This window comes from Pelobates fuscus, chromosome 2 (genome assembly GCF_036172605.1).
Source record: "Pelobates fuscus isolate aPelFus1 chromosome 2, aPelFus1.pri, whole genome shotgun sequence".
Classification (NCBI taxonomy): Eukaryota; Metazoa; Chordata; class Amphibia; order Anura; family Pelobatidae; genus Pelobates; species Pelobates fuscus.
The window spans coordinates 314,872,567-315,160,924 of NC_086318.1; the positions used below are offsets into that span (position 1 = coordinate 314,872,567).

At 42.2% G+C, this 288,358-nt stretch overlaps 2 protein-coding genes across 2 annotated transcripts; one reads left to right on the forward strand and one right to left on the reverse strand.

Moving 5' to 3' along the window:
- Window positions 1-19,402: 19,402 nt before the first annotated feature.
- CDC40 (cell division cycle 40) lies at window positions 19,403-68,472 on the reverse strand. Its single transcript, XM_063443514.1, has 15 exons — window positions 68,254-68,472; window positions 43,917-44,003; window positions 41,505-41,634; window positions 35,591-35,674; window positions 34,718-34,857; window positions 34,538-34,634; window positions 33,734-33,873; window positions 30,146-30,220; window positions 29,127-29,172; window positions 28,346-28,447; window positions 27,637-27,752; window positions 27,170-27,303; window positions 26,679-26,755; window positions 22,741-22,885; window positions 19,403-20,150 (listed from the first exon to the last, which is right to left on the reverse strand). Exons 1-15 carry the CDS (start codon window positions 68,416-68,418, stop codon window positions 19,973-19,975), a joined length of 1,716 nt encoding a protein of 571 aa, XP_063299584.1. The 5' UTR covers window positions 68,419-68,472; the 3' UTR covers window positions 19,403-19,972.
- Window positions 68,473-68,854: 382 nt separating this feature from the next.
- On the forward strand, window positions 68,855-207,143 carry WASF1 (WASP family member 1). Its single transcript, XM_063443515.1, has 9 exons — window positions 68,855-69,329; window positions 133,581-133,741; window positions 157,345-157,479; window positions 188,426-188,579; window positions 194,238-194,355; window positions 196,315-196,481; window positions 199,537-199,716; window positions 200,139-200,773; window positions 206,662-207,143. The coding sequence occupies exons 2-9, from the start codon at window positions 133,609-133,611 to the stop codon at window positions 206,817-206,819; spliced, it is 1,680 nt and encodes a 559-aa protein (XP_063299585.1). The 5' UTR covers window positions 68,855-69,329; window positions 133,581-133,608; the 3' UTR covers window positions 206,820-207,143.
- The last annotated feature ends 81,215 nt before the right edge of the window (window positions 207,144-288,358 follow it).

Sequence of the window (288,358 nt, forward strand, 5' to 3'; positions counted from 1 at the left end):
AAATTTCTGTTTGTGGTGGCTACCTGTGAAAACGTAAAATATACTTTGCACTTTGAAAACCATTCCTTCAAACCCTGAAAGCAGCTGTTCAAAAATGAAAGAATGCTGGGGCCTAGATACATATATGAAGACACTATGATGGCTAACCTTGACACCATAAATTGTTTCTGGACTACATTTCCCACGATGCTCAGCTAGCCTTTAGAGTCTAAAAGCTAGCTGAGCATCGTGGGAAATAGTGATGTACCGAACTGTCCGCCGGCGAACAGTTCCCGGCGAACTTAGCGTGTTCGCGTTTGCCGCGGCGGGCGGACACATGCGCAGTTCGATCCGCCCCCTATTCGTCATCATTGGGCAAACTTTGACCCTGTGCCTCTCGGTCAGCAGACACATTCCAGCCAATCAGCAGCACTCCCTCCCTTCCACACCCTCCAACCTCCCTCCCAGCATCCATTTTCGATTCATTCGGAAGATGCATGCTTAGTGAGAGGAGGGAAAGTTTAGCTGCTGCTGATTAGATAGGGAAATTGATAGCTAGGCTAGGGTATTCAGTGTCCACTACAATCCTGAAGGACTCATCTGATCTCTGCTGTAAGGACAGCACCAAAAAAAGCCCTTTTTAGGGCTATAACATCAGGCTGCTTTTTTTTTTTTTTCCTGTGTAATGTAATTGCAGGTGCCTGCCTGCCAGCTTCTGTGTGAGGTTCACATTGGATACTGTGCCTATTTGCCCAGTGCCACCACTCATATCTGTTTTAACAATAGGTTAAGCTTTACATTTAAAATAAATATTTTTTTTTCACTGTAATAGAAGAGCAGTTGCCTGCCTGCCAGCTTCTGTGTGAGGTTGGATGCCTTGCCCATTTGCACAGTCAGTGCCACCACTCATATCTGTTTTAACAATTGGTTAAGCTTTAGATTTAAAATAAATCATTTTTTTCACTGTAATAGAAGAGCAGTTGCCTGCCTGCCAGCTTCTGTGTGAGGTTCACATTGGATACTGTGCCCACTAGCCCAGTGCCACCACTCATATCTGTTTTAACAATTGGTTAAGCTTTAGATTTAAAATAAATAAAAAAAATTCACTGTAATAGAAGAGCAGTTGCCTGCCTGCCAGCTTCTGTGTCAGGTTGGATGCCTTGCCAATTTGCACAGTCAGTGCCACCACTCATATCTGTTTTAACAATAGCTTAAGCTTTAGATTTTAAAGAAATCATTTTTTTTCACTGTAATAGAAGATCAGTTAGTTGTCTGCAAGCGTCTGGGTGTCAGGCCTACTTCAGCGTGTGCTCTGCAGACCTGTGCCAGCGTGCTTTGACAGTTGCCAATCATATCTGGTGTCTCTTTAGTGTGCTTTTACAAAGAAAAAAGGTTTCCAGTGTAAGCTAATAGCAGACAGTCAGTGTCCTTCAAGCGGCTCTGTCAGGCCTTCCTTCAGCGTGTGCCCTGCACAACCCTGCCAGCGTGCTTTGACAGTTGCCACTCATATCTTGTGTCTCTATAGCGTGCTTTTACAACCAAAATTTTGTTTCCACTGTAATAGAAGAGCAGTTGCCTGCCTGCCAGCTTCTGTGTGAGGTTCACATTGGATACTGTGCCCACTAGCCCAGTGCCACCACTCATATCTGTTTTAACAATTGGTTAAGCTTTAGATTTAAAATAAATAAAAAAAATTCACTGTAATAGAAGAACAGTTGCCTGCCTGCCAGCTTCTGTGTGAGGTTCACATTGGATACTGTGCCTACTTGCCCAGTGCCACCACTCATATCTGTTTTAACAATTGGTTAAGCTTTAGATTTTAAAGAAATCATTTTTTTCACTGTAATAGAAGATCAGTTAGTTGTCTGCAAGCATCTGGGTGTCAGGCCTACTTCAGCGTGTGCTCTGCAGACCTGTGCCAGCGTGCTTTGACAGTTGCCAATCATATCTGGTGTCTCTTTAGCGTGCTTTTACAAAGAAAAAAGGTTTCCAGTGTAAGCTAATAGCAGACAGTCAGTGTCCTTCAAGCGGCTCTGTCAGGCCTTCCTTCAGCGTGTGCCCTGCACAACCCTGCCAGCGTACTTTGACAGTTGCCACTCATATCTTGTGTCTCTATAGCGTGCTTTTACAACCAAAATTTAGTTTCCACTGTAATAGAAGAGCAGTTGCCTGCCTGCCAGCTTCTGTGTGAGGTTCACATTGGATACTGTGCCTACTTGCCCAGTGCCACCACTCATATCTGTTTTAACAATTGGTTAAGCTTTAGATTTTAAAGAAATCATTTTTTTTCACTGTAATAGAAGATCAGTTAGTTGTCTGCATGCGTCTGGGTGTCAGGCCTACTTCAGCGTGTGCTCTGTAGACCTGTTCCAGCGTGCTTTGACAGTTGCCAATCATATTTGGTGTCTCTATAGCGTGCTTTTAAAACCAAAATTTGTTTTTCACTGTTATAGATTGAATAGCAGTTACTTGTCTTCAAGCGGGTGTCTCAGGCCTACAGTGTGTGCTCTGCAGAACTGTTCCAGTGCACATTGCCAATCATATCTGGTGTCTCTATAGCGTGCTTTTAAAACCAAAATTTGTTTTTCACTGTTATAGATTGAATAGCAGTTACTTGTCTTCAAGCGGCTCTGTCAGTCCTTCCTTCAGCGTGTGCTCTGCAGAACTGTTCCAGTGCACATTGCCAATCATATCTGGTCTCACAGTAGCTTGCACGCATAGTACCACTAATCCCAAAAAAAATGACAGGCAGAGGCAGGCCACCCCGCAGGGGCCGTCGTGGTCGTGGTGCTGTGATTCCCTTTTGCCCTAGAATAATGCCCAGTTTTCAGAAGCCACGTACCCTGAACTTGAAAAGTTCTGAGGACTTAGTTGACTGGCTAACACAGGACACCCAATCTTGTACAGCCTCCGCTCGGAACCTTGACGCACCATCCTCCTCCAGCTTAGCTTCAGGCACCTCTCAAGATAGCACTCACCCGCCTGCCGCCACCACCAAAACTAGCACCACAGCCGCTTTACTTGGTATGTCAGAGGAGTTATTCACACACCCGTTTGAAGAAATGAGTGATGCGCAACCATTATTGCTAGAGGATGTAGATAACAGGGATATGTCTCAGGCAGGCAGCATTAAACACATGGAGGTACGGTGTGATGATGATGATGTTGTACCCGCTGCTGCTTCCTTTTCTGAGTTGTCAGATACAAGCGAAGCGGTTGATGATGACGATGCGTCCATGGATGTCACGTGGGTGCCCGCTCGGCAAGAAGAAGAACAGGGCAAAAGTTCAGATGGGGAGACAGAGAGGAGGAGGAGGAGACGAGTTGGAAGCAGGGGGGGGTCGTCGCAAGGAGCTAGTGGCACAGTCAGACAGCATGCATCGGCACCCGGGGTCAGCCCGACAGCACGCCAATCAACGCATGCTGTGTCCACCACCAGAATGCCGTCATTGCAGAGCTCAGCAGTGTGGCATTTTTTTTGTGTGTCTGCCTCTGACAACAGCGATGCCATTTGCAACCTGTGCCAAAGGAAACTGAGTCGTGGGAGGTCCAACACCCACCTAGGTACAACTGCTTTGCGTAGGCACATGATCTCACATCACAAACGCCTATGGGATCAACACATGAGTACAAGCAGCACGCCTACTCTAAGCCGCCATCCTCCTCCTGGTCCAGCATCTTCAGCCACGTCAACCACTGCTGTCCTTCTTGCCCCCTCTCAACCATCCGCCACTCCGTCTCCCGCCTTGAGCAGTTCCCGCTCATCTGCCCACAGTCATGTGTTTCTGTCAAGGACATGTTTGAGCGTAAGAAGCCAATGTCACCAAGTCACCCCCTTGCCCAGCATCTGACAGCTGGCTTGTCCGAACTATTAGCCCGCCAGCTTTTACCATACAATCTGGTTGAGTCTGAGGCGTTCAAAAAATTTGTAGCTATTGGGACACCGCAGTGGAAGGTACCCGGCCGGAATTTCTTTTCACAAAAGGCAATCCCCAACTTGTACTCGATTGTGCAAAAGGAAGTCATGGCATGTCTGGCACACAGTGTTGGGGCAAGGGTCCATCTGACCACTGATACCTGGTCTACAAAGCATGGTCAGGGCAGGTATATCACCTACACTGCGCATTGGGTAAACCTGCTGACCGCTGACGAGTTGGTGACACCGCCACGAATTGCAGGCAGTCCTGCTGCCACCTACTCTACTCCTCCTACTCCATCCTCTTCCATAACCTCCTCGGCTGAGTCCTTTTGTGCAGCTGCTTCTTGCTCCACATCAACAGCACCCCCCCAGCTCCCCAGGTACTATTCCACATCCCGGATACGGCAGTGTCACGCCGTCTTGGGTTTGACTTGCTTGAAAGCAGAGAGTCACACCGGACAAGCACTCCTGTCCGCCCTGAACGCACAGGTGGAAAAGTGGCTGACTCCGCAGCAACTGGATATCGGCAAAGTGGTGTGTGACAACGGAAAAAATTTGATAGCGGCATTGAAGTTGGGCAAGTTGACACATGTGCCGTGCATGGCACATGTGTGTAATCTGATCGTACAACGCTTTCTGCATAAGTACACAGGCTTACAGGACGTCCTGAAGCAGGCCAGGAAGGTGTGTGGCCATTTCAGGCGTTCCTACACGGCCATGGCTCACTTTGCCGATATCCAGCGGCGAAACAACATGCCAGTGAGGCGCTTGATTTGCGACAGCCCTACACGTTGGAATTCAACACTCCTAATGTTCGACCGCCTGCTCCAACAAGAAAAAGCTGTTAATGAATATTTGTATGACCGGGGTGCTAGGACAGCCTCTGGGGAGCTGGGAATTTTTTTGCCAAGTTACTGGACGCTCATGCGCAATGCCTGTAGGCTCATGCGTCCTTTTGAGGAGGTGACAAACCTAGTCAGTCGCAGTTGTGTGTGTGCGTGTGTATGGCTGTCTGCCTGTGTGTGTGTGTGTGTGACAGGGTGAAGATTTCTTGCACATGGGTGTGACAGGGTGAAGATTTCTTGCACAGGGCGCCCAAAGGCCTAAGGCTGGCCCTGCGCATGGGTCAGTGGCTCTGCACCAGACTTCCCTCCAATTGATCAAAGTTAAAGGATTTCAAGTGGACTGATTACAATTAAAGGGCCTCTAAAGAGTCCTGTATTGTTATTTGTCGTCACTACCTTCCCGCGTCAGGAGTGGGTCATTTGCGCCCCTGCTGCCTTCCTTGCATGTGGTAGCTGTTTGTCAGGGATTTGTCAATCCATATCTGCCAAGTGACCCTATGACAGGGTGAAGATTTCTTGCACATGGGTGTGACAGGGTGAAGATTTCTTGCACAGGGCGCCCAAAGGCCTAAGGCTGGCCCTGCGCATGGGTCAGTGGCTCTGCACCAGACTTCCCTCCAATTGATCAAAGTTAAAGGATTTCAAGTGGACTGATTACAATTACAGGGCCTCTAAAGAGTCCTGTATTGTTATTTGTCTTCACTACCTTCCCGCGTCGGGAGTGGGTCATTTGCGCCCCTGCTGCCTTCCTTGCATGTGGTAGCTGTTTGTCAGGGATTTGTCAATCCATATCTGCCAAGTGACCCTATGTAGGGGTAACAGTCCCTATTCTGCTCTGTGTCAGTGTGTATCATGGTCTCTGTGGACAGGGAACAGTCTCTATTCTGCTCTGTGTCAGTGTGTATCAGGGGTTTTGAGGACAGGTGTCAATCCATATCTGCCAAGTGACCCTATGTATATCTGCTGTCAGTACACAGGAAAAGTTTAAATATTTCTTGTTCTACGTTCTCTGCAACTCCACGCACCGACTCATCCAATAGGTGAAGATCTGGGGTTTCTCTGACTCTCCGCAGTAGTGTATCAAACAGAGTCTGCACTGTGGTAACACGGACATCTTCAGGACATAACTCAACTATTTGCAGATAGGCAGTCTGCAGCTTCTCTTTTTCACCTGTTCTCTTCTTTCTCTTATGCATATTCTTGTCTATATGCAGGTGGTCTCTTGCCTTTCTTTTAACCAATTTGTTCCTTCCATATGGTTTCAAAAGATCTCTGGCATCATTACTTTCAACGCAAATAACGTCATCATAGTTAGTCTCCTCATTATTCACCGGGAAGAGAGTGTTTGCACTGACTACCCACAGCATGCTCTTGCCATTGCCTACTCCACCTTCAACGACAGGGTGCAAGTCCCAAGGAGAAGGATCATTCACTTTATTATCTGTCTTTATTTCACAAGTAGTGCCTGGAACATCCTCATGGGTCACAAGATGTAAATCTGGACTAATGTCAACCCCAGGGTCTGGAAAATCATCAATTTGAAATTTTTCGAATAATCCCAGTGGGCTGCCACATTCTTCCTCCTCTGATGGTATTAAAGTTTGCAGAGATTCACTATGGGGTGGTGTCAAGCATTTTGGAGAACAATTAAGCATCTCCATCCCAATACGTTTCAGATGTCCTATCAGCTCTTCCACCCTATGCGATACTATGGGCAGGCTACCCGTGACGTCATTACTCACGGCCCTATTTCACGCGGACACTCTGTGTCAGTGTGTATCATGGTGTCTGTGGACAGGGAACAGTCTCTATTCTGCTCTGTGTCAGTGTGTATCAGGGATCATTAGGATAGGTGTCAATCCATATCTGCCAAGTGACCCTATGTAGGGGGAACAGTCCCTATTCTGCTCTGTGTCAGTGTGTATCAGGGGTTTTGAGGACAGGTGTCAATCCATATCTGCCAAGTGACCCTATGTAGGGGGAACAGTCCCTATTCTGCTCTGTGTCAGTGTGTATCATGGTCTCTGTGGACGGTGAACAGTCTCTATTCTGCTCTGTGTCAGTGTGTATCATGGTCTCTGTGGACAGGGAACAGTCTCTATTCTGCTCTGTGTCAGTGTGTATCAGGGATCATTAGGATAGGTGTCAATCCATATCTGCCAAGTGACCCTATATAGGGGGAACAGTCCCTATTCTGCTCTGTGTCAGTGTGTATCAGGGGTTTTGAGGACAGGTGTCAATCCATATCTGCCAAGTGACCCTATGTAGGGGGAACAGTCCCTATTCTGCTCTGTGTCAGTGTGTATCAGGGGTTTTGAGGACAGGTGTCAATCCATATCTGCCAAGTGACCCTATGTAGGAGGAACAGTCCCTATTCTGCTCTGTGTCAGTGTGTATCAGGGGTTTTGAGGACAGGTGTCAATCCATATCTGCCAAGTGACCCTATGTAAGGGGAACAGTCTCTATTCTGCTCTGTGTCAGTGTGTATCAGGGCTGGGCTTTGAGGACAGGTGTCAATGTTAGGTGATTTCTGCCCTTTATGGATTAAAAGCAGACTCTGCATCAACTGTGCAATTTTCCATGGGAGTTTTGCCATGGATCCCCCTCTGGCATGCCACAGTCCAGGTGTTAGTCCCCTTGAAACAACTTTTCCATCACTATTGTGGCCAGAAAGAGTCCCTGTTGGTTTTAAAATTCGCCTGCCCATTGAAGTCAATGGCGGTTCGCCGGTTCGCGAACATTTGCAGAAGTTCGCGTTCGCCGTTCGCGAACCGAAAATGTCGGGTTCGCGACAACACTAGTGGGAAATATAGTCCGGAAACAATTTATGGGGTCAAGGTTAGACATCACTGATACTAGACAGGCCTCAAGCCTACTGGAGAGAGGTGATATGTGTATGCTCTATTTTGTTTTTTGAGTCCAATATTTTTCATTTTATTTCTCTCATATAAACTGCGATTCTACGATACACGCTCATAAGTCTCCAGTTTTAATTAAGCGTCATTGCTGGAGATGATGTTACATGGTACAGGGATTTACTACATCTGAGAGTACATATTTTATATACAATATTGTTCTACTGTCTGATATTAAATATTAGAATGAGAAGATCAGCGAACACCGGGTGCCGATTCTTGCTAAAGCCTTGAGAGATGGATATTTGGGGCACTGTCTTGCTAGGTTGCCCAGACCTCCACGTTATACTACGAGCCCAAGTATGGGTGATGTCCAAGTGCATTCTGACTAGTAAAAGTTTAAGGTTTTCTTTTGTGTTTAAGTTACATACTGTTTAAGCTTTATTTTTTTCTCTCTTAAGCAAATAATGACCATTCTGACAAGATCTTGGCTCACTAAACCGTGCATTTTTTTTTTGTAATGCTAGAATTGTTACTCATTTTTTTTTTTTACAGTTTTATTTTGTGTCTCAACTAAACAAAAAGAGGGATTATTTATGTTTCAGTTCTCTGAGAAGTCGCAAACATTATGAGCTTGGTCTCATTGAATTCTCTGTACCTTAAACTTATAGCTCAATAAAAATTATATATATAATGCAAAATACTCAGTATTCTCTTGCGACACATTTTTTGCTCTCTCTCTCTCTCTCTCTCTCTCTCTCTCGAGTCTCTCTCTCTCTCTCTCTCTCTCTATATATATATGATTTTCCTATTGTATAGCAGCAGTGCATACCATAGGGATTAGACAATCTACAAATAAAGATGGCTAAGTATTTACTTGAGTACCACCCCAATCTTACATCCAAAATTAGAGTCTTCTGGAGCTTGTGTGCTCAACTAGTAATGCTTGACAAAGGCGTGTCAGGAAGACCATGTTACAAATCTAGTCTGGCGCAGCAAATCTCTTGAATGCCCAAGATATTGACATCGACCTGGGAGAATGCAAATCAATCTGAGGAGGAATCTGATTCAAGGATTTGTAGGCTAGAGAGAGCCTCTTTTATTCACCTGGCCACAGATGCTTTAGAAGTCATAATTCCTATACGCAAGACGAATAAGCAATCTGTTTGTGAAAAAGGGCTTTGGAGTTCTCTCTTAGCATCCAGATAGTGGAATTTGTTTTCCTTGTTGTATTTGGGATTCTGTCAAAAGATAGGGAAAACTGTTTCTTGGTTAATTTTGGTCAAGGAGACTTTCAGCCTAAAGGATGGAGGTATCATGAGAGCCAGATTGTCTTAATGAAAAATCAGATAGGGTAAAAAATATGAAGGAGTCTGAAGTTCTTGCAGAGCTGATGACAAACCCACTAATCTTCAGGAAAACTAAATTACAGTAAGTAAAAATGTATGCTTTTCCCTTCAGATTAGAGGCAGTACTTTACAACAGGGATAACCAAAGAAATCCCCAAAGGGCGGGACACCAAGCACTTACTTACTTCCCAGCAGCTCCTTCATCTCCCTGTGTAAATCTCGCGGCCCTTAGTGCCGCGCGGAATATCGGACGATTATATCGGTAAAACCAATAATCGGTCGATCCCTACTTGTAACACCTTGCGCCCAAAAGTTGCGTCTTCCGAGGCCAGTATGTCTAATTTGTAATGTGTAGCAAATGTGTAAAGAGATGACCACGTGGCTGCAGAACAAATTTGAGAAGGTGTAGCTGAAGCCCAAAGGGCCCGAGATGTGGACATAGCTCTGGTAGAATGAGCTTTAATGGAGATAGGTGTAGGAACATTAGATCAGGAATAAGCCAAACAAATGCAGTCTTTTAACCATCTGTCCAGAGAGCCTTTAGAAGCCATAAAACCTTTTCTAGGACCATGAAACAAGACAAAAAGTATGTTAGATTTCCTAAAGGACTTTGTACTTTCCAGGTACTACAGCAGAGATCTCAACGTCCAGGCAGTGGAATTTGACTTCTAATGCATTAGAAGGCTGTTGGCAAAAAGTTGGTAAAATTATTTCTTGATGGTAGACGAAGAACAAACCTTGGGAATAAAAGAAGGATCCAGCTTTAACACCACTTTGTCCTGATAGAAAACTAAAAATTGAAAAACTAAATTAAGAGCTTGAAGTTCTCCCAATCTTTTTGCCAAGCTAATTGCCACCAAAAACAAAGTCTTGAACGATAAAACCTTGAGAGAAGACGTTTCTAAAGGTTCAAACGGAAGTTCGCAGAGAGCTGATAAAACCAAATTAAGATCCCATGGAGGAAAAGTTTCCCTAATGGTAGGAACCAAACGAGACAAAGCCTTGAAAAACCTGGTGATTAGAATATTCAAAGCCAAACATCTGAAAGAAAAGAAACTGATAGCCGAAATTTGGACCTTGAGCGTGGCTGGATTCAATCCTTTCGCAAAGCCCATCTGAAGGAATTTAAAGCATGTTAGGAATGGAAGTGGTTACTGGATTTTCTTTGAACTTAATACACTACAAACAAAACTTCTTCCATATTCTGGAATAAATCTTGGAAGTAGATTCTTTTTTAGCAGACATCAAAATCTTAACTTAAGGAGACAAACCCTTTCCCTTTAATATCTGGTATTCAGAAACCAGACCGCCAGTTTGAATTTCTGCAGAGTTGGAAGAGGTACCGTGGAGTGTTCCAGGATGTCTACTGACAGGGGAAGTTTCCAAAAGGTTGATCCGAGTATATTTAGGAGAATGGAGAACCAACTTCTTCTTGGCCACCAAGGGAGAATTATGATTATTCTTACCCTTTCCATCCTGATCTTCTGTAGAATCCTGGGAATTAGAGAAATAGGAGGAAACGCATAGGCTAGGCTGAAATTCTATGGAATTGAAAGGGAATCTATGACCTTAAAACTTTCAATAGCCAAATTCCTTTTTTCTTCATTTCTCCCATATGAGCACCCAGCCGAGACCTGAGGCGTCTGTCGTTAAAATTCTGAACAACTTCATTTAGAACGAAAGGCCTGATTGCAGGAAACGCAACGAGGTCCACCAGAGAAAACTCTTCAGAGCGTGACTGTTGAGTTTCATAGGCATGTCCAAGCTGTTTGTTTGCTTGTTCCAGAATCTTAAAATGTTTCTTTGAAGAGGTCTCATTCTGGCCTTTTCCCAATTGACTGCTGGGATTGAGGCTGTGAAAAGACCCAGTAAACTCATTGCTTCTCTGATGGAGCACAAACTTTTTTCTCTGAGGTTCTGAATAGCTTGAGCAATTTTCATTATTTTTTCTTCTGGAAGAAAGATCTTCATACAGCCTGTGTCTATACAGGGAGTGCAGAATTATTAGGCAAGTTGTATTTTTGAGGATTAATTTTATTATTGAACAACAACCATGTTCTCAATGAACCCAAAAAACGAATTAATATCAAAGCTGAATATTTTTGGAAGTAGTTTTTAGTTTGTTTTTAGTTTTAGCTATTTTAGGGGGATAACTGTGTGTGCAGGTGACTATTACTGTGCATAATTATTAGGCAACTTAACAAAAAACAAATATATACCCATTTCAATTATTTATTTTTACCAGTGAAACCAATATAACATCTCAACATTCACAAATATACATTTCTGACATTCAAAAACAAAACAAAAACAAATCAGTGACCAATATAGCCACCTTTCTTTGCAAGGACACTCAAAAGCCTGCCATCCATGGATTCTGTCAGTGTTTTGATCTGTTCACCATCAACATTGCGTGCAGAAGCAACCACAGCCTCCCAGACACTGTTCAGACAGGTGTACTGTTTTCCCTCCTTGTAAATCTCACATTTGATGATGGACCACAGGTTCTCAATGGGGTTCAGATCAGGTGAACAAGGAGGCCATGTCATTAGATTTTCTTCTTTTATACCCTTTCTTGCCAGCCACGCTGTGGAGTACTTGGACGCGTGTGATGGAGCATTGTCCTGCATGAAAATCATGTTTTTCTTGAAGGATGCAGACTTCTTCCTGTACCACTGCTTGAAGAAGGTGTCTTCCAGAAACTGGCAGTAGGACTGGGAGTTGAGCTTGACTCCATCCTCAACCCGAAAAGGCCCCACAAGCTCATCTTTGATGATACCAGCCCAAACCAGTACTCCACCTCCACCTTGCTGGCGTCTGAGTCGGACTGGAGCTCTCTGCCCTTTACCAATCCAGCCACGGGCCAATCCATCTGGCCCATCAAGACTCACTCTCATTTCATCAGTCCATAAAACCTTAGAAAAATCAGTCTTGAGATATTTCTTGGCCCAGTCTTGACGTTTCAGCTTGTGTGTCTTGTTCAGTGGTGGTCGTCTTTCAGCCTTTCTTACCTTGGCCATGTCTCTGAGTATTGCACACCTTGTGCTTTTGGGCACTCCAGTGATGTTGCAGCTCTGAAATATGGCCAAACTGGTGGCAAGTGGCATCTTGGCAGCTGCACGCTTGACTTTTCTCAGTTCATGGGCAGTTATTTTGCGCCTTGGTTTTTCCACACGCTTCTTGCGACCCTGTTGACTATTTTGAATGAAACGCTTGATTGTTCGATGATCACGCTTCAGAAGCTTTGCAATTTTAAGAGTGCTGCATCCCTCTGCAAGATATCTCACTATTTTTGACTTTTCTGAGCCTGTCAAGTCCTTCTTTTGACCCATTTTGCCAAAGGAAAGGAAGTTGCCTAATAATTATGCACACCTGATATAGGGTGTTGATGTCATTAGACCACACCCCTTCTCATTACAGAGATGCACATCACCTAATATGCTTAATTGGTAGTAGGCTTTCGAGCCTATACAGCTTGGAGTAAGACAACATGCATAAAGAGGATGATGTGGTCAAAATACTAATTTGCCTAATAATTCTGCACTCCCTGTAAATAGACCCAGAAACTGAATTCTTTGGACTGCAACGAATTCTGACTTTACGAAATGTATCAACCAACCATGACTTTTTAGGGAGTCTAAAGCTGTACTGAGGTCTAGATAAAGTTGTTCTTTTGAATCTGCAATTAAAAGCCAGTCGTCTAAATAAGGGATGACATTGATGCCTCTTACCCTTAAATCTGCTGAAATAACTACCAGAATCTTTGTGAACACTCTTGGGGCTAAAGAAAGACCAAAGGGAAGAGCTCTGAATTGATAATGCAAAGTCTGTCTCTGGAAGTTAATTGCGAACCTTAGGAATCTTTTGCTGGGTTTTGCGATGGGAATGTGTAAATAGGCGTCTTTAAGATCTAGAGAAATCAGTCAATTGCCTGCTTGAAATAATGTGATTTGCAGACTTTATTTTTTCCATATGAAACTTCTTTTTCAGACTAAACTTGTTGACTGTCTTGAGATCTAGAATGGGTCTGTAAGAACAGTCTGGCTTTGGAACAAAAAAGAGCCTTGAATAAGTGCTCAAGAATCTTTCTTTTAATTGCACACTTTCTATCACATTCTTTTGATGAAGCTTTGACACTTCTCCCATAAGAGCTTTTTCTGTTGCAGTCAAGTGGACTGAAGAACATAAACATTTTCTTCTTGGGATCTCTGATAGATCCAGGTAATAACCATTCCTTATCACTGAAAGAATCCAGCGATCCGAGGTAGTTTTCTGACAGAAATCCAGAAAGTGTGTGAGTCTTCCGCCAACTAGAATGGCGTTGTAAGTTTTCTGTGTTTACTAATTAAGGGTTACCCCCTGTGCATCAGTACAACCCGGTGACTTCCTTTTTTGGACTTTAGGTTTCCATTTGGAACCTGGAGTCTACCTATAGACAGTTGTAAGTTTCTATTCTTTTGTTAGAAAACTTCTCTTTTCTCTTGTAATCAAACACCTTCCTTTGTTGACCTCCGTAAGAGTTTCTCCGAAAGGAGCATCTGGAAGCAGATTGGACTCTAAAAAACGTTTTGTTCCAATGCTGCTTCCTGTTGTCTTCTGGTAAAGCTTTCTTACCATCCTTCACTTGCTTCAAAAGATCATCTAGTTTGGAACCAAAAAGTCTGCCTGGTTCAAATGGAATGTCACATAGAGAATTTTTGGATGCTGAATCAGCCGATCAGTTTCTCAACCATACAGCTCTTCTTGCCACATAAACCCATAGCCTTAGCCGAGATCTTTAGACTTTCTAAAGAGGAATCAACTAGGAAGTCAGATGCCATCTTGATATTTTGTGACAACTGGACTGGATCTTCTTTGGATTCAACCGCATAAATCTTTCTAATTCTTCCAGCCAATGTTTCTGTGCCCTTGCCTCTGAAGTACCTGCAATCAGTGCTTTGCATTGAGATGCTGAGGAGACAGTTTCTTCAAAGAAAAATCGATACGTTTTTCCATTGCATCTTTCAAGTCACTTGAATCCCCTATAGGTAAAGTGGTCTTCTTTCCCAGCTGAGCTATAGGGACGTCCACTGATGATAAAGGATCCAAGAGGCACTCAGGATCCTCACTGATGGAAAATAGAGCTTTAAAGTGTTTAGAAATAAAAGTTTTCCCTTCTGGAAATTTCCATTCCCTTAGAATCAAATCCTTGAACTGTGGATGAAAAGGAAAAACCTTGGATTTCTTTCCTTAGCTCCTGAACTGTTCCGCATCACCCATCAGAAACTGTACTTCCTTAACTAGTTTTCCAAAAGATTCCTCTGGAAAAGAAAATTCTTCATCAGAAGTATCACTAGAATCCTCATCTCTGGATTTTGAAACTGACAATACAGAGCTTGCGTCAGACAATTCCCATGCTCTAGGCCTTTTCTTAGCCGGATTTTTTACTGCAGAATCTTGGGAAGCAGAGGCCTGAGCAGATTGAACGGCTGCAGACTGCATTTCAACAAATGTTTGTTGCAAACTTTGCTGGAACCAACTTAGGAAAGTTGTCATTTCCGATTTCTTTGCTTCCTCAGAAGCCTCTTTAGTACAATTGGAACAGATCTTTCGCCTATATCCATCTGGCATGGGTTGGAAACATGCAGCACAGATTAAATGTTTAGATTTCATAGAACATTTCCTTTTCTCTGAAGCTTTCTCCGTAGTCTCAAGATTAGACATACTGAAGAGAAAAAGAGAGAGAGAGAGAGAAATATTGAACAAAATAATTTTTTTTTTACAATTCAGGCTAGACTCATAAGATAAAAGCAAAAAGTCTTACCTTAAACTGCCTCAAAGTGTGTTGGAGGGCAGGTGAGAACACACTTGCAACAGATTCTGAGTGCACCTGGCAAACAGTTAATTGCTGCTGGTTAAATAGCCTCTCAAAGTCCTGGAAACCAAAATTCCACGGTGGAACGCATCACAACCTGTACGGGCGTTCCACCGCCAGGCCCTCCTAGCTAGTGCACGCATGCACACCATAGTCTGCCCGGCACCTGGTGCGGTATAGACAAAATCAAACAAACAGGAGGAATGCAGGCGTCCGACGTGCTTACCCCTGCAAGGATATGTGGAGAAATAGAAGGAAAGAAAGTGAAGCAGAGCCTCCCGAGCCTTAAGCCCTCTCACCATACTCCTGGGAAAAAAAACTGTAAACATCCTCCCTCTGCCGAAGGCAGGCAAAGAACTGGGGCTGTTTGAGGTAAGAGGCACTTTATAGTGCCAAAGGTAAATTGGGGGAGGTACTTGACAATTTTGGGGATTGCCTGTTTTTTTTTTCCCTCCAGATTAGAAATCCCTGTTGTAAAGCACTGCCTCTAATCTGAAGGGAAAAATAATGTTCATATTGGCAGATGTCAAAGGCTCAAAATGCCAGAACTATGTTGATTTCCCAAGGAGATATAATGTATAAGATAATTGGCACCAGATTAGAGACTGCTTTCACAAATTATAAAACTAGCGACTGAGAGGCCAGGCCCATAAGGAATAGAAGTGTAAAGCAGATATCTGGACCTTCAAAGAAGCTGAATGTAGGCCTTTAGAGAAACGCAACAGCATAAATGTGAGACTATTCAGGACAGACTCTAAAAGTGGATCAATCTAACAATAATACTATGCCAGAAATGTGTTTAAATTCTGGAATAGACTGAGGAGTCTGGACAGCCTGAAGAGTAACAGAACAGATGCCCAGAAAAATCTGATGAAGATTGAAATGGAACCAACTGAAGGATGTAATTTTAGAAGGTTTCAAATAATAATCATCTTTTAGTAGCCATCAGGAAGGGAATGGTTATAGATCTTATCCGTTTTGTCTTATCTAGGGCATTGCCTTTCTCCACAGGCTTCTCAGTCAGATCTAAGTAGTATTGAACTTACATAGAAGAAAAGGAAAAATACAAATCTAACTAAGAGTGCAATAAAGAAAAAAAAGAAAAATACTAATACCATGTACAGCCTCAAAATGTACTGGAGGGCAGGTGAAAGCACACAGTAAATATTTGATGCAGAAAAGACAGATACTACTGGATTTTAAGAACATAAAATTGCATTGTGCATACACGCTGCAATAGTCAATGAATCACATCACCTGGACATGCACTGCACTTAAGGAAATGTCCTCAGTTTCAGCCCATGGCTACGGCACACACAGTGCGCATGTCACATTTGCATACTTTGTTAAGACCTAAATGTGACAGCCTAAATGTGTGTTTGTTATATAAATGTCAATACAATGTTGCCATGCGAAGAAGGTAAACCTGCACCAATGTTTATTTCCAAAGGAGCTTGAGATACAGAAATAATGGGCAGAGCAGGACTCGACAAATCCAAGGTCGTCACTGTGACTAGACGTTTTGCCCTGGCGCCTTGGATTTGCCAGCGCTTTAGTTAATGTGGCCAAGGGTGCCTTGAAGGCGGCTGGCTGAGGCTGTATGGAGACAGCGCGTGAGGGAGCAGAGAGGAGCTGCAGGAATATTAGTGCTCCCTCGCACGAAGAGAGTAATGATGCCGGTAGCTAGAATATGATGTCACTCTGGCCCCGGCATCATTACAGAGAGCGTGCAGGGAGCAGAGAGGAGATGCAGGTAGAGTACTGCTCCCTCGCACACAGGAAGAGAGCAGCGCCACTGGACCCCAGGGAAAGATTCACTCCGCTCTCCCAAAAGGTAGGGAGGCTGAGTGGGTTTCAATTAAAACAAAAATGTGAATGAGAATGCCAGTAGGAGAGTGTGTAGAAGTTTTTACTCACCTTCCTCCCCCCCCCCCACCCTGTGCCAGTTTTGCCGTGGCTGGTCCCACCTCCATAGCAGAGATGGTCAATCTTCATGATCTCAGCTAAGCCAATGCTTTCCCTTAGGAAATCATTGGGGGGATTTTGTGCATGCGCAGCAAATGTGCCAATTCGCAACTCCTCATAGAGTTGCATTAAATTAATAAATCTCTATGAGGAACATTCAGCACCTCCATGCAGAGCTTGGAGACACTGAACCAGGGTAGTACACGTGGTGCAGCAGTGACCCAGGACTTTCTAGTGGCTGTCTGAGTGTCACTAGAGGTGTTACTAAGCAGCAATATAAACACAGAAAAGACTGCAGGGACAGGCTATAGACACCAGAACAACTACACCAAGCTGTAGTGGTTCCGGTGACTATAGAATCCCTTTAAGAATTGCATTTTTCTCGTTGAAAATGTCTGGCTCCTAGATTCCAAACAAATTAGTCAAGCCCTGGGGCAGAGAAATAAAAGCCTTGGTGGTATTTACCAAAGTGTTCTGTTCTAAAAAGCATTGCAAAAATGTAAAGGGGAAGAGTCACCAATGGAATTATCTTGCTGGTCCCACTGGTTTCCATGGCGATTGCCCCACCTTTTGTCACCAATTTAATTTCTCTTCTTTTCAGTGTTCTTTCTGTATGCGATCTCTGTGCTGATTGCCAGGTGCAAAATGAGTGTCAGGGAGTCAAGATGGACAAGCCCATTTGCAAGAAGTGTGGATTTTATTTTGCACACCTTACAAATACATATTTATTAAATATAAGTGAAAATAATATTATATAATCCTTGGAAGGGACAGTACCTATTAACTGATTGTTGGCACTGAAGTTATACCCTAAACGAATATGAATATATAAATAGCACTCCACGGTCTTTATCTTCAGATAAAAATTAACTTTTAATGCTCCAAGTTAAAACATCAACGTTTCAGTCTGGGCAATCAGACTTTCATCAGGACAAAGGTATAACTTCAGTGCCAACAATCAGTTAATAGGTACTGTCCCTTCCAAGAATTATATAATATTATTTTCACTTCTATTTAATAAATATGTATTTGTAAGGTGTGCAAAATAAAATCCACACTTCTTGCAAATGGGCTTATCCATCTTGACTCCCTGACACTCATTGTTCTAAGCTCTGTCTTTTGCACCTGGACAAAGTCCTGATGAAAGTCTGATTGCCCAGACTGAAACGTTGATGTTTTAACTTGGAGCATTAAAAGTTAATTTTTATCTGAAGATAAAGACCGTGGAGTGCTATTTTCATATCTATACCTTTGCTGATCAGCACCAGGCAGTGATCTAAATATACAGTGAGTGCAACACTGTTTGTATTTTTATATATATATATATATATATATATATATATATATATATAATAATAAAAAATACAAACAGTGTTGCACTCACTGTATATTTAGATCACTGCCTGGTGCTGATCAGCAAAGGTATAGATATGAATATAAATATATATACCGTATATACTCGAGTATAAGCAGAGTTTTTCAGCACATTTTTTGTGCTGAAAAACCCCAACTCGGCTTATACTCGAGTCAATTGGCTGTATTATGGCAATCTGCAGGAAAGGTAAGTAACATCTCTCTGCAGCCCCCACAGCCCCCTCCTACACAGTGCCCATCCACTGGACCACCAGGGAAGGAGAGCCCCCCTCCCTGGCCAGCTAGCAAGCAGGGAGGGGGGACGAAAAAATGTATATATATATTAATAATAATAAGAAAAATAAAAATAATAAAATAAAAAATAATAAAATAAAAAAATAATAAAAAAATGTAATGAAACAAAAAAAATATTAAAATAATAATTACAAAATAAAAATGCCCACCCCCCACCAAGGCTCTGCATCACACTCTGCATTACACACACACACACACACACACTGCACTCATACACACACACACACACACTGCACTCATACACTGCACTCATACACACAGCATTCTCATACACACACTGCATTCTCATACACACACTGCATTCTCATACACACACACACACACTGCACTCATACACACACTGCATTCATTATATACACACACTGTAAATAAATATTCAATTAATATAATTTTTTAAGGATCTAATTTTATTTAGAAATTTACCAGCAGCTGCTGCATTTCCCACCCTAGTCTTATACTCGAGTCAATAAGTTTTCTGGGGTAAAATTAGGGGCCTCGGCTTATATTCGGGTCGGCTTATACTCGAGTATAGACGGTATATATATATATATATATATATATATATATATATATATATATACATATATATATACATATATATATATATACATATATATATATATATATATATATATATATAATTTTTTTCCAGAATAGCGGAGCAGAAGCTCAATGCTTTAATTTAAAGGCAAAGTAAAAATTAGGTTTGAAATATAAAAGCAGTGGTTTAGATTTGTACAGTAAACATGCAGTAATGAAAAAAATCTAGATAAAATAAGTTTGTCAAGCAGGCATCAAATTGTACTCCAAGTGGGACAACTATATTGTATGTGTATAAAACATGAACCCCTATCCATTTCCATGGAATAGCAAATGTATGAAATCTGAGGATAAGTTATCTGTGAGAGATCAAACTAGTGCCCTTGGAAAATAATGTCTTGAAACAAAAATATTCTTCATACAATCAATTAAAAAAGACAATTTAAAATTTTATTGTGACAAAAGGAACAAAGATTCTGTACACTGTACTCACAAATTATACTGAAGTAATACACTGGTTTGGTGTGAATTGAGTAAATCTATATATATACACAGTCATACAGCCTCAAGTCAAAGGACTGAAGCTAAACAAAGTTTTTCCCGGTGGGACAAATTACTTGTGCGAATATATAAGCAGACAACAAGCTTGCTCTTTTTGCTTGCAAATAGTTTTACATCAACTTCTTCCACAAAATACTCTTGCACAATATAAAAAGCTACCACAAAAATATGTATTTTGCACACCATCCAAAATACCCAATATGAAGATTTAGTGAATTGTTCAGGGTTTTAATAAGAAGCAGCATGACCAATTGAGATCCAGGAACTTGTAGGAGCAGGCCTTAAATAAATATAAAGAGGAGTGCTGGGTCGCACCCAAACACGTTTAAGACATGTGGTACTAGTTAAACATTGTGCTTTGCCGTTAGTAGCCTGGTCAGTAGTATCCTCCAGTACTTTTTGTGATATTTTTCCCACGTGTATATGGCTTCAGGTATTTAGTCCCAGAGTTTGATGAGGCCGTCCCATCCACACGTGATAACTTTGGATGTTTCATGAGGATGCCAAACTGCACCTATGCAGACTTTATCGTGAGCCTTTAGCTTACTGTAAAGTTTTGTGGTTTTCCAGTCCCAGATATTCAGCTTCCCATCAGCATCACCAGAAACCACATAGCTGAAAATAAAAAAATAAAAAACTGTAAATACACCAGTACCTTTCTTGTAACCTATTTACAAAACTAAGATCCTGGATCCTTTAGTGTTGCACTGTAACACTCATACATGCAATTCACATATACACACAAGGACTGAATAACAGACATTTGTGCCTCTGGCAAAGTTTGGTCTTGGCGCCATTTGAAGGTACTATTGCCTAGTCAGCTGCCTATGAGTGGTGGCGGGCCCGTCTAAAGGGAGAGCATTTGCGGTCGGTCGGCCAGCCATCTGATAGAGCGTGGGGTGTTCGCATGGGCGGGAGGCTCCTGGAAGATTGAGACAGACTGGCAGGAGCACGAGGGAGCTGTAACTGTTATGCTCTGCTCGCGCGTCCTCCAGTGATGCCGGAAGCCGACGTCATGATGTCATTCCGGCCCCAGCATCACTAAAAGCGCTCTATGGAGCAGAGCAGGGAGATGACTGAAGCCCCACCGGACCCCAGTGAAAGCCAAATTACTTCAGCTCCAGGTAGGGAGGCTGGGTGGTCACCTTAATGTGTGTTGTTATTGTGGAGACCGTGAATGTGAGTGAGTGTCAGTGAGTGTCAGTGAGTGAGTGAGTGAGTGTCAGTGAGCGAGTGAGTGTCAGTGAGCGAGTGTCAGTGAGCGAGTGAGTGTCAGTGAGCAAGTGAGTGTCAGTGAGCGAGTGAGTGTCAGTGAGCAAGTGAGTGTCAGTGAGCGAGTGAGTGTCAGTGAGCGAGTGAGTGTCAGTGAGCGAGTGAGTGTCAGTGAGCGAGCGAGTGTCAGTGAGCGAGTGAGTGTCAGTGAGCGAGCGAGTGTCAGTGAGCGAGTGTCAGTGAGCGAGTGTCAGTGAGCGAGTGTCAGTGAGCGAGTGTCAGTGAGCGAGTGTCAGTGAGCGAGTGTCAGTGAGCGAGTGTCAGTGAGCGAGTGTGCCAGTGAGTGAGTGTGCCAGTGAGTGAGCCAGTGAGTGAGTGTGCCAGTGAGTGAGCCAGTGAGTGAGTGTGCCAGTGAGCCAGTGTGCCAGTGTGCCAGTGAGCCAGTGTGCCAGTGAGCGAGTGTGCCAGTGAGCGAGTGTGCCAGTGAGCGAGTGAGCCAGTGAGCGAGTGAGCCAGTGAGTGAGTGAGCCAGTGAGTGAGCCAGTGAGTGAGCCAGTGAGTGAGCCAGTGAGTGAGCCAGTGAGTGAGCCAGTGAGTCAGTGAGCCAGTGAGTCAGTGAGCCAGTGAGCGAGTGAGCCAGTGAGCGAGTGAGCCAGTGAGCGAGTGAGTGTGCCAGTGAGCGAGTGAGTGTGCCAGTGAGCGAGTGAGTGTGCCAGTGAGCGAGTGAGTGTGCCAGTGAGCGAGTGAGTGTGCCAGTGAGCGAGTGAGTGTGCCAGTGAGCGAGTGAGTGTGCCAGTGAGCGAGTGAGTGTGCCAGTGAGCGAGTGAGTGTGCCAGTGAGCGAGTGAGCCAGTGAGCGAGCGAGCCAGTGAGCGAGCGAGCCAGTGAGCCAGTGAGCGAGCGAGCCAGTGAGCGAGCGTGCCAGTGAGCGAGCGTGCCAGTGAGCGAGCGTGCCAGTGAGCGAGCGTGCCAGTGAGTGAGCGTGCCAGTGAGTGAGCGTGCCAGTGAGTGAGCGTTTAGGTGACTGGTCCCCCTTCAATCACACGTGTAAGGGGTTTTTACTCACCTTTCCCCCCCCCCACGCTGTGCTGGTCTCGCCGCAGCTGGCCCTGTCTCCATGACTGCGATAATCAATCTTGATGATCTCAGCAAATCCAATGCTTTCTCATAGGAAAGCATTGGGAGGCTATTGCGCATGTGTGGCAAAACGCCATGCTACGCCAATCAGCATCTCCTCATAGAGATGAATTAAATGAATGCATCTCTGTGGTGAACATTCAGCACCGCCATGCAGAGCGTGGAGACGCTAAACGTAGGTGCTGCGTACTGTGCGGCATTGACCCAGGACGCACTCTAGAGGCCATCTGAGTGACTTTCACTAGAAGTATTACTAGGCAACAATGTAAATACTGCACGTTCTCTCAAAAGGCAGGGTTTACATTGAAAAGTGTGCAGGGACAGGTTATTGACACGAGAACTACATAAAGCTGTAGTGGTTCTGGTGACTATAGTGTCCCTTTAAGAATTGTATTTTTGACATCGAAAAACCTGGCTCCTAACATTTTTTTTTTGCTGGTTCCTAGATTCCAAGCAAATTTGTCAAGACCTAGTCTAAATATACAAATAACATCATAGATTATTTTCTCATGCTTCACAACTCCATTGCATTTGTATTTGTATTTATGAATGTTGCTAGTGAAAGCAGTGCAATATGTTCTCGCATAAAGACAAACCAGTAGGGATATTTATTGTGTCTGCATATAGTAAAAAAAGGAGACAAACCTATTCAAAACACATTTATTTTCTGTGTGTGACTTAGATGGTTTTAAATAAGCAGGACAGAAGATTAGTTAGTCCTTACATTAACACAAGACTTGACAACATGAGACATTAGAAAAAAGAAAACAAAAATGTAATAAAAAATTAATTTATACCAAGAATGCAGAAGCATGCAAGAGTATATTAAACACAAGCATATACACATGTGCGCTCACCTCATATCTGGTGAAAAGTCAACTTGACAAGCATATCCAGCCACCATATGGCCCTTGAATATTTTCTTCTTGTTCAGTCTGAATCTGTTCTGGGCACCAAATATTAATATTTGATTGTCCATTGATTGACAGGCTAGCCATTTACCTGTAGATTACAGAAATATATCAGTGAGTTTCCATTATTATATAGCCTTTTCTTTCTTGTGCTTTTATTACTCTGTGCATATACAGTATTGAATAATAAAAAAATAAAATAAAAAACACGTCTTACGTACTGCAGCAATACAATAAGGTATATTATTTCACGGAAACAAACATTCAGCTTTTGACTTAAACAGTTATTCTAGTGGAAAAGCCCAAATCTGTAAGCTGGCTTTATAATAAAAACATGTGTTAAAAATAACACACAAAAAAAATCACATATACATGTATATACATACACATATATATATATATATATATAGACATTATTGAGCCAGGTCAATTTGATTCTAACCTTGCTCATTAAACATGTCTTATAAAGCCTTATTTGTTCATTTGTTTAAAATCTGCACTTCTCAAAGACTTCCTTGCATCCAACTCTTGGTCTTATATCATCTGCACAGCTTGGTGGATATATATATATATAAAAAAAAAAAGAAAAGTATTTGAAAAATACTCGAAAAATCAAGCTGAAAGTTGGAAAAACTATTGTTTTGCTATATGCTGTCAAACTATAGTAGGACAAAAAACAACAGCCCGCATTACACATAAATCATATTTTGTGGTGTAACTTTAAGGACAGATTAGTATGTTGAAGAGCATTCCAAGGCATATCTTTGGATTTATTTGTGCCCTACTCTATATTTACATACATATACATACACATATATATATGCATTCCTAGTACTTTGATCTTAGATGAGGCATAGAGGAAATTATTGCATCCCAATAAGACTCTAAATTCATATAGTAGATCTGCATATAAATCTGACTAACTCTGCTACAAACATCACAGTGCTCATTTGACATTAAACATACACATGCTAGTAAAACACTAAACATTTTACAGCTGCAGCTGAATAGAGATGTACTTTATCAGAACCGCAGGGTTTTAAATGTCAAAATGTTATGCCGCAGTGTTGCATATAAAAATATTAGGCATGGTGGCAAGAACAGATATAAAAATTATGTTACAAACGGAATAAAAGCATTAAAACGTTCAAATAAAAATAGAAAAGATTTAGTGACAGATCTATTTAGATCTAGATCACTAGTATAACCTTGTTTTGTGCATCATTTTTAAGAACCAAGAAAACCATTCCTCTAAAAAAATCTTTAAAGTTTCTTTTTCTACACTACAAACATATAGGTCTAATTAGTAATGCTGCTAAAAGATGAGCAGTTACTATGGAAACCAAACACCCCATTACCACCATTATAGGTTTAAAAAAATTAGCAGATCATTTAACATGAAATGTGGGCTGCATAGCTGGTATATAAAAATAATGCAAAACAGTACTTTTGTGTATAAATTGATTTTCAGAGGTGCATACAATCTTACCATTTATACATTTATATTTTAAAACTCTCGATCCCAGATCATATCTGAACTGAATACATTATACAGTATTGTTTATCCAAATACTTTGGAACGGGTCTGACATTTTAGCATGGAAAAGTAGGTTGGTCTGGAAAACATACGATCAAACACCTGCTTATCTGAATAGGAGAGAATCTTTGTGGCATTATTAGCAATATAGTCTCCTAAAAATTACAATAGAATAATATATTAAAGGGCTGAAGGGGAATAAGCACCTTTCTCCAGCGCCGAGCTACTTCGGCACTGGGGACTCTCCTCCTCCTTCAGTCGTCATCGGCTGAATGCGCATGCGCGGCAAGAAAATCACAGTGAGAAGCACGGAAGCGCCTCTAGCGGCTGTCAATGAGACAGCCACTAGAGGCTGGATTAACCCATTTGTAAACATAGCAGTTTCTCTGAAACTGCTATGTTTACAGCAGGCAGGGTTAAACCTAGATGGACCTGGCACCCAGACCCCTTCATTGAGCTGAAGTGGTCTGGGTGCCTATAGTGGTCCTTTAGGTAATGCCCATTTGTGCATAATGCTTGTACACAGTAAGTATATATATTTATTTTTAAAATTTGTTCTTTATGGTTTTCAAGTAACTTCTGGGGTACAGAAAGGAAGAAGGGAGGGGATAACACCAAAGACATTTATTTTACATGGCATCACACTGTTCACATACTGGAAGTTCTGTCGCATGGTTTCCAGCATTGTATGTGTGTCATTTGCGGCCCTTGTGTCAACATTTGGCTTGGTCCATTTGGCTCACTGCACCTGAACCTATTGTGGTGTTTGAGTGGTATTCCTGTCGTGCATGGCCCATTATATCCCTAGGGATCTTGCCATGTTTGGGCCGACTGTCTCACGTTTCGGTGTAATGTGTGTGCCTGTTCTTTTGTCAACGGGAGTTGGCCCTTTGGATACCGCTCTGACACACGGTACGTCAGATATCCTATCTTCCTTGGAGTCATGTTAGTTTCTCTGTGTGGTGATTTTCCTTTAGTGTTCGGGTGTCGGGGAAAGATAACTGGGGGTGGCACGTAGGGAGGAGTGATAAGCGCCTGTATCAGGGTGATGTTACATCAGGGACTAACTTAATAATGCGTCTGCCGTTGTGGGGGCTTCCCTGGGGAGGCTAACCTGCAGGGTTTGTGTGTTGGAGACTACAGACATGTGAGCCCTAGAGTGTCCGCGTTGTGCTTTGTCTGTTCAGAATTGCGTTAACGCAGGTGATATTTGTTCTTAGTAGATTGTAGGCAAGTCTTTCACATAGTGGCTATGGTGGAACGTCTTTTCCCTATTTTCGTTCCACATAATGAGTTCGTAGTCCACTGTCGAGGACATTAGAGTTGTAATTTCATGGGAGGAGGGCAGGTTTGGGGTCTTCCAATATCTGGCAATTAACCTTGATACTGTGCTTAGCAGGAAGAATATCATTTGTAGTTCTTTCCCTGTGATCTGTTCTGTATTGCCATTGGTGAATGTTTCGTGTAATGTTTATTTTACTGTATGCTGTGATCTTTGTAAGCTGGAACTGGACACAATAAACAGTCAGAGTGGGTCTGAGTTCTAGGAGTTGCCAAGAAAGAAGCTAGTGTTGTCTCTTTCCTTGCTGCAACTATCCAAGATCTGCTTTATTGTGAATGCTGGTGGATAAAAAGCCCAGGTCACAGCACTTAGTATAGTGATCAGCGGTGCAAGTTAATGGAAGTACCCACGGACGATATTAGGGCTGTAACGTCACACTCATTATTAAAAAGCTGCATTTTTTGTTCTTAAAATTTTGTAGAATGTGGAACCAGAAGCTGTTCTCAGTCAGATTCCTCATCCCAGAAATAGCTCCTTATAGGAATTTGTACACAGCTCAGCCCCTAACAGCACTGAGTGACCTGCTTTAAATTCACAACCTCACTGCAGACAGACAAACAGGTAGTAGATCCTCTTAATATGTCTCCATGGGTGTCTACCCTTTCTACTTCAGATTGTTTTTTTAGTTCAGAATAGATCAGTGCCAATAGATGAACTGTATGCATTCGCTAAAGTATTTTTCTGGAATATTTTTCAGATCTTTAAGGATTTGAACACATATACATAATCTGTGTATTGCTCACAATTTCAACTTGCCACTAGCAAGTGAAACTCCATCCCTTGTGAGTGTGATGTAGATCTTTCAGGCTTGCACTGGTGAGTAATGTTCCAAGTGTAGCTAGTGGCATAAACCTTTGAAGTGATGGTTGGATTAGAGTAATCCTTTAAGGATGCATACATGATCTCCAGAAACATACATACATTTACCAGTGTCTACCTTGACAGCCACATGTTGTGATATTTTAAGGTTCTTTTAAAAGATTACAATTTTACAGGTTTACTCACCATTGGGTGACAAGGTCACAGCAGGCATGGAGTGCATGCTTGGCTCTGCAATGTATTTGAAATCCACAGGAATATCCCTTTAAAATTAAAATTACTCATGTAATTAATAAAGCAAGTCCAATGTCTCATCTATATTCAAAGATAGTGTACAGAAACAAAAAATACTAAAATAAGAAAAATCTACAAAATTGCATTAACTACTGGAGTTTAATTAAAATACAAATGTAGGCAGAATTTGGATCCATAAAGGAATGAACAAAATAACACTTGCAAATTAAATAAGGATACCATATGTTTGATGAGCGCATATGCTAAGGGAAAAGAAAGGTGACCTTCTATAGGACAAACACACAAAACATACCTGTTCTTAGCAGGTTGAAAGATGCTGCCACTTAAAATTTAGCTCACAAACATTACTTGAACATATATGTACAATTTACCGATACACACATTATACCCTGCTGAATACGGTTATAGTACACAGAACTTACCACTCCCAAACTCTTAAACTCTTGTCATCTGATGTGCTCACAAAGCGTCTGTTCTCATCCACAAAGGTTATGGTGTTCACCGCTCCTAGATGTCTGTCATATTCTTGGACTATCTCTCCACTGCGAATATCCCACTACAATTGGTAAACCAGATTTGTAAATCATTTTTAAAATGAGATTTAATTACAATACCCCACCAAAAATAACAGAATTTTGCCTCTTATTTAACACTATTAAATGATACCTAAAAGTAACAAACTCCCCATGCACTATATTTGCAAAAAATAGTGCTTCCATATGTCTACTCCAAGACCCAGATGTCGGAGTAGGAGTCTATAAAACAGCTAAGATACTGCGCAGAATCGGGAGACTCCCAGAACTCTACATATACATACATATATACACCATTATGCCACTAAAGTTTTTGAGTGGCTGTGTCTGCATATGTCATTTATAATTACACTCACTTGTACAATTTTCTTGTCTGACATCCCAGCTACAAAGAGATTCTGTTTATCTTCATCCGGGTTGAATTTTACACAGTAAGGAACTTTCCGGTTTGTGAATCTGGATATGCACTGGCCTAAGTACAAGGAAACATTTATGAACAATCACTGCATAATTGACTTATTATATCATCACTGTGGCACAGTGCAACTATGAACATTTTTACTGACCAAGTAATAATAGCCGCTCTGACGCAGCTGACATGGGCGAGACTTTACATATATATGTTATTTAACATTGGTAACAGCACAGCTCTATGAAATCATCATTTAAGTTGTTATAGGGATAGGTGTGTCCAGACGCTTTTCTACCTTCAGGGGTGCAACCATTTTGCAACTCCTTTCCCTCCAGCTTCGGCAAATAGTACATACTATTTCACTCAATGGGCTGAGACGGTCAGCCAATGCTCTCAGACTAGCACCAGGTGCCTGGCTAACACTTCCTCATATTGCAGCATCATACCACAAGGAAGAGAATAATGGAGAACGGATCTGGGATTTTAGGCAAAAATTGCGAAATTAAATATCATCTTAGGTGGAATTTCCTTTAAATCCTAATTTTCCAGGTTATTGAAAACATAAATATATTATATATATATATATATATATATATATATATAAACCAGCAACAAGAGGATTTGCTACCAGTTTTAATGCTTTTTCACATTACCTGTTTCTGAGTCCCACAACTTAAGATAACGATCATAAGCTGCACTTAGGAACTGAGTTCCAACATTGTTGAAGCAGATGTCTCGAACAGCTTTACTGTGTCCTGAGCAATGATAAAGAGAAGAAGCAAAATCATACCGCTGAACATCAATCAAACCGCAGACTGGCAAGAGAATTCAGATCTTCCCAAGCTTTAAATTCATCACAGGGATGGGCTTCACTAGATTCAAGTCTCATATCTCCTGCTGCATACAAGGAATGCTTTGCAGCATAATAAATATGAACCTCCATGTGTTACAGAAAACAATACACGTTAGAAGGCAGTGTATATGTTCATATATCTCAAACCAAAAAAAATAAAAAATATTCAAATTCAATGTATAGCAACCAAATCTTCAAAAAAAAAAAAAAAAACCCAAACAAAATGATGTTGGCTGCATCCATAAATGCGTCTTGGTGAGTATTCATATTTAAAAATTAGAAATTGACTACAGATTTTGTATATGTACAGCATATATGTAAACATTACATTATATGATAGTTTTTCAGAACACTAAAACACCCACACTAAGAAATATGAAAAAGCAGTATCCAGTATGTATATTTATCTACCACGAGCATCTTTAACAGACATTTTTTACATTACAACAAGAAGCTGTATGGCAACTATTCCTCTAAAAGTTCAAAGAAATTATTCACATCAATAGTCATACATGAAAACCATCAGATTAATTTCCAGCCATACGTTTTGCAAGAAATATATACTGCATATCACTAAGTACCAATAAATGTCCGCAAACATCTCCGGTCCTTGTATACTTCCCAGAGCTGTAGAGAAAAACAAAACAAAAACCCCTTTAGATTTCAATAACACTGGTTTCACTAAATAGGGGGTGAGTCTAAGAACAACACCTTACAGCAATTTCATCTATATTTGTAATAATTTAACAGCACTGAATAGACTATTACCGTCTTCCATCCAAGCTAAACATCCGAGGGACTGCCACTAAAGGGGTCCCTAGGGAGCAATGTAAATACTGCATTTTCTCTGAAAAGGCAGTGTTTACAGCACAATGCCTGTAGGGACTGACTATACTCACCAGAGCAATTACATTAAGCTGCAGTTGTTCTGGTGACAATAGTGTCCCTTTAATATCAATGTAATTGCTCTACTCTTAGTACTGCCTCTTAACAGCGTTCAGTTTTGCAAATGATTTTAGGGAAGTAACACTCCTTCGTGCTAATGCCACACTAATGCAGTATGTAGAATGTGTATGGTGCAGAAGGAAAATCAATTAAGAATTACAAAAAGGAAGTGCCTTGATTAATGAATTGAGTTCCTGCACAAGTTCTACATACTACAGGGCTGTACTTTATTTGCTGCTCATCAACATGTTACGTGTGAAGGAAAACATTGTGGGGCTTTAGCAACCCATAATGTGCTTTCTTTCTTAGACAATCTTCAAAAGGTTCTAGGTTAGGATATGATGTTTATACATACGAATGTGGTATATCAAGATAAAAATAGGCTCAGGCATGAAGTCAGTCACAACACTTTTTATAAATCACCTCCAATGATTTGAGTTTGGCACACTTCGTACAGACGGGATTACTATAATGCACTTTGGGAAAGACATTCTCTTTTCAGAAACTCAATTGTAATCCAAATCACAACAAGAGCATACAATTTCCAAAACTTGATTGTGTCACTTGGGATGATATTATAGATTTGCCAATATGTAAAAAATAATGAAAATCAAACAATAGAAAAATAAATGAATAAAATTGTTAGAGCTCTCACCTTAATCTTACAATCCATGGAACAAGACAATAACAAATGACCAGAATGGGGATATAACCTCACAGCACTGACACCCTGAAAGGAAACAAGAAGAATAAGACATCAGATAAAGTTAATTCTGCTTTTGAGTTATTTTGTTTTCAAAAGAAATCCCAAGGTCTCCTGCCATGAAAGGATTTATAACATCACAGCACCCCACAGATGTAATACTGTCAGCTTGACAAAAAGGCAGTTTCACAAAAACGTAGCTTAGTACTTTGCAAGATTACTGCACAGCTGTACTGGAAAATGACTTATAAAATAAGTGAAAATAAAAACCAATCAGAAACACACATACAAGGTCATTTTAAATTGGTTGAAAAAGTTTTCCTGATAACGTTCCTCAAGTCAGCTTGTACAGATGACATCTTGAGTGTGGTTACATATTTCATTCTAGCATTTCGTTACTTTGTTGTTTTATACTTTAAGCATTAAATGGTTATTCAAAACATGTGCATATGTGATTACAGTTGGCATACCCTGGCAGAAATTGTGTCATTGATTTTGAAAATGAGTGATTATGCAAAAAAATAAAATAAAAATAAAAAGTATTTTATTGAAGAAATCACCCAAATGGCCCTGATCAAAGTTTACATGCCCTTGAATGTTTGGCACGGTTACAGACACATACTGGTTAAAATGGCAATTAAAAGGTTAATTTACATAAATAGTCAATGTGTTTGTTAGCTCTGATGTGTATGCACTGAGTCACGGGGAGCAGAAAAGAACGGTCAAAAGACCTGCGTAGCAAGGTAATGGAACTTTATAAAAATGGAAAAAGATATAAAAAGATATCAAAAGCATTGGCATTGAAAATGCAAGTCAGTACTGTTCAATCCGTTATTAAGAAGTGGAAAACTTGGGGAAATCTTTATACCACTCCAAGGTCAGGCAGACCAAGAAAGATTTCAGCCACAACTGCCAGGAGAATTGTTCAAAGATACAAAGAAATACCCACAGGTAACTTCAGGAGAAATTCAGGCTGCTCTGGAAAAAGACAATGTGGTTGTTTCAAGGAGCACCATACAAGGATACTTGAACACAAATTAGCTGCATGGTCAAGTTGCCAGAAAGAAGCCTTTAGTGCGCCAATGCCACAAAAAAGCCTGGTTACAATACAGGGAGTGCAGAATTATTAGGCAAATGAGTATTTTGACCACATCATCCTCTTTATGCATGTTGTCTTACTCCAAGCTGTATAGGCTCGAAAGCCTACTACCAAATAAGCATATTAGGTGATGTGCATCTCTGTAATGAGAAGGGGTGTGGTCTAATGACATCAACACCCTATATCAGGTGTGCATAATTATTAGGCAACTTCCTTTCCTTTGGCAAAATGGGTCAAAAGAAGGACTTGACAGGCTCAGAAAAGTCAAAAATAGTGAGATATCTTGCAGAAGGATGCAGCACTCTTAAAATTGCAAAGCTTCTGAAGCGTGATCATCGAACAATCAAGCGTTTCATTCAAAATAGTCAACAGGGTCGCAAGAAGCGTGTGGAAAAACCAAGGCGCAAAATAACTGCCCATGAACTGAGAAAAGTCAAGCGTGCAGCTGCCAAGATGCCACTTGCCACCAGTTTGGCCATATTTCAGAGCTGCAACATCACTGGAGTGCCCAAAAGCACAAGGTGTGCAATACTCAGAGACATGGCCAAGGTAAGAAAGGCTGAAAGACGACCACCACTGAACAAGACACACAAGCTGAAACGTCAAGACTGGGCCAAGAAATATCTCAAGACTGATTTTTCTAAGGTTTTATGGACTGATGAAATTAGAGTGAGTCTTGATGGGCCAGATGGATGGGCCCGTGGCTGGATTGGTAAAGGGCAGAGAGCTCCAGTCCGACTCAGACGCCAGCAAGGTGGAGGTGGAGTACTGGTTTGGGCTGGTATCATCAAAGATGAGCTTGTGGGGCCTTTTCGGGTTGAGGATGGAGTCAAGCTCAACTCCCAGTCCTACTGCCAGTTTCTGGGAGACACCTTCTTCAAGCAGTGGTACAGGAAGAAGTCTGCATCCTTCAAGAAAAACATGATTTTCATGCAGGACAATGCTCCATCACACGCGTCCAAGTACTCCACAGTGTGGCTGGCAAGAAAGGGTATAAAAGAAGAAAATCTAATGACATGGCCTCCTTGTTCACCTGATCTGAACCCCATTGAGAACCTGTGGTCCATCATCAAATGTGAGATTTACCAGGAGGGAAAACAGTACACCTCTCTGAACAGTGTCTGGGAGGCTGTGGTTGCTGCTGCACGCAATGTTGATGGTGAACAGATCAAAACACTGACAGAATCCATGGATGGCAGGCTTTTGAGTGTCCTTGCAAAGAAAGGTGGCTATATTGGTCACTGATTTGTTTTTATTTTGTTTTTGAATGTCAGAAATGTATATTTGTGAATGTTGAGATGTTATATTGGTTTCACTGGTAAAAATAAATAATTGAAATGGGTATATATTTGTTTTTTGTTAAGTTGCCTAATAATTATGCACAGTAATAGTCACCTGCACACACAGATATCCCCCTAAAATAGCTATAACTAAAAACAAACTAAAAACTACTTCCAAAAATATTCAGCTTTGATATTAATCAGTTTTTTGGGTTCATTGAGAACATGGTTGTTGTTCAATAATAAAATTAATCCTCAAAAATACAACTTGCCTAATAATTCTGCACTCCCTGTATGTCCGACAACACCTTGACATGCCTCACAGCTTCTGGCACACTGTAATTTGGAGTGACGAGACCAAAATAAAGCTTTATGGTCACAACTATAAGCGCAATGTTTGGAGAGGGGTCAACAAGGCCTATAGTGAAAATAATACCATCCCCAATGTGAAGCATGGTGGTGGCTCACTGATGTTTTGGGGATGTGTGAGCTCTAAAGGCACAGGGAATCTTGTGAACAGTGACGGTAAGATGAATGCAGTATGTGATTAGAAAATAATGGCAGACAATTTGCATTCTTCTGCACGAAGGCTACGCGCATGGGACGCTCTTTGACTTTCCAGCATGACAATGACCCTCCAGTGGTTACAGCAGAAAAGGGTGAATGTTCTGGAGTGGCTATCAGTCTCCTGACCTTAATATCATTGAGCCACTCTGGGGAGATCTCAAACGTGCGGTTCATGCAAGATGACCAAAGACCTTGCATGATCTGGAGGCATTTTGCCAAGACAAATGGGCAGATGTACCACCTGCAAAAATCAAGGGCCTCGTAGACAACTATTATAAAAGACTGCACGCTGTCATTGACACTAAACGGGGCAATACACAGTATTAAGAACTAAGGGTATGCAGACTTTTGAACAGGAGTCATTTAATCTTTTTCCTTTGTTGCCATGTTTTGTTTTAGGATTGTGGCACGCCATTATAACCTATAGCTGAATATGAATTCCATAGAAAACAAAAGAAATGTGTTTTGCCTGCACACTTATATTTTCTGTAAAAATGGTACATATATTACCAATTCTCCAAGGGTATGCAAACGTTTGAACACAACTGTATAAATAAAAAATAAAATTGGTAATTGAGTTAGCTTTTACAGTACCTTAGTATGTCCAGACCAGACATGAATCTGTTTCTTGGGTAGATAGCATTTCTCAGGCAATTCAGAGGAACGCAAGTTAATGTCAACATCTTGAGGCACATGAAGGTAAGATCTTCCTTGGTAATCATACATTTCTTTAACTAAATCCAGAAACCAAGGAGGAGTTGTTTAACACAAGCAAGCACATAAACAGTCATACTCACACTACATGCATTTGTATTACTCCTGCACACTAAAATTAGAATAGAACTTATTTTACAGCCACAAGTCCAATTCCCACAGTAAGTAAATCCTGTTTTCTTTCTTTAACGAGTTTCATTACAGAGATTACTTAAGAATAGAACAAAAGTAAAGATTTAAGTAATTATTTCTTTATGAGCACTTGCACTTCGAATTAGACTATAGCGCCATTTTGTTCGATTTCTGCTGTAGAGGACCTCTTTGCACAATATTTAAGAAAAATTGTTACAGTGGTTATATATACCAGCAGAGTTGTGGAGGGGAAAAAAGTGCGTCTGAAAACCCCTTCCACCTGAAGTGAAATTGCTAATTACATTGTTATTGCAGTGTTAAAGTAAGATTTCTGTAAAATGATTATTCTGTAAAAATAAAAAACAATTTCCCGGGTGCCATCGGCGTCATATATAAACAAGCAAACTTTCATGTGCTTTAATCCGCTCGCTTAGTAATGAATTATGCAACTGTTTACATTATAAATCTAGTTTTCATAGATAGGGGACAAGAGGACACCTATTTAGGTTCATGAAACTGTTGTGAATTTGATACAAGGCATTGCAGTATTACCGTGCAAAATGGTCTTCTCCTCTGCAGGCTTATCATCCTCTTGTTTGCCTCTCTTTTGCCTCTTTGCAGTGATTTCATCTAGTTCTTTCTGCTCTTCCTAAGAAAGCAAACAATATTCTATATAAACATACACAAGAACTCTGTATCACTGGCTGTTGTTGGACTATCTCCCTTACTTACCTCTGATGGTTTTGCTACATCTCTCTCATCAACATATTTTGCCCAAGGACCAAGGAAGCCATCTATGTTTGAAGCATCACTTCCTTTGACTTTTCTCCGCTTTTCAGTTTTTTTCTGACTTGTTTCAAATACTGTCAAACCTACAGGTGAAATACAATTGAGGCACGATTTAATATCAGCTTCTCCTACATTTAAGATTAAACAGCTTCACAGGTAAAACATCATGCATCTATTATTCATATTTTCGCTTGGTATTGAGTAGTTTTGCCTTTCTATAATAAAAGCAGAAATATACAATTTATGTCTATTTCAAGTAGCACAAAATTATGACAGCAAGACTTTGACAATAATGGATTAGTAAGTATAAGGCTTTGGCAATAATGGATTATTAAGTATAAGGTTATAAAGCTTGGACAACTTGTAAAACTTGGATCGCATGTAAAACTTTAGGCAATTTCGTGCCCTCAAATTAGTTAGCACATATCCTGGGACATCTTATTTTCAGCATAGGGTTACAGGAACAACAAATTTTGGCAGCCTCCTTTCAGGAGTCTATCACAAAAACAGAATTCCTGCTGTCATTTTGATCGAAGGAGATAGTCAATGGAGGATGTGACTGGTGATGTGCTTAAGATGTATTACTGAAAATCAATGCATTCTGCACATACTAGGAATACGTTTTCATGAAAATCAAGAATCAAAAAGTTAAATATGTTTGACCTGACTTGAAAAGGGGAGTAGGCCAGTGGACAAATAAAACTCAATATGGAGCTGTACTGGCCCCAACTGGCCAACATGCTTATATGTTATTCAGTGATACACACTATTTATGTACAGTGTAGAGAAAATCAATACGGCTGAAAACATGATTACCTTGATTCTTTTCTGCATCATCTACAGAACCAATATATTTAGTAGTGGTCTCTTGGATATCTATCGATGGATCCAGTGCATATCCTAAAACAATTTAAAAGAAATTATTTTAGCTATTAGTAGTACTAAAAAAAAAAAAAAATAGATCTTTATAGTTTCTCTTATTTTAATTATCAAAATTTTCCAGGCATGGTAACGTAGTGCACACACATTGTCACAGTTGGAAAATATACAGAGAATGACTGCTCATATACATAATTTCTCTTAGACATCAGGAGACAGGGAGGTTGGTGCAAATTGTTGCTGCAGTAACGTCGAGCTTTTAAAAAGGTTTTAATTTTATAAAAATTACCTGTGCTGCGTTATTCACCCAAATAAATACTACAATAATGTTTACTAGGATGAACGAATAAGGAACTCTCAGTCAGAATTTATGCATATGAATGAGCCACAGTGCACCCTTTATAGACTGGGTTTATGGAACAAATCCCAGCAATATGCATTATGCAAATTTCCAAACTACCTAAACGTATACTAAATTCATTATTACAGCTTATGTCCAACAGACACCGACTTCAGAAAGTACAGAGAGCCTGATTTAGGAAACCGAGCCACCATTAGTATTAGGAAACCGAGCTGTCTGGTGGATATGTAATACAGAATTGTTTGCCCACAAAAATGTTACATCAAATTGCCCTTAACTAGGAAGCAATACTACTGCATACTTGTGCAAGTTGAAAATTCTATTAAAAGGGCACTCCAGATTTAAGTCTTATCTTCATAGACCTCAAGGTATGCTCAAAGGCTGGGGAGAGCACATTGATAACTGATCTGACACGCAGCCTGCAGCCAAATACTTACTGCTTGTACAAACTAAGCTCAAAATTGAAGCCAAGTGTCCGAAATGCTTTGCGCATGCACATAGCACTCCACGAACCCTCAGTGGAATGCAATGTCACTCTGGTGTGCGTTCTAATAGTGGAGTTTCCCAAGTCGTGCACAAGAAAGGACCAATAGTGAAAGGACCCAAGTCATGCACAAGAAAGGACCAATATTGGAGCTTCCCAAGTCGTGCACAAGAAAGGACTTAAACCCCTTCCGGCATCCAGCGTAGACTAATGTAATATCCGCGCAGAAAGCAGATTACCGGCATGCATTCCACAGTACAGAACCGATGGAGGACAAGCTTATGAACCAAGCAAGCCTTTAAGAAGACTCCCCCAGGAGTCACAGCCCCCCTCACCACATTCAAGCAAAAAAATTAAAAAGTTAGGAACATGAACTATATTTCTAAGGACAGGCAGAGAACTGTGGATGATGGAGGATTTCTCCATTTTATACCAATCAGGGAAGGAGGTTTAGGAGCAGCTTAACTTTTTTCATGGTAACTTTTCGTAGCCTGCCTGTCCTGTAGGAAGATAAATCCCCTTGGTAAAATGTTGCGTCAATGTGTTGGGGGAAAATGCATTAAAACATGCAAAAACGTGGTGGGGCTTAATGTCCAGCATGACTGACCATATTACTCTGTAGCTCTTGCTAAACTGAGCTACAATTCAGCATTTAAAACTACTAATCTGGCTACCAGAGGTTTTCAGCTGTAAGAGGACATATAACCAGTTGGTGCTTCTTATCAAGTCTGGAACAAAATTACAGAGCAGTAACCTTACCTATCCTTTTCAGCCTACCGCGCTGACAGAGTGGAGAAGCGGACGATCTCCCGACGTGCACTATTGCAGCCCCATTACCCCTCCAATTGGACTGGTGGGGGTTATCTGGGTCCCCACTGGGGTTCACAGAATCTGTAGTTGAGATCCATTGGACGGGTGCTTTGAATACCACACCACAAGGAGTGTCCAAAATGGCTGCCGCATTGGAGTATCATCACCACTGACCAGGCCTTGTGAGCCAGGAATGATTCATTTGAACCCCAATTTAATGCAATATGCCATGGGTTCTGGCATAGACTCAGCAACTTAACCACGACACTTACCACCCCCCCTGATACCTACAGCAGCTGTCTGCACCACCAGTTCCTTTTCTTGGCTAGGGGCTGTCCATACACCCATGTGGGTGTCTGAGTCATGGGGACGTTATGAGCATAAGATCCTACCACCTGGTCATGGGGGGACCTATTGGACATGGGGCACTAGCCCACCTTAAGGCCTGGAGCTGTGGTTACAGGTTATGCAAACTGACATCCAGCAGAACCTGCAAAATCTTGTGATGAAAGGGGAGAATCACGGGCCTGGCAAGGAACTGGTCTCCCACGTATGGCCTATCCGTGGCATTGGGTGACCTATCTTAAGGGCCTCCTTTTACGCAGAGCACTACCCACCTGCTTATAATGCATAGAGTTATGTTTAGCACTCTGAGTAACTAGTTTTTTTTTTAACCCCATGCTATTCTCCTTACATTGTCTTATCTTACACACAGATGCTATTTAACCCCTTAAGGACACATGACGTGTGTGACATGTCATGATTCCCTTTTATTCCAGAAGTTTGGTCCTTAAGGGGTTAAACACATTGTCAATTAGTACAAACAACAATGCCATTTTATTTTAAAAAAATGTAAATCACTGACAATTAACTTTTAATACAAAAAGTGCAACATATTAATCTGCAGTAACCTTGTGCGAAATACACCTGTTAGTATAGCCGGATTTAAAAAAAAAAAAAAAAAAAGTCTGAATCTACTTACATTTACTATTACAAGCTTGTTTTTTTTTTATATTACAAAGAATATGCAGTTTTGCTGAATGGCATGCTTATATTTTCTATTGGTGGTTTTTGTTTTTTACATTTTTTTTTTTTTACTATGTGCTGTCGTGGCAAATCAAACATACTTATCACTTGCACAGCATAAATAATGATACCGAAATAAATATATTATATGCGCAAACACAAATTTGAATAAAAACACGTTCAAATTTGAAGTTCCTGTGTTTACTGCATATCGCCATAGACTGCAGCTTTCTGCATTAAGCACTGCCAGGCTACAAGATAGTCAATATCAGTCGGCAAGTTCTAGGTTTTCCACAGATTTCAGTGGAAGCTGAAAACATTTTATGTAGTTCAGCGCATAGGAGCACTTACATTCATCAAATAAGAAAAACTCTACTGCTACTAAAGCTCCATCCATGCAGGCAGGTGATTGCAGGCCACTACTCCAGTGAGGACTTTGTAAAGTGGGCACACAATAATGTAGATGTAAAAAAAGTGTTGGGTGCTAAGCTTCGTTCCTCCTATAACCTCCAAATGCGGTGGGTAGGCTTATAGCTGCAGCACTTTTTGAAAAATCAGTAGTTATAAACTGCATGCAAGGATACTGTGACAGAGGACCTCTTTGTGTGTGTGTGTGTGTGTGTGTATATATATATATATATATATATATATCTATATATATATATATATATATATATATATTTTTTTTTTTTCTCACCCCTCCTGGGTGATATATGTATTCCTCATTCTTGGGTCCTCTACCAGAGGCCTGGGAGTTTGAGGGTTCTGCGCAGTATCTTAGCTGTTCCTAGAACTGCACTCTTCTGGACAGTGATCTCATATGTCCCACCTGGAATGTGTTGAAGCCACTCCCCCAGCTTGGGAGTCACAGCCCTGAGTGCTCCTATCAGAACTGGGACTACCACGGCCTTCACTTTCCACATCCTTTCTAGTTGTTCTTTCAGTCCTTGTTATTTGTCCACCTTCTTCCTGATATTATAGTCACTGGGTATTGCCACATCCACCATGACTGCAGTCTTTCGTTCCTTGTCTACCACCACGATGATGTCTGGTTTTGTGGTCAGCACTTGCTTATCTGTCTGGATCTTGAAGTCCCACGGGATCTTCGCCTTGTCATTCTCAACTACCCTTTGTGGTATCTCCCATCTGGACTTAGGCATGTCCAATCCATATTCTGTGCAGATGTTTTGGTACACAATCCCAGCAAAAAAATATAAAAAATATATGCTGTATATACCGAACGGCTTTCCCTGGAGTACTAAAGAGTGGATCCCCCCCCAGAGCATTATCGTTTGGGGTGGTACTATAACCACTCCATATTTGTGAGTTGCATTTTTTTATTTTTTTAAACTCTTATCTTTTAGTGTACGTATATATAATATTGAACGTTCTCTGTACTTTTATATTTTGCAGATTTATAAAAGAACAATATATTCTGTTTTTGCAAGCATATCTATAGGTTTTATTTGCTAATTACCACGTTGGTGATTGTGCTACACCTGTGTAGATCACGGATTCTTTTTATAATCATGGTATTTTAGTGATCACTTATACACATTTTCTATTTTTATGATACATATTGTAGATTGTGATAAGTGTATAGAATATTTAAATAGTTTGTGCACCAATTTATCAAGTATATTTCTTACCAGGGTTTAATTGGTTTGCTGCATGCCTAATAGTGACACTATTTAATTATTTCTTTAGGAGCACTTGCACTTTGAATTAGACTGTAGCGCCATTTTGTTCTATTTCTGCTGTAGAGGACCTCTTTGCACAATATCGAAGAAAAATGTATGTGATTGGAGTGGCCATTTACATAAAAATGTATATTAGACATCATAAATTGGTTCTGAACAGAAGAGTAATACTCACAGGGTAATGAATTCCTGACCATTCACAGTTTATTGAATCACAGAGACATCGCAAATTTTAAGTCCAGAATAGCTGAAATGGGAACATATCCAACCTACAACATTTTTCCAATTTATCTTTTTTGCTTACTTAGAAATTGCAATTCAGTGATGCATTCCTGAAAATTCAAGGTCTGAATACCACATTCACATAAACTATGTAAAAGTTACATTCTCAAAGCAGACACGATTCTTATTTTTAGATGGTATAAGAAAACCTGAACCATATAAATGGACATAACCGATTGATAATACAATTAAAATGAACAAAGTACATTGCTGCCTGCCATTTGCAGAGCTCTGCTGGCTAGAGCAATAAATATTAGTATGAGTCGACTTTGGCAATGCTGATATTGGGCTAGTGCTGCTCTATTACTTTTTGTGGCCTAGATGGAAAAGCTTGGTGGGACAGGAACAGCACATTCTATGAAGCAGGACTGGTTAGAATGTCATACTGCATCCTAGGATACTGACAAATTCACAAGCAGTCTTACAGTACAGTGTCAAGCATACATCCAAACCTAAACTGGCATAGGGCACCCTAAACTCACTTCCTGTGTCATGACAACGGTTAGCAAATCCTTGACTCCATGAAGTGAGCACATGCGGAATGCAGCACCCTACTCTATATATGCGGCTTCTTCTCTGTGACCGAGATCTGTATGTTACACTACTTGCACAAGCATTTATTACCCTGCCATCTAGTTACGGTTTTATCAGCTATATCCTTAGTAAAATCTTTGGTGAATCGCTATTTGGCATGTCTTAAATGGTGAATAGGGTCTAGGCAGCTGTGTGAGAGACATTTGTATGTCTCTCTACAGTCTGTCTCACGCTCTTACTCTTTTTCCTGCTTGTTGGGACAGACATCATAAAATAATTAGTAGCTGCAATGATTTTTTTTAAAGCATATTTCTATAAAGCAGGAATGAAGACTACATCTACATCATGCTTTTATCTATGTTCTTAAGGTAGGCCATAAATGGCTATTGGGAAAAGGGCCAGAAATGTGGTTTCCAAAATTAAATTTCAATGAGAAAAACATTACTTGTAATTGTATAAAGTGGAGAACGAAATGCAAGTGAAAATTAAATCCCCAGTCAGTGCTCAAGGGAAGAGAAAGCATGTATAGTTGTAGGAGATGCAAAAATCATTCAGTGAGTATCGGCAATGCCAGGAGTAACCTGAAAACAGGAATGCATGGAATTTAGTCTGTTTTCACTGATATTAGCATATACTGAAATTTGAATTACTTACCATAAGTTGCAAAGGTTCTCCTCTGCTGTTCAAACATGAAGTCATTAATGTGTGTTGGTTCAGCATATCCAGAGAGCATGTTCCTTGGTGCAGCCATCTGTTGTGTTTTGAAAGGATTGTTGGGTCCAAACTACATTTATATATATAAAAAAATAAAATAAAAAAATATATAAAAAGAAGTATTAATGTTTCAATTTGCATTCTGCTATTGCTCTAGCATTGCATACCCCACTGATCTTCAATTCATCCCTAAACACAAGGATAACAGGCCACATCACAGGAGATTTTTTAGCACGGATATATAAAGACACAATAAGTTAAGATAATGTCTTTCAATTTCCATTTTAAAGCACTACCATTCACTTGCACAGGCATTCCCTATCTTTTTTTGTTCTCTTTCTTCATCAACAAAATGCTGCCCATTGCTGCATTAGGAAGAAGGATTTGGAAACCGGATCAGCCGTTCAGGTCTCTGACCCAAAAAAGAGGCAAAAGATACCAATTAAAAACAAAGTCAGCTGACCCGATCACGGGTTATATGCTATAAGCTGCAACTTCTCACCCCCCCAGACTTCTTACAAACTGTAAAACATTGATGTATATTTAAGATCATGAAAGAAATAACTTCAGTTTCGTAATATCAAATATTTCTATGTGTCTAGAGGGTTCCGTTATACATTAGGATAACAGTGTCCAAAATTACAATAAATATAAGGTTTCTTCACATTAAAACACTCTCTAATTAAGCATTACACATCATTATTATTATAGCTGTAATACTTATTCGCTGGCCGTACGCAATGAGTGCTGTGTATGGTGAATGGTGTGTTGGCCATATGCAACGAGTGCAGTGTAATGTGTATGGCGTACGCAACGAGTGCAGTGCATTGTGTGCGCTGGCCCTACGCAACGAGTGCAGTGTATTGTGTACGGTGTGCGCTGGCCGTACGCAACAAGTGCAGTGTATTGTGTACGGTGTGCGCTGGCCGTACGCAACAAGTGCAGTGTATTGTGTACGGTGTGCGCTGGCCGTACGCAACAAGTGCAGTGTATTGTGTACGGTGTGCGCTGGCCGTACGCAACAAGTGCAGTGTATTGTGTACGGTGTGCGCTGGCCGTACGCAACAAGTGCAGTGTATTGTGTACGGTGTGCGCTGGCCGTACGCAACAAGTGCAGTGTATTGTGTACGGTGTGCGCTGGCCGTACGCAACAAGTGCAGTGTATTGTGTACGGTGTGCGCTGGCCGTACGCAACAAGTGCAGTGTATTGTGTACGGTGTGCGCTGGCCGTACGCAACAAGTGCAGTGTATTGTGTACGGTGTGCGCTGGCCGTACGCAACAAGTGCAGTGTATTGTGTACGGTGTGCGCTGGCCGTACGCAACAAGTGCAGTGTATTGTGTACGGTGTGCGCTGGCCGTACGCAACAAGTGCAGTGTATTGTGTACGGTGTGCGCTGGCCGTACGCAACAAGTGCAGTGTATTGTGTACGGTGTGCGCTGGCCGTACGCAACAAGTGCAGTGTATTGTGTACGGTGTGCGCTGGCCGTACGCAACAAGTGCAGTGTATTGTGTACGGTGTGCGCTGGCCGTACGCAACAAGTGCAGTGTATTGTGTACGGTGTGCGCTGGCCGTACGCAACAAGTGCAGTGTATTGTGTACGCTGGCCGTACGCAACGAGTGCAGTGTATTGTGTGCGCAGGCTGTACGCAACGAGTGCAGTGTATAGTCTATGGTGTGCGCGGGCTGTATGCAACGAGTGCAGTGTATTGTGTATGGTGTGCGCTGGCTGTACGCAATGAGTGTAGTGTATGGTGTGTGTGCTGGCTGTACGCAGTGTGTGTGTAGTGCAAGCTGGCTGCCTGAACAGTATTGCAGTAAAGTTCTTTGTTAATTACATACATTCACAGTGGTGTAGCATACAAAAAAATGTGTCTGTGAGAGATTGACCATAACAAATAATGATAACCACTAATAGTAGAAGGGTTGACAATAAGGGATGTCACGTCTACATTTTGCACAAGTCTGCTGAAGGCCTATGGTTGACCCTGTATGTGACTCCAGTTCTACATTCCCCCAGCACGTGTGATACGTGGTTGTTAGAGGAAAATCTGTAATTGATTAATAAAATGCCAGCATAGAGGTTAATGCCAAAAACGGATCGACAAGTGGGGAAGGAGCAATTATAATTAATTAATTTTCTACCATTTTGGTAGCATAATCTACAGATCAGGACTGCACAAAAGGTAGAACCGAGATCTCTACAAATGTAACCTCCATGATGCTCAGCTTTTGCAAAGTCTAGCAAAGCATCATGCGTGTCTAATATGAAGAATAGCTATACTGTTTAATTTAATACAATGCTGTGTGTATCATGACACTTTACACGTAGAAATATGAACACAATCTTACCTCGGGTGCAAACATGGTTTCATAAGTTGGATTGAAGTTAACTTCCTTGATAGAAGGGTCAAGATGAATGCCAGTTTCCACATCTTGCTGTAACAAAGAAAATACACTTTCTATATAAGTAATCATATGATATGCAATCCATCGGGAATTCTATAAAATCCACTCAGTGGTCATATGGATGATAAGTAATGTGTTTCACCAATCTTTCTACAACATGCTGAATAACCATTGGACTATAATACATCTTAAATAGAAAACTCTTTAGATAGATTTTAACTCCAAAAGCATTTTACCAACAGGAAAAAAAAAAAAAAACTTGTGTCCTCCCATCCTGAAAAATAACAGCACTAGGCAAGGATGCCCCTTATAGCCTTTCTTATTAGTTCCTACCTTTTAGCAAACAGTTAAAGACAATTCCCTTATTGAGGGAGCACAAGTTGCTGATAATGACTACATAGAATCCACTTTTACAAATGAGTTATTTCCTCAGTCATCACTGCCTAGCTTACTTAGACAAACGCTCTCTAACTTTCAGATTAACGTTTGCAAGAGCCAGATCCTGAGCATCTTTTCCCGTGCACCTGGTTTAAACTAGCCATTTGATACCTAGGTGTTTTCTTCCAAGATAAGCTTTACGATCTATATTTTCACCAAAAAAGCTATTACACAATGTCACAAAGGTTGGTATCTTTCTCGTTTTACTTGGTTGTAGAAAACATATCCTAAACATTAATATCCTGACAAGATTATATTTGTTACAAGCCCTACCAATTCTTCTCCTAAAGGCTTTTACTGCTATCCATAAAATTAATTAAAACATTCATGTGGTCCTATAAACAACCAAGAATACCTAATGGGGCTATGGTTGCAAAACTACTATAGTGTAATTATTCTTAAATAGATGAATTACTGGTTTAAACCAGGAAATAAAAAACAAGGGTGTCTCTTGGAACAATCCTTTTAAGAAATCCCTATTTTTATTCTGCCATGGCAAAATAATGCACCTTCCCAATTGTGTTAAGGCAAACATACTATTGGCTACCCTACTCTATTTAGAATCATGAAGTATGAAACATCATGCCAGTCTGTGTTCATTTGCATGTTAAACTGGGAACGCGGGGATGGTTGTGGAAACATGATTTATCAAGTTTTTCTGCCCAAGAAGTCCAACTTCAGAAACAAAAAGTGAATTACTATTTCATGGGCACAAGCACAAATTCCTATTGCAGAAGCAACGTTTTTTTTTTTTCTTTTCTTCACACTTTCAACAATATTGAAATTACCTATAGAAAATAAAATGAAATGTGGCAAAAATTTGCATATGCCCACCCAGAATCCTTTTGTTTAAAAATACATAGGGATTAAGGAGAGAGCTCAGGTAAGTTGTTTTTCTTTGGTTTTTACTATATATTGGGGTTGGTGTGTACTGTAGTCTTTGCTGCCGCCCAGTAGTGACGGGAGTGAGCGTAGGAATTATCTTTCTGCATTATAGGGCAGGAGTAGGAAACCTTCAGCACTATATATGTTGTGGACTATATCTCCCCAAAAAGCATCAGCTTCTGTTTATATGAATTTTTCTTGCTTTATTGTAATTAGGGATCGACCGATATGGATTTTTTTTTAGAGCCGATACCGATAATATGGGAACTTTCAGGCCAATAGCTTATCGATATTCTGTACATTTACCATTTTGAAAAAAAGAAATTCTACACAAATTTAATTTTTCTTATTGCAATTTTTTTTATTAAGTGGTAAATTAACCAAATATACAGATTTGTTTTAGGTTTTCAAGAATATTTGTGTTTGTGTGTAGTGGATGCAGTGAGTATATGATTAGTAAATGCAGTGTGTGTTTGTGTAGTGGATGCAATGTGTGGGTTTGTGTGTGTGTGTGTAAATATGTGCCTTCTTTCCCCCTCCCCTGTCCCATAGTGTTCTTTCCTTTTGCACCCCCTCTTCCCCTGTCTCAGTGTTCTTTCCCTCTCTCCCCCTCCTCCGTGTCCCAAAGTGTTCCTTTCCCGTCGTGTCTCCCGCCATACAGGAACTTCTGTTTCCTGTACCCGGCTGGACTGACAGGAAGTGCTCTCTCCTGCCGCTCACTCTATTCCAACTCCCCCTACCGGTGCACCCTAAGGCAGTCGCTTGTGCCCCCATATGGATGTGCCGGCCCACCTCACTATCGGTATTACCGGTGATTATCAGCCGATACCGATATTTACAAAAAAATTACAATAAATAAATAAAAAATTCGGAATATCGGCAAAACAAATAATGGGTCGATCCCCAATTGTAATCTTCCTTTTCCAGGAATAGCCGATAGCTTGCTGATTGTACACTATGAGTACTTAATTCCCTTGACTGCTGATTTCAGTAGTGATCACTTTTGTATTTGTTACCATTTCCCACATTGTAAGTCCTGTTCATGCTTGGTGTTTAAGTGTTCACTAAATTACAAATAAATATAAAACTATAGGGATGCAGACCATATAATCTTAATTAAGTGGTCTGTGTGCGATGTCCTGTTCTGCAAGAACGGCAATGTTTCTCTGCCTCTAGTAGCGGCATACTGACTATAACATAGGCACAGCATAGTGATTTTCTGCGCATGCAAAAAGCCTCCCAATGGATTGACTGATATTGTTTTTAATGATCTCAGCAAAAGAGGTGAAGCTTCCCCACGGAGACCGGTAATGTAAAGGAGAAAAGGCAAGCAAAGTCAACCGTTTTCAACTCTTGCAGAGGGGGCCTAGTCACCTAAATGGTGACTAGGGCACTATAGCTTTAGAAATACATATTTTTTCCTTACTTGATAGCGTTCCTTTAAACCCATGCATAAACAAACAACACTTCAAACATTCAAATAAAAAGGCTTGGATGCGGTTTTGCATAAACAGAATATTCAATGATATAATTTATACGTATGTAAACAGGTTGCTGATGCAAGGAGAAATATGATTGCCATTATGGAGACAAAGTATTTTTTCCCCCGTTTGTGGCATAATTGGAAATGACTACAATTGTTATTTTTTTTTTTGCCTTCTTTTGGATCAAAATCATAAACAAATTTGCTTCAGTGTTGAACTTGGACTTTTTTATAGCCTAGATAAGTATATAACTATGGAACAAAGTATCGCAAAACAAAGTTCAGATGGCAAAAAGGTTGGATCCAAACAACTAAGCCCATAAAGAAGATGAAATAGCTGTTGTTGATCCAACAGTAAAGCATACGGTTTACAGATAAAAAATAATAAATAAAACAAATAATTATAACAGACTACTGAAAAGGAGAATGATAATGACTAATCGCTTTCACTCGGGAGCTTGTAATTACCACTGACAAGAAAACTGCCTAAGCACAGTATATTATTACAGCATGGATTGTAGTTAAAGACTGCACCAGCATACACTTGCTAATTACTTAAAGTGTGGGGTGTGTCAGGTGAAGAAAACTAAACTAAAACATTTGTTTTTTGGGGGAGAATTAGTATAAACAAACATTCACCAAGGAAAAAAAAAAATACTCCATGGAAAAAAACTAAAACAAGTATTTGTGAAACATATTGTCAATATAAAAACTTTGATAAATATTTGATGCACCATGGTTTTTACATTAAACCTATTCACCAACAAAGCTTTAAGTGGTTGCTTGAGCACTATAATCAGAAATGCAATGATTATGGTGCCAGAATGTACACATCCCTGGTTAAATGTCAAATGGCATGAGCAGTTTGACACAAACAGGAGGTCACAGGATCCTCACTCTCCAGATTGGCAACGTGGAAGTGACCCCCAGCTTTGTGTCAAATAACTTAAACGGTTCACCACAGAACCGGAGGAAGAAGCCGACAACCTTCTAACATCATAACCACTACCATGGGCTGTATGGATGATCTACAGACTGCCAACATGGCATCCAAAACCTCCCTTTTACACACTGTGTTCCTGGACTGGCCTCTGCTTCTCAGTACTTACTGAAGCTACTGACATCAGGGTGAGTTGAACTGCTGAGAGTTTGCCAACAGGAGGAGGAAGACATTCAAGAAGACACATTGCTACTATATACTAGCGTGTCTTTCTTTCTTTATTATGCTCCTGTCTACCTCCTGTGAGTCAATCCCAGGGACAGCAGAAGGTTAGTTTAGGACTCTGTGAGCAGTATTTCTCCACACCTGGAAATGCTGTGGTTACCTTGTCAGGCTATGAGTGTGTTAATCGTGTTTTCATCATATTTGCCTTGGCAAAAATATTATGCATGGCATTGGTGAAATATACTTCAGCTATATTAAAACAATTGTTTGAAATATTTTTGGTAAAATATGAAAATGTTCTTTTTCATTTTGTTTGATACTCAGGTAAGTCTGCTTATAAGAAACATCAAATTTGCATTGCCATTACTACTGCAAAGGATTCTGGGAGGGTGTATGCAAATGAGTTCAAGAACCACCTTTTTGCCTCATTAATTTCAGTTTATACATGGTTTACTAACAGTATATGTCTGCAGTAAACAACAGCTTTTAAACACAACTTAGTAGAGGTGCAAATACAGATAAACCTTATATGGACAGCTGTTTCGTTGTTAAAGGGATACTGTAGTGCCAGGAATACAAAGCTGTATTCCTGGCACTGTCGCCCCCCCCTGCCTCCACACTCCCACGCATCCCCCTCCGGTAAATAAAGAGTTAAATAACTTTATTTACTTACCTTTTCCCAGCGGCAAGGGTCAACGCTCCGCCCCCTCCTCCGCCCTATAGGACAGCACTAAATCAAAAATGAAGCTGGAGATCCTAATGCAGAGCGTGAGGACGCCCAGCGTCAGATACCGGACCAAAGGTCTGTTTCAATTCAGGAAGCACTCTAGTGGCAGCCACTGAGGGCAGACTTAGGGCTGCAATCTAAACATTGCAGTTTCTATGGAAACATTGCAGCACTAGGTGCAAAAGGGACACTGCACCCATAACACTTCAATTAGCAGAAGTGGTCTCGGTGCCTTCAGTGTCTCTTTAAATCAACTCATCAGCATGAGGTTGTACTTGTGAAGCACAAACCAATAGAGTTATGGAGGAGGAGAAAGATGATGGAAAGCCCCTTCCACCTGAAAAATCAGTGGATAGTAAGTACATTGTTAAACACAAATATATAGTATTACACTTTGTAGTGCTGGGAAGCATGAGGGTAGTAGATTTTTCAGGTTATTGTTTTTTGGCAGAGTGCAAGGCCATATATATATATATATATATATATATATATATATATATATATATATATATATATATACACGCACGCACACACACACACACACACACACACAAAGACACACACACAAAGACACACACACAAAGACACACACACAAAGACCTCAAAGCTCTTCTAGCAACAGCAGAGGCACCAAGAAGAATGTTAAAATACCAAGTTTAAGATCATTACTAAGTAGAGGACCATACAAGCACAGATAATGCTCAGTAATGAGGACATTGATTACATTCTACAAAGTAAGAATTTTTTGCTTCTGTGTAACCGGAGTGCAGTCAGATGAGATTAGGAGCACAGTTATTCATGAAATAAACAAGATCCAGTGTAAAAATATAGCAAAGTTATACGCGATGAGTGCATGAGCTGCCTAATTCTGGTGTTAACCATCTTCAGAAGGGGGCGATGTCAGGACAAGCCCAACAAATGTAGAGTGCCATGCCAGCTGCAGTCCCACATCTCCAGTACTTGTCCAGTATGTCTTCATTCATGCGGTGTAGTACATCAGGGGTCCTGTAATAGTGAGACAGCAACTTAAAGCTTGTCTACTGGAACTTTGAGCTGATGGAGCATTTGTGGGCTAGTATGAAGATTTTGTCCAGTCCTGTTCGGTCAGTGTGACTCCCGTCTCCCTTTCCCACCTAGCAATATACTTCTGTGCGGATTTGTTTTCTCCATTGAGGAGCATAGCATAGAGATCCCTCTTATGTGTCGTCGTGTTGTGCACAGCGTTTGGAATTGCGTAAGGTCTCTGTGGATAGGGTGTTTGCAGGAGAAAGCTGCATAGTAAGTGCTCAGTTGGTAGCAGTGGAATGTATCAAGCAGGTTGGGGGGGGATGTCGGGAAATATATCAGTCAGGGGTTTGAGGTGGGTCCCTTCGCAGAATTGGCATATGTAACATCCAGTCTGATTGAAAAAAGTTATGAAGGTCTGTCTGCGCCAGGCTGCCCCCTAGGTCGGGGTTATGTGATGGGCGTCAGGAAACCGGGGGACGAAGACCGTTGCTGTGGATATTGAACCACGCTCTCAGGGTGGCATCTATCATTGGGTTATCGATTTGCAGGGCACTGAATGTCATGTTGCCGAGGCAGAGCAATGAGGGGATCTTACCTGCTGCTTTGGCTTTTTCTGCATGGACCCAGAGCTTTGTGGTTGGGTGGGCGTGCCAGTTCGTGACTGAGTAGGTGGGTGGTGTGATAATATCAGAGTATTAATTGGAGCCCCGGGCCTCCTTGGTTTTTGGGCAACTCTAATTGCGATTTGCTGATCCTGTGTGCCCGTTTATTAGAGACGAACCTCCGGATATCTGTGGAAATGGATTTTAAAAAGGCTCTGGGTATGGCAACCGTAACCTCCTGAAACAAGTACAGAAGGTGCGGGTGGATGTTCATCTTCAACTCGTTGATGCAGCCGAACCAGGAAACATATAGGTCCGACCATCAATGCATGTCAGTTTGTAAGGCTGTGAGGATAGGGAGGACATTTAACTGGTTGAGGTGTGACAGATCCTTCGTTAAACAAATACCTAGATATTTGAGTTTCATCTTGCACCAGGTAAAGTGGAATTGCACCCTTAGGTGCGACTCTGTGGGCCATAAGCAAGATATTGAGCGGATTCTCCTAGGTTTAGCTTAAGATTAGAGAGCTTGCCGTAATATCAAAAAGCAAGTCATCTGCGCAGGCAGGGACCCGGTATTCCGAGTGGACCAGGTTGTACCCCGTAATGCCCTTTCCCATCTGCCCTCTTTCTAGAACCATTTCTGGAGGAGATCAAACCGGAGGGGGGGTCAGGGGGCACCCGTGCCTGCTACCATTCCGTATGGAGAACAGTGCGGTTAGAATGACATTGCTACGAATGCGGCCGTGTAGAGGGACAACACCCAGGATCGCAAATGTGGGCCAAAGCTCATATGTTGCAGTGTGGCGTCAAGGCCACCAGATCAAATATTTCGGCACCGGTGGGGATGAATCCCACCTGGTTAATTAAGCAGCTTGGGTGTATATTAGTTCAATTATGTAGACAAATAATGCTCCAGTAACATAAAAGTAAATAAAAAAACAGAAGATAGTGCTCTCTGTGATACTGAAATAATATAACATAAAAAACTTTTGGTTTTATTATTCTGTTTACTAATAAAACTAGTTATTTTTTGTTTTGTTTTGCAATTTAGATTTTGGACTTTCCTATCTATCCTTGAGAATTTTACCTGGAGAACTCTGCATCTCACATTCCTTGGTGGGGAACATACCACCTTAGCAGTTTAGGATTAAGCAATTCCTACTTGCTCTTCCTTTGTGAGTATATCTCCTTTTATCCTTTTATTAATTTAGGATCACAGAAAGCATTATCTTCTGTTTTCATTTCCTTTTATGTTACTGGAGCATTATTTACTGGCACAATAGAACACACTTAATGTGAATACCCCTACTACTGACTATTAAGCACCGAGTACCGGCCCAACGACACCTAGGACCAGGACCACAGACCTATCCGGAGACGGGGATTGTACCGTCCAGACGCATATATCTGGAGCTTATCTAAAGAAAATTGAAAGTGCAATTTATTTTATTAACCATACCTATACCCTGAATACTACGCTATATTTGGGTTTTTGTCCTCTTTTTTCCACATTGCTCCACTCAGATCTGGAACAGAGGACCATATATAATGCCCAGTGACAGCATAGCCTGTCTTGCAGTAAAAGTACCAGTAGGGTTAAATCCCTGCTGATAACAAGAACCCCATGGTATGTATGGATACATAGGGCTCCCCTCTATCAGCTGGGTCCAGAATTAGTGGGCACAGACTGATCTATATGCCCTGTTTGCAAAGCTCAAAGTAAGCCATATTGCTTTTTAAAATTCCTATTGTTACAGTATGGTGTTAGCAGGGTTAAATCCCTGTCATAGAAAAATATACAAATAATGCTGATATGCCAATGAAAAGCATAACACAACACTTCACAATAATGTGCATTCTCTTCAAGCTCTTAAATGATATGTGGCTGGAAAGACGCCAGTCAAATTCTGAGATTTGTTTGTTTACCATTCTGGTAAATGTGCCCCAGGACAATTCTAAAATTAATGTCTCATCTATTTTAAATATACACTGATCACATTACAGATCTTTAACATTATGAGGATGACTATAATGCAGAACAGAAAAATTCCCACTTGCGCTGATGAGCAATTCAGTTAAGTATTTAAAATGACAACTGTCACAAAACATGACTCAATATAATAAAAACAGCATTTGTGTGATACCTTTTTCTAACAAAATCTAATCACAATTACATAGCAACTATAACTGTAAATTGTGAAGAAAAATACCCCCCTCCATTTTAAAACTATACTTCAGTGACTGAACAGAGCGCAATTGCGCATCTTCTTTATTGTAAAGAACAAGGTTTGCGAATCTAATTTATATAAATCGTTCGTTCACGTAAGCAGCAAATCTAAGTAGGATAGAATAAAGAAATTTACAACAAAAAAAAAAAAAAAAAGATTCTCCTTTTGGTTATCATTCACTTGTTAGTGAATCCGGTGAATCACAGTGAATGTAGGAGAACTGAGTTGAATGCAATCAGCAAAAATTGTAAAAGCTCATTTGGAATTTAGTGAATGGACACAAAGTAATGGGTTCCAGGTATGCATTTACATGTGGACAGTTGTGACCTCCTGGGTCACTCTCCCTTTTGATTCCTCTCACTCTTCCTTATTGGTGTGTAATCTTTACCCCATTCAACCATCCTCCAGAGGGAAACGAAAATAAGAAAGGAGGAAAGAACTCACACTGTCCAAAAATAACCCAGTGCTTTCCTATGGGGGGATGCTGGACAAACTCATGAAAAGCGTGAGAACGTCCAGCGTCGCATCACAGAGTCAAACTCCAGGAAGTGCCTCTAGTAGTAGCCGCTAGAGGCAATCTTGGCACTGCAATATTAACATGTTTCACATGGCTATAATTTCCCTTTAAGAAGAAAAGCATACAGGAATATTACACAGTTTGTGAAACTAACAAATATTACCAAAGAGGGTACCGACATGAACAGAAGTAGCCCAGTGTGAGACGTCTGTCACTGAGATCACTACTTCTTTTATAGGTCAGTGTCATGACTGATGCCACACAGCCATACCTCCACTTGCTGAAGTGTCAGATTGACACCAGAAGTGATCAGAAGTATAGCAGGGAAAAAAAACAAAAATACAAACGGCAACTAAATTGAAAGATGTTAACTGTTGAGCGTGGGAGACAGCAGATTGGCTTTCAAGTTAGCAGCATGTTGTCAAGGTAACAAATTAAAAGAATCTGCTCTATAAAAAGAAGGGGAAAAAAGCATATTTTCTGATTTCAAGCTTTTAAAAGTATATATCCACAACGCTATAAATTCATGTAAGGGGGCATTATTGAGGCCACGTGAGATCAGAGCATTTGAGCATAATGCTTTAGATTTGGAACATAAAGCATACGTTCCTGGTATACTGCAGTGCACTGGAATAATTCAAATAAGCTGTACAGCATTTGTTCATTTGACAATGTTTGAGGTCATACTAGTTAGTGCTTCTGGGAAATCAAACAATGTTAGCTGCCAATCAGAAAATATCACCACCTGAAGAGACGTAATAGCATGAAAGTATTTCAACGAGTTTTTGGTGGAGGAATAGAGAAAAAAAGATCAAAATATTTTGTTTAAAAGGAACCGCTTATTTCTCTGGGAATTACACCACCCAATAAGATATTGATAACCACCTATAACTTGCGTTACCCGCTTTATTTCCTCAAGTGACAGTCTTTTTTTTTAAATTTATATTAAAAGCTTAGCAAATTAAATTTCAAAACATTTCATACCAGACAAAGCCAGCCAGAAAGAGAAAATAAAACACTGAAGGTTAAAAAGAAAGCCTGGAGAGCAGTAGCAATGAAGAAAAGAAAAAAAAAAAAAAGTTCCCGCTGATTGCTCCATATTTACAACTTTTCCTCAGAAATGCTCTTTATAATAATCATAGTCCACCCCACCCCCATGGTTTCATTTTTCCTCTTCTCTATGGTGACTGTCAGGTGCACCTCACAAATGCATATTTCGTAAAGGAACACCATGGGGTTAGGAATACAAACCTTTATTCCTAGTTCATAATTAACCCCTTCAGGACCGGCCTGTTTTTGTGATGTTGTACGTTAAGGACCAGGGCTCTTTTAACACTTTTGTGAAGTTTGTGTTTAGCTGTAATTTTCCTCTCTCTCATTTACTGTTCCCATACAAGTTATATATTGGTTTTTTTCAGGACAAAAAGGGCTTTCTTTACATACCATTATTTGTATCATGTCATATAATTTACTTTAAAAAAAAAAAAATATGGTGAAAAATTGAAAAAAAAAAAAAAAAAACGTTTGACTTTTGCTTGAAAAACAGTTTAAAAACACCCAGGGTTTACGTGCTTTTTTTTTTTGCAAGTTATAGGGCTATAAGTACTTTGTGACTAAGTGGCTAGTAAAAAAGACTGGACATACCCCATTTGCAATACCTTTGGTTGTCTTCTTTTGCAAATGGTATGCCATCATGGGGGTAATTCTCAATCCTGGGCTAACATACGGTCTGAAAGGCAACATAACCAACCTGGCAATTTTCTATGTAAAATATTTGACCCGGTAACTTTCAAAAACGCTATAAAACCTGTACATGGGGGGTACTGTTATACTCGGGAGACTTTGCTGAACACAAATATTAGTGTTTTAAAACAGTAAAACGTATCACAACAATTATATCATCAGTAAAAGTGCTGTTTGTGTGTGAAAAATGCAAAAAAGGAACTTTCACTGACATCATCACTGTGAAATGTTTTACTGTTTTGAATCACTAATATTTGTGTTCAGCAAAGTCTCCCGAGTTAAACAGTACCCCCCCATGTACAGGTTTTAAGGTGTCATAGAAAGTTACAGGGTAAAATACAGTGCTAGCAAATTTATTTCTCTGGACTTTCGTCTTGGGTTGTCAGGCAGGTCCCTCAAATTGCAATCAATAAAATTACATAAATATGCATGTAGAATTTAAATATATATGCATATTTATATATTTGAAGTCTATGTGTATATTTATATAATTATTTATGCAATTTTGTATATGGCCATATGTATATTTCGTATTATTTTATATACATATACAATTTCATTCAAAGTGTATTTTGATATAAATATATATATTAATATCAAAATACAGTTAGAATAAAATTTCATATAGATATAATTTTTTAAAATTATTTTTACGGTTTTTAATTTTATTAACTTATTTGTATTTTATAATAATATATAGTTATTATATTTATGCGTGTGTAATTTAATCATAAGTATTTTTATATTAATAAAAATACACTTAGTATTACATTATATATGATATATAGAATATATATATATATATATATATATATATATATATATATATGTATGTAATTATATATTTTTATAATTTTGAATTAACATTAACCTTTTTTTTTATTTATTTTTTTGCACAGCATAGGCAGTCCCCCTGCAGGCAGACACTAGGACACCTATTGTGACCGCTCTGTTGAGCGATCACATGGACCCCGGGGTCCTAATTCGCCGCAGAGCAACGACGGCGATCGGGTATGTACGTCTTACCGTTATGACGGTTCAGGACCGTCATCGGTCCTCAACGGTAAAATACCGATGACGGTCCTGAACCGTCCGCGGTCCCCAGGGGGATAAGATAGTGCCCCCTCCCCATCAATAAAAAATATTAAAAAAAAAAAAAAAAAAAAAAAAAAAAGGACTTTACTCGGCTTAGACTCCTTTGGCACTGCCGCCGAACACTCCGCCTCTCACGATGTCACTGAGAAGGAATCACTTCCTTGTCGCTAGTCCAATCCGATGGTCCTCGTAGAGGAGCAGTTGGGGCTTTAAATGCAGGTACAGCAAGAGTATCACACGCATCTATTGATTCTGATCCATTTAACCCAACACTTTTCTATGAGGAGCAATGTCACATGACCAAGTTTTTCTTGGTTGTTGTTGAGGAAGCATCTCTAGTGGCTTCTGTAAAATGGCAATGTTTTAACTTGAAGGGTTAAAACTTCAGGACCACTGAACCCACACCACTTCATTAAGATGAAGTGATCAGGGTGACTTTGGCGGTCCTTTAAATGTAGAGGAAAAGTATACATTATATAAAAAATCCTGGGTATTATTATTGCGATTTATATAGCGCAAACAGATTCCGCAGCGCTTTACAGAGGGGGAATTTGACTATAAATAGGACAATTACAAGAAAACTTACAGAAACAAAGGGTTGAAGAGGGTCCTGCTCAAACGAGCTTACAGTCAAGAGGAGGTGGGGTATAAAACACATTAGGACAGGGAATAAAAGTCAAATTAGGTGGGAGTGGAGCAGAGCTGCCCTTTAGGAGAGAGCAAGAGGTAGAGGTTAGTCTGGGAGGCCATAGGCTTTCCTAAAGAAATTAGTTTTAAGGCACTTCCTAAATGATTGAAGACTAGGGGAGAGTCTGATGGTGGTAGGCAGGCTATTCCATAGGACGGGAGCCGCCGGGGAAAGTCCTGCAAGCGCGAGTAGTAGTGACAGTTCCCCTTTACAGGGCAAGCATGCTACCATATACAATCCAGTTATTTAGGTATGGGAATTTATGGATAAGGAAAAACATTAAAGCCTATCTAAGGCTTAAAGAATACAAACAATGTTAATACTAGGAAAGACATACAAATTCCTAACTAGAATAACAAAAGTACTTAGATATACCTAAAAACTAAAAATTGAGAAGACACCTTATCTCTATCTATTCATTTTAGACATGCAGAAGCTGTAGTAAAGGACATGAGTACCAGAAGTTGGTCTCCAAGTTGAACATTTCTCATCTAGAATCAGCAAAGTTATAGTGCAATAATCCCTTGTAGTCAAACTTTGTTACAAAAAAAAAACAAAAAAAAATAAACATGAGTTGTTTGTCCATAGTGTTGAATTATCCTTGGTCCATCAACAGAAATGAAAGAGCAATATTTCAGCAAAGTCTACAAGAACCACTTCAATATTGCTCTGATCACTTTGAGGTAAAACTGAATGTCGCAGCACTGCCCCAGGAAGCACCTCTAGTAGCCATATGAGGAGTGGCCAGTTGAGGTATCCCTAGGCTGAAATATATTCTCTAAAAAAAACTGTTTACTGCAAAAAGCCAGAAGGGAATGATTCTATTCACCAGAACAGATACAATAAGCTGTAGTTGATAAATGTTAACAGTTTCACATAGCTCACAAATCTGTTTATTTTCACATTTACGTTTTTGGGTGTCGGGAAACAGGCGTCACCAAAGGGATAATTAGTGTCATAACTTAAATGGCTCATCAAAAAAAAAAATATTACTTAGCATGCTCTAGTAAAGAATGGGTCGGAGTGCGATCACACACAAGATGGAAAAATCAGATTGAGGCATAGTTACAGCATATTCCAAACGTATATGTTATACAATAGTGGATCTTCTACCTACTTAAAGTGGTCATTATTAAGTTTTGCACAGGTGTAATAAAATAAATCATTGTGCATATCCACTAATGGAAAATGATTTCAATCTTGCTGGTAACGCATAAAAACCCTGCCAATTCTTAAAGACTGTACAAAGTGGTTTGAATTATTGAGAAGAGAGGGTGAAGCTGGATGTAGGGACACTCAAGTGCTTTGCAAGCCATGCAAATTAAATATGGCAAGACTAGAACAAGATTGGAAGCTACTCCTGAAGACTATGTGCATTAACTCCTACATCTATTAACAGACATGTCTATTTATCCTCACAAGGCTGTCACTTTGCAAGATTACAAGTAAACATGGTATATTTGAAAAAGATTGTGTTTTGGATTGTTTAAATGTACAATAACGCATAAATAATAAAGTGGGGTTGGAAGGCCAGTTATGCCCCGTTTCCACTGAGCGGTTCGGGTCGATACGGTCTGGCACGCTATTTTGAGTGTTTCCATTATAAAAGTGGCTCATACAACCGAACCCCACACACACACACAGTCCACTGAACGAACACACACACAGACTGCATTGAGGGGTGCAGTTTGTGTGTAAGGGTGTGGAGTGTGTGATGGGTGCTGTGTGTTTGTGTGGGCGGGGTGCTGTGTGTGGGGGTTATGGATGCTGTGATGTGTGTGGGGGTTAGGGGTGCTGTGCCGTGCGGGGGGGTTAGGGGTGCTGTGCCGTGCGGGGGGGTTCTGTGCCGTGCGGGGGGGTTAGGGGTGCTGTGCCGTGCGGGGGGGTTAGGGGTGCTGTGCCGTGCGGGGGGGGTTAGGGGTGCTGTGCCGTGCGGGGGGGGGGGGGTTAGGGGTGCTGTGCCGTGCGGGGGGGGGGGGGTTAGGGGTGCTGTGCCGTGCGGGGGGGGTTAGGGGTGCTGTGCCGTGCGGGGGGGGGGTTAGGGGTGCTGTGCCGTGCGGGGGGGGGGTTAGGGGTGCTGTGCCCTGCGGGGGGGGGTTAGGGGTGCTGTGCCCTGCGGGGGGGGGGTTAGGGGTGCTGTGCGGGGGGGTTAGGGGGTTTGGTCTAAACCCTGTGCTGTGCGGGGGGGTTAGGGGTGCTGCTGTGCGGGGGGGTTAGGGGGTTTGGTCTAAACCCCGTGCTGTGCGGGGGGGGTTAGGGGTGCTGCTGTGCGGGGGGGGGGGGGTTAGGGGTGCTGTGCCGTGCGGGGGGGGGGGGGGGGGTTAGGGGTGCTGTGCCGTGCGGGGGGGGGTTAGGGGTGCTGTGCCCTGCGGGGGGGGGGTTAGGGGTGCTGTGCCCTGCGGGGGGGGGGGTTAGGGGTGCTGTGCCGTGCGCGGGGGGGGGGTAGGGGTGCTGTGCCGTGGGGGGGGTAGGGGTGCTGTGCCGTGGGGGGGGGGGGGGGGGTAGGGGTGCTGTGCCGTGCGGGGGGGGGGGTAGGGGTGCTGTGCCAGGGGGGGTAGGGGTGCTGTGCGGGGGGGGGGGTTAGGGGTGCCGTGCGGGGGGGGGTTAGGGGTGCCGTGCGGGGGGGGGGGGGGGTTAGGGGTGCCGTGCGGGGGGGGGGGGGGTTAGGGGTGCCGTGCGGGGGGGGGGGGTTAGGGGTGCCGTGCGGGGGGGGGTTAGGGGTGCCGTGCGGGGGGGTTAGGGGTGCCGTGCGGGGGGGGTTAGGGGTGCCGTGCGGGGGGGGTTAGGGGTGCCGTGCGGGGGGGGTTAGGGGTGCCGTGCGGGGGGGGTTAGGGGTGCCGTGCGGGGGGGGTTAGGGGTGCCGTGCGGGGGGGGTTAGGGGTGCCGTGCGGGGGGGGTTAGGGGTGCCGTGCGGGGGGGGGTTAGGGGTGCCGTGCGGGGGGGGGTTAGGGGTGCCGTGCGGGGGGGGTTAGGGGTGCCGTGCGGGGGGGGTTAGGGGTGCCGTGCGGGGGGGGTTAGGGGTGCCGTGCGGGGGGTTAGGGGTGCCGTGCAGGGGGGGTTAGGGGTGCCGTGCAGGGGGGGTTAGGGGTGCTGTGCAGGGGGGTTAGGGGTGCTGTGCGGGGGGGTTTGGTCTAAACCCCGTGCTGTGCGGGGGGTTAGGGGTGCTGTGCGGGGGGGTTAGGGGTGCTGTGCTGTGTGGGGGGGTTAGGGGTGCTGTGCGGGGGGGGTTAGGGGTGCTGTGCGGGGGGGTTAGGGGGTTTGGTCTAAACCCCGTGCTTTGCGGGGGGGTTAGGGGTGCTGCTGTGCGGGGGGGTTAGGGGGTTTGGTCTAAACCCCGTGCTGTGCGGGGGGGGTTAGGGGTGCTGCTGTGCGGGGGGGGTTAGGGGGTTTGGTCTAAACCCCGTGCTGTGCGGGGGGGGTTAGGGGTGCTGCTGTGCGGGGGGTTAGGGGTGCTGCTGTGCGGGGGGGTTAGGGGTGCTGCTGTGCGGGGGGGTTAGGGGTGCTGCTGTGCGGGGGGGTTAGGGGTGCTGCTGTGCGGGGGGGTTAGGGGTGCTGCTGTGCGGGGGGGTTAGGGGTGCTGCTGTGCGGGGGGGTTAGGGGTGCTGCTGTGCGGGGGGTTAGGGGTGCTGCTGTGCGCGGGGGTTAGGGGTGCTGCTGTGCGCGGGGGTTAGGGGTGCTGCTGTGCGCGGGGGTTAGGGGTGCTGCTGTGCGCGGGGGTTAGGGGTGCTGCTGTGCGCGGGGGTTAGGGGTGCTGCTGTGCGCGGGGGTTAGGGGTGCTGCTGTGCGCGGGGGTTAGGGGTGCTGCTGTGCGCGGGGGTTAGGGGTGCTGCTGTGCGCGGGGGTTAGGGGTGCTGCTGTGCGCGGGGGTTAGGGGTGCTGCTGTGCGCGGGGGTTAGGGGTGCTGCTGTGCGCGGGGGTTAGGGGTGCTGCTGTGCGCGGGGGTTAGGGGTGCTGCTGTGCGCGGGGGTTAGGGGTGCTGCTGTGCGCGGGGGTTAGGGGTGCTGCTGTGCGCGGGGGTTAGGGGTGCTGCTGTGCGCGGGGGTTAGGGGTGCTGCTGTGCGCGGGGGTTAGGGGTGCTGCTGTGCGCGGGGGTTAGGGGTGCTGCTGTGCGCGGGGGTTAGGGGTGCTGCTGTGCGCGGGGGTTAGGGGTGCTGCTGTGCGCGGGGGTTAGGGGTGCTGCTGTGCGCGGGGGTTAGGGGTGCTGCTGTGCGCGGGGGTTAGGGGTGCTGCTGTGCGCGGGGGTTAGGGGTGCTGCTGTGCGCGGGGGTTAGGGGTGCTGCTGTGCGCGGGGGTTAGGGGTGCTGCTGTGCGCGGGGGTTAGGGGTGCTGCTGTGCGCGGGGGTTAGGGGTGCTGCTGTGCGCGGGGGTTAGGGGTGCTGCTGTGCGCGGGGGTTAGGGGTGCTGCTGTGCGCGGGGGTTAGGGGTGCTGCTGTGCGGGGGGGGTTAGGGGTGCTGCTGTGCGGGGGGGTTAGGGGTGCTGCTGTGCGGGGGGGGTTAGGGGTGCTGCTGTGCGGGGGGTTAGGGGTGCTGCTGTGCGGGGGGGTTAGGGGTGCTGCTGTGCGGGGGGGTTAGGGGTGCTGCTGTGCGGGGGGTTAGGGGTGCTGTGCCGTGCGGGGGGGTTAGGGGTGCTGTGCCGTGCGGGGGGGTTAGGGGTGCTGCTGTGCGGGGGGGTTAGGGGTGCTGCTGTGCGAGGGGGTTAGGGGTGCTGCTGTGCGGGGGGGTTAGGGGTGCTGCTGTGCGGGGGGGTTAGGGGTGCTGCTGTGCGGGGGGGTTAGGGGTGCTGCTGTGCGGGGGGGGTTAGGGGTGCTGCTGTGCGGGGGGGGTTAGGGGTGCTGCTGTGCGGGGGGGGTTAGGGGTGCTGCTGTGCGGGGGGGGTTAGGGGTGCTGCTGTGCGGGGGGGGTTAGGGGTGCTGCTGTGCGGGGGGGTTAGGGGTGCTGTGCGGGGGGTAAAGATACATATAAAAAAAAAAAAGCACCCCCCTCCCCCGGTGACCTATGGCCACGTGCCCACAGAGAGGGCCCGGCATGCCACCTGTGCCATAGGTTCGCCATCATTGCGCTAGGCATTTGGTCTAAACCTCGCATGCCCCCTGGTGGACCGACTTGCAGTGGAAACGCTTACCTGAATAGGCTGGACTGTTCTAACCCTACCGAACAGAACCAAACCACTCAGTGGAAACGAAGCATTATATTATAATTAAAGCAAAGAACATTTCAAAAACACACCCAGTATATGTATATTCATATGAACTCTCCAGGTTGTCCTTTTTAAATTTTATATATGTATACTGGGTGTTTTTTCCACTTTTCTTTGCTTTTATTGTATAATAGGTGTCTGTGAGGTACACTTCTAGTTTTGTACGTATATCATTCTGTTTATCCTAGTGTGTATATTCCTTTTGGTTTTCATTATATTATAATTACCCTTAGCAAGAAGATTATTTCCCTTGGAAACCTATATGCATTGTATTATATCTTGTAAGCCTACTAAAGCACATATATTATTAAAGGGATACCTAGACACCATAACCACTAGAGCCTGCTATATTGGTTATGGTGCCAAGAGTCCTCTGGTACTAACTCACAGTAAGTAATCTAAACCTCTGCAGGAAGTGATATCCTGCATTAGATATCAGAAGAGGAGGCATGACCTAAAAAAAGAATTATAATGAGAAAGGGTAGATTTAACTTTATGGTACATTCATTTAAAAAAAAAAAAAAAAACAACAACATTGAGGAGATCCTGCCAGGTTTCAGGCATAGTGTTTGAATAGGTACTGAACATACTACATCAAGCATGTTAAACTCAAAGTCTAGTAAACAAGGTTTAAGTTTATGTGGGCAAAAAACAAACAAAAAAAAAAAAAAACAACTTAAATTTTCATAGAAAGTAGATTTCTTTTGAAAAGTACAATATATTAAACCACAGCACCACCTTCTACTATATCCCAGTCCCCGTCCCACCCATATACTAAATACCATACCCCTCCCCCCTAGCCAACAATCAGACTCCACTAAAATTGACGCTGCCAGTATGCGACTCCGTAGTCCGGCCTCTGGTACAACCCAAATGGGGCCGCCTACACCCTGTGCCAAATCTGATCCTCCCGCTACATCTTGAAACCCTGTGAAAGTGGAGCACGTCGATGTCACGTCGGAATGTGACGTGGCGTTGCATGCCTCCATGCACCTCCAGTCGCAGCCAATGCAACACTGACCAACACACACAGACACTCACAGACACTCACAGACACTCACAGACACTCACAGACACTCACAGACACTCACAGACACTCACAGACACTCACAGACACTCACAGACACTCACAGACACTCACAGACACTCACAGACACTCACAGACACTCACAGACACTCACAGACACTCACAGACACTCACAGACACTCACAGACACTCACAGACACTCACAGACACACACAAACATTTACACATTCTTGCACACACATTTTCTTTATTGCTTCCTACCTTTGGGAGCTGAGGTGGGGCCTCTCCCTGGGGTCCAGTGGGGATCTTCTATCTGCTCTTCACTGCTCCCTCCTCACGCGGTTTAGTGATGCCGGGTGCCGGAATATGATGGCATATGCCGGCGCCCGGCTTCACTACAGACGGCTTGCGCAAGGGGGCAGGAATACTGAGCTCCCTCGCTGGCCCTCCTCTCTGGCCGGGTAGGTTTTAGCAGAGTAGGCACCTGCAATGTGGGGAAAGCAGGTGCCTACTCTGCTTTGACACCAAGCATGTACTTGCGGCTCGCCGGGCCGCAAAGGTGCCCATTGTGGACCACGAGTTTGACATGCTTGTACTACATCCTGTAGCATTAGATTGTGAACTTTGCGAATGGCTAACATTTTACAATTCCATAAGCAACTAGCTGAGTTTGAATCAGATTATCACATTCTGGGGGCTATTTACTAAATCCCGAATGGCACTATATCAAACAGATCAAAACCATTTAGTTGTTTATGGAGCCATTCGTACTGCAAAAATCAGACATTGTTCACAGTATTTAACAATGTCCCGATTTTGCAGAGCAGTCTCCGAATGAGCTTCTCATAGGACATAATACTCAGAGCTTCTCATAGTACAACTCATTGAGAAGGGGGGCATTTTTATGGCTCTGTGGAGCCAACGGAAGCAGAACAAAACCTCAATGGATGGGTAGCAGATAGAAAGGTGCCCCCCCCCCCCCCCCAAATTATAAAAGTGTAAATTTTTTATGAAATCAGCACTTTTATGAATTGTCACAAATACGACACACTCCAGGCACATGAAACACGTCAGCAAAAGTGCTTTATGTGTCAGGAGTACTTAATTAAAACAGCAAGATAATGCAGTAGTAAGATAAAGCCAAGCAGTAGAAGACATAGTTAGTAGAAGCAACAATTGTTACACATTAAAACTATCAGAATCAGCTCAGTCCTCAGATTCACAGCATGGAGTTTCACCATTTTAAAGCTACACACAGCAGAAAGATATCAAGCTACAGGGCCACTGAGCACTGGTCAGCTGCGCCTACACTGTCCAATGTGCAGTAGTAGTTATTAAACCACTAGTGACAGAAAGCACAGTACTCAGGGTGCTGTCGATAGCTTGCTCCCCCTCTGTGGAAGACAGGATTCCGACCAATATAATACAACATGGACATAATAAATATCAGACTGCATGAATTGAGGTTTCTAGCAGCCTGAATGACAGCTCGGAGGGACTGGCTTAGTGCTGCAGCAATTTTTACAAATCACTGGAGTTCTGAGTCATTCTGAGCTGAGAGTAAGCTCATGGTGCTATATGCACCATCAACTTAGCTCTTTAACACAAATATGTGTAATATATATCCAATCAGCTTATAAACAAGGCTCTCTCTTAGCCGATTTCAATGAAGATAGATTAATTTTATATTCAAACAACATAGAATATTCATTGGCTTTTACATAAATTGGCTCTGTCACCATCTGTGGTCTTTCAATTTTGCATTTTTTTCTTGGACGAACAGAAATTTGCACCTACTTTGCCTTGGAATAGCTTTTGACAGGTGGGAACACAATGAAATTGTATCTTTATTAAATACAAAGTGAATGAGCAGCTTTAAAAAGAGACTATAGTGTTTGGAATTCATGTTTGCATTCCTAACGCTATTTAGGTTACACCTGCTCATGAAGGAGAAAGGTGACTTTATTGACCTTTTCTCCATTGCAGCGCCAGTCTCCACACTGCCGTCCAGCCTTCATAGAAAAGCATTGGGAGGCTAGGGCGCAAATGCTACACCTATCAGATGGACTCTATGAGACCATCTGATAAAAATAGTTGAGTTTTACTTGGCTATTTTGGAGGAAGCACATCTAGTGGCTCTCAAAATGACAGCCACCAGAGGCATTTAAACCATGTAATGCAAACATTGTAACAGCAGTGTTTCATTTTGCAGGGTTAAGCAGACAAGGAACAAGGCAACCCGACCACTTTGTTGAGAAACAGGTCTGGATGCCAATAGCATGCCTTTAATAAAAGCATGCAGAATCCTTAGTATTATTACTACTACTACTGGCATTGATAAAACTCCAACATAATGCTCAGTAATGTACTATTGGAGAACAAAAAAACAGTATAGTATACATAGACCAATAAAAAGGTAACGAAAGCCCTGCCCCCCCCTCTGATGGCTGCAGATATCAGAACATGTGCTGCCATCCTTATAATGCTGCAAACAGCACTGACAAAGGCATACGTTTGTCAGTGCATACGTAAGCCCTCATTATGTTTTGATCATTACACTTATATAATCAGTAATGGTTAGACAAACTAAATTCCAGAACCAGGGCTTGACAAATTTGCTTGAAATCTAGGAGCCAGGATTTTCAACGTCAAAAAATACAATTCTTAAGAAGACACTATAGTCACCAGAACCACTACAGCTTAATGCAGTTGTTCTTTTCAGACAAAAGGCAGTGTTTATATTGCTGCTTGATAACACCTCTAGTGTCACTCAGTGTTTTCCTGGCACTATAGTTTCCCCCTCTGTGGTGCAGAAGGCGTTAACACCCAGCGCATGCACAATAGTCTCCTAATGCTTTCCAATGGGGAAGCACTAGATTGGCAGAGATAGTCAAGATTGATAATCTAAGCCATGGAGGTGGGGCCAGCTGCAGTGTCACTAGCACGGCGTGGGAAAAAAAGGAATTATTAAAAAAAACCTTTCCCATGTGATTGGAGGGGGCCAGATCACCTGAACATACACACTGATTTGATACATTTACTCACAAATGATAACTTTTTACATTTTAATTTAAAACCACCCAGCATCCCTACCTATGGGAGAGCTGGAGTGGATCAGCTTATCCTGGGCCCAATGGGGCTGCTGTCATCTCACTGCTCTGTTCCCTAGAGTGCTGTTAAGTGAACCGGGTGCAAGACTGACGTGATAACCCGGCATCACCGGAGGACAGATAAGGGAAATTATAACTCCCTTACCGACACACTTAATCAGCTGCAGACCTGCCTGCCTCCCTCAACCCTCCAGGAGCCACCTGCCTGCCTCAGCCATTCCTAAGCCGACTGCTCGCTTCCGCTCTCAGGCAGGCTGTCACCTGGGATTGAAAAGGCTCACAAATCCCAAGGATTTGTCGAGCCCTGTTCTTAAACTCACAGGCATATATCAAAACGGAAATTTCTTGTTACAGCCAACATGAAGAAAACAATCTTGTACACTTATACCAAATTACATGTTAGCTGTATTTGAGTTTTAAAGTAACATTCAAAACACCATATCTCAGGAATGTGGAATATATACTGCCTGACGCCCAGGACATGCAGCTCTGAGCGCGAGGCAGAAAAATCTTACTTTTCTATTACCGTATTTTTCCGTGTATAGAGACTATGTTTTTTTTTTTTCTACATTTTTTTAGTCTAAAATTGTGGATCGTCTTATACATGTAATGTCACTGCAGGGGTTAAAAAAAAAACAATGTGTGTGCAGCCTAAGCAAAGATGGCACCTGCCGCGTTTCAGTATGCCACAGCCCACACACTCACTGGGTCTCCCTCCCGTCGACTCACTCACCAGGCCTCCGAGCTCTGTGGCCCCATAGTAAGAGACAAGCCAAGAGAGATCAGCAAGTCCCTTGATGGCCGTCACGTGGATGCCCGCGCTGTTGCAGGGGGATCAGGAGAAGCTGCTTTTCAGTGTCATACCGGTAACGTGGTCTCCCTCCTGCCGACTCACTCACCTGGACGCAGAGTCCTGCAGCCCCATAGTGAGAGCACTTTTGAATTCTGTGGCAAGGAGCCACATAGATCTCATAGAGCCAGCACACATATCAAATACATAATGTGTTTCGCTGTGTGTCATGTGTATTCTAGCTGCATGTCACACACCACACATACATAAGATACAGGCATCACACACACATCGCCAGGACGCAATGCCCCACACATCCAGGACATAACAGCGCACATGACATGCAGATAGCACACGCTGTACACATTATGAAAAAGGGGAGAGACTTTGGGAGGACAGAGGGTAATACACTCAGGGTAATTCGCCAGATTGAAAAATAAATCCAAAAGGTAAAACTGAGGCAAAATAGCCATGTAGTGAATATAGCAGAGTTAGAGAATTTTTCCACATTAGTTATTTTTGCTGTCATTTCTCCTTTCAGATTTACTTTATGAAAATTCAGAGCTCAGGTTATCGTCCAGGGCATTTGGCCCTGAAAGGATGTTGTGCCAGGACAAGTAGATTGGGCTACCACTTTAGTCCACCCATGGTAACCACTACTGCACTTTGTTCCCTGGCATGGTCCCAGAGAAATCTGTCAAACTGTTTTAGAAGGGTCTGAAAACATTAGTCTCCCAGGTACCTGTGCAACACCTGGCTCTTTCTGCAGGAAATAAATGGATGTCTCACTCAGCTGAAGCAGGTCCAATACCGGACCACATTCACTGTCAGAGAGGGCTTCATTGACACATTCAGCTAATGAGGCCAAGACAAACTGTCCCGCAAGTAGAATCCAGAAGCAAGAGGTGTAGGTGCCCGGGGAAACAAAGTTAGCTTATCAAACCATTCCAAAAAGTTAGATAAGTTACTGTTGGAGGATACCAGGTCACGCTTTCCAACATAACCACAACTATGTGATGTAGTGGTTATGGTGCTTGGAGTGTTTCTATAACTTCATAGTATGTATTATTTGATTGGGTCTATGTTTACGCTGTTTAGGATTTTAAAATTGTAGATGACCTTATCAGTGATAGAACCACAGGGTCCACTATATTCCTGCAGCTCACATTAATTAAGATAATGAAAGCTTATTGGGCCTGAATTTTGCAAGCTGGATCCTTCTAGTATTGTTAACACAGAAACACATTATGTACCCGCACTCCTTCCTGCTGCTGGCTAGCTCCAGAATGTCCCCTGTGGGATTCCTGATTAAATTACTTTATGTCCCCGGGATGTGAAGTCTACATACTGCAGGGCAGGACTTGTGACACGCTCTCCATCAATGTGTAGGGCGGTATGTGAGGGTATTAGCAGTGCGGGTATTAGAAGGCAGTCAGCGATACTATCTATAGCCGTCCCGGGCTCTCCATCAATGTGTAGGGCGGTATGTTAGCAGTGCGGGTATTAGAAGGCAGTCAGCGATACTATCTATAGCCGTCCCGGGCTCTCCGTGTCTCTGCCGCCCGCACACTCACCTTCACCGCCACCTCGGGCGCAGTATCCACCACCCGCAGAGCGCCGGCTCCCGGCGGCAGGGGTTTCAGGTGGGAGCCGCTCTCCAGCTCCCCGGACTCGGACCCGGACTCGGACTCAGACTCAGAACCGCTGCTGTACGACACCAGGGAAGAAACGGCCGCCATGATGGCACCGGAAGTGTGTCGCACGAGCTCCGCAGCACTGCACCCTGGGAGAATCCCAACCACGGGAGAAAGAGGGGGGAGTGGACCTGCGAGACGCATCGATTTGCGTGTTAACAAATCTCAATAAAGCTTGGAAGAAAGAAAAAAAAAAAACGTTGTATTCCTGTGTATATAGGAATGCACCTATACACACACACATATATATATATATATATATATATATATATATATATATATATATATATATATATCTACATATATATCAACTATAAACAATAAAATCATGTGATAGTAACCTTTTTATTTTATGTATGTTTCCATTATACCATTGTCATGAGACGGTGGAGCAGCCGCTACTGTTAAGGGTTAATACCGACCAGGGAATGGGCCTGGGGTGACGTCACAGCTCCAGCCCCCCCACCTGAATCCTAGAGAACAGATAGAACGTACCGGAGTGAGCTGCAGATTGATGGGCTGTACCACCCTGCGGGGGGGAGGTACTGCTATCTCACACCCTCCTCGCCCTATAGTGTGTCAATCTCACCAGCAGGGCAATGTTCGCAGAGCGCTCCTAACCTCCTGCCCCGCTGGTATCGCATGTTATCACAGGAGGTGGTGTGGGAGAAACGGGATACGGACCGGATTCACAGCGACCCTCCTCCCCCTTCCTCCCATTGTTGACCTGCTCCCGCCCCTCTCTCCCATCACAAGCTCCTGCTGCAGGGCAGGCTGGCTGCTGAGTGCACGGGCTGGCTTTCCCTGTGTGCCATACAGCCTGGCTTATCGGACGATGCCTGACTCCGGGGCCAAGGATCTGAGACTCCATTAACCAGCGGCAGCCATAGGCTCAGCTTGGGACCATTGAGGATTTATAAGGGAGCGGAGGATGTTCTGAGGAGGCTCCATTCATCGTATGTATTCCTATATCAGGGATATTATACCTTGCACTCTGCATGCTGTACAGCCCGCACACGGGGCAACATTCCATTTCGAATGTTCTGTTTTAGCTGACATTCTAAGGATTTTCTTTCGCTATTAGAATTGATATCCGAAGGGCAAAATTGATGCAAAAATAGCTGAGCTAAGAAATATATATATATATATATATATATATATATATATAATTTAGGTATAGCCATAGCTTGGCTCATTAGCCTCAGTTTTGGCTTTCAGATTTTAGTTTAGTGAATAAACCGCCTAAGGATTGGGGAGAATGTAACTTTAAGAATCTGGTGCACACTGGCATATTGGTGTGGTGGGTAGCTCACGGTCAGTCATGTGCAGAATTTAAAACATGACAGCCACAGACCTGTCAAAAAAGAGTATGCAAATCATGTGGTTAAACAAAATAATCCTAAAAATGTATCTTTTTTCACATATAGATTAGTCTTGGATGAGATACATTGAATATTAGACAGGTGTATGCATATAACCTGTCTGTTGGAATGCAAAAAAAATGCTTACTGGGCATGGCAAATCTGGTTCTTACTCATCTAGTCTTTGTTATTTAGTAATGTTTGTGTGTGTGTGTGTGTGTGTGTTAGTGAATTTTATTTATTGCTTTTTTTGACAGTGGGGGAAAAAAAAACCTATCTTGTCCCTTCGTTGAGAGGCAAATTAATGTATCAGCTGGACTTTCAAATGTGGTTTATGTATCCCTCCCTGTCCTTGATTTGCCCTGCTCCAATATACATTTCTTGTGTTTCTGGTATTTCTTGATGTCTCTGTTTTGCATGCTGTCAAATGGGTGTCATTGCCATTCATGCTATGGGATATGATTGACCTTTTTGTGGTGCACAGACATCCAACATCTGTGATGGCTACACTGAACACCCCATATGTTTGTAAATGGGATTTGCCTTGTTGCTTAGGGAAATTTATTTTACGAACATCTGTATTGTCAGGATTAGAATAACTTATGTATACCATAACATTTGTTCTAATTCTGATTTCCTAAAAAGGAATAAATTAAGTTATCATTACCATGCTAATTCTCAAGGTTTCATTTAAACATCAAAGGTTCATGTGCCTATCTAGTAATTTTTTAATTGTAATTATGTTTACCATGTTCTCACACCTAGAGACCTGTGTATGAACTGTTGTGAAAACTATTCCTTATAAGCTATTGTTTCTATATGTACTACAAGTAAATTATCTATGATATATTATTGGGCTGGTCAGAATGTCAAAGTCCATTTAATATGAATGTGGGCTATTTCGTCATTCAGGAAGGTAGAATGAGTTGGAAATGTTTTGAGTAAAAAAAAAATGTAAATATATTTTAAAAACAACATTTTCATAAGCTGCGCTCATTGAAATCTTTAAGCTAAGGGGCTTCTACAAATGTGTCATCCTTCCTGATGGTAACTTGTGTACCCCAAAGTTGTATAATTACATTTGCTTAGGGGAGTCTTTCGGTTTTAGCCTCATATAAATGTCTTTTGCCTTACTAAAAAAAAAATATATATATATATATATTAGTATAGCATTGTGAACATATCCTGTATATCTTCGCTGTATGACATCAACCGCAAACATAAACCTGCATTTTACTGTGTGCGCAGGCAAGGTGTGTGTGCCCAGAATATAAATATCGCTGTGTCATAGACTAGCTCTGGTATCTGATTAAAGCAATCCGATCCTTATTCTCCCTCACCCACCCCCACCTGTCCATTTTCTCTTCCTGGAAGAGGATGGAGTGAGCTTATATGACTCTCCTCGCTATCCTGCCTTTCCTTGTGCATTGTTTGTCAAGAGGCTTGTATGAGTTTTGTCTCTAACAAGATTTGAGGCCTTGATTTTTTTTTTCCCCCTTTTAACTATCAGCTGCAAGGATAGACATGCATTCTGTAAAGATTTAATATAAAGAAGTGTTGCTGTATGTATATAGTGGAACTGATAGCTTAATTCTTAAAAGGATTCTAAATAAGGAACAGGCTTTAGATCAGAGTGCTGCTTACGTGATTATTTTACATTTACAAAAATGAAATCAAAGCATTTAGGCTACTAAGCATTATCAGTATAGCCCAATCTGTGCGTTTAGACAACTATGTTGAATTCATTACTTGGTGTTACATTTAAAAAGTATTCCTTCACATTCCATTGCAATAAATTCATGTTCTATTAAATTATGCAATTTGTCGTTCTTGCTATTAAATGAACCCTTATCCTCATAGTAATGGGAGTGTTAGATTTTTGTTGCTTTTATTTTCACAGGAGCAGGATATCTGTTCAGTCGGCGTTTAAACTGCTTTAGACCTTGGAGTCAAAACCAATCAAACCAAAGTGTTTCTCTGTTTATGTGCAAAAATGTTTAAATTTTTCTCGTGCGTAGTACATGAATACATGTTTTCTTTGTGAGAATACCCTGTTGGTAGTCAATATTTCTTTCACTATACCTAATGTTTGATTTAATCTCCATGGTGTTAATAAGCACAATGTGTGTATTTTGTTGGCTGAAAATCCAGAAGTTTATCATATAGTATACACCATCAATCTATCAATGACTTGCTTGAGCTAATTAAATTTAAAGGGACACTCCACTGCTAAAGTACAAAAAATATATAAATCACTGTTTTGTATATTTACCCCCAATGCAAACATGCATGCTTTTAAAAGCACACTATAGAGTTAGGCATACAAATCTGTATTCCTAAAGCTGTAGTGTCCCTGTCCCTAGCTACCCTGCCCCCCCCCCCCCCCCCCCTGTTTCTTGGTTTGGCTTATAAATGTTAAAAATTCTTGATTCTTTTTTTTTTTTTTTTTTTTACTAATCTAAGGCTCCTTTTGACGCTGCTTACTCTTGCCCCAGTGATGTTACAGAGGAGGCAGGGTCTTTTACACTGCTGGTCCAATCAAATGCCCCTCTTAAATTGGCATTGGGGGCCTAATGTGCATTGAGGAGAGGAGCACTGCACCCAGATGATGAATTGGTCAGGGTGATTGTAGTTTTCCTTTAATTATACATTTTTTACATTGGGGGTATATCGACAAACATTTTGCAAAAGCTACATTTCTCTTGTCTGAAATCCTTTGGAAGCCCTCCCCCACGAACCCTGCATAGACTTACTGTGGCAATCCAATCACAGACATTCCCATGCAACTCAATGAGAAATCTTCATAAGGCCAGTGATCTGGGCAATTGCTGCCTCTTGAGTTTAGCTCCATTGAGGAAGTAACAGGACCGTTGTCTGCATGAAAGCCGGGGGGAAAGAGGGGTTTTAACAAGGTTAATAAATCTGTAAAAATTATCATGTTCAGCAACATTTTCCATTGTAGTGATTTATAATGATGAGTAGTATTTATATAGCTGTTTGTAAATGACCATCTTTGCAAAAAATACCCTGTTATATTGCACACAATAAATAAACTGGGAATTTTGGGGCTGATCCCTTTTTTTTTTTTTTTTTTTTTTTCTTGCTAAATTTGAACTAAATTTTATTTTTTTAAATTTTTTTTTACATTCTCATCTGATTTTAAGACTCATTTACCATATTGGTTGGAAAAAAAGTTGCATATCATCGCAAGCAATTTTCTTACTCCAGATGAAGTATGATTGTCTTGTCAATCTCCAATTTGAAAATGAAATTCTCAGAAGATGAGCAGCCGCCATTGCTCTGTGTGTTAATTTTGCTTCTTAAGCATTTGATTAGAAAAGGGGATTAGCGAGGCTTTGGACTCCCCTGCTATAGAAGGTTCTTTACACATATGGAAATATGCATTGAAAATGAACTCTTTTTATCTGTTCGGGTTTGTAAAAATAATCACCCTTCTGTTAAATCTGTCTAACCACAACTCCATTGCAAAATATGATTTTTGAGATTTTCTTTCACCTGTTCAGTGTATATATGCATCCATTTGATCTTTCCTGTAATTATTCTCCATTATGGACTGTTTTCTATACCATTTACATTTAAGCTTCACAGATATTATTTTATTTTTTTTCTTAAGAATTAAATGGAATATGACATTTCCAGGAAGGCAAGTATAATGTGAGTACGTAATACAATGCCTTACTGACAGTATCAAGAGTCACCATGCAAAGATCAAAGCCTTTTTCTATACATTTTGTATTATTATTTATCTTAATCTATTTCTGAAATTATTTTTTATTTTTAGTTTTCTATTATGTTTTTGTTCTGGGAAGCTGTATAGCTGTATGATGTAGCCAATCTTAATTGAGTTTCCATTTCTATAAGTTTTTCATTTTACGTGGAGGTGGTTCTCATTTGACACAATACCTGCTGGGACCACATGCCAAGCTAAATCTCCTTAAGTGTGAAAAGCAGGAGCGACGGTATCACTTCTGCTTATTGGCAACTTTGCTCTCACATTGCCTGTAAAATACATTGAATGTGTAATGCTCAGTGCCAGGTGTAATTAGGGTTCTGTATTCCTTGAATGACATTTTACTAGATAACTCTATACGGGATAACTTATTCAATAAACAAAATGAAATTGCAGAATTAAAAATAGCCAAGCTGTCACTATAGCAGAATTGGAAAAGGCTCCTTTTGGAATAGTTTTTGGGGGCTGAATTATGCAATCTGTTTTTCAACTATATACAATTTTCCATTTGGCAAATAAACTATGTCACGAATGCTCACCTAGTCTTGTTTGATATTTAAATCATTTGTGTCTCCAGTTTGTTTATTTAGAAAGTTTGAATACTTTAACACTGAATGGGCTGCATTTATGCTTGGCCACTTACACTTGGTTTACTGTGAGATAACTAAGCAAACATTTACGCAGGAAGATTCTCTCACCTTGAACCATAAAACCCTTTGAAGATAGATCATCTGTTAAAGGCAAAATTGCACAGCTGTTCCAAAGATAAATATTACATAGGAGAGGTCTGAAGTTCAGTTAGTGATAACTTTAACCTATTCCTCATGATTCAAGACCTTTTAATCTGCTGACTCATATTAAGATTAAAATTAATCTCATTTTCTATAACCAATTTTACAATTTTTTTAATTTTTTTTTTTTAAATACCAACTTTTGTATTTATAAAATGCAACTGAGTTGACATCATGACAGACCTAAGCAAGATTGAAGACTTTTAAATATGTGACTTGGAGATGAAAAGCATAACTCCCATTCAGTTGATGGTTTTTAACTTCATTCTCCAAGCTTAATTCAAGATCTTATTTAGCTAGTTTAAATTGGGATCTTCAAGGTCCTGGCTTGCACATCATGAGACAAAATCCTCAGTATAACAACCTAAACTAAGCTTTACCAGAGAAGATCCCAGCCTGTGCCAACAAGAACTGCATTGGCATAGTCACTATGAAACCTCAACTGTTATTGGTTAGTGTGCTTTACTTTCTCAAAATTGTCAAATTCAGTAGAATTCTTCTGTAGATATTAGAAATCAGTTTGTTTTTTTTTCTTTTTCTTTCTGTAGATCAGATCTTAAATGAACACTATAAAATAACACACAAAATTACGAAGGAAGAATTCAATATAAACACCCATATAGATTGCAACACCTCACCGGTCCTATACCTTTCTGATTGTCCTTGTGGAAATTAATACATTGGCAGAACAAATAGACAAATCATATTAATAATGTCAAAAAAGGACTATTGACATTTAGACCCAGTCTTTCTAAACACTTCAGCCTATATCATGGTAAGAATCCCACTGGTCTGAGTTTTGTAGGAATAGAAAGTGTATTTCACGATTAGAGGGAAGGACATTTTGTGTAGGAACTAGATCAGATAGAATCATGATGATTTTATTTTTTATCGGAATATTTTAGAGCAAATAGGTCTGAATATAGACTTCGAATTGAATACCTTAATTTTTTTTTTGTTTTCTTTTTTTTTTTAATTGGGTATCTCCTTCTTTATTGAATTTTTACTTATCCTTTACCTACTATATTCTATATAAGTCTTTTACTCTGTTACATAACCATATTTCCATTTGTATATTGAAATATCTGCCTTTCTTAGGTTGACCAAATCTTTTAAATCTCTTTATAATAATTGTATTATTTTCATTAATTAATAAGAGTAAGTCTCTGTGTTTCAGTGTGTTTCTACTGATGCAGTGATATGTATGGGTTTAATTTGTATCTGATATACTCACAAAAGAGGGTTATATATATTTTTAAGTTCATTACAATTACCGAATCCCAATTAGGGAGTCTCAGTTTAAAGTTAAAGGAACACTATAGTCACCTAAATTACTTTTAGTGTATAGATCATAACCCCGGAAATTTCACTGCCACTCTAATCCCATAGGATGAAAAGAAGTTAATTAAAGGAACACTATAGTTACCTAAATTACTTTAGCTAAATAAAGCAGTTTTAGTGTATAGATCATTCCCCTGCAATTTCACTGCTCAATTCACTGCCATTTAGGAGTTAAATCACGTTGTTTCTGTTTATGCAGCCCTAGCCACACCTCCCCTGGCTATGATTGACAGAGCCTGCATGAAAAAACACTGGTTTCACTTTCAAACAGATGTAATTTACCTTAAATAATTGTATCTCAATTTCTAAATTGAATTGTAATCACATACAGGAGGCTCTTGCAGGGTCTAGCAAGCTATTAACATAGCAGGGGATAAGAAAATCTTAATTAAACAGAACTTGCAATAAAGAGCATAAATAGGGCTCTCTTTACAGGAAGTGTTTATGGAAGGCTGTGCAAGTCACATGCAGGGAGGTGTGACTAGGGTTCATAAACAAAGGGATTTAACTCCTAAATGGCAGAGGATTGAGCAGTGAGGCTGCAGGGGCATGTTCTATACACCAAAACTGCTTCATTAAGCTAAAGTTGTTCAGGTGACTATAGTGTCCCTTTTAAGGTAGGATCCTCACTATTTCTACCTGATTTACAGATACATTTTTATTATTTACAGGATTTCCTTATTATTCATACCCATGGAACTCTTTCTCTCTCTTTATTTTTTTTTTTCTCTTAGCAGCGTAGACTCAGAAAGGGAACCATTAGATTCGTATTCTCCTTGGACCAGTTAGAATACAGTCTTTCTGAGACCATGTATCTATTTTTTCCTAAAGCTACTTTAGAGTGATGGCTAACAACCTTTAGATCAGGGGTTCACAATTTTTCCTGTGGAACCCTTTGATATAATGCGCTAACAACGTGGAACCCCAAAACATTTTTGGCGCCGTAGCGCAGATAGTAAACAGATAGTAGTACTTAGGAGCAGGTGTGCTTTTGTATGTACAGATGGTGTTTGTATATAATGTTAGCGATTTGATACAGGGGTGTGTTTGTATGTAATGTTTGCATTTCCGTGCAGGGATTTGCTTGGATGTAGTGTTGGCTTTTAAATGCGGTTGTACATTTGTATGTAGTATTAGAGTTTGAATGAAGGATGTGTTTGAGTGTTTTTTATATAAATTAGAAATTTGAATCCAGGGATTTTTGTATGTAAACTTTGTGTTTGCATGTTGGGTTGGTGTTTGATTGCTTGGATGTATGCGCATATACTGCCACGTACATACATACACAAACAAATGAACACACATATACACGCTGACAGATACTTCCCTTGACGTATGCACAGACCTTGACACACATATATACACACACTGACACATGCACAAATCTTGACACACATATACACACACCAACACATTGATATTGACATATACACATATATATATATATATATATATATATATATATATATATATATATATACACACACACCTTGACAGACAGATAAACACACTGACACAAACCTTGAAACACAGATACACACATTGGCGCATGCAAACCTATATATACACACACACACACTCAGATACAGATACTTGCACATACACACACTCAGATACAGGCACATGCACACAGTGACACATACACACACCTTGACACACAAATACACACATACTCAGATACACAAAGTGACGCACACACATTTACACATACACACACACTGTCATATACACACTGGCACATGAAAACAGACGTACACACACTGGCACATACACACACACACACACACACACACACACTCTAACATACATCAGAGCCAGCCCACTGTTAACTTACCTTGTGGTCCTGGTGTTGTTGGCTGCGGATGATGGGAGTGAGCTGCTGCATGCTCACTCAAGCCTCTCCTCTGCCATGCATGCTGCTCTCTCTCTGGACTGCCGTCTCCAGCCTCCTCCCTCCCTACTGCGCGGCAGCAACTCTGTGAAGCTGGGAGGAAGTGCTCTCACTTCCTCCCAGCCCGCCAATACTACAGGTTCATAAAGGGCCATGGCACCCGACCGGGCCCCTGTTGAGCAATTAAATTGCGGTGGCCATTTTGTTTGGTGAAATTACGGCGGAACCCCATTTGTGTTCTCACGGAACCCCAGGGTTCTTCTTCATCTTTTTTTACATTCTTAATGACTTTCGTGTTCCATTAGTTATGTAGACATAATTTAATATCAGGCAGGAGAGTATCTGTTAAAAGACCTTTTAGAACAGGGGTTGGGAACCTGCGGCTTTAAGGCTAAATGTGGCCATCTAGGTCCTTAAGTGTGGCCATTTTACATAACAAATCCTTTTATTTTTCGTAATACATTTTTTATTTTGTTTTTTAAAATGAACTTATTTAAAATACCAAAGAAATAAATAAGTTTCAATGAAATAATCCTGGCAGATGGGCCGGTGTTATGTCAGATTTATCTACCCCGTGAGAAAGCTATACCCTTGTCCCTTCTGATGCAGATTAGCTGCTGCCTGTGCTGCACATGCATGTTGGCGCTCCTGGCGGGTACTGAAATCAGATGCAGTTTGGTAGCATGCGCGAGACCGCCTCGTCACTCCTGGTGAAGCGGCTACAGCTGGCATTGTAACTCCACCTCAGCAAGGTCCTGCAAGGTAAGTAAAGCTAGTTTCACACTCACGTTATAGACAGACCATTCACTAAAACACAAGGACATTTAGGGTTAGATTTAGGGATACATTTTGTAAAATTTATTTAGAGATTAGCGACACCTAGGGAAAATACATTAAATTTTAAATTATGTTTTGGGCTAATTTTAGCCTTACTCATAGGGTTAGAGTAAGGAATGAGAGCGGTTAAATTAGTTACCTAGCCCTAATTAGTATATCTAATTGAAGCTTCTTCTTGGCTAATTTGATTACAGCTACATTAATGCAACCATCCAACGTGAGCCGTTTTCCCACCCCTGCTCTAGAATCTAGTTTAGAATAAGTGTGAAAACCCAGGGCATTTCTGGTGATATCCAACGGACTAGCCACTGCAGTCATACTGGACACAGGTGGTGAATCTTTGATATTTTTTTTTTTATTGAAGGATATAAGTACAAAATGTTGTCATATAGTTTGAGATTTAAATGTTTTGCCTGCAGGAACAGATTACTGAATGATGATGTATTCTAAGAATGAGATCAGAGTACATTTGTCATTGGGTTGGGCAAAATTACAGGATTACCAAAATGAAAAAAAGGGAGTTTAAATATGTTCAAATGCAGTTGTAAAAATCATGTTAATATAAGTTGTTAGCGGTTTGTGTCAGCTACAAAAGGCGTTTGACAATTATTGCTTTGATTTGTGAGCTTTTGGAGCAACATGGGGCAAATAGCAGAGTTCAAAGAGAGGGGTGGGGTGACATCCAATAGAAGAAACTACACATGGGCATTATGCACAACTTGTAAACATATACAGTCAGAAGACCGTGCACAATTTAGTAAACTTAATTGGTGTTTGGTAGATGCTACGAAGGTCCAGGTTTACAAATTTATTTAGCACATCTGTTACCCTCGCTACACATGGGCTATAATCTGTGAGTTTCTCAAAGCTGGGATTTCTTGGCTCTGCTATTTGGAAACCACTTGTGTTAAAAGCTAACAAGTGTATGGAGTACAGAATCTGCAACCTGGAGCAATAAAACCTCATTCTTTCTATATTCTAGTTTTGGACAGATTTACATTTGTTGGATGTCTACATCATGGGTGCCAACAGTTCCTAATTTGCTGAGATAGTCCTGTATTTTGGGGTACTACCCCAGCAAATGTAGGCACCTAGGACCTAACCCTCATTTTGAAATCTTCCAGCAGATTTTAAAATGCAGGGGGAATTGGGCACTAGAACCCTGCACTGAATGCCTCAGCAATGCTCAGTGCAATGCTAGTTAAGGGTAGACTGCCTCCTTTGCTACGCAGGCCTGAACTTTGAGCAGACAGATCTGCCCCCTTTGTCTTCCAGCAAGCCCCACGGACCCCTTCAGTCCCTTACCCACATCCGTCCTGGGAGATGGGCTGGCAAAATTGATATGTATCCTACATTCTGCTGACAATAAAAAACTGTTAAAGGACCACTATAGAGCCAGGAAAACAAACTCGTTTTCCTGGCACTATAGGATTATTAGGTCCACCCTCCCGCTGGGCTGAAGGGGTTAAAACCCCTTCAGCCACTTACCTTTCTCCAGCGCCGGGCTCCCTCGGCGCTGGTTACTTCTTCTCCTCCTGCTGACGTCGGCGCCGAAAGCGCATGCGCGGCAAGAGCAAAGGTACATGTCATGGTAATATAACAATAGGATTCTATAGTTTAAAGGAACACTATAGTCACCTAAATTACTTTAGCTAAATAAAGCAGTTTTAGTGTATAGATCATTCCCCTGCAATTTCACTGTCATTTAGGAGTTAAATCACTTTGTTTCTGTTTATGCAGCCCTAGCCACACCTCCCCTGGCTATGATTGACAGAGCCTGCATGAAAAAAAACTGGTTTCACTTTCAAACAGATGTAATTTACCTTAAACAATTGTATCTCAATCAGGAGGCTCTTGCAGGGTCTAGCAAGCTATTAACATAGCAGGGGATAAGAAAATCTTAATTAAACAGAACTTGCAATAAAGAAAGCCTAAATAGGGCTCTCTTTACAGGAAGTGTATATGGAAAGCTGTGCAAGTCACATGCAGGGAGGTGTGACTAGGGTTCATAAACAAAGGGATTTAACTCCTAAATGGCAGAGGATTGAGCAGTGAGGCTGCAGGGGCATGTTCTATACACCAAAACTGCTTCATTTAGCTAAAGTTGTTCAGGAGACACTAGTGTCCCTTTAAGGAATAAACTAGTAGATAAAGCGTTTTAAAAAAACAACTTTTATTTACTTCGATGTCTATCAGTGCTGGGTTGTGCTCCACCTCGCCCAGCAAAGAGGCCTAATGCCCATGCTTGGTGAGTGCTGCAAGCACATTAGGCCCTCCCTCTAGGAAACCATTGCCTCAATGCTTTCCTATTGGGTTTTCATTGAAGCTCGATGTCCTCCTGCTGCAGAGCATGAGGACGTCCAGCGTCATTTAATGGAGCCAGACTCTGTTAGAATTCAGGGAACGCCTCTGATAGACAATCACTAGAGGCAGACTTAGTCCTGCAAAGTAAGTATTGCAGTTGCTCTAAAACTGCAGTGTTTTACATTGCAGGACTAACTAGGACAGGGACACGTCACCCAGACAACTTCTATGAATTAAATTGGTCTGGGTGCCTTTAGTGTCCCTTTAAGGCAAAGGATGATCACACCAAATATCGATTTGAGTGAGATATTTCTTCTGTTAACTTTGCATTTTGCAAATTGATACAAAATAAACTATTTACATGTATTACCTCACAGCATTTTTTTTTAAAAAAAGGTACATGTCATGTCCAATCTTAAATTATAGAGAATCAAATTGCACCCATACCTTGTGCTAAAAAAAAATTGCTAGCAAATTTCTAGATTTCTCTTAAATCAGAAATAAAAAAATCAGACTTCTCAGTCAGTTCAATCATGTGCCATTCAGCACAGAAATAACATGGCTGTTCTTTGCCTGTCTGTTTCCAGGGAAACCCTCCTCTGGGTCTGCCCCTGCTTGAATTCAGCCTAAGGAAAAGCAACGCGTGCAAGGGGAAGTAGTGTGGAGGGGCTAGCTTGGTGTCTGGGCAGCACCAGCAGCAAGCATGCAGACAGGAGAGAAACAACTAGAATGATTTATTACAGCAGCTTTGGACAGGCAATCTGTGAATGGAGAGAGAGAACAACTTAGTTACATAGCTGAAAAGAGACTTGCGTCCATCAAGTTCAGCCTTCCTCACATTTGTTTTTGCTGTTGATCCAAAAGAAGGTAAAAAAAACCCAGTTTGAAACACTCCCAATTTTGCAACAAACTAGAAAAAAAATTCCTTCTTGACCCCAAAATGACAGTCAGATTGCATATAGTTGATGATACTTTTATTTACACGTTTAAATTGGTTTTACCTCTACATTAACAAACTCGCACACTACTGAAGGAATATATTCCTGTTTTGTACAGTATTTCTGTGTTGATGCTAGAGCGTGCACGAGCATCACCAAGGCATCATGGGTCGGTGAAGTTGCCCACAATACGGAAGTAGTTTTTTTTACTTGCCTCATCTGCTATATTTTGGTAGACGCTGCAATGGCATTTACTGGAGTTGGGGAACAAGACTCTATCAGGCATTTCTTCTGCTTTAAAGGGACACTATAGTCACCAGAAAAACTGTACTTATTGTATTTGTTCTTGTGAGTATAATCATTCCCTTCATGCTTTTTGCAGTAAACTTTCTTTTCAGAGAAAATGCAGTGTCTACATTATAGCCTAGAGTGTAACGTTAATACCCAATACGTAGAGTGAAAACCACCAGAACAACAGAGACATATAGAAAGTCCCTGTGACAAACTCCCCTTTTTAAGGGAGTTTGCATTGAGTTTTTGGAGGGGCCTGCTTGCCCGCCTCCTGCCCTGTGACTATGGCCCTTGGGGGTATTGTGGTTTAATAACCCTATTTGGGCTTATGGGGTTTTAATACACTCTTTCTGCCCATTTAAAATCTTGTGGGAAAAGATCTGCCCTTTTGAAATGGCACTTCGGATACAGTCGAAGGGGCCGCCATTTTAATTCAGTCGAAAGCGTTCAGCGGTGTTTGGTCGTCAAGTTCATGGAACTAAAATCGGATACGCAACGGATATTCAAACCCCACGTTAACAGTGGATATCTACACGAACGGCTCCCGTTCGTGCATTCGAACGGAACTTAGCATTTTAAACTATTGGAAATAGACCGGCCGCACAGCCAAATTCTGTGGTACTATTTTGGGCATGAAAGCCATGCTTGCGGTCGGTCAAATGTGATTTTCATGGACCTTTTGAACCCCTGCTCTGATCTGGGGGATTTTTAGATATGTTGTTCACCCAGATCAGGGCTCTCCAGGGATATGTTGTATTTTGGGGTACTTTTTGGGGTTTGTATACATGTATGTTTTTTCTTCCTGTGGATAATTAAGTTATTCCATTAGGTAGCTTAATTATATCACAGGCAGAGAGAAGGGTTTGCTGACTGTATGTGGGAGTGTTCCGTTGTTAATTATTGTTTCTATTGGCTTTTGTAACTTTGTGTCCTGTGCTCCACAAGGCCCACGTGGGTGGTAACCTTGTGGGGAAAAACTGTATAAAAGAAGCAGCTGTATCATTAAACCTTCAGTTCTACTTCACCCTCAATTTAGAGTCCTGTCTCTTATTGGGGGGGGGGGGGGGGATCTGCTACAAGGGATTGCTATGCTCTTCATACTCCCTTGCTATAATCACTAAGCTCTTGTAAGAGCTTGTTCCTGTCCCTATCCTGCTTCACTCTCTGTGGAAAGAGAGGTTCACCCACTGGAACCTGGAGCCTTGTCATAGGTCCAGGATGGGTAGGAGACGGCGAGACCCCAACCAAGCTGCGGCGGTTTGTGGGGTCTGCGGTGGTTATGGTCTCTGGTGGAGTGCTTGGAGCCCTCAGGAAGCGCTAGGAGCATCCTTCAACGGAGGTACCCAGTTGGGGTGCCAGGTGATCCATTATGTCCCTAAGCAGGTCCTTAGAATGGCCGGATAAAATAGAAACTACAAGAAATGCCAGAAACAAGCCAAGGTCAAGGGAAACCAGAAATAAGAATAGTCAAGAGCCGGGTCAAAAACCAAAGAACGATCAAAAGATTACAGGAATGTGCTGAAGGGACACTAGGCACCACAACAGGGCACTGATTTGGGGGAAGACTGGGCTTTTATATGATTGGAGGCGTGATTATCAGGGCGTCGGTAAGCATGAGCAAGCTTTTTAATAGGGGCGGGCGCATAGCGGCCGGCATCCCTGATGCTTAATGCATCCTTTCCCGGCGTGGTCCGACCGATCCCGATGTCAGCAGATCGGTGGACCGATAAGGTAAGTGGTTGGAAGCTTACATAGAGACACCTTTATTGGTCACTGCTCAGATGGATACTAGAGGTGCTTCCTGGGGCAGTGCTTCACAGTGTACAGCACTGATATTCAATGTCCCTCTGTATGCAGACACTGAACTTTCCTCATAGAGATGCATTGATTCAATTGATCTCTATGAGGAGATGTTGATTGGCCAGGGCTGTGTTTGACTTGTGCATTCTCTACCCCTGATCTGCCTCCTTGTCAAGCTCAGCCAGTCCTGTGTGAAAGCATGGTGATTGGCTCAGAACAACAATTCTTTTTATGTTGGCCAAGCAGTCAGATCGGGAGCAGAGCCATTAGCTGAACAAAAGTAAGATTTTGCTATATTTAGGGGGCCAGGTGGTTTTAAAACTAATAGGATCAGGAATACATGTTTGTTCCTGACCCTATAGTGTTTCTTATTTGGTTACACCACTAAAACCTATTTACCATTTAATGTGGGGAAAAGTACAGCACAGGTAAGTAAAAGAGGGGGAAACAACAACAACAACAACAAAAAATACACACCTCTGTAGTACCTGATGCTCTGAACATGCTCACGTGGATCAGAGAAATACCACATGAGCGCACGCACAAAATGGTTATTCCCTTTCCACTAGGAAGGTTAAATTAGTTTACATAGTATAGTCTGGCTGTGCCAGTACAGTCAGATTTACATTATAAATGTAAACCATAATCATTAAAAATAAAAAAGCACTAACCTAGGTGTGTGAAAATCTGATTTTTAACAGTTCCACTTTAAAAAGGAAATGTGACTCTTACCCCTTTGAATAAAACATTTAACAAGTTTATTCACTAATGTGAGAAGTGCAGGGAATTCGAAGTAAATATCAAATTTAAGGTCAGTATAGCTGAACTGAAAACATTTTCCAAGTCCGAGATGCTTTCAATTCGGCTACTTTGGCCTTGCATTTGAAATTTACTTTGAATTCGATGCAACCCTGTAAAAATCCCTTATAACTCGTGTTAACCCTTTATTCATGACCTGTTCCATATTCTCATACATTTGTACTAGAGAAACGGAAAATGACCCCATAAATCCATACAGACAAGTCAAAGCCAGGGCAAACATTGCGAATGAAGAGGGGAAATGGAAATATTTCTCATCGCATCTGCTTTCTCTATGCTGCTGCCAGGTACAATGGACAGAGTTCATGACCATGATTGACAGGGAGCTAAGATGGAGGCACCCAGTTTTGGATTAAAGAGGTGTGAGTCCTATATGTAATTTTATTTTTCACACCTCACAAATAGTTAATTGTTAAATCTAGGTATAAGTAAACATAGTTATAAAAATCCTGGAAAGTGCCTGTTCCCATTTAATGATTTAAAAGTTTAACGCATTCTCTGAGCAGAATACTAATATAATGTGTGCTGTGCCTTTAAAAATCACACTTGTGAATGCAAAGAGCAAATAAGTACTGCTCAAACCGTGAAAGCTCAAATCAATACTTTCCAGCAGCTTGTTTGAAAGCAGGGCCCAGGAGTATATTCTGTTAAACCACCAGGTCCAGAACACGGCTTAAAAGACTTATTCACTTTAATGAATGTAACATTGAAACAAAGATCAGCCCCTGTGAGCAGCAAGTCCATTTTGCAGAAGAAAGCATTTTTCCTCTCCACGCGGTCTCTTGCGTCCAGGCCACTCGAGTTTTGCTGTGACGCATGTGGGTGGCGGGGCAATGACGCCCTGTACAAGATGACGCGTTTCACCACAATATTGGTTTCCCCAGTGTCGCGTATTCGTCCTCACATTGTGATATCTGCGATAGTAATTGCCTTCCTGAAAATAACAGAAGTGCCGCTCAGCAGCCCGGCGCCAGTATACCTGACTCCGGCAACATGTTGATGGACGCCGGCCGCTGCGGATCCACGCCATTTCACGTCCGCCCACGGTAATAATGACGTCAATGTCTGTGTGACATCATGCAAAAGACGCGCACGTTCTGGGGTCAATGGGCGGTTACGGCCAATCGTATCTGAAGGAGGCTTATTTAAACACATTTTTACTTTTCATAATTTCCCTGTTGTGGTTTCCCTTAGATGGTTATCAGAGAGTTCCTGATCGTGTGTTTCTGGTTATTGACTTTGGCTTCATTTTGACTTCCCTGACTTCTGTTATCCTTGATTATTGACTTTTCCTTATCGCGGTGTCCCTGACCTCGGCTAGTATATTGACTATTCTTAGGTACGTTAAGTCCGGCCATTCTAAGGTCCGGTTAGACGTTACTTAGTCCTAGGTTGACATATTTTTGTGTGCTGGATCAACTGTAATCCTGACACCCAGAATTCTCACATACCCAGATACAGATCCTAGTTTGACTGTGTGAGCATTAAGTGAATTTGCAGGATGGCATTGCCCCATATAATTTCCTTATTAATTTCAGCAATGTTGCATGAAATACTGCACTTGGTTTGCTGCAAGGCCACATGTGCTAGTCGGACATGGCCCCTTCTTCACACTTGCATCAGTTGGCTACACTGTGCCACATTCCTGGCCTTTATTGTTATTTTTAATTTTTTTTATTATCTCATTGTTTTTGGAAATTCGTGAAGCACATTTTCCTGGATTATTACCTTAACCCCTTGAGGACGCAGGACGGTTCAGGACCGTCATCGGCATTTTTGCGTTGCCGACCGACGACGGTCCTGAACCGTCCTAAATTTAAAATGTACTTACCCGATCGCCGTCGTTCCCCCGGCGGCGATCGGCGGTGCTCCCGGTGTGGGGAGACTGCCTGCAGCCCAGACAGTCTCCCCATGGCGGTTTAGGACCCCTGGGGCCACAATAGGTGTCCTAGTCTCTGCCTGCAGGGGGACTGTCTGTGCTGACAGGCAGTCTCCCTGCATGTGTAAAATCATAAAAAAAATAAAGTTATAGTTAATAAAAAAAAATATATATTATTATATATGTGTATATATATGATATATAGACATATATTATACCTATATAATATATGTCTATATATCATATATATAATGTCATGCTAAGTGTATTTTTATATTAATATGTACATATATTAATATAAAAATACACTTATAATTAATTTGCACACGTATATATATAATATATATAATAACTATATATATTGTATATATATATTATTATAAAATACGAATAATAAATAATTTAAATTAAATTAAAAAAATTAAAAATAATAATAAAAAATTGAAAAAAAATTATATATCTATACGAAATTTTATTCTAACTGTATTTTGATATTAATATATATATATTTATATTAAAATACACTTAGAATGAAATTGTATATATATCTATGTATATTTAAATAAATAAAAAGAATGCGAACTATTCATATGTCGATATACAAAATTACATAAATAATTATATAAATATACACGTAGACTTCAAATATATAAATATGCATATATATTTAAATTCTACGTGCGTATTTAGGTAATATTTTTACATAATTAAGTTATTTTATTGATTGCAATTTAAGGGACCTGCCTGCCAACCCAGGCCGAAAGACCAGAGAATTTAATTTGCTATCACTGTATTTTACCCTGTAACGTTCTACGACACCCTAAAACATGTACATGGGGGGTACTGTTTTACTCGGGAGACTTCGCTGAACACAAATATTAGTGATTCAAAACAGTAAAACATATCACAGCGATGATATTGTCAGTGAAAGTGACTTTTTTTGCATTTTTCACACACAAACAGCACTTTTACTGATGATATAATTGTTGTGATACATTTTCCAGTTTTGAAACACTAATATTTGTGTTCAGCAAAATCTCCTGAGTAGAACAGGACCCCCCATGTACAGGTTTTATAGCGTTTTTGAAAGTTACAGGGTCAAATATATAGGTCAAATATTTTTACATTGAAAATGGCCAGGTTGGTTACGTTGCCTTTGAGAGCGTATGGTAGCCCAGGAATGAGAATTACCCCCATGATGGCATACCATTTGCAAAAGAAGACAACCCAAGGTATTGCAAATGGGGTAAGTCCAGTCGTTTTTAGTAACCACTTAGTCACAAACACTGGCCAAAATTAGCGTTCAATTTAGTTTTTTACTTTTTTCACACACAAACAAATATGAACGCTAACTTTGGCCAGTGTTTGCGACTAAGTGGCTACTAAAAAAGTCTGGACATACCCCATATTGAATACCCTGGGTTGTCTACTTTTAAAAAAATATGTACATGTGGGGTGTTATTTAGCAATTTATGACAGATAACAGTGTTACAATGTCACTATTGATACATTTTAAAAATGTATGTTTTGAAACCGCAATATCCTACTTGTACTTATAGCCCTATAACATGCAAAAAAAAAGCAAAAAGCATGTAAACACTGGGTATTTTTGAACTCAGGACAACATTTTGAATCTATTTAGCAGTTTTTTTCATTCGCTTTTGTAGATGAGTAAAAGATTTTTCACATAAAATTCAAAAAACTTGTATTTTTTTCAATTTTTCATCATATTTTTTCATTTTTTTTAAATTAAATTAGATGAGATTATATAAATAATGGTATGTAAAGAAAGCCCCTTTTGTCCTGAAAAAAACAATATATAATTTGTATGGGAACAGTAAATGAGAGAGCGGAAAATTACAGCTAAACACAAACACCACAAAAGTGTCAAAAAGATGCCTGGTCGCAAATGTACAACATCGCAAAAAAAGTCCAGTCCTTAAGGGGTTAAAATCCTTGGTGGGGATTGTTCCACCCATGCTACAAATGTTGAGCAAATCAATTGTTTAAAGAATTGGAAGTACATTTTCAATTCTTTCCATATGTAATATTACGCAGAGGAAACTATATTCAATCTCCTTTTTCTTATATATGTGAACACCGCTGGAGAACAAGTGTATTAACCCCTTAAGGACACATGACATGTGTGACATGTCATGATTCCCTTTTATTCCAGAAGTTTGGTCCTTAAGGGGTTAAAAGGACACTATAGTCAACTGAACAACTTTTGCTTAATGAAGCAGTTTTGGTGTATAGAACATGCCCCTGCAGCCTCACTGCTCAATCCTCTGCCATTTAGGAGTTAAATCCCTGTGTTTATGAACCCTAGTCACACCTCCCTGCATGTGACTTGCACAGCCTTCCATAAACACTTCCTGTAAAGAGAGCCCTATTTAGGCTTTCTTTATTGCAAGTTCTGTTTAATTAAGATTTTCTTATCCCTTGCTATGTTAATAGCTTGCTAGACCCTGCAAGAGCCTCCTGTATGTGATTAAAGTTCAATTTAGAGATTGAGATACAATTATTTAAGGTAAATTACATCTGTTTGAAAGTGAAACCAGTTTTTTTTTTCATGCAGGCTATGTCCATCATAGCCAGGGGAGGTGTGGCTAGGGCTGCATAAACAGAAACAAATTGATTTAACTCCTAAATGACAGTGAATTGAGCAGTGAAATTGCAAGGGAATGATCTATACACTAAAACTGCTTTATTTAGCTATAGTAATTTAGGTGACTATAGTGTTCCTATATCCCTGGGTGAGGATTATACCAACGAACACCTGCAAATTTGAGCTTTTTATTTTATGTACCCTGTAGTTGTAATATTGCACTAGTGGAATTTTATTTTCTTGTACACATTCTATAGTATCAATTTATTGTTCAATTTAAAAATAATAATAATAATAAAAAAAAAAAAAAAAAAATATATATATATATATATATATATATATATATATATATATATATATATATATATATATATATATATATATATATATATATATATATATATATATATATATATATATTTATATTTTATCCAGTAATTTGTTTTATTAGTTTATTTTATATCTGTGCAACCTGCTTGCATCTATGAGGAGTATTGGATTGGACTGTCATCTGGGGCATGTCACCACTTGGGGAAAAGGTTGCAGCAGCGCCGAGGAAGGCTTGGGGCTGTAGAAAAAGTAAGTAGTTCGTTTTAATTTATTTTTTTTCAGCATTGATCAAGTAGTAAAGCCAAGCAGGGAGATCTCACCAATGTCTTTTCAGACCCGGATACTGGTAGTGGACAATGACATATTTAAAATTACTTTAGACTAGCATGATCATGCTCAGCCACGGTATTTAAATGAATTTAAAGGGCTATGTTCTGTGCTCACCAAGAGTGAGGACCAGATACCTGGGCATCCTTGGTTCCAACCCCTGCTGGTACTTTACTGCATTACAAACCTTTGCTGTCAATGGGCATTAAAGTCCTGCACTCCATGATGGCATAGACCTTCTTGTGTTCATTAAGTGGGTAGTAATGCTTGGCTTTTGCTGGTCTATTAGATAGTTATGTTGCTTAAAATCGTACAAAAACATTAAGTAGATAATATTTACACCTACCACACACATACCATGGTGGCACACTGTGGAACTAAAATCTTAATATGTGTTTTATCAAAGGAAATGTTTTTTTCTTAAAGTATCCCTGTCACAGTACCTACAATATATTCTCTTTTAAAAGATCATACCATTTAATCTATACCTTCCACAGGCAGTCCTTCTGCTCCACACTTGGCAACTGCAGCATGTGCTGTGGTTGCTATAGTTTCTCCCTAGCAGGAAGCTGAGGAACATGTAAATGTTAGGAATACATCTTTCCTTTAACCACTTAAGGACCAAACTTCTGGAATAAAAGGGAATCATGACATGTCACACATGTCATGTGACCTTAAGGGGTTAAAGTGTTCCTTTAAGGAGTGGAGTCAAATTCTGTCAGGACTCGTCTGGTACTCCACTATCTTACGCCTTCACTAGCCACAACTGTTCATTTGAATATTTTTGGTTGGATAAGCTATGTTTCTGAGACTTTGAAGATCGATTTCCCCCATAGTGCAAGACCAACTAGGAGATACACTGAAAAAAGATGAATTTATAAATATTTATTACAAAATAATATACACTGAGACTGCAATACATACAATCATACAAAAATGTATTCCTGACCCTATACTGTTAAAACCACCTTCTAGCCCTCCCCACCCCATTTCCCCCTTGCCTCCCTAAATATGCCGGAAGAGCTGCATGTTAAAGTGAACATGCTACCACTGGACCACCAGGACTTGCAGCATGTCCACCAGGACTTGCAGCATGTCCCGCCTCCCTGGTAAAAGGTAAGAAGAAGGGAGGGGGAGAAATTAAGATAGATTTTCACATCTCACCCACCTACACACAGCATAGACACTATGCACCCTTCACACACAAACACACACTGCCCCTCGCACACTGCACTCCTCACGCACACTGCACCCCTTACACACACAGCAATTAACTGCTAAGTATTATGCTGGTCCACAAAGTTCACTTTTTTTGTCGTTGTTTCCTCCCAGTTAGTAAAAGGTTGGCTGTCATTTGCTATGAATTTATCACTGAAAACGATAAAACAAATATTTGTACTGTTGTTTCTCAAGTTGTTCCCAAACTGGCCTCATTGCTTATTTCTTACTCACTCAACCCTCAAGTCTGAATCTTCCATAAACCTCTATACACACACTGCATTGAATGACCTGCAGCTTGCTTTGAACATTGATCCCAATTGGAAATAAATGAGCATGCATGCATTATCTCTCACACACATGTGAATGCTTACTGGTTCTTCCATCGAAATCCACGGGAAGCTATGGCTTGGCTGTGAGCTCTGCAATATAGTTGAAATAAGGTGGTGAGATTGCTAGATATGTAGTTCCAATCATACAGTCTTGGAACCTCTATTAATATGACTTGCACAACATGATAAAGCATTCAGAGATCTGAGAAGGCCTACAGATTTTATTTCTGACTACATTGGCACCAATGGCAACTGACGTGACGTCACTTGTCAATTACTTATTTCGCAATCAAAGATTTATTTATTTTTATTTAATTTTTTTCACTTAATTTTGGATGTCATAAAGTGTTGGTGACTAAAGTCCCTTTAATGTAATATCGTCTTATAACCTCATACCTTTGCTTGGCTTCATTGTACTATTATACAGTTTCTAATTCTCAGAAAAATAATTTTCTTTCTGAATCGATTTACAGTGCACAGACTCAGTAAAATTATTTATTTGACACTGTTTACGTACTGTGAAATGTCATGATCGAAGTGACTTAAAGGCATACAAAGTGGAAAAGGAAAAACACAAATTTCTCACTATTTAGTTGATAACCCCAAACAAACATGCATGCATTTTTTTTTTTTTTTTTGTGTGTTTTGTTTTGAGGGTGTATGAAAAACAGCTTACAAAAGCTGTAAATACTTTCAGTCTGTGACGGTGGATTGACCAATCAGAGCTGTGAGCAATGCTTCCATTCATAGACAAATGGTAACGGCAGATGCACTCTAGCCGAGCATGCCTGACCCTTCCGTTCCCTCTATGGAACTAATGAAAGCAAAATAAAGCCTACTGATGCAGATTTTTTTTTTTTTTTTAAAGTGCCCATTTCTATTTAAATCAGCACTTTTATGAACTGTACAACAAAACGCCAGACATATAGAGCACTTCAGAAATCAGACCAGTTTCTGTTATTGAATGGACATTCCATTAACACATTAATCACTTCAGCTTGCTGATAAATTGCCATTGGTTATGTCACTCCCTGCTTCCATATAAATGATGTAATCCACTTGATATTCCTCGGTCACCAAGTGATGGTTCATATCTTTAGGAGAGTGTTTATCTCAGTGGTGTATGTAGTTTTAACAATAAATAAAGCTTTTTTCTGTTTTTCTCATTTATATATTTTGTAAGACAGCAACATTCTTCCCCTTTTAGGACAACTGTCCTTATGGTGATCGGTCCTGGTTTCGTCATTTTAATATTTATTTATTTTTTTATTATTGGTATTATAATTTTTATTTAACAAAATCTGTGTACCATAGTTCTGTTGTGCATTGACAGCCAAACCCAGTTTTCTTGTCTTGCTTTGTAAGTTGGCTGGGAACGTAATTAATTTCTTATTTAATTTGCGATGCTGGAGAGTTGAAGTTCCTTGAAGATAATTGTTGATGTGCCTTGTTTGCGCTGAAACAAACTGCTAAACCCTCTACTTGATGTTTGATGGCAGCGTCAATGAAAATTACAGGTTTGTACCGATTTGACACAAGATTGAATCTTGAGTGATTAGTCATTCTTTCTTCTTCTCAAAATCACAGAAGGGTTTTAGCTCAGCTGAATCATGTGGTGACTTTAAAATAAAAGCCGATAATGCGTAAACATAATTTTAATATGAATATAAAAGAAGACATTTCAAGAAGTCTTTTTATTTATATATTTAAAAAGTTGTGAACTTTGACTATTTTACTCTGATCCCGCCATTACATTTTACTCTGATCCCGCCATTACATTTGCCTTTAGTAGCAGGCACAAGATTGGCGTGAACAGTACATCATCAAAATTACACTCCAGGCACCACAACAACCTATGCCCATAGCGTGCCAAGGATGCAAGTTACACCTATACTACGCTTTGCAATAATGCTCGTCATTATAAATGGCTCTTATGATTGCGGTTCCTGTATAATTGAGCTCTGCTTTTTTTTTTTCTTTTTTTATCCTTTATTTTTGTTGTGCAATCGCTTATTACAAGTGATGAAGATGCCACAACAGCTCTCTCAGGTAGTCAAGCATATAACATAGATGAACAGTTGGCATTAAAAGACAGTGCACACATCGTTGTGTCGCCATAGGTCCCCATAAGGTGATAAGTTACGTGTAGTTATCTTGGTGTTACATAGCATGTTCAGCTCTGATTGGTGTACTATGGTCGCTTATTTCGTGTAAGTGGGCCCTAGTGGTGGCCCTGGCGACACAAGTTTGTACCACACTACTTGCTAATATGTCCCTAGTCCAGGGCATTGTGGCTGGGTGAACTTAGGTCTCTCTATCCTTAAATTGTCCTGTGTGCTTCGTAGATGATTGTACGATGTGGGGTGGTGTTATCGGTATGTGGGTCATCGCCTGTGATGTGGCCCTTTAACTTAAGGAAGTGTTATATAGGTGTGTGCCCTGTTGGGTTCCCTAATTGGTGCTAAACGATTGGTATATAAGTAAATGTAGAACTGGTAAAAGAAAAACATTATTGTTAAAGGGACACTATAGTCACCTGAACAACTTCAGCTTAATGAGGTTGTTCAGGTGAGTGCTACAGCTACCCGGAGCCTTTTTCTTGTAAGCACTGTATTTTCTGAGAAAATGCAGTGTTTACATTGGAAGCTTGGAACACCTCTTGTTGCAGTCAATCAGACGGCCACCAGAGGGACTTCCGAGTTCAGAGGCCCTAAAAAGGCCTCTCGTCCGATGCATTCTGGGTGAATGCATCAGACGGGCTATCAGCACACAAAGCACTGTGAACGCGCTTTGTGTGCTGATAGCCTGTCAGCACTGCTGCGGGCGTGGCTTCAGCTGACAGCTTCAGCTTCAGCTGACAGCTGAAGCCCGAACCCACAGGGAGCTGACTGTCCACAATAGTGGTTGAAGGGGGGGGGGGGGGGGGGGAGACCTACTCTCCTTCCCCCCCCCCCGGCCCCCACCGCTGTGCGGCGGGTGGGGGCCCTAAAATTATCAATAAGGGGGGGGACCTACTGCCCCCCCCCGGCCCCCACCCCTGTGCGGCGGGTGGGGGCCCTAAAATTATCAATAAGGGGGGGACCTACTGTCCCCCCCCGGCCCCCACCCCTGTGCGGCGGGTGGGGGCCCTAAAATTATCAATAAGGGGGACCTACTGTCCCCCCCCCCCCCGGCCCCCACCCCTGTGCGGCGGGTGGGGGCCCTAAAATTAAAATTATCAATAAGGGGGGGACCTATTGTCCCCCCCCGGCCCCCACCCCTGAGCGGTGGGTGGGGGCCCTAAAATTATCGATAAGGGGGGGGGCCTACTGTCCCCCCGGCCCCCACCCCTGTGCGGCGGGTGGGGGCCCTAAAATTATCAATAAGGGGGGGACCTACTGTCCCCCCCCGGCCCCCACCCCTGTGCGGCGGGTGGGGGCCCTAAAATTATCAATAAGGGGGGGACCTACTGTCCCCCCCGGCCCCCACCCCTGAGCGGTGGGTGGGGGCCCTAAATACAAAGGGGGGGGGACCCTAGTTAACCCTCCCCCCCCCCCCCAAAAAAAAAATTATCTCCCTACCTACCCCCCTCACCCTAAAAATAATGAGGGGGGGAACATTAACTAAAAACCTGTAAAAAAATAAAAAAATAAAAAGAGATAAAAAAAACTTACCATTCGATGTTTTCTTTCTTCTAAAATCTTCTTTCTTCAGCCCAAAAAAGGCCAAATAAAAATCCATAATAACCGACGCAATTAAAAAAAAAAAAAAAAAAAACCGAGCGCAAAAAAAATAATCCATCTTCACCCATGGAGGGCTCCGCGCAGACTGAGCTCCGCAGGGTGGGCAAGGCTTATAAAGCCTTGCCCCGCCCTGCAATTAGGCTAAGAACACTCTGATTGGTGGGTTTAAACCAATCAGAGTGCTCTTTGTCATTTTACAAGCGTGGGAAAGTTCTTTCGAATTTTCCCACGCTTGTAAAATGACACAGAGCACTGTGATTGGATGGATTTCAAGCCATCCAATCACAGTGCTCTGTGTCATTTTACAAGCGTGGGAAAGTTCTTTGGAATTTTCCCACGCTTGTAAAATGACACAGAGCACTGTGATTGGATGGATTTCAAGCCATCCAATCACAGTGCTCTGTGTCATTTTACAAGCGTGGGAAAGTTCTTTGGAATTTTCCCACGCTTGTAAAATGACACAGAGCACTGTGATTGGATGGATTTCAAGCCATCCAATCACAGTGCTCTGTGTCATTTTACAAGCGTGGGAAAGTTCTTTGGAATTTTCCCACGCTTGTAAAATGACACAGAGCACTGTGATTGGATGGCTTGAAACCCATCCAATCACAGTGCTCTGTGTCATTTTACAAGCGTGGGGAAATTCCAAAGAACTTTCCCACGCTTGTAAAATGACAAAGAGCACTGTGATTGGATGGCTTGAAATCCATCCAATCACAGTGCTCTGTGTCATTTTACAAGCGTGGGAAAATTCCAAAGAACTTTCCCACGCTTGTAAAATGACACAGAGCACTGTGATTGGATGGCTTGAAATCCATCCAATCACAGTGCTCTGTGTCATTTTACAAGCGTGGGAAAATTCCAAAAAACTTTCCCACGCTTGTAAAATGACAAAGAGCACTCTGATTGGCTCAAACCCACCAATCAGAGTGTTCTTAGCCTAATTGCAGGGCGGGGCAAGGCTTTATAAGCCTTCCCCACCCTGCGGAGCTCAGTCTGCGCGGAGCCCTCCATGGGTGAAGATGGATTATTTTTTTTTGCGCTCGGTTTTTTTTTTTTTTTTTTTTATTGCGTCGGTTATTATGGATTTTTATTTGGCCTTTTTTGGGGCTGAAGAAAGAAGATTTTAGAAGAAAGAAAACATCGAATGGTAAGTTGATTTTATCTCATTTTTTCTTTTTTACAGGTTTTTAGTTAATGGTCCCCTCTCATTATTTTTAGGGTGAGGGGGGTAGGTAGGGAGATATTTTTTTTTTGGGGGGGGGGGGAGGGTTAACTAGGGTCCCCCCCCTTTGTATTTAGGGCCCCCACCCACCGCTCAGGGGTGGGGGCCGGGGGGGACAGTAGGTCCCCCCCTTATTGATCATTTTAGGGCCCCCACCCACCGCTCAGGGGTGGGGGCCGGGGGGGGACAGTAGGTCCCCCCTTATTGATAATTTTAGGGCCCCCACCCGCCGCACAGGGGTGGGGGCCGGGGGGGGACAGTAGGTCCCCCCCTTATTGATAATTGTAGGGCCCCCACCCACCGCTCAGGGGTGGGGGCCGGGGGGGGACAATAGGCCCCCCCCTTATTGATAATTTTAGGGCCCCCACCCGCCGCACAGGGGTGGGGGCCGGGGGGGGACAGTAGGTCCCCCCCTTATTGATAATTGTAGGGCCCCCACCCGCCGCTCAGGGGTGGGGGCCGGGGGGGGGACAGTAGGTCCCCCCCCTCATTGATAATTTTAGGGCCCCCACCCGCCGCACAGGGGTGGGGGCCGGGGGGGACAGTAGGTCCCCCCCCCTCATTGATAATTTTAGGGCCCCCACCCGCCGCACAGGGGTGGGGGCCGGGGGGGGACAGTAGGTCCCCCCCTTATTGATAATTTTAGGGCCCCCACCCGCCGCTCAGGGGTGGGGGCCGGGGGGGGCAGTAGGTCCCCCCCCTCATTGATAATTTTAGGGCCCCCACCCGCCGCACAGGGGTGGGGGCCGGGGGGGGGACAGTAGGTCCCCCCCCTTATTGATAATTTTAGGGCCCCCACCCGCCGCTCAGGGGTGGGGGCCGGGGGGGGCAGTAGGTCCCCCCCCTCATTGATCATTTTAGGGCCCCCACCCGCCGCACAGGGGTGGGGGCCGGGGGGGGACAGTAGGTCCCCCCCCTTATTGATAATTTTAGAAAGCGAGCTGAGCTGTCAGTCAGACAGCTCAGCTCGCGAACGCGCATTCCGCGCACATGCGCGGTAAAGCGCTCAGGTTCTTCATAGGGCGGCATTCAATGCCGCTCTATGAAGAACGCGATTGGTCCAGCGCGAAGCCGTCCCATTGGGCCCCGCGATTTCGTCATTTTGACGAAAAAGGGGGCGCGGCCTAGCGGGGAGCTCGGCGCTGGAACGGAGGTAAGTTTTTAATATAAAAACACCGATTTTTTTTTTTTTAATTAATGAAAGTTCATATAAAAGCAAGAAGGAAGGCTGGGGGACCTGTCTTTCTTGCTTTTATATGGTGACTATAGAGTCCCTTTAACTATGGTAACTTTTTGTCAGCGGGCTGAGCAGCAGTCATTTACAAGTGTCCGCTATAGGGATTTCCCTTCTCCTCGGTACAAAGGGGACAGTTCTGGTGGGGTCCCATGTATGATAGCTGGTGGGCTTGTCAGTTGGATCTGGTCTCGGTGGGAGCTTCAGCTCCTTGAGGAAGGAGTCCGCCTCCTGGGTGGAGGTGAGGTGCAGAGTAGTGCCGTTGTGATCCACAGACAAGGTTTTGGGTGTTGTCCAACGGTAGATTACCTTGGCGTCTTGAAGGCGACGGGTCACTGGGCGTAGGTTTCGTCTCCATTAAAGTGTAGATCGTGTTAAGTCTTGATAAAAGGTAAGATTTGCGGATTCAAAGTCCAGTGGTGTTTTGCCCTTTAGCGCTGCAAAGATGGCGTTTCTGTCCGCTTGAGTGTGGCACCTGACGATTACGTCCCTAGTTGCTTGGGAGGGTGGGTGCCTGTGGTGATTTGCGGATGCGGAACATCTCTGCGATGGCCAGTTTTTTGTCCTGTGCGTGTGAAAATATGGTGGCTACCAGTCGCCTGAGGTAATGCGGCAATTCTGACTTATGTCGTTGGGGATTCCCCTGATTTTCACATTACATTGCGCTCCTCTCTTCTGTCGCCTCTAGTTTGCTAAGCAGAGTTGAGTGAGAGGATTTTAATTGTGATACTGTGACTTTAAGGCCTTTTATTTCTTGTTGTATGTCGTTTATGTCTTCCTCTGTGGATTTCACACAGTCCGTGTCCGCTTGGACCTCCGTTGTCATTATGGCCTTGTCTGCCGCTGACATTTGTTTTAGTTCCAGTAAGAGGTTTTTAATGTCCAGTTTGGTGGCTGGTGTTAGCGCATCTGCGTCAGCCTGTATGTCATGGGGTGGCCGTTGGTCTAGTGTATCCCCCTCAGCATGATCCGAGCATGTGGAGTTAGTCTCTGAGTCAGGTGTGGCCGCCATCTTTGAGCCTGCCGGGCGCTGAAGCATGGTGCTAATGTCATGGGTGTCTTTACACGCACCTGCTGCTGTCCGCTGGGATTTTCTTCCCATGGTGTCCGGATCGGTGTGTTTGTTCTATGCTGGCTTTGCCGCTATGGAGAGTGCTGCGCTGTATAGCGCCGTTTCAAAGGCCCTGTAATCTGGGTAGGTCTTGGCTTTGCGACAGACTTTCCGACTCGTCTGATGGAATGTAAAGGGCATCAGTCGGGTGTCTGCTTTGCTCTCCCGGTCTGCCCGTAGGGTTCCAGAGTTATGTGGGCTCTTTTTTTTTTTTTTTTTTTAATTCTTTATTTTTGTAGTGCATAGCGTAACATACACAAGTACTTAAACATTTCTTAATAGTATACACATCAGAATATTGGCAGGGTCATATCCATAAATGTCTAGATTACTGCACTTTTTCTTTTTTATAATAGGTAGGCATAATATAGTTTTGACAAGGCAAAAAAAAATACAAAATATGTAATCACATGAGTATGGACATATGTCCACAAGAATACAGAAAGCATACTTTGGCCATAAATCACAATAAGGTAAGTCTAGTCTTCAAGATTTGAAAATAGGCGAAAAAACAAGGGAAAACTTGGACGAGCGTCAAGAAGGACATATCATGGTATAATTAGGGGCATGGCTAACTGGTCGCCATGAGACAACAGCGGTGCAAAGCTTGGCTGGATATTTAGGCCCAGGTGGCACAGCCTAGAAGCCAAGTTGCCTTGCGGGATTAAGTAGCTAAGTAGGGATACTACATTTATTTTTGATGTGATGTGGGCTCTTTTTTAGTTTTATTTTCTCGTTGTTTTTGTCTCTTTTTGGCCGGAGCTCTCCGTGTGTGCGACCGCTTGGTTCCGTGGCTAAGCTCCGCCCCCCTGAGTTCTGCTTTTTTAAGTCCGTATTTTTATTTTAACATATTTAAGTGAATCAAGTAAACCTTGATTTTCCTCTTAAATAATATCACTTTTTTGACCTTGTTAAATGTGAGTCTTGTTTCTATCATTACGACACAATTTTTTCATCTTACATTTTGAGATTTCTCCTGAGAAGCGCCTCTTGCTTTTCCGCCATTAATTTGCTGCTAGCAGTTACACCTACGCCTGTCAGTTACATGTATCAAAGAGAGGTGGGCAAGCTCTGTCAGCCAGCAATGCTTTTAAACCTTTGTTGGCTATGTTTATTCACAGTGCGTTTTTGCAGTCACTACATTAATTTTTCATTTTTTTCCTATTAATGTCAAGTGTCCTTCTTTCTGCCTGCATATGTCTGTACTAAATTAGCATTTGTCCTTCCATAGCATTTGATTCCTTCAGTGAAGATTTGATGCTGCTTGCCTTTGAAGCCAGTTCACCTCTGTAGAGCCTGCAGAAGCTTACCTGCTCTACACACATCAAACACATTGCCTCAGAATTGCTTTCCGCCATGAAGTGTTTGATGTTAGAACAGGGAAAAGATTGTACTGTCTTTATATTTCTCACTGCAGTATGCAGCAAGTTGGCACATTCTATAAATAAGCAGAATTGTCTGGTATGGGACTAAGGGCCTATTATGCAAATATCAACAATGCTATTGTTTGCAGTTTGTTTAGTTGCAGACTAAAGGGCAATCCCATGTTCACTGCTGCTGTCTAATGTCTGTGGTTTGGGGAAACTGGAGTCAATCAGCTCTCCTTGCAATAGATATCTCATGCTGGCAGACTGAGGATAGTGGGAGTTATAGTTTAGCAGCCATGGGATATGAACACACACACACACACACCCTGCCTCCTCCCCCCATTGGGTTTTATTGCTGGCTGATGCCGGTCCGCAAAATATATCTGCTCTTTAGCCTAAGTCTTGTCTGGAAAAGCAAATATGCAAGTGTGAATGCTATTTGAATATTCTGGATTAGCATCCGTAGAAGGCAGTCACTTGTAAAGAAAAAAAAAAAATATCTGCTTGTCCAAACACCTTGAGTGGCCATTTGACACACAGGGCAAATGCCAAATATATTTCCTGGACAAAGCCTGATGTCATGCTCAGCTGACACTCCAGAGCCTGTACCAGTCCAACTCTATTATTCATGTGTTCATTGAGAAGAGAAGAAAAGAGTACTTGCCTGTATATTGCAGTGGCAACAATAGTCCGGAAAACAGTGTCTTTATATTAGTGTATACACCTTGTGTATTTGTTTAGTGCTATCTGAAAAAACGTGAAACTGGGAAGAAAAGAAATCATCCAACAAAAGTATGTAAAAATACACACACCACAAAACAGGTAGTGGATGCGGCCATTTTATTATTATGTTTATTTCCAGATGCAGTGAGTTTATCTGAAGACTTGGATTGCATGGCCACAAAAAAAAAAGTCTCATCAGGCAGTGGGTGAGCATACAGAGGATAGTAATCCACTGTAGACTGACTTCTTTTGAAATTCTACCCTGACACTCTTTGGTTACAGCTCCCAGCATGGTTATATGGCTCTCAAACACATGATGAGCATGATGGGAGTTGCAATAAATCCACCCTTAGCAACAGCTCCCTGCAGCACAGGTTAAGTCCTGTTTGCTGCAGGTTCAAATATTGCTCTCCTCTCCATTTCTGTCCCTGCTCTAATAAAACTAAATGTGAACAGAACCCCGCAAACATGTTCTCAACATCTATTATGCCTTACAAGTCTTGGAAGAGCATGATGGGCTTTCTATTCTCTGCCGATTGAGCATAAAAATACATTTACCCTCTAGTTTTAATCAGAGGCTTTTAGTAACTAGCTTGCTCATAAAGCTCTGAGTAAGCTTGATGGGCTTGTGGTCCATTCTAGATTAAGTGCCAGAAGTGCTATTTTAAAATGAATCAAAGAATTGGACACTGTAGCATTAGGAATGCAGGGTTGTATTGTGAACGCAATAGTGTTCCTTTAATCTTGGGTTTCATGTTAACATAACATGACCTATAGTTAACATTCCATCTATATATTGTGCTAGTAGTATTTTAGATAAAGTTGATATTGTTTTTTTTGTTTTTTGTTTTTTTTTATCAAGTAACGCAAAATATATCTCTGTGCCTTCTTTAACCCCTTAAGGACCAAACTTCTGGAATAAAAGGGAATCATGACGTGTCACACATGTCATGTGTCCTTAAGGGGTTAAAGATATTCAAATATGTAGCAAATATCGTGGCTACTAGAGCTTTATGATTGGTTTATTAAAAAAAAAAAAAAGCAGAAATGGTAATTCTTTTTAACTTATTTGTATTTGAGGATGTGTTTTCAGCAGGCAAATTAAGACAATTGGCTGTGAAACGCGCCCGTGCGTCTGCATGACAAATCTATTTTAATATGAACTCATCTCACCAGCGCACTTCCTCACCTCTTTGCCTCAAGAGAAATCACAAATACATGCTTCCAAACACACCAGTAAACACAATATTTTTTTCTGGTTGAAGAAACAATAAAAATACTTTTTTTTTTTATTGTTAGAATACATTTTTTCGTGTTGATAATTATTACAGCTAATTAACATTTCTTAAGGTTTGGAACCAATGATCGATTTAAGCACTTCTGGGTACTTCTGTGGTTATAAAGTGTGTGCAAAGACTACAATTTTGCATGGTTTAATTAACAATATCATTAAGTAAAGCTACTCTTTTCTCAGACTTTCTTTTGTGATTTATTTCTTGGTATAAAATACTCATACGGGTCAATGTGTTTTTGTAGCTAATTACAGTGATGTCAATAAAGTTTGTTGAGCCTTCTAGCTAGATTAGTGTGAATTGTCTTCTTTCTCATTGACCAATAAATGATGGTGTTATAAACCATTTATGAAATACATTAAAGTGATTTATAATACCTTCACAATGTTGTACTCTTTCCTGCAGAAGGAAAATTCATTAAGATGTACTAGTTCTTTTTTTTTCTTTTCTTTTCTTTTCTTTTAAAAAGAGGCTTCAAAACTTCATAGGTGGCAGAAGCCAAAATTTCCGCACACCTGAGGCGTGTGGGAATTCGGTCCTTGATGAGTGTAGCAAAAATGTCAGATGCTGCTCAGAAGTTGCAGTTTCATTTTTATCATCCTGGGAAGCTAGAAAACCAGATGTGTACCACTATTGTCTTCGAATATGTATTGTTCACTGCTGACTAGTGAAGTGACCGCAAAATACGCTGAATGGAATCACTGCATAGCAAACTTATTAAAAATTTAAAATATTTTAGTGCTTATCAATCTACTTGTATCAGATTTAGAAGTGCTGAAAATAAATACACTCAATGCAGACCCGCCACATTTGGCAGGTCTGAAGTTTCATAGGGGTTGGGAGCGATTGGGAGGGGAGGGTCATGTCTGTGACAACATCATTGTCATGGATGATGTTCCCACCCATTAACCCCTTAAGGACCAAACTTCTGGAATAAAAGGGAATCATGTCATGTGTCCTTAAGGGGTTAAAGGAACACTATAGTGTTCGGAATACAAAACTGTATTCCTAACCCTATAGTGTCCCTCTGTCTACGCGACTCTCATGGCCATAAAAGGGTTAAAAACTAATTTATTCACTTACTTGATTCCAGCGGCAAGGTCCCTCGGTGACTCATCATGCTCCAACTCCTCTGACATCAGTGCAGCCTCGGAACCCAATGTGAGTCCGCTGCAGAATTTGACGGCACTCCATAAATATCATAATAATAATAATTATGATTTCCCCATAGGAAAGCATTGAATCAAAAAGGGGAGGGGGGGGGTAAAAACCTGGGCATCCTCATGCAAAGTGTGAAGACGTCCAGCGTAGTTTCAGAGAGTTAATCTTCATGAAACTGCAGGAATCTCCTCTAGTCTGGTATAGAGTTAAAGCGGCACTGTCATGCCGAATCCCGTTTTTTTTTTTAACCCGCCTCCACTACATCCAATCGACCCCCTAGTCACCCCCAAATGCCCCTAAGCCCCCCACATTACCAATTTATTAATCTTTATTTTCTGCCCCGATCTTTATTCAGGGCGCCGCCATCTTTGTGTGGGTAGGTTAAGTACCTGTGGGACACGTCATCTACCCACACTACACAGACTGTGAGATTCCCGCACATGCCCAGTGAAACACCTGGACATGCGAACGGGAATTTCATCTATTCATTCATTCATCAGACAGACGAATGAATGAATAGAAAAAATCAGATGAACAAACTAACACTGAGTATCAGTGTTCGTTTGTTCGTTCAGTTTATTACAAGGAGGGAGCTACCGGCGTGCAGCTCCCTCCTTGTAATATGTAGCTATAGAAGCGGCAGGGAGCAGAGCTCCCCACCACTTCATTAGCCCCCCAGGTCCCCCCTCACTCTATGGGGGTCAATATGACCCCCATAATAGCACAAGGGAGATTAAAATCTCCCCAATGCCCCTACTCGCTATACCGCGAGTAGGGGCATGTCCACTAAACAGTGAGCAGCCTCTGGCTGCTCACTGTAAAAAAAAATGGTAATAAGGGGGGGGTCCTCCCCCCTGGCCCCCACCCCTGCGCGGTGGGTGGGGGCCTGATAAAAAAATCAGGGGGGGGGACCTACTGTCCTCACCCCCTGGCCCCCACCCCTGAGCGGTGGGTGGGGGCCCTGATAAAACAATAAGGGGGGGACCTACTGTCCTCCCCCCCTGGCCCCCACCCCTGCGCGGTGGGTGGGGGCCCTAAATGACCCCCCCATCAAGGTGACTAGGGGTCCCAAGCCCATAGTCACCCCCCAAAACATTCTATCCCCTACCTACCCCCCTCACCCTAAAAATAGTGAGGGGGAATAAAATAACTAACCTGTAAAAAAATAAAATTATTATTACCATTTGACGTCTTCTTTTTTCTAAATTCTTCTTTCTTCAGCCCCCCAAAAGGCCAAATAAAAATGAATCATACCCGTCGCACTTAAAAAAAAAAAAAAAAACGAGCGCAAACAAAAATTAATCCATGTTCACCCATGGAGGGCACGCCGCGCACTGAGCTCCGCAGGGCGGGTCAAGGCTTAATTAGGCTTAGAACACACTGATTGGTTGGTTTAAGCCCATCAGAGTGCTCTGTGTCATTTTACACAGCGTGGGAAAATTCAAAAGAACTTTCCCACGCTTGTAAAATGACACAGAGCACTGTGATTGGATGGTTTTCAAGCCATCCAATCACAGTGCTCTGTGTCATTTTACAAGCGTGGGGAAATTCCAAAGAACTTTCCCACGCTTGTAAAATGACACAGAGCACTGTGATTGGATGGCTTGAAAACCATCCAATCACAGTGATCTGTCATTTTACACAGCGTGGGAAAGTTCTTTAGAATTTTCCCACGCTGTGTAAAATGACACAGAGCACTCTGATTGGCTTAAACCAACCAATCAGTGTGTTCTAAGCCTAATTGCTGGGCGGGGCAAGGCTTTATAAGCCTTGACCCGCCCTGCAGAGCTCATTACGCGGCGTGCCCTCCATGGGTGAACATGGATTAATTTTTGTTTGCGCTCGTTTTTGTTTTTTTGTTTTTTTTAAAGTGCGACGGGTATGATGGATTTTTATTTGGCCTTTTGGGGGGCTGAAGAAAGAAGAATTTAGAAAAAAGAAGACGTCAAATGGTAAGTTTAAATATTTTTTTTTTTTTACAGGTTAGTTATTTTATTCCCCCCTCACTATTTTTAGGGTGAGGGGGGTAGGTAGGGGATAGAATGTTTTGGGTGGGGGGGGTGGGGGTGACTAGGGGCTTGGGACCCCTAGTCACCTTGATGGGGGGAGGGGGGGTCATTTAGGGCCCCCACCCACCGCGCAGGGGTAGGGGCCGGGGGGGGGGGAGAGTAGGTCCCCCCCCTTATTGTTTTATTAGGGCCCCCACCCACCGCGCAGGGGTGGGGGGGAGGACAGTAGGTCCCCCCCCCATCTTTAACCCCCACGCAGGGGGGGGTGTTTATTAGGTTGTTTTTTGTTTTTGTTTTTTACAGTGAGCAGCCACAGGCTGCTCACTGCTTACTAGACATGCCCCTACTCGCGGTATAGCGAGTATGGGCATATTATTTACTAATACTAAGTAATCTTTACTTAGTATTAGTACATTTGGCTGAAAGACCAATTTAGGTCTTTCAGCCTTTTAGTAGATAACTCCCTAATTCCCACGGTATTGGGTAGCTATCTACTAAGCGGCTGCAAGATGCAGCCGCGGCAATGAATAGGATCGGAGTTTCATTCATTAGAATGAAATTCCGATACGATCAAAGTACCGAATTGCATCCTAACACCAATGGAGAAATAGTGCTCATTCTGTTAGGATGCAATTCGGCAGTTTTGCCGGCGTTCTGTCTAAGTGACAGGACGTTCGGCAATACTGACAGGGAGGAAAGCTAGGGATCATGGGAAAATTGCTCTGACCAGCGGAAATGAAGCACACTTTGCTCCTCCGCTGGTCAGAGCTGGTCAAGCGGAGGAATCCTCCATAAGGCAAAGAGTCCTTACTTTGTCTTATGATTTTAAAGAAAACTAAAGAAGACAGGAAGAAAAGAAGAACAGATCCTGAGAGAGGGGGAGAAGAGGAAGAGATTGAGGAAAGGTAAGTTCGGCATGACAGTGCCGCTTTAAGGGGGCAGTGGTCTGGGTGCCTATGGTGTCCATTTAACGTAATACTGATAAGGGACAGAGAGGGGAGAGGAGGAGAGACCGATAAGGATCATCGGTTAGAGGTGTACATTAGGTGTGCCACATGGAGCTGTAGGGGGACTAGCTACCCCTATTCCGAGCACAGCTGGAGCACCTGAGTGCTTAAATGAATCCATGACTTCTGTTTCATTTGCAGTGCAAGGGCAATAAAAGGTTTTATTCCAGGCACCATGACCACTTCAGCGATATGAAGACAATAATGTGATGGCTAGTATTGGATAAATACTGTCGGCTATTTTCTAGTTTGGGTAGGATTTGCAGATAATTTGCCTCATTATGAATCCTCTGTTCAATGCATGGGGAATATCCCATTATTCAAATAATCTCCCTGAGGCTGAGTAAAGCCGCGACAAACCGACCTTTTCGCCTCTGGATTATAAGTTTATCATGTTCTTCTCTTCTTGTTAATTGTTATTGTATTAATAAAACTTTAATAAACACTTTAACTGCAAATAAGTAACCCTTTTTATTTGCAGGAAAGGGGGTCTCCTGAATATGTATAGTGTTTTCAACACTCCTGCATTATAAATACATACATATATATTTATAATGGGTTATTTTTTACATTGGGAATAAATATTGTTTCATCACTAATACTGTATGATATATGCAACTATAGACACAAAAGTGTACGCATGTGGCTGCAGCACCGACCTGTTCTTAGTAAGCTTTCATTAAACTGTTAAATTAGGTGGGTTTTGAAGTGCATATGCCTACCTGGGGAGATGCAATATCAGTGCTTTGACCAGAAATTATTGCTATTTTCTGTGACATACCTGAGTGAGGACTGAGCCTATAATTTATGACACTTAATATTTTAACAAAACCACAAAAGTAAAAAAAAATAAACAGGTGTAACTTTAAAAATCTCAGTGGAAGCATGAGTATAATGCAATACTTACTAATATGGTGTCCCAGAATCTATATACACATCGCAGATGTCAGGATTCAATTCTTCTAAATCTTTAATCGCTTAAAATTATATGACAGACATAAAAAAAAAAATACCAGTGTAAAACCAACAACACCCATACAAATAGAATAAAATATTGCACTCACAAATGTGGGACCACTATGAGTGGTCAGTAGGATATATAGAAAGGTCTGAAAGATTTTAAGTACTATAGGTGTTAGAAAAGTAAGTAGGATACAAGGGACCAGGTGCACTGTAAGCATAAATGATGGTGTTTGTATTGCTCTTTTAAGCCAATGAATTTAAACATGGCTCCAACTGTTGGTGTGTCTGTTTTTATTTTATTTTTGTTGTTGAGCATTATCTAAGACTATCCTAGTTAAAAGTCCTTGCTACAAGTCAGCAATAACACAAACGATCTAGAAAGACAAATTTGATTTGTTGCCTAGCAGCAGAAAAAAAAATATTGTTGAAACACAATGCTTAACAGATTTAACAAATCCATGAACGGTTGTATGCTTTAGTTTTTATTTTTTCTAAAGCTTTTAGCATGCAACATTTTAAAAATTAAAAAGCCTTTTTCAGGCTTTTAGTATGAGATATTTACATAAATAAACTAACCAGGGCAGAGTTGATGAGAAAAGTTGCATAAATGCAGATTTCAATACAAAATCCTCAAATGCTTTATTAAAGATGAAATCTGCTAATAAAAATGTGCGTACTTAGATTGATGAAATAGACCATAAACTAAGAATTCAGGGAAATCTAATTCCATCTCCAGCCTGCCATGTGCCGCTTTTAAAGTACCCATTCTGATAATAGATGCTGCTTGGATTCCATGTTTTTCTAAGTACAACACTTTACTCGTACTGTAGGAACGGCAATGTTTACATTGCAGGCTTTAAATGCCTCAAGTGGCTGTTATTCTGATAGCCACTAGAGCTCACTTCCGCAGAAATAGTGAAGTGAAACTCCTATTTCAATCAGATGGACTCATAAGAAAACATTGGATTGGCTGAGATTATCGATTTTGATGATCTCAGCCAAGCAGGAGGAGCTTTCCACAGAGACTGCCGTGACCGACTCACCTTTTGAGCCCTCACACGGTAGGGGGTACTCTTGCATAGGTTAAAACTATACCGTTAGGAATACATGATTTTATTCCTAATTTTATAGTGTTCCATTAGCACCAAATAGGATCCCCACCGAAGGTATGGCTAAGGCAGAGACTACACACTTCCTTTTTTTTTTATACTGATTTCATACCGGCAATGGGTGATAGGCTAAAAGTGACCTGCTGACACATTCAGTCATTCAGCATCGCTCATTGTTGCTCAGGTTTATGCTTCCTCATTAGCTTCAGCAACACAGAGGAGATAGGCTGCTGGGGACTCTCATTTAAGATTAAACCAGTAAAAACTGTCGAACACTGAATGGAATGATGATGCCAGTGGAATTCAGATACTAAAGTCCCTTGTATAAAGCAATTACAGTGCCAAAAGTGTCTATTTATGAAGCGTATTTTGAGAGACTGCTCGTTATGGGGCACCAAAAGCTTCAGGGGCATAGGCGTTGCTTTTGGGGGGCTGACGCACATCCCTGTTAGTAGTTGGGTAGCGTTGTGGGATTGCATTGGATTTGCCTGTTTCCGACTAGGTTTTCTTTGAGATCATAGAGCACATATCCCTTTCCCTCTGCTCATGGGCAGAAAGAAAAGGATATGTCATTGCCTATCTCCACCTCTCTGTTAGAGTAAGGGTCATCACATTTTCTCTTAGGCTGAACTCCCTGATGTTTCTATAACCTAGCAACATCCCAGCTCAGGACAGTGTTTACAAAAGACTGAATTTTGCCTGCGAATTTAGTGGCCAATTCTAAAACATTGTTGTAGATTATGCGTGTTTAAATGCATAATTCTCTCATTCTGAATTTTAGCTACATGGTAGCATCCATACAGGCTGAATTACAGACCAACGTTTCAGGTTATTGGGAAGGTGATATTCAGATTATAGGCATACATTTTGTCATCAATGTCCAGGTTTTTTCATAATCGGGACAGGGGGCGTTCCGAATTTATTGAATAAACACCACCCATTTATACCACATCACAATATATCTAAAGAAAGCTGTGACACTGGGACACAAACATTGCAACATGCGTTAGTTGGATCCCAGCTGTCTTTTTATGATCCTCCATTAATTTATCAGAATACTCATATGTTCATGTTCTACATAATCAAACAATAATCTGTCTGGAATCCTACACAGACTCTAGTAGTGTAGACATAGCTGACATACAAAACTGCTTAATTCTCAAAGTAACTCCGCTGGGGCAACATTCCCTTGGACTCACCGCTTTAAGCCATGTAGTATCACTCTTTCTGCCATTATATTCCTCCCAGATGGTGGGTGAGATGATCTAATCTGGGCTCTTTCATCCTGTGCCATTGTCTGACCCCTGCCCAGTACTGGACTTAGTCTGCAACACTTATCTCCTGGGTAATGATTTTTAGACATACTGTAGTGTACATATGATGATTTGTAGTTTTCTAATCTTTTACTACAGTTATATATTTTTCCTATTGTCTGTAGTGTCACCTGTAGTTTTTGATTTTTGTTTCCTTGGGGTGGCGCTGTATGTATGTATGCATGTAAAAAAATAAATATATATAAACCTCCAGTGCAAGAGTAACAGCACATTATCTTTTGAAGAAAGCAGTTGTACTTTGATACGTCATTACTTTAGATTAACCAAGTTTTATCAATGGTCATGCACAGTCTTACAAGCTGCAAAACACGCTGACAAATGTCTGCTGTTAATCGTCTCCAGCTGGCAATGCCTGACTGGGAGTCCTAGGGGCAGATTACCCAGCACTCTCAACCCATATTCTATCTTTATTTGACTGTCCTTTAAAAGGACCACTATAGTGCCAGGAAAACAAACTCGTTTTCCTGGCACTATAGTGCCCTGAGGGTGCCCCCACCCTCATGGTCCCACTCCCGCCAGGCTGAAGGGGGAGGAAGGGGGTTAAACACTCGCCTTACTCCAGCGTCGGGCTCCCTCGGCACTGGGGACTCTCGTCCTCCTTCGGTCGTCATCGGCTGCATGCGCGGCAAGAGCCGCGCGCATATTCAGCCAGTCCATAGGAAAGCATTCTCAATGCTTTCCTATGGACGCTGGCATCTCCTCACTGTGATTTTCACAGTGAGAAGCGCGGAAGCGCCTCTAGCGGCTGTCAATGAGACAGCCACTAGAGGCTGGATTAACCCTAATGTAAACATAGCATCTTCTCTGAAACTGCTATGTTTACAGCAGGCAGGGTTAATCCTAGATGGACCTGGCACCCAGACCACTTCATTGAGCTGAAGTAGTCTGGATGCCTATAGTGGTCCTTTAAGGACAGGTTATTGAGGGATGGTGGAGAAAGGCATGACAGATTCATGGTAAGGCTGTTGTCATGGGGACGTTTCCATTTTGCTCAATGAAATTGGTCTAACACTGGCGTGGGGGGGGGGCGGGGAGCAATTTGCCATGTAATTAAATAGTTTTTTTTTGTTTTGTTTTGTTTCTTTAGTACCTAGAAATTCCTCTGCAGGGCATGGTGATCAGTTGAAAGATTTCACAGCAAACTCTGTTGTGTATTGTCGCATGGTACGCACGAACAATAGCAGACTCTCTCTTAAATGAAGTGAAAATGTATCCAGGTGATTCATCGTTTCCATCTATTTGAAATAACATAATGCATTCAGCCATCTTTAATTTGTACTTGGTAGAGTTAGACACCTAGAAATTGAATTACAAGTGTGTCCGCCTACAAATTTAGGATTAATGTGGGATAATGTCTACAACCTTCACACCATGCAGGCTGTCTTTAACATGCCCTATTAAATATTGAGTCATGGCATCCTTGTTTCTCAGAAATACTTTATGCATCAACAATTTACTGCCTTTAATAGTGTGCATAAAAATGTCTTCAGAAATCCTTTTTCGAACACGTTTACAACTCTGGGTTTATTCATAATGGGAAGCTGCAACTGGATCCAAATTGGAGAATGTTTCCCAATTAAATATTTTTGTATAAATGTTTGCGATTCGGATTTAAATTCACTACAATGCTGTAGTGAATAAACCAATTTAGATTTTATTTTAAATAGGAATGGTCACCTCCTAGTGTTACTGATACCGGAGAAACTGACGGAAGCCAAGCACAGAGAGATGGACACAGGTTTCTTCAGGAAGGAAGAGATTCTTTATTGGATCACCGATCGGGACTCAGAGGGACTAGCGTCACCAAAATACAGCAAGTTCTGAGCCCCGGACAATAGTGCAGGCTCCTTATATAGGCACATAACTCCTCCCATATTAAGCTCCACCCGCACATTCTCTTGACCAATCAATACAATATAAGAATTAACTTCCTGCTTGACCGCATGGCCTGTCCAGCACAATGGAGGAGGGGAATACTACATCCTGTATTCTTGCACATGCTCCGTACACTACTGATCGTATCTTGCCTCGTGCAACCAACTGATCGATACGTCAGCATATGCACGTACACATGCCACGTGGTAATCTCGGCCTACTAAATTTATTTTTACCGAGATTCCACCACATTCCCCCCTTTGATGCCTCTTGATATTTTACAATTACTTGAGGCATCACATAACCTTAGTTTTGCTTACACCGCAAGTTACCTTGAACCAGACCAGACTTATCTTATGATGTGAATCTTCAACATTCATCTTCCTGCATTGGTTCTCCCTGATCTAGTGCCCTATACTTATATATCGCCATTATCTGTGCAGCAGCCTTCCTCTCTGCTATATTCGCTATCAGGCTTTGCACAGACCTAACTACTAAGGGTATAAGACACGGTAGGAGTAGACACAACAGGAAAATCAGTAGGACTCCACCTACCACTGCCTTAAGCCCTCCAAACCACTCATACCAGCTACCAAACCAACTACTTGGATTATACCCTTTCCATACCTGAGTAGGCACATGCGCTAGTTTAACCATATGGCTAGTAAGCTCAGCTATTGCTTGCCCTTCGTCATCTATTTGAAGACAGCAATTGCTTAGGTTAAACTTCCCACATACACCTCCCTCTACTGCCAAAAGGTAATCCAAGGCTAATCTATTCTGGTATACTGCTGTCCTCATCCTGGTATTATGTTTCACTAGGAGATTGAGCGCTTGTGATGTTTCATTAGTGATAATCTCAACCACCGCCTGTAATCTTATAATGCGGTTGAGCATATAAATAGGGGTTCTATAACCAAAGGTACCATCTTCTGCCCACGTGGCTGGCCCATAATAATCTATAATACGCTGGGGAGGCCATTCATTATCTTCCCAGGTGCCTATCTCTAGGGGTCCCCTTTTCTTCCTATGATTCACATCATACACTTTAACACCTAAAGTCTCACCTGTTTCAATAGGTAACAAGAAGAAGGATGGTTTGAGCATACCCAACACACATGCCCCTTCCCAGTCCTGTGGCAGCTCCGAATAGGCTTTCTTACCACAGATCCAGTACAAATTTGCTGGGGCTCTCCAGGTAGATGTGATAGATAGATCAAACCACACATCCTTTAAATTGGCGTATCTAGCAAACGGGTTAGATGGTTCTGAGACATTTGAAGCCGACCACCAAGTTGTATTTTTAGTATCATCATCATAAGCTTTTTGCCCTAGACAAGTTAATTCTCCTACAGAAGTATTATACATTATTCCTTTCCTTGCTATGCAAACATAACCTATGATGGAGGTCTTTAATCTCCACTCAGATTTACCTCTAACACTCAAATGATAATCGGCTTGTGTAGATATTAGTTGGTCAACTGCCTCAGAACCAGACATTACCTCCTTTGCTTCCCAAGGCCATTGGTCTCCCATGTTAGTACCTCCACACACATAGCAGTTGGTAACATTAAGACTACCGGCAATACTTTCAGCTAGGTCAATGAACAGGTTCTTAGCATTATGGGGGATCTTATTATCTATACTCATCTCTTCATAAAAGGAATGGTATACTTGATGAGTCTGGGAGGATACCGTATCAGTCTCTATCCCTATAAACAATAATGTCCCAGGATCTAAACCCGTCCCGTATATCTGAAACCCAAATAAATTTCCATATTTGTCTAAGAACTTGTCGGGGTTATTTATAAGTATATGGATTGGGTTGCATTCCATAGACTTACAATAAGGGCTAGTCGGCAACTTAGTCACTATCATGTCTTTATCTACTGTCTGTCCCCAAGTCGCCCACCCCACACAAGACCAATATGGGCAAAAGTTATAGTCTTTATTTGGGCATCTAGGACTCACATATTTATTTTTACTACTGGGACAAATATATTTATCGTTAGATCCATACGTCCTCTCCCATCTAAGATCCCCACATACATTCCACGGCTTTCTACCACTTGATATCGCCTTACATGCATCAAATAGCAGAACACCCGAAGAATATACGGATTCTAACACCGTCTTATTAATTAGGGTCCCCTGAGGATCTCCATTCCTGAGAGTCAACCAAATTGTACGAGGTTGATACTCTGGACTGAAGCACTTAGGTTCTCCTACTCCTAAATGGCACACACTATAGTCTATATTTAGGTATCTACATCTTGATACCTCTCCTTTACATTCGTATTGTGAATGCCAAATTAGGGTTTGGGAAATATGATTACCTGTTCTCGTAGTCTTAATGCACACCTCACAGCTAGGAGTGTCGGTACCTCTACCTTCCTGAATATAAAAACACACATAAATATACACAATCAAAAGCACATCTTTCGCCGTCATCCTCAGTCTTCGTCCGTGCGAAGGCGCCTCAGCTTCCAGGATGTGAGGGCTGCAGGGAATGGAGTTCTGCTCGTCTTCACAGGTGTCCCTTCGGGACTTTCCTGGCTTATACACTATGTGTTGGTAAGCGGACAGGCTTTATTATGGCCTTCTCACTCACACCTGTAACAATAAAATTTATAATCCACAATAATTCCTCGTTACTCCGACTGAGTAGTGCGTTTCAACCGGATCTTGCAGGGATTCTCTGGGTCTGCTGTAACTTGCCAAGAATCAACTGCTGCTGGTTTAACCCTGGAGTGATGTATCCACGGAGTCACTTCGGCCACTTTAATCGCTGTAGGGGTAGACAAAAGAACAACATAAGGACCTCTCCACTTGGGCCCTAACGGTACATTATTCCACTCTTTAATCCACACTTGATCTCCTGGATGATAACTATGAACAGGGGGATAAATATTCACAGGTAATCTATCTTGTACCCATTTCTGTACCTCCTCCATAGTCTTACCCAACTCTACAACCTGCTGCCGGGTAATTCCTTCTCCCAACTGACTCAAATCCCCCCTTAAGTTACCAAGTACGGGAGGTGGTCGCCCATACATAATTTCAAAAGGAGAGAGGCCCATCCTTCTGGTAGGGGTACTGCGGATTCGCAATAGAGCTATGGGTAAGAGAACGTTCCACTTAAGTTGGGTTTCCTGACACATTTTAGCCAACTGGTTCTTAATAGTTCTATTCATTCTCTCTACCTTACCAGAACTCTGGGGTCTATATGCGGTATGAAGCCTCCACTTTATACCAAGCATATGAGTCAGTTGTTGTAGGCACTGATGAACAAAAGCTGGACCATTGTCCGATCCTATAGAACAGGGTAGTCCATATCGGGGTATTATTTCTCGTAGCAGGAATCTCACAACTTCTCCTGCTTTCTCTGTACGAGTAGGACATGCTTCTACCCAGCCTGAATAGGTGCACACAATTACCAGAAGGTAACGATGTCCACCCGATTTAGGCATCACTGTAAAGTCTATTTGTAGATCGGACATGGGGAGTCCCCCCATAAACTGGACTCCTGGTGGCTTTACTGGTCCTTGTCTTGCATTATTTTTAGCACACGTTACACATCTACGTACAATGGCCTGAGTCAAGTTGGACAATCTTGGTATGTAGAAATGTTTCCTGAGAGATTCTTCTGTACTGTCTCTCCCAGAATGTGTCCCGTTATGATAGTTCTGGACAATTTCTACTGCTAGTGATGCTGGTATAACTATTCTTCCATCTTCTAGCTGATACCACTTGTTCTCCAAATACTTTCCCGGTTCAGTCTTTAACCACTCCTCTTCTTGAGTTGTATAAACTGGAGTCCATTGAGACAATGGGGTTGGTATTAGAGCAGCTATATGCCCCACATACTCCTGTCTTCCTGATTCAGCAGCACGCTTAGCTGCACTATCTGCCATCCGATTTCCTTTGGTTACATCACCATCTCCTCTCAGATGCGCTCGACAATGTATAATACCGACTTCTTTCGGCTCCCACACTGCTTCCAATAGTTGTAGGATTTCAGCTGCGTACTTGATTTCTTTGCCTTCTGAATTCAGTAGTCCTCTTTCTTTATACAAAGCTCCGTGGGCATGAGTGGTTAAAAACGCATACTTAGAGTCCGTATAGATATTTACTCTTAAACCTTCAGCCAATTGTAACGCTCGTGTCAGTGCTATCAATTCTGCCTTTTGTGCTGATGTTCCTTTCGCCAGTGGCCGAGCTTCTATCACCTTGTCTATTGTTGTTACTGCATATCCTGCATAGCGGATCCCTTCTTTCACATAACTACTGCCGTCGGTGTAATATTGAACATCGGGGTTCTGGATGGGAAAATCACGAAGATCTGGTCTACTTGAGAATACTTCATCCATTACTTCCAAACAATCATGTTGACTTTCAGTAGGTTGCGGCAAAAGGGTAGCTGGATTTAAGGTGTTTACAGTCTCTAAATGCACTCTTGGGTTTTCACACAACATTGCTTGATACTTGGTCATACGGCTATTACTAAACCAATGATTTCCTTTGTAATCCAACAACGTCTGTACTGCATGTGGGACTCGTACATAAAGTTCTTGACCCAGAGTGAGTTTATCGGCTTCAGCTACTAGCAGGGCGGCTGCAGCTACGGCTCTTAGACAAGGTGGAAGTCCGCTGGCCACTGCATCCAGTTGCTTAGACATGTAGGCAACAGGTCTTTGCCATGATCCCAAGTACTGTGTCAATACTCCCACAGCCATTCTTCTTTTCTCATGTACGTACAGGTAGAATGGTCGTGTGTGATCAGGTAGACCTAATGCTGGGGCACTCATCAAAGCCTTCTTCACATCTTCAAATGCCGTTTGCTGTTCTTGAGTCCATAAGAAGGGGTCGTGCTCTGTACCTTTGATAGCTGCGTACAGAGGTTTTGCCAGTATCGCATAGCTGGGAATCCATATCCTACAGAAGCCTGCTGCCCCCAAGAATTCTCGCACTTGTCTTCTATTCTTGGGTATTGGTATTTGGCAGACAGCTTCTTTTCTCTCTGGCCCCATAATTCTTTGACCTTCAGAGATATGGAATCCCAGATATTTGACAGTTGGCAAACACAACTGAGCCTTCTTTCTAGACACCTTGTATCCTGCCTTCCAGATAATGTGTAGTAGATCGTGCGTTGCTTGCTGACATTTTTCTTTTGTAACTGCTGCTATCAACAAGTCATCTACATACTGTAACAATACACACTCTCCTGGGATAGACTCGAAATCCAGTAGATCTTGACTTAGAGCTGAACCAAATAGGGTAGGTGAATTTTTAAACCCTTGGGGCAGTCTTGTCCAAGTCATCTGGCGTTTTGAGCCCGTTACAGCGTTCTCCCATTGGAAAGCGAAAATACATTGACTTTCTGCGGCAATTCGGAGGCAAAAGAAGGCATCTTTGAGATCTAAGACTGTGAAGTAAGTAGCCCCGCCCGGAATTAAAGCAAGCAGGTTATATGGATTGGGTACGACTGGATGTATACTAACAACCGCATCATTGACTGCTCTTAAGTCCTGCACAGGTCGATACTCATCTGTACCGGGCTTTTGAACAGGCAGCAATGGGGTGTTCCAGGGGGAAGTACAGAATTTTAGGATACCATACCGTATGAACTTATCCAGATAAGATTGAATGTTCTTCTTAGCCTTCTGCGGGATGTGGTATTGTCGTAGGCTTACTGGATAAACCCCAAGTTTTAGTTCAATTTTTATAGGTGGAATATTGCGGGCCAATCCTGGTGGGTTGTTCTCTGCCCAAACTCCTGGTATGTTGAATAATGTCTCATCACTCCTAGGGTTTTGGCTAGTCAACACTGTATAAAGTCGCCACTCTTCTTCCTTTGGTACGGATAAAGTCATAATACCTGAAGGTCCATTAAACTTTAGAGATGTTGTTCCATTTGGTAGGAACGTAATCTGCGCTTGTAATTTTGATAGCATATCACGTCCCAGCAATTGGACTGGACATTCAGGCATATAAAGGAATTGGTGTTTTACTATGTGGCCTCCCAATGTACAGAGTCGACTTTTAAGAACCGGTTTTTCAGCACTTCTTCCAGTTGCTCCTATCACAGTAATAGTCCTTCCAGATGGAGGAGCAACTAGATTAGTCACCACTGAATGTTCAGCACCAGTGTCGATCATGAACGCACTCCTTTTTCCCCCTATTGATACATCGACCATAGGCTCCGCTCGACCAAGGGGGATGGAGCCCGGTCGGTATCAATAGTCCTCCATGACCGTGTCAGCCAATCCTACAAAGTCCCTACCTTCTCTATCGCGGGACCTTTGCGCTGCTGGAATATACCTATCTTCCCTAACACTTCCTCTGTTCCCATTACTCCCTCTATACCCATTACTCCCTCCGGGGCCTCCTCTACCTCTCGCTCTGCCTCTAAAGTTTCCGTAACCTGACCTAGGTCTGTCTCTCTCAGACTGTTCTCTTCGCGGACACTCATTTCTCCAATGCCCTTCTTCCCTACAGTAAGCGCACTGATTTCTACTTAGAGGTTCCTCATTCCATCTACTATCGCCTCTATCCGGGCCCCGTCTATCTACGCCTGCGATCGCTACCGCTAGCATATCAGCCTTTTTACGCATCTTGCGCTCTTCCTCTTTCTTACTTTCTGTATCCCTGTTCATATAAACCTTATTTGCTACCTCCATTAGTTGGGTGATGGACATACCTGCAAACCCTTCTAACTTTTGTAGCTTGCGCTTAATATCTCCATAAGCTTGGCTGACAAAGGCGGAGTTCACCATTCGGGAATTGTCTGCGTCTTCCGGATTAAAGGGGGTATACAAGCGGTATGCCTCCAATAATCGGTCATAAAAGACACTGGGCGCTTCATCGCTTTTCTGGATCACCTCAACTGTCTTCGACATGTTAATGGCTTTCTTTCCTCCTGCTTTCATGCCAGCAATTATAGCGTCTCTATAGGCTCTGAGTTGAACCATATCAGCACCATTTACGTTCCAATCGGGATCAGTGTTGGGATAATGTGTTGCGGCCCATGCTGCTGGATTAGCTTGGTTCAAAGCACGGGCTCTATCCTCTAGTGCTTTTATGGCTGCTTGATTTATTCTTGTCCTTTCCTCATTGTTAAATAAAGTCATTAATAACTGCTGGCAATCAGCCCATGTCGGATTATGCGTCTGTACTATTGAGGTGAACAGATCAGTCATGGCTTGTGGTTTCTCAGTATACGAGGAATTATGGGTCTTCCAGTTTAAAAGATCGGTTGTGGTAAATGGGACATATACGAAGACTGGGTCAGCGTGTGCCATTTGACCTGCGGCATCGATATAAGCTGACCCGGGATTCAGACGAAGAGGCATCTGATAGTGCTTTAATTGTTGGGCACCAGTCAACTGTCGGGTTTGGATGGGGCTACGTAGAGGGGCGTCAGTCATGGGTTCCGGTCGGGGAGAGAGAGGGTATGGGGATGTGGGAGGTTGGTTTTGGGAAAAGGTTGTAAATAAAACACTTCGAGTCGAGCTAGATGAAGCTTGACCGGAAGTCTGAAGTGGCGCCAAATCAGGATATTCGTTTCTAATGGGGGTGGGTTCTGGTTCCGGAAGGGGAGATTTAGTACGAGGGGGGGTGGATCCTGTACTGGAAGAGGAAGCGGAAGTGGATGAGGGTAATGAGGGGAGGGGTGCAGGACTTCCTGCGTTTGCGTCACTTCCTCTTAACGGAAAGTAAGGGGGCGGCAAAGGGATCTCGGACTCAGGGGGCGTGTCCAAAATGGGCCTAACACCAGTCCTAGTGGACGAACAAGTCCTAGCTACCATGAGGCGACACTGCTCCTCGTGGCATGTCTGGAGCCATTTTGGCGAGTCATTTACGGCCTGTCTCCAACAGTCAATATAAGGAAACTGGCCGTAAAGTTCAGGCCTACCTGATACAGCCACGTGTAAGCGCCGTACCAGAGTTGGATCCAAACTGCCACGTGGCGGCCATGCCGCAACCAAAGTAGGCCACTCCCTAGTGCACAAAGTGACCAAACGTACAGGAGACATCTTAACCCCAAAATCACAAGTTTTGAATCCCTTTTTAAAATTCTTCACCATACAACCTAAGGGATCCGGAATCGTTGACTGCGACGCACCCATACTTAACAATGGAACGTCGACGACAACGAATACTATACACGCGTTCTATTCAACAGTCACACCTGTTTCCTCTGGCAACAGCACCACGTGGTACAGTTACCAAGTGAAACGTATACAATAACAATAAACACTCAGGGAATACCCGTACACACACAGCTGTTACACCAGTCACTATATAATCAATATTATGCCCTTTGGCGAAACTATACAGTCACCCACGCTATAATTCTCTATATACGAATTACCCGTCTATAACACACCCCAGTAACATCGTCTTTTACAAATAGCGGTTACAGTACGGTTAGCATAGGTCAAAGCACAAGTTAAGGTCACAATACAATTATTAGTGGTTATGGTGTTAAAACATGCAATGGACGACAATGATTAGTACTTATATACAGTGTCAGTAAATATACAGGGTTATGGTACCGTGCACTATAATACAGCAACACACTATTAACACTCTCGCTAGACGGCTGAGCTCGCGCTATCTAACAAGATATACACTTTACTAACAATCTTTAACACATTTACAATTCCCAACTAAACTATTTGGCCAGTACCTTGAATGGACTACCTAAAAACAATCTACATACGTTTTGGTTAGCCACACTGCCCAATCACCACATATATAGCGAGCTAGAGGACCGAATTTACACAGACGCCTCTTAGTCGCACTATCAAAAGTCTAGTGGGTTCCAAATTTACACGCCTTCCCACTTAGCCCAGATAGGATGAGAACTAGCGAACCGAATTTACACAGACGCCGCTTAGTCTCCCGGTCCCTCCGACCTAGCGAACAAAATGTACACCCTAGAACGCTAGTCTAGACAAGACACCGGTGTCCGGCTAGGGCTATTTACACCAGAGCCCCGCCTGACTAACAGAATCAAACGGTCTGACTAAAGAGCGTTCGATCGAGCGGTGCGCCTTCGCTCCTTCCCTCCGACAGAGGGGGCAGATACACAGATTCAAAACCCCTTTGGGCCTACCGCACAATCGGTATACCCCTAGTGGGTCCTGCCGTCTAAAACAGCAGTTGTCTTACCTCCTCGTTCCTGAACCTGAGTTCACACTCATCGACGGGGACACCCCAGCACTTCTCACGTAGAGGCCGATGATCTCCTGGACAACGGCCCAGTGGCGCCGAGACGAAGGGAGGTCCACGCAGAAGTTCAGGGGTGCAGCCGTAGAGAACGTGGGCAAAGATAGACCGTCTCACGCCTCTGCCTCTCAGCTACCGTTGAACGATGAGCTTCCCGGCCAATGCACCAAATGATACCGGAGAAACTGACGGAAGCCAAGCACAGAGAGATGGACACAGGTTTCTTCAGGAAGGAAGAGATTCTTTATTGGATCACCGATCGGGACTCAGAGGGACTAGCGTCACCAAAATACAGCAAGTTCTGAGCCCCGGACAATAGTGCAGGCTCCTTATATAGGCACATAACTCCTCCCATATTAAGCTCCACCCGCACATTCTCTTGACCAATCAATACAATATAAGAATTAACTTCCTGCTTGACCGCATGGCCTGTCCAGCACAATGGAGGAGGGGAATACTACATCCTGTATTCTTGCACATGCTCCGTACACTACTGATCGTATCTTGCCTCGTGCAACCAACTGATCGATACGTCAGCATATGCACGTACACATGCCACGTGGTAATCTCGGCCTACTAAATTTATTTTTACCGAGATTCCACCACATTACTAATTATGTTTACTTGTCCCATATAATCCTTTGGATTGTTGGCTCAAATGCTAGTAATAATAATATTAGAGGTTATTCAGACCCTTAAATTTCCCCCCCCCCCCCCCCCACATATTCATTAAAAAAAATATAAGAAAATGTCCACATCAATCTACACTCAATACCCCATGGTGAAAAAGTAAAAAAAAAAAAATCACATTTTAGAAAACCTTAATTTTTTTTTTTTTTTTTTAAGCGTACATGCTGGTGTCAGACACCATTTTGGCACAGAATTGACATAAGCTGGATGGCTTACTATGATTTATAAAGTGCCAACAAATTCTGTAGTGCTGTACAATGGGTGGACAAGTATTTGTAACCAGACAAGTTGGACGCACAGGAACAGAGGGATTGAGGGCCCTGCTCAATAAGCTTACAATCTTTAGGGAGTGGGGTATAGTGACACAAAAGGTTAGGTAGGGTAGAAAAGTAAGTTGCTAGGATAGTATTCATTGAGGGCTTAGTATTTTGTTTTGATGACAGTTTAAGGAGAGGAATCAGGGTGCGGGGAGGGAAGCTGTTCACAGTTTAATTGATATGCTTTCCTTAAGGAATACGTTTTTCAAAGATTTTTTTGAAGGAGTGGATGTCTAACAGAGAGGGGAAGGGTGTTTCATAGGAACGGTGCAGCCCTAGAGAAGTCTTTAAGGTGAGCATCAGAGGTAGGAGCATGAACAGAGATTAGACGTAGGTCTCCGGCAGAGCGTAGGGGCCTAGATGGGACATATTTGTTTATCAGTAAGGATAAGTAGGTCTGAGCAGCATTGTGTAGAGATTTGTAAGCAAGTGTCGGGATCTTAAATTGAGTTCTATATCTTACGGGAAGCCAATGTAGGGACTGACAGAGGGGGAGGCGTGGGAGGTGCAGGCAGACAAGAAGTGAGCCTCGCAGCTGTAACATTATAGACTCTAACGTGGCAAGTTGGGAACACGTAAGACCACAGAGAAGCGACTTACAGTCAAGGCGAGAGAGGACAGCGGCCTGGACAAGCACCTTTGCCAAATTAGGCATTAAATAGGGTTGGGTGCATGCAATGTTTTTGAGATGGAAGCGGCAGGATTTGGTGATTGATTGGACATGAGGGGTAAAGGAGAGGTCAGAGTCAAAGAGAACACCTAGGCAGCGAGCCGGAGAGGTAGATTGGATAGTAGCGCTGTCACGAACGTGGGCTATTGGTCCAGCTGAGACAGTGGGGAGAGTATGGAAGTAAAAGTGTTTAAGACACCAGACCCTTGGTTACCTGTTGCTAGTCTCCGCAAATACTAAATTAACTGCAATCCCTTCTACACTAACGCCCTAGTACACATTTTACTGCCACCACCAAGACTTTCTATCTAGGTGTCTTGGGTTACCCCACACACAGTAGAATTAGAGTATCACAACCTTACTTTACTGATCAGACCTATATAATTAACTATTTTGGTAACGTGTTTACCTGAGCTTTCCTCAGAAGAGTGAGCTCATAGAGAACAAAGATACAAACTGATTAAGTAAACATTTAATCTGACAAAAAGGATTCACAGTGCTGAGTACAAAAATACAGAAATAAATGACATACAGAAACACAGATAACAAATTGCAAAACGGTCCATAAAATAAAATAGGAGAAAACACAAAAAATCCTTACATATATTTACCCCTTATAATTCCTAAGGGAGATTCAGATGTTACAGGTCTCCAAGTAGTTGTTGGGGGAAAAAAATCTCTCTCTGGACAATCCAACATCCTCATTGTGTATCTCAAACTAGTTGTTTCTAAGTGGCCAGACCCCTGTGTGGATCAGAGGGGTTTGGCCTGGCAGTTTATTGTCCACTCCATATTTTCTTAAATTATGTTGTCCTTTGACTAACCCAAAGTCAGAGCATGTGCACCAATACCTTTTATGACACCCTATGTCCAGCTATGGTGATGGTTATCTAGGCGTTACATTTTATGGCTTAGGCCTGGTGCTAGATCAAAGCCCACAATAAATTTTATCCCAACGTGTACAAAAACAACACAAAGCCTACAATAAATGTTATCTCAACGCATACAAAACAACTCCTAACACATATCCCATGCCAACTTATGCTTTGGCATGACAAGTGCCATTGACTTGGAGGGAAACCGACAAAGGAGTAGCAACACTCGAGGGAGGGAAGACCAGAAGTTCTGTTTTGGTCAAGAGGGGTGGTGAGAAATCAGGGGAGGACAGATACATTTGTGTGTCATCCGCATAGAAAAGATACAGGAAGCCGAAGGAGCTGATGAGTTTACCAAGGGAGGCAGTGTAGATTGAGAACAATAGGGGACCAAGGACAGACCCTTGAGGAACACCAACAGAGAGGATTTGGGGAGAAGAGGCCGAACCAGATAAAGAAACATTAACCTCTTCTGCTGTAGTGGGCGCAAAAGAGCATAGTACAGCTGAGGGTGTGGGTTTAGGGGAAAAGTTGGTAGTGGATGGAGAGAGTTGAGACATCTCTGAATGTAGTTACACCTCCAGCAGCAGAGTTATAAGGTTACTTTAACCCTTTTTATATCTTTATCTATTGATCTTGTACACAAATCTTATTTTATTTAAAAATAAATTAAAGGGACACTAGTGCCAGGAATACAAAGCTGTGTTCCTGGCACTAAAACTCCCTCTGCCTCCCCCCTTCATCATGCCCCCCAGCCTGGGTTAACCCCTTCAGGACGGAGTCAATAGTGCACGTTCTGATCAAAACAAAACGTAAACAAAAACTGGAATTTGCGCTATATGTCTGTTCAACCGTAATTCACCTCTTTCATATTAAATGCACCCACACTTATTATATATCATTTTGTTCAGGAGAAACAGGGCTTTCATTTCATATAAAATATTTATATATGAAACAATTTATTATGAATAAAATTAAAAAAACTGAGAAATTTGATTTTTTTTTTTAATTTGTAGTTCCGCTTCACATTTAAGCTGTAAATGTCATAATACTGTTAGGTTTTACTGCAACAAAATGCACATATTTGTAATCAGCGATGTCTCACTGGTACAACAGTACCCCCCATTAACAGGTTTTATGGTGTTTTGGAAAGTTACAGGGTCAAATATAGAACGTTCCATTTTCAAATTGAAATTTGCCAGATTAGTAATGTTACCTTTGAGACGGTGTGGTAGCCCAGGAATGAGAATTACCCCTATAATGGCATACCATTTGAAAAAGTAGACAACCCAAGGTATTGAACGTGGGGTATGTTTAGTCTTTTTTAGTAGCCACTTAGTCACAAACACTGGCCAAAGTTAGCGTTCATATTTGTTTTTGTGTGAAAAAAGCAAAAAACTAATATTTGGCCAGTGTTTGTGACTAAGTGGCTACTAAAAATGACTGGACATACCCCATTTGCAATACCTTGGGTTGTCTTCTTTTGCAAATGGTATGCCATCATGGGTGTAATTCTTATTCCTGGGCTACCATACGGTCTCAAATGCAACATAACTAATCTGGCAAATTTCAATGTCAAAAAAATGAAATGCAAGCCTTATATGTGACTCTCTAACTTTCCAAAACACCATAAAACCTGTACATGGGGGGTACTGTTATTCTCGGGAGATTTCACTAAACACAAATATTAGTGTTTTAAAACAGTAAAACATATTACAACAATAATATAGTCCATAAAAGTGCCGTTTGTTTGTAAAAAATGCAAAAAACGTCACTTTTACTTAAAATATCATCGTTGTAATACAATTTACCAGTTTTAAACACTAATATTTGAGTTCAGCGAAGTCTCCCGAGTAAAACAGTAGCCCCTATATACAGATTTTATGGTGTCTTGGAGAGTTACAGGGTCAAATATAGTGCTTGCGAATTAAATTCTCTGCACTTTCTCCCTGTGTTGTCAGGCATGTCAATCAAATTTTAATTAATCAAATGACATAATTATGTTAAAAAATTACTTAAATATACACGTAGAATTTTAATATATATGCATTTATAGGTATTTAAATTCTACGTGTATACTAATGTAATATTTTATGTAATTATATGTATTTATCTATATATATATATATATATATTTGCGGTTATTTGTATTTTATATATAGATAGATATATATAGAATGTCATTCTAAGTGTATTCTGTTTCCAATATATATATATATTAATAACAAAATACAGTTAGAATGAAATTACATATGAATATATAATTTATTTTAAATTTTGTTTCAATATTTTATTTATTTAATTATTTATCTTATTTATTATTTTAATTATACGTATATATATATAATATATATGTAGATCTATTATATATATAATATATACATATTATATATATGTAACGTCATTCCAAGTGTATTTTAATACTAATATATATATTAATAATATTAAAATACACTTTGTATGACATGTGTATTTTTTTTTTTATACTTTCCTACCAGCAGGGGGACTGTCTAATATTTTAGACAGTCCCCCTGCTGGCAGATCCATAGCCAGCCCAGCTATAGGGGGCCATGTGATCGCTCTTTGAGAGCGATCACATGGCCCCCGGGGGCCTCATTTGCCGGAGGGGGGCTGCCTGGGCTCTCAGGCAGCCCCCCAGAAGAGGATCGCGGCGGAGGTGAGTACACAGTACCTCCTGGGGGCTTCAGCCGTTACGGCGTTCTATGCCACCGCAACGGCTTTAAAGCCCTTTAAAGCCGCGACGGCATAGAACGCCGTAACGGCGTTAAGGGGTTAATAAAAGGTAAAAAACCCATTATTTACTTACATTCTCCCAGCGCTGATTTCCCTCTGCGCTGGGCCGACGCTCCACCCCATCCGGATGCCTGCAATGAGTGGGTGCTAATGCGCATACACTGCAAATGCTGACCTCCCATAGGAAAGCATTTAATCAATGCTTTACTTTGGGGAGAAATCCGACGCTGGGTGTCCAGCGTCGGATATCGGACCAAAGGTCCATTTTCGATTCAGGAAGCCCTCTAATGGCTGTCTGGTAGACCGCCACTTTGGGCAGACTTAGAGTTGCAATGTAAACATTGTAGTTTCTCTTGAATTGAAATGTTTAGCATTGCAGCACTAAGTGCAAGAGGGACACTGCACCCAGACCACTTCAATGAGCTGAAGTGGTCTGGTGCCTACAGTGTCCCTTTAAATAGATTAAAACTTGTTTTTAATCCAGCCCTGGGCAAGGTCCTCTGCTCTTCATTTCCATACTCAATCCGTCATCACACAGCGTCATCCGTTGTTGACATTTTATCATAGAGAAGCATTTAATTGAGCCGTTTCACCGGCTCAGAATGCATGCTCTGGACCATTGAGGGGAGGGCCTTAATTATGAATATATTTAAAAAATAAAGGGCGTCAGGGAGCCCAGAGAGGGAGTGAACACTAAAGCATCCCCTTGCAGACAACCTTCAACTTCCAACAAGACACGTAGACAATTCAAGAGAGCGGCTTAAGGACAAGTTTGTGAATGTCCTCGACTGCCTCAGGCAGAGCCCAGACTTGGACCTAATCAATTGGACTTCAGGAAAAACCTGAGAAAAACGGTCCACCAAAATCTTTTAATGTTTTTTTCTTTGTTGTTATAGGTTATTATTCAGTGTAGATTTTTGTGAAGAGAAAAAACACATTGTGAGATCTGAATGCACTACCCGTAGAAATGTACCGGTAAGTATTTGTGAGGCCCGAAAAATGCAAATAAATGTAGAAATTCCCTTCACCTAGGCTTCTTATCAATGATTGTTATCAGATTTGCCTTATTTACTGTCATTGAACATAGTATGTGGAAGTGTTGAAACAGAAACAATGTGTCCTGTGCCAGTAATGAACTGCCATGTGATGTCACTTGCCGAACCTCTAAAGTGACTGTCACTGCATCAACATTTTAAATATTTTATAAAGATAGAATTTTTGTGAAATAAGGAAGAATCAGTTGTCAAGTGAGTATGTCAGTATGTCTTTCAAGATAGGTAACTTCTCATCCATACATTTTGTATGTTGTAAATATCTGCTTAACTATACAAATTTTGAAGGTTTCATCTGTGTTTACGTTTTTTTAGAATGCTTGTGTGTTATTGTAATCTGCAAATAAAACAAGGAAAAAAATAAATAAATCTAATTAACTGGAAGGTTGACATTTCTATTTAAACATGCTTGGTTTATTTACGTACCGCCTGTCTGTGTTTGCAGTATTTCTTTACAGTTCGTGGAAGGGTATTCCGTTTCGACCCTTTCCTTTACATTTAAAAGCATCTCATGTTTGTTCACTGGAGCTGTGGCTTGTTGTGAGTCTTACTGACACAATGTATTATTTAATCAGCATCAAGTTTCCACTGAGCAGAACAGCAAATATTACATGGCATGTAAAATGGACGTACGTTTTATGAGTTTGGCCAAAACCGATTTTTATTTATTTATTGGCCAGCATAGACATGAGATACATAATACATGTCGAACCAATCACACAAGACAAAGTGCAGTCTGGTGGAGGCTTTGAGATGCTAGTTAGTGTTTTGATTGGTAGTGCTGTTGCAAAGATGGAGTGTGGTGATTTTTGTATTGGATACATCACACTTTCCCATTAATTCAACCACCCTCATTTAACTCCCAGTAAAGTTTCCTTTCTGCTCTGGTATGTGACCTCCTGGGCATACAACATATCCCAAACCTCAGGTTCTCCTTGGTGTCATTGCATAAATTAACTGATAGTTGTTTAGTAGATAAGGGAATGCATAGCAGCTAGCACAGAACAATGTCTGCAGAGCTTTGCAAAACATTTAAAAAAAAAAAAATTGGGGATCATCATGCAAACTTGAAATTGCAATTAGGCCTCCCCTGATACAAATAATACAAACAGCTCACACACAAACACAATCCCCACAAACACAACACCACTGACCATCCACATACATACATGCACCCAACCGCACAAGCAGCCCCACCCATACAAGCACGCACGCCCCCATACACAGCCCACATTCATAGGTATCATACATATTACCACAAACTACTCATGAACATATACAATATAACAGCCCACATACTCACAAATACAAGCTACAAAGCAACTGTAGCACCCATAAATAACACAAGCAGAATACAGCAACACCCAATGGACTTCAAGATCTTGAGTTTGGCACAGTACTGCTAAAAGGTTGCCTACCTATGCCCTAGTTGTTTCAGAACTACATGTCAATTGTACAGCTCTACGGAATCTGATGGCACTATATAAATAATAATTGATGCTCAGCACATCATCTGTGTGAGTGAGCATGATGGAAATGTAGTTCAGAAACATCACACCATAGTTAGTAATCACAGTCAGTCACACTTGTGCTTAGTGCTACTGCAGCTCAACTGGTGAAACATGATGTTTGTAGCATACAGGTTAACGTTACAGTGCCATCAGGTGTGTATCGGGACTGTAGGGTGGTTGGTATTACTGCATGTGTCATGGCATCTTTCTATGTAGTGTGTGTTGTGCTGCAGCTAAATGTCATAGGTAATGCATGGAGTTGTTGGTTGTGGTGAATGGCAATCTGATGCAGTAAGGCAGATTGTCTTGGCCTCCGTGTTATGATTACCAGTTTGGAAACATAATGGCAGAGATTGAGAAGTGAAAAGAAGCACTGGGAGGAAAAGCGCGTGCGGTCAAGCGTTGCACTCTTCCAATTAAATGGAGGTTTGCTGTGAGAACCGAGTTTGACTTGGTTTTCACAGTGGAAGTGTCACTGGTGGCTGTCAGGATCACAGCTGCTAGCGGCCTATTTAACCTTTAAACAGCAGTACTTTACTTTGCAAGGTTAAAACTTAATAACAACTGCACCTAGACCATTTGATTGACATGAAGTGGTCTTGGTGCCTTTTAGTTATCCTTTAACCCCTTAAGGACCAAACTTCTGGAATAAAAGGAAATCATGACATGTCACGCATGTCATGTGTCCTTAAGGGGTTAAAGAGAAACACTGGTGCATCAAAGTAAAAAAAAAAGTAAACTAGATCATTAGCCAAAAATATGTTTAACCCTTTTCCATCAGGATGGTCTTGTGATCTGTTCTGAATTCATAAATTGAATTCAAAGTCATTGGAATTGTTGGCAATCCCTTTCATGATTATTGTCGTCATGCTTGTCAAAATTCATCTATAGCTTTGTGGGGCTTGTGCTTTTTGACAAAGGACTGTTGAAATCCAAATATACATATCCCAATCGCCCATTCCTCAGATGTATTTTACTTTTTAATAACTCTATAGAAGATATTGTCGGTGAGTACCTGAAGCAAAGGGATTTTTGACAACTGATTTGGAAAAATAATTATAATTTTTCATGCATGGTCTATAAAATGACAACTGCATTCATATAAAACTCCCACACTTCTTCCAGCAAAAATACCCTTCCTGAAAGTTAATATAATTTTGAGAGTACAAATCAGAAAGTTTAAATTCACACTTTTATATATTGGGTCAGAGTTTATGGATCTCGTTCTTTAATGAAACGCATTTATTAATAGAACCCTGTGTTTTTTTTATATATATATATATATATATATATATTTGGTGTATAGAACATGGCCCTGCAGCCTCACTGCTCAATCCATTTAGGAGTTAAATCCCTTTGTTTATGAACCCTAGTCACACCTCCCTGCATGTGACTTGCACAACCTTCCATATACACTTCCTGTAAAGAGAGCCCTATTTAGGCTTTCTTTATTGCAAGTTCTGTTTAATTAAGATTTTCTTATCCCCTGCTATGTTAATAGCTTGCTAGACCCTGCAAGAGCCCCCTGTATGTGATTAAAGTTAAATTTAGAGATTGAGATACAATTAAGGTAAATTACATCTGTTTGAAAGTGAAACCAGTTTTTTTTTTCATGCAGGCTCTGTCAATCATAGCCAGGGGAGGTGTGGCTAGGGCTGCATAAACAGAAACAAAGTGATTTAACTCCTAAATGACAGTGAATTGAGCAGTGAAATTGCAGGGGAATGATCTATACACTAAAACTGCTTTATTTAGCTAAAGTAATTTAGGTGACTATAGTGTTCCTTTAATTTTTTTCCCCTCTCTCTCTAAAAGAATTACCCTAGCTACAGTAAATCTAAAATTTAAAACCATGAGTTTTATATATTAGAGCCCCGTATTTTCTTGATCACAATAATAGTCTGGCTAGATTAAGCCCTGTATCTTTTGAACTATGGGTGGATAAGAAGCAGTGCTTTTTAAAGTGTACTTTGTTGTTTGTTTAATGCTTATTAAAAAGCATGAACAGAATATAATTACATGACTCTGTGACCTACATTAATGGTATAAAATGCTAATTATTTTTTGTTACTATTTGTTCTATTGTATTTTTTTTCCCTGACATCTTTTGTTTTCATGTACCGTATTTTTCGCTCCATAAGACGCACCTCACCATAAGACGCACCTAATTTTTAGAGGAAGAAACCCAGAAAAAAAATATTCTGAACAAACTGTCCCATAGTGTTTCTTACTATGGGACAGTTTGTACAGAATTTTTTTTCTCCCCTGTCCCATAGTGTCCCCTCCTCCCATAGTCTTCTCCTCTCTCCCATAGTCTTCACCCACCCCCTCCCCATAGTCTTCACCCACCCACTCCCCATAGTCTTCACCCACCCCCTCCCCATAGTCTTCACCCACCCCCTCCCCATAGTCTTCACCCACCCCCTCCCCATAGTCTTCACCCACCCCCTCCCCATAGTCTTCACCCACCCCCTCCCCATAGTCTTCACCCACCCCCTCCCCGTAGTCTTCATCCCCCCATCCCCATAGACTTCATCCCCCCCCCTCCCCATAGTCTTCATCCACCCCCTCCCCATAGACTTCATCCACCCCCTCCCCATAGACTTCATCCACCCCCTCCCCATAGACTTCATCCACCCCCTCCCCATAGACTTCATCCACCCCCTCCCCATAGACTTCATCCACCCCCTCCCCATAGACTTCATCCACCCCCTCCCCATAGACTTCATCTCCCCCCCTCCCCATAGACTTCATCTCCCCCCCTCCCCATAGACTTCATCTCCCCCCCTCCCCATAGACTTCATCTCCCCCCCCTCCCCATAGACTTCATCTCCCCCCCCTCCCCATAGACTTCATCTCCCCCCTCCCCATAGACTTCATCTCCCCCCCTCCCCATAGACTTCATCTCCCCCCTCCCCATAGACTTCATCTCCCCCCCTCCCCATAGACTTCATCTCCCCCCCTCCCCATAGACTTCATCTCCCCCCCTCCCCATAGACTTCATCTCCCCCCCTCCCCATAGACTTCATCTCCCCCCCTCCCCATAGACTTCATCTCCCCCCCTCCCCATAGACTTCATCTCCCCCCCTCCCCATAGACTTCATCTCCCCCCCTCCCCAAAGACTTCATCTCCCCCCCTCCCCATAGACTTCATCTCCCCCCCTCCCCATAGACTTCATCTCCCCCCTCCCCATAGACTTCATCTCCCCCCTCCCCATAGACTTCATCTCCCCCCTCCCCATAGACTTCATCTCCCCCCTCCCCATAGACTTCATCTCCCCCCTCCCCATAGACTTCATCTCCCCCCCCCTCCCCATAGACTTCATCTCCCCCCTCCCCATAGACTTCATCTCCCCCCTCCCCATAGACTTCATCTCCCCCCCCTCCCCATAGACTTCATCTCCCCCCTCCCCATAGACTTCATCTCCCCCCTCCCCATAGACTTCATCTCCCCCCTCCCCATAGACTTCATCTCCCCCCTCCCCATAGACTTCATCTCCCCCCTCCCCATAGACTTCATCTCCCCCCTCCCCATAGACTTCATCTCCCCCCTCCCCATATACTTCATCTCCCCCCTCCCCATAGACTTCATCTCCCCCCTCCCCATAGACTTCATCTCCCCCCTCCCCATAGACTTCATCTCCCCCCTCCCCATAGACTTCATCTCCCCCCTCCCCATAGACTTCATCTCCCCCCTCCCCATAGACTTCATCTCCCCCCCTTCCCCATAGACTTCATCTCCCCCCCCTCCCCATAGACTTCACCCCACCCCCTCCCCATAGACTTCACCCCACCCCCTCCCCATAGACTTCACCCCACCCCCTCCCCATAGACTTCACCCCACCCCCTCCCCATAGACTTCACCCCACCCCCTCCCCATAGACTTCACCCCACCCCTCCCCATAGACTTCACCCCACCCCCTCCCCATAGACTTCACCCCCCCCTCCCCATAGACTTCACCCCACCCCCTCCCCATAGACTTCACCCCACCCCCTCCCCATAGACTTCACCCCACCCCCTCCCCATAGACTTCACCCCACCCCCTCCCCATAGACTTCATCTCCCCACCCTCCCCATAGACTTCATCTCCCCACCCTCCCCATAGACTTCATCTCCCCCCCTCCCCATAGACTTCATCTCCCCCCCTCCCCATAGACTTCATCCCCCCCCCCTCCCCATAGACTTCATCTCCCCCCCTCCCCATAGACTTCATCTCCCCCCCTCCCCATAGACTTCATTTCCCCCCCCTCCCCATAGACTTCATCTCCCCCCCCTCCCCATAGACTTCATCCCCCCCCCTCCCCATAGACTTCATCTCCCCCCCCTCCCCATAGACTTCATCTCCCCCCCTCCCCATAGACTTCATCTCCCCCCTCCCCATAGACTTCATCTCCCCCCTCCCCATAGACTTCATCTCCCCCCTCCCCATAGACTTCATCTCCCCCCCTCCCCATAGACTTCATCCCCCCCCCTCCCCATAGACTTCATCCCCCCCCCCCATAGACTTCATCCCCCTCCCCATATTCTTCTCTCCCATACTGTCCCCCTCCCCTTGTCCCATAATTACTTACCTGTCTTGTAGCGTTGGCCGGCAGCACAGGGCGCACCGCGGTACTGGAACTTGAATTTCATGTTCCGGTTTCCGGCGGGACTGAAAGGAAGTGCGCACTCAGCTTGTGCGCACTTCCTTTCAGTCCCGCCGGAAACCGGAACATGAAATTCAAGTTCTAGTACCGCGGTGCGCCCTGTGCTGCCGGCCAACGCTGCAAGACAGGTAAGTAAAGCTTCATATTCGCTCCATAAGACGCACAGACATTCCCCCTCACTTTTGAGGGGAAAAAAAGTGCGTCTTATGGAGCGAAAAATACGGTATATGGATCCTTGCAGTGCTTTGTAGGAATTAACATGCCAAATATTTTGAGAACAAATGGTTATTTACCAAAATGTGGATTGACTTGAATTCAAATGGAATCTCGGATTTTAGCTGACTGTAAGAATTGTCAGAGTCCGCTATGTTTACATATAGGTAGTTTGGCCTAAGATTTGAAATTATCTTCAAGTTCCCGACAAATTTACATTTTAGTGAATCACCTTGACACTCGTTCTAGTTTTTCATGAGATTGTAACTGGTTTCTTTTTTTCAATTTTGATAGGTTTTTTGGAAATACTTTACAATAAAAGATGCCGCTGGTGAAAAGAAACATCGAACCCAGGCACTTGTGCCACACTGTCCTCCCCAGGGGTATCAAGAATGAACTGGAATGTGTTACCAACATCTCACTCGCAAATATAATTAGACAGCTTAGCAGCTTGAGTAAGTATATATTAAGCTATTTGATTCCAAACTGATGATGTTCATGATGTTCATTGTAAAATAACCTACCCTCATATTAAAGGAATACTATATTCACCGAAACAACTTTAAGTTAATGAATCTGTTTTGGTGTATAGATTATGTCCCTGTAGTCTTACTGCTCACATTTCTGCCATTTGGGAGTTAAATCACTTTGTTTACGCAGCCCTAGGTACACCTTCCAGCACATGACTTACAAATCCTTCCTAAACACTTCCTGTAAAGAGTCATCTAAGGTTTACACTTCCTTTATTGCAAATTCTGTTTAATTTAGAATTCCTTATCTCCTGCTCCATTAATGTGTTGCTAGACCTTGCAGTGAGCCACCTGTATGTAATTAAGGTTCAATTTAGAGAGCAGGAGATAAAGTAAGTTGATTACTGATTGAAAATTAAACCATTTTGTTTTTATGCAGACTGTGTGATTTACAGGCAGGGGAGATATTGCTAGGGTTGTATAAACAGAAACAAAAGAGATTTAACTCCTAAATGGCAATGAATTGATTAATTAAACATGACCTATACACAAAAACTGCTTATTTAAGCTAAAGTTGTTTTGGTGACCATAGTGTCTGTTAAGCCTTAGCCTGTTTCAAAGTCCATCTCTCCCTGTTCTTAACACTGGCCATGTGCCTGCTTTGTTGACCTGTAGCTTTATTCATGAAACCATGAATGTAGCTGTCCTTAAGCTGCTCACTGCCAAACCATTGTAAGCTACTTACCCATTACGATACAATAATAAGGCAAGGACATGTGTTACTTACTTTGTATCCTGGCAGAGGTTCATCAACAAAGGGACTTAAAAATTTCCCTTTTTTTATTTTTATGAATTATTTTGGTGTGCAAAGATACATCATGGATATTTTCAGTACAGTAATACATCAGTCAAAGGATAGACCGATATCTCGCAGATTAAAAAATGTGCAACCTGCCATTTGTTTGTAAATTGAAGAAAATCTACAACATCACAGTGCTATCAGATTATAAAAAGTAAAATGCACTAATATAGAACATGACCTACTCACTGATTGCATATACTTAGGCAAGAACAGTAAAGTAAGGCAATAACAAGAAGAATCAATACCTATTGTTTCTGATGTTTTTTTGTTGACCCATACCACATCAACTCACAATAACAGGGAGTGGGTAAACCGAAAATGACTATATATGTAGGAGGCAGTTAAAAGGTTAACCCTAGACTGAGCAGGGATGGTGTAACAGCATGGTATCGTAGTATGATGGCAGAATTCTAAGCTTGGTCCATGCAACAGAATATTATTAAATAAATCTATGCCAAAGCCTAATGGAAAGTAAAAGAAATAAAACTGAAAACAAAAGCAAATGGAGCCCCACAGAATGCAGAACCAAAAGTTATTAAAGCACTAATTGTGGTAGTAAAGGACTGTATGGAGCTTGTAGCATACTGGCCCAATGTGATGGCCCTTCAGCCCACTTCAACCTCCGTCACATCTATTTGGAATAATGGCACAGCATACAAGTAAGTCCAGCCAACTCTGCTCCACCAGCCCCAGGCCGCTGCAGAAGCCAGCATCTGAGATGAGATCTTGCCCTTCAGTGAGCCTTAATCATTAGAGAGGCCAATTTGGCATCCCAACACTGGCGGACGACTCTCCTGGGTGTAGGACTGTGGTGGGGAGTTCTACTCCACAAGGCTCCAGGCCTAATTAAGTGGCTGCAGCGGACAGTCTCAAGTGCCGGTTAGTTTGCGGCCCAAAGCCCTCCTCTTACTTAGGTTGTCTTACTTGTAATCACACTGCGTTGGGACAGCATACGCCACAATCAAGAGCATATGTCATCAAATGCTGACATGATAGAGCCCTCCCTTCTGCAGGGTGAATATTGTAGCCAATCTTGAAGGAGCCACAGCGGTGGCCATCTAAGAATCAAGTCGCTGATGCATCCGGCAGGTTTTGCCAATTATTTGCCCCACTGGACCAAAGTGCCCGCAGGATGTTATTTCAAGGAGCTGATGCGCAGCAGTCGGGCAAGAGAACAGAGCAGCGACCATTCACTTCACTCCCCGCCTAAGTAGGCCGCAGTCTCAGAGACCTCAATTCTTCCTCAGGGACTCTAAAACTCTCGTTCTTGGGCTTGTCAGCAGAACCGGTAGTCACCCGCACAATATACTTCAGGTTTCTGGCACAAAGTGAGTAAAGAATTGCGATTATCATCGAATAAAGGACATAACCTTAAGGAGCTGCTCTGACATGCGGACAGTTAGTATGGCATTTCGGCCACACCCCAAATTCATTTTCTAATGCATTATCTGTCTGCCTGTGTATATATATATATATATATATTTATTGCATTGAATGCAGGGCCATCTCCAAGCTGGAGTTTTAATTTCTTTTTTTTTTTTTAAATTCTTTATTTTGTTCGTGCAGAGAGAAAAACATGCAAGTTGCACTGCCACAACAGCTGGTGCAGATCTATTGGCATTCACATATGTTACTTGGCATTAGAGACATTGCACTTTTTTTTTTTGTAAAGTGAAAAAAAAACAATCAGGTTAGCATCATATACTTCCTAACCACCTAGAATGAACAGTCGCTTTGTCTACCGCTTGATAGTGTGGTTTAGGACAAAATAAAGGTGAGGGTCATGCTAAAAACATCGTTTTATAGGCTTAAGTCGGGGATGAACGGCTACGTGCCCGGTCTACTCATGTTAGCGCCTAGTGCGTTGAAACAGGAAGGATATAACACAACAAGTTTAAGAGGTAACTAGGAGTCGGAGCTCAGGTAATACGGTGCCATTGCTCACTGTGCCCCAACAATAATTGTCAGTGTTCTGAGTGACATGTTAAAACAGTGTTAAGGCATGTATCATGCTTGAGATATAACATGGGTAAGACTGTCGTGGAGTAAATATGAGTGAACTGCTTGGGCATTGCTCAATTGCTTGATTACCTGCTAAAGAAGGATACATTCTAAATAAGGTACCATCCTAAATAAGGCACGATTGCGTTTGCTTGTGTAATTACTGCGCTACTGCCCGTTTGGTATGTCGCATCTTACAGTTAAGTTACTAGTTTTATAGTTGCTTGCTGAATAGTTCAGTCACAGTGAATACTATCGCTTGTAACTTTCTGAATAATGGTTTCTACGCTATGTCATAAGCTAGTCAAACATAAAATAATTATACTAAACATACAAAATATACATGCGTCGGACATAATAACTCTTAGCTTCTTTGGAGTTTACACAATATATAATTATTACAGTAAATCGTGCTAGGCTAAGTGTGCACCCACCACTACTAGTTGTGCATATGATTATAGGTGTATTGCACCTTTTTATAATGCATCACAATTCTGTAGGGCAGCATAAGGCTTATGTGTGCGCATGGAACAGGGTTAGTAAATCGATTGTGTGTTATAGTATAAGCTAGTGGGTTATCTGCATTACGCTGGGAGGTAATACAGATAAATATGTAAATAAGAGTCGCGGTGGCAATAACTATTGAAGGGTTGTGTGCGTGCTAAATAAAGCAAGGCTATGCATAGTATGTGGGAAGTATACAAGGCACCTTAAGAGCAATATTATGGGGGAGAAGAAGCTGCGGATTCTGGCATTTATATAACTAGCGTCCCTTCACACATAGCCGACTCAACCTATGCCCGCGGCTGTCAGTCCAAATCCACCCGTGGGGGAGCTTGAGTCTCTCTGCTTGTCCCTCTGACTCCTTGCATCTGCTTGCACTGGCCTGCCCCTCATGAGGTAGGAAGGAGAGTCCGGGTCGCCGTGAGTTCCGTGTCTCCCTGCCGTCTGTCCCTTCCGTCTTCCAACCGCTCTCGCTGCTTTGGAGGTCGTGGATGCGGATCTGAAGCGGGGTGCTGGGGAGGTGCTGGTCCGTTGTGGCATCTTCGTCCCTTGCAGTGGTAAGAGGTGGTTGCTGGCTAGGTGCGTGGTTGGTGACTGAGCGCCTCTTCCCTGCGGGTCTGTTTCAGCGGTGATGGTCGTGCGGCGGGCGGGTGATGCCGGCGATGCTTGTTGTGCCACTCCTGTGTCAGGTAGCCGCATGGTGGTCAGCTGGTCGGAGGTGCGCTCTGGGCTTTTGGGTGATACGGCTCGCACCTTACCGCTTACGTGTAAGTAGGTTGGGGTGCCCAAGTTGGTGTGAACTGTCTCTGTTTTAGTCGCTTGTCTGTGCTTGTGTGGGCGAACGCCCGCTTGGAGTGCTTGTAGTGGGGCACTATAATAACGTCGGCGGGTCAGCGGTCGAATCCACATGGCCACTGCCCGCGCTGCTGGAAGACCGGGCATGCCCCTGCTACATTGTAGCTTGTAGAAGGCCGAGTAGAGCCTGTCGAGGGCCTCTAGGGAGGAGGGCTGCACACCTTTGCTCGTGGCTCCCCTCTGTGAATCATGGCGGGCGGCCATCTTGGACACGCTCCGCCTGACTCCTGCTTGCTTCTCCCGGTAGTGTGTGCTCGAGTCTGGGCAGCCTGTCTGGTCCGTCCAGCTAGTAGGACCGGGATATCCCCCACCGGTCCAAGGGGGGGGGGGGGGCTGGAACCCTGCTTCGTCGTTGAAGGGATCCGGTGTCGGAGAGAGCGGCCTCCTCTCCCCAGCTCCGGTCCCTGTAGGCTGCGTTTGCCGTTCCGGTTTTCCGGCTCCTACGAGCCCAGAAAGGGTATCGGTGTGCCCAGAGGTGCACCCCCGACTTGGTAGTCGCACCCTGGTGGGTCCTTGGGCTATTCAGCCCTCGATTATGCCGGTTTTCCTGCCCGGGAAGCAGGAGCTCGAGTCCCCTGCGTCTGCTTAGGTCGACGGCCAGGCTCCGCCCCCCGGAGTTTTAATTTCAAGTACGTTCTTCACATTTATTTGCAATCAGGTTTAAATTCTGACTGGTATTCTATAAAGTGGTCATGGTGTGTATAGTCTTTTATATACAATGTTTCAGTAAGAAGATATAAAGATATTTATTTACGAGTGTAAATCCTCTCCTGGCAGCATCATTAGCATTCTGCTAATGTCAACCTGTGCATTAAAGATGTCAGCTGCATTTAGAAGCTGTTATATTGGCACTTCTATTTCTTTCTCAGAGGCCTGTGGGTGTCACACTGTCACACGTGTCACACGTTTCTCCTGCTCTTCCTAAATCCTTGCTTAGACCTCCATGCAACAGACCAAAATTTTAAAGAGCATTATATTACAATGAATTTCTTATACCACGTTGAATAGTTCAGGGGTGACTAAAAGGTAGTTCCCCAGGTGTTGGAGCACTACAACTCCCATGATGCTTTGCATTTAGAATGCCTTTAGAATAACAAAGCATCATGGAAGCTGTAATTTTAAAATATCTGGGGATCTACCTTTTGGGAATCCCTGGTATAAATTAGGTTTAAAGGACCACTATAGTGCCAGGAAAACATACTTGTTTCCTGGCACTATAGTGCCCTGAGGGTGCCCCCACCCTCAGGGTCCTACTCCCGTGGCGCTGAAGGGGGAGGAAGGGGTTAATCCCTTACCTTTTTTCCAGCGCCGGGCTCCTCGCGCGGGGACTCACCTCACTCTTCTTCCGTCATCGGCTGAATGCGCATGCGCGGCAAGAGCCGCACGCGCATTCAGCCAGTCCATAGGAAAGCATTCTCAATGTTTTCCTATGGACGCTGGCGTCTTCTCACTGTGAAAATCACAGTGACAAGCGCGGAAGCACCTCTAGCGTCAATGAGACAGCCACTAGAGGCTGGATTAACCCATAGCAAAAAGGGTTAAACCTAGATGGACCTGGCACCCAGACCACTTCATTAAGCTGAAGTGGTCTGGGTGCCTATAGTGGTCCTTTAAAGCTACTTAATTTAAGGATACCTTGTCTGTATCATAGGTCCTCATCAACCTATTTTTCCTGTAACATTTTGTAATTGTCTCATTTATTGTTAAATTTCCACCCTTTATAGAATTGTAAAGCGCTGCGGTATAAGTTAGCCCTACATAAATGCCAATAATGTAAATGTGTTTAAGACCCAGTCATGATTTTTTGTTTTTTTGTATGTGAGCTGACCTTGTAATCATGTTTAAATTGTGTTATTTTACATATTTTTTTCCTTTGCAAATATTGGAAGCTACGCAGTACAAATACTATTCTAAAGTAATTTTGCATTTGCAAGAGAACATTTCCTGCATCCCAGCTGTCAAAGAAAAGCATTTGCAAACAATAAGCTCAGCAGGTACTGACTGCAAGTGCTATATTTAAAATAAGCCAAACTGCCAATTAAGCACTCATGTGAAGAATTAAATAACCTATATTTGTCACAGGAAGCATAAAATAATATTCCAATTTAATGGCTTTTCTGGTTGAAATAATATACAGATAATATATAACTCCAATTCTGCTAGCACCAACAGGAGTATAGAAACGCGTCATGATAATAAAGTTGGCAGAATGAGTACAATAAAAATTATGGGACATCAAGGATAAGTACAGTAGCTCAATTAACTCCGCAGGGGATCCACTAACACCCTGGATTTCTTCGATTTCATGAAGGTATAAATAGTTATATTTTTTAGATAATTTTTCTGAGCAACACAGTGTGGAGTTTTCCTTATTTTAAGGGGAAATTCCTTTTAACGTTTAGCTTTTACAATAGTGGCAACATTCTATGCAGCATTGTACAAATATTCAATGGATAATTTAACAGCCTGGCAAAATGTTAACGGGCAAGAGAGATGAAGAGACCCTTGCTCACTATCTAGATCTAGTAGGAAGGGATAAAGGAACACAAGAGGAAAAATATGTGTCGGAGGGGAAGATAGGGTGATGGGTATGATGCCTTTGTCTAAGCTCGGAAACATGGTGTGTGGAGGAACTATACAGTTCTCACAAAGTGAGAGGGAATGGAGTACTAAAACAGGTGAGGTGTAGAAGGATGATGGGAGGGCTATTGTAATAAAAGAAGGGAAGGGTGATTAAAAGGCTTCCTAAAGAGTGACTTTTTAAAGGACTTGAGGCCAGGGACAAAAGGGATAGAGAGTCAGTAAAGGGCTCGTCAGAGTAGAACAGCAACTGATGACGAAGTTGAATTGGGCAGCAGCATTTTGTTTAGAATTAGTGCCATATCCGTCTATAGATGCTTGCAGTGCCGAAGATAGATGATCAGGGGTGCCTGAGTTTCTGCTATTTTTCGGGGGATTTGTGCTATGTTCTTTAAGTGAGTGTTGCAGAACACAATAGATCACTTGAGCATCTGTTGAGTATATTTTTTAATGTGTTTAAGGATTTAGCCTCTCTGTGCCATACACCATACATCAAATTAAGACATTGATGCCACATGCCTGGTGGCAGGTCATCATGTAGGACCATCTCCCAGTCCTGTGGATTGAAAGAGATTTTATTCCCTTTTATTTTCTATAACTATCACAACGTATACTCTTGACAAGGGTCTAACGGATAGTACACTAAAGGGCCAGAACTGATGCAACTTCAAATCTTTTCCATAAGCTCCTGGTCCTGTATATTCGGTGTCAACATTTTTGTTCAGGCCCTATTCACAGGGTTCATCTCTTCTTTATAGTTTGAATATGGTTCTGTTGGTGCATCAACACCCCTTTCCCTTTTTTACCTGATGCAAAAATTCCTGTTTACTTTCCCTTCAGCTAAGACCGTGTCCATGCATATTGTTTTGCCATGTGCTTCTTCCCTTCTGATTTCCCATCAGAAAAAGGTAGTCCTTTGTATCTCCTATTCCTTTTTTTTTTTTTTTTTTTTTTAAAGGCTGATTCCAATTTCTCCATCAATCAGGAAATAGTGTTTCTTATTTTTGACCAAAGCTGACCACAACTTTTATGTGGTGACAGCTTTCAAATTCAATGTGGAGGCTTTAATATCTTATTCCATTTTTGACAATTTTTCTGGACCAAGAAATTGAAAATACTTCCAGCTATTTACTTGACTTTCTGATTCAATAGTCTTAGTGAAGAAACCAGTGTCTGGCAGGATTACCACCCATTTGTGTTGGCTACCTCTCCTTAGACCGGTCATCAAGAGGCTTCCATGGCACAGTTATTCAAAGAGATCACTTGTACTTCCTTACACATCAAACGTCAGGGGTTTGGTTGGGAAGGGGTGCTGACCAGTGTAGCAACCACTGTAGGATGGAACCCAGAATGCAAAGAAACCAATATTCAAACAAATCAAGGCACAAAATAAATGTATTGATATTTAAGTAAGGCAGTTAAATAAAATACAAATACAGGTGACTGAATGTAACAGAAGGACTTCTGGATACGGGGGTCAGCCAGTTCAAAGATACAGGGGGACAGCCAGCTCAGGTACACAGACCAACAACATTAAAGGACCACTATAGGCACCCAGACCACTTCAGCTTAATGAAGTGGTCTGGGTGCCAGGTCCATCTAGGTTTAACCCTTTCTACTGTAAACATAGCAGTTTCAGAGAAACTGCTATGTTTACAATAGGGTTAATCCAGCCTCTAGTGGCTGTCTCATTGACAGCCGCTAGAGGCGCTTCCGCGTTTCTCACTGTGATTTTCACAGTGAGAAGACGCCAGCGTCCATAGGAAAGCATTGAGAATGCTTTCCTATGGACTGGCTGAATGCGCGCGCGGCTCTTGCCGCGCATGCACATTCAGCCGATGACGGCGAAAAGGAGGATGACAGTTCCCTGCGCCAGGTGAGCCCGGCGGGGGAAAACAAGTAAGATTTAACCCATTCCACCACCTAGAGCCTGGTGGAAGGGGGGCCTAGCGGGTGGGTGGGACCTAGAGACCCTATAGTGCCAGGAAAACTAGTATGTTTCCTGGCACTATAGTGGTCCTTTTAACTGGCAAACAAAGGGTGAGGCTCAACTAAATAGGGAGATGTTAATCACAAAGTAAGGCCAGCTAGGAACAGAGTGCCAGCTAGGAACTGGGTGCAGCAGCCTGGAATAGCACTACAGACAGGTAGTGGCACTGTGAGGTACTGCACCAGACTGAGGATAAACCATATCATGACATCTAATTATACACTTTCTTTTTTTTCCCCCCATTCTTTATTTAGACTTAGTGATCAGGCGGTCATCACATAACAATCACACACATAAAATGACATATGGTAAACAAACGAGCACCACAATGCTTGAGCAAAATCACATCTGTCTAAGCAGTAAGTCAGAGTCCGTTGATAAGAGTTGACAAAACAAGAAAAAAAAACCTAGTTCTGTTCATATAGCATTAAAATAAAAAACAAAAATGTATGCCTACCGATATATTTTCATCTGTGTTGACTGTGAAGACTGTTTGCTTCTGTCAGGATTACAGGTTGATCCAGCATGCAGTACTGTGTCACACCTAGAACTAAGGATAACGTATAACCGAACCTTAAAATGGCCGGACTTAACGCCTCCAAAAATAGTCAAAATACTTGCCGAGGTCAGGGACACAGAATCAGACACAAAGATGAGGGTAAGCCAAAAGTCAAGGATACCAGATATCAGGAAAGTCAAAACAAAGCCAAAGTAAAATACCAGAAAATCAAGATCAGGAACGCACTCTCGGATAACCATAGGCATGAAACCACGACAGGGCACTGAGCAAGAGGAGAATTGGGTTTAAATACCCCTCCTGTGGATCCGATTGGCTTTAACCGGCCTTTGACCCCGAAGGCAATTACCAGGTGTAAAGGCATCCCCAGGCACAAAAGGGGTTAACAGCCGTTTAGTAGATCTTCCCTTCCAGAGACACAGGCACAGCTACTATAGACAACAATCCACCGAACCGGAGAAGCATATGAATGCCGTAAACAGCTGAACCGGAACCGTATTGAATGCTGTAAACAGCCGAATAGGAAAAAAACTAGAACAGCATACAGTAAATCCCCCCCAAGAACGAGACAAAGCTCTGTGTTAACGGTCAAGCAGTGAACAGACAGAGCTGTGGGTTTATTGTTCTTATATACACATTAGTACCACCCACACGTACATGTACAATACACTCAGACACTCCCACACAAAATCCTCCCCTCTGCCTGTGATACAATAACCTTACACAATGGGTAATGTAATTATCACAGGCAGAGAAATAGTTTTTCCACATTATTCATAACTTTAAAAGTATGCATCACATTCACATAAAACATCAGAATCAGCATACTCCAAATACGAACATATGTAAAAATCACCCACATTGGTCCATTGGTTCAAAAGATAGATCGAAGTCTTTTGTGACCAAATGAAGCATGGCTTTTCTGCCCAAAACCAGTTCCACAGAGTCTTCTATGCTGGAGATAATTGGGAAGTAATCCAATTATCCCCAAGGACAGAGGCAAAACTCCATTGAACACATGGCAGCAAAAGACAATAAAATACATAAAAATATATAACTGTGCAGCCATTGCATAAAACAGGTCCAGATAGCTCAGATCTAAACGCACATTATTACTGAATGGCGCTCAGATCACACAAATACAGTTCAATTGCCATGGAGCCAAAGTCTTTCCCATAGTCTTTCATTATACGAATGGGCTCCATGGCATAGCTATCTGGGGTATCACCCCTCAAACAGGGCAAGCACCGATTGACCCGGCTTTCGTGTCTTTGCAGGGGAAAATCAAGCGTTTCAACATGGGGCCATAAAAGGCAGCAGGCAGGCAACCAGGCTCTTCCAATGCACAATGGCGAGATTGGTCTTGTCACACCAGGTTTCCATGTGCATGATTGCTGCTCAGCACAAAACCTCCTGTGGATTTGATTGGCCATGACCGACCTTTGACCCCAAAAGTAATTACCAGGTTTCCATGTGCATGATTGCTGCTCGGCAAAACTTTTCCTGTCAGAACACTAAATGCTGTTAACCACATTTTTATGTGCGGATGAATACGTGGCAGCTTCTGACTAAACCTTTAGCCTTCTTATCAGAGGCGGCTCTCTGTTTAGGCGGCCGCCTAAAGCCTCGCACTGGCTGGGGCCTCGCGGCCGCCTAAACCGCCTGTTGGCAGAGTGTGTCAGGTCCTCGGTCAGTGACCGAGGACCTGACACCAGGAGGGGGCCCGGTGGCTTGCCCGGTATGCCGCCGGGTGCGAGGCCCCTCCTGGCTGCCAGGCCGGCCACCGCAGACACTGGTCTGCAGCTCCGCAGTGTGCAGAGCTGCAGACCATGTGACTCGCGAGAATTGGCCAATCAGAGCGTTGCCGCGGGTTACCACGGCAACGCTCTGAAATCTCGCAAGATTACAGGGTCTGCAGCTCTGCGGAGCTGCAGACCCGGAGCAGTGGCCACCGGACCACCAGGGAACCCACTGGACCACCAGGGAAAGGTAGGCTCTCCCTCCCCATCACCCCCCACCACACTCAGGCTCACCCCCGACCACCATCACCCCCCACTACCCTAAGCCTCACCCTCAGCTTCACCCCCCGACCACCATCACCCCCACCACCCTCAGCCTCACCCCCCACCACCATCACCCCCACCACCCTCAGCCTCACCCCCCACCACCCTCAGCCTCACCCCCCACCACCCTCAGCCTCACCACCATCACCCCCACCACCATCACCCCCACCACCCTCAGCCTCACCACCCACCACCACCATCACCCCCACCACCCTCAGCTTCACCCCCACCACCCTCAGCCTCACCCTCCACCACCATCACCACCATCACCCCCACCACCCTCAGCTTCACCCCCCACCACCACCATCACCCCCACCGCCCTCAGCTTCACCCCCCACCACCATCACCCCCACCACCCTCAGCTTCACCCCCCACCACCATCCCCCCCACCACCCTCAGCTTTACCACCCTCAGCCTCACCCCCCACCACCATCACACCCACCACCACCATCACCCCCACCACCCTCAGCATCACCCCCCACCACCCTCAGCTTCACCCCCCCACCACCATCACCCCCACCTCCCCACCCTCACCATCACCCCCCACCACCCTCAGCCTCACCCCCCACCACCATCACCACCCTCCGCCTCACCACCCCCCACCATCACCCCCACCACCCTCAGCCTCACCCCCCACCACCATCACCACCCTCAGCCTCACCACCCACCGTCACCCCCCACCACCCTCCCCACCACCCCTCCCCACCGTCACCCCCCACCACCCTCAGCTTCACCCCCCCCACCACCCCCACCACCCTCAGCTTCACCCCCCCACCACCATCACCCTCAGCTTCACCCCCCCACCACCATCACCCCCACCACCCTCAGCTTCACCCACCCTCACCATCACCCCCCACAACCCTCAGCCTCACCACCCACCATCACCACCCTCAGCCTCACCACCCACCACCATCACCCCTCCCCACCATCACCATCACCACCCTCAGCCTCACCCCCACCACCCTCAGCTTCACCCCCACGACCATCACCCCTCACCACCCTCACCATCACCCCTCACCACCCTCACCATCACCCCTCACCACCCTCACCATCACCCCTCACCACCATCACCTCCCACCCCCCTCAGCATCACCCTCCTCAGCACCACCCCCCTCAGCATCACCCTCCTCAGCATCACCCCACTCAGCATCACCCCACTCAGCATCACCCCACTCAGCATCACCCCACTCAGCATCACCCCCCTCAGCATCACCCCCCTCAGCATCACCCCCCTCAGCATCACCCCCCTCAGCATCACCCCCCTCAGCATCACCCCCCTCAGCATCACCCCCCTCAGCATCACCCCCCTCAGCATCACCCCCCTCAGCATCACCCCCCTCAGCATCACCCCCCTCAGCATCACCCCCCTCAGCATCACCACCCTCAGCATCACCACCCTCAGCATCACCACCCTCAGCATCACCACCCTCAGCATCACCCTCCGTCACCACCCTCAGCCTCCCCCCACTCACCATTACCCCCTCCTTCTCACATTAGCCCCCCCACTCTCACATTAGCCCCCCCACTCTCACATTAGCCCCCCCACTCTCACATTAGCCCCCCACTCTCACATTAGCCCCCCACTCTCACATTAGCCCCCCCACTCTCACATTAGCCCCCCCACTCTCACATTAGCCCCCCCACTCTCACATTAGCCCCCCCACTCTCACATTAGCCCCCCCACTCTCACATTAGCCCCCCCCACTCTCACATTAGCCCCCCCACTCTCACATTAGCCCCCCCCACTCTCACATTAGCCCCCCCACTCTCACATTAGCCCCCCCACTCTCACATTAGCCCCCCCACTCTCACATTAGCCCCCCCACTCTCACATTAGCCCCCCCACTCTCACATTAGCCCCCCCACTCTCACATTAGCCCCCCCACTCTCACATTAGCCCCCCCACTCTCACATTAGCCCCCCCACTCTCACATTAGCCCCCCCACTCTCACATTAGCCCCCCCACTCTCACATTAACCCCCCCACTCTCACATTAACCCCCCCTCACTCTCACATTAACCCCCCTCACTCTCACATTAACCCCCCTCACTCTCACATTAACCCCCTCACTCTCACATTAGCCCCCCCACTCTCACATTAGCCCCCCCACTCTCACATTAGCCCCCCCACTCTCACATTAGCCCCCCCACTCTCACATTAGCCCCCCCACTCTCACATTAACCCCCCTCACTCTCACATTAACCCCCCCACTCTCACATTAGCCCCCCCACTCTCACATTAGCCCCCTCACTCTCACATTAACCCCCCTCACTCTCACATTAACCCCCTCACTCTCACATTAGCCCCCCCACTCTCACATTAGCCCCCCCACTCTCACATTAGCCCCCCCACTCTCACATTAGCCCCCCACTCTCACATTAACCCCCCCCACTCTCACATTAACCCCCCTCACTCTCACATTAACCCCCCTCACTCTCACATTAACCCCCCTCACTCTCACATTAACCCCCTCACTCTCACATTAACCCCCCTCACTCTCACATTAACCCCTCTCACATTAACCCCCCTCACTCTCACATTAACCCCCCTCACTCTCACATTAACCCCCCTCACTCTCACATTAACCCCCCTCACTCTCACATTAACCCCCCTCACTCTCTCACATTACCCCCCTCTCACTCTCTCACATTACCCCCCTCTCACTCTCTCACATTACCCCCCTCTCACTCTCTCACATTACCCCCCTCTCACTCTCTCATTACCCCTCTCACTCTCACATTACCCCTCTCACTCTCACATTAACCCCCCTCACTCTCACATTAACCCCCTCCCTCTCACATTAACCCCCCTCACTCTCACATTTACCCCCCTCACTCTCACATTACCCCCCTCACTCTCACATTACCCCCTCACTCTCACATTACCCCCCTCACTCTCACATTACCCCCCCTCACTCTCACATTACCCCCCCTCACTCTCACATTAACCCCCTCACTCTCACATTAACCCCCTCACTCTCACATTAACCCCCTCACTCTCACATTAACCCCCTCACTCTCACATTAACCCCCCTCACTCTCACATTTACCCCCCTTACTCTCACATTTACCCCCCTCACTCTCACATTACCCCCCCTCACTCTCACATTACCCCCCCTCACTCTCACATTACCCCCCCTCACTCTCACATTACCCCCCCTCACTCTCACATTACCCCCCTCACTCTCACATTACCCCCCCCTCACTCTCACATTACCCCCTCTCACTCTCACATTACCCCCTCTCACTCTCACATTACCCCCTCTCACTCTCACATTACCCCCTCTCACTCTCACATTACCCCCTCACTCTCACATTACCCCCCTCACTCTCACATTAACATCACCCCCCGCTCCCTCTCACATTACCATCAACCCCCCGCTCCCTCTCACCATCACACCCCCGCTCCCTCTCACCATCACACCCCCGCTCCCTCTCACCATCACACCCCTGCTCCCTCTCACCATCACACCCCCCGCTCCCTCTTACCATCAGCTACCCCATACACATAGGGTCTCAGACAAAAACGCAAACATGCTCACAGAGACATACATTCGCACACACAAGGATACTCTCTGTCAGACACACTCTCAGGCACATACACAGGTAGACAGTGCATCAATGTGTATATGTGACACTTTTTTGTTAGTGGGGCCTCATGTTTGCGTTTCGCCTAAGGCCTCATAAAGTCTAGAGCCGCCTCTGCTTCTTATTAATGCCAATTTCCCATTCTTATGCTTGGGTAAAAGACTAGGAAATTTCCAGAGGGATGAGCAGGAAGGGGTTGGGTATACATGGCTTTCTGGAACAAGTTCTCCTATAGGGTGCTGCAATGCTTCTCTGGTAATGGATTCTCATGAACAAAGACCATGCAGGTAAAATAATTTTTGGGGTATGTATACATTTTTGTTTTACTATATTTTTCTACTAGCTATTCAAACCATGCTTCAAATAAATGCTATGCTAATATATTTTTTTTAGAAGCAAGAAGCTTTTAATGAAAAGGTTCATACGAGATTGTTTTCACAGAACTGACATGTGCATTTGGAAATTACACACATTAATTAAGCAATTATGACTAATTGCATGCTGTTTTCAACAGATTAAAGTTTCTTTATTAGCATGTAACATTAAATGTTTGAATCCACATAACACTTAGTATCCCACTGTCCTTGAATGTACCAAAATCAATGAAATTCTATTTTGATTTCTGCATATTATATTCAGAGACAACATGATGTCTGACATGTTACCCTGGGAAATACCAATGTAGTTTTTGGCCCTATCCTATAACCGAGCGGTTTAGTCATTTTACAACATCAGTACAAACCGGATTCAAGGTATCTCGGGAATCACATTGGGAAGGGTCTTTGTAAGTCCCATGAGCAAGATGTGCTACATGGAATTTAATCATTCAAACAAGAAAAAGTGTAGTTCACTGCCTTATTTGACTATGATGTCTACTCTTGGTTTTATTATTGCATTTTCAGCCCACTGACTTACTGACTAATGCAGGGGTTTCCAATTAATTTTTCCTGTGGAACTCTTTGACATAGTGTATCAACATCGTGGACCACCCCCGAAAAAGACATTTTCAATTGCGCAATTTTATTATTTTTTTTTTTTTATGTGCCAGTTGTATATCTGACACACAGATACACACACACAGTATGTATCTGTGTGTCAAGGTGTGTGTATCTGTGTTTGTATGTGTCTGTGTATCAAGGTGTGTGTGTGTCTGTGTTTGTATGTGCCAGTGTGTATGAATTTGACACACAGATACACACAACTTGACACACAGTGTGTGTGTGTGTGTTTGTATCTATCTGTGTGTCAAGGTATGTGCGTCTATGTTTCAAAGTCTGTGTATCTGTGTTTGTATGTGCCAGTGTTTGTATCTCTGTGTCAGTGTGTATATGTATCTGACACACAGATATACACACACTGGCACACAGATACACACAGTGACACACACACTTGCACACACAGATACACACTGACACACTCAGATACACACACAGGCACATACAAACACACTGATACATACTGGCACATACACACACACACACACACAGTGACACATACACAAACCTTGACACCGATACACACACTGACACACACACTCTTTGATATACACTCTCACTGACAAACTCTCTTTGACAGACCCGCACACACTCTTTTACAGACACATTCAAACACATATACACTCTCATTGACAAGAACAGATACATTCTCACTGACAAACACACTCACTGACAAGCACACATTCACTCTCACTCACAAACACATACAAACTCCCTAACAGACACACATACAATTTTTTTTATTTTTTAACATTTTACTCCACCCAGCCCCACTACCTTTAGGAGTGTTGGCATGGAGTCCCTGGGGTGTAGTGGGGCTCCTGGCATGGAGTCCCTATGGTCCATTGGGGCTGCTGGGTGGCTGGAGAGCAGTCCCTGGGGGTCCAGTGGGGCTGCTGAGCGGCTGGCGTGTGGGCGGCGAGGGAGCAGTGATCTCCCTGCTCAGCTCCCTCGAACGCCTCTTAGTGATGCCAGAGCCGGAGTGACGTCATATTCCGGCTCCGGCATCACTGCTGTGCGCGCGAGGGAGCTGAGCAGGGAGATCACTGCTCCCTCGCCGCCCGCTGCCATTTTGTTTTCAAATTTTTTGGCGTAATTTTAATTGGGAAACGCTGGACTAATGTATAGATATAATTGTTTGATTTGAAGCATTCCCTTGCTATATTTAAATGATTTTGTAAAAAATTTTGCAAACTGTTACACATTTTATTTGTGTAAATGTTTGTATATTTCTTTTATCAGTGAATAACTGTGAAATAAGCCACAATATGTGGCTTTATTTCCCTATATAATTCTCGGTGGAGACTTCTACTGATGTCAACTAATTAAGAAAAAACAGATTTCTGTGGGGGATGCTATTTAAATCATGTAAAACATAACACAGCAGGGTTTCCCAGAAAACAAATATACCGGTAGGTACCTGCGGCTTTTGAACATTTAAAAATCTCTGAGGTAAACTGATGGAGATGAGTAAAAGCCACTGCACATCCTTCACTTAATTTCTACTCAGGGATTTATGTAAACACATATGTTTCCTTCTAAACTCATGATAAACTTAAATCAGGGTAGCACTATAAAATATATATCCATTATTCAGTTTTATAGTACTCACACAATTTAAAAAAAATAATAATAATTTGCGTGTTTGTATGTATATGTGTAATCCAGTCTAAAATATATGCCAAAATACCAGAGTATTACTGTATGCAATGATACCTTTTTTATTGGGCTAAAATAATATTTCAAAAACAAACTTTCGAAAGTTTCCCTCTCTTCCTCAGGTCTGAAGCAATACTGATCAATCTGATAAAGTTTAACACTTAAAACAAGTGGTATCTTGACTTCTAAACTAATACGGCTAATCCAATCTATACTATATATATTGTTCGTCAAGAGGTGGCCGCACTCACGGTCTTTCATAAAATCCAAATTTTATTATAAATCCATAAAACAGATCTACATTTAATTCCCTCCAGGGGACTTTTATCAGGATAAAAAGGTATCCTTGAATACTGCAATATTCTGGTATTTTGGCATTATATATAATCTATCGAGGTGATATATCGGCATTGTGGTGTTAGACAAGGAACGGAAGACTGCAGTAGTGGTGGGTGTGGCAATACCCATGACTATAATATCAGGAAGAAAGAACACGAGAAGATTGAAAAAATACCAAGGACTGAAAGAAGAACTAGAACGGATGTGGAAAGTGAAGGCAGTAGTAGTCCCAGTTGTGATAGGAGCACTCGGGGATGTGACTCCCAAGCTCGGGGAGTGGCTTCAACAGATTCCAGGTGGGACATATGAGATCGCTGTCCAGAAGAGTGCAATTCTAGGAACAGCTAAGATACTGCGCAGAACCCTCAAACTCCCAGGCCTCTGGTAGAGGACCCGAGAATGAGGAATCCTTATATCCTATTAAAAACTATTTCTTAAAAAGAAAAACCTGGAGGGACGAGAGCCTCTTTGTCAAATTTCTCTAGCAAGGGACAATTACGATGGATTTGGTTGGGTAAATGGTTACCTGCATGCAGAAAATTCCCATTATTAACAGTGGATTTTTAATATTCCTATTGCCCATTTTTAAGGTGGTGCCAATTTGGCCCCATCTTCGTTCCATTAAGCTGAAGTTAAAATTATCCTGTCTGCTTAATCAGCCTGGGTACATGGTAATAAATTCTCAAATTATGAATAATATTTGTATACAGAGAATTGATGTCAATAGTTAACTAAATAATTTCACTACTCAAAAACCGTAAGCAACTTCAAAAGGTGTACAGTATCGCTACTATAATGACATATCTTTACATATCTTTTCAATTATATGGCAGTTTGGTTAAAGGGGCAATGATAGAATTGAGAGTGGAAATAATCACTCTACCGGTAAGGTTCACCAGGTTTGTTTGTTTAGTTTTTTTTCTTTCTTTTTTTGTATTTTGTATAAGTAATAAAATATGTGAACCGCTCCAGGAATATATAAAAAAAAAAAAATACAATAAAGAAATACATTTAAAATATCCTTTCTTTTTCAGATGTTGTACCATTATTAAAATACCTTCTCCACAAAATTATTTAGTAGGTCATAATTCAGAAGTAAAGTAAAGTAATATTTAGTATCACCTAACAGTTTAAAGCCTCCACATAAATAAGCTGGTCTATCTAAAAGGACCATCCACCCCCTTATCTGCTTGTTAATAAACTAAATCTGGGAAATTTCTCAATTCTTTAAGAGCCATAATCTCTCCAGTAGTTAAATTGGCATATTTAATATTATTGGACTGAATCGTTGTAATCTAAAAGAAAGACTAGATAAATAATTTGTTTATCTAATGAATTATCTATAATTTCTTAACCTCACTGAATTTCTTTATAAATTGGTTAAGGTCAAATTTTTGGGGAATAAGTTGGAGCAAAAAATACATTTATTTGATAGATTAAAGGACCACTATAGTGCCAGGAAAACATACTCTTTTTCCTGGCACTATAGTGCCCTGAGGGTGCCCCCACCCTCAGGGCCCCCTCCGGCCGGGCTCTCCTCCTCGGCTGCATGCGTGTCAAGAGTCGCGCGCGCATTCAGCCAGTCCATAGGAAAGCATTCACAATGCTTTCCTATGGACGCTGGCGTTTTCTCACTGAAAATCAGTGAGAAGAGCCTCTAGCGGCTGTCAATGAGACAGCCACTAGAGGCTGGATTAACCCAATTATAAACATAGCAGTTTCTTTGAAACTGCTATGTTTAAAGAAAAAAAGGGTTAAACCTAGCTAGCATTAAGCTGAAGTGGTCTGGGTGCCTATAGTGGTCCATTAAAGGGACACTGTAGGCACACAGACCACTTCAGCTCATTGAAGTGGTCTGGGCGCATTATCCCATGTCAGTTAACCCTACAGTGGTAATTATTGCAGTTTCTGAGAAACTGCAATAATTACCTCTGAGAATTAACTTCTCCTCTAGTGGCTGTCTACCCGACAGCCACTAGAGCAGTGGTGGCAAACCTTTTTGAGCCTGAGTGCCTAAACCGCAATACATGCCAACTTTTTTTCCCTCAAAGTGCCAACATGGCAATTAAACCTGAATACTGAGGTTTACGTTTAGAAAAAACTACTCGTACAGTTAACAACTTTCTCTCACAACAGAGAGTTCAATTATACAAATTTTAAATAATGATATAAATTAAGCTTATATTTATTAGTATCTCCAACAAATGCAATACATACACACAGACTGCTGAACACATTCACACACCAACTGCTTAATACATACACACACAGACAGACTGCTAAATACACACACAGTCCGCTAAATACACACACACAAACACACACACAGTCCGCTGAATACATGCACACTGCTGTATACACACACTGCTTAATGTGTGTGTGTGGGGGGGGGTAGGGGTGCTGTGTGTAGAGGGGGTAGGGGTGCTGTGTGTAGAGGGGGTAGGGGTGCTGTGTGTAGAGGGGGTAGGGGTGCTGTGTGTAGAGGGGGTAGGGGTGCTGTGTGTAGAGGGGGTAGGGGTGCTGTGTGTAGAGGGGGTAGGGGTGCTGTGTGTAGAGGGGGTAGGGGTGCTGTGTGAGAGGGGGTAGGGGTGCTGTGTGTAGAGGGGGTAGGGGTGCTGTGTGTAGAGGGGGTAGGGGTGCTGTGTGTAGAGGGGGTAGGGGTGCTGTGTGTAGAGGGGGTAGGGGTGCTGTGTGTAGGGGGGATAGGGGTGCTGTGTGTAGAGGGGGTAGGGGTGCTGTGTGTAGAGGGGGTAGGGGTGCTGTGTGTAGAGGGGGTAGGGGTGCTGTGTGTAGAGGGGGTAGGGGTGCTGTGTGTAGAGGGGGTAGGGGTGCTGTGTGTAGAGGGGGTAGGGGTGCTGTGTGTAGAGGGGGTAGGGGTGCTGTGTGTAGAGGGGGTAGGGGTGCTGTGTGTAGAGGGGGTAGGGGTGCTGTGTGTAGAGGGGGTAGGGGTGCTGTGTGTAGAGGGGGTAGGGGTGCTGTGTGTAGAGGGGGTAGGGGTGCTGTGTGTAGAGGGGGTAGGGGTGCTGTGTGTAGAGGGGGTAGGGGTGCTGTGTGTAGAGGGGGTAGGGGTGCTGTGTGTAGAGGGGGTAGGGGTGCTGTGTGTAGAGGGGGTAGGGGTGCTGTGTGTAGAGGGGGTAGGGGTGCTGTGTGTAGAGGGGGTAGGGGTGCTGTGTGTAGAGGGGGTAGGGGTGCTGTGTGTAGAGGGGGTAGGGGTGCTGTGTGTAGAGGGGGTAGGGGTGCTGTGTGTAGAGGGGGTAGGGGTGCTGTGTGTAGAGGGGGTAGGGGTGCTGTGTGTAGAGGGGGTAGGGGTGCTGTGTGTAGAGGGGGTAGGGGTGCTGTGTGTAGAGGGGGTAGGGGTGCTGTGTGTAGAGGGGGTAGGGGTGCTGTGTGTAGAGGGGGTAGGGGTGCTGTGTGTAGAGGGGGTAGGGGTGCTGTGTGTAGAGGGGGTAGGGGTGCTGTGTGTAGAGGGGGTAGGGGTGCTGTGTGTAGAGGGGGTAGGGGTGCTGTGTGTAGAGGGGGTAGGGGGTGCTGTGTGTAGAGGGGGTAGGGGGTGCTGTGTGTAGAGGGGGTAGGGGGTGCTGTGTGTGGGGGGTAGGGGGTGCTGTGTGTGGGGGGTAGGGGGTGCTGTGTGTGGGGGGTAGGGGTGCTGTGGGTTGGGGGGGTAGGGATGCTGTGTGTGGGGTGCTGTGTTTAGGGGGGGTAGGGGTGCTGTGGGTAGGGGGAGGAGTTGAAGATGCATTAATTTTTTTTATTTTTTTTAACATATTAAATACTTCTTAAATCAGTATCTCCCTTCCCGGGGTGAGCACAGCCATCCCTGGTGGTCCGGTGGTGGTATACAGGACAGGAGGACAGGTCCTGCAGCTCTCCTGTCCTCCCGCGCGATGCTGTGTGGAGTGTTGCCATGGTAACGCGCGGCAACGCTCCACACAGCTCGAGAGAGAGGACAGGAGAGCTGCTTCCTCGATCCCTCCCCCCTGCTTCCGGTCCTCCAGACACGGAAGCAGAGTAGGCGCCTGCCGTTTCGGGCAGGCAGGTGCCTACTCTGCATTGATGGCAAACCTATGGCCGCGTGCCCACAGAGCGGGCCCGGCGTGCCCACAGAGCGGGCCCGGCGTGCCCACAGAGCGGGCCCGGCGTGCCCACAGAGCGGGCCCGGCGTGCCCACAGAGCGGGCCCGGCGTGCCCACAGAGGCCATTGCGCATTAGGTCTCCCCCGCCGGCTGACGCTGGAGGGAGAAGAGCGTGGGCGGAGCCTGACCCAACACCGAGGGACATCGGCGCTGGATTCAGGTAAGTGACTGAAGGGGTTTTAACTCCCTTCAGGGGCACTGCAGGATTCTACAGTGCCAGGAAAACGGTTTTCTTTTCCTGGCATTATAGAATCCCTTTAACATTAGTGCTCAACCTAAACATAGATAAATTAGAAATAATGTTTTTTAAAAAAATCTGGTTTTCGCTGGTTGAATAGGTTTTTTTTTTTGCAGAAACATTGTTTCTCAAACAATGGACATATAATATAATATATAATATATATATATATATGTGTATGTATATATATATATGGGGGACAATAAGTACAGTAAAAATGAAAATCCAGCGCACTCCCTTATCTACTAAACAGCTACTTTGGTGCTGACAGATTTTGCTTGTTTTATTAAAAACACCTAATCTAGGCAAAAAATAATGGGGGTTTAGTTACATTATATGATCATACATTGCATAAGCCTACTACAACGTCAATGTACCCCATCTTTGGCAGGTCCTACACTACCAACCATCTGCTAAATGAGCTACTCACTTGGGGAAATCCTTCCATCTCGAGTTCTCTGCAGTGCAAGGCTAAATAGGGTCCTGAGATGAGGCACCTGTGACAGGGAGATGGGGTACATTAGCGTTGTGGCAGGCTTATGCAATGTATGATCATATAATGTAACTAAACCCCCATTATTTTTTGCCTAGATTAGGTGTTTTTAATAAAACAAGCAAAATCTGTCAGCACCAAAGTAGCTGTTTAGTAGATAAGGGAGTGCGCTGGATTTTCATTTTTACTGTACTTATTGGCCCCCAGCAGCACCCCATTTAAGCATTTTCAGGTTAAGCCAGACCCTTGTTTTCCCATATATATATTTAAGAGTCTAGCCAGCTCCTTGGTTTTGCACCCCTCCCTGTCACAGGTGTCTCATCTCAGAACCCTATTTAGCCTTGTACTGCAGAGAACTTGAGATGGAAGAATTTCCCCAAGTGAGTAGCTCATTTAGTAGACGGTTGGTAGTGTAGGACCTGCCAAAGATGGGGTACATTGACGTTGTGGCAGGCTTATGCAATGAATGATCATATACTGTAACTAAACCCCCATTATTTTTTGCCTAGATTAGGTGTTTTTAATAAAACTAGCAAAATCTGTCAGTACCAAAGTAGCTGTTTAGTAGATAAGGGAGTGCGCTGGATTTAAAATGTGAATTTCTGCTAGCTTGCTCATGAAATGTCCCATGTCAGTCTTTAAATTATATAACGTACCACCTAATTTTGCTAGTAAATCATAGCAATATATATCATACTAATAATAAATAACAACGTTTTGAAGTTTTGACGTTTTGCCAAAGTAGATTTTATATGGTTTATTTTTCTTTTAGGTAAATATGCAGAAGATGTATTTGGGGAACTCTTTAATGAGGCACACAGTTTTTCCTTCAGAGTGAATTCCTTGCAAGAGCGTGTGGATCGGTTATCTGTTAGTGTAACCCAGCTTGATCCAAAAGAAGAAGAGCGTAAGTCATTTTAATGTACCCTTTTATTTTATATATTTCTGTGTTTAAAAATAAATATATATATATACAAACGAAAAAAATCAGAGCACTCCAAAAGGACTTCTTATTCAGTGTTTACTGTGACAAAAGTTACATCAAATCATCAAATCGACGTTTCGACCCCTTAGGGTCTTTTTCAAGATCAAATAATGTGTGTGGAAACAAAGTTTAAATAGCAAAACATTAATGAGCAACTCACCAATCTCGTGTGTGCGGCTACTCGAACCCGGAAGTGTTACACCCCTTCATGTGACTCATACGACGTGCGTGCGTGTGTACGTCATGGTTGCTGAGAGATGGAGTATCAACTCCGTGAAAATGACCGTGCGGTTGCTAAGCGATGGAGTGTAAACTCAGTGGGTGAACAGTGAGTATACCGGAAAACCCGTGCATCAAAACGTATAGTGCAGGACAAATTACAAGATCCCACAAGGAGATCATAACGTGTAGTATAAAAACAAATGAATATGAGCACATATTCAAACGGAGGATTTCTGGTATGTCAAAAAATATATATATATATCGAGTCCGGCCAGATGCCGAAAAAACCAATCCACCTGTGACCAAGTGATCTAAATATGTGTGTGAAGGAACGTGAACATAAAAAAACGATATACGGCAAAGAGCCTCAATGACATACCAGTAAAGCTGATCGTGATCGATGACACAAATGTAAACATTAGGATATTAAGAAAATAAAAGAGATATACGTCATACAATATAAACCAATCAGGTCAGAGGTAATAGATGACTGAGAGACCAAGGTTAAATATCTATATCTATACCTTGGTCTCTCAGTCATCTATTACCTCTGTAAAGAAAAAAGGTTGCGCCACAAATAAAATGGATAAAAATAAAAGTAAAAACAACAATACAATTTAAAAATGAATAAAAATATAAATAGGTATAGTCCAGAATGGTTGGTCAGTTCCAATAGATGTCTTGAGATAAAGTAGGTATAGTCACTAATTCCGCTGTGGGGGTAGGTTCTCTTGTTGTAGTATTTTCTACCGTCTTGTAGTATGGAAGACACAAAGTGAAAAGGACTAATCGTGCGGAGTGTATACACTTAATGTGATAGTAAAAAAATGATATATGTTACACTCACATTTAGTTGAGCTATAGCCAGCTCAGGGTTTGTAGGCATACAGCGGTATAATCCCCGCTTATGGGATATATTGTTACTTGTCCTCCAAGGGGTACGTCCAACTCTCAGGAGAAGAGGGAAAATAAAAACAGCAGATAGTGCTCTCCGATTAAATTAAAAGGTGGTGAGTAAAATAAGATAAAATATACTCACAGGTAAAGTGCAGATCACACTGCACTTTAGTAATAGCGTTAGTGGTATAAACCCCACTTCAGGATATGTAGAATAAAAATGCCAGGAAAAAATAAAATAATAGTAATAATTGTGTATATAAAATGATAGTGGTACACTAATTTGACCAAAAAATCATTTATTATAAAATAACACAATAGAAATAACCATTTAACGCGTTTCACCGCTGGGGCTTTATCAAAAATGGAAAAAATAAAGCCCCAGCGGTGAAACGCGTTAAATGGTTATTTATATTGTGTTATTTTATAATAAATGATTTTTTGGTCAAATTAGTGTACCACTATCATTTTATATACACAATTATTACTATTATTTTATTTTTTCCTGGCATTTTTATTCTACATATCCTGAAGTGGGGATTATACCACTAACGCTATTACTAAAGTGCAGTGTGATCTGCACTTTACCTGTGAGTATATTTTATCTTATTTTACTCACCACCTTTTAATTTAATCGGAGAGCACTATCTGCTGTTTTTATTTTCCCTCTTCTCCTGAGAGTTGGACGTACCCCTTGGAGGACAAGCAACAATATATCCCATAAGCGGGGATTATACCGCTGTATGCCTACAAACCCTGAGCTGGCTATAGCTCAACTAAATGTGAGTGTAACATATATCATTTTTTTACTATCACATTAAGTGTATACACTCCGCACGATTAGTCCTTTTCACTTTGTGTCTTCCATACTACAAGACGGTAGAAAATACTACAACAAGAGAACCTACCCCCACAGCGGAATTAGTGACTATACCTACTTTATCTCAAGACATCTATTGGAACTGACCAACCATTCTGGACTATACCTATTTATATTTTTATTCATTTTTAAATTGTATTGTTGTTTTTACTTTTATTTTTATCCATTTTATTTGTGGCGCAACCTTTTTTCTTTACTGTATATTTCTTATATAGAGGGTTAGAGGGTTACCCTCTAAAGGTCGCTGCCTGTTTAATATATTATTAGCGCTAACCTCACCCCCCCTTTATCTATTACCTCTGACCTGATTGGTTTATATTGTATGACGTATATCTCTTTTATTTTCTTAATATCCTAATGTTTACATTTGTGTCATCGATCACGATCAGCTTTACTGGTATGTCATTGAGGCTCTTTGCCGTATATCGTTTTTTTATGTTCACGTTCCTTCACACACATATTTAGATCACTTGGTCACAGGTGGATTGGTTTTTTCGGCATCTGGCCGGACTCGATATATATATTTTTTTGACATACCAGAAATCCTCCGTTTGAATATGTGCTCATATTCATTTGTTTTTATACTACACGTTATGATCTCCTTGTGGGATCTCGTAATTTGTCCTGCACTATACGTTTTGATGCACGGGTTTTCCGGTATACTCACTGTTCACCCACTGAGTTTACACTCCATCGCTTAGCAACCGCACGGTCATTTTCACGGAGTTGATACTCCATCTCTTAGCAACCATGACGTACACACGCACGCACGTCGTATGAGTCACATGAAGGGGTGTAACACTTCCGGGTTCGAGTAGCCGCACACACGAGATTGGTGAGTTGCTCATTAATGTTTTGCTATTTAAACTTTGTTTCCACACACATTATTTGATCTTGAAAAAGACCCTAAGGGGTCGAAACGTCGATTTGATTATTTGATGTAACTTTTGTCACAGTAAACACTGAATAAGAAGTCCTTTTGGAGTGCTCTGATTTTTTCGTTTGTATATATATCTTGGACGCCGGTAGCACCAAAGGCAGGAATTTTTTCAGTCATTTAAGGGTGAGTAACAGAAATACAAACAAAATCACCCGTGAAACAAAGTGATTAGAAAACTTAACTTCTGGGTACACAGCTCCCAAGGTTATTTCCCAGTAGATAACCGTTTAGTAGGATAGTATAAATGATAGGATATTTTAGGGATTCTGCTGATGTACCTAGAATAGAGGATAAAACATAGTGCAAATATTGTTTGATACTCAGAGGTAGTGTACTGGTATATATGCACTCACAGATTCCAAATGGATTTAGCGTTTTAAAGGTGCCGCCCCACAATGTAGATGGGGGGTATCAATCGGTGTTCCTCCTCGAGTGGTAGCCACTGGGGTATCAGGGTCAGGCTAGATGGTTCAAAAACAAACTCCGACCAGAAGAATTCCTCCAAGGCAATTTATTCACTCATAAGATCAGGAGGTGTACAAAATAAGTAAAAACAAATATGAAAAATAAAACAGGTCACCGGTCCTACGCGTTTCGTCTTTGAACAACAAGACTTCCTCAGGGACCTTTTCAATAAAACCAGCAGTAACATGTACAGTAGTTGGCAATGACATCCTAAAAAACGCTAACACATAAAAACTTATATAGGGCTAATCCCTCCAAGTCATTGGTGGAAAAATGGGTGTCTTCTTTCCTCTCAAAATTCATTCGCTGCCCGGTATTTTCTTCAGGTGTAGATTCTTGCCGGAGATTGAAATTCCTCCTTGTGTGATTTTCCTATCGCTTCCGCGTACGTCACGCGTTACGTTCCGGTCACGTGACCCGTATGCGTTCCACACTCGGGAGTAAAACATGGCCGTGCGTTCCACCATAAAGGAAAATGAGTCCATTTATTACTTGATGGTACTTGAAAATCTAAACGAGAGGGCTGTTATACATTGCATACAGAATACCCATAATGCCTATAGGGACATTGATATGTCCTCTCTAACTTATTGTGAGAGCAGAAAAGTGCAAGAAATAAAATAAAAAATATATGAAAAAATATATATAATAAATGCAACAACTTCTACCCATAATGCCAATTAGAACATTAATATATCCTCTATACCTTATAAAAAAACGAAAAATTGTATAAAACAGATGAATGCAGCAACTTCCTATCCAAGTGTGCATACAAAATTAATTCTTAAACTATATATCACAAATTTCATATTGTATGCCATTAATAATTAATAGATTGTGAGTTTCTTAAAGTGCCTTTTAAACCCATAATTCATGTAGATATATAGCTATGGTTTTTGAATCTCTTATTTTAAAGTGACATATCCATATTTACATTTGCATGTTGTGTTAACACTAGTTTATTTCTCGTGCTTAATCGCAATCCAATAATTGCATGTGCTTATAATGTGCAACATAATTTATTTCTTTTACCAAATCATAAAAAATGGTGTGCTCAAGTTTCAAAAAACTTTTGAAAACTTTTGAAAAAACTTTTCAATGTCAGAGGAAAAGTATATATATCTCTCTCTCTTTTTGACTACATCAATCCAAAAAGCAGATGATGTCCATATCTACATTCAGTCCCCTTGGTGTAAGGGTACCCAGTCTATGAATCCAATAGGACTCTCTTTTGGCCAAACGCTTTTCTCTATTCCCCCCTCTCCAGTGTGGTTGAATTTGTTCCATCCCCATGCACCGTAAGCCTTTTAAAAAGAAATGTGGACAATTGTTGCAATGAAGAGGAACAGAGTGGGTCTCAAGTTTTTTCTTGATATTATTGATATGTTCAAGAAGCCTCACTTTCAAGCACCTCTTCGTACGTCCAACATACTGGCTGCCACACGGACACTGAAGTAAGTAAACCACAAAGTCCGAGCGGCAGCCAATCCCCGACTTAATGTGAAACTCCCTCCCAGTGGTGGAGCTGGTGTATGACATAGCTTTATCTGTATTAACCTGTGAGCAAGCTTTGCAGTTCTTACATCCCTTGAAACCTTTGTCACTCTTTTTACTTTTAAAGACATTTTTTAGGGCATAACTTGGTGCCAATAAATTTTTTAGATTTTGTTTTTTCCTATATATAATTTTTGGTTTCTTGGGCAGATGTTCTCCCAAAATAGGATCCTCCAACAAAATTGGCCAGTATTTACACAGACTCCTCCTGATTTTAGGATGATCTATGTTATACTGGGTAAAAAAAGATTGTCTAAAGTTCTCTTTGTTTTTACCCTTCGAATTATTTATTAAGAGGTCATTCCTGTCGTTTATAATTTAAAACTCTCTCCAATATGGAATCGCAGGGAAATTAATTTCTTGGACCTTACCTTGTTTAGTGAAGGAAATGAAATTAGAACAAAGTGTTTTTTTAAACCAACTGATGGAAACAGCTATGTACACAAACATAGCTGTCACCATCAACCGTGGTTGAAAGGGATAGCAAAGGGACAACTCACTAGGATCAGGAGGAATTGTTCCCACATTAAAGATTTCCAGATACAGGCCAAACATGTGGCTAATAAACTTGTCCAAAAAGGTTACAACAAAAAGAGAATAGATAGAGAAATTGATATGATGTCTAAAAAAGACAGGAATGACCTCTTAATAAATAATTCGAAGGGTAAAAACAAAGAGAACTTTAGACAATCTTTTTTTACCCAGTATAACATAGATCATCCTAAAATCAGGAGGAGTCTGTGTAAATACTGGCCAATTTTGTTGGAGGATCCTATTTTGGGAGAACATCTGCCCAAGAAACCAAAAATTATATATAGGAAAAAACAAAATCTAAAAAATTTATTGGCACCAAGTTATGCCCTAAAAAATGTCTTTAAAAGTAAAAAGAGTGACAAAGGTTTCAAGGGATGTAAGAACTGCAAAGCTTGCTCACAGGTTAATACAGATAAAGCTATGTCATACACCAGCTCCACCACTGGGAGGGAGTTTCACATTAAGTCGGGGATTGGCTGCCGCTCGGACTTTGTGGTTTACTTACTTCAGTGTCCGTGTGGCAGCCAGTATGTTGGACGTACGAAGAGGTGCTTGAAAGTGAGGCTTCTTGAACATATCAATAATATCAAGAAAAAACTTGAGACCCACTCTGTTCCTCTTCATTGCAACAATTGTCCACATTTCTTTTTAAAAGGCTTACGGTGCATGGGGATGGAACAAATTCAACCACACTGGAGAGGGGGGAATAGAGAAAAGCGTTTGGCCAAAAGAGAGTCCTATTGGATTCATAGACTGGGTACCCTTACACCAAGGGGACTGAATGTAGATATGGACATCATCTGCTTTTTGGATTGATGTAGTCAAAAAGAGAGAGAGATATATATACTTTTCCTCTGACATTGAAAAGTTTTTTCAAAAGTTTTCAAAAGTTTTTTGAAACTTGAGCACACCATTTTTTATGATTTGGTAAAAGAAATAAATTATGTTGCACATTATAAGCACATGCAATTATTGGATTGCGATTAAGCACGAGAAATAAACTAGTGTTAACACAACATGCAAATGTAAATATGGATATGTCACTTTAAAATAAGAGATTCAAAAACCATAGCTATATATCTACATGAATTATGGGTTTAAAAGGCACTTTAAGAAACTCACAATCTATTAATTATTAATGGCATACAATATGAAATTTGTGATATATAGTTTAAGAATTAATTTTGTATGCACACTTGGATAGGAAGTTGCTGCATTCATCTGTTTTATACAATTTTTCGTTTTTTTATAAGGTATAGAGGATATATTAATGTTCTAATTGGCATTATGGGTAGAAGTTGTTGCATTTATTATATATATTTTTTCATATATTTTTTATTTTATTTCTTGCACTTTTCTGCTCTCACAATAAGTTAGAGAGGACATATCAATGTCCCTATAGGCATTATGGGTATTCTGTATGCAATGTATAACAGCCCTCTCGTTTAGATTTTCAAGTACCATCAAGTAATAAATGGACTCATTTTCCTTTATGGTGGAACGCACGGCCATGTTTTACTCCCGAGTGTGGAACGCATACGGGTCACGTGACCGGAACGTAACGCGTGACGTACGCGGAAGCGATAGGAAAATCACACAAGGAGGAATTTCAATCTCCGGCAAGAATCTACACCTGAAGAAAATACCGGGCAGCGAATGAATTTTGAGAGGAAAGAAGACACCCATTTTTCCACCAATGACTTGGAGGGATTAGCCCTATATAAGTTTTTATGTGTTAGCGTTTTTTAGGATGTCATTGCCAACTACTGTACATGTTACTGCTGGTTTTATTGAAAAGGTCCCTGAGGAAGTCTTGTTGTTCAAAGACGAAACGCGTAGGACCGGTGACCTGTTTTATTTTTCATATTTGTTTTTACTTATTTTGTACACCTCCTGATCTTATGAGTGAATAAATTGCCTTGGAGGAATTCTTCTGGTCGGAGTTTGTTTTTGAACCATCTAGCCTGACCCTGATACCCCAGTGGCTACCACTCGAGGAGGAACACCGATTGATACCCCCCATCTACATTGTGGGGCGGCACCTTTAAAACGCTAAATCCATTTGGAATCTGTGAGTGCATATATACCAGTACACTACCTCTGAGTATCAAACAATATTTGCACTATGTTTTATCCTCTATTCTAGGTACATCAGCAGAATCCCTAAAATATCCTATCATTTATATTTAAGGGTGAGTGCCCAATTCATATTTTTTCTATATATATATATATATAACATTCTGTTGACAATTTACAAATAACACTTGTTGGATGTATGTTGCAAAGCACAGACTATTCTCCTGACAATACAACAGAGCTGGGCAGTTGCTAAATGCCATTGTTTAAAGTCGACACATGAAATAGGTCATCTTGAGTTGCACATTCCGTTGCAGTTAATTAAACAATAGAGGGAAGCATTGAAATGGCATTCTGTGTCTAATGGGGAAAATGTACTGTCCTGAAAATCTGTTTAATACAGTATCTATGCTGTGTTTCCAATCCCCCTCGAGCTCTAGCTGCTTGCATGTATGCCCAAAACGAAAATAACTGTTATATATAGTTTGTTACTTTTGTGGTTGCTAGGAAAAAGGTTTTAGAATTTGCAACTGAGCCTTAAAGGTATACTATAGGCATCAAAACAACTATAGCTTAATGAAGCCGTTTGGATGTATAAATCATACCCCTGCAGTCTCACTGCTAATTTAATTCCTAAATGGGAGAGAATTGAGCATTAAGACTCTAGAGGCAAGATCTATACACCAAAACTGCATCATTAAGATAAAAATGTTTTGTGCCTATAGTATTCCTTTAAAGCGGTTTGATTGAAATATCTTTTTATGGCTAAACAAAAGGGTGCTATGTATACTGTAACTCTGGCTGTTCATCTAAGGTTCAGGCGAAGAAATGAGAACAACTTATCTCTTTCTAATTAAAGGGGCACTATAGTCACCAGAACAACTACAGCTTAATGTATTTGTTCTGGTAAGTATAGTCTGCTTTCAGAGAAAAGGCAGTGTTTATATTACATCCTAGGGGCACCTCCAGTGGCTACTCCTTAGATGGCAACTAATGGTGCTTCCTGGGTGTAGCACTGACGTTCAGAGTCTCCACGCTCTCCATGGAGACACTGAACTTTCCTCATAGAGATGATTGATTCAGCACATCTCTACAAGGAGATGTTGATTGGCCAGGGCGGTGTTTGGCTCCACCCCTGGCCCACCTCCTTGGCTGAGATCATCAGAATAGACTATCTCTGCCAATCCACTGCTTTCCTATGGGAAAACATTGTGATTGGCTGAGATAATCACTTCTGATGATGTCAGCCAAGGAGGCAGATCGGGGGCAAAGCCAGCGCCAGCAGACTGGAAATAAGGTAAGATTTTACTATTTTTAGGGCAGCAAGGGGGACTAGATAGTGTTTTAACATAGGGTCAGGAAACCATGTTTGTGTTCCCAACCCTAAAGTGTTCCTTTAAATCAAGCATGTCAAACATGCGGCCCACAGTGAACATATTTGCGGCCCGCCTTCCCTGGGGCCGTTTTTAGCTGTGACTGCGACCAGCAAGACAGGAAAAATATTTCCTGATTCTTGCTCTCCCGGCCACAAGAGGGCAGAGTGGCTGTGTGTCTGCTGAGCAGACCAGAGCAGCCACTCCTCCTTCCTTCCTGCTCGCAGTGCCAGAGGAGCGTCTGGCATGCTTCAACAGGGCTGGAGCTGGAACTGGAGGACAGACAGCAAATTGTAGGGTAGCATAAGAGAGGCTTGGTGGAGGGGGTAGTGTATTAATTTATTTTAATTCCTTTATTTTGGGGGAGGGAGGAACACTGTATTGATTTGAGGGAGGGAGGGGCCAATGTGTTACATTGGGGGGAGGGCAGTGCACAGTGGTGGTGGTGGTGGGGGGTGGCGGGGTCAGTGTGTTAAATTAGGGGGGAGGGGCAGTGTATTAACCAGTTTATTAAATTGGGGAGTGGTGGCAGTGTGTTAATGGGAAGGAGGGTGCAGTGTATTAATTTGGGTAAGTCAGGGGGCCATTGTATTAAATTAAGGGATTTGGGGGGAGGGCAGTGTATTCAATTAGAGTGGAGGGAGGAGGGGCAGTGTATTTGATTAACCCCTTAAGGACACATGACATGTGTGACATGTCATGATTCCCTTTTATTCCAGAAGTTTGGTCCTTAAGGGGTTAAAGGACCACTCTAGTGCCAGGAAAACAAACTAGTTTTCCTGGCACTAGAGTGCCCTGAGGGTTCCCCCACCCTCAGGGACCCACTCCCGCCGGGCTCTGGGGGGAGGAAGGGGTTAAACTTACCTCTTTCTCCAGCGCGGGGCGGGGAGCTTTCCTCCTCCTCCTCTTCTTCCTCGCGACGTCATCGGCTGAATGCGCATGCGCGGCAGGAGCCGCGCTCGCATTCAGCCGGTCGCATAGGAAAGCATTCATAATGCTTTCCTATGGACGCTTGCGTGCTCTCACTGTGATTTTCACAGTGAGAAGCACGCAAGCGCCTCTAGCGGCTGTCAATGAGACAGCCACTAGAGGCTCTGGAGGCTGGCTTCACCCTCAGTATAAACATAGCAGTTTCTCTGAAACTGCTATGTTTATAAAATAAAAGGGTAAAAGCTAGCTGGACCTGGCACCCAGACCACTTCATTAAGCTGAAGTGGTCTGGGTGCCTAGAGTGGTCCTTTAAGAGGAAATGTATTAGATTGGGGGGTGGGGGCAGTGGAGGGAGGAGGGGCAGTGTGTTGGATTATTGACAGTTGTTAGATGGGAGAATTTGAAGCCAAGTGCATGTTTAGTATGAAAAGTCATTTTACTTAATTCCTGCAGTATAAAGTCCATCTACTTTTCTTACAGTAGAATAAAAAGAGATGGAACTGAAATATCCCAAGAATCTGATGTTAAAAATGTAGCATAGAATCCAACCCACAGACTGAGGTCATATTCCTTTTTCAAATGCTGTTTTTTTTTCCCCTCGGCTTTTCATTGTACAAAAATAGAAGGAAAGGAAAAAAGGCAGATGATACTTGAAAGCCATTATTTGACTTGCACATGCTCAGGGTTAGGACATATACCATTCACTGCTAGCAGCAGGGATTTTTACTGGTTGAGAAAGATTCTTCTACAGAGCTGCCTCTTTTCATTGGACTCCTATTGATAAATCCGGGATTGAATTTATCTGTAGGTACATTCATTGCTTGAACATTCGCTGTATTGCTACTGCGGAGCATTGGACATTGCTTTTATTTATCTGAATTTGATTTGTGTAGCATAAGGGTAGCATTTAGTGCTACAGGAACAACAGGATAATGCATTTTGTATTTTAAAACTAACAATGGCTATATTGCATTTTTAATCCAATCCTTGCTGGTAACAAATAACTTTGTCTGTTAAAGAGACTACCACTTGCCATCCTTTATGATATCCCAAGACTGGACTAACATGTGGCCCAACTCTGTACTACAATGACTTTAATGGTTCATTTCAAATTGTTGTCTTCTAAAACAGAAATGATAATCAACATTGCTGGCATGCTCTCTCTTTCAAGACAAGGGGTTAGCTAAATCCCATAATATCATGATTTGTAGTTTATCTGATGACTGGATTATTTGATGTTTCTACTCTACTAACATGATGGTACATTTGGATACACCATCATTCTAAATATCTTCAGCAGATGTAATGTTAATTCTGATGATCTACAAAGACAGGAAGCTCCAGTCAATTATTTATTTATTATTTTATTTAAGTATTGATATAGCGCCAGCAAATTCCGTAGCGCTGTACAATGGGATGAACCATAGTGCCTAAGCAAAGTTATGGTCAATTCAAGACTGCATAAAAGTCCACATATTTACATTTGGCGATTTCGGCCAAAGTGAACAAACTCACAAAGCTTTAAAACGTCACCAAAGCAATTGAAGCTTACAGTAAGTGAACTGATGACCTTTCCTAGAGGGCTGGGGCAACCTTCTAGCAACCAGACTACCAGATCTACATTAAAGGAAAACTCCAGTGCCAGGAAAACAATCCGTTTTCCTGGCACTGGAGGTACCCTCTCCCTCCCACCCCCCAATCCCCGGTTACTGAGTTGGTTAAAAACCCCTTCAGTCACTTACCTGAGGCAGCAACGATGTCCCTCGTCGCTCTCTTCTCCTCCGCGTCGCTCCTTCTACTGTCTCCGTCGGCCGGTGGGCAAGACTGATCCCGCCCACCGGCCGAGGAGACCTAATGCGCATGCGCGGCAATGCCGCGCATGCTCATTAGCGCTCCCCATAGGAAAGCATTGAAACATTTTTTCAATGCTTTCCTATGAGGAAATGAGCGACGCTGGAGGTCCTCACACAGCGTGAGGATGTCCAGCGACGCTCTAGCAAAGAAAATCTTTGCTATGATTCAGGAAGTGACCTCTAGTGGCTGTCTAGTAGACAGCCACTAGAGGTGGAGTTAACCCTGCAAGGTAATTATTGCAGTTTATAAAAAAACTGCAATAATTACACTTGCAGGGTTAAGAGTAGTGGGAGTTGGCAGCCAGACCACTCCAATGAGCAGAACTGGTCTGGGTGCCTGGAGTGTCCCTTTAAGTAAGTTAAAGGGACACTCTAAGAACCAACCATTAAGATGTGGTTTTGGTGCCTAGCTTCAGCAATGTTAAAGGACCACTATAGGTACCCAGACCACTTCAGCTCAATTAAGTGGTCTGAGTGCCAGGTCCATCTAGTGTTAACCCTGCAGCTGTAAACATAGCAGTTTCAGAGAAACTGCTATGTTTACAGTAGGGTTAATCCAGCCTCTAGTGGCTGTCTCACTGACAGTCGCTAGAGGCGCTTCCGCGCTTCTCACTGTGAAAATCACAGTGAGAAGAGGCTGGACGTCCATAGGAAAGCATTGAGAAATGCTTTCTTATGGACTGTTTGAATGCGCTTGCCGCGAAAGTGCATTCAGCGCTGAGGGAGGAGAGTTCCCCAGCGCCAAGCAGGGTGGGGGGCACCTAAAGACCCTATAGTGCCAGGAAAACAAGTTGTTTTTTTTTTTTTGTTTTTTTTCACTATAGTGGTCCTTTAATATTTTGATAAAAATTCACATCTAGTGGCTGTCAAGTAGACCGGCACTAGACCTATTTTTTTTTTTGTCTGTTTTTTTTTTTTAATCTTTTAACCAAAGGGGGAGCTAGGAATAAAACACCTCTTACTTTAAAAACATTTTTTAAGTTCTACATCCCAAGGAAGTATCCAGTTTTAATTTATACTAGCATATGAAAGACAAGGCACTCAGGTGATATTTTTTTGTGCATCATTAATGTGGCACTGTCACCTTCTGAACTCTACATAATTTCCAAGTTACCCGATGGTGACATTGCCCTTGGTGTCCAGTGGCCGCAGGGGAAAGTGAGTTTTACTTACCAGAAGCTACTCCTAGTGGCCATCAGTATCTATTAGGATCCTCTCCAGCTCATGGCACTGGAGCCCATGCCAGAACTGTACTTTTGTACATGTGCGAGAGTGAAACCGTGAGGCCTACAGTGGATCCTGCGATACCATGGTAATCTCCATAGATAACAAGTGAGAAAATGCCTTATTCTCCCAGCCATTGGTGGGGGAAGGGGAGGGGGGAGTTATTTTCAAGCAGAAGACAAATACATAAGGCTAACTAGTCTGGTAGTCCCTACTCTGCCTTATGTATTCTATGAGAAATAGACTGCAAAATAACAGATTGGGAGTAAGGAAGAGAAACAGTATGGTAAGTATAGGGTGACAAAGCCGCCTGCTTAAGTCAACATTTTGGCAACATTCATAAGCCTTTTTAAAGTTTGGGATTGTTCTTAATTGTTACACATATAATTCATCTTAGCCCGGAGGAGTAACCATCTTCTCTTCCTTGGTTTTAAAGTAAAAAAAATAATTTCCCGCCTGGTTCAGAATAATAGCCACTAATATTTTGGCTAAAATCCTTTAACGTATGTGCTATGCCCATACCTCCAATATTTCTCTGTAATATCTAGCTGGATAAGGTTTGTATGGTGGAAGGACACGCACCCATTAGCTCTGATACTATAGATCCTTCAAAAACTGGGCGCTTTAAGTAGACAAATGGAATATCAAATAACTCGTATGAAACAGCACCATGGGTATAACAAGCAAATGTAGCCTACAGTGTAGTGGTTTTGGTGCTTGGAGTGTTTCTTTAGTTGTGTTAATCCACTCAACCCATTGTTGGGGCTTTGTACCAGACAAAAGATGAAAATAGGGGAGCTCCTTGCTCCACAAACTATGTTAGGAGCCTAGATTGTTCTTGTGCTTGTTCTGTCCCACTAGTAATTCAAGAAAATAGCAGCTGTTCTTTTTTTGTGAAACAACTGCTGGGAAAACCGTAGAAAAACATCTGTCTCTGGTTGAATAAGTAATCTCCCATTCGCTTCCCTTATCTTCACAAACAATGGTCTTGAAAGCCGTGCTTCTGCGTAGACTGTATGGATTTATATTTCTGACTCTGTCAATGGCTCTATTGTTAAAAAATGCTCCTTTTGTGAAAGGTCACAAGGCACTAACCCAGTAATGAAATTTCTGACTGCCTATACCAGAATAGCCTAGCAATTTCTCTTGTTAAGTATGTTACATAACCCACAGGCACATTTAGTTTTATTTGTTTCATTTAATAGCATATCTGCTTTCATTTAAAAAAATTTTTTTTACAATTTGATTTCCATAACTCATCCATTCAGTAGCTGTCTTAAGGCTATCCTATTTCACCTTTTACTGGGGACGTTTAGGGAAAATACATGCTGTAGAACTGAATTAAAATCATTGCTGCCCCGCAGAATTACACTTTTTTAAATGTCCTTATTTAAAGGGCGAAAAGATGACCCTAGCTTTAAGTCTGTTCCAGAGGTTTAACCACTAAACTGTGCATTGGGAGTTGACAATGGACTTTCAGTATGTAGCCAAAAATAGCTTAAAGGAATACTCCATGCACCATAACCACTACAGTTTAACTGGTGCCCCCGATTGTAAGTAGTCAAACCATTTTAGAACTGTTTGACTGAATACTCAGGATATCCAGGGCACCACTCCCCACCTTCACTACATCTGATGGTGCCAGACTTATCTCATTGGCTCAGAGTGGTCAGCCAATGAGCTAGACCTACACCTCAGGACTTCGCTCAGGAGAGCTAACGAAAGATACTTTGTCTGGCTCTCTGTCCGATGTAATGAGGCAGGGAGCAACACTCGGCAGACCTTGGGTGAAAAGTCACACAGTTCAAAATTAGTTCATCTGATCAAAATTTCAGGGTGGTGCCAGGTCACTCTTGGCATTATAACTCTTACAGGGTAGATATGGTTTTTGGAGCGTTCCTAAGCTGCTTAGGTGATATATATAATTTTTTTTTTTCTCCTGGGCTAGATGAGCTTTCATCTTACAATCAAATGGCTGATCACCTTTTGTGTAAAAAAAAAACCAAAAAACAAAAAACCACTACGGTTTCTATAGAAGTATCTAGATGAGGTGTGAGCAATCTATGACACGTGTGCCATGCATGGTACTCATGGTGCCTTTGCACGGCACTCAAGGCTGCCAGAGCCAAACAGGTTCTGGTCTATCATGAGTACCAGTGGGACTTCAGATATCTGCTAGTGCAAACTGAGCTGAGATTGCAGGTGGTAAGGGACAATTTACGCATTGCAGCACTTAGAGGAAGCACTTGTGAATGGGAATCCATACTGGAGAAGAGCAGTCCACAGCGGCTGTGCCCTTGACTTGTACTTGGCCCTTTCTCCATCGGACCCCAGGGAAGATACCCACACTACTAGAAGGCTGCAGAAGATGATGACTCCTCATACAAATAATCCAAATAGCTCACACACAAGCACACAGTCTCCACAAACACAATACCACTGGCAATCCACTTACCTGCACAAGCAGCCTCTCACAAGAAATGCCATAAGGAGTCCTACACAAATACACACACCCACGCACACACAATGTGACATATCATTCACACACAATTCCACAAGCAGCGCCCATACACAGCCCACATTCATAGATATCTTACACAATACCACAAACTACTCGTGAACGTGTACTGTACAATATAACAGCCCACATACGCACAAATACAATGCTACAAAGCAACTGCAGCATCCACAAATAACACAAGCAGAATATTGCAACATACACTTTGCAATTTAAAAAAAAAAAATAGGACCCGCACACCAAGGGACTTCAAGATTTAGTTTTGGCACAGAACTAATAAAAGGTTGCCTACCCCTGATTTAGATGTATAGTAGTCTGAGCCCTGTTTAAAGAGTTAGGCTGACAGTTTGTATGCGCATAATAACCTAGTTACAGTACTACAAGGACTAATACAATATAATAAACTTGAGCAATGAAGTCAAGCATCCATATTATATTGGTCTGTTCATGAAAGTTCTAAGATTATCATTATCGGCTTTTTTAAAAAACAAAAAAAACAATATCGGTCGATCCCTAATGGATATCTCGAAATATTTACCCCTGTCACGTAATACAGCACATGGCTTTTAAGTAAGGCCTTTCCAACCTCAAGATTCACACAGTTTCCTTGCCAACTTGGGAATTAATTGTCTCCATTCGCTTCGCCTTCCATTAGGTCCTCTTCTAGTAAAAGGTGTTTTTTTGCTAATATCTTGTTGTTCTCCTTGTGGTTGAAGTGTTGTCTATTTTACCACCATTAGCCCACTCAATAGTGCTCTTTGAAGCTGCCCAAAGAGTCATCAGTTGAAGTGTGTATGACCGGATTGGTTGTCTTTTTCTCATAGCATTAGCACCACTCGTTACTTGCACCCACTCATCAGATCATATTGTTACCTGTAAGTGAAGAGCACCTTGACAGCCACAATTTCTTAACAATGGCAAATAAAAAAAAAATATGGTCCTATAAGACATATGCTTGCATCCGCCTAACTACTGTCTCTTACATGTTAAAGCGACACTGTCAGCGTTTGGGGACTTTGCCAAATTCGTGCCTGGTAAAGGTGAGTTAACTTACCTGAACCTCTTCCATGCGAGTGCCACAACTTGGTCCAACACGTCCTCTTTGGAGCCTATATCACTGCTGCAACTCTCCCACATGCGTGAGAATACAACACTGAGATCCAATTCCCTGCAGCATCCCAAAGTCAAGCGGAGGAGAAATACAGAGGAGAAAGACAGAGACAAAGTAGTCCCTACTTTGTCTTTGTACATATTATGTATATATCTTGACTGGATTGGAGTTTCAGTGAACCTTCCACACAGTCAAAATAAGTATTTCATAAGATTCTATATAAATACATTCACGCAATGAAAAACAAACCTCATAGAAAAAAATAATAATGTAGATATTTATTTGTCAAGGTTTCTGTTTAACAAAAAAACTTTCTTCTGGGCCCTGATCTAGCATTTATTTTTATTATTTTTTTAATCCATCAAGTGCTGTTACTATTTCATGATTATACCATTTGCTTGCAGCCCCTAGAACAAGGTGTTAAGTTAACAAAGTCCTTGAGTGCAAGATATTTGCATTTGTGTATGTGTGGGTATATGTATACTTTTGGTCATACACGCATGCACACACAAGTTGGTGTTCTATTTATTTTTGGCTATGATTTAAACTGTATACAGAACTCTCAAGGCACAGCTAGAACACACCGTTTGGCTGCTATTTATCTGTATGTGTCATGAACTAAATCTTTTGAAGACAAGTATATGCACACAGAGCATTTTGAAAGAAAGTTGCTGGAACACGCTGAGTTTTGTACAGGGCTGTATGGGAAGATTACCGTAGGTAACTTCAATAGCATTAACAAGGAGTATGTATAACATAAATGGCACTAACCCAGAGGATTCTGAACCTTTTTTAAACTTGAATCACGTATGGCTGATATTTCTTATAAGTGTTTTTAAGAACATAATTGCACTTTCAGTATCTTAGAAGATTTGCCAACAAATAAATGTGTGACCTGCTCTTTCGATTTGTGAAAACAAATGCTTCTTGAATGCTTGGGTTAGTGTAAAAACAATGAGAACATTCTGCTAGCAACTATATTGAAATATATTTACTTTCTCTCAGCAATAGCTTGATATAGTTTTGATGGCTTTTCACTCTTCGTAGCCAATGAGTTGGTATGCCAAAATGTCCAATCAGAGAGACAGTAGTGACTAGACCAAGTCTTTGTAGTGTATTCCGCAATATATAGCGTGACAAGATGGCCTTGCCTTCAGTCAGGTGTAAAATGGCATTGTGTTATCCGATAGCTTCATTTTAGGCAGTGGTTAAGGGTAAATTTAAAATGGCGGAGAAATGTGCTCAGTCCCTAGTTTCACTTACCTAGATATCTGAAACTGCTAGTGATCTGATGTGGAGAGGAGTAATGCCAAACTGTGGTAAGACCGGAATTTTTGAACAGAAACTCAATAGCACCTGTGATGGAAAGGTAATTGACCCAATGATTAGAAATAGCACAGGCTGTAAGCCAGTCTTGAGTTTCAGCAGCGAAGGGAGTTTTGTGTGCGCATGTGTTTTGTTCAGAGAGAAAACTGTCGCCTGCAGCACTTGTGCTTTATTTGGGATTGCATAAGAGACAAACCTGAAGAATGAACAGACACAGCAGAAATTGGAATTCTGATTTCAAACCGTAAGGATAGTTAGTAGCTTGCTTCTAAGAGACTAAGACAGATCTTGGATGGATTGAACTATTTGTTACTAATGTCATAAACTACCATTGCAGAGTCATGTATAGAAACAATGTGTAGTAAAATCCTTCTCTAAAAGCTGTTGAAATCAAGAAAGAAATATTTATATGTTTGCCAATTACCATATTTCATAACAAGGACATTTGCACCTGTAATTGTGTGAATGGACAGAGTCACCTAATCTGAAACTATAATCTGCACTCATTTGGTGGTTTTGGACTCTACTGATCATTGTCTGTGAGTTCGTTTTTACAAGAAAGTTTCCATGAAGACTAGCCTTTTAAAGATTTGGTTGGCTGAATTGATGAGTTGCTGTATGCAGTCTTCCCAACAGACTATTAATATATTAAACTCCGAGTTGACTTGCTGAAACTGTTCCTAATTCTGAATACAAGTTCCTTAGCAGGTAAGTTTCAGATGCATTTATTAAAAATACCTTTAATTGCCAGGAAACAAATTACGTTTTCCATATTATTTTATTAATGTAAAGGAAGGTCCTTTCAGTGCTCACTCAACATTAACGATCAATTAAATGTTCAAAACAAATACTTTACTGGATTCAAGTTGGAAAATAATGGTCCACATTAATAAAGGGGGTTTACATTTTTTTTTTATTTTATTTTTTTATACCCATTCATGTTTTTTTTTTATTGGGTCACCAGAGAATCTAGCTGTCAAGAAATGTTTTCTTTTACTACTCCATTGTCATGATTTGTTCAGTACAGTTAAAAAAAATACATTAAAAAAATGATATAATCCTGAAGAACAGCAATGTTTTACATTATAGATTAAAATAAGATGGAGATGGCACCCAGACAACCTTATTCGGGTGAAGTGGTCTGGGTACCTGTTGTGTCCCTTGAAGTTGAAATATAAAAAAATGCCTAATTGAGGCTGGCATAGCAGCAATGGAGATATATGATCTAAAAATGTCCAACATGTGTGCCTGTACCTAACAGTGCAAGTTAATATGCATTGCACTCATGCTTAAGCTGCAGTTTTTTTGGCACACACTCAATACATAGTACATTCTTCACTACTATAAATGCTTCTAGCGCCTGCTTGAGCTTCTCCACCGCTAGCAGCACGTCTGCATGTAGAAGATTCAGTATCCCCTCCTGCGCTCCCTCTCAGCCCTCCCTCCATTTTCCACAGGTTTTTTAGTTTGTTTGTTTAATAATTAACGTCCTCCCACCCTCGGTCCTCCCTCCCCTCACCAACCCAGAGCGCACACATGTGCTATGATCCAGTGAAACAGTCCAATCAAATGCTTCTCTGCCTCTATGAGAAGCATTTGATTGGAGAATGGATGTTGCAACTTGATGACAGACAGGGCATCAAAATGAATCGAGTAGAACCTCGCCTGGCGCTGGATACATTGTAAGTTTTAATCTATTTAATTTGTTTTTTTTTTCTTATATAAGGTAGAGCTCAAGATCGACAGTGCCCAGTAGAGCACAATAAATAATTTAATGGGGTATAACAAACATTGTTGAGAAGAAGGGTTATAATAACACTTTAACTTGGGATCGTACAGAACACAATCTAATAAACTAACAGAAATATGGGTAAATGAGAAACCGAGCCAAAGTCTAGGATTCTAGAGATCAGAGTAGTCGATAAACAGAGCAAAGTAACTAGAACACACACAGAATCAAAATACTGCACTCTCTGGTAACTGAGACCAGGAGAGGCCTTAAAGGGACACTATAGGCACCCAGACCACTTCATCTGATTTAAGTGGTCTGGATGCAGTGTCCCTGTTCCTTTAACCCTGCAATGTAAAACATTGCATTCTTAGAGAAACTGCCATGTTTATATTACATTGCTAAGACTGCCTCTAGTAGTTGTCTACTAGAGGTGCTTCCTGCAGTTTCACAGAGTTTGACTTTGTGAAATGAAGATGGACGTCCTTACGCTTTACATGAGGACGTCCGGCATGTGGAAAATCCACATAGGAAAGCATTAAGTCAATTCATTCCAATAAGAAAAGCCTAGTGCAGTGGCTGTGCTCCCCGCACATATGCATTAGGTTCTCCCCACCAGCTTACAGAAGAGAAGCCTGACCCGCTGCCAAGGGACATTGGAGCTGGAATCGGGTAAGTGGGGGGAAAAAATAGGTTATTTAGCCCTTTCATGGAAGGGCAGCATGAGGTGCCACAGGGGCAGAGGATTCCTATAGTGTTAGGAGGGTTTTGTATTCCTAACATTATTGTGTTCCTTTAAATAGTCAATGAGTGGCTGTGATTGGTTTACGTCAATTATGATCTCAACAGGTAGATGTCACTGGAGTGAAGTGAATTTGTGCTGTGTCAATAAATGAGAACATCGGGGAGTATAGAAGAATAGTATGGTGGAGTGTTTGACATGGAAAAAGACAACAGAATGACAGATGACATAATCCCAAAGGCGGAGATAGATTCATACAGACTCCATGAAAAAGTTTTCTTTCTTAAGGCACAGTGTTTTACTTGTATCTCCTGTTTTGTTACTTGAACTTTAAACATGCACATAATCACTATAGACTCTAGAGCGCATTAAACAGAACAGGAGATACGAAATTCTAAATTAAACTCACAGTGCAATAAGGGAAGATAAAAACTTTTAGCTCTTTTTCAGGAAGTACGTAAGGAGGCCGTGGTGTCGGCCAGGTGCCGCATAACCAAAGTGATTTAACTCCTAAATATCAGAGAATTGAGCAGAGAGATTCCATGGGCATAATTTATGCCAAAAACAACTGTTTAAGCTAAAATTCTGGTGCTTAGAGTTTCTTTGTAAGACAGTGGTTCCAGTCGAGTTTCCTCAGAAATGCTTAAAACCTGGACTGTTGGTGTGCCTGGTAGACTGGGTTGGGAATTACTAATCTAGGAGACATACTGACACATTTAGGTGACAAAACAACTTTCAGTAGCATCTATTTAAGAACTTTATAGATATACACGTATAAAAAATGTCCAAGGTCTGTAAAGTGCAAGCCTGTGTAATTTACTCCAGCACTTACCCTTTGTCTGCATGAGTGTCATGTGAAACCTAAGCCACTGCAGCTGCAGTACAGAATATGATCTATCACTGACCTAGATTGTATTGTGTTTCTTAGGCCTTGAAAATCAGTCTAGCATGGCACAAAAAACGAGAAGTAAACAATGTTTTAAAGCCACTAAAAGTTATATTGAGCAAGGTAGTACAAACAGAAACAATCTCTAATATATGAGCATACGGATTGTCAAGGTTGTCTTGTTTGTTTGTTTTCAATATTGTAGAAAAAAAGCATTTCTGTTTAAAGAGATATTAAAGTCGCCAAAACAACTTCAGTTTAATGCAGCAGTTTTGGTGTATAGATCATGCCCCTGCAGTTTAACTCCTCAATTCTCTGCCATTTAGGAGGTAAATCACTTTGTTTATACAGCCCTAGTCACACCTCCCTGCATAACCCTCCTAAACGCTTCCTTTACAATTACATCTAATGTTTAAACTTCCTGTATTGTACACTTGTTTTAAAATTAGATTTTCTCATCTCCTTCTCTGTTAATAGCCTCCCTTTATAAGCATCCTGTGTGTGATTAAAGTTCAATTTACAAAGGAGATAAAAAAGTAAGTTAACATCTGATTGAAAATTAAACCATATAATATTTTTTATGCAGGCTGTTTCAGTCACACCCAGGGGAGGTGTGGCTAGGTCTGCATGTTCAGAACCAAAAGTGATTTAAGTGGCAGAGAATTGAACAGTGAGACTGCAGGGGCATCTATACACTAAAACCACTTCATTGAGCTAAAGTTGTTATGGTGACTATAGTGCCACTTTAAAGATTGATTTGCGTGACTACATATTATTCTGTATACTTTCTGTTCTGATCATACTCCATGAAAGGGTGCTTAGCAAATTGTAATACAATTTAAAAAAAACTTTAAAGGCAAACTGTCGCTTTTTAGAATTAAAAAATAAATAAATAAAACGTTTACTTATTGCCTATTTTTAACGAACGTGTTTGTGAGATGTCAAAAGTAGCAATACAAAACTCTTATCTTGCACCCAAGTTCATCCATCTTGGCTCCCTCTATGATTTTAATAAACTCTGCTCTGTGCACCTTGCAATCAGCATAAACAGAGCACAGAGAGAGAAGTTTAACAATGTTTCTGTTTCTTCTATTGCTGTTCATCATGTGCCCAGCCTGCACTGAACATTAACACAATTATAGAAAATAATAAATGTTTAAAGCACTAAAAAAAACTGCATTCAAAAGACTAACTAATGGGTAAAAAGTCCTCTGAACAAGCAGTCGTTATCAGTGTGAATAATACTATATAGTGATCAGAAAGATTAATATGCTGCTGCACAGTTTAGTGTTTACACCGAAGGGGACAGACCCCTAACACGCAATAAGAGCGCAAAATGGAATACTTAGACTTAATATTTTGTGGTGCCTCAGTTCCAGTTGTCATGTAAAACAAACAAAGATTTGGAAGATAGTGTAATATTGTTTAGGAATAATATGTATACACTATAAACAAATATATCATCCCAAAATGGAGGATTAATGGGTAAACAATTTATTAACCCTTATTAAAAACAATATAAAATGAATTGGGAATATTGCACAAAAGGATAGGTATCTCTGACCCTTACTAGAAATTGGTGGTGAGTATATGCTGTATCACACCCCGCCACTCACAACTCACAAGAGCATTGACCGTCAGACAGTCAACTATAGTTTTTGAGATGACAATCCAATCTCCTCCCTCCGAGTAGCCAGTCTCTCCGGGATGTCCGATTTCGGACAAGATCTCCGATAGTGTCAGGCTTAATCCCCAGTGTCTTTCTCCGAAAAATATTCACTGCTTCGCAGCTTTCAATAGCTCTCCCCACCTTCTGGCGTCACCACGCACGTCTACGTGTTTTGTCTATGGCTTTGTCAGGACGTGAGTATAATTCACTCCATCTTTGTTGTGGATATTTATAGGCAAATTCCTCTCAGATTGACTTCATTTTCATTGGTTTTTCTCGATGTCCTTATTTGCATAATTATGTGAGTCCGCTGGCAATTATGTTCCACAGCGGTCATGAAGTGAACCCGACCATCTGTAGAGACTGGTTACTTGGAGGGAGGAGGGAGATTGGGTTGTCATCTCAACAACTGTAGTTGACCGTCTGAAGGTCAATGCGCTTGTGAGTGGCAGGATTTGATACCGCATATACTCACCACCAATTTTCAGTAAGGGGCAGAGACACCTATCCTTATGTGCAATATCCCTAATTCATTTTATAATGTTTTTAATAAGTGTTAAAGGAGCACTATAGTAGGGTTATTAGGTCTCCCTCACCCCGCTGGGTTGAATGGCTTAAAACACCTTAATCCAGTGCCGGGCTCCATCGGCGCTGGTGACCTCTTCACCCCCTGCCGACGTCCACTCCTAATGCGCATGTGTGGCCAGAGCCGCGCTTGCATTCAAACCACCCATAGGAAAGCATTACGGTTTTCGCATTAAGGATTGCTGAAGCGGCCTCTAGTGAGAGCCACTTGAGATTGGATTAATCCCTTAATGTAAACATAGCAGTTTCTTGGAAACTGCTAAATTTACAGCTGCAGGGTTAAAACTAGGGGGGACCTGGCACCCAGATCACTTCATTGAGCTGAAGTGGTCTGGGTGCCTGTAGTGGTCCTTTAATAAATTGTTTACCTATAAATCCTCCATTTTGGGATGATATATTTGTTTATACTGTACACATATTATTCCTAAACTATATTACACTATCTTGCATATCTTTGTTTGATTTACATGACAACTGGAACTGAGGCACCACAAAAATGTTATGTTATGTATTCCATTTTGCACTCCACTTTTTATACATTATACTTAATATTATACTTAACATTTTTTTTTTTGTGAATATCATTTTTATTATTTTCATCGTTCCGTCGTAGAGAGCATTGAGACTCGCAGGTCTCCAGATTGAGTTACATTTAAAAGTAAGGTATCATCATCTGATCGGGCTCGCAGGTCCCTTGTATCAGTTCTTATGCATTTCTGACAATACCCGCTTTGTAGCGTGATATAATTGAGGACGACCCCAGTACCAATGAATATTATACTTAATATTAACACAATTATATACGTGTAATTTTATGCTATATCAGTTGTGCAATTTCCAAATAAATGAGGGTCCCCCTTTATGGTGCAAAACATATAGAATGAGTGAAGTAACGGGCATCAACCATTGGTAGGTTTTCCCTTTACTGTTAAAGGAAAACTATAGCCTTAGGAATAAAAACATGCATTCCTAACGCAATAGTGTCCTCACACTAATTTGGGTCACCCCCATGATGGTTTGAAAAGTGGGTGCTACTTACCTTTCAACCTTTTGCTACATCAGTCTCTGCGATCGCACTCCACATCCGCGTAAAGGATATCAGCCAATCCAATGTTTCTAACTCGATTATTTTGCTGGCAGTGCCTATAATGTCATTGTGACCGCTACTGGAGGCATGGTATCAGTTGCAGTGTTATTATTATTATTTTATTATTTATATAGCGCCAGCAATTTCCGTAGCGCTGTACAATGGGGTTAAACAGACACGGACATCGCACGCAGACCACTTCATTGAGATTATTATTTATAAAGCACCAACAAATTCCACAGAGCTCTACAATAGATGGATTTACAAACAAATATTTGCAACAAGGTGAGTATTTGCAACACAGGGTGTTTGGAGTCCTGCTCAAGTGAGCTTACATTCTACGAGGTGGTCTAGGTGTCTATAGTTACATTTAAGGAATAACACTTGTTTTATTGTCCCAAGATGCCCATGACATTACATAGAAAACTGTGAACCTATGTGCATCAAGGTGAAGCTAAATTAATCTGTACACAAAAATGATAGTGGCAGGGTTGAACGGCTTGAAACTACTTTTTAAGACTGTCTAATTACTTCACTATCACGGCAACAGGTTTTTTTAGTTTTGTTTTTTTTTTTAGGCTGAAAATTGGCTCTGGGTTAGCGTACATTTCAATGCATTCCATTAGAAACCTGGCACAATCTATGTTGTATTAATGGATCTTTAAATAAACGCTGAGGATAAAACAACAATTATGTGTAAATTAAGCCATATATTTAGTCATTTCTACTTATGTGTAACTATTTACATACATACAAGCATATCAGAAACTGCAGGTGTTGGTTCTTTTGGTGTGTTATGTTTTAATTCCTTTTAATCACAACATATAATAATTGGCAAATTGCCTAAAGTGGCAATATAAATAAGTAAAAATACACACAATAAATGGGACTAAATCTTAAAGTGACTATGCAATAAAATATACAGCTTTTTCCCTTAATAAAGTGCATCGAAGTAATGCGCACATTGCAAAGTGCATAACAGAAAAAGTGCCCTTTAAAATCTTCCTCACTGGAATAAAAAAAAAAATCCTTTGGTGTCATCAAAGTTCAAGGATGCTGATTTTTCTTACTTTCGACAACAGCAAACCTATAACGGTAATCTATCTTGTGATAACAATCACATTTCTTGGTAGTTCTGCCTCGGTTATAGCAGCCTTGCAGACACGGCTGATGTAATCAATCAGCCCACCATTCTAATAGCAAAAAGACAAAATGGTTTCTGATCCACACCATAAGACTCCCTGATCCTAATATTATTTAGTATTTTCTTTAAAGGGGCACTATATACTCACCAGAACAACTACATTAAGCTTTAGTTGTTGTGGTGACTAGTCATTCCTTGCAGGGTTTTTGCTGTGAACGCTCTTGATTCAATACATCTCTATGAGGAGATGCTTGTTGGCCAGGGCAGCATTTGGCTCTGCTCCCAACCCACCTTCGATCTGCCTCCAGAATTGATGATCTCAGCCAATTCAATGCTTTTCTGACCCAATAGTGTTTCTTTAACGTGTCTCCAAGATAGTAACAGACGTGGGGACAGAGACTTTAGGTTTTTATGTCACATGACGTTTTCTCACCTCACTCCGCATCAGCCTCTAGCTTCTGTTCTGGTGATGTCAGCTGACATCACTTGCAAACTCTTCCAATCCATTGCTTCATAGAGAAGTAATGGGTTGTAACATGAAAGACAGCCACTTGGGGTGGATTTAACGCTGCAATTTAAGCATTACATAGTCTTCAAATGTGCAATGTTTTATTACATTGCAGTGTTTAAATAACAGGACCACTGCACCTAGACCACTTTGTTGAGATGGAGTGCTCTGGGTGACTTTAGTGATCCTTTAAATGGTTAACACTGTTTATATGTGATTTTATTTGTTTTATGTAACAGTATAATTTTTAGAGAAGTACGTTTCCATTTATTTATTGTATAAAAATGTATTTTCTGTTTTCTGTATTTTATCTGTTCCAAAACACCTGATCATGCAAATGTTAGGCATTATCCAAAGTGTCTACTAATGGCAATTAAACTTGGGAGGTTTTTTTTTTTATGTGACTAGTCGTGTAACATACTAATAATATATGCTTACTGTACTTTTTTATTTTATTTTTTTTCTTCTTCTAGGGCAGGTGGTGTTGCATATTCATAAGCCAGTTGGCTTCCTAAGCTGTTGATACTTTTCACTTTCATTGATTTATTAAACAAAACCAGTTGAATGTTTTCCTGAAAGGGAGATCTATGCTATTCAAAACTTGCACAAAGTGCATTCAGAGTCTCTACGGAAGAAAATGCTTGAATGTTATCTATCATTTTTGTACAAAGACTAATTCAGTAGGGTGACACTACTCCTTTGAGTATCGTTTTTTCTTTCTAACAATTTAGCATTTGTAGATTAAATGGTTTATGAAATCATTCTCTGAATGTATGCCGTTGGCTGCCTTAAAGGAACACTAAAGCATTAGGAATACAAACCTGTATTCTTAACTCTTTACTGTATCTGTCCCTATCTAAGGGACAGGGCCTCCTCCTCCACTTCAGAAAAAAAACATTTTAAAAAAGCTTTTTAGACCCTAGAGGACAAATGTGCCCTGAAATGGTAGCCCTGGACCGACTTCACCCATAGGGAGGGAATGCAGACATAGACACCCACTAACACCAGGACATAACCCCTCGGCAATACACAGGAAAAGATGACAGTCCCAACAAGACACTGGGAGAGAGCATACCACGACACTAGAGAGGGGATACTCGCAAGTTCTGACCGACAGAACCGATGTTGTTGACCAGGACATAGCATGCAGTGGTGGCAATAAATGATAGAACTACAACTAGTCTTCCCCCTCCACCCACCCCTTTTTTTGTTTTCTCTCTCTCTCTCTTTGTTTTTCTCTTTATCTCCTACTCCACTCACCCTTCTCTACTTCCCCTGGAGTCGATAACCTCACCTAATTCACCCAACCCCCATCCCTGGTACAACAGCGCTGAGGCACCTCCAGCTAACCTGCATGGAGATGGCCATGATCCCGAAGTAGGAAACAGCACTCACAGCGCACACAGGCTGAACCCACTAAACTACCTAACACAGGAGTGAGGGCTTAAATATTGCAAGTGGATATGTAATGCTACTGGTTAACCTAATAACCGTTTGTAACATGCTTCTATTTCACTATTTTAAAATATACAATACAGTCTTGTTAACAATGATGAAAATACAAAAATAAGGATTGTATAAAAAAAAAAAAAGCTTTTTACTTACCTTGTTTCCAGCGTCCCGCTCCCTCGACACAGCTTTCCTCTCCTATTCTCCTCCTGTGAACTCCAGGAAGAGGCATGGTCTCCTTCGGAGTCTGTCCTGTCTAATGCTGCTCATAGAGGAGGCGTGTTTAACCCTACAATGTAACGATTGCAGTTTCTCCAAAACTACAATGCTTTTACATTTCTGGGTTAATCCTACAGAGCCACTGCAAAGGACCGCTTCATTGAGGTGCAGTGACCTGGTTGACTTTAGTGGTCCTTTAAAGGAGCTACTTGTTGTTTTTTGTTATGGAAAATGTAATAACCGACTTTTCTTTTTAAGTGCTTTTTGATTTGATCTCAATAACCCATCTAAAATGTTGGTGTTCAGCTTTTTCCAGAATGGGAAGAGGCAATATTTTCTTAAGCACTGGCGAGTTTCATAGACTTGCTTAAAGGGACTCTCCAGCCAAGCCTTTTTACTCACCTGGTTCCAGCGCCGGGAGCCTCGTGAAGCCGCGCCCCCTATTTCGTCAAAATTCCGAAATAGGCGGGCGCGAGCAGGGAGCAATCAGACGCTTCCATTTGGAAGCGTCATTGCTCCCTTGTGCGCATGCGCAGATTCGCCGCACATGCGCACATACTTTATAGGGCGGCATTCATGCTGCCCTATGAAGTACTGAGCGCACTACCGCGCATGCGCGCGGTGTGCGCGGCCGCGAGCTGAGCTGACTGACAGCTCAGCTTGCGGTCTTTGCCCGTCCCCTCTCCTCTCTGACAGGCTGGAGAGAGAAGGCGCGCACACAGTGCCTTCTCTCTCCTGCACACGTCAGACATATTGTAATACGTCTGACGTGTACAGGGCCTTTTTAGAACCCTACATGATAGAAAGTCCCTCTGGTGGCGGTCTGAGTGACGGCCACTGGAGGTATTCCTATCAATCAATGTAAACACTGTATTTTCTCTGAAAATACAGTGTTTACATTAGATTGCCTGCAGGGAGCTATAGATCTCACCTGAACAAATACATTAAGCTGTAGTTGTTCAGGTGACTATAGTGTCCCTTTAAGCAGGGCTTGACAAACCCCAGGAGCCATGGCGCCTAGGGACATAGACAATAACCTTATGGCATAGGGACATTATAGCATTAGGGATGCCGTTTTGTATTCCTAACGCCATGGTGTTCCTTTATAAAAAAAGAAAAGGGGGGGGGGGTGTTTTCATAAGGTACAAGTTTTTGCAGATACATTTCTTTTCTTCTGTCATCTTTTCAAATACTACAAAGCATTCACAAAAATAATCAATTCCCTATGCTTAGAATTAGGACTTGTGCATTTATTAGCCAGTATCTGTGGAAAACTGCTTCATTTAAATCAGATTGGCTTTATTTACACAATTTGAAATCTGTAGTCGTTTCATTACTGTTGTTGATTGCAAATTATTTAAACTGAGCTTTTATGTTTACAGATGTGTTTAGAGTGCGTGTACAATTATGCTATGCAGCTACTATTAAACAGACCTGATATCAAAGGGATGGATTTCCTATGTATACAGGACTTTATATGTGTAGCATTACAACAAAGGAGACTATGGGTAGGATTTACCAAGACAAGCAAAGCTTTACAGCACCCCACCTTTAAAATATACTTTGCATCTTTTGACTACTCCTTCACTAATCCTTTACTCTCTTGCCTAAATATGCCTGAGGCTTTGCATCTTATTTATCTGGGTTTGTTTCTGTATGTTGTTCCGGTACTATCTCTGTAAGAAATGCATGTAAATAACAACTCTGCTGTCTCAGGGTTCTGTAGTTCTACTTAGTGCAAAGCTAAAGTGCTTTTACTTTCCTTTGGGAAGAAAACACTATATGAAAAATGAAATATAAAATCACAGCAGAGATAACCAGTAGTATGGTACTAAAGTATTTGAGACATTGTAAGCTCTATGGTGCTTTTTTTTTTTTTTTTTTTTAAAGGACCACTATAGGCAGCCAGACCACTTCAGCTTAATGAAGTGGTCTGGGTGCCAGGTCCATCTAGGATTAACCCTTTCTGCTGTAACCATAGCAGTTTCAGAGAAACTGCTATGTTTACATATGGGTTAAACCAGCCTCTAGTAGCTGTCTCATTGACGGCCGCTAGAGCCGCTTCTGCGTTTCTCACTGTGATTTTCACAGTGAGAAGACGCCAGCGTCCATAGGAAAGCATTCTCAATGTTTTCCTGAGACTGGCTGAATGCGCGCGCGGCTCTTGCTGCGCATGCGCATTCAGCCGATGACGGGAAAGGAGGCGGAGAGTCCCCACCGCCGAGGGAGCCCGGCGGTGGAGAAAAGGTGAGTGTTTAACCCCTTCCTCACCCTAGAGCCCGGCGGGAGGGGGACCCTAAGGGTGGGGGGACCTAGAGACCCTATAGTGCCAGGAAAACAAGTATGGCACTTTAGTGATCCTTTTAATTTATTTTTTGTATACTCCATAAAAGCATTGTAAAATGTTACATTAATTCTCTTGCTCGTGTATTTGCCAACCAAAAAACATTGTTGATTGATGAGAAAAAAATGCTCAAGGCCTACTTGTGTTTTCTGGTACACTAAAATATAACTTCTTAATGTCAGCGTTTTAATTACTTTATCACAGAAAAAAAATAAACAAAAACTTAATAAATTAAACATAATTCATATAGTGCTTTTTGTTTTTTTCTGGAATGACGTAAACCACTTACGTGCAGACCACAGATTTTTTTTTTTTATGTTCTATTTCAACTATTTTTTTGCCATACTTTAACTTGCTCACTAAACTGTTGCACTATATAGAGTGGTTTAGTAGGATCTAAGTTTAAGCAGTGTTAATAGACTGAGTTGATCTTAAAAACCGCAGCATGTTTTGGAAACCTATTTGAATTTATTGATATTTTAGTTTTTTCTTCCACCTGATACTATGTTTAGTAAATGACCCGCTTTCTTACATTTGTTACATTTGTATGCATTCTTACATTTGTATGTTGTCTATTTTAATGCATTTTCTATTGTGTTTCAGTTTCATTACAAGATATCACAATGAGGAAAGCCTTTCGAAGTTCAACCATTCAGGATCAACAGCTGTTTGACCGCAGAACTTTGCCAATTCCGCTCCATGAAACATATGACTTATGTGAACATCCTCCTCCTCTAAATATACTAACTCCCTACAGGTCAGTATTGGCTGTTCGTTATTAAATGCCAACCTAAGATACATTGATCAAAGAAACAAACTGATGTAGCAGACATGTCTGAAGGAGAATAGTACATATGGGACACAGATGTCCCAGAAGTTGTATAGGTGAAGACAGTCTTCTAAATTGCACACACCAGGAGTATTTGTATGTGGCTAGTTTAAGTTCATGTGCTAGAATGTTTTAGAGATTTGGGCAAAAGCCTTTTAAGGGGCAGAATTTGACAGGAGAGGTGGAGAACCTTATGTCAAAGAGGCCCAAATTGTTGTGTGTTTATTGGATTAGGTATGTAAGAGGAAGCAGTCTTGGAACACTTGTTTGACCAGTTAAATACCTTCGTATTGATGGGGTGGAATGCCAGTAGTTTGCTTTACAGATTTCCCTTCTTGTTACGTGTTGTGTAATTAAATTTAAAAGGGTAGTGGAACTTTGTACTGATTACCACTGAGTCATGATCATCAAGAGGTAAGTGAGAGAGGTTTTACTGAATCATGATTGAGAAATGGTGGAAGTGATGGGATTAAACGTGACTGTGAAGGACTGAATTCATAGAAGACAAAAAGAACAAAAAGTCATGGTGTTGTACTATCATCACTAGTTAGAGGATAACCAGTGGTGAAAAAGACCAGCCTGATAACTATTAGGATATGGGAGATAAGGAAAGTGGCAATACCTTTGGGTACCATCTGTGCTTAGGTGTGCAAATCTCATTTATATGCTTATGAATCACTGGAAGGTGGGAAAGAGCAGGAATATACAGCATACTAGCTTACTGTTTGGATTTCTCAAATTTAATTCTGCAATTTCTTCACTGAATTGAAAACAGATTATTTCCAAATTTAAGAAGTGAGACCATTTTAAATCCTGAATGTGATAGCATGGTGTAAATACATTTTTTTTAAGAGTGTGTATCCCCAGTAATCTCGTAATAACCATGAGAATTGTGGTTTTGCACCCCCTCCATATTCAATGTTTTTTAGAGAGGTTGGGGGAGGGTGCATGCAGCAGAGGAAAAGAACCATGATCACTGTTCGGAAAGACACCACAATGCTTACGTAGATTTTAAAGTTGGACACCTCACTAACACTGTATTTATAAAGGGGGTGGGGGATTACATAACTTGGTCAGGTAAACCCATGATCCATTCATTCAGTAAGCTCCTCCATCTTATGGAGAAGGAGAAGACAGGGTCAGAATTATTAGCCACTTCCTTGGTCACTTCTATTGTCTCTGGCTGCGATAGTGGTCCCAGCAGACTTAAACTTTTGTTTATACCCCCATTCATGTACACATACATGCTTCCTTTTGTTTGCAAGGGATCATGAATAACTGTCTAGAGATTTTAGAACGCTCACTCAGCTTTGTATCTTATCCCAGTTGCCAATACTTACAAAGCATCAAGGAATTGGGAGCAGAAGAGAAATAATAAAGTATCTTGCTATGTCATGCAGCCCCCCTGTCTGCTGTAAGATCTGTGCAGACTCACACTCACTAGCCTGGCAGTATTGCCAGTTTCTGATGACTTTCATTCTGTGTCTGGCAGCAGTGTTAAACAACTAATTATTTGTTTCATGCCAACCTTATTTCTAGGCAAGCTTTATGGACTGACAAGATAATTTTGTGGGTTGCCACCGCCGTAATACCATTTTTGTAGTTTGCTAGTGTCTCTCCACTTCTGTCCACCATGCCCGCTGTACTGATTATGATAGTAGGGATACAAACCATTTAGCAATGTTTTGTCCTCTTACCTGGCATTGGCCAGCCTGGAACTGTAGTTCTGATCTTGCTAATGATGCCACTAAGGCTGCAACAGGGTTAAATTCTGTTTTTGCACTGTTTACGAGCACAATGCTCTGCATACAGGCTTTAGGCACCATCATCACTTCAAATCATTGAAGTGGTCATGGTCCATGGAGTAACCCTTTAACTAGTTTTAAACAAATTGAATGTATTTTTGTTTTAACCATACTAAATTGATTGGCTGTGTGTATTTATAGAGCATCAAATAAAGTCCTATCTGTCATTCAGAAACTAAATTGTATGCTTTGTGTAGGAATTTGACCTCCATTGTGTATACAATTCAAGATTGTAAAGGCACTGTAAGCGTTAAAGTGGCCATCTTGTTTGGCATGACTGGTACTCTTGGATGTGACTTCAAAACGTACAAAAAAATAACACATTCTCTATATTTAAAGACCCATTCTTGTGAATTTTAGTTCTCCGTGTTCAGTTATGCACATAACCTTCCAGTCTCTCTGCTCTCCAGGTTAAAATTAGCCTTATGAATAAAAATAATCAAAAACATAGAATCGAATATAATTAAAAATTAGTAGTTGTTTTTTTTTTTTTTTCTCTTTCTTTGCAAATCTTTCTGTGTAAATCCTCACATGATCATCATCCTTAAGCTTTTCCAATTCCAGTAAGTAGTTTTCCTAGTCAGGGGTCTCACATTCTGGTCTGTTGAATCTATTCACCTTTTGGACCTGTTAACCAAGCGCTACAAAGTTAAATGAATACTAGCTGTTTATCACTCTTTCCAGAAATAGAAATGTGACTGTCACTAGCCTTCACATTGGATAAATCATAACCTGTGTCACTGCCGGCTTGTCCAATAGTATCTGGGTGGAGTGGCTGACTAATAGTTGTCAATGTTCTCTGAGCAGCATCAGTTCTGACTATATCACGTGTTTCTGTTAGTGCCTTTCTGCTTTTTGATAGTTGTTGGCTGAATAAGAACTGCTCTCAGCCAATCAGCGGCGCCTCTACCCGACGGCACTCCACGCTTACTGAATCTGAAAATTCAGAAGCTGGATGCCTCCAGAGGGAGAGTGGACATCGCCACTAGAAGTAGCTTTTGGGTAAACAGTCACAGCAAATGAATTCCATCTAAACAGGGGCAGAATTGATATCACTTATTTGGATATCCACAGAGAAGGCTGCACTATAGAAAAAGATAAGTAGCTTTTTACCTTTTTTTTTTTTTCCTTCAATGGGAAACTACGGATAGCCTGAGAGTGTCAAGGGACTTTCTCAGCCTATCATTGGTGCCTGGTCCGAGACTTTCTTATTGAAGCCACACGACATACATTGAGAAGAAGTACAGGAGCAGAGCGATCGGGTGTCTTTGTAGTTATTACCCCTTCAGGTAAACTGGTGCCCAGGACGTCCACGCACCATAGCAATTTCATTGTGTTATGATGCTCGGATTGGTAATTTCATAAAGGAAGACCTGAGGATGCACACTCTGCTCCTGTCTTTAATATCGTCTGTATTCCATGGTAATATGCACACAGAAATTAAACTGCATTTTTTTTTCTACACCAATTACAGAATTGCTTGTGCTTTCGGCACATGGTACACAACAGATGTCACAGATCTATGCCTATTCTTTAAGTAAACCAATTAAAGTTAAAATAATGTGCTGTACTTTGAACATTTTGTTCGAGTGAGAAAATTAATTGCAACCCCAGAAGCATTTTTTTTTTTTTTACCATTATTTGATCTGCATGTAGGTTCTAATCTAAACCAAGTTGTTGCCAAATTTCCTTAAGTGACTATCACATTCCAAAATGGATTCTGATTTAGCGATGTGTTGTATTGGAATTATACTCTGTCATCTGACACTAAATGGGGGTCTTGTACGTCACTTTGCTCTGTCATGGTAGCACGTTTACAAATGCATTTACATTTCATTGTTGAAAATGTTTAAAATAAAAAAATCTCCAAAATAATGCAATAAAAGAAATAAGGAATGAAGAAGAAAAACGTACGGGGTGAAGACTTATTCGGGGGATATAATGAAGCGATATGCGCTATTAAGAGGAAGTATTAACCTACTGTGCTTAATTATAGGGTGTAAAATAAGAATAGCAAGTAATTGTACATTTCATTATTAAATTATTCATGATTCCATTGTGTGTTATTACTAAATATTAGCTGAGCGTATCAATACTATTAAATGCCACATTTTGAATATTGTGTGTGTTATTTATACAGTATCTCACAAAAGTGAGTACACCCCTGACATGTTTGTAAATATTTTATTATATCTTTTCATGTGACAACACTGAAGAAATTACACTTTCCACTACAATGTAAAGTAGTAAGTGTACAGCCTGTATAACAGTGTAAATTTTATGTCCCCTCAAAATAACTCAACACACAGCCATTAATGTATAAACCATTGGCAACAAAAGTGAGTACACCCCTAAGTGGAAATGTCCAAATTGGGTCCAATTAGCCATTTTCCCTCCCTGGTGTCATGTGACTCGTTAGTGTTACAAGGTCTCAGGTGTGTTAAACTTGGTGTTATCGCTCTCACACGCTCTCATACTGGTGACTGGAAGTTCAACATAGCACCTCGAGGCAAAGAACTTTCTGAGGATCTGAAAAAAAGAATTGTTGCTCTACATAAAGATGGCCTAGGCTGTAAGAAGATTGCCAAGACCCTGAAACTGAGCTGCAGCACGGTGGGCAAGACTATACAGCGGTTTCACAGGACAGGGTTCACTCAGAACAGGCCTTGCCATGGTCGACCAAAGTAGTTGAGTGCACGTGCTCAGCGTCATATCTAGAGGTTGTATTTGGGAAATAGACGTATGACTGCTGCCAGCATTGCTGCAGAGGTTGAAGGGGTGGTGGGTCAGCCTGTCGGTGCTCAGACCATACGCCACACAAATTGGTCTGCATGGCTGTCATCCCAGAAGGAAGCCTCTTCTACTGATGATGCACAAGAAAGCCCACAAACAGTTTGCTGGAGACAAGCATTCTAAGGACATGGATTACTGGAACCATGTTCTGTGGTCCAATGAGACCAAGATAAACTAATTTGGTTCAGATGGTATCAAGCATGTGTGTGGCATCAACCTGGTGAGGAGTCTAAAGACAAGTGTGTCTTGCCTACAGTCAAGCATGGTGGTGGGAGATGAAGATGAAGGTGAAGCATGTCTCCAGACCTAAACCCTATTGAGCATCTGTGGGGCATCCTCAAATGAAAAGTGGGGGAGCACAAGGTCTCTAACCTCCACCAGCTCAGTTTTGTCATCATGGAGGAGTGGAAGAGGACTCCAGTGGCAACCTGTGAAGCTCTGGTGAACTCCATGCCCATGAGGGTTAAGGCAGTGCTGGAAAATAATGGTGGCCACACAAAATATTGCTACTTTGTACTCCCTATTGTTGCCAACGGTTTAGACATTAATGGCTGTGTGTTGTTATTTTGAGGGGACAGCAAATTTACACTGTTATACCGGCTGTACACTTACTACTTTACATTGTAGCAGAGTGTCATTTCTTCAGTGTTGTCACATGTAAAGATATAATAAAATATTTACAAAAATGTGAGGGGTGTACTCACTTTTGTGAGATACTGTATAATATTATCCCATGGCGGTGTTATCTGCCAGGATTAACAGTATCCAACAACAAAAAATCCCATATTGTTTTCTTTATTGTTTTTTTGTTGTTGTTTTTTTTCTAATGGATCTCTGCATCTAACAGTACAAATAAAGCCATGCGTGTACTGCATTCTGTCTAAGTGATGGCATTGTAAGAACGTCGGTATCCTTTCTTGATGTGAAAAAAACTTGAATACATTCCTGTTTAAGTTGTTCCTAGCTTATAAACCTTTTCATTTAACAGAGACGACGGTAAAGAAGGCTTGAAATTTTACACTAATCCATCCTACTTCTTTGACTTATGGAAAGAGAAGATGCTACAGGACACAGAGGACAAGAGGAAAGAAAAGCGGAAACAGAAAGTATGACATTTCTAGAAATTCAATCAATCATTTTTCACAGTGTGCTCATATGTTAAAAGGCCTTGATTTTTAATATTTTTTAATAAACTGTTTTAACCACTCAATGACCACATGACTGTCCATGGCGTCATGCAGTGCATGGCTTTAACACCCAGAGTCCTCTGTGCTGTGTGAGCTAGGAAATCCCTCTGCTTGTGTCAACAATAACATCAGCAGAGGGGAAACTCTTTAGAGGTAGGATAATAGGTTGGATTATAGGTAGGATAAGTGTTGAATTATGGGTAAAACTAGATGTTGGATCAGGGGTAAGGGTTGGATTAGGGGCAGGACTAGGATAAAAGATATATGCATTTAGGGTATCACTGCACTTAAGAACAGTGGCACAGTTTCCCCAAAATACATGAGTGTTGAGAAAAAAAAACCCCACAACAAAGTTACTTATTTGACCACGGTTTGTGATAAAATGGTTAAATGAAAAGTGTCTAAATACTGTTCATTACATAGCCTGGGGGATGTACTTTCTACAAATATCTGCTTTTGTGTTGCGGTTATGGATTCTGTGACTACAATTAAAGTTGTAATCAGATTGTGCAACGTTTTACCGTAATTGACTCCTTGCCGTATTTGTTTTATAACTTCTAAAAATAAATTGAAATCAAGACTAATTAGAGAACTTTGCGTGTAGAAATTAAATATTATTAAACGAAAATGTATCGTTCTCCCCTCCCTCTCCCATTTTTTTACTATTTGATTCCTATTTAATATTACGCTATATATACATATAGGGTATCAAAAGAAAGCTCTATCTAGCCGTTAAAAATTATTTATAATATGTATGGATGCACTTAAACAGAAAAGTGGAAATTGAGGTAGAATTAATGCATGGCGAAAAGGCCTTAGTCCTTAATAGGTTAAACTGATCAAAATATTAATATATATTTTTTATAATATTACATATTTTTTTATATATGATGTATTTTTTTTATTATTATTATTTTTTTTATGTGAAATTTTTATCTAAAATTATTAAATCATTTCAAAAGCTTATTCAAGAATATAAAATGTAGGCCAAAGTATGATATTTTTTTGTTTAAAGAGGATCTAGCTATACAGTTTGGAACTATTTTATTTTTCATTATTATTATTATTATTATTATTAATTGTTTAAGAACCTTCCTACACTCTACATTTAATGAAGTTAGAATTATGTGCACTAGTTTTTGGGTGGGAGGCAGTAGGAAATAGCATCCCCAAATGGAAGTTCTCCCAATGCTACATACACATAACTGAGTCAAAATGGGTGTTTCTCCAGTTTTCAGTTTTATTTTATTTTGTGCAACCAAGATCAACAGCAGTCATTGTAACCCAAAAACAGAATAAGGAGGTTATTTACTAAACCAAGTTGCAAATTTGTCAATTCTTTCCAGATCACCACCTCTTGCCTAGAATTCTCAATTCAGTATACAGTCCCGCATTTATTGAATAATAAATGTTTTACTAGGAAAATCCTATAAACAAGCATTTTTTTTCTAACTTACCATCAACCTGCCTAAATATATATGTACAAGTGTGACTGTAAGGTTGATCTCTGTTAAATAAGCACAAATAAACTAAAATATTATTATTATTAGAAACACTGAAGGTGACAATTAAAAAGGGCATGCCAACAAATACAAACCGCTCAATGCATTTTGCAGCAGCGGCCATGTGTCAGAATTTTTTGTGGTCAGTGGTAGCTTCACAATGCAAATATCTTCTGTATTGTCCTTAAAGTCGGCCATGTAGCATATTTTATTGCCTTTCCTTAATTGAAGCCACCTTCTGTACATTAATCAAAATAACAAAGCAGGTATAATTTAATGAACTCTAGAGTTTTTCTTTTTCATGGCTTTAGGGTTTGGCACATGCTATACATTTATTGCATTTGTTTTAGTTTTTATGTAATGCTATTTCTTGCAGCAGAAGAATATTGATCGACCACATGAACCAGAAAAGGTGCCTCGAGCTCCGCATGACAGACGTCGTGAGTGGCAGAAGTTGGCTCAGGGTCTGGAGCTGGCTGAAGATGATGTAGAATTTATACATAAACAAATTGAAATTGCTAATGGTCCACATTTCGAAACAAGGTATGTGTTCATTTTAAATACATACAATAAAAGTATTAATGAATATTGCATCATCTTGTATTTACTTGGCACTCCAAGAGAGTGGGATCATATATTCTAGAACAGAGGAAGAGAGATCTGGAACTGTTCCATTTCCACTATTTAAATGATCCTAACTAAAGTGACTTGTAATTTATTTGTGCATTGCTAAATCCAAAGGTAATTACTCTCTTTAAATTCTTCTTGTCCTTTTGATACTATCCACAATGCTTCTTGAAAACCTCTATGATTTTTGTCTACATCACACTGTTCTTTTCCAATTCTCTTCCTACCACTCTCAACACCACCTCTACCCCACTACACGTGTCCATTGGAGTTCCCCTTTGGTTTAGTCCATACCGCTTTTGTTTTTTATTATTACTTCCACATTTGGTAAACTTATTGGTTCCTTTGGGTTCCAATGACATCAACACAATGATGACACTCAGACTTATCTGCATACCCCAAAAAAAGCATCCTAATTGCCCTTCTTCTAACTCAAACTAGATTACTTTGCGTCTTCTAAAACTCTGTTTTCAACAAAACTGAACATCTTCTATTTTCTACTTTCACAATCCTGCTTCCATTGTCTCACTTCCTGTTGAGCAATGGAACACCCATTATCCAAATCCTAGCATCACTGCCTTGGTGTTTTTTCAACTCACCTCTTCTCCCAACATCCCTTTTGCCCGTAAAACATGTAACTTTCACCTTAAAAACATTGTTCACATTTAGCCCTATCATTTACCTTGTTTACTTGCTCCTCTTAAAACTTAATACCCACATTGTCCCACTACAATGCATTATAAATGTTGCTGCCATACCAACGCATCATCCCTTTGCCAGTCCTTACATGACTGTTGTCCCCTTCATGATCCAATTCAAACTTCTGATTCTAACCTCTTTTATTCACAAATACACCCCTTCTCAATCACTACATTCTGCATTTTTCTTGCCCTCTGTTAATTTTTATATTGCTAATTCAATACATTTCTACAGGATTTATGAAGGGCCACAACATCCAACTTTGCCTCACCTTCTTTCCTTTAAGAAGTACCTTAAAGCTCGTATTTTTAGGAAAGCTTATCTTCTTCCTGGGTAACGTCCCTCATTACAACAGTCATCCTATCCCTCCCCACGTTACGTTACACAATCCAATTCACTCCTTCTACAATATGGTTCTTCAACACACCAATTTTACAGATATAACGAGACCATGAAATGAATAACAAACAGTTACAAATCCTAGTGTGCATCCACTTGCCAAAGGGACTAAACTTTATACAATAACTTCTCCAGAAGAAAACCTAAAAATGGGGAAATTACGAAATTAAGACCTTCCAAATTGAAGTGCAGTTCCCATTCATTAAACATCATCACTGTTTGTAAATTAGTTACTTTTAAGAGAGACACTGACTATAAAGTTTTCCTTTCCTCTGGTGAGTTGTTCTTCCCTTGATTGCCTCATATCCTGCTATACTGTAAGTTCATTTTGAGCAGCTATTGTATCTGTCAACATGTATTTTGCTGTTGTGTATTCCGACAGCTTATTTAGAAAGCAACTGGAATTAGGTAGGCACTATATATATACTGATATTAATGTGCAACTCTGAGTTAACCAGCCTGACAAATCTTTCTTTTTGCCGAGAGCCACCCTTCTGTGTATCACTGGCCTAGTCCTCACGTCCAGCTCAGCACCACCCCATGAATTCATAACTCTCAATGTCGGGACGTATGATGCATTTTTGTGTTGAATTCAGTATTTCAAGCATCATTCTAATTCAAAGGGACACTATAGTGCCAGGAATACAAACATGTAATTCCTGACACTATAGTGTTAAAGTCACTATAGCTGGTTGGCCCCCCCCCCATTACCTCAAGTTAGGTGATTTCCTCACCTTTTTCGAGCGCAGCGCAGGTCTCCTCGCGTCTGGCCTCACCCCCAATACACCTCTTTGGCTGACATTAGATGCATAAGAAAACATCGGATGTGCTGAGATTGTCAATTCTTATGATCCCAGCCAAGGAGGTGAGTTGAGGTGGAGCCAAATGCCGTTCTGACCAATCAGCATCTCCTCACAGAGATGCATTAATTCAATGCATCTCAATAGGGAAAGTTCAGCGTCTCCATGCAGACGTCAGGGCTGCTCACCATGCAGCCTTGGCCAAGGTAGCACCTCTAGTGGCCGTCTGAAGAGTGGCAATTAGAGGTGTACCTAGGCTGTAATGTAAACACTGCCTTTTATCTTAAAACGCAGTGTTAACATTAAAAAGCCTGCAGGGACTGACTATACTCACCAGAACAACTACAATAATGTTTAGTTGTTCGAGTGACTATAGTGTCCCTTTAAACAGACTGCAAGATTCCATTAAATTAACAAAGCTTCCTGCATCCTACTTTTTGATGGCTAAACCTTGACATCAATCATTGAATGGTGGTTGTTTTTTCTTTTGATTTACATCAGAAAAATACTGGTCTGAGAATTTTGCACAAGTACCTGTATCGTATTGTATTGTATTTAATATTAAAAAGCTGCTGATATTCTTATTATCTTATCTTTTGTGTGGCATCTGTGTGGAATGAAGCCAATAATTTAGTATTTTGTCTTAGATCGGGATATTATGGTCTTCTGGACCTTGAAATATGGTTCACTAGTAAAAATTAGTGGTACACAGATTGGTTAACAATCAGTAAAACATTGGAACTGTTTCTTAAATAGAACATTAGACCAGGGGGTCCCGAACCCAGTACAGTTTATATAATTAATCTTCATAGTTGTTTAAACTACTGGTATTGCTAGTACATTTTTTACATTACTAAATGACACAGTGTACAGTGGTGAACGGTGGGGTCTAATGCCTTACTGATTAGGTCTTGAGATGCATATACTTTCATAATCTACAGTTCAGTGCACCTGACCGCAAACTCTGTTTATGAATATTTTGTTTAGTATTTGCCATCCCCTTCCTGGGGTTGCATAGGTTGTGGGTTCAATTGAACTTGAAACTACAACTAGTAACAGTCATTTTTGCACAGGCCCCAAGCTTATGGAGAAACAATTGATGGACCCTTCTCACTGGCTGCATTGCCCTACAGTCAAATGAATGATCTACTAAACAGAGTTGAAGATCGAGTGTTGGTGAGACCACACGAACCACCTCCTCCTCCACCAGTGCATGCACCAGGAGATGGAAAGGCCATGCCTCCTATGATTAGGTACACTTCTCTTAATATTTACAATAGTAGTTTACAGTATCCTGCAGTTATTGGCACAGAAGTATTTTTGCTCATAAATTCTCCATTAGCAGTATAAAATTGTATATTTCAGTATAAAAATGTATCTTTCAATCACCATAATGCTAACTTTGCTCGTTTTCATATATGACACAAAAAATTACAAGTGATTGCTGTTCACACATGTAAAGATGTAGACATTTCTAAAAATGTATGAAAAGCATTGTTTGTTACTTAATGAATTTATATGTTGTTGCATCTATTTTGTTATATATATTTTTTACATGTTTTATGGTTTACATTATTAGTTTTAGTAGGTTTTACAGTTCCTTTTTTTTGTAAATATTTCTTTGAATATGATGAATTTTTAAATGTCTAACATCAACTTCTTTTTAAAATTATAGTGCCACATCAGGGTTGAATGACAACAGGCCACAGTCTCCTGCCATGGGAAGAACGCAAGTGTTTGTTAGTCCCTCACCTCCTCCACCTCCACCCCCTCTACCTCCTCCTCCCCCTCCTCTTCCATCTGCTCTTTCGGCATCTTCGCTGCGATCATCTATATCTTCGACTCCACCACCACCTATTCCTCCTCCGCCTCCACCACCAACTGCTAACTTGCAGACTACAATCATGCCACCACCACCAACTCCACTCCAAATAGCACCTGGTGTCCTTCACCCTGCTGCTCCTCCTATTGCGCCTCCCCTCGCACAGCCTTCCCCTCCAGTATCACGTGCTGTTGAAAATGTGCCAGTACACCCACTTCCACAAATGGAGGCACAAGGTCTTCCCCCACCACCACCACCTCCTCCTTTACCCCCACCAGGAATGCGACCCTCTTCCCCTGTTGCAGTCCCACCCCTCTCTCATCCTCCCACTGGTCTTCATCCTCTTGCTTCTATTGTTCCCGGTTCGCATGCTCCTTTACTTCCTCCCTCCCCACCCTCTCAAGTTGTTCCTGACACCAAGAGACATCCATCAACGCTCCCAGTCATTAGTGATGCTAGAAGTGTTCTTCTGGAAGCTATACGAAAAGGTTGGTCATTTTCTTGTTTCACTGTAACAGAAAAAAAGTTATGTTTGACGATAATGTAAACATAAACCCTACAAAAGTGTGTTATGTTAACATCCTTTTAATAAAGGTTCAGGGTATGATCTGTTACTATGCTCCCCCTAACTGTAATATGTTCTATACATTTATTAAAAGATAATCCAGGCTGGAAGTAACACCAATTGTGAATGAATTAAATGTATGAAAATATGCAATCAGTAAAATAAATATAATACTAGCCGTTAAAGTCTCTACAACTGCTGAAAAACCTACAGGCAAGCAGTAGCAGATAGTCAAAAAGAAAAAAGATATGAAAGCTGAATCTGGAGAACACTCATATATAATGGGTGTAGACCGAATTTGCCTTCAAATATATATACCTCAGAATAATGAAAGTTACATGTACAGGGGAGGGAGGGGGGAAACTAGGGTAAACCTTTATTGAAAAAGCAAACAAATACGATTTAAGTAAAGTTAAAAAGGCCACAGAAGATGGCCATAGAAATGCCACTACACACTAGGATCCAGACGGTGGGCAAAAAAGGTATCGTAGAGTAGACTTTAATAAGGAGCCAAAAGCTCCAGAGTATAAGTATCTGAAATCTAGTGGAGGGGATACCAAACAACGGGGCAGGAGAGGAGAGGCAAACACTGTTCATATAAGTGCTATGGACCCCTAAGTCCGAGATATTAACACAAAAAATGTGTATATAGCACTATATACATGAGAGTCCTAGGGGGTAGAAGGGCTGTGGTTGCTGCCAAGGGCAGGTGTTATAGAGAGTAGGGTACACAGGAGTGAGGGAAATGCTCCAACAAAAAGAGACACACAGGCTTGCTGCTACACAGCGCAGCTAGTATCCACACCTTAACCACATACCACACACACGTCTCAAAAACTTGCCCTGGGCTAGCTGTCTAGCTCACATCTGTGAGTGTCAGAGCTAACTGCTACTTCAAGGCAGCCTCAAGATGTCCCTAACTCCCCAGACAATACAACATGCAAAGTTCTATCAAAATACTTTCCCACCCCTTAGTAGGTAAACCCCATAACAGAGATTCCAAATGTTCAAAGTGTTAACCCGTCCAAATAGGAAACCTAGTGGTATTGATAAAAATATTCGACTCAATCTTAGGAATTAGCGTCGGCTCAGATCATTCCAAGTTGAGAATACAAAATCTAGAGGTGAGCATCGGCTCAAAATGAACGCTCAACGCGCGTTTCGGCGTATCTACACGCCTTTGTCAAGAGCTGGAAAGTTAGTGGGCTCGTTGCCGGTTTTTGAAGGGGAGGACATGCTCCTATTGGCTGAGAACCGCCAATCACATTACAAGGGGTGTTCCCAAACTGCCCCACGTGGATACTCTTACGAAAGACCTCCCAGTATCGGAACGCCACCCAACAGAATGTAGGGGGCGTTACAGGATTAGATTACGTTTATCATGTTCCCTCCTCCCTTAGATACCAGCCACTCCGAAACGGGGGCGGGAGGGAGGGGAGGGAAAACAAAGGAATTCGTTTGAGTCCAGAATTACAAAGTTACGAAATATAAGTTACATTGTAATAATATAAATCGGTATACCAAAGGGTCCCAGTGTAATTGTTCATGCTCACATTAATTAGACTCACATTTGTATGACTGTAAAGCCCGATATTCATAGGGGCCGTAAGAGAAAGTATCAGTATACAGGTAATAGTCAAAGATTAATCAGGCAGTGAATAGCAGGAGATCGGCGAAAATCTCTTAAACAGTGCCAAACGAGCCAGACCTCAGACAATGTATTAATAATTAACTCCTTAGTGGATTTAGTCTTTTGAGGTAAGGAGAAAAATGGCTCGGTATGATGCCTGATACCATTGGTCTAATGATATATAAAATGATGTTATAGAGCAGTGTTTGATAAACTGGGGCAACCATAGGTTATTGTGGACATTCATATAGCTTGCACTGGTGTGCAGCAATTTTATTTAAAAATGCATATAGCTTGCACTGATGTGTAGCAATTTTATTTAAAAATGTATGTCCATAGATACCGGATACATAGTAGTATTCCCATATTTGCTATTATTTGTAAATTGGTAAACTAGTGATGGTGGTTATCAGAAAAAAAACAGTAAAGAGTGAGCCAAAGTTTATATGTTATGTTGCCAGAACATACATATGGGAGGAGGGGACCAGATATATCCCGGTCAAACATAGTCCCACTGACTATAGTAAGAGGAGAGAGATCCCACCTCCTCCCCCGAGAAGAAAAAATTATATAATGTGTACATAAATTCTTATAATCAGACACTACGGTTGCATTAAATTAAATTGACGGGTCCTCTATCCAAAGAGGTGTAACCGATAGGAAAATAGTGTTTCTGGAAATGGACATGAATCTGACAAATCATGTCATTCAATGTAGTGAAGTAATTAGTCATCATTCTAAAAGGTTATTGATATGCAGAGTTATAAGGCGATGCCCTGGATCTTATAGGGTACGGCATTGATGTATTCATAGAGGATGAGTGGTCTTTAGGCAAATACATAGGTGAGAAACAGAGGTTGTTCTCACAAAATAGTAGTCAGGAGGGAGATATTCATCTTATTCAGATGAATGGAGAAAAGGAAAAACCCTCATTAAGCCCCTTGGGGTTTAGGGTCTTCAGTTTGAAAATCCACCTGCATTCCTTCTGGCGCAGGATTTTGTCGAAGTCCCCCCGTCTTTGTTCTCGCTTCACCAGTTCCAGCCCACAAAAACGTATGTCTTTGGAAGAACCCCCATGTTTGTCTTTGAGATGTCTGGAGATTGGTGTCTCCATACGGTTTTTTGTACATCTTGCATGTTCTTTCATGCGTTCCTTAAAAGGGCGGAAGGTCTTACCAACGTACATAAGTTTACAGCTGCAAGTGAGGAGATAGACTACCCCCATAGAGTTGCAGTTGAAGAAATGCTTAATTTGGAAAGACTGTTTACCTTCGCTGTCCTGGACTCTCTTAGAGTCTTTCAGAATGAGTCTACAGGCTACACATCTGCCACATTTATAAGTACCAACTGGGATCGAACCGCTTAACCAGGTGGTCTGGGGGTTCTGTTTGGCCACGTAATGGCTGGGAACCAAGATGTCACGTAGGTTCTTCCCCCTACGGGCAGTAATTGTAACCTGCGGCGTCAACACTGGTTTCAAGTGGGTGTCTTTAAGTAGGATGGGCCAGAATTTTCGGAGGGATTCTCTTACTGCATTCCAGCCAGAATCAAATGTACCAATCATTCGAATGATTTTATTCGGAGTGGTTTCGGAGTTAGATGGTTCTAATAGGAGGTCCTCCCTATTAGTGAGAAGGGCCCTTTTATATGCCTTTTTCAAGCATTTGTTTGGGTACCCCTTCTCTTTGAATTGTGCTCTCAGGGCTCTAGCCTTAAATTGGAAATCTTCTAAGTCCGAACAATTTCGTCGGAGTCTGAGATATTGTCCGGTCGGGATCCCTTGTTTAAGGGCTCTCGGATGATGACTCTCCCACTTAAGGAGGGAGTTGGATGCTGATGGTTTCCTAAATAGAGTAGTTTTAAGGGAACCATCCTCACAAATCGAAATTGTGAGATCCAAGAAATTAAGAGAAGACCCGCCAAATTCAGCGGTAAACTTAAGATTGTCCTCATTATCATTAAGGAGAGAGACAAATTGGTCAAATTCGATGCTGTCACCTTGCCAGACCAATATGATGTCGTCGATATACCTGTACCATGCTAGGATCCTGGGCCTAAATGGTGCAAGTACATCAGAGATTTTTATCTGCTCCTCCCACCACCCAAGGTGGAGGTTGGCATATGACGGCGCACACGCCGTACCCATTGCCGTTCCTCTCACCTGGTGGTAGAACTTTTTGTGGAACAGGAAAAAATTATGCGACAATATGAACCTCAATAAGTTTAGAGTAAATTCAGTGTGTGCCTGATATTCACTCCCCCTCTTTGTGAGGAAGAACTGAACGTGTTCAATTCCTCTCTGATGCGGAATAGAGGAATACAGGGCCTCAACGTCCAGACTACACAGATTGGACGTGGGCGGAATGTGGAGGTTCGATAAAAGATGTAATGCTTGTTTTGTATCTCTGATGTACGAGGGGAGATGTTCCACAAATGGTCTGAGGATCTGATCAATATATAGGCTCCCATTTTGGGTCAGATTATCGATCCCAGATACTATGGGGCGGCCCGGTGGGTCCTCCAGACTTTTGTGGACCTTCGGGAGGCAGTAGAAGGTTGCTATCCTTGGGGTAGGGTTGAGGATGAAATTGTATTCCTCATTGGAGAGCAACCCTCTACTGCGTCCCTCATCCAAAATCAACTTGTACCTTCCAAGAAAGGTGTTGGTGGGATCCGACTGTAGTACAGTGTATGTATCTCTATTGCCTAGAACATCCTGGGCCATTTTCTCATATTTAGATGTGTCCATTATAACCACGTTTCCCCCCTTGTCAGCTTGTTTGATTACAATGGAATCATTATCCTTTAGTTCTTTTAAAGCGTTTTGTTCTTGGTGGGATAGATTCTCGTTCGGGTAGCTACTAAGATTTTTAGTTTCAATGCACTCAATCTCATTTTTCACAGCCTCCAGGAACAGGTCAATGTTCCTGAAAGCGGAGAAGTTTGGAGTGAAACGGCTCTTAGGTTTGAGATTAGTATGTTTCGGGGAAGGTCCAGTTTCGTTTTCATCGAGTAGAGATACCAAATTGTTAAGGCAGTCAATGTCGCTGATAGTCAGACCCAGGGACCTTGCTCTCTTCTCCTTATTTAGTTCATGAAACTTATGCAATGCTAGTTTTCTCACGAAAAGGTGCAGATCCTTTGTCCATATGAATCGATCAAAATTCGGGGTAGGGACAAAGGATAGCCCCTTTTCCAGAATCTTATTGTGAGAATCATTGAGCTGAAAGGAGGATAAATTAATAACCTGTAATTTTGGAGTGTCCCTGAGCTGAGAGGCTGGTTGAGCACTTAGTAGCGTCTTGTTCTCCCTCCCTCCCCCCTTCTCCCTGTTCTCCCCCCTCGGTTCCTTGATTGGTACCGTGTTTGATAATTGGGGTAGTCCTCCTGGTGGCTCATGTCTAAAAAATCCACTCCCTTTCTGAGGATCCCACGGGGGTTGCTAGTATTAGAGGCTGTGGGGGTTTGGGACTCTGAAGGTAACTTGCTAGAGTCGGTGTCTGATGAGTCGTACTCTGAGGTGATGTAATTCTCAGAGTTTCGTCGTAGCCGGCGATTCGGGAAGGTATAGATATTGCCTGTCTGATAGTCACGAGAGTCTCTTATAAACTTTTGATGTTTCCTAAATTTAATAGTTTCCTGGTTGGAAGTAACACCAATTGTGAATGAATTAAATGTATGAAAATATGCAATCAGTAAAATAAATATAATACTAGCCGTTAAAGTCTCTACAACTGCTGAAAAACCTACAGGCAAGCAGTAGCAGATAGTCCTCCTCAGATTAGGAACGTCGCCAATTAGAACACATTCTTTACAATCTATGAGAACCGACTAGTACCAGTTAATTAATAGCCCATTTTACGGTTTGTACCATTGCTTGATCTCCAGTACAGAGAATCCCTGGGTGAAGGGGGTACAAAGTCGGAGAGTGTAGTATAATTACGTGATGGGCACCCACTTACCTACAAGTAGTAAAGGCACATTTGGAGTGTTCTTTTAAATGACCAGGGCAGCTGTGTTGCATGCGCTGCTACAAATCATTGTTTTCAAACTGCTAAAGACAGTGTGTTTCTGTTACTCTACTAGCATATTTGTTTACCCACAACTTAGCTGTAATAGTGTATTGAATCGCACAAGTTCTTTATTCTGATGGGTTTTCTGATGTTCTCCTTCTATTTTAGGTATTCAGCTCCGCAAGGTTGAAGAGCAACGCGAGCAAGAAGCTAAACACGAACGTATCGAAAATGATGTGGCTACTATTCTGTCTAGGCGCATTGCTGTAGAATACAGCGATTCTGAAGATGATTCAGAGTTTGATGAGGTCGAGTGGCTGGAGTAGAACCCATTTTACATAGTTACACACTACAAACTGGAATGCTGATGTAAAATTGTGGTGCTTGTTTTTTGAACATGTTTGGTCATTTATAGTGTTTTGTATCTTTATTAAACCTTTGAGTGGCAAAGTCATGCTGTATTCGCTTCTGACACCCAAAGATTTAATTTACACCACCGGAATAATTCATGGTTTTTGTACTCTTAGTTTACAGTAAAACTAGAAATCTTGACATCAATATAAAGTGGCTTATTACCATTCTGTTTTGGGAAGACAGTAATTTTTTCAATAGACCACTAAGTATTAAGAATGGGCAGCTGTCAAGTTATAGAATAGATAGTTATTTTAAAAAATTATATATAAACAAATATAATTTTTTTTTATATAATTTTTTTTTTTTTTATGTATCCTACTTGTGCACTTTGTGAATTTTAAGTTAATGAAGGTAACCGAGGATTGAAATTCCGAGGGCAGCTGTGTCTACTAATATGAGCCTTATTTTATTTTGATAATGTTTTGACAACATTAAACCTAGCTATCAAATTCCACTGCTTGAAGCTAGGTCTGTACACTGAGATAATAGTTTGAAATTTAGAAAACTATGACAAAGGAATTACTATTTGTTGTTTTTGTTTATTTTTTTATTTTTTATTATGATGGCCTTATTTGAATGCTGAGGTTGTTCCTTTTTTTGTTTGTTTGTTTTTTTATGTACATGTTGTAAGGTACTATTTTGCCTGTATATTAAAAATGAAAAAAATAAAAAACACACAAAAAAAAACCCTAGTGAAAACAAACTTTAAACATTCTGTGTAATGTATGTAACTGTTCAACAACAGTTTGATTTAATAAATTCTTCATTTTAAAGACCGTCTCTTGGTTTTATTTATTTCTACTTTGTGTTGTGAGGCTTTATATTTTGTTTTATTTTTTGTAAATATATATATTTTTTAATAAGGAGTTTGCTGTGTGGAGTAAAGAATGAGTCTTGCAGGTCCTAGTGGCCATAAATCCAAGTTTAACAACAAGTATAATAAATATAATGAAGACATTCTCAAGTAAACGGCATAACATGCATAAATTCGTAATAGATATTTAGGTACCTCAGCAGCTTGTATGATACACCCCACTGTTAACATGCATATTCAAGAGTCAATAGCTCCACAATTCATGATCATTCATGATTGTATGACTCTCCTACAACACAAGCTAGATTCTTTAAGATTTATTTTTTTTGCTAGGTAAGTTTGTGTACGCTCATCGGCACTAAACACAAGCTCTTCAATAAAGCAGAGTTTTTCTATTTGCTGCAACCATAAACTTAAAGGTGGTGGGGTCCTTTTAATCTTATGGCAGCATCTGGACAAACATGTCTCAGCCTATCTGAGATTGCGGAGTTATCCCCTCTCCTATTAGTGTTATACCCGAGTAGGAAGGAGAGAGAATTGGACCTTATCTATGGCCAGCCCATCTTCTGGGTTACATGTAGTGAGAGAGAACTAAATGCAAATAGCAGTTACTTCCATGGAGAGTAACACACACTAATCTTGGACAGGCCGCTACATGTATGTCCTTGTTCTGCAATGAGTAGAGTTTTGTGACGTCTGTTATTTGCAAATTGAACTTCTTCCGAAACAATATGTAAAAGTAGTATGGGTTTGGTGTGGTGAAAAATGTTGACTATAAATTTAAAGAAAAAAGTATTATATATATAGAATATGTTAAGAGAATTCAGAAGGCATATGAATGCTGAATTTGAATACCAAGAGCATATGATTAAAAATCTGAAACTCGTGCTATAGCTCCTCAGTCTGCTAACTAGCTGCTAACTAGCTGTCTGATTGTGCTGCCATGGATATAACTAGAAAAATAAAGTTATACTTTTTCTGTTTTGGAAGCAGTAGTACACAGTCTCAGAAACCATAAAGGGAGGGACGGCCTTATGCAGTGCTAGAAAGGATTTATAAAGCTGAAAGTACTTTGCATCCAAAATCAGCAACTGAAGAGGTGACAACATGGAGCTTGTAATGCTGGATACATTTACACGGAGACTTTTCTATAATGCGGCTCAACAAATGCTCTTGGATTCAGCCTCCCAGGATGCAGATACAGACATTGAAGAGAGGGTTTGATGATCTCTGAGAATAGTAAGGCAATTATCAACATAGGCTTTGAAAATAAATAGGGATCATATTCGACTCTGTAATCTACACTTGCACCAGTGACTTAAAATATATATAATATAATAGTTTATTAAACAATAGTACACAGGAATTTGGATGGTAAGAGAAGCTTACAAATCTGGACTGTGAAATTCCTCAGAACTGATTTAATCAGGAGAGATTTTGGTTTTGTCTTTACCCCTCATATCCAATCTGTCACCAAATCCTTAAAATTCCACCTTAAAAACATTGTCCGCATCCACTCCTTTGTTAAGCAACATGCTACTAAGAAGCTTGTTCATGCTCTGGTAATTTCTTGCATTCACTATTGTGATTCTTCCGTAATTGGTCTGTCCAGAAACCATGCAACTTCTGTACAGTTCATAGTGAATACTGCTGCTACACTTATTTTTCTACTTTCACATGTCACCCCTTTATCAATTGTTTCATTGGATTTCTGTACGCTATAAGATTTAATTCAAACTCTTTAGAACTCTCAACACTTCATAGGTGCACCCCTTCTCTGATTGTGACCGTCTCCTGTTCGTTGATAATAACCGTAATGCTAGTTCACACTTACAGGACTTTTCCTGGGCAGCAACATTCTTATGGAACAGCCTTGTAACGGATCGCCTGGCACCCCGACTGGGTACCTCCGTTAAAGGATGCTCCTAGCGCTCCTGAGGACTTCAAGCACTGCAGCAGACCCCACAACCGCCGAATCTGAGAAGCATAGGAATCCTCTCTAGCATTTGAATGCTGTATACAGCCGAATAGGAAAAACCATGCGAATAGGCTTACACTCCTAGCAGTCAAACTGGAACAGCATACAATAAATCCTCCCCCAATAATGAGACGACACTTCACTTTGAGGGTTAAGCAGGAACCCTGGACTGGCTCATCCAGCCTGGCTTTTATTTCCATCTCACACATACAGGCCACACCCAGGGGGAGGCATAAAATAACCAATCCGAGATATGGTACAACCCACACATCCCCTCCCCTTAGCCTGAGAGATAATCCACTTATTATACAGTTTAAAACATAACTTTTACACAATATCTATAACTTCAAAACCATACATCACATTCACATACAAACATATTCAGACTCAGCATACTTTAAACATAAACACTTCCAAAAATCAGGCAAATCCCTCCAGTGGATCAAAAGTTACACGGAAGTCCTTTTATGACCGACCGCAAGCACATTTTCTTGCCCAAAACAGTTCCATAGATTTGGGCTGTGCGGTTGGTCAATTCCTGGCATAAAACGGCTAAGTCCCATTCGACTTTGGTCGAAGTGTCAAAGTGGAGTTGATGTTAAGGGTCGGCGGTGTTCGAAGTTAAAATGGCCGCCGCCACGTGGTCCTTTGTCCGATACCGGCCACTTCGACAACTTCGGTAACTTCGGTAACGTTGACAGCTTCGACTGTGTCCGAAGTGCCATATACAAAAGTACCAATCTGTCCCCAAAGTATTTAAAGGGCTAGGGACAGTATTATACAATCCACATGCCCAAAAGTAGTTCTTAAAGGGTCAGTACATTATGGCAGCAGTCCATAAGCCCCAATTCAGTCCCTTAAAGGGCAATATCTCCCAGGGACCATAATCACTGGGCAGGAGGCTAGCAACCAGGCTTCTCCAGTTCTCAGTGGCGAGGTTGGTTCCGCCACATTTCTCCCCTTTACCAAATAGACTAACAGGGTATCTGACCTCCTGCCGGTCAGTGCCCTCGTTAGTCCAGCAACCCACCCACAAAACAGAAACAGCAGTGCAGCCCACCCACAATAACTGGTTACTACACCTGGGTAGAGGAGAAATTGGTCCATGTCCAGGTGCCTCACCATGGCTGTGTGGGGGACTGGTAGGCTGCCTTGGTGGGTTGCTAAGTGGGCCGAGACCAGCGGTACTCTGCCCGGATGCCAGCACTACCACGGGAGTAGTCGGGTTGAAGCCTGGTTGCTGGAGACCGACTGTCTCCCCTTTAAATACACCGCTCTGTTGCTGGAGACCGACTGTCTCCCCTTTGGCTAAACAGCCCTGTCGTGGGGGGGCAGGACCGACCGTCCCTACCCCTTGTGCTGGAAGTGCAGAGACCACGGTCCCATCTGCACAGGCGTGGGGCTTACAGTCTCCCCCTGGTACATTAAGCTGCTGCTGGGGAGAGATGGTAACCAGCTCCTCTCCCATTAGAACACTCTGCCGCTGGGGAATGGAGACTGGGCTCTCTATTCCCTGTACATTAATGATCCGCTGCTGGGTAGAGGTGGTAACAATCTCCTCTCCCATACATACTTCCCATCTCTGCGGAGGGAGACCGACTGTCTCTCCTCCCAGCACAGAGTCCTGCTGTGGGGGAAAGGGGGCTGGGCTCTCCATTCCCTGCTGGATACTCTGCCGCTGGGGAATGGAGACTGGGCTCCCAATTCCCAACAAATCACACTGCCGCTGGGGAGGGAGGACGGCCCCTTCAGCTCCCTGTAACTTGGGCGCAGAGACCACGGTCCCATCTGCGCTGGTGTGGGGCTTACTGTCTCCCCTTGGTGTGCTAAGCTGCCGCTGGGGAGAGGGGGTAACAAACTCCTCTCCCTTACACACCTTCAGCCGATGGGGAGAGGGGATAACAGGCTCCTCTCCCTGCACCGTAGACTGCCGCTGGGGAGCAAGAACGGCACCTTCAGCTCCCTGTAATGCACACTGCCGCTGGGGATCTGGGCCGACTGCCCAGCATCCCTGTAGGGCCGGTAGAGAGATCTCGGTCCCATCTCCACCGGCCATCTGTGGGTCTCTCCAGGACCAGTCTATGAGGTCCCCAACTTCTGCAGCTGGTAGTGAAGCAGGGGGTACCTCGGCCACGTTTTCCCAGCTGTAGGCTAGCAGGTCTGGGTCTGCCACCCAGTTTTCCCGGTCTGCGGCTGGCAGGAATTTAATAGTTCTACATAGTCCATCTCCAGCTCTCGTTCCATGGCAGCGAAACGGCGGAGGTCTTCTCCCAGTCCAATAGATCTCGGGCCCTGTATCATCTCACCTCGGTAATGCAAGATAGCCCAGTACCGTGACTCTGCTGGACTGCCGAAGTCGACGTCCTCCGCTAAGGCTTTCCACAACAGGCCAGGGCTAGCGTAGTTCTCCCCCTCTGGCTGGATGCCCTCTGCCCTCCACGTCTCTGGCTGGACAGTGCACCACCACAGTGCCCGGTATGAGGTGTCCAGGCTCAGTTCCCTTTCCACGAGGTACTCGAGTTGTCTTACCCGCTGCCCTCCAGGTTGATCTCCCAGAAGCGGCATCCGCCAGGCCATTTGTTCCTCCAACCGGTATGCGACACCAGGAAGGCGCTGCTGCCGTTGATACTGGACTTCCTCCAGGGCATCGTACCATAAGTCTCTCCGGGCATTATCTCTCCATTCCAATTCACTCTCTTCCTCAGGTGTGAGTGCCCAGGGGTCTACGAACCCCATTTTCACAAATCTTTATGTAAACAGGGACGCTGTATGAACACTAGCGTCGCCCTTACTTTGTAAATCCCAACGAACTGTGTCTCCGAGCTGCTTTACCTCGCACTAGGACGCCATCCCACCGCTGCCACCAATGTAGCGGATCGCCTGGCACCCGACTGGGTACCTCCGTTAAAGGATGCTCCTAGCGCTCCTGAGGACTTCAAGCACTGCAGCAGACACCACAACCACCGAATCTGAGAAGCATAGTAATCCTCTCTAGCATTTGAATGCTGTATACAGCCGAATAGCAAAAACCATGCGAATATGCTTACACTCCTAGCAGTCAAACTGGAACAGCATACAATAAATCCTCCCCCAATAATGAGACGACACTTCACTTTGAGGGTTAAGCAGGAACTCTGGACTGGCTCATCCAGCCTGGCTTTTATTTCCATCTCACACATACAGGCCACACCCAGGGGGAGGCATAAAATAACCAATCCGAGATATGGTACAACCCACACATCCCCTCCCCTTAGCCTGAGAGATAATCCACTTATTATACAGTTTAAAACACTTTTACAGGATATCTATAACTTCAAAACCATACATCACATTCACATACAAATCACATATTCAGACTCAGCATACTTTAAACATAAACACTTCCAAAAATCAGGCAAATCCCTCCAGTGGATCAAAAGTTACACGGAAGTCCTTTTATGACCGACCGCAAGCACATTTTCTTGCCCAAAACAGTTCCATAGATTTGGGCTGTGCGGTTGGTCAATTCCTGGCATAAAACGGCTAAGTCCCATTCGTAGTGTGCCTATACTTCGACTTTGGTCGAAGTGTCGAAGTGGAGTTGATGTTAAGGGTCGGCGGTGTTCGAAGTTAAAATGGCCGCCGCCACGTGGTCCTTTGTCCGATACCGGCCACTTCGACAACTTCGGTAACGTCGACAGCTTCGACAGCTTCGACAACTTCGACAGCTTCGACTGTGTCCGAAGTGCCATATACAAAAGTACCAATCTGTCCCCAAAGTATTTAAAGGGCTAGGGACAGTATTATACAATCCACATGCCCAAAAGTAGTTCTTAAAGGGTCAGTACATTATGGTAGCAGTCCATAAGCCCCAATTCAGTCCCTTAAAGGGCAATATCTCCCAGGGACCATAATCACTGGGCAGGAGGCTAGCAACCAGGCTTCTCCAGTTCTCAGTGGCGAGGTTGGTTCCGCCACAAGCCTGCTGGTCCCATCAGACTCTTTCCTAGTCTTCAATATTTTAAAACCCATTCTATGGCCTCCCAGGCTAACATACCCATCTTTTACTCTCTCAACTCCACTCTTGCTTCCAATTCTGCTATTCCCCTCACCTCCTGTCACTTGATTGCCATCCCCAATGTTACCCTTCCTATTATGTTGTAGCAGACTATTCCCTTGTGTTCGGTTGTCTGTACCCCCTTGTTTGTCTCCTGAATGACTGGCCTGTGGTCCCCTTGTTATGCCCCAGCGAAACCGACCTCCCCTGGCTGTTAAACACAAATTAACAACTTGACACCTAGCTTGAGTGCTTTCCCTGGGTGGCCACCATTCATACAACCGAACACACATGGTCCAGTGCATGGCAGTTATTTTGTCTCCCGAAAGCAGGCAGCGATACCTGGTCGAACGCCTGGAACTATTTGTGGCCTCGCGAACCCAGGCAAAGATGATACCACTGCCCATCTCACTTCCCAACCAACTAAATGAACAGCATTCGAGAGATAGGAGGAGCATTCGTCGGTGTTCGCACAGGAACCTACGAAATCCGACCAGCCATCCTGCCCAAGTCTCTGGAACTGTTTTGTGCTATCAGCTCGTGGCCGCTCAGTCAAAACTTTATAGAACAGAACTTTCGTTCTACCAAACCGATCTGAGCACTTTTTGGATATGTTGTGCGCTCAGATCGGGACTATCCACAAATATGACTTTTGTTGGGTTACTGTATTCTTTTCATGTATTTTGGGGCTATTTTAAAGATGTATGTTTCTGTATTTGAGAGATAATGGAGTTATCCTAATTTGAGCTCAATTCTCTCTCAACCACAAAGGCTCTTGGGAAAAAACCCCATGCTAGGGGCCAGTGCATAAAAGCCACGTGTGGCAGAATAAACTTCAGATGTATTCCCAGAACTGTCGTCCAGTTACTGGGGAGGAGGTGGGCTTTTTACTTGGCAGTATCTTGTTCCTGATTTCTACTCTTTGTGATCCAGCGGAGGAAAGTCCTAGGGAGGACCAGGGCTCCGCCACCTATGTTATGTGTTTTTTTTTTTTTTTTTTGTTTCTTTTTTTATATATAGCTGTCGCTATATAATTAATAAAATAATGTAACTCAACTCCTCTAGATTATAAGATCTTTTGGGTCCAATCTTTTTCACTAATCTATTGTTTCTATCAAATTTTGCAATATTTATTGTAAACTGTCCCATGAATAATATTGTAAAGCGGTGCAAAATAAGTTGTTGGCTTATAAATGCCATTAATAATAAGGGAAGATCACTTGTGTAGCAACTTAACCCCTTCTTGGCTATCAACCAGACTTTGTAATTCTGTTGACGAGTTATAAATTTAAAGCAAAGAATGTTATAACATATTTTTAGAAAATGTATTTCCTGCTCTGATTGGGTGATTGGTTGTATAGTTGAGTAAATGTCCTTGTTACTGTTTGTTTTATGTAAGAACTTATATGCCTTGTTGAAATCTTTTGGTCAATGCAGATAATTATTTACATTCTATAATGACATGTTTATGTCAAAAAGGGTTATTGTCTAGTATATATGTTTTGTAATAGAAAATTTGTTTCAATAAAGAAAAAAAAAATAATAATAATAATAAAGCAATATGGTTTTCTAAAATAGTCATACTCCAAATTTGGAAATCTTGACGTGAGACCATGCATTTTTTGCATACGTAACATTTCAAAGCTGGTACATTTTTCTTTCACCCAAGAATAAGTTCTATTTTCAGATTAGTGTATGGTCGCATTAATTTAAATAAAATCCTCTAATATTGCACATTTATTGTGTCTTTTAACCACATTGCTGGATGATCATTACGTTTAGATTCTTCTCTTGGTTAGTTTATCTAGGTACTGACCCACGGGCGTAGGAACCGGGGGGGATGGGGGGGACGCATCCCCCCCAGGAAATCATCTGGGGGGGACAGATAATGGAGAAATCCCCCCCAGGTCCGCCGGCCAAAGGGGAGCGCAAAAATCACTTGTCAGACTGACAAGTGATGTTTGCCGTCCCCCTGACAGGCTGCGTGCGGCTCCATAATGGAACCGCACAGAGTGTACGCTGGGAGGGGGAGCACCTCCCCCTCCCGCTCTGCATAGGAGCGCCGGGTGTCACGTGACTACCCGGCGCTCAGTCTGACACCGTGCGCCGCTTGAAGAGGTCCCCCTCCCCTGCTCTGTGCGGTAAAACGGCAGGGAGGGGGACAACAGTGTGCAAGGAGGAGAGTGGAGCCGGCGTCATTATAAGCTCAGACGCCGGCTCTGAAAAAAAAAGCAGCTGCCTGCCCGCCCTGCCACTGCCAGGTATTTAGTATGGAAGGGTTAGAGAGGGGAGATATAATTTGGGGAGGGGGAGGGGGAAGAGGTGGGTAGAAAAATGAATGGAAGGGGTTAGAGGCTACTAATAGGAATGGAGGGGGGGTGGAAGGGTACTAATAGGGATAGAAGGGTATCCTAATATGAATGGAGGGGGTGGGGGTACTAATATGAATGGAGGGGGGTAGGAGGGGGTATTAATATTAATGGAGGGGAGTACTAATATGAATGAAGGGGGTAAGGGGGCTAATAATATGACTAGAGGGGGTGGTGCTGTGGGGGGGTAGTAATATGAATAGGAGGGGGTAGTTATATGAACGGAACAGGTATGTGGGGGTAGTAATATGAACGGAAGGGGTATGGGGGGTAGTAATATGAACGGTAGGGGTATGGGGGGGTAGTAATATGAACGGTAGGGATATAGGGGGGTAGTAATATGAACGGTAGGGGTATGCGGGGGGTAGTAATATGAACAGAAGGGGTATGGGGGGGTAGTAATATGGCCGGAAGGGGTATGGGGGGGTAGTAATATGGCCGGAAGGGGTATGGGGGGGTAGTAATATGGCCGGTAGGGGTATGGGGGGTAGTAATATGGCCAGAAGGGGTATGGGGGGTAGTAATATGAACGGAAGGGGTATGGGGGGTAGTAATATGAACGGAAGGGGTATGGGGGGGTAGTAATATGAACGGAAGGGATAGGGTAGTAATATGAATGGAAGGGGTAGAGGAGGTAGTAAGTGTCCCTAAATAGCAGTTAGGAAATGTGGTCACCCTAAGTCAGGGCATCCATTAACACGGGGCAAAAAGGGCAGCTGCCGGGCCCAGTTGCTCCTGGGGGGCCCAAGGCAGCTGCCTCTTGAGCCCCGCTGCACACAATAATATGCTAAAAATGTTCCCTCTCAAATCCTGATCTGATTCAATCCTCCACTATTCGGCATCGCCACATATTGAAGGACTTTGTTTGCTCCTCCCGACCTCCCTTGCCCTCTGCGTACGCGCGTTCCATGATGTCACGACAACGCTAGGGTGAGCTCCGGTCTCCTACAACTGCAGAGCAGCGCCTCACGCTTTCAGCCCTGAACCCAGATCACTGCTGGTGTCTTCAGTACTGTAAGTACAAGAAGATATATTACTTGTTTTATGGGGGTTAGGAGGCTAGGTGGTTGGAGGGGAGACAATTAGGGACGGGTGGATAAAGGGGTTAACCAGGGATATCATACTGATTACATGGAATGCTCCCATCCAGCCAGGGATATCATTAGTACAGTACTATCTGCACATTGTTTCCCAAAAAAAATGATAGACATTTTTATTTCATACATTTGTGATGATTCTTTTTTTCCCTCTATATTCAAGTGACACTATAGTCACCAGAACCACAACGGCTAAACGTAGTAGTTTTGGTGTTTATAGCATGTCTCTGCAGGCTTTTTAAAGGACCACTCTAGGCACCCAGACCACTTCAGCTTAATGAATTGGTTTGGGTGCCAGGTCCAGCTAGGTTTAACCCTTTTTTATATAAACATAGCAGTTTCAGAGAAACTGCTATGTTTATATAAGGGTTAAGCCAGCTTCTAAATCCTCTAGTGGCTGTCTCACTGACAGCCGCTAGAGGCGCTTGCGTGATTCTCACTGTGAAAATCACAGTGAGAGCACGCAAGCGTTCATAGGAAAGCATTGTAAATGCTTTCCTATGCGACCGGCTGAATGTGCGCGCAGCTCTTGCCGCGCATTCAGCCGAAAGGGAGGATCGGAGGCGGAGAGGAGGAGGAGAGCTCCCCGCCCGGCGCTGGAATAAAGGTAAGTTTTAACCCTTTCCTCTGCCCAGAGCCGGGCGGGAGGGGGGCCCTGAGGGTGGGGGCACGAGTATGTTTTCCTGGCACTATAGTGGTCCTTTAATGTAAGCGCACTGCCTTTTCAGAAAAAGGCAGTATTTACATTACTGCCGAGGAATACCTTATCAGGCGGCCACTAGAGGTGCTTCCTAGTCCAGTGTTGCACAACGTGCAGCACTAGCATTCACGCTGAACACTCCTCATAGAAATGCATTGATTCAACGCATCTCTGTGAAGAGATGCTGATTGGTGCAGCGCAGTGTTTTGCCACGCATTGGGTTGGCTGATATATATTCAAACACTGTATATTCCTGTGCATTGTATTGATGAGGTGATCTGTAATATGCTCACAAACTGCACGTTCCTGTGAGTTATTTTGCTGTAGAGCTTGTGATACACTCACACACTGCACTTTCCCATGCATTTTATTGCTGAGGTGTTCTGTGATGTACTTGCACCTCACACATTACTGTCAGTTGTATTGCTGTGGAGCTATGCGATACACTGATATGCTTCACATTATATTATTTCACACACACACACACACACTTAAAATTTAACATTATTATTTTATTATTTACATAGCGCCATCAAATTCCGTAGCGCTGTACAATGGGATAAACAACTCCCAGTTTACTGAATAAGAATATACCCGGCGAGTAAGAATGCTATCCCCCCCAGATTTGTGGGGGTTCCTACGCCCATGTACTGACCTGACATTCTCCTCAGACTAGGGACACTTTGCATAACCAGTACTAACATTGTCTCTCTCCTGAATCTGCTTGATATGCTCTCCTCGGTTGCCCTCCCCACGTTCTCCTCTTAGACTGCTTTCTTCTTTTTTGCCATGTATATTTTTATTGAGATTTGTTAAAGATTTGTTAAAGAAACAAAAAAAAAAGAAAAAGGAACTCACGTCACATTTGCAAATTCCACAACATACTACAAGATCAATGACAACAACACATTGTTATAGAGCATTAGTCTGCTGATTACAATAAAGTTAATAACATATATCATATATTGTCCAACAACGATTTAATCTCTATATGTTTATAAGACAATAGTACACTGTACAGATATGAGATAACATGATGGTATGCAATTTTACAGTTAAATTACTTATTGATTCGGTACAACCTTCGTACAAGCATATATTAGTAGATTTCCAAAGTGGAATTCAGTGCAAATAGAGGGAAGAAGAAAAAAAAGAATGAATACAAAAATATAGATATATATATATACATACACATCAGATATGTATGTACATTATCTGAAATTCTATTGAGTTCCAGTACTTCATGTAAACCTAAAAATTAATATATAAAACCATTTTTTTAAATTTTCCTTATTTATAAGAATTCAAATTATATTGCACTGACCCTGACTTTCCTTACATGTACACACTCCATGATTAAGCACATGATTATTTGGAATTTTGAATGTATGGTCTGTGGGATGGCAGACTATTGATTGCTAGGTTTTGATGCAATGTGAAAATTACTTTAAAAGTGTCTACTTCTTATACAGGGCATGGACAGGCTCACTGGAACAAGGTTGGCATAGGTAAGTATCCTTTAAAGTTATCCAGCTATTTCACAATTTCTCATGAACGGTTGATTTACCAGTACACAATACAACGGGTATAGCATTGAAATAACACGTGAAAGGATATCAAAGTCTGAGTTGTTTGTGGATCTGTCTCTGGTAAAATTATGCAGCTCCCCATATTCAGGTAAATTGGCATGGCAGTCAGTTGCCTCTGTTTGGAGATTTCGCCATCTGCCATTCCATCTGAATTTTCAGGCAGCGATCAATTATGCATGATATGGGATCAGTTGGATTCAGTAGTCCACAATCTGCCAGTTTCTTGGATCCATCTTCATGTTCGAATATTGAACTGTGCTATTGTGCCAAACAAGAATCTTTGTTGGGTATTCCCACCTGTATGGAAATTTGTGGGTGCGCAGGGTCTTAATATTTATGATTTTTCTTCTTCTGGCAATAGTCACAGCACTAAATCTTTAAATATACAAATGTCCTGGTAAGGAGCTGGGTAGATCATTTAACTTTCTGGCAGCAGTAAGTAACATTTTTAGAGTGGAAGTAATAGAACCTGACCGCCGTGTCCCATGGGGTGTCCTCTGTAAAATGTGGTGGCTTAGGAAGTCTATGTACTCAATCTAGAGTCCAGGTCATGTCGCCCATATGACCCTCGGAGGAAGGAGACAGTGCCGCGTGGTTCTCACTATCTTGAGGTAGCTTAGGGCACTTTTTTTTTAGTCTGCAGGATTGGATGAGTTTCATCTGCTCTGATAGAGCCATAAAGGTAAGTACAATAAGCAGCAGTAAATTTAGAATTTAGAAGGTTCTGGTGTTTGCATTCAGATGCTGTTCTAGTTATGTAAACTTGGAGCTTCACTCCAAACGACAGCTGTCGACGGAAGTTGGCAACTCCCCTACTCTCCTCTTAGACTGTGACTTGTGGTACATCTTATTGATTATCTGAGCTTGTGTCCTCTCTTATATGGCTTCAATTGGCCACTTCCATCTTACCAATTACACCCTGTTCCAAATTATTATGCAAATTATATTTTTCTAATTTACCTAAATAATTGATGTAAATAACAGTCAGCATAATTCTTGCGTTATCAACTATTAAGAGTACAATTCAAATTGTATTGAACAAACCTCCTAATGATAACAGTATTTTGTTTTTAAACATAAATTTACAATGCACTGTTCCAAATTATTACGCAGAGTAAGTTTCAAAACACTTTATAGGTTGTAAAGAACTGAAAATTTTCATTTGTTGTGTTTGCAGCATATTTACTGAAATCAAAAGCTATTTCAATCAAACTTATAACAACATTTTAACTGTTTTAACATTTTAACAGGTCACGTTACATTTTAACATAGGACCCCTTATTTGATAGCAGCTTCACAAGTATTGCATCAATTGAACTTGTGGGTTTTTGGACAGTTTCTGCTTGAATTTGTTTGCAAGATGTCAGAATAGCCTCCCAGAGCTATCTTTTGCTTGAGGATGCTCCAAAGGTTCTCAATAGGATTGAGGTCAGGGGAGGATGGAGGCCACACCATGACTTTCTCTCCTTTTATCCCCATAGCAGCTATTGATGCAGAGGTATTCTTTGCAGCATGCGATGGTGCATTGTCATGCATGAAGATGATTTTATTACAGAATGCATAGTTCTTTCTTCTGTACCAGGGAAGAAAGTGGTCAGTCAGAAACTCCACATACTTTGCAGAGGTCATCTTTACACCTTCGGGGACCCTAAAGGGGCCGACCAGCTCTCTTCCCATGATTCCGGCCCAAAACATGACTCCACCACCACCTTGCTGACGTTGGAGCCTTGTTGGAACAGGGTGGCCGTCCACCAACCATCCACTACTCCATCCATCTGGACCATCCAGGGTTGCACGGCACTCATCAGTGAACAGGACTGTTTGAAAATTAGTCTTCATGTATTTTTCTGCCAAATGCAGCCGTTTCTTGTGAGCATTGGTTAGTGGTGGCCAAATAGAAGGTTTATGCACAGTTGCAAGACTCTGGAGGACTCTACACCTTGATGTCCGAGGGACTCCAGAGGCACCAGCAGCTTCAAATATCTGTTTGCTGTGATGTAATGGTATTTTAGCAGCTGCTCTCTTGATCCGATGCATGGATCTGGCAGAAATCTTCCTTGATGTACCTTTATCTGCACAAACCCATCTGTGCTCTGAATCAGCCATAAATCTCTTAATATTGCGATGGTCATGCTTACGTTTTCGTGAAATATCTAATGTTTTCATACCTCGTCCAAGGCATTGAACTATTTCACTCTTTTCGGCAGCAGAGAGATCCTTTTTCTTCCCCATTTGGCATGAAAATGGTGCTCTGCTTAAAAATGTGGAACACCCTTCTTTTAGTAGTTTTTCCTTAAATTGGGCTCGCCTGGCAATCTAATTATTACAGTTGTCCGAGATTGTTTTCAGTGATCAAAAGAGCCCTTAAACAATGTCATCCATGAGTTAAACGGAAAAACAAAATATTTAATCTTTGTGACACTTCCAGGGTTTTAAAACCTTCTGAATCCCCATAAAATGCAGGGCTTTTGTGTCTACATTATGATTTTGATGAATATGTGCAGATACAAAATGGGTTAATACCCCATTCTGTATATTTCTTAAATGTTCGCTAATTCTAATCTTCAATGGTTTTAAAACCCTGGAGAGGGGTGACCATTTGAGGATCCTCAATAAGACGGAAATGAGATGGATCTTCGATTTAGAAACCCTCACTCCTCATGGGTTAAACATTGACTTTGATACGTATAATTATATTTGATTCAATGGTCTTTTACTATGAATACTATATAGGTTTTTTTTAGGTATTATTCCCTATTTTACAAATGTTTTTTTAATAATTACTATATGTTTGTTTTTATTAATGAATGGATTATATTATGGGCACAAATGGATTATTCACAGTCTTAACATCTAGAGACTGTATGCGTGACTTTTGGAACGCATGAAGATTATGATTGGCTATCCGTGGAACGCATAGAACCCGGAGGTAAAGTATGAAGTTACGGAAACCGGAAAACCCTTTGCCAGAAGCTCAAGGAAGCAGGCTGAAGGGTCAGTGTTAGGACCCGCTTAGGGGGGGTCTGCCTTGACGTTGGCAGGCGGGCATTCCCTCCAATGGCCATTGGAGCAACTAAATGACCTCCATTTGTCTAAATATACATAGGGATTAAGGAGAAAGCGCAGGTAACATTTTCTTTTCTTTGGTTTTTACTATATATTGGGGCTGATGTGTATTGTAGTCATGCTGCTGGCCCAGCAGTAATGGGACTAAGCGCAGGACTTCTCTTTTTGTATTTGTATTTACTTTGTATCACACAGCCTGGTTACAATGCTGCTGATTCCCATGTGTTCCCTATTAAGGGTTAATAAGTATAGGGGTGTATATAAAAAATACCCCTTTCTGTCTCATTAGAGATATCTTTGCCAGAAGCTCAAGGAAGCAGGCTGAAGGGTCAGTGTTAGGACCCGCTTAGGGGGGTCTGCCTTGACGTTGGCAGGCGGGCATTCCCTCCAATGGCCATTGGAGCAACTAAATGACCTCCATTTATCTAAATATACATAGAGATTATGGAGAAATTGCAGGTAATATTTTCTTTTCTTTGGTTTTTACTATATATTGGGGCTGATGTGTATTGTAGTCATGCTGCTGGCCCAGAACTGGTTCCTCCGACATTATTGTACGGGGATTATCCACCTAACAATATCGCAAGGGGATCTTCTGCTTAATAGTGATCACACTATTGATTTTTACTGTATAGTCTGAATTACTGGCTACTATTACATAGGAGTGAATTCATACTCAGCAATTGTGATTTTTAAAGCGTTTGATCAACTCGACAAATTCTGTAACTTACTCACCATCCCAATAGCTGTATCTTTTACGTGATCACAATATTAGATTTTTCTTTCTAGGAGTCGATATTTTCACATAACTGTTTTTTCAATGGCATTAACATATGAATAAAATCGAAGTGGATATATTGTATGATTATACAAAGATTCACCAAAATGTATTTCAATTGAAACACACTATTAGGCTTTTCAGTTGTACCGGTTTCACTTCAATTTTTTCTGAAGGGTTCCTATTTGCTACAAAATCTCTCACTCTTACTACTTAGAACATTGTATTTGCAATGCTTCTTTCCTGACATAATAATGATATTTTTTCTCACCAGTGGACGTAGTTTCACAAGTCTTTTCCTCTTCTTTTCATTTTTTCAAACCTATAGGATATAAAGACGCTATCCATTACTCCCACTGTGTAACGCAAGAATAGGGACTAGTTCCTTAATATATTTTTTGAGGAAGATACATTCTTTGGAAACAGAAAAATACAATAATATATGGTATAGTACGTCCCACACGAATAAATACGTAAAGGATGAAATTGCACTTACAAATTTTGGAGCTTGGGTAGCTCAACTTTTACGCGCTTTAGAGGTATAATCCTAGCCTAGGGATATGCAGTGCCTTATTTTATTATATAGCACAGTGCAAAGGGCCTCCAGCCAGGTGTATTGGCTCAGGATAGTATACACCCCACCTTGGAGTCTGGTAGACTTGAAGGCATATTAACAATATTTATAAAAAAACAAATAAAAAATACAGTGCTCACTGATGTTACTGTACAAATAAAGAGCAAGAATAGGGTTCAATCCACCATAGGGTTTTACCCACCAAAGAAATATGTGTCCAGGCTCCAATGGAAGGATAAGAATAAAGTCTAAAGGTGTATTAAAATAAACTACTTTGTTTAATAAACGTGTATATAAAAGAGTTCGTAATATAATTAAAGCAGTACAAAGCAGTTATACAAATGTTTTCAACTAATTTTACTTTCATAGAGGCTTTTTCAAAAGTGTTACATACACATGGACTTTACAGTATATAGAGGGAGCACATTCTAATCTAACAGTCAAATGACTGTGATCAAACAATTAAATAGGTATCAGTTTAAAATAACAATAATAAGACTAGTAATCTCTGACATATGTAGTTAAAATAAGTAATGCAAATGAAAAAAAACGAGCAAGAAAAACCTATAATGATAACCTTTATTAAGGCCTATCTAAAAATCCAAATGTCGCCACCAGGTATAATCACGTGGTCTGCGCTGATGGGTTAAAAAAGGTTGCACTTAAAAATAATACTCTTAGGGGAGAGTGTAAAAGAAGGGGGGACTAAGGTAAACTGAAACTGAGCCGAAACTAGGGCTCTGGAGTTAAAAGTAAAGACAAATGTGCCCCAGAAAACAGTGGAATGGGAGAAAACCAAAGGGAAAAAAAAGAATATATATATATATTTATTATTAGTATCTATATAACTCCAAATTATATCATCTTTTAAAGTGTCCTAGTGCTTGTAGATGATTTTCCTTGTTTTATTGCTTTTATTTGTAAAGTCGGAGAGATAGGGTTTTGGATTTTTAGAATGCTAATATTTTATTAATTCATATCTGTTTTGTTGACCTATGTCTTCAATTAGATTGTCTAACTCAGGGGTTCCCAACCCAGTACTCAAGTACCCCCTACCAGCCCAGGATTTAGGGATCACCCTTTTATGTTCAAAGGTTTTTTTTTTGTTTGTTTTTTCTAAAAACACCTTAGACACAACTGGGTAATCCCTAAATCCTGGACTGTTGGGGGGTACTTGAGGACTGGGTTGGGAAGCACTGGTCTAACTCATTTCCATCATATTTCTTCTCCACCGATTCTTCTATGAGAGAATGGGCTTGTTTTAAAAAAATCTGCTGCTCAGTGCAGTTTTTCCTGCCTTTGAGCCAAGGAGAGTAGTGGCAGCTAGTTTTTCAATTTAGGTATTTCTGTATAATTCTTTAAAACAAACAAACAAACAAAAAGTTATTTACAATTATTTATAAAGAATTACCAAGTCTAAAAAATGCATTTTTGTTTTACTAAAATCTGAATTTTAAATAATTACTTCCGTTGTGCCTTTCACCCATAAAAACTGTTACCACTGCAATCTGAGAACACTCAATTTCAACAACACACTATAATGCATCATTTTTATTCTAATAGCTCATCCTGTACTTGTAAATATTTTTTTTTATTTATATTGATTGCACATATGTTGTACTTTGCCCAATTCCTATACATATTGAAGAAAGAATAAATCACTGTTTTCAAACGGAGAGCCTACACACAACTTTTAAAGTTCACTTACCATAGAGCTAAGGTCACTATGTACATTTTGAGAAAGCCTTAAGGGCGAAACGCGTTGTGTCATTTATTTCATCCCCTTATTTGGAGTTATTTTATGTATTGTTGTTCCCTCCCTGTGTCACCAGTCACCCACTCCCTCACTAGTCACCCCCTCACTGTCACTAATCACCCCCTCCCTCCCTGTGTCACTAGTCACCCCCTCACTCCCGAGTCACCCCGTCCCTCACTCTGTCACTGTGTCACCCCCTCCCTCACTGTCACTAGTCACCCCCTCCCTCCCTGTGTCACTAGTCACCCCCTCCCTCCCTGTGTCACTAGTCACCCCCTCCCTCCCTGTGTCACAAGTCACCCACTCCCTTACTCTGTCACTAGTCACCCCCTCCCTCCCTATTCATCCCCTCCCTCACTCTGTCACTGTGTCACCCCTCCCTCACTGTCACTAGTCACCCCCTCCCTCCCGAGTCACCCCCTCTCACCCTTCCTAGTCACCCCCTCCCTTACTCTCACTAGTCACCCCCTCCCTTACTCTACCACTAGCTAGCAGAGAAGCTATGTAATGTTGGTAATTCACAAAATAAACAAGAGACGCATGATATTAAATGTATGCTTACTAATGCAAGGAGCCTAAATAACAAAATGGGGGAACTAGAGGCATTAGCATACACTAAACAATATGATATAATAGGCATAACTGAAACGTGGTGGGATGAGACACATGACTGGGCAGTTAACTTAAATGGGTACACATTATTTAGGAAGGAAAGGAAAAACAAGAAGGGTGGTGGGGTATGTTTGTATGTCAACCATGATTTAAAGCCAAATCTTAAGCAAATTGAATGCGATGAGGAAAATGTGGAAGCTTTATGGGTAAATATCTGCTTGGGGGAAAAGAAGGGAAACCAACTATTGGTTGGGATATGTTATAAACCACCTAATGTTAATATTGACGAGGAACAACAGCTGTTTGAGCAAATTGAGAAAGCTGCAAATCTGGGGAACACGTTAATTATTGGAGATTTTAATTACCCGGACATAAATTGGGACATAGGGACTAGTAGCTCAGCAAAGGGAATTAGGTTTTTAAACTTGTTAAATGACAACTTCATGTCACAACTTGTACAAGCACCAACTAGAATGGACGCTTGTCTGGACCTGGTTTTAACAAACAACATTGATCTTTTGACCAACATTCAAGTAGGTGAGCACTTGGGAAATAGTGATCACAATATAGTGTCCTAGTGTTGAAATAAACTCAAAAAAACAAAAGCACATGGGGTATACTAAAACATATAATTTTAAAAAGGCCAATTTCAATAAGATAAGGGAAGCTTTACAATATATTGACTGGCATAAACTCTTTAGTGAAAAGAACACTGAGGATAAATGGATCATCTTCCAACAAATATTAGAAAGGTACATTTCTCAGTATGTACCATTGGGAAATAAGTATAAAAGAAACAAATTAAAACCAATGTGGCTTAGTAGAGAAGTAAAACAAGAGATTAAAAATAAGAAAAGGGCATTTAAAGCATTTAAATCAGACAAATCAGATGCATCTTATAAAAGATATAAGAAAGCAAATAATGCGTGCAAAAAGGCAATTAAACTTGCTAAACTTCAAAATGAAAAAATGATAGCTAAAGAGAGCAAAACCAACCCCAAAGCATTTTTTAAGTACATAAATTCCAAAAAACCCCAAAATGAAAGTATAGGTACACTTAAAACTGAAACGGGGGTGTTAGTTAATGAAGACCAAGAAAAGGCAGGAATTCTAAATAACTATTTCTCCTCCGTATATATTAAAGAAGAACCCATGGCAATAGATGTGCAAATGATTGCTACTAAAAACTTGCAGAATAATTGTAATTGGTTAACTCAAGACAATGTGCTGCAGCAACTAAAGAAAGTTAATATAAACAAAGCTCCAGGGCCTGACGGTATCCATCCACGTGTACTTAAGGAACTAAGTGTAGAAATAAGTGAACCTCTGTTTTTAATCTTTCAAGATTCTTTTCTTTCAGGAAGTGTTCCGGAGGATTGGAGGAAGGCAGATGTGGTTCCTATATTCAAAAAGGGTTCAAAATCCTTGCCTGGAAATTATAGACCTGTGAGCTTAACTTCTGTGGCTGGTAAAATATTTGAAAGGTTATTAAGGGATAATATTCAAGAATTCCTTGAGAAGAATATGGTTATCAGCAAAAATCAGCACGGTTTTATGAAGCACAGGTCATGTCAAACTAACTTGATTGCGTTCTACGAAGAAGTAAGTAGAAGTATAGATCAGGGTGTTGCAGTGGATGTGATCTATTTGGATTTTGCCAAGGCATTTGATACAGTTCCACACAAAAGATTAGTGTTCAAACTCAAGGAAATCGGTCTCGATGAAAATGCTTGTTCTTGGGTAGAACATTGGCTTAAAAACAGAATACAAAGAGTTGTCGTTAATGGTAAATTTTCAAGCTGGACAGAGGTGGCAAGTGGTGTCCCTCAGGGGTCTGTTCTGGGACCCCTTCTATTTAACATTTTTATAAATGATCTTGAAGACAGCATTGAAAGTCATGTTTCAGTGTTTGCAGATGACACAAAACTTTGTAAAATAATACAATGTGAGCAAGATATTACTTTGATGCAGAAGGATTTAGATAGACTGGAGGACTGGGCACTCAAATGGCAGATGAAATTTAATGTTGAAAAATGCAAAGTTATGCACTTCGGCGTAAAGAATACACAAGCAACGTATACCCTTAATGGAAGCGAATTAGGGATAACAACACACGAAAAGGACTTGGGAATTGTTATAGACAACAAACTATGCAACAATGTGCAATGTCAATCAGCAGTGGCCAAGGCCAGTAAGGTATTGTCATGCATGAAAAAGGGCATTCATTCTCGGGACGAGAATATCATTTTGCCTCTCTATAAATCACTGGTAAGACCACATATTGAATATGCTGTGCAATTTTGGGCACCTGTTCTAAAGAAGGATATCATGGCACTAGAAAAAGTGCAGAGGCGGGCTACAAAATTAATAAAAGGAATGGAACATATCAGCTATGAAGAAAGGTTAACAAATTTAAACCTATTTAGTTTAGAAAAACGTCGCCTGAGAGGGGATATGATAACATTACACAAATATATTCGGGGCCAATACAAACCATTGTGTGGAAATCTATTCACAAACCGGACTTTACATAGGACACGAGGCCATGCGTTTAGACTAGAGGAAAGAAGATTTCGTCTAAGGCAAAGGAAAGGTTTTTTTACTGTAAGAACAATCAGGATGTGGAATTCTCTGCCTGAAGAAGTGGTTTTATCAGAGTCCATACAGATGTTCAAACAGCTACTAGATGCATACTTGCAAAGACAGAATATTCAAGGATATAATCTTTCAATGTAGGGTAATAACTGCTTGATTCAAGGATAAATCTGACTGCCATTCTGGGGTCAAGAAGGAATTTTTTGTCCTAGCTTGTTGCAAAATTGTGCTTCAAACTGGGTTTTTTTTTTTTTTCTTTTTTTTTTTTCTTTTGGATCAACAGCAAAAAACAGGTGTGAGGAAGGCTGAACTTGATGGACGCAAGTCTCTTTTCAGCTATCTAACTATGTAACTATGTAACTAGTCACCCCCTCCCTCACTCTGTCACTGTGTAACCCCCTCCCTCACTCTGTCACCAGTCACCCCCTCCCTCCCTCTGCCACTAGTCACCCCATCCCTCACTCTGTCACCAGTCACCCGCCCTCACTGTGTCTCTCCCTCACTCTGCCACCACTCACCCCCTCCTTCTGCCACCACCTCCCATACTTTGCCCCCTGTCACCCCCTCCCTCACACACTCTGTCACCTGTCACCCCCTTGGACAAGTAGATTTTTTTTTAATATTCCACACCCCTGCACATGCAGACACACACTAACGCTCAATACACATATGCATTAACACTAACACTATATACAAAGAAGCACATGTAGTCATCCAGACATGCACAAGTGCATTCACACAGACTCAAATACAAACATGCATTGATAAACAGGTCTTCACAAAATACACATCCAAAGGAATGCCGTGTTATATGAGAGTTAAATTTAACATTTATTTAATGCACATATATTTGGCCTGCAAAGGGCCTGTGATCTAATTTTGCCCGTGGACCCCAAAGGCTCTCAGTCCGCCCCTGGCACATAGAGACATATATCATGTGGTGGGGATAACACCACAGTACACCCGTACACTTAGAGCTTAGTTTAATTATCTAGATACTGAAAGTACCCAATATTCATTGCTAACTGAAGATAGAGAGCGATCTCTTCAAAGATAATCTAAAGGCTTGAATTAGGTATTGAAAGTGTGAGTGGCCAATGAATTTGCTGTCAACAGGTGGGCGGGTAGATGGTGAAACAACGGCTGATGCGGATATTCGAGGAGCTAGGGTTAATATAGCTCTTTGACACAGAAGTGCATTTTTAAACATCTAGGATTAAAATTTTATCGCATTTATGCTATAACCGTTTCCCTTTTTCTTCTGGGTACGCTATTGACATCTATAAGCAAGTTCTCCTTTAATTTTTTACAGTTGCTATTTAACCCGGGATATAAACCTGCTCTTCTGAAACACACCAATTTCCATACAAAAGAGTGCTACTGTGTTCAGCTTGTATTTATCTACACTGTGACAATTACAGTGGTGTTTAGTGTGAGCGTTGAACCTGCTTTCTTGTAATACACTGCCACCATGTGGTCATTTATTATTATTTATAGTAAGATTGCTACAATATCGGATTTATATTGGACTACATTAGACTATATATATGCAAATATTAGCGGTCTTATTTTCTGATATAGTAATTTATAAGTGACATATAAAGCCAAAGTATTAATATGTATATTTTTCATGTTGAATACCAATATATATTTGTGAGCATTATAATTTATAATACATTGGCACAACTTGATATTGGTATTTTTTCCCATATATATTTGACTGTAGAATCCACCATCAAGGGTGGTCACATTTTTTCCCCCCAATTTTTATTGTGAATGCATGGTAGAATCGATATGACACACATGGTAGAATTCAGCAGGAAATGCAGGTAAATTCTGACATTGTGGACATTTATATTTTTATGAGAAAAAACACAAAACTAAAAAAAGAAAAAGGCAAATCAAACGTCCAATCCTACTGTTTTGTTAGTAATGCGCAGTCATTAGGTTACCACTGTGCCCCGAGAGGAGGACGGTCAAGTTTTACTGCCTCTTCATTGTAAATACAGTAAGTGCTGTATATTTATTGTCTTGTAAATCTCTGTTTGCATTTGTTTATTGTTGTTTACCTGTGTAACGGAGGGGGCCTTGTTGGATGAAACACAATCAAAGTAAGTATTTTCTGTAGTTCCTTAATTTTCTCATGGTCTGGGGTAACAGGACACACTTTTTAATACAAGCAAATTCAACAAACTCTGTTATAATTTAAGTTACTATGTATATAACAATCTCGCTGCTATCCAGAGATTACTAGACATTGGAGAAAGTAAAAGACTAAAACATAAACCTCAGCTCCTGAGCACTGCCAATGTCCTGTACGAGATTCAGTAAATAAACCTCCTGTGCCTCTTTTAAACCTCAGTAACTGCTATAAGCAGATACTAATTAGCTACATTGTAGCACTCTGCCAACAGACACCTGCAAATTAACCCTTTCCTTGAGGAACCGCTTGTACACATTCTAGCAACCTGCCTAGTGTCTTTTGGCAATGTTTTTCACTGACAGTCCAGCCCTAGAGCTCTGTTAAAAGGGACACTCTAGGCCAGGGCTTCCCAAACTTTTATGGGCAGAGGCCCACTTGCTTTTAATGCAGATTTAAAAAAAAAAAAAAGAACACAATGGCAAGCCACTTTAGAGGCATACAACTGGCACACCATGGCAATCAGTTTTAGAGGCATACAATTGGCACACCATGGCAATCAGTTTTAGAGGCATAAAATTGGCACATGATAGCAATCAGCTTTAAATGCATAAACTTTGCACATCATGTCAATCCATTTTAAAAGCATACAATTGGCACACCATGGCAAACAGTATTAGAGGTATAAAGTTGGCACATGGCAGCTTTAGAGGCATACAATTGGCACACCATGGCAATCAGCTTTAGATGCATACAATTGGTACACCATGACAATCAGTTTTAGAGCAATAATTTTGGGTATCATGACAGTTTAAGAGGCAGAAACTTGGCACATCATGGTAATCTGTTTTAGAGGCATACAACTTATGTATGTGTTTGAATGTAAGCAAGTTTTTGTATGGAGTGTGTGTGTGTGTGAATGTTGGTGTGCATTTGTATGCAGTGTATACACCTCCACACAGGGGCGTATTAGCCGCGAGGCAAACAAGGCATTTGCCTTGGGCGGCATTTTCCAGGGGGCGGCAAAAAACGCCGCCCCCAAATGCCCAAGGCAAATGTCGTGTTAGCCTTGCGGCTAACAGACATGCTGGGCTGGTTGCTGGGCAGCCGGCGAGGGAGCTCTTCCCCTGAGCTCTCTGCTCAGCTCCCTCGCGCGCCGCCCGCAGAGTGAGACTGGGAGCCGGAATATGACGTCATATTCCGGCTCCGCCTCCCAGCCTCACTCTGCGGGCGGCGCGCGAGGGAGCTGAGCAGAGAGCTCAGGGGAAGAGCTCCCTCGCTGGCCGCCCAGCCTGCCCGCCAGTGCCGCCCTGCAGCCACTGGACCACCAGGGAATGGGAGAACCCCCCCACCCCCAGCATTCCCAAAGGTGGGGGGGGGGGGTAAATAAAAAAAAAAAAAAATGTGTTAATGTGAGTGTGTGTGTGTGTGTCTGTGACTGTGTGTGTCTGTTAGTGTGTGTGTGTGTCTGTTAGTGTGTGTGTGTGTCTGTTAGTGTGTGTGTGTGTCTGTTAGTGTGTGTGTGTGTGTGTCTGTGACTGTGTGTCTGTGACTGACTGTGTGTCCGTTAGTGTGTGTGTCCGTTAGTGTGTGTGTCTGTTAGTGTGTGTGTCTGTTAGTGTGTGTGTCTGTTAGTGTGTGTGTCTGTCCGACTGTGTGTGTTTGTTAGTGTGTGTGTCTCACTGTGTGTGTCTCACTGTGTGTCCGTCCGACTGTGTGTGTTTGTAAGTGTGTGTCCGACTGTGTGTGTTTGTTAGTGTGTGTGTCTCACTGTGTGTGTCTCACTGTGTGAGTTTGTTAGTGTGTGTGTCCGACTGTGTGTGTTTGTTAGTGTGTGTCTCACTGTGTGTGTCTGTTAGTGTGTGTGTGTCCGACTGTGTGTGTTTGTTAGTGTGTGTGTGTCTCACTGTGTGTGTCTGTTAGTGTGTGTGTCCGACTGTGTGTGTTTGTTAGTGTGTGTGTCTGTGTGTGTTTGTTAGTGTGTGTGTCTGTGTGTGTTTGTTAGTGTGTGTCTCACTGTGTGTGTCTGTTAGTGTGTGTCTCACTGTGTGTGTCTGTTAGTGTGTGTCTCACTGTGTGTGTCTGTTAGTGTGTGTGTGTCCGACTGTGTGTGTGTGTGTCCGACTGTGTGTGTCCGACTGTGTGTGTCCGACTGTGTGTGTCTGTTAGCTAGTGTATGCGTATCTGTCAGTGAATGTGTGTGTATTTAGAAGGCGGGGCAGGGGGGAAGGGATGGGTGGGGGTGGCGCGCGCGCGCGGGGGGGGGGTGTCTGAGTTTTGTCCTGCCTAGGGCAGCACAAAACCAAGATACACCACTGCCTCCACACATACAGAAACACAGACACACAAATAAACACAATGACACCTAGTTTCCCACACACAGATACATAGACACTCATGTACACACCAGGGCCAGATTAAGAGCCCATTGGGCCTGGTGCTGACAATTATGATGGGCCTAATTACAGAATATTATCAGCAGAAAACACTAAAACAGCTATACCTCCCAAGCGTCATGTATCTGGTGGAGGTGGTGCTGGAGGGAAACTCACAGGATATAGCTATCAGAAAACACAAACCCTATACTAATCTCTCACTTTCATCTTTTGGTGGGCGGGGTAAAAGGATGTGCCACTGATGTGAATCCCGTAAGGAGAACCGCACAAAGGGACAAACATGCCCCAAAAGAAGCGTGTCTGCACGAGGAATTAGATGGACAGCCTGGCGTGAATGCACGTCAGGCTCCCTGCCAATCATGCAAGATGACCAACTAAGGGCATACTGTGCAGACAGCATACTTAGCTTGGCATAAATGCGTCTAATGATCCGCTAGCTCTACGCTTTCTAAGGACTGTCCCCTAGCACTTGCTGGTCCATTCCTCTACATAACCTTCTTACTAGCAAGTTATCTGTGATAAAAGAGGCTCTTACAAACAAATAATGAATAATAGAAAGATACATAGAATAAGCTGCTACAACACTTGGATTGGTTCGTTCCTTACACCAAACCAGAACTGTACAAAAAAGATCTTATACTGTGTGACTCCAACATCAGTAAATGAGTGAAACGCTTGCTGGTAAGTATATATTATCACTACACAATCACTCACCCTTGATATGCACTAGGTGTACCGGTACAATTGGCTCAGTCACCCAGGGGAGATTTCTATTACAGAGGGTATTGGCCTCTTCTCTGCCAACCAGGATATCCATTATCAGCACTCTTTTGTAAATTGCATTATAGGCACTCTTTTGTAAATGTATCATTGCAATATCAGCACTCTTTTGTAAATACATTGTTGCATTATCAGCGCTCTTTTGTAAATTGCATCGTTGCATGTATAAACTTTCCTAAATGCTCACCACAGAAACCTCCTAAATATCACCTATTTGTTAGAAATAATATGCTATTCGTCATCACCAGTGGGGGAAGGTTTTAAACAAACCTACGGCATACCCAGGTAGTCACCTTATGGAAGTGCTGTTTATTGGGTCGTCAGGGATAAGAAGCTGGACCCTGATTTGACCTCATGTTTGCAGTGGACCACTGTCATCCCATGAGAGAGAGAGAGTTGGGTCAGAGCCCTGTTCACTAAAGGGGGTACCCAGGCTGGCGGCTCAGAGAGATGGATCTTCAGGGATAAGAGGCTGAACCCTGGCATGGCTTCCTGTATGGATTGCTTTCCTCCTCTGAAGGAGGGAATTGGGTCTGACCCTCGGTCATGAAAGGAGGTACCCAGGTTAGCAACTCATAGAGATGTGATGCTGCTGCGTTTTCAGGGATAAGAGACTGAACCCTGGCATGTATAGAGTGGACCGCTTTCATTCCCTGAGGGAGAGAGTGGGTCTGACCCCTGGTCAGTAAAAGAGGTACCCAGGCTGGTATAGAGATGTGCTGTTGCTGGGTCTTCAGGGCTTAGAGGCTAAACCCTGGCAGGGACACAAAAATACTGGCCTGGTGAGCATAGAAGAAAAATCTAGGCCTGCTTAAGCAGACTCCTTCAAAACTGCTGTGAAGGACAGGAAAAAAACGACTGCCTGTTGGGGAGGGGATTGATCTATTTATACCAATGTCAGAGTTCTATTTCCTGCCCTTTCTGCTGTGAGGGGAGGAGCTAACTCATGAGTAAATGTTGCCATGTTTGATCATAAAAAAATATATAGTGCAAAACTGTGGTTTAAAATGTGATGAGATGTGGTCAGAATGGACTTATAATTATTATTAGAAATTATAATATGCTTTTTCCCCTACGATTGGGACATCGGCACTATATTTGTGACTGCATATTTACAGAAGCATGAGGATAATATATATTTAGTGTCAGTTATATATGGCAATTCATCAATGAAATATTATTTCCCTTTTTTTAAGGTGTTTAAAATTTATTTTGTTTATCTTTGTATTTTTGTAACCTACGTAATTAAAAAGTAACTATATAATGAATCCAGTCTTCTAATTTCATTTAGAGTGTTAGAGTTACAAAAATACAAAAACACATGTGGATAAAATTTGGTGTTTAGTGAATAAACTGCTCAGATTAATTTGCTACAATTCAATATTTAGTGAATTAGTGATCCAGAGGAAGGCAAAAAAAAAAAAAATGGACATTCAATGGGTAAAATATCCAAGTAAAAAATTCCTTCCTGACCCCATATTAAGGCGATCGGTTACAAGTCTGTCCCTGGATCTGTATTCAATGTATTTTGTATGAATCATTTACCCCATACATTAACATCCTCTTCAGATCCTGTTTAAGTCCATGCAGCAGATTATGCAGAAGGTTTTGGTTTGTTCTGATGAGTTTCTGTTTATCCTGTAGTCCCAGCTCCACACTGACTGGCTTCAGATTGTTCAAACTCTTGTTAGATACTCTCAGATTATTATGATGCATGATGACATCACTGCTTAGTGGTATCCTTATAAAAGTAAATAGGCACATCAAATGGCTTGGGTTTATTTATCCTTAATAGTTGTCTATAACTACAAATTGTATATAAAAATAAGTCTGTACAATATTGGGTTTTTTATTTTATGATTTTATTTTTCAGTGACAATTTAATCAAAATTACTCTAATTGTTTGAAATGGTTTGGCAGAGGAACACTGCTTTACGTATTCAAAGACAAATAGCTTTAACTATCCAAACATAAACCAAAGATAATCATCTATAGTCAGGGCCATATTAAGAGCCCAATGTGCCTGTGGCTGACAATTATGATGGGCCTTATTACAAAATCTTATCAACCAAAAACACTAAAACAGTCCTACCTCCCAAGCGTCATGTATCTGATGGAGATGGTGCTGGATGTAGCTATTCGAAAATACATACCCTATGCTAATCGCATGCTTTTATCTATCAAGTAAATCAATACCCCCTAACAGCAGTGTCCAGTAAAGCAGGAAGTCTATGGACGGGGTAAAAGGGTGGGCCACTGATGCAAATCACATAACGAGAACTGCAGAAAGCGGCGAACATACCCAAAAAGGCGGCATGTCTGTGTCCCCATGTCTCCCAGTCCCCTACTGTCTGTGTCCCCATGTCTCCCAGTACCCTAGTGTCTGCGTCCCCATGTCTCCCAGTGTCCCCATGCCACTAGGGCATTAGGGGACAGAGACACATGGGGACACTGAGATGCTAGGGAACACTGGGAAACCTGGGGATACAGACACTTGAGTGTCTCTTAGTGTCCTAATGTATCAATGTTTCCCCTAGTACCTCAGTGTCCTCAGGTCTCCAAGTGCCCCCTAGTGTCTCAGTGTCACCAAGTTTCCCTATGTCTCTCACAGTTTCCCCTAGTGTCTGTATCCCCAGGTCTCTCAGTGCCCCCGAGTGTCTCAGTGTCCCCATGTCTCACTGTCCCCATGTGTCAGGGTACCTGAAGTCTCTACCTCTGAGAGAGGTAGAGACTTAGAAGTTTATCCGTCCAGAAGGGCTGTTTCCTCCGTCCCTCGCGGTCCTTCCGGTCATTTACACGCCGGCCGCGAGGGATCCACTTCCTTTTGTAACACGACGCCCAGCAGTCGACGTCATGACGCCAACCCGGACCGACCTGTCACTCAGTTGTCTGGAAACTAATCAGGACTCGTCGGAGGCGTGTCTACTCTCCTGAGCCAGGGTATTTAACAGTGCTTCTTCCATTTGCTCATTGCCCTGTCGTGGTTCTAGCCTGTCTAGTCACTCAGTGCTCTTGTATTCCAGTTATCCTTTTGGTTCCGACCCGGCTTGTTTGTATTACTCTGCTTATCTCTGTTACCCTTTGACTCGGCTTGTTCCTCGCTTACCTGTCTTCTCGTTCCCTCGACCTCGGCTTGCCTTTGACCATTCTCTCTATCTCCGTACGTTAGTCCGGCCATTCTAAGGTCCGGTATACGTACCTTTCTACTGTCTGTACTCTGCGTGTTGGATCCCTGTCCCGATCCTGACACCATGTGTCTCCAAGTGTCCCGTAGTGCCTGTGTCTTCATGTCTCCATGCAGCCTTTCCCCCCCATCCCACACTTACCTGAGTTATTCACTGTCTCTGCAGGCTCAGAGCTGCCGTCTGGACTCTCTGTGCAGAGCTGCTCCCCGCGGATCAGTGAGTAGAGCAGGGAAGGAGATGCTGTAACTTCTTATCCCTTCCTCTCTCCACACACACAGCGACCCTGGCTGACGCTGGTATTGCAGAATAATCTCTGTTTATACTGAGACTGACATTTGTATTACCGGTATTACTGCAATACCGGCACTGGCTAAGCAGCCTCAAATACCTGATAAATACTTTTGAGAAATACTTGGCAACCCTAAGAAATACCAAAGAAATACCTGGCAACCCTAAAAGTAGAGTGTAAAAAAAAAAAAGATTTTTTTTTTTTTTAAATCAATGGGCCTATTCCATGGGCTTGGGCCTGGAGCTGCAGCTCCATCAGCCACCTATGTTAATCCGGCCCTGGTACACACTGACACACAATACACAATACACACAGACACACATGTACAGACAAATACACACACACTGACACAAAAGGACACATTCATAAAGAGACAGGAGGTGAGGATGACAGTGTGGGAGTGAGTGTGTGTGTGTGTGCGCTGGTAACAGCATGTGGGGACAGGGTGAGAAAGGGCTACAGTGGGGGGGGCAGGGTGAGAAAGGGTTACTATGGGGGGCAGGGTGAGAAAGGGTTACAGTGGGGTGGACAGGGTAAGAAATTGATACAGTGGGATGGACAGGGCGAGAAAGGGATACATTGGGAGGAGGACAGGGTGAGAAGGGGTTACATTGTGGGGGGGGGGGGGGGGGGGGGCTTGGGGGCCTGTGTCCTACCTTTATTAAATTCCCTGGTGGTCCAGTGTATCTCCTTGGTGGTCCGGTGGGTTAACTCTCCAGTCTGCAGTTCTGCACACTGGAGGTGCTGGGCAGACTGACTGAAGGGAGCCCAGCAGCTTACAGGGCAAGCCGCCGGGCCCCCTCCTGGTGTCAGGCCAGTTGTCACGGACCAAGGGGCCGACTAATCAGTCTGCCTGCCGGTCTCTTAGGTCCCTGGAGGCGTGGGTCAGCGCGACCCACTGGGAATCACCCTGCGACCTACCAGTGGGTTGCAACTTTCGGAAACCCTGCTCTAGGCACTGTAACCACTTTATCTCACTGATAGTTATAGCTAGTTATAGTGTTTAAAATTCTTTGGCACAGTCCTTTCGTTCATTATTAAGCCATTTTTTGTTATTAATATTTTTATTGAGAATGGTTACATTGAGATTACAGTATGATTTCCAGACAGGCATTGCAATCAAAAGATACATTTGTAGTGTAGTACAATGCATTAAGAAAACAAACATTCTCATTTCAGTTTTGTACTGAATTATGGGGAGCGCGGGCATAAAATGGGAAGAGAAGGTAAGGGGTAGAATTGTAGGTTGATACAGTAATGAAAGAATAGACAAAAGATTCCTCTGGAAGCATCTCACCATAACTTCATAAAACATATCATACGTTAAATGTCTCTAAACTTTGGAAAATCCTTGAAGGGGAGTTTCCATGCAAACTAAGCCTGGAATAGGACATAAGCTAGTTATGCTGAAATTGGTGTGGCCCGCCACCACTTCAGAGGAATACCAGGCTGTATATTCATGGGCATGTCAATATGTATTTTTTTCCAAATTTAAAGAAAGTTTTTCCAATGGTTTCCTTATTGAACAAGTTGTGAAGGCAGTCCATTTTTTTGAAATTTTTTTTTTTAAATAAATGTTTATTAAGAGTTTTGTTGTTTTTTTTACACATAAACATATGCAAATATTCATTATGAGTATCATAACGGTGTAAATATTATACAGATTTCAGTATAAATAAATAATACAACTAAGTTATGATATAACAGATAACAATAATATAAAAAATTGTACAAAACAAAAAAATTACTAACACAAACAGACACGCCCACACCCCATCAGAGCAGGAGAGAATTGCTGATTATGTCATATCGAGATTCTGTCCACAGACTAACAAGTAATTCGTATACCAATTACCACCAACTATAAGTCTTTAAGATCACATCTGTCACCAATAAGTATATATGTGACCAAGAATTAATATAATTATTTGTAATAATTGCGTTCCTATTCAATTCCTAAAAATAAACTATTACCAAAACCAATTGGTCTTGTATTTAGGAAAGCTTTAATAATAGTTCAGAGTACATATCTTCTTTCTTTTTTGAACGAAGTCCTATATTATTTATTAGACCTTTTTCCATTGTCAACTGGAACCTAATTTGCTTAATTAAGAGATTTTTGGAAAGGAGTAGATGATCTCCAATTTCTGGCAATAAAGATTTTATTTCGAGGTAGGGGAGGCTTCGGACTCTATAATAAACCAAGGTTCTTGGGTCATCAAAGGATCTTGTAATAAGTATATATGTCTAATCATATTAGCGTAGTAATTATAGCTAACATTTGGGAAATTTAAGCCACCCTTCAATCCTATCCTATACTAATCCTAGGAGTTTTATTCTTCCAAATAAATTTAGAAAAACCTACTTGTATCATTGTCAGCCATGAATTTGAAATTTTAAAAGGAATCATAGAGAAAAGATAAGACCATTTTGGGAGTATATATGAATTAATGATATTTATTTTGCCCAACCATGAAGTTTCCAAGTTTTTCAATTTTTTTAATTTCAAGTTTGTGTGTTTCATAAGATTTAAAATGTTCTTCTCCATTATGTTTTTTATGTCCAAATAAAATTATATATATGGGATAAACTTTCTATAGTAGAATTATCTATGTTCATATGGAGGGCAATAGATTTCATAATATTTAACTAGAAATTTGAGACCATAGAGTATTTATCAATTTCCTGCATTAAATATTGTAACAAAACTTCTGGAGAGGTAAGAGTAATTAATGAATCATCCGCGTATAAAGAGATTTTTACATTTTTATCTTTTATTGGAACACCCTTAATCAAAGGATTATTTCTAATATAGATAGCAAGAGGCTCAAGGCACAGAATATACAATAATGGGGATAAAGGACACCCCTGCCTCATACCATTACGAAGATCAAACCATCCTGCAACTATATTAGGTCCAACCGTTCTGGAGGAGGGGGTGGAGTACAAAATCATAATTGCATTAAATATCCAGCCTTTAAAGCCAAAAGCAGTCAACAACTCTGCTAAATAACCCCACCCGACCCTGTCGAAAGCTTTCTCAGCGTCCAAAGACAGGGTCAGGAGGGGCAAACTTTGTCTATGGGCCTTATCCAGAATATCTAAAAGTCTTCTAACATTATTTGAAGCCATTCTTCCTGGGATAAACCCAATCTGATCGGAGTTAATAATGTTTGCTATAATTTTTTTAATTCTCTCAGCGATAATAGCAGAGTATATCATTATATCTACGTTGATCAATGCTATCGGTCTATAATTTGAAGGATTTGAACTATCCTTGTTTTGTTTTAATATAGGAATGATATTAGATTGAAGGAGTTCTTTAGGGATAGTTTTATTATCGGCAATATAATTAAACAATTCCATTAATGGTTTTATCAGATGACTCTTCATATACTTATAAAATAAGTTTGTAAAACCATCAGCCCGGTGTTTTATTAGTAAGTAATTTATCTATTTGAAACTGAACTTCTTCAAACGAGATTTTTTTGTTTAGCATTATCAAATCTAAAATGGTTAATTTGGGGATCGGAATGTTCGATAGATAGTCTCTAATGTCAGAAATATTAGGATTTAAATTTAGATTGTATAAATCTTCATAGAATTTATTAAATATTTTTCCAATTTGTTCTGGGGAGGAGTGGGTATTATGTCCATCTGTCAGATGGTCCACCCTATTTTTTGCGTATTGATTTTGCAATCTCTTTGTAAAAATTTTATTCGCCCTATTCCCGATATAATAATTTGTGAGCCTTAATTCCATCAAAATATAACTACGATCAGACCAGGGATTATCATTAATTGTTACTTCATTAAAGTGGGCAATAGAACTAACATTAGTTTAACAAAAGTCTATCCGTGAATAGGTATTATGAGCACTGGACAAGTGAGAATAGTCTCTTTCTAGAGGATGGAATAATCTCCAAACGTCATAGAGATTGTATAATTTAGAAATAAGTTGTAGCTTTTTAGCTTGTTTAAAAGCTCTCTTATCTCGAACATTTGGAGAAATATACGTTTTATCAAGTTTAACATTGGCTACACAATCAAAATCACCAGCTATTATCAACGTACCCTTAATAATTTTGGAAATTTTGTCCATTATACGTGAAAAATTAAGCCATTGGGTCTATATTTGGGAGGTATACATTGACCAAAGTGTATATCTTGTTATTTATTTTACACACCAAAATGATGTAACGTGCACCCCTATCTTGTTCTAAATGGATGATTTCTAATTTTAAATCCTTCTTAAAAATAAGTGCCACACCTCTTTTTTTTTTTATCAACTAAAGAGGCCTGAATGATCGTTGAAAAATTGGAACCTCCCCATTTTTGTTGGGATCCACATAGCCAATGGGTTTCCTGTATGAAGGCCACCTGAATTTTTTGTTGCATCAATAAATTATACAGCCTGTTTCTTTTACAACTGGTATTTAAACCCTGAACATTTAAGGACAGAAGTTTTAACATAGAAATAGTATAGCAATTTTATTTGAAACTCTCCTGCTCTGATAAAAAAGTATATAAAAGATAAAAACGGGGAAAAGCGGCAGCTATATGGCACAACGACCCTTAAGGGTGCACCACCCATGCCGGGGGTGCACCACCGATCCGGTAGACACCACCCCGGGGCTTGCCGGTGCCGGGAGCACGGAGATACGGCCGCGGCCTACTGGGGCTGGAGCCGGGGGAGACGGCCGTTCTCCTCGGCGACGGAGCCCACAAGCGACACTACTGCAACCTACCCCCCCCCTATGGACCGGTGGGGGATATCCCGGTCCCTCCTGGAAAACTCTATCTAAGCGTAAAGCCGACAAGCGAGCCCCACGGTACGCAGGGGCAACAGACTACCAAGGCCCTATCAAAATGGCTGCCCAGCACGGGCCCCAGCAGCGGGTCGCCCAACCCAAGCTATCCACTCCTCAACGAGAAAACCTTGACTGGCTCTGCACAAGGCTTTGGGAAGTGCTACTCAGCAGAGGAATAACCTACCACAAGGCAGAAACAATAGTAGCCTCGTGGATACGACCGGCGGCACAGCGCAGTCACTACAGGCGCATACCTCAAGCCTCCAGAGCGGCTGTTCAGCTATACAGGTTCCAGCAAGCACCAGGTCTCTCACACGCACGCTCCCACTTACTGATACACAAATCCGGGACAACCATACAAGCTACTCAAACAGGGTACTCACCAGACCGGACTAATGATGGCCAGCGCAACACGAACAAGCTCCCGACCGCCATCACTACAACACAAGGGTACGTACGGCTGCACACCCCCAAAGGTACCACCGGAGCTGATACCTGGCATAGAGACACCACGTCGAGGGGCTCTGAAACTGTAAGGCCGTATCACACACCCATTATATCTGGGGCAACCCAACAGCAGCACCAAGGTACGACCAACCAACCCCATCAACCCACCTACCGACCCCGAACGGGGACCCAGAGACACTCTAAAGGGGCATCAGGACTTTGCCTGACTGGCGTGGGCTGAACAAAGAATACCTTACAAACTGTCTACCTTGAGGACTAGAACCACTTGTGCCGATTAACCCACTATCACCCAGCGGAATTACCCTTACTTTAAATGACTCTTGTTTGTTTTATCCGGCGTATAGCCTCAATAGACTACTCATTATTAAAATTTATTATGTTACTTAGGTTTATTGAGTACAGGCGTAACTTAACCTAAACACTCCGGGTAGATTGATGAGCGAAGGATCTAAATCCACACAGACACCCACGTGAGGACCCAATACCCACTGCCTACAGGCACAGTTTACTTCGCGGTTTCATTCAGGCTGTTAGCTACCTTTCTTTTTCCTTTAACAGGCATAGTGAGGCGTTGAGCCAAGGCACTCACCGCCACACTGACCTGAGAGGATACTAGATTGCCCTTTTGGATCTGGCGGCCGCCTATAAGGCAACTGCAATTTATTCAACTGTACTACTTTGAGTTTCTATTGTTCGATTTGTTAATAATCAATTTTATGCTCCATATACTCCCAGACAGCTGAATTACACGAGCCCATACACTGTAATAGAGCCCGGCACCAAACCACCTCATCAGGCCTGGACTTTAAGGGGCATAGACTGAATGTCCTGAGCAGAACTATATCAACCTAGTGTAGCCAGAGGACCAGTCAGTTATACCATACTAGCATGTTATACCTATGATTGTATTGACTTTTACTTTTATTTCTTAAGTTTATGCAGCACTCAATAAGAGTACGCTTTAACAGACAACGACAGATGTGTTGCACGTTTTAATTAAACTAGCACAGTCATATCATAAGACCTCTAAGTAAGATTAAGACTAAATAACGTTATCATCCTGAGTACCTTGGGGGAATATACTACTTCACCCTGTTAAGTCAAACTAGCTAACCGCCCACGTGCTCAAGCTTGCAGTTATTCAATTATTGTGTTGTGTTCTCGTTATGTAATGCATTTAAGATATACTCGTATACTATTCATATTACTTTACATATGTTAAAAATGTTTACAGCTTGCACTAAACGACAACAAAAAGAAAAATGTGCAGTTCTTTAGTGCCAACTTACAAAACTTGACGGATAAAACATGCGTGCTGTTGTGGCACATTACAAATGCTTGTTATTTTCATTTAAAAAAAAAAGTATATACAAAACACCCCAACAGTGAGAGAGCATAACATGTTCTCATACAAACATAAAATAGACAATTACCCAAGAAAAAAGTTCTATTAAATCCGTAAAAGCTCATAGAGCTATTCGAAAACAATGTAGTAAAACTACACAAAGAGATGCGGCCTCCCAAGAGAGGAGGCGTGACTCAATCCCTGAAAGGAGAGAGAAATAAAAATAAAAAATATATATATATTTTCCTTTCTAAACAAACAAAGCAAACGAGCAAATAAAATGAAAATGGCATTTAACCACATTGATTAAATAATTATCGAGTATTCAAATTATATATTAGAGTCTTATTGTTATTTAGAAATATAGAGAGTGACTATCCTAAATTTTAACACCCTTTTAAAAATTAGTGATATTTAAATATAGTAATTAATCAATATATTAAATTAGCATAAAGTATGCAGTATGAAAATTTTTAAAAAATGTGAGAATATTTAAACAGTCTTCCCTGTAAACCGAAAAAGATTCAGTGAGAAATTTTTTACCACGTTGTAAGAAACTAGAGTTATTTAGTACTCCCACCTTTTAAGCAGAAATGTATAGCCATATCAAAATTATTATAATACATCTATTAATAACACCCAACAAAATCACAAATACGTTGGTCATAAAGATCGCTCATATATAACCAATTTTGGTAAGCATATTCTGGATTATATTCGTATTCATATTCACAATAGTTATGCAAATTATTGATTGCATCAATTCTGAATATTTTATTTCGACTTTCTATATTAGAGAAAAAAACAAAAACAAAAACATTCCCATTTGAATAAAGTATACGTTAAGATATGCAATCTAAGAAGTTTTAGCAAACCTCTAAAAAACAAGCAATAGTATGAAAGAAACATTTAAACCACTTTAAATAGATGTTATCGAGTATTTGACTTGTATATATTGAGACGAATTCTCATTTAGTCATATAAAAAGTGATTATTCTAAGTCATGTCACCCTTACCCGTCTCCTGCACCCCCACTGCGCCACCAGATCCCCAGCCGGACGGGGCAAAGGCCGTTGTTTGTCTCGCCCTACTCCGGCCACCCAGGGTAGGTGCAGACTGGGCTACCATACGATCTCAAAGGCAACATAACCAATCTGGCGAATTTCAATATATATAAACTGAAAAATGTAACATGCTATATTTGACCTTGTAACTTCCCAAAACACCATAAAATTTGTACATAGGGGCTACTGTTTGACACAAGAGACATCGCTGAATACAAATATGTGTATTTTATTTCAGTAAAAGCAAACAGTTTTTTATGACATTCGCAGTTAAAATGTCATGTAGAACTAAAATAAATAACATTTATTTTCTCACTTCGTTATATTTTATTCATATTTATTCATATTATCTGGAAATCTATTCATAAACAGGGCTATACATAGGACACGAGGTCACACATTTAGGCTTGAAGAAAGGAGATTTCATCTAAGGCAAAGAAAAGGTTTTTTTACAGTAAGAGCAATAAGGATATGGAATTCGTTGCCGGAAGAGGTGGTTTTGTCAGAGTCTATACAGATGTTTAAATTGCAATTGGATAAATACTTGCAAAAACATAACATACAGGGATACCATTTCTAATTAGTGGGCTAATAGCTGCTTGATCCAAGGAGACATCTGACTGCTATTTTGGGGTCAAGAAGGAATTTTTTCCTAGTTTGTTGCAAAATTGGAAGCGCTTCAGACTGTGTTTTTTGCCTTCTTTTGGATCAACAGCAAAAGCATATGTGAGGAAGGCTGAACTTGATGGACGCAAGTCTCTTTTCAGCTATGTAACTATGTACCGTATATACTCGAGTATAAACCGACCCGAATATAAGCCGAGGCCCCTAATTTTACCCCCCAAAACTGGGAAAACTTATTGACTCGAGTATAAGACTAGGGTGGGAAATGCAGCAGCTACTGGTAAATTTCTAAATAAAATTAGATCCTAAAAAAATTATATTAATTGAATATTTATTTACAGTGTGTGTATATAATGAATGCAGTGTGTGCGTATGAATGCAGTGTGTGCGTATGAGTGCAGTGTGTATGAGTGCATTGTGTGTGTATGAGTGCATTGTGTGTGTGTATGAGTGCATTGTGTGTGTGTATGAGTGCATTGTGTGTGTGTATATATTAATTGAATATTTATTTACAGTGTGTGTATATAATGAATGCAGTGTGTGCGTATGAATGCAGTGTGTATGAGTGCAGTGTGGGTGCAGTGTGTGTATGAGTGCAGTGTGTGTGTGTATGAGTGCAGTGTGTGTGTGTATGAGTGCAGTGTGTGTGTGTATGAGTGCAGTGTGTGTGTGTATGAGTGCATATTGTGTGTGTGAGTATGAGTGCATTGTGTGTGTATGAGTGCATTGTGTGTGTATGAGTGCATTGTGTGTGTGTATATATATTAATTGAATATTTATTTACAGTGTGTATATAATGAATGCAGTGTGTGCGTATGAATGCAGTGTGTGCGTATGAATGCAGTGTGTGTGTGTGTATGAGTGCAGTGCGTGTGTGCAGTGTGTGTATGAATGCAGTGTGTGAATGCAGTGTGTGTATGAGTGCAGTGTGTGTATGAGTGCAGTGTGTGTATGAGTGCAGTGTGTGTGTGTAATGCAGTGTGTGTGTGTGTGATGCAGTGTGTGTGTGATGCAGTGTGTGTTTGTGTATGTGTTGGTGGGGGTGGGCATTTTGATTGTTATAATATTAATTATTGTATTAATTATTATTTTATTTTTTAATATTATTTTTTTATTATTATTATTATTATTTTTTCCGTCCCCCCTCCCTGCTTGCTAGCTGGCCAGGGAGGGGGGCTCTTACTCCCTGGTGGTCCAGTGGCATTGGCAGTTCAGTGGGGGGGCTGTGGGGGCTGTCAGAGCTGTAACTTACCTGTCCTGCAGCTCCTGTCAGCTCTCTCCTCCTCCGCGCCGTCCGGTCAGCTCTTCTGTCAGCTCCCACTGTAAGTCTCGCGAGAGGCGCGGCTCTCGCGAGATTTACACTGGGAGCTGACCGAGGTGCTGAAGGGGAGAGTGTGTGTGTTATTGAGTGTGTTAGTGTTAGTGTGTGTGTGAGTGTGTTAGAGTGAGTGTGTGTTAGTGTTAGAGTGTGTTAGTGTTAGTGTGTGTTAGTGTTAGAGTGTGTTAGTGTTAGAGTGTGTTAGTGTTAGAGTGTGTGTGTCTGTTACTGAGTGTGTGTGTGTGTCTGTCAGTAAATGTGTGCGTCTGTTCATGAGAGTGTGTGTGTGTGTCTTAAGCACTTACCTTTCTCCAGCGCCGGACTCCCTTGGCGCTGGGGATCTCTCCACCCCGATCCGCCTCTCAGCTCCGAATGCACATGCGTGGCAAGAGTCATGTGCGCATTCAAACCGCCCATAGGAAAGCATTACTCAATGCTTTCCTATGGACGTTCAGCGTCTTTTCACTGTGATTTTCACAGTGAGAATCGCAGAAAATCCTCTAGCGGCTGTCAATGAGACAGCCACTAGAGGCTGGATTAACCCTCAGTGAAACATAGCAGTTTCTCTGAAACTGCTATGTTTTCAGCTGCAGGGTTAAAACTAGAGAGACCTGGCAACCAGACCACTTCATTGAGCTGATGTGATCTGGGTGTCTGTAGTGGTCCTTTAAGTGTATGTGTTTATGCATGCACTGGCGTACATACCGCGGTCGCACGGGTCGCAGCCCTGCAACCAGGTGCCCGCCGCCATGTGTTGCGGCCCCAGCCCGCGCAGAGTGGGGGGGGAGCCCACGGATCAGTTTTCGCACCGGGGCCCCATGGGTTGTGTGTACGCCACTGGGTTAATATACTATACTACATCGGTGCAGTTTTCTGTCTTTATTCTATACCACCTGCAACTCTCCCACTGGACCAAGATATAGAGTATATTAGCTCCAAAATACTATGTACAATACATGTTTGTTAAATAGTGTCACAAAATACAGTTTTCAGTGTTTTTTTTTTATTTGAGCCTTTCAGGTTAGCAGTTTTGGTATTAAATATAACATTTACTTTGAATTCCTGACAATTCCCACGTTAGTAAATAACTCAGTATATTTGCTACCTCCCACCTCTCTGTGTTCAGGTTTAAAAAATAAATAAAAAATAAAAATAATCTTTTCCTTCCCTACCCGGCTCAGAGCCAGTAGAATGGTCCAATCAAATGCTTATCAGTGAAGCATTTGATTGGACTACAAAGAGGAACTGAGTGATGCAGTCCCATGTCAGAAAGGACTGGGAAGACTATCACCCCGGCGCTGTCTTTCCTCTTATTTTAAAGTGATTTATCAAGTAATAAGGAGGTTGGGCACCATGAAGAAAATTAAGCAAAGATATATAGTTTAAAAATAAGAATATTGGTATAATTTATTTTTTTTATTTAACTTTGGATGGATCACTATGATTATTTTGTAGAAATTATACAAGGGGAATTGAGGACTCAATAAATACATGTAGTATGTAGTCTACCACAATTAATATTTGTAGAAAATATTTTAGCTGTATTTATTAATAACTTTACTCTGGAATATTAAAACTGTAAAGTGTTATATAAACAATATGGAGTTCAGTCTATTTCCCTTATTGAGTACAGAAGATAATTATAATTTTCTTAGCGCAAACTTGCAAAATTCTTTAGATGAGGTCTACATACGTTCCAAATGATGATGATGTTGATTGGGTTTGAATAAAAAGAGCATTGAATTAATGATACTGCTTAAAATATCTGCTTATTATTTGGGCCTCAATTTAATTCATTTGAAATCAACATCAAATGAATCCAATCATTTAGAAAAAAAAGGGTTTCAAATAATTTATCTACAGTGGTTACAATTAAAGTCTGTGGGAATTGTTGTAGAATATGGATGGATCACAAAACAAACAAAACATAAGATGTGCAAAAAAAGTAAAATTTTTCAGAGATTCAGAGTACTGCCAAAAAAAGAAAAGAAAAGAAAAGATGATTGATGGGGGACAAAGAAAAAAGATTGGTGGTTAAAGGACAGCCAATAAGAGTGACCAATAGAGAAAATAGGAGAGTTAAAAAAAAAAATCTCCATATTTATATATTTAATAAATAAACAATATAAAAACACTTTGCCTGCTCCTCCCCCCGCCCCCACCTCTATGTTGCCTCTTTCTTTTTTAATTCTTTATTTTTCATGTGCATAATATCATATAACATAACGACCTGTAGCGCCACAACAGTGAGCACAGGCTTTCAATTGCATATATTGTCATGGCGAGAATGTTAAGCACATTTTTTTTTTAACCCCTTAAGGACACATGACATGTGTGACATGTCATGATTCCCTTTTATTCGAGAAGTTTGGTCCTTAAGGGGTTAAAGACAAAATTTTAACGATATGCTATACTAAGATGAGCAAAATGTAAACACGCTGGTGTAAAACGAACTGCTGAATATGCAGCACAAAAGAGTGTTCCATACATTTAGTGCAGTATGTAGGTAAGCTAAAAGGCATTAAGAATAGTATAACAGTGCTAGGTCACAAGAGGAACATGAGAGAGTCAAAATATGCTATAAACAGTGATAAACAAGGTTTAAGACAGTCGAGTATTTTAGGGTGATGTGTCCAAGTTGTTTGCAATTATATTGGCACGGTACAAGAGGCCGTATGCTTACAGCTTGCTTGGGTAGAGGAACTTTCTCTTGTGTATACGTTGAAATAGCTAGTAACATGCTTGTAACAGTGCATGAGAGGTTAAGTAGATAGGTGGTACACAAGCTTAAACAAATCGGTTCTATCACATATATGGCACACTAGCTTAGTTAATCTGGGGTATCAGGTTACTATATTGCAGGCTATGATAATATGCTAGCAAAATTATTGTGAACTGCAAATTGTAAATTCCCTGTGAGGCCAAGTTCTGTGGCAAAGATAATAAAGATAAGGGACCCCTACGGAAACATTACAACCGAAAAAACATTAAAATGTGGCTTAATAAGAGCCTAGTGGGAGCTTCTTAACCGGGCTAGGTTAATCTGAGGGCCTCTGACTTTGAGGGAGAGACAGTCCAGGCGAGCAGGGTGACTGCTGCGTGGGTCTAAGATGTGTCAAGATAACCTGTAAGGTCTTGCTGAGTCCGTGTGTATGGTTAACTTTGCTTATCCATAGTCCACAGTCCTTGGTGAAGTGGCCACTGAGATACTTTATATCTCCGGCTAAGTGAGGTAATGATCCCCGCATCTCGAACATGGCCTCAGGCCGTGGGCCTCTGAGTGTATCGGTCCGGTTCGCGTCACCCGATGCCTTGTCTAGTGGCTTTGCTTGCGTGGCAGGGTATGAGCCCCATTGGGGTTCCCTCTCCTGTGGGCTGTGGAAGGGCTTTCCGCTGGTTTCGCCCCCCTGCATACATCCTCGCTTCCTGGTTAACGTCGCAGCGGGCTTTGTGCGTATCCCCATGCGGGGTTGCGCTTTGCTGGTTGAGGGTTGTTAGAATCGCCGGTCGGGTGCGCCGGCGGGTCCTCTTCTGGAGCTTGGGGTCGTGAGTGCCGCTATTCGAGGGCCCCGGCGCCGGTTCCCGCCATGATGAGCTTCGGCTTCGTCTCCGTCGCGGGGCCGCTCGGGAGGTACAGGGTGGGTTTCCCTGCAAGTGGCGCCGGGTAGCCGGGCGGATCCACGCCAACACTTCCTTCAGTGCCAGCTTGTAGATCCGTCTTCGGGTTTTAAACTTCGCCCAGAGGTAGGTGCTTAGTTGGCCAACAAACTCCAATGTGTACTTGGGTGGCTTAATAAACGGTCGCTTGGTCTAAGGCTGCGACTGAGCCGCCATCTTGGCTAGGCCCTGTTTGTCCCGTTTGGCTGAGGGTTTCATTGCTTGATCAGGCGGTGGTATGGGGGTAATCGTCCCCAGCGAGGACCAGGATGTCCCCCGCTGGTCCAGAGGGGGGGTAGCAGGGCTGTAGTGGGCTCACGTTTGTGAGCTCGTCCCGTGCCGGGAGATCAGCCGCCTCCTCCGGATCTCAGGCTTCGCTCTGGTTTAGGCCGCATGGCTGGTAGAGGTTTTTCGACAGTGCACCGGAGCTGGACTGGTACCGTTTTGTTTGGCATGTTGCTCTGCGTCCGTTCCCGGTCCCCTTGTGCCGCTAACATGAATATATCATTTGGTTTTAGCTCATTTATTACGGTTGTTGCAAAGGCTCTTAGGATGTGCGACCAGCCATCTTGGCTGTCAGGCCCCGCCCCCTATGTTGCCTCTTTAGACCATCTCTGAACCATACTATTTATATTTTGAAATCCACCGACTGTCCAATATTCGTGCCCTTTTGGTTCATCCCAATCGTCTAACCCAAAAATACCAGATGAAATTCATCCAAACCGCAACTCTTGATTTTTCAAATGTAATTTTATGCAGTGTTTCACTACAAGGAAATCAATTGACAGACATAACTTGACAGATCTAAATAAATATTATTTTGCAATATTAAGTCAGTTCAAATGTGAAAACTGCTTATAGTATATGAACTTGCATTAACTGTGCAGACTGTGCACTCTAGTGGCGTCATTTGGTATTGCACTGTTTTAAGATCATAACACCTATTGATTGTGTATTGTGAGAAATGACGCACACAAAATCAAAGTAAATATTTTTTCCACTAAGACATAAACTAAGGGTTATGCTAAGGGTAATAATTAAAACTATATATTTAATGATTGATTCGATTATTTTCTTTGCTCTTGTTTATTTGAAAGGTTTAGACACCCCAGAACAAGTCAGAAATGTGACAAGCAATATTACATGAGTTATTCAAGATGTTTGTGGTCTTTACTGGTTTACTGTTGATGTCAGCAGTGTAAAGGATCAATTGGGCTAATATAAATCCACCATTAGGACTAAAATAAATGGAACTTCCACTCTCTTCACAAACATATTATAGTATATAATGACGACATTCTCCAAGTGAACCCCCCGGGTGAATGCCTGCTTAATGCACTTCTCAAATCTTTTAAAACTTAAAGGGACACTGTAGGCACCCAGATCACTTCTGCCCATTGGAGTGGTCTGGGTGCCAACTCCCACTACCCTTAACCCTGCAAGTGTAATTATTGCAGTTTTTTTAATAAACTGCCATAATTTCCTTGCAGGGTTAAGTCCTCCCCTAGTGGCTGTCAAATAGACAGCCACTAGAGGGCACTTCCTGCTCCATAGCACAGGTTTTCTGTGCTTGAGCGTCGCTGGACGTCCTCACGTTGTGTGTGAGGACCTCCAGTGTCACTCAATTCCCCACTGAAAAGCATTTTTAATGCTTTCCTATGGAGAGCTCTAATGCGCGTGTGCGGCATTGCCGCGCATGCGTATTAGGTCTCCTCAGCCAGGGGCGGGATCAGTTTTCACCCCTTCAGCAATCGGGGATGGGGGGTGGGAGGGAGAGGGGACCTGCAGTGCCAGAAAAATGAATTGTTTTCCTGGCTCTGGAGTGTCCCTGTAAAAAAAAATGTTCCTCTTCACCAGTATTTTTTTTCTTTGCTTTCCCACCGTTGATATGCTTCTCCACCACTTCCCAAGTTCATTTAGTTTGTTGTCTCCAGAAATTGATTTAGCCTCCTAAACTACTCCAAAAGTTGATGTACTGTATAGGCCCTAATAAGCCCAATGTTGTTATTATTCATAAAGCACCAAATGATTCTGCAGCACTGAACAATGGGTAGACTAACAGACACGTATTTATAACCATATGAGTTAGACGCATAGGAATGGAGGGGTTGAGGGCTCTGCTCAATGAGATTACATGCTAGAGGGGGTGTGGAATAGTGACACAAAAGGTAAGAGTAGGGAAGAAAGTAGGTTGCTAGAATAGTATTCACTGAGGGCTTTGTGTTTTAAATATTTAAATAATTTTTGTAGGAATGGAGACAGGGTGAGAGCGTAACAGAGAGAAGGGAACAGCGTTCCACAGGAACGGTGCAGCCCTAGAGAAGTGAGCATCAGAGGTGGAACATACTTGTATATTATGGAGGATAGGTAGGAGCAGTGTTATATAGAGGTTTTTAAATTGGGCCCTATATCTTAGGGAAGTTAATGTAGGGACTGACAGAAGGGGGAGGCATGGGAGGTGCGGGCGGTCAGGAAGATGACCCTTGCCACTGTATTCATTATAGACTGTAACGGGGGCAAGCTGGGAACAATGAATATTTCCCATTTCATCGATCCTTCACCTTATTCTCTCAATATTAAACATAGATTGTTATTAACCCCTTAAGACCGGAGGGCATACTATTACGCCCTATTTTAATGTAATAGTACGCCCTCCGTTTTTTTTTAACTTACCTGGTCGCCGGCGATCCCACGACGGCGATCACGGTTGGGGGGACTCCCAGGGAGCCCCCCGCGGCACGTCCGTCCTCCTGGGGGCCCCCCGGCCATGTGAGAGTGAGGTCCTTGCGATGACCTCACAGTCACATGGCCGGGTTAGCTGGCTGAGGCATTGCCAGCAGGGGGACTAACTGTAATGACTGTAATGACAGTTAGTCCCCCTGCTGGCTGGACATAAATTAAAGTTAATAAGTGTAAAAAAAATAAATACCAAAAAAATTTATATATATATATATATATACACACACACACACACACACACACACACACACATATATATATATATACACACACACACACACACATACACTGTCTAGGTGTATTTTACTATTAATATATATAAATTTATATATATATATATATATCTCAAATTACACGTAGACTGATACTGATTAAATATATATATATTTATATATAATATAAAAAAATTTAAATACGTTAAAAAATAAAATTAAATAATTAAAAAATAAATAATGAAAAAATATATAGATGTGTTTTATTTAGTTCTAACTGTATTGTGATTATATATATATACACACACACACACATAGAACGAAATAATATATATATCTATATACATAAATATATACGTATATATCACTATATATATATATATATATATATATATAAATAAAAATATTTAAAAAAATTCTATATATATATACACACACACACACACACACACACACATATATATATATACACACACACACACACACACACACACACACTGTCTAGGTGTATTTTACTATTAATATATATAATTTTATATATATATATATATATATATATCAAATTACACGTAGACTGATACTGATTAAATATAATATAATAATATATATATATATATATATATATAATAATATATATAATATAATATAATAATAATATAAAAAAATTAAATACGTTAAAAAATAAAATTAAATAATTAAAAAATAATTAAAAATATATAGATGTGTTTTATTTTGTTCTAACTGTATTGTGATTATATATATATATATGTATATATATACACACACACACATAGAACGAAATAATATATATATCTATATACATAAATATATACGTATATATCACTATATATATATAAATAAAAATATTTTAAAAAAATTCTATATATATATATTATATATATATACACACACACACACACATATTAATTCTACACATATATTTATGTAATATTTTTACATAATTAGGTATCTTAATTAATTACAATTAGCAGACCTGCCTGACAACCCATGCCGAAAGTAAAGGGAATTTAATTTGCTACCACTATATTTAACCCTATAACTTTCCAAGACACCCTAAAACCTGTACATCGGGGGTACTGTTCTACTCGAGAGACTTCGCTGAATACAAATGTAAGTGTTTCAAAACAGTAAAATGTATTATAACAATGATATCGTCAGTAAAAGTGACTTTTTTGCATTTTTCACGCACAAACAGCACTTACACGGACAATATTATTGCTGCAATACTTTTTACTGTTTTGAAACACAAATATTTGTGTTCAGCAAAGTCTCCCTAGTACAACAGTACCCCTCATGTACAGGTTTAATGGTGTTTTCAAAAGTTACAGCGTCAAATATAAGGCATTTTTTTCACATTAAAATTCGCCAGATTGGTTACGTTGCCTTTGAGACCCTATGGTAGCCCAAGAATGAAAATTACCCCTATGATGGCATACCATTTGCAATAGTAGACAACCCAAGGTATTGCAAACGGGGTATGTCCATTCTTTTTTTAGTAGCCACTTAGTCACAAACACTGGCCAAAATTGACGTTTTTTGAATTTTTCCCACACAAACCAATACTAACGCTAACTTTGGCCAGTGTTTGTGACCAAATGGCTACTAAAAAATACTGGACATACCCCATTTGCAATACATTGGGTTGTCTACTATTGCAAATGGTATGCCATTATGGGTGTAAATTTTATGCCTGGGCTACTATACAGTCCCAAAGGCAACGTAACCAATCTGGAGAATTTAAATTTCAAATGTAACGTGCTATATTTGACCCTCTAACTTCCCAAAACACCATAAAACCTGTACATAGGGGGTACTGGTTTACACGTGAGACTTTACTGAATACAAATATGTGTATTTTATTGCAGTAAAAGCAAACAGTATTATGACATTGACAGTTAAAATGTCATGTAGAACTAAAAAAAATGACAAAATTATATATAATAAGGGGGGGGGGTGCATTTAATATAAAAGAGGTGAATTACGGTTGGACAGACATAGCGCAAATGCCAGGTTTTGTTTTGATCACAACGTGTACATTTGGCTCAGTCCTTAAGGGGTTAAATATCTGTTTAGAATGCAAACATAAACACAGCTCTGCCAATGTTATTGTAAATATTCTGTGTGAATGCATATCTGTATAGTATGTGGTATGGCGTATGTAAATAATGTGGTTAACATGTGAATAATGTAGCACAAAGGAGTGTAGACAATATGTGAATGTTGTGGGTCTTGTGTAGATGCATATGTATTACTATGTGTCTTGTGTGAATGGTACATTTAGTCTGTAAATGCTCTGAAGAGTATAATGACTGGCAAAGCATACGAATTGTAACTCTAGAAAAAAAGATCTGAGTCTAGATTTTGGCAACCTGTGCTGAAAGCAGCCTCTCTTTGTGTATGTTGATCTTGCCTCTCCCTCTGCTCTTCATATATTTTCATCACCCCATATGCTGTATTCCTCTGTTGCTTACTTTTATTTTCTTCCACCTTTCATATAGTATTTTATCTATTTAAATGGTTCCCTACCTTTTGCCTTTTCTTCTGGATGAGAGGTAGAGGGAGCGATGGGGGATTGGTTTCTAGTGCAGGTAGCATCCTCTGCTTGCTGCAGGCTAGAGACAGGTGCCAGTCCCTCACAGTCCAGTACAGATTCTGTCCCTCTCAGTGATGGACAGCGAGGGATGAGAGTTGAGGAATCATGACTGACAGGCAGAGATCTCCTCTTATTGATGTACTGTGCAATTTTGTGCTGCATCAGTCCTCAATGGATAGAGGGCATTTATAGTGCTGCCCCTCTATATACTGCTGTGAAGTCAATCTATTATGCCTGTGCCACCTGGGGGCCACTCCCATGCATGATGCATAGTCTGCCTCCTGCAGGTTGGACCCTGAGATTTTAGGTAGGGTGACAATTTGGATTTCACGTTGTGAAGAAAATAGCATGCCATTCGGGACTTATGTTTTATTGGTTCGGTAGCTGTAACTACCGAACACCAACCACCCCCCTGGCTCATTATCTTCAAAGGAAACCGTCAATTAAGCACTCTCCCTGTGTGGCTGGCGTTCGTAGAAAACGGTGGCCATCTTGTTCGCACGAAAGGAGGCAGTGGGACTAGGTCGTTGAGTGTCTGGAACTAAAATCTGGCACTCGACTTCCCGAACACCGGTCAAAGTATACAAGTGCCTGCTTCCTTTTGCCGAACAGCCAGGAGAGCGCTGTTCGGTAGTTTGGTTCCCACGAACCAGGGGAACAATTGCTACTATGAGCCAGGAGGTTCCGTTCGTGCATTATTTCATTTTTATGACTTTTCAAAATAGACCGAACGCACAGCCTAAACTCATGGAACGGTTTCTGGGCAGGAGCCTTGTGTGCGGTCGGTCCAAATGGGAATTCCATAAAATTCCAAAACCTCTGAACTGATCTGGGTGATTTTTCGATATGTTGGTCACCCAGACCAGAGCTATCAGGGGATATGGCATTTGTGGAGGTTTTTATGTGTGTTGAGGTACTTAAGTTTTATGAAAAATGTATTTTTTCTGCCTGGAGATAATGGAGTTTTTACTTTATCTGACTCAATTATCTCACAGGCAGAGAGGAGGGAATTGTCTGTTTGTATTGGGAGTTTCCCACAGTCACTGGTTGTAAATTTTGTGTCCCTATCTCCACAAGGTCCAGGTGGGAGTGCCCCTTGCATGGGGACATGCATAAAAGCCAGTGTGGCACCCATTAAAATAATTCCTGTTGTACCCTTCATGAAGTCTAGGCTCATGTTTGAGTAACTATCTACTTGCTGGGGAGAAACTACTTGGCTGCTGCATTCGTCTGGAACCGTTTGAATCTACACCCGAACTGCAGCTATAATCACACAGACTCAGCACTTCGGGAGGAAATAAAATAAAATAAAATAAAAATACATTCTTTACTAAAATCATATTTTTGAAAAATGTTGTTTCTCATGCATTATGTCCAGCTGACTGTGGGGATGACAGAGACAGATATTTATGTCTTTTTATTATTGTATTTCTCAAAAAACCTAAATTGTTATCTACTAAAACAAGCAAATAAAACTTTTTATAGACTTGGTAGGCACAAAGAAAACATATTGCAATACTCCTGATACAGTTTCCACAGTGACAGTGACCATTTTTGCACAGTGTGGTTTGAAGAATGTTGTCTAAGGCAGCAGTGGATTGTCTTAATACAAGGTTTGGGAATTATATATTGTGAAAGTCTGTTTGTTTTGTTCATTTCAAACTATATACAGAAGTTATAACTTCCTGCACCATATTCTGTATAGTATCTAATGACTGTCTTTACACTTTTGCTTGCAAACATTCATTGTCAACTAATTTATAATGCAGGTAACAAGTAACAACACACTGGTGTTCAAAAATATTGACGTATCAGCGATATTTGCCACAAATGCTCAATCCCCCTGTCCCAGATCTTCAAAAATTATATAACTTACCTGTTACCTAGGTCAACCCTTCCTAGTGTTTGTAGCTCCAGAGTGATTATACCCTCCTGCGTAAAGTACTGCTGTTTCACCCAAGCACCAGTCAAGACTTCGTAAAGGGTGAAGAAGAACGGGTTTATTGGGTCAAAGCACACTAATTTATACACAGACCCCAGCATGGTGTCTCCATTCAGTGCAACATAATCCCGCCCTGGCGCATCTGTGTCTGGGAGATATTTAGTTGTAACCGAGAGCTGCCTTAACCCCTTAAGGACCAACCTTAGGGAATTAAAAGGGAATCATGACCTGTCACACATGTCATGTGTCCTCAAGGGGTTAATTATCTCCAGGACACAGAAAGCCCCCAAAAATAAATAATACACGAAAACCCACTATATAGACAGTGGTTAGGGTCTGACCAACCTATCTTTTGCAACACTTGTTGAGAGGTCACATTGACATCCTCAGATGTACCAAACAGACTGCTCATTATCTGCAACTTAGTGGGACTGGATGTTTGAGTTTTAATTTTCTATTCTTTTGTTTCGTTATACAAACTTAATTTCAAGTCGCAGAAGCGAATGCACACTTTTATCATTTCCACTACCTGTATTAATGTTGTATCATATCTATTCTGAAATTTCATTGAATCCGTGTTATGGAACACATGTACAACCTGGATTCACATCAGGACTCTTGATTGGAGGGGCTTGCTTGATTTACAATATACATTTAAAAATGCTTGATTTACAGTATACATGTATTCTGTAATGTCGTCATGTATTCCTGTTAATGATGTAGTCCTTTTAGTGGAGGTTTGGATAGACATGTATGCTGGCTTAGGTAACCAGAGAGTCCTTCACATTACCGAACTCCTTTATCTTTCAATACTTGCAAATGAAAAGCATTACTACAACACAAGTACAAGCGACAGAGGTCGCACATTCCACGCAGATAACAGGCATACAACAACTATATGATACATGTCGGAAGACACGTAGTCAACCCAAAACCCGTTCACTGTGTTATAAAGTACTATTGGAATCAACCCCGAAAATACCATTCCCCTTCAAGAAAGGATTGGCAAATGAAGGCGACTGGGCTTTGGAATTCCCGTTTGCATACAACTGTGCCATTTGAGGCATACGTGCAGTCAGGTGGTAGAACTTTTTTGGCAAGGCGGGAAGTGCCCGATGTGTCGTCTCGTTTTTGGGGGAATTGGATTGTATGCTGACTGCCAGGAGTGTAAGCGGATTGTATGCTTTTCCTGTTTGACTGATTCCAGGGTTCGTGTGTTTCCAGTTCGGGAGTTTCCAGAATTCGTACAGTTTGCAGTTCGGGAGATTGGTTCTTGCAGTAGCTGCTGGTCTAGGAAAAAGGGGATTATCGCCTAAACGATTTTTATCCCCTTTTGAGCAAAACGGTCCGTTACAATAATGTTCCTTTAAGAATTGTATTATTCATGTTGAAAAATCTGACTTTTAAGTTTTTGGCTCTTTAAGCAAATTTGTCAAACCCTGTCATAAGGTCGTTGCCAAATGTCTCGAATCACATTTTTTCCTATTGAACATGGAAACTCCTGTATCTACACTGGCAATGTATTGCCTGTACATCACTACACACATACACATCAGCAGGACCATGTGTCTGAATCCATCAGAAAAGTAGCTTGTATCTGCGAGAGGTCACTGACTGTTTATTATATACAACGTTGCATCATAGATTAGTGTTCAAGCTCAAGGAAATCGGTCTACATGAAAATGCTTGTTCTTGGGTAGAACATTGGCTTAAAAATAGAGTACAAAGAGTTGTCATTAGTGGTAAATTTTCAAGCTGGACAGAGGTGGCAGGTGGTGTCCATCAGGGGTCTGTCCAAGGACCCCTTCTATTTAACATGTTTATAAATCTTGAAGAAAGCATTGAAAGTCATGTTACAGTGTTTGCAGATGACACAAAACTCTGTAAAATAATACAATGTGAGCAAGATATTACTTTGCTGCAGAGGAATTTAGATAGACTGGGGGACTGGGCACTAGACATGTGCAATTCGTTTCGGTCCGAATATTAATTCGGACGAATTTCGGGCAATTCGGACATTCGGATACTTCCGAATGTCCGAATTGCCGAACTGCCGAATTGCCGAGGTCCCGAAGTTCCGAAATTACAGAATTTCCGAAGTGTCAAAGTATTAAAATTTCGAAGTTGCCGAAGTTCCGAAGTGTTACTTAGTATTAAGATTACTTAGTATTAGTAAATTCAGCCCCTACTCGCTATACCGCGAGTAGGGGCATGTCTAGTAAGCAGTGAGCAGCCTGTGGCTGCTCACTGTAAAAAAATAAATAAACCCTATTGCCCCACCCCTGCGCGGTGGGTGGGGGCCATAAATTACAATGGGGAGACCTACTGTCCTCCCCCGCCCCCCACCCCAGAGTGCGAAAATTGCCCTGGGCCCCCCCATACATCTCACCCCCCAGCCCCTTAGCCCGTGTGTGTGATTCACTTCCCACAGGGTTAGTGTGGCATGGTTGGGGGTTGAGTATGACAGAACTAGAGCAGTTAATGAGATGCGAATATGAAAGGGGGCGAGTGTGACAGAGTGATGGAGAAAGAGTGTGACAAGATTAGGGGGGGTGAGTGTGACAGTAAGAGAGAAGGTAAGTGTAATAGGGTGAATATGGCAGAGCGATGGGTAGTGAGTATGGCATAGGTGAGTGACAGGATTGGGGGTAAGTATGACAGTGCTAGAGAAGGTGAATGTAATGGGGTGAATATGGCAGAGCAATGGGAGGTGAGTATGGCATGGGTGAGTGACTGGATTGGTGGAGTTATAGAGTGTGGCAGGGTTAAGGGGGGTGAGAGTGTGTGTGGTGGGGTGACAGTTACACAGACACACCTGTGCATACACTGACACACATGCAGATGTACAAACAAACACACACTAACATACATGCAGATACACACCATATAACACATACAGGTACATACACAGACACACATGCTGATACACAGACACACATACACACAATGACACATGCAAATGCAGACACACAAACTAACACAAAGATACATATATACACGCAGACACACATGCAGATACACAAACACACAAACATACAAACACTTAAGGACAAACATTCAAATACACATAATGACATTCATACAGATACAAACAGTGACACACATACAGATACACAGGGCACACACTAACATACAGATATGCAGACATACAGATACACATGCAGACAAATAGCTACACATATAGACACACACATACATACAGGCACACACATACAGACACACAAACACAGACACCCACATACATACATACATACATACATACATACAGAGACACACACACACGGAGATATACACACATACATACAGAGCCATACATCTATACAGAGACATACACACATACAGACACACACACACACACACAGACATACACACACACACACAGAGACATACACACATACATACAGAGAAAAACATACAAACATACTTACAGAGACACATACATAGACATACACACATACATATAGAGACAAACATACACACAGAGACACACATACAGAGACATACACACATACATACAGAGACAAACCTACATACAGAGACATACACACATACATACAGACAGGGGCGGACTGAGAACCCTCAGGGCCCCCGGGCAAAATAAATCAAGGGCCCCCTTACAGGCCCCACCCATACTCCGCAGCAAGCGCCACCCATGTCCCGCCTCCATGCACCGCCTTCAGCCACACCCTACACAATCTTTAGACACAAGGAACAAAAGTGCAATAATCCCTTCAAGGCCCCAGTAGAGACTACAATTGAGGGCTAATGGGCCATGGAGGGGGGTCTTTCTAGCAGAGGCTATCTCAGTGTCCTTTAGAGAGTGTGTTAGAAAGAATCCCCTCCAGGCCCTATTAGAGACTACAATGGAGTCTAACAGGCTTGGAAGGGGGTCTTTCTAACAGAGGCCATCTCAGTGTCCCTGCTGGAAACAGTCGCCTCCAGGCCCCAGTAGAGACTACAATTGAGGGCTAATGGGCCATGGAGGGGGGGAGCATTCTAGCAGAGGCTATCTCAGTGTCCTTTAGAGAGTGTGTTAGAAAGAATTTCCTCCAGGTCCCATTAGAGACTACAATGGAGTCTAATGGGGCCTGGAGGGGGGTCTCTCCAACACTCTGGTTCCTATTCACAATATAGCAACACAACATAGCTGATACCTAGGCCAAGGTGGCTCCTCTTACCTTAATTACTGTTGCTGGCTGGCAGTCTGTGGGCTTGCTGGAAGGCTGTGGGCTTACTGGCTGCGGCTGGCAGGCTGTGGGCTTGCTGGCAGGCTGTGGGCTTGCTGGCTACTGCCGGCAGGCTGTGGGCTTGCTGGCTGCGGCTGGCAGGCTGTGGGCTTGCTGGAAGGCTGTGGGCTTACTGGCTGCGGCTGGCAGGCTGTGGGCTTGCTGGCAGGCTGTGGGCTTACTGGCTACTGCCGGCAGGCTGTGGGCTTGCTGGCTGCGGCTGGCAGGCTGTGGGCTTGCTGGCTGCGGCTGGCAGGCTGTGGCTTGCTGGCTGGCAGGCTGTGGCTTGCTGGCTGCGGTTGGCAGGCTGTGGGGTTGCTGGCTTTAAGCCTAACTGGTGGCCTGTAAGCTGGCTGGCTGTCTACTGGCCAGCCTGTGGGCTGGCTGGCCTGTGGGTTGGCTGGCTTGCTGGCTACTGGGGCACTCGTAGATTATTTAAAGAAATAATCCATGCACAATAACCACTACTGCTCTGTGTAGTCGTTATGGTGCCAGGAGGGCCGGGCCCCCCTCCCAGAGTAAGTAGTCAAACCGTTTAAGAACAGTTTGACAACTTACCTGGGGTCTGCTGGGATATGAGGCTGTAGTAGGGTATAGGAGCAGTGGTGCAATGTGTAAGGGGTGCAGTCTGTGTGAAAGGTTCAGTGTGTGTGAGGGGGTGTAGTGTGTGAATGTGTAGGGTGTGTGGGGCAATGTGTGTACGAGGGGGCTGTGTATGTGTGTGGCAATGTTAGTATGGGGGGCTGTGTGTGTATGGGTGGGCAGTGTATGTGTGTGTGTGTGAGGCAACGTGTGTAAATGTGTATGGTGTGTGTGGGGGCAGTGTGTGTGTATGGGGGGCAGTGTGTGAATGTGTATGGTGTGGGGGCAGTGTGTTTATGGGGCTAAAGTTCACTCTCACCACTGCGACCACCAGGAATACCTGGTGGTCACAGTGTTGAGAGTGAACTCTAGCCCGTAGCTCCAGGGCTAGAGTTTACTCTTGTAAGAGCCGTAACGTTGCCGTGGTAACCGCGGCAACGATCTGTGCTCGCGCAAGAAGGACCCAGAGGAGCTGCAGGCTGAGCTCCCGGGTCCTCTCTTCCTCCCTCCCCTGCCGGCTGCCCGCACGGTGCCTGCGGACAGGGGAGGGGGCAATTGCCCTCCTCTTACTCCCCCCTCCCCCTCTTCTTACCCCCCTCCCCCTCTTCTTACCCCCTTCTTACTCCCACTCTCTTCTTACCCCCATTCTTACTCTCCCCTCTTCTTACTCCCCCCTCCCCCTCTCCTTACTCCCCCTTCTTACTCTCCCCATCTTCTTACTCCCCCTCCCCCTCTTCTTACTCCCACCTCTTCTTACTCCTCCCTCTTCTTACTCCTCCCTCTTCTTACTCCCCCCTCTTCTTACCCCCTCCCCCTCTTCTTACCCCCTCCCCGCTCTTCTTACCCCCCTCTTCTTACTCCCCTTCCTCTTTTTACTCCCCCCTCCCCTCTTCTTACCCCCTTTACTCCCCCCCTCTCTTCTTAATCTCCCCTCTTCTTACCCCCTCCCCCCTCTTCTTACTCCCCCCTTCCTCTTTTACTCCCCCTCCCCCTCTTCTTACTCCCCCCTCCCTTCTTACCCCCTCCCTCTTCTTACCCCCCCTCCCTCTTCTTACCCCCCTCTCTCTTCTTACCCCCTCCCTCTCTCTTCTTACCCCCCTCCCTCTCTCTCTTTATCCCCCCTACTCCCCTCTCTCTTTTTACCCCCCTCCCTCTCTCTTTTTACCCCCTCCCTCTCTCTTTTTACCCCCCCTCCCTCTCTCTTTTAACCCCCCCTCTCTCTTTTAACCTCCCCTCTCTCTTTTAACCTCCCCTCCCTCTCTCTTTTAACCCCTCCTCTCTCTTTTAACCCCCTCTCCCTCTTTTAACCCCCCCTCCCTCTCTCTTTTAACCCCCCTCCCTCTTTTAAACCCCCCTCCCTCTCTCTTTTAACCCATCTCTTTTAACAACCCCCCCCTCTCTTTTAACCCCCCCTCCCTTTTAACCCCCTCCCTCTCTCTTTTAACCCCCCTCCCTCTCTCTTTTAACCCCCCCCTCCCCTCCCTCCCTCCCTCTCTCTTTTTACCCCCTCCCCGTAGCGTGGCCGAGAGGCTCTGCGTCCGCGGTGCCGACCGGATTGATAGGAAGGTGCACACACACTGAGTGTGCACCTTCCTGTCAGTCCGGCCGGGTACAGGAAACAGAAACTCCTGTTCCGCGCGGAACAGGAGTTTCTGTTTCCTGTACCCGGCCGGACTGACAGGAAGGTGCACACTCAGTGTGTGTGCACCTTCCTATAACTCCGGCCGGCACCGCGGACGCAGAGCAGCTCGGCCACGCTACGGGGAGGGGAGGTGAGAAGCTGCAGCCGCCTGAGCGCTCTTAAGAGAGCGCTCAGGCGGCTGCAGCATTTAAAGGGGCGGCCGGGCCCCCTGATGGCGGGCCCCCCTCCCGGCCGGGCCCTCGGACCATGTCCGAAGTGCCCGACCGGTCAGTCCGCCCCTGCATACAGAGGCACACACATACATACAGAGACACACACACAGACACACATACGGAGACACACACACACACATTAGTCACCCTCCTGTTTCCTACCTTTTAGATGAAGAAGGGTGACTTCCCTGGGGTCCAGTGGTGGTTCAGGCTGATGGCAGTCAGAGTTCCCAGTCTGACTCCCTCTTCTCCTTCCTCCTGTGCGGTGTTGCGTGTAAGCTGGGAAGAGTGACCGGGGCAGTCACTTCCTCCCAGCTCTGATGTCATCAACAGACTGGATGGGCCCCCTGGAGTGGCGGGCCCAGTCGCAGCTGCGACCCCTGCGACCGCTGTAGTTCCGCCACTGGGTCAGGGCTAGGGTTTGTGTAGGGTTAGGGTTAGGCAAAAGGTTGGTATAAGTTTAGTGTTAAATACCAAAAATTTATTTAGATCCTAGACACATGAGGCATTTAACAGTCAAGACTGGTAAGTGAAGCTATTTTGAGTTATTTTTCTTTAGTTGCACTTGATGTATTAAACTTAACATAAGAAAAACTGTGAAAAATGTGTTGTTAATTTTTTGCCATTTTTAATGTTATTCATACTTCATTTTGGGTCAGTTATACATATTCTTTAAATAATACTATATAATATGTATGGGTAAGATTAAAAAGAAACCCTTAAATCAAGCACATTTCACACATTCTATGTTTTGTTTTAGCTCAGATATTGGACAATTGCCCTTTCCTAAAAGGGGTTAAAAAGCTTTAAAATGAGAGAAATTAGATTATTCTGAATCTTTTCACGAAGGTAAACACTTAATAAATAAATACAACACAAAATAAACACGTTTACTGGTTCTGTTTACCAAGTTCACCTGAATTGCCCCAAGGTTTAAATATACAGATACACAATAACACACAGTAAATAATGTCTGTTTAGAATGGAGCAAAAGAGTGGTTTAATTTGTAAAAAATGCAAATGCCTGGGCTAATTAGGTGATTATGAGATTTATTATAATAATAATGAAACTTCCCTATCATAATGTAGCGGTGCATTCAAGGTGAAAAAAATAATGCATAATACATGGAAATTCATAATGTATTCTAAAGAACTTAGATAGAAACCAATAAATTAGATAGATCTAATGTACATGTTAAGTTGCATTTTTCCCAGAAAACAAGTGTTTTCTACAGTTCAGCTAATGTAATTTATCTCATATGTGACCTAAATGTTGTTTGTGTTGGTGAAATACATTTTTTATGTCACAGGAAGATAGGATTTATTGAGCAATAAATGAGAATATTATTAACTTCCAATGAGAATTATATTTAATGTTTCGAAAGTTTACCCCCATGTGTTTTCTTACTATAAATATTCATTAAAATATAAATTCCACAGCATGCAACGAGTATGTAATAAAATACAACTTCATAAAGTAATAGTTTTTAACAAGTCTTAAACATTTTTTAAATATAACTTTTACATTATCATTGATCTTGATAATTTTCCACAGCTTTAGTATTTAGAGTGGGTTATAAAGGAGATTGGGAAACTTGAGAAGATGGTGGGGGGGAGGGGGAGAGAGGAAGGAGAAAGGGGGATTTTTTTTTCTTCTTTTTATCTCTCTCCTCACTCCTTTTTTTGTGAGTTTCATAGATAACTGCATATATGAAAATTTGGCTCTTCACATCGTGCAAGATCTTCAGGAAGCACAAATGGGAATTGCTGGAATGGGCTCAGAAGTTTTCCCAACATTCTTTTTTCTTCTTCTTTCTTCGTTTTGCGAGTCGGGCTGATTAATTTAGAAAAGGACTCTGTAGCGGAATGGACGCTCTAGTTACACTTTTATTCCCTTATGTTCGGCTGTCCGTACACCCCCCGTTAGTTTACTGAACCAACTATGTGTGGGTCCCCAGATTCCTTTTGTATTTTGGTCACCCTGTGCCCATAATTGGTGCAAGGAATGTTGAATGTATTGCTTGTCTGTGCCTCTCCCCCTCCCCGTTTTTTCCTGTGCTATTGTTTCCCCAGCAGGGCGTTGTCCCAGGGACACTGCCAGACCAGTTTAAACTAGCTCAGGGGTTCCCAATTAATCTTTTTGTGGAACCCTTTGACATAATGCGCTAACAACGTGGAACCCCCAAAATCTTTGGGCGGCATAGCGCAGATAGTAAACAGATAGTAGTACTTAGGAGCAGGTGTGCTTTTGTGTGTACAGTTGGTGTTTGTATATAATGTTAGCTTTTTGATACAGGGGTGTGTTTGCATGTAATGTTTGCATTTGCATGCAAGGGTGTGCTTGGATGTAGTGTTAGCTTTTAAATGCGGATATACATTTGTGTGTAGTATAAGTGTTTGAGTGAAGGGTGTGTTTGTATATAAATTTGAATCCAGGGGTTTTTGTATGTAATGTGTGTGTTTGCATGTTGTGTTGGTGTTTGATTGCTGGGACGTATGCACATATAAGTGTTTGATTGCTGAGATGTATGCACATATGATTGCTGTACGTACATACATACACAAACAAATTAACACACAGACACACATATAAAAACATTGACACATACACACACATTCATATACACACTGAAATATACACACACACACTCAGATACACACAGTGACACATACACAACCCTTGACACACAGTATACACACTGACACACACTCAGACACATTCTCTTTGACAGACACACATAATAGGGATATGCATGGGCAAAAAATTCGGTTCAGTTCGGAAATTCGGGTAAGTAAAAAAATTTGTCTGCTTCGTCAATTCGGACCAATTGCATTCGTTGTGGTTTGGCACTTCCGGTACAAATGAGCCTGTAATGCCACGACAGCAAGACAAGCGAATAATAACATACATATTTGAGCATTGGCATGGCATTCATAATATGTGCACATTTTTGTGTAGAGAAGAAAGCATGCTAGTCAGATATGTCTAACAAATTACTAATGTTAAGGTATATAAAAGGAGCTTAAAATATTATTTGTGTCAGTGTATCTTAAATCTTTGAGCTGCTAACCACTACCAAATGCCAACCTCAAAAACACTCTAAAATTTGAAAAAATATATAATTATAGTGTAGCGCATAAAAACACAACAAGCAAGTGAAAAAACTTCCCTCTTCCACAGTGTCACAACACCTGTAGAAAACAAATTCACAACCAAAATACAGCTAGTGTTATAAAGTGCTCATGCAGTAAAACAAATCATCAATTTTGTGTAAAACCTCTATGATCAATACCTTCACAAGCATGTTATTTTGAAAAGATACTTTAACGTGCTTAGTGGACACATTTTTGTGCAAAAAGGTGCCAATACAATATGTAAACCATGCTAACAGTGAAAATATTACAGTTAATTGTAAAATACTTTGCCGCGATTTGGCTTCTCTGGATGAAATATACCTCAGAGAGAAAATATAAAAGAAAAACAATAGTGAAGACTGTTTATACAAAAAAACAAAGAAAACAAGTATTTCCCCACTAGATCCCTTTGGACTTTCACTCACATTGCTTAGAGCCTATACTCCTGGCTCTAGCTTGTAAGCCTTGGAGCCTCTTTTTGGGGGGACTCCTTCCTTCTTGTCTCTGGTGGTCTTTTACCTCCAAGAACAGAAAATATACAGCAAAATCTAGTGTAGTATGTTCAAACAGTATAGTGGTATAAATACATAAAAAATGTGTCTTTTATAAGGGTAATGTGTTCCAAGCCTCTCTTTCATGTTTATATTCGTCCGCAGTGTTATTTCTGGTTTAGCCACAAAGTCACTTCTGGTTCCCGGTCAGGGAGAGGTACACAAGATCGACCAATGGTGCTAGAGCTTTTTTAGTAATAACTGGGGTACTGCATAAGCACTGACGATCGAAACTCCTATGGGGAAACTTAATTTACAATAATTATTCAAAGCCCACATTTATATTTGCAGTATAAATGTTATGGCATAATATCCTGACGCTCACATTTAGTGACTAATCCATTCTTTAACAGTTCACAAGACACCTGCTAATGACAGAGCATAGAGCTCCTTCTCATGTAATCTATGCTTTTGCTGCCCACAACAGGTGCAACATATTCTTCTTTTATGGGTATAATGCAATGTAATCATCAACGTAAACTGATTAACACGTACTCCTGTTGTTGCTTTTTTATCATGTCAAGAGAATATTTATATATGACTATATTTTAATCACTTCATAACAACACACACACATAAAAAAAAGCATGAATTGATATTGTATCCAAGCAAAATTGAATAAAATGTAGTTCCCCTTAACTTACAACCACTAGGTGGAGATATTGTGCAACTTTACATTTTAGCAAAGTATTAAAAAGCAGCTTGCTAGTGTGGATGTTTAAGATGAATACTCAGGTGATTTCAAATGTAGATATTTACTTAATATTGCTATATATTTAATAACACATTCCACAAGCTCTTTAGGCCTGGTAAATATAATAGAGTATAAATGCAAACATACACAATTAAAGATGCTGGTGCCAGACACCATACAGATTTCACAGTAGCCAACCAGAATTCTTGTTCTGGGCTGGCTAATGACATCTCTTAATGATATTTGTTTACCAGATAACTCCACTATTTGCTATCTTTTTTTTTTTCTTTTTAATTCTTTATTTTTGTTGTGCAGAAATTAGACAGACAAGTTTTCCGTGCCACGACAGTAAATACAGATTTTTCAAGAGGCATAGGACTGTGGCATATGATAGAACTGCACATTTTTAAATGTAAACATATTAATGCGTATAATGTTGCTTAACAGGAAAATTGTAGGGTTGCTTGAGACATACTATATAGATTGACATTAACGTAGTCGATTATGATAAAATAAAGATAAAGAGAAAGTAACATGCTAAACAGTAGGGTAGCCGCTAGGCACCGTGGTCACTGTGGGCGCGTGGGAGACTAACAGGGTGTAAAATGATGGCTGCACTGTCATGCCCATCTCAGCCCGAATGCACCCACAGCAGTAGGGAGGATGTCAGTTAAATAGGCTGGTGTGACCTCAGCGAAATGCCGCCCGGGCAGGGAGCCTGCATGGCCCACTCTAGCTGTATTATTACAGTATGCTTACGTTGAACAGTTGTCATGGGATAGCAGGCTACATGGCTACATACATACACTGTGTGCAGAATTATTAGGCAAATGAGTATTTTGACCACATCATCCTCTTTATGCATGTTGTCTTACTCCAAGCTGTATAGGCTTGAAAGCCTACTACCAATTAAGCATATTAGGTGATGTGCATCTCTGTAATGAGAAGGGGTGTGGTCTAATGACATCAACACCCTATATCAGGTGTGCATAATTATTAGGCAACTTCCTTTCCTTTGGCAAAATGGGTCAAAAGAAGGACTTGACAGGCTCAGAAAAGTCAAAAATAGTGAGATATCTTGCAGAGGGATGCAGCACTCTTAAAATTAAAAGCTTCTGAAGCGTGATCATCGAACAATCAAGCGTTTCATTCAAAATAGTCAACAGGGTCGCAAGAAGCGTGTGGAGAAACCAAGGCGCAAAATAACTGCCCATGAACTGAGAAAAGTCAAGCGTGCAGCTGCCAAGATGCCACTTGCCACCAGTTTGACCATATTTCAGAGCTGCAACATCACTGGAGTGCCCGAAAGCACAAGGTGTGCAATACTCAGAGACATGGCCAAGGTAAGAAAGGCTGGAAGACGACCACCACTGAACACGACACACAAGCTGAAACGTCAAGACTGGGCCAAGAAATATCTCAAGACTGATTTTTCTAAGGTTTTATGGACTGATGAAATGAGAGTGAGTCTTGATGGGCCAGATGAATGGATTGGTAAAGGGCAGAGAGCTCCAGTCCGACTCAGACGCCAGCAAGGTGGAGGGGGAGTACTGGTTTGGGCTGGTATCATCAAAGATGAGCTTGTGGGGCCTTTTCGGGTTGAGGATGGAGTCAAGCTCAACTCCCAGTTTCTGGAAGACACCTTCTTCAAGCAGTGGTACAGGAAGAAGTCTGCATTCTTCAAGAAAAACATGATTTTCATGCAGGACAATGCTCCATCACACGCGTCCAAGTACTCCACAGCGTGGCTGGCAAGAAAGGGTATAAAAGAAGAAAATCTAATGGCATGGCCTCCTTGTTCACCTGATCTGAACCCCATTGAGAACCTGTGGTCCATCATCACATTTGAGATTTACAAGGAGGGAAAACAGTACACCTCTCTGAACAGTGTCTGGGAGGCTGTGGTTGTTGCTGCACGCAATGTTGATGGTGAACAGATCAAAACACTGACAGAATCCATGGATGGCAGGCTTTTGAGTGTCCTTGCAAAGAAAGGTGGCTATATTGGTCACTGATTTGTTTTTGTTATGTTTTTGAATGTCAGAAATGTATATTTGTGAATGTTGAGATGTTATATTGGTTTCACTGGTAAAAATAAATAATTGAAATGGGTATATATTGTTTTTTGTTAAGTTGCCTAATAATTATGCACAGTAATAGTCACCTGCACACACAGATATCCCCCTAAAATAGCTATAACTAAAAACAAACTAAAAACTACTTCCAAAAATATTCAGCTTTGATATTAATGAGTTTTTTTGGGTTAATTGAGAACATGGTTGTTGTTCAATAATAAAATTAATCCTCAAAAATACAACTTGCCTAATAATTCTGCACTCCCTGTAGTGATTAATTAGCGCATGGCATTGCAGAGTTGGAGCCCTGTTTCACAGCCAATATAATAAACATGGTTAAGGCATCATATCATGTTAGCTGGAGGAGGCAGATAGGTTTAGCCTAGGATACATACTTTACATGGTATTAAATTATTATATTCTTTGGGCAGAGCGTATGATTGACTTTAAAAATAAAATTTAAATAATAACAACATCACAAACCGAAATTAAAGATTCCTACTGGAGCTAAAGATAATGTTGTACCGCTGTGCCACCTGAAATATATGTTAAATAGATGGAGGTCAAAATAATAACATGTGCTGGTACTATTAGGTAAATAATGTCGATGGCTACCACAGGAAATCTGGTAAAATGGGAGTAACAGTGAGCTAGTAAAATCTGCTTAGCCGATGCCCGTTATTGGCAGGCTGTTATCGCTGGGAAACCTGAGTCCTCCTTTTAGTATTTGGGGTTGCCACCAGCCACTAGTGCCTGCGTGTTGCTGCACCTCGCCGATATATAAGCAGCTGAGTTCTCTAGTCTGCTCCGGGCCTCCGGTCATTCTTCGTGCTCGTAAGCTTTGTTGCCTGGAATGCACCATCCGGAAGAGCGGCTTGCAGGTGTAGACTCGCCTTCCTCCAGAGCGTCGCCTAGGGAAGAGGGGATGAGATGGCCTGGCAGAGTTCAGGTATGGTCGGGCTGCTGTACGCTTTGGCGTCTGAAGATTCTGCCGCTGGGGCTGATGGCAGGGTGAACTTGCCACCATATTGGGTCGCGACCTGGCGCCGGATCTATGGGCTGTCGCTTCGTCTGTCACTGCAGGTGTAGCAGGTGAGTCTCGAAGGGTAGCTCTGTGCTCCAAGCGCCTCCAGAATTCCTGGCATATAAGATCGAACCACATCTCAAAACGGTCTTTCCATGTCTGGATCTCTTTCTCTTGTTCCCCTCGAGATTGCGGAGGTTGTGGCTCAGCGGCCATTTTGGGTTCAGCCTGTAAACTTTGCTCCGACAGGAGTCTCCTGCTGTAGGTATCTGGACTTCCCCAGCGGGGACCGGGATAACCCCCACCGGTCCAGGGGGGGGAATGCGGGGAGCCAGGAGAGTTGTTGCTCTGAGAGGCCCCCAGGTCGGAAGATCGTCCATCTCCCCCGTCCCTTAGGCCTCCGTCTGCTTTAGGCCGCATTTGTGAGGTGTGGGATATCTTGATAAAAAATCACGGAGCTGGTACCCACGAGCTCCCACTCGATTCAGCAACAATCCACAGTTATGCGAAGCTGCAATTTTCACGATTTTAGTAAGTTATAGCTGAATTTAGGCTCCTTTATGCCAGAGCTCTTTGTAAGCACGTCTGCTGAGCTCGGCAGTCAGGCCCCGCCCCCCACTATTTGCTATCTTTATGTGGTATTGCCATATTTAAGGACACCAAATTAGGGCAATAAACTGCATCCTAATATGGTATCCTTAAATATGGAAATCCCATATAAGGGTGCAGATTTCTGGGTACAAATTAAAAAGCCATTTTCTGAATGTTGTTTAGAATATAACTATTTGCTGTACTTATGTGGGATCGCCATATCTAAGGATAATACATTTGGTACTAAACACATACATATTTTCATGCATAAACACACAATCACAGACACAAACACATTGATACACACACACACTCACATACACACACAAGCATAGAAACATAGAATGTGACGGGAGATAAGAACCTCTACCACTTCAGCTGGAAGGCTATTCCATGCATCCACTACCCTCTCAGTAAAGTAATAATTCCAAATATTATTTTTAAACCTTTGCCCCTCTAATTTAAGACTATGTCCTCTTGTTGTGGTAGCTTTTCTTCTTTTAAATATGGTCTCCTCCTTTATTGTGTTGATTCCTGTGACAAACTGCCATTTGCCACTGGGCATTGTAGGAAACTTATGGTTAGCCTCCTGCCCTACGACTATGGCCCCAGGACATATTGCACGTTAAAAACTATATCTGGGCTTAATGAATTTTCATTATGCTGTCTGTGGCTCTTTAAATGGGCTGTACAGAGACTATGGACACATAGAAGATGTTTAAATGCCTTGTTGGGATTCGGTAGTAAAACCGTTCGTATGGTTCAGTACGAATTCCGTGTGTAAAATATAGGTGCCCGCCATTTCGGGACTTTACACGTGTTCGCGGCCATCTTGCGCAAGAACAGCGGTGGTTGCCTGTAACCGCATGGAACTAAAAAACGGATACGCAAACAGGCGAACCCCGCTGAGTCCTCCAGACCTCCATAAATTCGTACTGAAACTACCGAACGTCCCACCGTTCGGTAGTTATACTTAATCGTCTATGGGGATTTCAGCGAACACCGAGATTCGACTGGATGGCACGAATTTCATGTCTTTTCACCGTACGAACGGAGACCGACCGCAAGGCCAAAACTCATGGAACTATTTTCGGCTAGTTGGTCTGTGCGGTCGGTCAAAACTTTGGAACTCTGTATCTCCCGAACCATTTGTCCGAATTGACTGATTTTCGGATATGTTACTCCCCTGAACAAGGGCTATCCAGCGATGCTGGATTTAAAGGTGTACCCCCTGTTTTTGGGGTACATCCAGAACTTGACTAAAAATGTGTACCGTATAATTATGTTATGTGTTTATCTGAGGGGAGGAGACGTGGGGGTGGTACCATGTAGGTGATTGGTTAATTTCAACCTCCCCCTGGGAGTGTCCTGTGTGTACCTTTTTGTAATAAAAAGCAGGCTGGGTGTCCCAGTCCTCAGTTCTTCTTGACCCTTCAAAACGTAGCCTTGTCTCGTTATTGGAGGGAATTGCTGTATCACACTGGGGATTGCTATGCTCTGCATATTCCCCTGAGCTTAATCACTTAGCTCTTTTAAGAGGTTGTTCCGGATACGCTCTCCTGGAGGAGAGGTCTTCCCCACACGGTCATGAATGCTGGAGGTTCATTCCAGGGTGGAAGGAAGACGGCGCGGCTCCAGTTAAGCTACGGCGGTTGTGGAGCGTGCGGTGGTTGTGGTGTCATCTGCAGTGCTTGGAGTCCTCTGTAAGCGCTAGGAGCATCCATCAACGGAGGGTACTCGGTCGGAGTACACGGAGCTCCGTTACATTGGTGGCAGCGGTGGGATGGCGTCCTAGTGCGAGGAGAAGCAGCTCAGAGACACTGGTAACGTTTGGAGTTACAAATTGAGGGCAACGCTAGCCATTGGGCAGCGTCCCTACCTACAGCAGCATGGAGCAGGCATGGATAGAGCCCTGCGAAGAGCACCTCAAAATGGTACGTTGCTACGAGGGTGACGATTACATTGAGGAGGTAAAGAGGCGGTTGGTCTGCTATGGCCCAGACCTTACAAACGAGGTGGTCTCCAAAGTAATGCGCCAGTTGAGTGCTGAGAACCGTGCGGCAATGGCATTTGAGCGACTACTGTGGGAGTTGAGGATACGGACACCCAGGCTCAAGCAGTATGTGTTACAGCAAGCTAAAGGTGTCGTCCCTCCCTCCAGCGGCAGTGTGAACCCCAGGGGGCCGAAGGTGTCGTCCTTCCCCCCCAGCGGCAGTGTGTACCCCAGGGAGCTGAAGGTGTCGTCCTTCCTCCCCAGCGGCAGTGTGTACCCCAGGGAGCTGAAGGTGTCGTCCTTCCTCCCCAGCAGCAGTGTGAACCCAGGGGGCCGAAGGTGTCGTCCTTCCCCCTCAGCGGCAGTGTGAACCCCAGGGAGCTGAAGGTGTCGTCCTTCCTCCCCAGCAGCAGTGTGAGTTACAGGGGGCCGAAGGTGTCGTCCTTCCCCCCCAGCAGCAGTGTGTCCTACAGAGAGCAGAGACAGTTGGTCCCTCTCTCCAGCAGCAGGACAATGTTACGGGAGTGGAGACAGGCGGTCTCCCTCTCCAGCGGCAGCCTGTGTTTCAGGGAGAGGAGCACAGCACCCCCTCTCCCCAGCGGCAGCTTACCCTAACAAGGGGAGACACCAATCTCCCGGACGGCGCAGATGGGACCGTGGTCTCTGTGCCTGACCTACAGGGATGCTGGACAGCCTGTCCAGATCCCCAACTACCCTCACCGGGACAACAGGAGGAGGGGGTAAGTACAAATTCCCCTCCCCAGCTAACTCCTAGCGTGGCACCAGGGTTAACAGAGGCGGCATTAACCCTCACTGACTCCTATGTTTCCCTGGCTACTGAGCCAGACTACGTTACCAGCACCCCAGCAGAAGAGCTGGCAGCTGGGCAGAGTGCAGTTGGCCTCTGCCCTACCTTTGTCCCTGGGCCAGATCCTGATGTCCTACAGACTACCCCAGCAGAAGAGCTGGCAGCTGGGCAGAGTGCAGTCGGCCTCTGCCCTCCTTCCAGTCCCCACAGCATGTTACCACATCACCACAGCAAAATACCTAGGTGCAGTAATTGTGTCTTGTGGGTGGATCACCCTTGTACCTGTGTGTTGTGGGTGGGCTACTTTGGCATTTGTTTATTGTGGGTTGATGGATCGACTAACGGAGGCACTGACTGACAGGAGGTCAGGTGCCTGGTTAGTCTTCCCCCCAAAGGGGAGATGTGTGACAAACTGCCATTTGCCACTGGGCATTGTAGGAAACTTATGGCTAGCCTCCTGCCCTACGACTATGGCCCCAGGACATATTGCACGTTAAAAACTATATCTGGGCTTAATGAATTTTCATTATGCTGTCTGTGGCTCTTTAAATGGGCTGTACAGAGACTATGGACACATAGAAGATGTTTAAATGCCTTGTTGGGATTCGGTAGTAAAACCGTTCGTATGGTTCAGTACGAATTCCGTGTGTAAAATATAGGTGGCCGCCATTTCGGGACTTTACACGTGTTCGCGGCCATCTTGCGCAAGAACGGCGGTGGTTGCCTGTAACCGCATGGAACTAAAAATGGATACGCAAACAGGTCCTCCAGACCTCCATAAATTCGTACTGAAACTACCGAATGTCCCACCGCTCGGTAGTTATACTTAATCGTCTATGGGGATTTCAGCGAACACCGAGATTCGACTGGATGGCACGAATTTCATGTCTTTTCACCGTACGAACGGAGACCGACCGGGAGGCCAAAACTCATGGAACTATTTTCGGCTAGTTGGTCTGTGCGGTCGGTCAAAACTTTGGAACTCTGTATCTCCCGAACCATTTGTCCGAATTGACTGATTTTCGGATATGTTACTCCCCTGAACAAGGGCTATCCAGCGATGCTGGATTTAAAGGTGTACCCCCTGTTTTTGGGGTACATCCAGAACTTGACTAAAAATGTGTACCGTATAATTATGTTATGTGTTTATCTGAGGGGAGGAGACGTGGGGGTGGTACCATGTAGGTGATTGGTTAATTTCAACCTCCCCCTGGGAGTGTCCTGTGTTTACCTTTTTGTAATAAAAAGCAAGCTGGGTGTCCTAGTCCTCAGTTCTTCTTGACCCTTCAAAACGTAGCCTTGTCTCGTTATTGGAGGGAATTGCTGTATCACACTGGGGATTGCTATGCTCTGCATATTCCCCTGAGCTTAATCACTTAGCTCTTTTAAGAGCTTGTTCCGGATACGCTCTCCTGGAGGAGAGGTTTTCCCCACACGGTCCTGAATGCTGGAGGTTCATTCCAGGGTGGAAGGAAGACGGCGCGGCTCCAGTTAAGCTACGGCGGTTGTGGAGCGTGCGGTGGTTGTGGTGTCGTCTGCAGTGCTTGGAGTCCTCTGTAAGCGCTAGGAGCATCCATCAACGGAGGGTACTCGGTCGGAGTACACGGAGCTCCGTTACAATTCCCTTTATGTATTTAAATGTTTCTATCATATCCCCCCTGTCTCGTCTTTCCTCCAAGCTATACATGTTAAGTTCCTTTAACCTTTCCTGGTAAGTGTTATCCTGCAATCCATGAACCAGTTTAGTAGCCCTTCTCTGAACTCTCTCTAAAGTATCAATATCCTTCTGAAGATACGGTCTCCAGTTCTGCGTACAATACTCCAAGTGAGGTCTCACCAGTGTTCTGTACAATGGCATGAGCACTTCCCTCTTTCTACTGCTAATACCTCTCCCTATACAACTTAGCATTCTGCTAGCATTTCCTGCTGCTCTATTACATTGTCTGCCTACCTACAAGTCATCAGAAATAATTACCCCTAAATCCCTTTCCTCAGATGTTGAGGTTAGAACTCTATCAAATATTCTGTATTCTGCCCTTGGGTTTTTACGTCCAAGATGCATTATATGCATATTCATACATATTATTTTTAATATATATTTGAAGATCTACCCAGCCTCTGTACTTTTCCCAGCAGGGCTGGATTTGATGCTCTCCCTGGTGGCAAGTGGTTGCAGCTGAGATGTGATCACTGTGCATTGCCTGCACAGGTTCCATATGCGCCCTCTAGTGATGCCAATGCCAGGATAATGTCAAATGCCAGCACACTACAGGGTGGGCAATGAAGTTGTGTAAGAAAAGCACAGTAAGTATACAGCACCTTCTCCACCCCCTCCCCCCCACCACCCATGAATGCCTTATATTTGGGAAAAATTGGCACCTGATTGTGGGTCAGCAGGTGCCTACTCTGCCATGTTCAGTTAGTGACGGGTGCCCCCTATAACACGGGTGTTCAAGGCGGAGGCAATCAGTATTCAAGAGGGCCCCTCTGTAGTACTGCCATAGCTCAGCTGCCAGTGGGCAGCATAGAAGAGGGCTGCCAATTGCCTACTCACTTTCTTTTTTTACTTCTCTTTGTTTCCTGCATTATTTCTGCTTTTTCAGCTGCTTTTTTAGCGGATGTCCATAGCCTACAGGTGGCAAAACACCAGCGCAATACTGTCTCACACCAGAGGAAAGTGTTCCTTTATTGGAATTAGGTGTGGAATGGCATTACTCATCCCCAAGGCTGAATAGTTGCTGTAGAAAAGAAGGCTCTCTATACCTGCTTGATGCTCTCTCTGCTGGTGCAGCTGGGAAGCGCTATAGATGTGGATTGCTGCTAATATTTCATTTGACAATGACAATACAGACGAGCAAGAATAGGATAAGTATCAATTTTATAAAGTGTATATTTTATATTGTACAAGTATTTGCAGTAAGATGTATTAGAATGTGGAAACAGGAAGGTACACGGTTATACTATGTAGGTATAAAGTAGAGATGTGCATGGGGAGAAATTCAGGTAAGTAAAAAAATTTCTTCTTCGGCAATTCGAACCAATGGCATTCGGTTCGGTACTTCCGAATGACCAAACTTCAGCAATTCGGAACTTCGGCAATTCGGACATTCGTAAGCATCAGAATGTTCGAATTCATGAAACGAATTGCACATGTCTAGTAAGTGGTTGTGGTGGCAGTACGGACACTGGGAGCCCTATAGATGTGTAAGTGGTTGTGGTGGCTAATGGGCAGGGGGCTCCCAGTGCCAGGACTGCCACCACAACCACTTACACATCTATAGGGCTCCCAGTGCCAGGACTGCCACCACAACCACTTACACATCTGTAAGGCTCCCAGTGCCAGGACTGCCACCACAGCCACTTACACATCTATAGGCAGGGCCGCCACCAGAAATTTTGGGGCCCCTAACTCAGCTCGGGGTCTGGGCCCCGCCTCCAAATACCGCCCACAGGAATACACACACAGACACAAACACACACACTGATACAAAAGGACACAGATACATACCAACAGACACACATACTGAATCAGACACACATGCATACATACTGACACACACATACTGAGACATACATAGTGACAGACAGACACATACTAACATACATACAGACACACATGCATGGGGACATAAAAAAAACATACATACATACAGACACCGACATACATACACACACACATACATTCATACATACATACTGATAGACATACAGACACTGACATCCATACACACATACATCATAATGGCATACAGACATACATTCATAATGGCATACAGACATACATACAGACTGACATACATGCATATATACAGACATACATGCATACAGACATCCATACACACATTCATAATGATATGCAGACATACATTCATACTGACATACAGACATACATATATACATACATACATATACATGCATACAGACAGACATACATATACATGCATGCAGTCAGACATACATACATACATAGACATACACACACATATATACATACATACAGACATGCATGCATCCAGACAGACATACATAGACATACATACACACATACATACATAGACATACATGCATACAGACATTCATACATACAGACATGCATACAGACATATACACACAGACATACATGCATGCATACAGACAGACATACATAGACATACAGCATACAGACAGACATACATATACATGCATGCAGTCAGACATACATACATACATAGACATACACACACATATATACATACACACAGACATGCATGCATCCAGACAGACATACATAGACATACATACACACATACATACATAGACATACATGCATACAGACATTCATACATACAGACATGCATACAGACATATACACACAGACATACATGCATGCATACAGACAGACATACATAGACATACAGACATACATGCATGCATACAGACAGACATACATAGACATACAGACATACATGCATGCATACATACAGACAGACATACATAGACATACAGACATACATGCATGCATACAGACAGACATACATAGACATACAGACAGACACACAGACATACATAGACACACATACATACAGATACATACATAGACATACATACACATACATACATGAAAGGATTACTTATATCTCAGACCTGTATCTTCACCCACCCTTTCCTCTTTTCTATTACCCACTTTACATCTACCTCTATCACTGCCCCTTTATTCCTTACAGCAATATTTTAGTACTTATAGGTACAGCACTTATTTTTTACTTATTTCACATTTTGTTTACTAATTTTCTTCTTATTTTTATCTTCATTCCAATTTAGTCCTATCCTTATTTTTATTTATTTATTATTCTCGACATTTTTAGGCATAGGCATAGTAATCACTCACATACATAGACAGACATACATACATACATACATACAGACAGACAGACATACATACACATACATGCATACAGACACACACACAGCTCATTTCCCAGCCACCCTCCTGTCTCTTACCTTTTCTTTGCAGGAGGGTGGCTGGGGATGATGGGAGTCAGCCTGGCTCCCTCTTCACTGCCTGGCTCTCCCTTTTCACGGCTGGGCGCGCGCTCCTCCCGCGCGGAGTGAGCTGGGAGGAAGTGGCCACTTCCTCCCAGCAGCACTTGCTGCGGCTGCTTTTTTTTTTTTTTAAAGGGGCCTGGTCGCGCTATACCACGGCCACAGCGCTGACCGGGCCCCTGAAGGAGAGGGCCCATCGGGTGGCCCTAAGTGTGTGGGCCACCCGATGGGCCCCACAAGTGGGGCCCGGCCGGCCGGGCCCCCCAGGGCCACCGGGCCCGTGACAACCGTTATGGTTGTCACCCCCTGATGGCGGCCCTGTCTATAGGGTTCCTTGTGCCAGGATTGCCACCACAACCACTTATACATCTATAGGGCTCCCAGTGCCAGGATTGCCACCACAACCACTTACACATCTATAGGGCTCCCAGTGCCAGGATTGCCACCACAACCACTTACACATCTATAGGGCTCCTAGTGTTCGGACTGCCACCACAACCACTTACACATCTATAGGGCTCCCAGAGCCCGGACTGCCACCACAACCACTTACACATCTGTAGGGCTCCCAGTGGCAGGACTTCCACCACAATCACTTACACATCTATAGGGCTCCCAGTGCAAGGATTTAGCTTATTGGTCAAGATTCCTGTGATCATTCACGTAAATTTCCCTCCCTCTCTTGTTTTGCCATTTTTCAAAAATCCGAAGCACTTCAGCAATTCGGACCAATGTCATTCGGTTCGGCACTTCCGAACTTCGGCACTTCGGAACTTTGGCACTTCGGAACTTTGGCACTTCGGACAAAAGGAAAGATATCTAAATTTGAGGTCCTGTATCTATCTTTTCCAGAGGCAACGGGATATATTTACAAAACAAAACATACATGAAGCAAATCAAAACACCAGACATGAAATTTAAACCTTAGAGGAAAAAAATAAAACATAATGACGAAGTGCTTTTTTTTCTGCACAATTACCTGAAAAGGTAACCATGGTTGTACAATCATGCACGACATTGCTAAATCACCTGGCATCATAATCTCATGCTGAGGGGGTGACGGTTTAGTGATTCAATATTAACGTATGTGGTTAAACAAAGTAGTTGAATAATTGTTTCCCAGGAAAATATGTTTTTTTGCTAAATCAGAGTCAGTGGCAGCTGATGAAGTTTTACGATGGGGCACAACATACTCCCCCCTCCCCCCCCCTGAATTTGACTCCTCTCTATAGAGTACAGAGATAGTCATACAATACAGAGAGATGAGCAAAATACAGAGATGTACATACTATAAAACAAAGTTATCTGCAAAATATATAGAGCTGAGTACAATACAGAGATAACCATACCACAAACAGAGCTGAGGGAAAATAGATATATACTACACAGAGCTGGGAACAATTTAAAGGTACTGTGAGAGGAAATGTGGTTTGGTAGTTGATGGCATATATATTAGGCCTGATTTACTGAACAGCATCCTGAGGTTTGAGAGTTAAATGTCCCAGGGAGAGATGTTAGGTTTGCAAGATGCATTACTGGTACTCTGCAAACCACGGTATGGGTCCCTGGGGCGGAGCACTTGGTGCCCCTATGTCTCACAGCCAGTGTCCCTAGTGTCTCCCAGTGTCCCTGGTGTGTCTCAGTGTTCCCATGACTCCCAGTATGCCTGTTGTCTCTCAGTGTCCCTAGGGTCTGTGTCCCTAGTCTCTCAGTGTCCCCATGTCTCCCCCAGTGTCTCAATGTCCCCAAGTCTTACAGTGTCCCAATGTCTCTAAGTGTCCCCTAGTGTCCTAGTGACATCGGGACACTGGGAGACATGGGGACACAGACTCTAATGGACACTAGGAGACATGGGGATACAAACACTAGGGGACACAGAGACACTAGGGGACACTGAGAGACATGGAGACACTGGGGGACACTGGGAGACATGGGGACACTGAGCGACTTTGAGACTTGGGAGATATGGGGCACTCCAAGTGTCCCCATGTCTCCCAGCCAGTGTCCCTAGTATCTCAGTATCCCCATGTCTCCCAGTGTCCCTGGTGTCTCTCAGTGTCCGTTGTGTGCAACTGTCCCTAGTGTCTCGGTGTTTCCTAGTCTCCCAGTGTCTCAGTTTCCCAATGTCTCCCAGTGTCCCCATGTCTCCTAGTGTCTCAGTGTCCCCTAGTATATAAAAAAAATTCAGGCACTCACTGTGATAGATTTAAGCAGGTTTATTGGACACCGCAACATTTTGACCTGTACCCAGGTCTTTATCAAGTCTCCAGTGTCCCCTATGTATCAAAGTGTCTCAGTGCCCCATGTCTTCCAGTGTCCCCTCATGTCCCCAAGTCTCCCAGTGTCCCCAAGAGTCTGTGTCCCCAGATCACCCAGTGTTCCCTAGTATCTTAGTGTCCCAATGTCTCTCAATGTCCCCTAGTGACATGGGGACACAGACACTAAGGGACTGGGAGACATGGGGACACATATGCCCCCTTTTTGTGTATGTTCGCCCCTTTCGGCAGTTCTACTTAACCCCTTAATGCCCTTAGGGCGTACTTTCCCGCATTTAATGAGCCTAGATGCCGTTAGGGAAGCATAGTATGCCCTAACGATCGTTACCTCTGCTGTCCCTGCACACTTACCTGGACCGGGAATCCGCGGCGATCTCGGTCTGGGGGGACTGTGTTTATTATACATTATCCCTCCCATAGCCAGTAACCTGTGTTTATTATACATTATCCCCCATAGCCAGTAACCTGTGTTTATTATACATTATCCCCCCATAGCCAGTAACCTGTGTTTATTATACATTATCCTCCCATAGCCAGTAACCTGTGTTTATTATACATTATCCCCCCATAGCCAGTAACCTGCTTTTATTATACATTATCCTCCCATAGCCAGTAACCTGTGTTTATTATACATTATCCTCCATAGCCAGTAACCTGTGTTTATTATACATTATCCCCCCATAGCCGGTAACCTGTGTTTATTATACATTATCCTCCCATAGCCAGTAACCTGTGTTTATTATACATTATCCCCCCATAGCCAGTAACCTGTGTTTATTATACATTATCCCCCCATAGCCAGTAACCTGTGTTTATTATACATTATCCCTCCCATAGCCAGTAACCTGTGTTTATTATACATTATCCCCCATAGTCATTTATCGTTGGACCTAGGCAGCATGATGTCTTAGGCCGGCCTAGAGAGTGAGTGAGTGAGTGAGTGAATAATATAATATATATGTTCAGAAACATATTAGTAATATATGTAAATCGTGTTCATGCAAAGAAGGTGAAAAGGTATTAAAGAAAAACACACTTATTGCATCAAATTTACAAAGCCAAATTTTCAAAAGCTTTCCTCATTTCTTTCTCGTGATGAGGAATATATCTGTTGTAGACTGAGGATTTCCATCTGCCCAATCTTTTAATAATATGCACTGGAGTGTCAGTGTTGAAGGAGACCGAAGCTGCCCCTATTCTAAATGAAAGACCCGAGGCATGGATACAACCCAATCTTAGGAGTAGTGTTCTGATGTAGAAGATGAATTTAGCCGTAGTCAGAGGGATTCAGTGAGAGTAGTGGTGAAATGTGTGTGGCATGACTGAGTGTGGGTAAGTAAGAGTCAAGTATTTTAACTGGGCAGTGGGCACTAGTTCTAGGTGGGATAAAGTGGTATAGCGGATGGATGAGTAGTTTGGTTCGTTTTAGAGGTTTGTAGAGAAAGTATACAGTGATCATGATTTTTAGCGATATCCAATATTTTTAAGGTGGTCTCAAACAAACATAAAATGCTATATAAAATTTGTGGGAATATCGAATAGTCGTGTACAGTAAATCAGAGAGGGCTCAGAATATCGAACTATCGATCGGTAACCCGGATGAAGTAGGGGGTCTGTTTTATTAAATACGCGGTAATATGCCTTTAATGGGATAGGACGTTAGGAAAGGTGTGTGATCGGGATAAGTGGTTGTGGCTGTATTTACCTTATCCTGGGACCGACCTGGCTCCTGAGCTTGAGCCACGCGTGGCTGGATCACTCCTGCCTCCACACGAGCTGCATGCGGCCTGATCTCCTCTTCTGACTTAGCTGTGTGCACTGACCGCAGTGATTGGTCACGTGGCCCGCCTGGCACTAGGAGCACGGCTCGAGTCACAAGCTCGCTCTTAAAGGGGCAGTGGGAGCCAAAAGTTGATTCAGGCTCCCATTGGCCCACGTCATTCCAGCACCCCCACACACAAACGTTTTGGGGGCGTAGGCATGACGTGGGCAATCAAATGTTAAAGGATATTTAAACTTCCCTAGCCCTATACACTTTCTCCTATCGTGGTTTCTGTGTCAGTACCCTTTAGTGCGTTCCTTGATCTATTTTGTTTATTTTGGTATTGACCATGGCTTTGTTCTTGACTATGAATTTATCTTTAACCCTTTCCTGTCTTGTTTGCCCGTGTGACTGATTACCATCTACCTGACTCTGGCTTGTTCTCATTTTCGTAGTCTCTCTGTTACCATGACCTCGTCAACTGTGTATTTATATCAGCAGCTCCACCACTAGTTATAAATCAAGTGTGAGTCGCCCCATGAGATGATACTAGTGAACAACATAATACATGAACGGTTAAGGTAAAGGCATGTAAGGAACTACGACAATAAACTCTAAAGGAGGTGAAATAATGACATGTTTAAACGCTTGCTACTTTACGATTAGTTAATGTGCAGAGAGCAGTTCATGTGATCAAAGGCATGGTGGGGAGGATCGGCTATAGTGGGACATGCTTGGCAGGCTGCTGTTTACTGCTTGTGCTCATCCGATCCCTTCTGGGCGCCAGGTGCAGACCCTGGGAGTCCCTGATACCTGGAACAACAAAGGCAAGTCTCTGGCTGAGTGCCGGGTTCGCGGCTTGAGGTGGTGGAAGCTTGTTTTGTCGGGTGGTCGGATTTGTCTCGGTGGTGCTTCACGTCCGGTGCGGGATTGTGGTGGCTTAAGGTGGAGGCGAGTGCTTGACGTGGGGCAGGCTCTGCATTTCTGTTTGTGCCTCCGGTCCCGTCTTCGACGCCTTTTGCGTTGGTGGATTTTAATGGGGACTGCTTCGCTTAGCTGTGGTGGAGCTTGTTGGGGCTGTGGTGGAGCTTGTTTGGGCTTCCTGCTTGTTATTTGCTTCCAAAATTGATTAAAGAGTCTGTCCAGCTTAGACTCAATATCCTGCCATGCTTTGCTGGTACCAGGAGGACACGCGGCTGCCGCCATATTGGGAGAGTCGCAGATGAGTATGTCAGCCTGGGCGGCTGTGCTCTGTGCGTCCATTAGCTCCAGACAGCCTCTCAGGGGTGTAGAAAATTGATGGAAGTGCACTCCACCCCTTGCCAAGGAATCCAGGGTGCTTCACTGGATATGTCCCAGTACCAAAATGGACCAAATATAATAGTAAAAATAGAAAATGAATCCAGGCACTCCAAATGAATTCCAAGAAAAAGGCAACTTATTGGAACCAGCAGCTGCAAAGCAAAGCCTCTTAGGGGTGGACCGGGATAACCCCCACCGGTCCGAGGGGGGGGGGGGGTAACGGAGCTCCTGCCGGGAAGTAGCTGCTCCTGGGCATCCCAGGATCGGGAGATCGGCTGCCTCTCCCGCCCGGTGAGCACCAGGCCACACTTGCCACGCGGAGGTAAGTAAGACTCTGTCGAGTTGCTGACCGCTATTAAGCAGGTCGGGTCGGTCAGGTAGGAGCAACATTGCTGGGTCATCCCCTTCTGGGGTGAAATTCGCTTGTTGATAGCTGCTTAAAGTGAGATATTGAGGGACCTCACACAAAGTGCGTCATTGCTCCATGACAGCTAGGCCCTGCCCCTCGGAAGCTGCATTCTTAGGGAGAGGAGGGACAGTGTAGCTGCTGCTGATTTAATAGGGAAATCGATAGCTAGGCTAGTGTATTCAGTGTCCACTACAGTCCTGAAGGACTCATCTGATCTCTGCTGTAAGGACAGCACCCCAAAAAGCCCTTTTTAGGGCTAGAACATCAGTCTGCTTTTTTTTTTTCTGTGTAATCTAATTGCAGTTGCCTGCCTGACAGCGTGTGTGTCAGGCTCACAGTGTATACTGTGCCCACTTGCCCAGTGCCACCACTCATATCTGGTGTCACAATAGCTTGCATTTAACAAAAAAAAAAAAAAAACTTTTTTGACTGTAATATAATAGCAGTCAGTTTCCTTCACACGTGTGCGTTTCAGGGCCTGCCAGGGCACAGTGTCACACCAGTGCAACTCATATCTGGTGTAACAGTAGTGTACATTAAAAAAAAAAAACTAGAAGTTTGACTGTGAAATAATAGCAGTAAGTTTCCTTCACACGTGTGCGTTTCAGGGCCTGCCACGGCAAAGTGTCACACCAGTGCAACTCATATCTGGTGTAACAGTAGTGTACATTTAAAAAAAAAATACAGGGGGCTTGTTGTCACCTTTCGGTGACCCTTGGTGTTATACGTGGCTGGGTGGAGGAAGAGACCTTCAATGACATCAGTGAGGACAAGGAACAGGACATGGCTAGCTTGGTATCCTACCTTGTGCAAATGGGGAGTTTGGGGTTGTGCAAATGGACTGTTTGCGGTTGTTGGCGGTGCGTTAAACGGGGAGTTTGGTCTGTCACTGTGAAGCGGGCGTAACCCTTACACTACCTGATCGATACAACATCATACCTGATGTTTTAAAGCACGTTATTCCAAACAATTTAGGAATGTTAAGTGATTTATGCCCTTTATGGATTAAAACCAGACTGCATCAACTATGTAATTTTCCATGGGAGTTTTGCCATGGATCCCCCTCCGGCATGCCACAGTCCAGGTGTTAGTCCCCTTGAAACAACTTTTCCATCACTATTGTGGCCAGAAAGAGTCCCTGTTGGTTTTAAAATTTGCCTGCCTATTGAAGTCTATGGCGGTTCGCCCGGTTCGCCCTATCGCGAAAATTTGCGGAAGTTCGCGTTCGCTGTTCGCGAACGGAAAATTTTATGTTTGCGACATCACTAGTAATCAGTTAATCACGGACGGTGGATATAATGAAGGTTTGTCATCAGAAATCCTCCCCTAGTTTTTCTTAAAGCGTCTCTCTCACTTTTAAGTAGTTCATAAAGATAATATCTTTATTATATACTAATCAAGACTATGTTGGAATTTCACTGAAAAGAAAGATACAGTGGTGGAACTAACATAGAGAGGGCCCTGGTGCAAGAATGTTTTTGGCCACCCATCACAAGGGACTATGTGTGGGCAATTCTAAAACTCCTAATCAAGGAGTACTAGAAGTAATCAAGTCCCTAACAAACAACCGAAACAAAACAAAAAAAAGAAAAAAGATGT

What these genes read in the sequence shown, in the direction of transcription:
- CDC40 (XM_063443514.1), bottom strand. Translation starts at nt 68,418, where the DNA reads ATGGCGGCCGTTTCTTCCCTGGTGTCGTACAGCAGCGGTTCTGAGTCT. An exon ending in AAACCATGTTTGCACCCGAG is followed by an intron (nt 41,635 to 43,916) that starts GTAAGATTGTGT and finishes ATATAAATGTAG; the next exon opens with TTTGGACCCAACAATCCTTT. An exon ending in TCTGGTCTGGACATACTAAG is followed by an intron (nt 30,221 to 33,733) that starts GTACTGTAAAAG and finishes GTTTCCTTTCAG; the next exon opens with GGTGTCAGTGCTGTGAGGTT.
- WASF1 (XM_063443515.1), top strand. Translation starts at nt 133,609, where the DNA reads ATGCCGCTGGTGAAAAGAAACATCGAACCCAGGCACTTGTGCCACACT. An exon ending in AAGAAAAGCGGAAACAGAAA is followed by an intron (nt 194,356 to 196,314) that starts GTATGACATTTC and finishes TATTTCTTGCAG; the next exon opens with CAGAAGAATATTGATCGACC. An exon ending in TCTGGAAGCTATACGAAAAG is followed by an intron (nt 200,774 to 206,661) that starts GTTGGTCATTTT and finishes CTTCTATTTTAG; the next exon opens with GTATTCAGCTCCGCAAGGTT.